Source organism: Equus quagga, chromosome 1 (assembly GCF_021613505.1).
Source record: "Equus quagga isolate Etosha38 chromosome 1, UCLA_HA_Equagga_1.0, whole genome shotgun sequence".
NCBI classification, from domain to species: Eukaryota; Metazoa; Chordata; class Mammalia; order Perissodactyla; family Equidae; genus Equus; species Equus quagga.
Window position 1 is genome coordinate 23566085 of NC_060267.1, and position 274502 is coordinate 23840586.

General features: G+C 36.3%; 1 protein-coding gene across 1 annotated transcript; it reads left to right on the forward strand.

Moving 5' to 3' along the window:
- The first annotated feature begins 81343 nt into the window (after positions 1 to 81343).
- Positions 81344 to 243134, forward strand: ADAMTS20 (ADAM metallopeptidase with thrombospondin type 1 motif 20). The gene is made up of 39 exons (XM_046680294.1): positions 81344 to 81598; positions 82173 to 82534; positions 97267 to 97429; positions 122290 to 122549; positions 130701 to 130784; positions 131575 to 131699; positions 133067 to 133107; positions 141461 to 141566; positions 143376 to 143522; positions 145410 to 145551; positions 147414 to 147518; positions 153473 to 153618; positions 154833 to 155014; positions 155113 to 155249; positions 157284 to 157401; positions 159752 to 159847; positions 162796 to 162962; positions 163117 to 163246; positions 167513 to 167639; positions 169145 to 169355; positions 169459 to 169623; positions 170121 to 170285; positions 171138 to 171257; positions 171874 to 171981; positions 172737 to 172901; positions 173017 to 173307; positions 174060 to 174221; positions 175482 to 175658; positions 202530 to 202697; positions 212210 to 212383; positions 212463 to 212633; positions 218482 to 218682; positions 219390 to 219519; positions 219734 to 219828; positions 219916 to 220010; positions 220549 to 220682; positions 225548 to 225639; positions 239932 to 240036; positions 242359 to 243134. The coding sequence occupies exons 1-39, from the start codon at positions 81508 to 81510 to the stop codon at positions 242446 to 242448; spliced, it is 5748 nt and encodes a 1915-aa protein (XP_046536250.1). The 5' UTR covers positions 81344 to 81507; the 3' UTR covers positions 242449 to 243134.
- The last annotated feature ends 31368 nt before the right edge of the window (positions 243135 to 274502 follow it).

The window sequence follows — 274502 nt, forward strand, 5'->3', positions numbered from 1 at the left end:
ATTTATAGGTTCTGAGACTAGAACCTGATATCTTTGGGGTGGCATTTTCAGCCTAACCACACATGGGAATATATAGTCTATTTAAATGAAAATTTCCAATGTTACAGATAAAGCTAAAATCCCATTTGACCTCTGCTCTCAATCCTAGCCTACTCTACATTCCCTAGAGGTCACCACAATGTTTAGTTTGTTATATTTCTAGTACTTTTAAGAAACTTTTAGCTCCCTGTATATATACATCTGTGGAAAAGGTATGGCATTGTTTGTGTGTATGTGTGTATGGAAGCCCCCCAAAATTAACAAGCTATACTAGTCATTTTGCAACTTGGCTTCTTTTTACTTGAAATGTTTTTGGGATAAAGTTGCATTGATGCAGTTAAATATATATATATATATATGTATATTTTTTATTATAGTATTTCATCTTGGGTATGTACCATGTTTTTTCTTCTCCCCTGTTTATGGATGTTTAAGTTATTTCTAATTTTTTGCTATTATAAAGAATATCCTGGTACAGACATCCTCTGTACAGATGTGTACTGTTAAAAGAGTGTATGAAAGAACAGCTTTCCCCACAAGCTGACCTATACTTCACGGTCTCAGATATTTTAATTTTTGTTCAGCTTATTAATCCATCTAGACTTTATTTGTGTGTTTTATGTGAGGTAAAGTTTTAAATTTTTTTTTTTCTATTTTGTTAGGCAATTTTCAAACATTATTTACTGAACCTTCCATACTTTCCCCATTTGACTCATCTGTCATGTAGCAAGTTAGTTTATATGCATAAGGCTGTTTACTGTGCCCTTATTTTGTATTAGGAAATTTTTTTGTATTGTTATTTTACTTACCTTTCTCCATAGGACTTGTCTACGCTTAATTTGCTCATTTGTTCATGAGCTCATTCCTACTACGATAAGAGAATTTATATCTATTTTGTATCCTAAGCACATAGAATAATGCCTGGTACATAATAGATGCTCAATAAACACATTGCATTAATACATTTTTAAATTGGCCAGCTTATACAGTCATTTAAAGTGATATTTTCTCTGATATATTACCTTTGTGTGTGTATGTATACATATGTATATACCACTAGGCACATAATTTAGTTAAAACATTTAGCCTTAATTGGAGCTGAAAACTGCTTCCTAATGTTGGGAGACTGTTCCCTAAGGGTCTCTCATATTTCTACATGTCTTGTGAGCAGAAATACTGAATGCCTTTGTTTCATACTGTGTTTTCAAGGATGTTTTTATACCCAGGTGTCCCATGGGTCAATTCAGCTTGCTATCTGTTTTTATAAATAAAGTTTTATTGGAACTCACCACATTAATTGATTTACATATTGTCTATTTCTGTTTTCACACTATGATAGCAGGGTAGAATAATTGTGGCAGAGACCATATGACCCACAAAGTTTAACATATTTACTATCTGTCTCTTTACAAAAAAATTTGCTGACCCCTGGTATAGCAAATATCCTTATAAGGTAGAAATAGTATGTCCCTCCAGATCAAAAAGCAAGATTGTTTATTGTCCAGTATAATAAATGTCGCTCTTTGGTACAAGGTCAGGCAGGCTTATTGCCCATTATGAAAGATTCGAGTTTCCTAAGTTCAGGATTTATATTGTACTCCTGTAATACAGCCTACTCCATGTGCAGACATCACTGGCTCTCTGTACGTCATCCTATAGGAATTGGGGTTCCAGGAAACAGTACAAATGCTGATACTCAGGTTGCTGCTATTGCTGTGACTAATAAACTGTTCTTGTCTCTGACTCTGGAGATTCATATCTTCTACAGGCATCTAGGAAACTGTAGCAGGCAAATTCGTTAGCTTGCAGGTAGGGTAAAGTCTCTGACATTTCACAGTTCTTGACCATTTATCTACCAGACTTTTATTTCCAAAATTTAAAACTAGTACGTCTAACGACTGCAGAAAAATTCTATATTAGCCCTCAAATTTAGATTTCAAAACACGTTTAGAGAGGGCACTGATTTGTGAAAAATAAATCATATACTTCCAACATTTTGCCCCAGACAACTCTATAAACTCTTAGGCTTATTTAAAAAGACTATATATGTAATAAAAAATCATATAGGAGCTTTAGAGAAAACTTGGAAAAATAAACAGAGAAACGAGTTACCTATAATATCATTATTGTGACATAACTACTATTAAAATATCTTTAGAAATTTCTGCATCTGATCCACTCTGCCACATTTTCTTGACTTTTCTTGATATCAACATCACAAAGGTAAGGACAGACCTCAAATATGCTAGATTTTCTTTAACAATGTATGGTGTAACTTTAATTCGTGATTTTTCTTTTCTTTTTGGCTTTAGATATATTTTTAATCTGTACCACTTAACGAAGGTTTACTACCTCCTAACTGACTTTTTTTTTTTTGAGAAAGCTTAGCCCTAAGCTAACATCTGCTGCCAATCCTCCTCTTTTTGCTGAGGAAGACTGGCCCTGAGCTAACGTCTGTGCCCATCTTCCTCTACTTTATATGTGGGACGCCTACCACAGTATGGCTTGAAAAGCTGTGTGTAGGTCGGCACCCAGGATCCAAACCAGCCAATCCTGGACCACTGAAGCAAAATGGGCAAACTTAACCGCTGCGCCCTCGGGCTGGCCCCATAACAGACTTTTTATCTGGTGACATTTGCATTGTTCTAATATCCTGAGAATTCTGGAATAATACATATTTATTCTATTTGGTATAATTATTGATTTTTTTTGTTCCTTAATCCTATTTTTTTTAAACTCTGTCATCATATTCAAGATCTCACAGGTGTTCTACTTTTTCATTCCCCAGGTCAGCTCTATTCTCTCCCTGAAATAGCTGTAAATTCATTATGTATTTTCAACATTTGAACAGACGTACTTTTTTACTTATTAGGAGAAAATCTCTATTTTTGCTAAATGTGATGTTAAGTTTGTTAATGGAGTCTTGAGTAAAATTCTGCAGTTAAAGAACATGATGATTTTCCATGGTAAGTATTCATAGCTCAAAGAGCAGAAATAAATGCAGAAGAGATCCATGAGCCTCAGTTAAAAGAAAGTTCTGCTTGAAGTCTGAAATAAAAAGAAAATCAAGGCAGTAATTTTTAATATTGAAGTTGTTGGATAAAAGATATCATAAAAATAAAATTTATATTATTTAAATGTGAGGTAATTTTTATAAAACGGCTATAAGAAACTCATTCACAAATACCCCCATTTTTCATTAATCCAAGCTTATGCTCTATATCTTTTTAAAATAGTTGAAATGATCTCCCATAGTCAAATCAATGTTGTCAGGGTATTATTCCATTTACAGCCTGTTTTCAGAAAGATAATGAGTCACAGATGATGACATGAATCCTCAAGAACTATTTTCTTATAAAAAGAGTTCATGACCCTACAAGATAGGTGATTTTATCATGGAAATAAGGAGTAGTGAAGGAGATTCTATTTCAAAATAAATTTTCATCTTTTTGACATTTGAGTGGAATAACATTTTTCTGATAATAGATTTTTGTTTTTAAGATGGAATCCAACATATAGCATGGTTACAGATGTTTAAATTAATGTGAAGAATGTGTTTCAAAGAAGAGAGATATTTGAAAGATAAAGATAACTTTATGTCTTTTAGCAACATCAAAAGTGGTTATAGGAAATCTATTTCTTAGGTTTTCCTAGGACTGTGTGACCTTGAGCTAGTCGGTCATTGTACTTTCATATTACCAGATAAATTATTCAGATTAATTATCAGTGAGAGAAGCATTCTTGGAAGGTTTAAAATAAAATGTGTAATTATACTTTATCAGTACGTGTTGCTGTTTCCGTCAACTTGTGACCATCCGTCTTTTCAGAACAGCTACATGTCAAGATTAACCATGGGCTGCTATTATGACTACTTAGAGATTTGGTCACTGTTTGTGATTTAACCTTCCCACTTCATGACTTTCCAACCCTTTCTTTAATGTTAGCCTGCTCTTTTGTAAGAGCTTTCCTGGGAATTGGTGGATCTGTTCCACTTCTTCCTTGTTTCTCACAGCTCTGCTAAAGGTTGCAGTTATATCACTGAGCTTTCATTTCTTTGCTGCCTGCCTGGCATATGGACAATATATGTCTGCTTCTGGAGTGTCTGGAAATTCAACCATGTTCTCTTCACACAAGCCAAACCCAGCTTCAATGATGACAGCTTGGCCACATGCCATGGTCTTGCTTTTAGTTATTCTTGCCTGATTCTTTATTATAAAAAAATGTATCATATGTAGTTCATTAGGAAAATGTTATCAATTATAAAGAGCTGAAGCTGTAATAAATTTTAAAATGTGGCAGCAAAGAATCTGATTGCTTACTGATTAAAACTAGTAAAAAATATCATCATGACTGGTAAGTTACAGTCAGTTAATGGAAACTGGTAGAGTTTGTGATGGGACTATCAAATAACAAAAGCAAATTTTTCACTTTTACAATGCTTTTCAGGTTTATCTAAAAGCCAGTCTGATCCACACAACAACTCTATGAGTTAGATGTTTTTATAAACTCCATTTACAATTGATGGGCCTAAGGCTTAGGAAGATTAATGATTTGTCCTAGGAAATACATCTAGTGAGTTGCAGAGAAGGCCCGAAACTCAAAAAATACTTGACTTTTTCTACAACAGCATGGTTCCCTTAGGAGTTAACAAAGACGATATGTTATATTACAAGAGTAGAAAAACAGAGGAAAATATATTCAGGTTTTACCTAATCCCCCAATTTTTGCCTTTTTTATTTGGCCATAAAATATCTTTTACTGTGCCAAATTGTTGCTAAAATGTATTTATTTGGGGGGGGGTGCGATGGAATGTGGTTTCAGGCTTTTCTATCTCCATTATAATGAATTAATTTATTACAGTTGTTACTTCAACTTAGCCATTCTGGAAGAACTAGGATTTCTTGGTGGTTGAGAACTGAGAAAGTCAATTTTGATAGGAAACAAGGATTTGCCTTGAAGGGAGTTGTGGTGCTGTGACCAGGAAGATGGGGAGAGAGGAGTGTGGGAGCTGAAAGGGTATGAAAAGGAACCCTAGACAAATTTAGCCCATTCCCTTCTGAGCTAAGGGCCAGACATGAAACCTGGGATAGAAGTGAGGCAAGACTAGGGTTAGCAAAATGATACTCTGATTCAATTTTCTTTCCTGCCTCATTCATCTTATCCTGGTTCTGTTAGATTTTCAGAAAGTCTTTGTCAAGAGATAGAGTTTCATGGTGGAGCACTTGTGTTCATGTCAGTTAAGAGAACAATCTGTTGTGGTTAAAATTGACAGGGGTGAACTGAGGTGGGTGGGGAGGCAGAGGCAGTAGCTGCCTCTTGTGCTTTGTTCTATCATTAATGGAAAACAGACAGTCGCAGCACCTCTTGTAAATCCTCAAATCTACCTCAATCTAATGTTGTAAGCACTGTTATGGTGTCCTTTAGTCCGTCTTTGTACTATGAGTATGCAGACCCTTTCAAAGAAGGCACCAGCATTTTTACAACATGCTTCATTCAATGAAGACTTATCTGAATTGAAATTAGTGAGCTCCTTCTTCAGATCGGATTACATGCCAGTGCACACATTGGCCTTTCACAAACCTGTTCTTTACAGTGACCCAAGGGACAGCTGGGCATTTTATATAGGAAGAGAGACTTCTTTATAAGAATGCCCTCATGTTTAGTGAAGAAATTTTACCCTAACTGAAATACAACAAAGGAGGTATGGGTTCTATTTCCATTTAATAACTTCATGTCTTTTAAAACATGAAAATTTATTTAAAAGCCTGAACTATACCTTTCCAAGTAGAGTAACCTTTCCACACAAGGTCTTCCTCGTTCACTGGGATCTTTCCTTAGAAAATTTCCATTCCTTAGTGGTTTATATTCACTTTATGAGAAGACTATATAAGAACTAGAGATAGAGTCAAACTAAAGAATATAATTTTTTGTTAGACAATGTCTTTAAAATATTTTGGGAAAGATTTGGAAATTAAAAAAAAATATCCTGAATTTCAGTGTTTGGTTTTCTCCAATTAATTGGAGATAATTAATCAGTAGGCTATAAATTTTGAGATCAGTCGATGATTGCCCATGTGAAATGGTAATCTATAGACAAATAACTGAAATGATTTGTTTGGGTGAATTCAACATAAATTTTACTATTTTGTACATTTCCACAGCTTTATTGTGAATACTGATTTCAGGGAATTTACCAGAATCCTATATATTAAGTTTCAGAGGATTATTTGCATATAACATTTGCTGCTTAATTTGAGGACACGTTCAAAATGTACTAGCAGTTTACAGTGAGATGAATAGCACTTTTCTGATTCAAGACAAGTGTTTGACAAATGCAAAAACTGCTCCTCAATTTTTTTTCCCCAAAGGGCAAGTTAATTTAATACTTTCCTGGTACTTAGAAAAGTCGTAATTGTCTAGCATCTCAGTCAGGACTCTTGTGCTTCATATTCTGTACTCTCCTTTTAATTATGACATATATTAATTCGTAGTTTAGTTCAGGCCAATGTAACCACAAGGGAAAGGCTTTGGGCTATTAGGTGGAGATTACAATTATGTTCTTACTTCAGGTGTAGAAAGGGACAATTGTGAAGTGCTTCTAGGAAGAATCTATCCCAGTCTCTGTGTTGTGTATAAGGTTGAAGCCCTAGTGATTAGTCGGTTTGCCTTGAAGTGTGTGAGAGAGAGTAATATATATCTTATTAGCCTTGTCACTTATTTTCTAAACTCTGAAAATGTTGACTTATCTTGAAAGCAAAAAGATGATCCTAAGTTTGCAAAGGATAAACAAGACAGAGGTTGAACTTATATATATTTCCTTTTTTAAATATCGTTACTTATTTTCAGAAGAGTAATACAACTCATTTTGATGCCTGTAAAATCATTCAAAATGTTTCAATTCAGTGGAAGGTGAAGGTGGAAGCAATTCTAATTAATACGTTTTCAGGCAAATTCATTAAATGGAATTTTTTATAACATATTAGCATATGTATACCTTTTAGACTAAATTTTTGGTAATAAGCCAATTTGCAGCAAAATAGTAGGCAATATTCAACCATTCATTTATTAAAAAATAAAATGTTTCTTTAAAGCTCTAGCACAGCAATTATGGATTTGCAAATTATTTTGCTAAATATGTTGAAAAATTGAACAGAGCATATGTTGAAAAGTTGAACAGAGCATCTTTTTAGAAATATATTCAAGCAGTTCTACTTCATATATATATATATATATATATATATATGTGCATTCCTTTACATTTTCCGGAAAGGTTGTTTTGAAACTGTACTCGTATGCAGTCTGGACACCCCTTGGGTCCAAGAAGGAAAGAAGAAATAATCAGAGGAAAGAAAGGCTCCAAAGAGGCAGAAACATAATGATTAGAAGCCAGAAGAAGTTATTGTCAAGGTTGTCAAGGAAGTGAATTTTCGAGAAGCAGTGTATGTGAACAGTGTTAATGCAGCAGAAAGGTCCAGTAAAATAAAGACTGAAAAGATTACGTTGCATTTGGCAATTTGGAGTTCTTTGATGACCTTTCTGAAAGTAGTTTGAGTGGAATAGTACAGTTGGAAATCAGATTGCTGAGACCAAAAGACAAAATGGGACATGAAAATTTAGAGACAGAAGATCAGGTTAATTTTTCAAGTTTGAGTGGTTAAGGAAGGTGGTAAGATGGCAGAGGAAATTATAGGGCTAAGGGGGAGTCTTCGAGGAAGGAAGACAATCAAGTGTGTGTACATAGCAGGGAAAAGCCCATGGTCAGGAGAGAAGGTAAAAAGAAGGGAGAAGAGAAGCGATCAATAAATACTCATTGAGTACGTGAATGCCATTATCCTGTTAGTACAAATGGAGTTACACCAAGAAGCAGCTTCTTCTTTGAACTCCTTTTAAAGTTCAAAATCAGAACAAGGTAAAAAGAATTTCTAAAAGTTACAAAATTTTATTTGTGTCTAAAGTTTACTGATGATGCATATTCCCCCAAGCTATTTTAAAAATCTACTTCCATTATCCTTTTTCCATATCAAATTCCATCCAGTTGAGAAGTGTTTCCTATGATTTATATTCATATAAAATCATGATTTACATTCCTATTTTGGGGAAGAGTTTTGGTAAGATTAATATTATTTCTTAAATGTTTAGTAAAATTCACCAGTAGCCACCTGTGACTAGATTTTTCTTTGTGGGAGGATTTTTATTATGATTCTATTCATTTAGTTGACGTAGAAATATATATTTAACAAACACAGGACTATTCAGTTTCTATTTCTTCTCTGTCGGTGTTGGTAAGTTGTGTTTTTCTACAAATAAGTCTGTTTCATTTAAAATTAGATAACTAGATAATCTATTTTCAGCCTTTATTCTTTTCTAATATGAGCATTTAAAGACATAAATTTTCCTTGAGGCACAGCTCTACTTGTATTCCTCAAGTCTTAAAATATCATATGTTCATTATCATTCAGCTAAGATATTTTTTAATTTATATACTTTTTGTTTAACCCATGGATTGTTTAGAAGTGTATTCCTAAGTTTCAAAATATTTGGTTTTTGAAATGAAATTCTTGGTATTGATTCCTAGCTTAATCCTACTGTAGTAATAGAACTTATCTCTATTATGCAATCATTTTCAATTTTCTTTGTTACTTAGCATATTGTCAATTCTGGTAAATGTTTTATGTACACTTAAAAATAATGTATATTCTGAAGTTTGGAGTGCAGTATTCTACAGATATCAATTAGGTTCAATTTTGATAATTGTGTTATTCAAATCGTCTATGTGCTCAGTGTATGTGTCCTTGTTCTGTCAATTGCTGAAAGAAATGTGTTAAAATCTTCCATTCTGATTACACATTTGTCTCTTTCTCCTTTTATTTTTTTTGTCAAATTTTGCTTTATATACTTTGAGCTTACATTACTCTGTGCATACGAAATTGAATTTTACACCTTTCTGGTGGATTGACACTTCTACCATCATGAAATGTCTCTTTATTTGTAGTAATGCTTCTGCCTTAAAGTTTATTCCATCTGATACAGCTATATAAGTATAGCTATGTAAGTATATTGTTTTCTTATAGTTAAGGGTTGTATGGTATGTCTTTACCTACTTTTTAAAAAAATATATATTTTTGGACCTTTATATCTTGATATATCTCTTGTAAGCATATTGTTATTATTTAATACATTCTAATAATCTTTAAGTTTTAATTGTGGTATTTATACATTAAGATAATTATTGATATATTTAACTTAAATATATTATTAATTTATTTTTTGTGTTTAATTTTCCCTTTTCTCTCTTTTTCTTCATTCTTTAGGGTTAATCAGGTAACTTTTATCCTTTCATTTTTTTAATCTTAGTATTAAGAAGCAAAAGGATGAGAAATTATACTCACTTTATACTTTGTGAACTTACATGAAATCATTTTTTTGTCCTTATATTTTTAAATAGATATTGTAAGAATAAAGCTGCCTATTTTGCTCAGTTTCTTAGATGTTGTTTTGGGCAGTCTATCATAGCATTTTCTATTGATTTCAAGTGAAATTAATGAAAGTTGTTATTGGGATCGTGTTTCAAAAGGATTATTTCTAACGGTTAGGGAATCATGGTAGCATAAAATATACAGATTTAACATTTGATTCATCTTAAAGGCGAGAGGAGAATATGATCTGATCGATTATTTTCAATGAATCATTGAGATCCAGGTTCCTCTTATAGGAAAAGTCGACCTCAAATTAATGGGGTAAAAAGTAAAAAAGACAGAAGTTAAAACAACTACAGCATTATTTCCACAGTAAATAATTATGGACTAACATGCATGTAGCTACCTCAGCGTGTAAAGGGTCAGCTGCTCCTTTAAATACTTCAGAAGTTGATACATAATTATTGTGTATCTTGGTTCTTATTTTCTCTATTAAATAGTTAGTATAAGGACAATACAACAAATATAAAAGTCTTTCTTTTATTCCAAAACTTTTTCCTATTAGACTCTAGGCAAATTTCTAAAAATATTTGTGCCTATCTAAGTAGGGTAAACGAATGTCACTTCATATTAGAATTTTGATTCATTCCGTCAATGTGCTTGGACTGCAGAAGATAATTATGAGGTAAACTGAAACTTTGAATTTATGTTGTTTGTGAACCCCTGAAATTTCTGCTTTTTGTCTTCAGTTGTCTAATTCAGTTGAGGCAAATTGAATTTGGATAGTAATTCAAGCTTTTTCCCACCTAGATGTTAAATTTGGCTTTAATTTCCTCACCCGTTGGCTGAGAGTTCATAAAATGTTTGCACGTGGCTGTTTCTGTGAGGTGAATTACCTCCAGTGGGTTTTACAGTTTCCTTGGAACCAGCAACTCTGCATCCTGAGGAAATTTTCATTATACTGATGGTGAGGGAAGCAATGATATAAATATAGATTATTTCCCCTCCTCTATTCTTCCTTCATCCTATCCCCAAATGAGCTCAAACAACATAAACTGACTAAAGTCTTCTAAATGTATGAGAAATGTTAAGAATGATAAACCAGTCAGAATAAACAAACAAAAAAAAGAAGATATCTCTAAGTTCCACAATGCTTACTTCGTAGACACTTATCCAGCACTTACCACGTGCCAGAACTAGCGCTAAACATTTCCAAATGTTAACTCACTTTGAGCCTCCTAACACCCCTAGGATGCAGATGCTACTATTATTACTCATATTTTACACATGAGGAAATTTAGGTGTTGAGAGGTTGGGAAACATGGCCAAGATCACAAAACCTCTAGCAATGGAGCCGGGATGCAAACTCTCCTATCTTTGTTCTTAATGGTCTAGTTGTGCTGCATCTCAGTAAATAATGATGAGTTTATCGTGTTATTGTAAGCAAAAAATGATGGCCTGGTGACCGTGTCTTTATGGTGAGTTCCTTTGCTTTGCAATTAATGTGTAGCACACTGGTCTGTCTCCCTCATTAGATAGTAAGAAATGTGAGGACAGAAACATTATCTGATCTGTCTTTAGTCAGTTTATGTTGTTTCAGCTCATTTGGGTTTCTGAGTTTCTTAGCACACCTCACCATAATCATTTAACCATTTGCACTCTAAATGGAATCTTATTTGCAGATGAATTAATAGTCCCTCATCACAAACCTTGTATTGCCATGAATGAGGACTTTAACTACTCAGATTGCTTAATTACCCAGCAATTAGATTCAGTGTAAGGCCACTGGATTGAACACTTCCAGGAAGTGCCACTCGCACAGCACACATGTCTAATGGCATAACCTGTAGAGCCAAGTGCTGTAGAAGCCAACATTCTTTGGTCTACGTTATTAATTATGAATTATGAATGAATTATGAATGCCTTGATGTAGACACTGTATGCTGGTAATCCCAAGGAAGTGAACAGAAGGTGTGATAGAGTTAATTGCGGTAATTCAGTCATTCACTGAGACACTGTAACACGGTGGTCTAGAGTCAGAATACCCCAACTCAACCTTGACTCTTTACTAGCTGGTGACCTCTGGCACATATATCATTCAAATCTTCAGAGAGACCTTGCCTTGAACGGGGAATTTTAATTCCTACCTCCTAGGATTTTAGTGAAGACTAAATAAGTTAAAGTAAGAAAAGTGTTTAGAATAGTGCCTAGCTCTTAGCATGGATACAACAAATGTTAACTATATTTAAAATTGTTATAAACATAATAATTATATTACATAATATTAAATGTATTATATTAATAATTACTTAATCTCCCTGGGTCTATATTTCCTCATTTATAAATGGAGATGAGGAAGCAGGAGATGAGGTAGGTGAGGTAGGGTGGAGTCAATGGGGTGTGGAGGTGGGGTTGGAGGACAATGAACTGAGATCAGTGTTTATCAAGCTTTTAAATTTCACAACCTTTGAAATGTGTGTATACACATACACATATACACGTATATGTTGTATTGGGGATGCCCAAGACCACCCTTAGATTTGATGATTCACTAGAAGGACTCAGAGAACTCGGGAAAGCTGATATCCTCAGGATTATGGTTTAGTACAGCAAAAGGATGCAGAGTAAAATCAGTAATAGAGAAAGGTGCATAGACGGGAGTCTAGGAGAGGCAAGACTCAAGCTTTTAGTTGTCTTCTACCAGTGGAATCATACAGAGAGAAGGCGGTGCTTAATCCTTCCAGAAATGACATGTGACAACATGTATGCCAGCTAGGAAGCATACTGGATTAGCATTGGGGGTCAGTCATAGAGTCATGGAGTACCCTTGTGACTGACTTTACCTACTTAGTCTCTGGTTCCTCCCAGAGGTCAAACTGATATAGCTTGGCTGAGGGTCCCAGGCCAACAAAAATAGGCATTTACCATAAATCACATTGTTAGCAGAAAGTATCTGGCATGGCCCAAGGCCCAGGCATGCAAAGCCACTTTGGTCAGGAAGGATATTTACGGGGCTTAGAGGTTATCTCCCAGGGGTCAGGGTTTAGGCAAACAGGGCCTGAATTAACCCTCCACTGCACATACGTATGTACATATACATATGTAAAAATACATATTTAAGATTTTGGTGAGGGTGTGTGTTGGAGAAAAATTATCAACTTTTTAATTTTGCAAATAAAGCTATTAAATCAACAACTATATTCAACTCTCACCATCATTTCATAAAACAAAGGTCATTTTATCAGCAAAAAAGGAGGAAGGACTCAATTGCAGACAAAGAATTTCCTTAGCAAGAAAAGACATTCATACACATACATGCGCACACACAGAGTAAAAATATTAGTAAAATACATAAATTTATAACAAAATCTTATTTTATGGCATTCCTATATGTAATTATTTCCTTGAATAGTTGTCAATTTGGGAATCTATATTTTATTATGTACCACAAGGTAGAGCTTATTCATGCAACTTTTTCCTGTACTATGCCATTTTTTTCCACAGTTTAATGTAGGAAATACTATTTCACCTAGTAATGTTGACCAAAAACAGAAAAAACAATGTATTTTGTTTTATTTTAAATATTCTGGGAAAACTGAGAGACTCTAAGCAATGATTACCCCATGCCTTTGACTACAGTTGGGGTGACTGGCCGGTGAAGGCAGCAGGAAGGGGCCTCAAGGGTTCTCATACCAAGGACTGTGAATCTGGGTAGGGGCGCCCAACTGCTTCAAAAGGAACATTCCAGAATTCATCTGAGAAGAATGTTTTGGACCAGAACAATAATACCAGACCATGGAAATGTGTATAGAAACCACTGGTTTAGATGAGCTTCTTGAGTTCTACCACAAATTACCTGACTTTGGGAAATACAAATAAAAGAAAATTTAGATATTGCTGTAAGGAGTTTGTGATATAGCTACAGAAATAAAACTAACAGGAATGAAAGAATAGAAAGGAATTACATTGCAAAGAAATGGGCTAACTATATAGAGATCAGAAGGGTTTGGAATGATGGGAAGCCTCAGGAAAGATGTGGAATTTAATGTGGATCATAAAGAACTAGTAGGATTTGAAAAAGTAGGAGAGAGAGAAGGCTTTCTAGATAGAAGGAAGAGCATGAGCTGAGGCATGCAGGGCCAATCATAGATCATGCTAGTGCCAGTGGTGACTTTATCAGCTTAAGTGGAACAGAAGAGTAAAAAACAGTATTGACTTCATGAGGAAGGACCAAATGAGAGAGGTCTAGAAAGTTAGGCAGCAGAGTTACACTGTGAATTGTGATGAACGAGATGTATAGATTTTTGAGGAGGAGAGTGATATTGATTAATGTTTTTAGCAAGTATACGTTGAGTACTACTATGTGTCAGACACTGTGCATAGTGCCCAGAAGGAATGGACATGCCAGATGTAATCGGTGCTGCTAAATGCTTAACAACCGGCTTCCTAGGGAAAATAAACCCTGATTCATGGGATTCGCTGATATCTGTGGTATAAATATACCCACCACGGATAGTTTCAAGCTATCAACACAACACCACTGAATTCAGAGTTGAGAAGAGATACGCACAATTCATTCTCACTGACTCGTGTGAGCCGGCTCCAGCACACCACTGGATAATCCCAGCTCTCATAAATCTTAAAAGTGATATGGTTGTGAGAGTCATCCAGCAACACCGCTGAGGGTAATTTGGCAGAGGAAGGAGGTGGCAGCCCAAGGCTGTTTGCTGTATCTAGGCGTAAAGCAATATGTGGCGGCGATAACAGTGAAAATGGGGAGAAAAGTGTGAATAATAGAATCGTTTTAAAGGAAGAAATGGGGGGGGGTTAGGAAAGACAACTGTCGGTGCTGAAGGAAATGTCAAAGATTGGCTTCAGAGCAGTGAATTCAGTAGATGGGGAGAACTATTATTAGAAACAGAATGTTTGGCATATTCGCTGTCCTGACTCTCCACTCTCGTGCCCTTTCACCCTAGCAGCTGGGGCTCTCTCACTTCTTTTTTTGACTTGATCCTACCCCAGGCTCTGGGACTAATCCTGACCTATGCAAAGCAAGTTCTTAAACACTTTATGAGAGGCAGCTGTGTGATAAAATGAACTGAACCGAGTCTGGGTTCAGGAACTAAAGGTTTGGTTTCAAATTCTGGCTCTAGGACTTGCTAGTAATGTGACCTTGGACTATCTCCTTCAAACTAATACCCTTCAGTTTCCTTATCTGAAAAATTAGGATCCTATGATTAACGTTTCACTTTTATATGTAGTATCTCATTTAATCCTCAAGACAATCCTGTACAGAAGATCATTTCAGGTATTGTTAATGCCTCATATTACTCACCAGGAAAATACAAGTCAGAGGACTTTGATGACTTGCCCAGGACTCATAGTTAATGATGGAAACAGGAATCCAGGTGTTTTATTGCAAATGTTAATGTCAGTTATGATTTTTTGAATCCTAATTATGTGCTAGGGATTTCATATGTGCTAAATGATTTACTTATATTAACTCGATTAATCTCATCATCACATTGTGAGCTACTATTCCTATTTTAAAAAGCTGAGGTTTAGAATTTAGGCAAATTGTACAAATTTAGAGAGCTGTTAAGTAGTGAAACCCCATGTTTTCTCCATAACACACTAACTCTCTTCTCTTTTAAGGGATGGTCTATCAGATGTTAAAATAAAAGTAAAAGTATTTGGTAAACTTAACTCCACTGTGTATTCCATTCTGTTATTGTTTTGGTATTATCTATCTTTTAAGTTAAATAACCAATCCTTCAATCTCATTTGAAATTAATCACTCACAAATATAAATAGGTAAATAGTGTAAGTGGAGTTTAATCTGCTCACCATATTTTAGTAAAGCCATAGTTTTATTGTTCTAAATCAAAGTATAGGATTATATTTTTCATAACACATTTTAATCAAATTATTTTAATTAGAAGAATGAATGTACAATTGGGCATTAAAATTAATATTGAATTGATAATACAGTTATCACTTTAGGGCTATGATTATTTTTTGCATTTTTAAATTTATTGCAGCCAGATTTACATTTTATAAAAATTTATTTGTAAATTTCTAGGAGCTATAAAGGTGACCCTCATTTAAGAAAATTTGGAAAACTGTTTCCAAAAATCAAGAAATAGATTTAAATCACACAATTAGTAGATAGATTCAACTCCTTTCAAAGAAGGTATTTCTAGGCAGTGCCTGAGGAAAATGCCATCTGACTAAAGGTCATTCAAACTGCCAGGATGCAAGAACAAACCTAGACTATTTCAGAAAATTATATTTAAGTTGCTTAATTATCAGCTTTTCCTATAACTCTAAACATAAATTTAAGAAGTATGTACAATTATAAGTTTATACAATTATGTCTATTTGTAAAATTACAAATGGTTGGAAATAAACAAATAGGCTAGTCAAATTTCTTCCTTTTCTTGGGATATGGGGCAAAATTGCTCCATGATATAATGCCAAGTTTATAATGTATCCTCTCAAAATTCAATGTATATACTGTTACACCAATGTCTTTACTTAGAAATATTCGTTTTCATTGTGCCGTTGAAATAGCTGTATTAGATCTATTTGGCCAGAGTTATGAAAACTTCTGATGGATAAATAGAAATGAACACACGAATGAGCGAAATTCTGTGATAGGAGCAAATAAAGGGTAAAACAGAAGTACATAGGAAAGGTATCAGAACCAGTCTTAGAAGGTCAGAGAAAGTTCATCAGAGAAAGTGCTGCTAAACTGCAAACCGAAGAATGAACAAACGTGAGCCATGTGAGCGTGTGTGCATCAAGAGAGATCTAGTAGGTGGTTTGGTCTGTGGGACAGAGGCTCAAATATTTGACTTTCATGCGCGTATAGACAGTAACTGAAATGACGGGAATGGAGAATATTACTTAGGGAGAGTGCATAGTGTGATAGATGACAAAACAAAAGCCAAAACCAAAAAGCCAAGGATAGGCTTCTGAGATAATAAGAAATATCATCATACCTCAAGCTAGTGGATATCTTCTTTTTATTTTAATATATCCTATTCTAACAGTAAACTCTCAAAGCAGCCAAATTTTTAAATGAGCAGCAATCTTTACAGATGTTCTTATGTAGTTGATATGAAAATGTGTTTGAAAACTTGAATCAATAGATTTACCTATTAAAAGGTAGAGTCCATTTCCTGGGAGCCAGAAAACAGAAGGTTCCTAATAATGGCTTTTGCAGGCTTTGCCTTGTTAGGACCCAGGCGTAATATGAGTGAGAATGTTCACAGGCCCCAGGCAAGATGTCCCCCAGGCATTTTCCCTCCTAACTTTCTCTGCCTGACCCTAGGCCAGGTGATTATTAACAGTTGATTTCGAGACCTCTAAGCATGGACTACATAGATAGCAGGAAAAACATTTGGAAAACATTTTTTATTTCCATTTCTAATCTAATCAAAGCTAAGTAAGGGCTCACCCAATGCATGTGACCTCTCTCCCCTCTTCCCTCACCCCACTGAGACTCTCTAATTTGTTATCAACCCCACAACCCATCACCTCCACAACTGTAGGGAGAGTGAATAAAGATAAGGTAAGGGCAGAGAAGGGGTGAGAAGGAAGCTCTGGCCAGGGAGGGGACTTGAACCTGGGGCCAAGACCCCAAGTAAGCAAGTCAAACAGGCCCCTGTGGGCTCTGAAAGTCAGAGTGCCAGTGGGTTCCTTCTGCCAAACACTCCTCTGCCATTCCCCTACAAGTGGACAGTTTAGTGGTGTCAGCATATTCTATATGAAATACTTTCATGTGAATTGAAACTCCTTCTTAAGTACCTGCTATGGTACTGGACATTTTTTGGACATTAAAGACAAAGTCCTCCCTCCAGGAGCTCACAGTCCTTTTGTGGAGACAGTGCTCGCGTAACCAAAGTGTCCTTTACACTCGAGATTGCACACAAACCACTCGGAGCTGAATCACCCCTGTAGCTTTGCTTTGTATGGCCTTCACAAGGTTTTAATAAAACCTTAAATTCATTGGCTTCATTTAAAAACAGAGTTTTCACGTGAAAATCTCTGAGTATTCTGAAAAAAACCAAAAGTCTGGCAATTCTAGGTGAAAACATTTCCTCCTGGCAAAAATAAGCAGCTGCCCCTTTTAGACGAGGAAGTCCCTCAAGTGCCCGTCATTCAGGTAATCCACCTGTCTCGCATCTATAGGCTTCTGGGTTTGTAGCACCTACGCTGCCCCTTCCTTACATGCTATAAATACTGTTCTCCAATCTGTCCCCAGGCTGCAGCATTTAAAGCTTTTTACGCAGGAAGTCCAGAGGTCCAGTCTATCCCTCTCCCAGGCTCCAGTTCCTCCCTACTATAGTTCCGGAGTCCTCTAGTTGTAAAGGTACCCTGGGGGATCCCTGCAAGCCAGATCTTCCCGGGTAACTAACTTGTTCTACACGTGAAGGAGGCAGCTTTGCAAAAAATCCCTAAAACCAAAAAAGCTTTTGTTACATGCCGGTGACAGGATCATGGCACTGCTCAGTGAACATTTACGTACATAAGGGAGGTAATGCAAGCGATTCTCCACAGGAAAGATCTATCTCATTAAGGCTATTTCTCCTTTGACTAGAATAAGGGGGCCCATGGGCCCTACACTTTCATCTCTGTGGGAGACCACTCAAATGAGTCTTCACGAAACAAAGTCACCAATTTATTCTCTGGTGGGCAATGCTACTAATAGGATTCCTCGCTACAGGTGTAAAAACACAATGGCAACACGAGGAAAACGTTACAAAGATATGAGCTTAGTATTCGAAATTTCGTTAACAAAATTTAGTAGACTCAATGACCCAGTTAATATGAAAATGTAGGTCATTTTCTCTAATAATTATCATCGTTAAACATTAAAACTTATGGAATCTTGCCTGAAAAGGATATAGCATTGGAAATTCTCATGTGATTTAAAGAACCGAGACTCCAGCAGTTTGCCAGAGCCCAGTGTTTCATTGTTAGGAGAGGCAGACTTTCCCCCCCATTAGAAAGTACCAACATGGAGGGATACGGGTCCTTTTAGTTCTTGTTTCATCATATAGTATTATACAACAATAGAGCTGAAAGAGTCTTTAAAGATCATCTAATACAGCTAAAGTATTTCACTTTTGCACATTAAACCCTTGACAGATGTTTTTAGATCTAGTTGTATTCAACTAGCTTCCATTATGTTGCTAGGCTTTGATCTAGAAGATTCCTTATCTGTAGTCTACATAAAATGAATTAAAAACCATTTCCTTTCATCTCCTGAGAGCAATATGTGTGAATCATTTGCTTAGCCCTGCTTCTGTTTAGATGATGGGTCGTTCCTCTCACTGGTTCCTGGTAAGGATTCTTTTTTTTCTTGATGAACCAGTTCTTTTATCTGTTTCTACAAAAGGGCCTGGCAGATGTCACTTCACATTTGTCAAGCCTAAACCACATAATCTTTTTAGCATGGGATATTTTACAATATCTTCCTGGGGCGTTCTCTTTACCATCTTTAATTAATCCCCCAAGTTGCTAAGTAATTGAACTATATGGTCAAGAAACATTGGGCAAACTTTGGGAAGAGAGTACAAACTCTCTTTCTACCTCATTTCCATATGCGGGGGACATTCAATGAATGATTTGGGCAAGTTCACTCAATTGTCGGAATTAACTATATAGTTTCAAAACTTGGGGAAGCCCTATTTAAAATTTAACTGCAAAATTTATAAGATTTAGATATTTAAGTCACTATCTTAATGTTACTGTAGGACAGTATAAATATGACTATAAGACAGTTAATATTTCTGTAAGGCAGTACCTGATAGTACTGTAAGACATCCTCTCTCATGGTGGCATTAAAGAAGAGAAGTTGAAAAATAATTTTCCTTGCCTTTGGACATAGTTCCATTCTTCTGTTATTCAATATTTAATCTAAATCTCCATTAAAGCCAGTTTAAATCATGTAGTTAATACTTCACTCTAATTGTTCCCTGGGAGAATATGTAACTTATTCATATATTCACAAGCAATTAAAAAAATATATTTCCTAGAAAGCCGCAATAGTTTGAAAGAATTCTATTCTTCAAAGTTTAAAATTGGTTCTGCTTTAAAAATTATAGTAATCTGTTTCAAATATCTTTTTGACTTCTTCAAATGATTGTTTTTTCTTTAAAAAACCTAAAATCTTTAAATCCAATTTCTTCATCAAATAAACAGTGCATGGGTTGTGACTTTGAAATAACAAATTGATAATCTGTCTTCTCCATAATCACTGTATATGTAATACATTTCACTCTGTGACTAACTTGCCATTTCTGTGTTCAAAACATTAAGGGCAACATAAAAATCTAATTTCTAAAGTTATTTCAAACTTGATTTTATAGGAATGGCACGTGAGCAGGACCTTTATAAAGTACTAACAACCTAAAATTAACCAATACAAATCTGAAATAGATGCCATTGAAAAAGTATAAAAGCTGAATTCCTAGAAAATTCTATTTTGGCTCTCTGTGGTTTAGTTGAGGTTGTTGTTACTACTTTCATAATTAATTTAGGGTCATTCCATATCAAGCCTTCACTGAAAGTAAAATTTCCTGATCAAGTTATTAATTACTAAATGTAAGGAGTTAAAAGGAAATGCTGACAACCCATAATTTAATCATCACAGAACTAATAGTTCTGGTATAATTAAAGGCTGGTTTAATCTAACAATTCTGTAAATTTGCTTAGTTTAATTTCAAGAGTATGTTTATAGTGTGGTTTGTTTGATTAGAAAGGCTTTTTTTGTTTTATTTTGCTGTAGTGTAATTTAAATCTCTCCCAGAAATATATATTATTACTAATGTACAAGATGTCAGAACATAAGGCAAAATTTGTTAAAACCCTCAGAGTCAGAGAATTTAAGATATCTATAGGTATTTTGACTACTAATATTTGCTGAATGAAGATTTCCATATTATCTCTTCCTTTCTTCAGTGGTGCAGACATTCGTAAATAAGTTTATGAAGTTTATGAAATTTTCTATGAACAGATTATCTTGTGTCTTTTTGTAAGGAATCATTGTATAACAGTCTAGTCAACTGCTATTAATTTAGACCAAGTTATTTATTTATCCTTCCCATTATGATAGTATCTAAATAGTTTTAATGAGTTAATAACGTTTAACCTGTTTGAGAGAAGATAAATGTCTTTGTGTGTATGAAATTCAAAGTTGAGATTCAGTTTTTTTGAATTATTTATCTGATTATTCTCTGTGCCTCGCCAACCTTCCAGGACTTATTTAGAGCAGACACCTGAGAACTTACTCCATACAGTGCTACATCATTCCCAGCCAAACAATCATTCCAGAGTGAGGGAGACATCAAGAACTTTAGGAAACAAAGAACCAAGAGTCTAGATTTTATGACTTGTTCTTAAAACACACTTCGACTTCTAAGCTTCTATGAATTTTCCTTTACTTACATCCCTCCCCACTTTTTTCTTTCATATTTTCTGTCAAAACCCTATGAGTTTATCAATGTACAATGCAAATTCTTCTGCAATGTCTGTCCAAATAACCCTAATAGATTTTAATCTTTCTTTTCTCTATATTCCCAATTTCTGCCTTGTAGTGTATTAGTTATTTACATGTTTCTCTTGCATATTAAGTCACAGCTGCTTCTGAAACTAATACTCGATTCCAAGGCAGGGCTCTGGGGAGGTGGCGCTGGTGGAGTTCAGACCCCTTACTGCTATTTTAACCAGAGTGCTCAGCTTTTGTGATATGTATACTGGGGAGAACCAGTACAATTTCTTTGATGTAACTGTTAAAATGCTAAAAACCAAAGTTTAGAGATCACTACCAAAATTTTTAATTACTGAAGGGAGTATTTTATTAATTTCTGTGTTGTAGCCAGCTTGGGGTGAACCGATTTCCAGGAAATTAATAAATCAGTAGGTACCCCATGAGCTAAGTTAAAAGAACTGTATTGTGTTTTAGTTTAAAACACAATGAATACACTCAGTATTACTACTTGAATTCCAGTCTCTCTCAAACGTTGAACTAGGAGAGTGACAGAACCTCAAATGTTGGTGGGAGTGGCAGGGGAGAAGAGAATCAGGGCTCCTGGAATTGATTTATGAAGAAGGGTGGTGAGATTTTATGGAGTGGAAACTAACAGATGGCTAACACTTTTTTTTTCATTCCCACAATTACCACTCCCTGAGCTACTTCTGGAATATACATTCTGTTCTGGCACAAAGGCCAAAAGCTCTTTGGAAGATCTGCTGGAGTCATATGTAAATAGCTCTTGGGCTCCTAGCGCAATGATGACTCTCGGCATCCGCAGTCTCTGGATTCATAGTTGTGGGTATTGTGGGTGATGAGTTTCTTATTCTTTATATAAGACTGCCTTACTAGACATAATTTATCAGAGGCTTGGTGAGTCACAGGTGTGCTTTTTAAGCTTCTAGTCTAGACAGAAATTATGAAAACATTAGTCAAACTCCTCCAAATTCATCTAAATGAATCATGAGTTGATTCCCTCCAAATCCATTTAACAAACCTCAGTCACTAATATTTTTCATCCTTTTAGAAACTAGGAATGATTGAAAAAAAATTTCTTTTTAAATCAAGTATCTTTTAAAAGAAATTTATTTATCCTTGAACCTGCTTAAACATTTCACTAAAATAAATAGGAGCCTATAAAATATATACTGTGCTCCTTAAAGTCCTTGACAATTTAATTTTGTTTAAAGTGTAAAACAGATTTCTAAGCATACAGTACTATTCAGCCTTGAACTTGAGTTTGAGAGGACTTTAGCACTCATCTAACCATCTTCCAATGCAAGAATTGTATAATAAAACATAATAATGTAATTCTCATATTTTGGCTTTTTTGTTAGACAGCTCTGCGTTTAGGAAGCCAAATACCTCACAAGACAGCCAATCTGTTGTCCAGTGCTACTTGTCAAAAGTTTTTCTTTTTATCAAGCCACAATCTGCCTACAGGATTGTTCCACCTTCTGGGAGTCTGCAGAAGTCTAGTCTCTCTCCCAGGAAAGCTCTTTAAATATGTGAAGGTATGCATTACGCTTCTTCTTAAGACTTTTCTCTTTTACATTATGCATACATAGTTCAAAACGATTTTTCATGTAACACTGATTCCCGACCCTCTCAATCCTAGTCACATTTACCAGGAAGCTTTCCCAGTTTGTCAACGTCCCTCCTAAATTTATAATAAATGCTTTTTATAACTGATTTTTTTTTGATAAGCTCAGATATTTCAAGGTATTCAAATACTTCAACTTTAAAACAATATACAAACTAAAATAAAAAAATTACTAAAAATTAATTATTAAGTATTAGAATACTTTTTCTGATATTCTGCTCCATACTTTTATAGGCAAAGAATACTAACTTGTAAGTTCTTTGTTTTGATACAGAATAATGAAGCATTTTCAACTTCATCTAAGTTCGTCTGCCATCGTCACTCACACAAACCTGATAATATCTTACTGCGTCTTTGCACATGTTGTTTCCACTGCCTCTGTTCTCACCTCCTTGAAAAAGCTTCACTAATTAAGCTGTTTTTCCCTTTGACTGAGAAAGTCCTCAAATTGAATTATTTTCCTCTTCCATGTAATTCATCAGGCCTGAAGAGGAAAACGGCATTCTCCTTGCCACCATCAATAAATAACTTTTCTTTTTTTGAGGTTTATATCATTTTCTTTTATTATCGTCTTCCTATGGTCAGCAACACCATCTACTGATTTCTACGACTATCTCTTTCCTCCCATAGTGATTTAAGTATTTAGATCACCATGTATTTCTCTTTTTTATTTTATGTATGTATCTTTTCTTACACTGGAATCTCAGCACCTTCAAAGACTTACATGTCCACCCCATTTTTCCCATCCAGCTGCATCCAGCCTGAAAAATTCTTGTTTGGATGGAGCTGGAATTTGCCTCTCCTGTAATTTTCACTGATTAGTCCTAACTTCTGTGGCTTCTCCAAATCTTTACACAGGTCTGTTGTGTTCCTACCTTCATTTCTAAATCTTAAACTCAAAAAATAACGTTTCTGACCCCACGTGCCTTATCTTTCTAATTTGGGGACTTCCTGAACCTGCTAACTACTCCTTGATCCATGAATCCTTTGACTTCCCTTAATTCTCCCATTTCATCATCTCTTTAGTTGCTTCTTTCTCTTCTCAGTCTGCTTCCCGTGGCCAACTATTTCAGTGAGACATTTCCAACTTCTCTAAAACCCCTTGCCCTTTAGGTAGTCAGACCCTAACTTTTCCTTTTTACAGGTTCCACTCTCCAGATGTCAATCATTGAGAGTCAAAACTTGACCGACAAATTCTATATATTGTGCTGTTTAACTTCAATTATGTTATTCTTTCATTTAATTCGTGTGAATTGGGAAGATACTATGTGGGCCAGCAACTGTGCAGAGCTATGGAATGAGAATTTGATTTAGTTCTTGCCTCTGATAAGGTCACAATTTAGTAAGGAAAATAGCCACAAAAAAATCATTTTCTACCCATGAAATGTGTTATAAGGTAGATAGGTTCAATGTTCAATTAGGATATAGAGGAAAGAACAAGAATTAATTCTGCCTGGAAATTACAAGAAGTCTTCAGAGAAAAAAGATGTATGATTTTTTTTGAGTCTTGAGTGATGATGTATAGTTTCTTGTGTTCTAGGAAGGGTTGAGGGGGTGAAGAGAAGAGGAAAGGGTGTGCCGAGCAAGTTGAACATCATGAACAGGAACGTGAAGTTGTGGAAATGCAGGGCAGGTAACAAAACTTGGGTGAAGATGATTAAAAGGGAAGATGATAATAAAAGAGAATAATAGAAAGCTAGAATTGCGCAACGTTGGGAAGACTTTTGAGCTCAGAAGTTTAGAGTTTGTTTTGCAAGCCAGAATTCTCAGACTGAGCTCTATGAGCGTTAGTGTCCCATCAGTTATCTTCTGTGAAAAAACGTCCTTGTGATCATATAAATCAGGAAAATTCTATAGTACTATAATCCTTCTTAAGTATTCACAACTCACATTTGCATATTAAAATTACTGAAATTCCCATATGAAAAAGCTATTTAATTTTGTTTAACCCAGTATTTTCTAATACAAGTAGATTTGAGCTCTCTTTCCTCTGAATCCCTCCTTTCTTCTTAAATGGTATCCGTTTTTGTGTAGGGTAAACTCTTGGCATCTGAGGATTTTGCAGGAGACTTAAAACCCCATGGCATGTAATATTTGCTGAGGGATCATTTTGAATTGTGAGTGCTTCAAGGCTGGTGTGCGAGTGTGAGTCATAAAGCAGGTAAGAAAGTCTAGACAAACAGGCAAAACCTACACATCTCAGAGCAAAAGTTCTGCTCTCTGTTACACCTCATTTCACTTAATTGTTAAAACAACACTGCAATACTTGTATTATTATATCCATTTTAGCCATGAGGTCACTGATGAAAATATATGCTGCTATTTGGGGATTGCAAACATCTTTGGACATATGTGTCGTAATTTCAAGATCTACTATACTTATTTTGTCCTTATGCTAGATTACATGCTTCTTGTAGTCAAGGGCTGTATTTGATGGCCCTATTCTTTTGCCACCCTCATTATTTGGGGCAATTTGTTGAACCCTATAGATTTTCAGTCAAGGTCTGAGAAATGAATGAATGGCTTACCATTACCATTTGTAAGTTCAGAGAGAAGAGGTTATATAGGGTACATTCATTGAATAACTAAACTGGAGAGGAATATCTAGGAGGAAAGTAATACATGGTGAAAAAAATTAGTAGAGTCAGTTCCTGTGGCCTAGTGGTTAAGTTCGTCATGCTCTGCTTCAGCAGCCCAAGTTTGGTTCCTGGGTGAGGACCTATACCACTTCGCCAGTGGCCATGCTATGGTGGCGACCCACATGCAAAATAGAGGAAGACTGGCACAAATCTTAGCTCAGCATGAATCTTCCTCAAGCAGAAAAAAGAAAAAAGAGGAAGAATAGCAATGGATGTTAGCTCAGGGCAAATATTCCTCAGGGGAAAAAAAAAATTAGTAAAGCCAGAGCAAATGCAAAATGGGCCTCAGATAACACAGTTGTGAATTTAAATCTAGTGAATACTTTCAAGATCAATTGGCATTTTAAAGGTGAAGTATAATAAGAGTACATTGGTAGTTGTATTTTGCCTCACTAAATTGGAAAGATATTTGGAGAAAGACATTTAATGATGAAAATGATTGCCAACACCAGACCCAGTGCAAGTTTCCCAGAATCAGAGTGAAGTATATAAATAAAGATTTAATGGAAATGGCAAACTAAAAAGAGGGGGGAGGCTGGCTAAAAAATGATTGCTGAATTGCAATGTGTATTAGTTTTCTAAGGCTTCCTTAACAAAGTACCACAGACTACGTGACTTAACCAACAGAAATTTATTGCCTCACAGTTCTGGAGGTGGCAGAGTTGGTTCCTTCTAAGGGCTGTGAAGGAAAGATCTGTTTCAGGAGTCTCTCCTTGGCTTGTAGATGACCATGTTCTCCCCATATATCTCTATATCATCTTTCCTCTATCTGTGTCTCTGTGTCCAAATTTCTCCTTTTTATGAGGACACCAGTCTTATTTGGTTAGGTCCCACCCTAATGACTTTATTTTAACTTGATTACCCCTGAAAAGACCCAGTCTCCACATAAGGTCACATTCTTAGGTATTGTGAATTAGAACTTCAATATATGAATTTGGAGAGACATAATTCAACCCATAACACATTATTAATGATAACCTTGGATAAGAATAACAGGAATTGAAAGATCACTTCATTTAACAATTATTTATTGAATTCTACCTGTATATCACACATGGTGCTAGGCATTGAAGATAGACTAACTAAGGATATGTCTTTAAGGGTCTTACAGTCTCTTGGGTGAGACAAATAAATAACTAATTATAACACAGTGTGTTCAGATTTCTAATAATAATAAGTATAATTTACAAAGTATTGTCTAAGACAAGAAAAGAAAGGGAAGTGAAAAGAATGAGGAAGGGCATCAGTGAGGAGAGCACTTTGAAGTTAAGTCTTGGATGATGTGAAGAAGCTTGAAAGAAAATAGCAAATTCTAGCATAGGGAATAATAAGGGTTATTTTGAGTAATGTCAAGTGGTTTAGTGTGAAGTATATGTTGGAAATAAAAGATGAAAACCTTAACAGCTAGGTAGGGAGTCTACCGAGAAGGTCATGCAAATGAGGACCGTTGAGTCGTTTTAAGTAGAGAAATGACATATAAGGATCACCCTGAAGGCTGTTTCCAGAATAGTCTGGAAAGGAATAAAGCAGGAGCCAAGGAGATCCAGGTAAGAAAACATGGCACTAGTCAGATGAGAGACCATGGAGGGCTTAATGAAGACTGTAGCAGATGGAAAGCAAGGTATGAAAGTGGGAGAAGATCATATGGTGGAGTTGACAAAATGTAGTGAGCAAAGTGTGGAATTAGGTGGTTGTGTAAGATGACTCCTAGATTTCTGAATTGAGTGACTAGGGAGATAAGATGATATTAAATAAGATAGAAGATACAAGAACCAAGATTTATGGATAAAGATAATTAATCCAGTTTTGAACATGTCAGATTTGAGATAATTGTGAGGCATCTAAACAAGGATGTTTAGTAGAGAGTAAGAAATCCGTATAAGTAGATCAGGGGAGAGATATGGAGTAGAGATTAGCATTTGGCAGTCATCAGCATATGTATTTACTCACTTATACAGCAAACATGTGTTGAGTATTTACTAGACATCAAGCACTGTCCTGTTGGTCAATGTGAAAGCTAGGAGGCTGATTGAGGTATCCTACTGAAAACATGAAGAAAATATGACCCAAGCTCTGGGAAACATCAATATACAAAGAGTAACAGAGAAAGAGAAACCAATAAAAGGGATTGAGAATGGGTAGTCAAAAAGTTAAGAATTCAAGAAATTAGAGAATATCAAGAAGGAGGAGATGTTTAATAGTATCAAATTCCCTTGCAAGACAATTTTGATAAGGACGTGAATCAGTGTATGTGTGTGTTTGAGAGAGACAGAGAGAGAGAGAGAGACAGAGAGACACGGAGACACAGAGAGAGAAAGAGAGAGATTGAGAGACTTAGCTGTAGAAGAGGGCCTCCCAAGATATACCTTCCATACTCTGATATTCTGACTTCCGACAATGCCTTCCATTGAAAAAACTCAACTCGTTGCCAGAGGTAAAAAGAGTGTTGATGTAGTTCATATAAGTCAGCTTCCAGGAGAAACAAGCAGAATGGAAAAGAGTGGTGAGTGGATCTGGCAGGGTAAATGGAGAATATTCTGCTCAGGTTTTAAAAGAGATTATTATACTTGGCAATTTGGTGACCAAGGGTATTGTGAGAGGAGCATCTTGGACTGAAGTAGGAGCCAGCTTGCAGTAGACTGAGGGATAAGTGAGAGGTATGAAATATAGATACATTTGTAGTCTTTCAAAATGCTTAACTGAGAAGGGAAGGAAAAAATGTCTTAGCTACAGGAAGACACAGTATTGCAAGAGTTAAGATTGGAGAGATTTCATGATATATTTTAGGCTGAGTGAAAATAATGAGTGAGGAGATACCTATCTGATGAAGCAAAGTCTAAGGGGACTTTAGGGGATTGGGGCCCAGAACAGGAGGAATTACTTTCGACCTCCTCCTGGCCAAGTTTTATATTTATGAGATGGATAATTATGAGAATATGATGGAAAAGGGGACAATGGGAAGCTTGGCCAGAATGATGGCCCCATGGATGGCTATGGCTACCTCCTTGGGGTACTTAACTCCCAGACTGACTTGGCCATTGTAATCTCCAATGGTGACAAATGCCTTGAACCCGCTCCACTGGCCAGCACAGGTCTGCTTTTGCACAAACATAATTTCAAAACCTCATCCTTGAGGGACATCCCCAGGAAAAAGTCAATGATCTTGAACTCCTCGATGGTTAGAGAGATGCAACTACTCTTTCTGTTTTAGATGTTGCTCAGTTATCTGTTTTTCTCTATGCTTCTGTTCTCTCTCTCTCTGCCTCTCTCAAAATTTACCTTTGTTTACTTATCTTATTCATGGTCCAAAATGGCTGTTCAAATGCTTGAGTCCACCTGACCTTCCAGCTTCACAGCTCACCACCAACTGGCATTTTTTTCCATGTCTATTATTTTAGGTTTCCAAGATAAATCTGGTTGGCGTGGCTATACTCTTGCTGTGTAGAATCTTTCATACCAAGTCATTAAATAGACTTCTGGTGTACTTAATATTGTGTTACTATAGAATTAATTGTTGACTCCTAACTAACCATCTATAGGGTGGGGAGATGGAAGCATAGGGTACATTGTTCACTCTTCAAAAGCTATGAGCAATAGAAAATCCTCCCAGGAGGGAGTCTGAATAGATTAGGCATGCCAAAGCACCATTTTTTTTAAAAAGCAGAGCCGTGATTTCTGCTGAATTCATCATTTTATTCCATGAACAGTGTTGTTTTTATTTTAAAAATTTCAGTAATATTCATATTAGCAAACTTTGATTGAATTTGATACTATGCTTTCAGACTTGTTCCTTGCGGTACATAAATTCTAATTCACCTCAATTTTATATGCTGAGCAGGTTGAGTTAAAATGATCATATTCATAAAATCTCTGTGTAGTCAAAGCCAGAAGTGTGTAAGGTTTTGTTCCTGCAAAATAGCAGTGTAGCGTTGTGAACAGTAACATAGCAGTTCAAACAGCCAAGCCTATATTTACAGTTGGCATCACGTATTGGGTCTCTTTCTGCCTCACTTAACTCTGGGATTAAGATTTGAACCTGACCTCCTTGTCCTTGAGTTTATCTACTTCTTTTCAAGAAAACAAATGATTTCTGTCTAAAGTTAATTGTAATTTGCATGCAGTAAATTTACTAAATTGCTTCCAGATATGCACTTGTTTTTTTAAAACAAGAAGCAGACTAGAAAGAAATATTTGTTCTTTAAAAAGAATCTTTGTTTGTCCAAATGTACATTTTCTTTAGCTACACATGTTCAGTTAATTTTTTCTGTGGCTGAAAATGGTGCCTAGAGAAACTGGAAAGAGTTAGAATGAACATCGCTTTCTCAGTCAGCAGCTATCTTATAGGAAAGAAAATTTATTTGTAAAAACTAACAAAAACACAACCTTTTGTGAAAACTTTTTGCCATTAACGAAAAGTAGAAAGAGCAAATACAGTTTGTCTCCTGTTTCAAGACTGATTGATTGGCAGTGGCTGCCTGAAGGCTGTGTTAAGAAAGATTTTGAGGGTGGAAGAAACAGGTTACAGGGAGCTTATTCAGTTAATGATCTCTGCTATATGCATGGAATGGGAAGCTGTGCCAAGCAGCTTCCATCCCAATATTAATGCCATATTAGAAACAGGTGAGTAGCATTTCTACCCAAAACTAGCATTTCTGAAACAAACAAAATTTACAATAGGAAAGAAGCATAACAACTATATATACTTCCATGTATGACTGTATATAATTCTCTGATTCACTTAGATATTGGCTATCCAATAAGTTGCCAGAGGCATTTAAAATGAGAAAAACATACCCTCATATCTTCCACCTCTACTCCTGGGGGCTAGTTCGTCATGAGGACAATAGGACCTTGCTCTATGCCTTTCCCAAGGGCAGGGGTTAATAAAGGACTCCAAATAGCACACCAAGATCCCAAATTTGATCTGACCCCAAATGTAGAGGACAAATAGCCATTATAGCTAAGGGAGGGTAGAGGGATAGGTGGCTATATAATGGGTCTTAATGTTTAGGTACCATTAGCTAGCTCTGGGGCAAGAAGTTGAAAATAAGAAATTGAACAAAGGAAAATTGACACTGTTCTGTACAAGAAGTAAACAGGAATGTGATGATAGACGGTAACAGAAAAGAGAATATAGGAAGGCAGAATGAGAGAGGACAGGCACCGTGTCAGGGGCCCGCACCTTAAAGATAAATGTGGTCAATAGAGAATTCCTGATTGTGAGGTGGTAGAGAATTTTTAACAACAATGATTCGAGCTTTCTATTCTATAATGTGATGTAAACTCTCTTCATCTTCATCTTTAGAAACATTGAGCGTAAAACCACCAGTAAATTTTGTGGGGAAAAGAAACAGTTGAAGTGACTGAACAAGTATCAGAACTAGAGTCAGATATGGGAGGAATGTTGCAATTACCAGATCAGAAATTTCTTAAAAGTATGATTAATATATTAAGGGCTTTAATGGAAAAAGTAGACAACATGTAAGAACAGGTGGATAATGTAAGCAGATAGATGGAAACACTAAGAAAGAATATAAAAGAAATGCCTGAGATGAAAAATGATAGAATAGAAATGAAAAATGTCTCTGAACCCTCATTACTACACTGGACACAGCTAAGGAAAGAATCTCTGAGCTTTAATATATGACAATGGGAACTTCCAAAACTTAAAAGCAAAGAGAAAAAAGACAGAAGAGAACAGAAAATAATATCTAAGAATCACAAAAGGTATAGCACGTGTGTAATGGGAATGCCAGGAGAAGCAAGAGAGAAAGGGACAGAAGCAATATTTAAAGCAATAATGATTGGGGGCCAGCCCTGTGGCTGAGTGCTTGAGTTCGTGCACTCTGCTTTGGCAGCCCAGGGTTTCACTGGTTCAGATCCTGGGTGCAGACCTAGCACGGTTCATCAAGCCATGCTGAGGCAATGTCCCACATGCCACAACTAGAAGGACCCACAAATAAAATACACAACTATGTACTCAGGGATTTTGGAGAGGAGAAGGAAAAATAAAATCTGAAAAAAAAAAAAAAGCAATAGTGACTAAGAATTTCCCCAGATTAATGTAAAACACCAAACTACACAACCAGGAAGCTCAGAGAATACTAAGTAGCATAAATGCTCAAAAATTAAAAAACCATATCATATTCAAATTCCAGAAAATCAAAGACAAAGAAACAATTTTGAAAAAAATCAGAGGGAAAAACATCTTACCTATAGAAGAGTGAAGATAAGAATCACATCCAAATTTTCCTCAGAAATCATGCAAGTAAGAAGAGAGTGGAGAGAAATATTTAGAGTATTAAGGAGAAAAAACCACCAACCTAGAATTCTGTACCCTGCAGAACTATCCTTCAAAAGTGAAGGAGGAAAACTGTCTCAGACAAACAGAAAATGAGGGGATGATGGAATTTGTTACAAATGGATTTGCCTTGCAAGAGATGTTAAAAGAAATTCTTTGGAGACAAGGAAAATAATATAGATCATAAACTTGAATCTTCATAAAGAAAGGAAGAACATCAGAGAAGGAGTAAGTTAAGGTAAAATGAAAACTTTTATTTTTCTTATTCTTAATCGATTTAGCAGATGATTTGTCCAAAATAATAATAGCAATAATGTATGCTATGAATACACCATATATGTATGCTTAAGTATGCTTATATATAAGTGAAATGAATCACAGCAATGATACAAGAGATGAGGAATTAGTTGTAAATGTATTTTGCAAACTCTAGAGTAACCACTAAAAAAAGTAAAAAAAAGAATAATTGATGAGCTAAGAAAGGAGAAAATATGAAATCCACATGAAATACTCAATTAAAACCAAAAATAGCAGAAAAAGAGTGGAAGACAAAAATAGGAACAAAGAAAAAGGGCAACAAATAGAAAAGAGTAACAAATATGGTAGATATTAATCCAACTATATCAGTAATCACTTTAACATCAATTGTCTAAAGACACCCAATTAAAAGAGATTGTCAGAGTGGATCAAAAACCGTACCCCAGCTATATGCTGTCTACAAGAAACCCTCTTTAAATATAAAGATGCATAGAGATTAAAAGTAAAGGATGGGGACTGACCCTGTGGTATAGTGGTTAAGTTCCGTGTGCTCCACTTTGGTGGCCCGGGTTTGTGGGTTCATATCCCAGGCACAGACCTACATCACTCATGAACCATGTTGTGGTAGCAACTCACATATAAAATGGAGGAAGATTGGCACAGATGTTAGCTTAGAGCTAATCCCCCTCAAGCCCAAAAATAAAAGAAAGAGAGAGAAAAGATTGGCAACAGATGGTGGCTCAGGGCTAATCTTCCTCAGCAAAAAAAAGTAAATGATAGAGAAAGATATACCATGCTAACATTAGTCAAAGGAAAGTGGGAGTAGTGATATTAATTTCAGACAGAGCAGATGTCGTAGCAAGGAAGGTTATCAGGGATAAAGAGTGACATTACTAATGATTAAGAGGTCAATTCTCCAAGAAGACATAACAGTCCCTAATATGTATGTCCCTAACAATAGAACATCAAAATATATGTGGCAAAAATTGATATAATTGCAAGGAGAAATAGATGATCCACTATTATAGTTGGAGACTTCAACATCCCTCTATCAGAAATGGACAGATGCAGGAGGCAGAAAAATCAGTAAGGACATGGTTGAACTCAACAATGTCATCAATCAACTAAATATTTTTGACATCTATATACTACTTCATCCAACAACAGCAGAATATATGTTCTTCTTAAGCTCAGACTGACCAAGATAGACCACATTCTGGACCATAAAACACACCTCAGCAAATGTAAAAGAACAGAAATCATGCACTGTTTGCTCTCAGACCTCAATAAAGTTAACACAAGAAATCAATAACAGAAAGATAGCAGGAAAACTCCAAAATGCTTGGAGATTAAACGACACACTTCTAAATAACACAAGAGTCAAAGAAGAAATCTTGAGAGAAATTTAAAAATATTTAGAACTCAATGAAAATCATGACACAATCTATCAAAATTTGTGGGATGCAGTGAAAGCAGTTCTTAAAGGGAAGTTTATAGCATTGAATGCATATATTAAAAAAGAAGAAAGATCTAAAATCAGTAATCTAAGTTTCCACCTTAGAAAACTGGAAAACGAAGAGTAAATTAAATCCAACTAAGCAAAAGAGGAGAAATAATAAGAATTAGCACACAAATCAATGAAATTGAAAACAGGAAATCTATAGAGAAAATTAATGAAACCAAAAGCTGGTTCTTTAAAAACAGACCTGTTTAGAAATTGATAAGCCTCTTTCCAGGCTAAGAAATAAAAGATAAAGGACACAAATTACTAATATCAGAAGTCAGAGGGGATATCACTACAGTGCTCATGGACATTAAAAGGATAATAAGGGAATATGATGAATATGCTGACAAATTTGATAACCTAGATGACACAGACCAATTCCTTGAAAGACACAATCTGCCAAAATTCACACAAGAAGAAATAGACAATCTAAATAGGCCTATATCTATTAAATAAATTGAATTAATAATTAATAGCTTTCCAAAAGAGAAAGCACCAAGCCCAGATAGGTTCCCTGTGAATTCTACCAAACATTTAAGGAAGAAATTATACTAGTTCTCTATAACTTCTTTCAGAGCATAGAAGCAAAAGGAGTACTCCTAACTCATTTTATGAGGCCAGCATTACTCTACTACCAAAAGCAGACAAAGACATTACAAGAGAAGAAAACTACAGACCAATATCTCTCACAAACATAGCTGCAAAAACCCTTGAAAACATATCAGCAAATTAAATCCAACAATGTCCAAAAAGAATAATACATCACAACCATGTGGGATGTATTCCGGTATGCAAGGCTGGTGCTGGTTCAACATAATGAAAATCAATTAATGTAACCCTTCACATAAACAGCCTAAAAAGAGAATCACATGATTATATGAATAGATGCAGAAAAAGCGTTTAGCAAAATCCAACAACTGTTTATGATAAATACTCTCAGCAAAATAGGAATAGAGAGGGCCTTCTGCTACTTGAAAAAGAATACCTATGAAAAACCTGCAGCTCATATCATACGTAACAGTGAAAAACTTGAAGCTTTGCTGCTAAGATCAGGAACAAAGCAAGGATGTCTCTTATCATTACTGTATTTCCATATTGTACTGGAAGTCCTAGCTAATGCCATAAGATACAAAAAGGAAATAAAAACTATACAGACTGGGAAGCAAAAATAAAATTTTCTTTTTTGCCGAGGACATGGTCTTCTATGTATAAAATCCAAAAGAATCAACCAAAACAACAACAATGCAAAAACAAAACAAAAGAAAACCTCCTGGAACTAATAATTACAGAAAAATTGTAGGACACAAGGTTGCTATACAGAAGTCAATCACTTTTCTATATACCAGCAATAAATAAGTGGAATTTTAGATTAAAAACACATTGCCATTTACATTAGCATCCTCCAAAATTAAATGTTTAGGTATAAATCTAACAAAATATGTACAAGATCTGTATGAGGAAAACTACTAAACTCTGATTAAAGATATCAAAAAAGTACTAAATCAATGGAGAGATATTCCATATTCATGGATAGGAAGATCCAATATTGTCAAGATGTCAGTTCTTGCTAATTTGATCTAGGGTATATCAACACGATCTCAATCAAAATCCCAACAAGTTCTTTTGTGGATATAGACAAACTGATTCTCCAGTTTATATGGAGAGGCAAAAGACCCACAATAGCCAACTCAATATTGAAGGAGAAGAACAAAGCTGGAGGACTGACAAAATCTGTCTTCAAAACTTACTCTAAAGCTACAATATTCAAGATGGTGTAGTATTGACAAAAGGAGAAACAAATAGATCAATGGAATAGAATAGAGAGCATAGAAATAGACCTCGTAAATATAGTCAACTGATATTTGACAAAGATGCAAAGGCAATAAAATGAAGCAAAGACAGTCTTTTCAACAAACGGTGCTGGAACAACATCCACATGCAAAAAATGAATCTAGACACAGACCTTACAGACCCTTCACAAAAATTAACTCAAAATGGTTCATAGACCTAAATGTAAAATGCAAAACTATAAAACTTTTAGAGGATAACATAGGAGAAAATCTAGATGACCTTGGGTTTGGTGATGCCCTTTTTGATACAACACCAAAGAAATCATTCATGAAAGAAATAATTGATAAGTTGGATTTCACTAAAATTAAAAACTTCTGCTCTGCAAAAGACAGTATCAAGAGAATTATAAGACAAGCCAGACTGGGAGAAAACATTTGCAAAAGACACCTGATAAAGAAAGTGCTGTTACCCAAAATATACAAAGAACTCTTAAAACCCAGCATTAAGAAAACAAACAACTTGATTGAAAAATAGGCAAGAGACCCAAATAGACATCAAAGAAGATATACAGATAGCAAGTAAGCATATGAAAGGATCTTCAAAATCTTATGTCACTGGGGAATTGCAGATTAAAACAACAATGAGATACCACTATACACCTTTCAGAATGACCAACATCCAAAACACTGGCACCATCAAATGCTGGTGAGAATGTGGAGCAGCAAGAACTCTCATTTATTGCTGGTGGAACTGCAAAATGGTACAGCCACTTTGGAGGATGGTTTGGCTGTTTCTTATAAAACTAAGCATGCTCTTACCATATAATCCAGCAATTGTGCTGTCTGGTATTTATGCAATGGAGCTGAAACTCATGTCCACACAAAATACGCACAGTTATTTATAGTAGCTTTATTCATAATTGTCAAAACTTGGAAGTAACTGAGATGTCCTTCAGTAGGTGAATGGATAAACTGTGGGACATCAAGACAATGGAATATTATTCACTGCTAAAAAGAAATGATCTATCAAGTCATGAAAAACATGGAAGAAACTTAAATGCGTAGTACTAAGTGATAGAAGTCAATCTGAGATGATTACATACTGTATGATTCCAACTATATGACATTTCTGCAAAAGGCAAAATACAGAGAAAGTAAATCTTTCATGAAAAGACACACAGAACTCCTTAACAAAATGTTAGTAAATTAAGTCCAAGAATACATAGAAAGAATAAGACATCATGATCAAATAAGACTTATTCGGTGAATGCAAGGTTAGTTAACATTAAAAAAATCAATCAATAAAATTTACCATATTAACGGAATAAAGGAGAAAAAACATATGATCCTTTCAATAAATATAGAAGCCTTTGACACTATTCAACATACATTTATGATAGTCTCAGCAAACTTGGAATGCAAGAGAGCTTTCTCAAATGAATAGAGTATCAACAAAAAAGCCTAGAGTTAACATCATATTTAATGATGACAAACTGAATTGTTTCTTCCTGGCACTGGGAAAAAACCAATATTGCCTGCCTTTACCACTTCTATTCAACACTGGACTAAGGTCCTTGCCATCAAAAAAGACACATTAAAGAACTAAAAGGCAGAAAGAGAAGAAAGGAAAAAAGTAGAACTGTCCCTATTTGCAGACACCGTAATTATTTATGTAAAAACCCACGGAAATGTAGAAACTATTTACTAGAATTAACAAATAGATTTACAACATCACAGGATACAGGGGTCATATACAAAAGTCAATTGTATTCTCATATACTTCAGCAAACAGTTGAAAATTAAATTTTAAAAATCCATTCTGAGTAGCACCAAAAAAAAAAACATATAATATGTAGAAATAAATCTAACAGAAAATGTCCAAGACATCTATACTGAAATTACAAACATCTCTGAGAGAAATTAAAGAAATGCTGCATAGAGAGATATAGTGAAGACTCAATATTCTTCAGATGGCCAGTATTCTTAAGATCCCCAAATTGACCTAGAGAATCAATGCAATCCCAGTCAAAATTCTAGCATGCTTTTTAGTACAAATTGACAAACTTTTCCTAAAACTTCCATGGAAATGCAAAGAATCTAGAATAAGCAAAACAATAAAAAAAAGGAACAAAGTTGGAAGATTTACCCGACTAGATTTCAAGGCTTACTGTAAAGTTATAGTTTGCTATTGGTGATAAAATAGACATATAGATCAGTAGAACTAAACAGAATCTAGGAGCGGAACTATGCATATATGATAGGCTGACTCATGACGAAGGTGGCAAGGCAGTTCAATGGGAAAATTCTTTTCAACAAATCATGCTGATTGTCTGAATGGAGGCAAAGTAATCAACTTTACTATACATCATACATAGATGTTAGTTCAAAAGCCCTCTAAATATGAAATATAAAATGATAAAATTTCTAGGAGAAAGTACCTTGGGTTAAGCAAAGATTTCTCATTAGAACACAAAAACATGAGTCATAAAAGAAAAATCTGATAAATTGGATTTCATCAAAATTTAAAACTTTGCTCTTCAAAACTACAATTAGGAAAATCAGAAGGTGAGCCACAGGGGCTGGCCCAGGGATGTAGAGGTTAAGTTTGTGTGCTCTGCTTCAGCGGCCTGGGGTTCAGATCCTGGGCACAGACCTACATACCACTCATGAAGCCATGCTGTGGCAGCATCCCACATACAAAATAGAGGAGGATTGGCACAGATATTAGCTCAGGGACAATCTTCCTCACCAAAAAAAAAAAGAGCCACAAACTGGTAAAATTACTTGCAACACATATCAAACAAAGGACTGTATCTAGAATATATAAAGAACTCTTACAAGTAAATAATAGGACAAACAGCCTAATGGAAGATGAAAAGATGCTCAAAGTCATCAGGGAAATGCAAATTAAAACCACAGTGACGTACCATAATCTATACATTAGAATGTCTAAGATTTTAAAAACTGACCATACTGAGTGTTGGTGAGATGTGGATCAACTGAAATTCTCCAGGGGATGTAAAATGGTACAACCACTCTGAAACAGTTGGCACTTTTGTTAAATGAACATATACATACAATATGACCTGATTTTTTAATTCCTAAGAATATACTCAATAAAAAAGGAAGAGTACGTCCATATAAGGACTTTTACATGACTATTTATAGCAGCTTTATTTGTAAAAGCCCCAAACTGTAAACAATCCAAATGCCCATCAAAAGAAGGGATCCACAAATTGTATATCCAGACAATGGATACTACTCAGCATTAAAGAGGAACATATTATTAATACACACAACCACATTAGTGAATCACAACATCATTATGCCGAGTGAATAAAGCTGGACAAAATAGAGTACATGCTCTATGATTCCATTAATATAAAATCCTAGAAAATGCAAACTGATCTTTAGAGACAGAAAGATCAATGATTGCCAGGGGATGGGGCAGAGGGAGGGATGGATTACAAAGGGATACATGGAGACTTTTGGAGGAGATGGAAATGTTTTTCTTCATCGTGATGAGGATGTCACAGGTGTATACTTAAGTCAAAAATGAGCAAATGAAAAACTTTAAATATGTGAAATGTATTTACCTCACTTATACCTTAATATAACTATAAAATAAAACAAAATGGATGAACATTCCATGTAGTTCTACATCAAGCCAAAGCAAAACCTGTTTTTTCCTTTAGAAAATGAGATAAAACTTGATACTAAAATGTTAATTTGACTTTCCTCTCCCCCCAAAATATAATTTATATGCACAAACATATGTGTGTATATTCCTCACTAATATGAATATATATATATTTTATGTTTATCTTGTACATTAAATTGTAAACCTCCTGGGAGGTAAGAACCATGACATTTTCATTTCTGTCTTCCACTGGCCTGGTCCAGTGACAGTAATGGGCTTTTAATGTCTTTTTATGAAAACACCTTTTATTAGACTATAAAAAAGTTGCTTTTCTGTTTAAGCTCTGCTAAAGATTGTTTAAAAGAGTGCAAATGCATAAAACACATACTAAGATGAAGAAAGAACGCAGAATTACCCGGAAACGTATCAATAGAATAAAAATGTATCTCTGCCAAGAAGACCGTCAGCTTGCTCTCGGGATGCGAGCTTATGAAAGCCTTTCAGCTGACACACACACCCTCCACTTTTATCTTTGCAATAAACGAAAAGGAGAATCATAAATTGGAGACCCCTCACACTGTATTTAAAAGCAACCTACAATTAACTTTAGAACAAGTTACTTTATCCAGACTAACGGAAGAGTCAAAGCTTTGAAAAAACCCAGCTGTTCCAGTCAGTACTTCTATGCATTTAAGTAATGGTACATGCTTAGAGGGGCTCTATTTCCTGCCCTCCACCAAGAAAACCTGTGTTATGCTGGGCTTCCTGAAACCCTACCCCCAGCACATTTGCTAAGTTGGAATTCCAGTTGAGGATCTCTTAGTCACTTGAAATTTTCCCCTAAATTTTTTGTTGTTATCCTTTGATGGATGCTCCCCCAATCAAACTCCTGAAGAAACTCTATGGCAGAATAATTTCCTCCTAATGCCGATTCTGGAGAAATTTTCCCTGTTGTTTGCTGATTTTTAACTCCTCTGGGTGGCAGTGGAGAGACTGAAGCTACTGGATTTGTCTCAAAAACAGAGGGTATTTGTATACAGTTTTATGGTACACAGTACATCAGACAGTTCAAATTCCAAAGTGTTGTTATAATTTTTAAATAATACATCGCTGAAATTTAGTCTTAGTGCAGAACATTCCAGCCCTCCGCAAACATTTATGAGCTCCATTTTTTTCCGCTTATTAAACAGCAATCTTTCTGGCACATACATGGCACTGTGCATCCTAGCCAAATAAACCATCGTCAGAAGAAACTAGTTAAATTTGTTGCATATTTCATGCAAGCTTGCAAACAAATTTAATATGCATCTTCTATAAAACAGATCATTTGATGTTAGCATTTGAAACTTCAGCCACCTTGAAGTTTTGAGTCTCAATAATTGAATTAAGTGCAGATTTATTAAGGTATTGTGCATTTCGATTTCCATTAGATCTAGCGATATGATACACAGAAGCTATTTTGCAGCTGTGGAAAGGATTACCAGTAGTTTTTCCCTGCCAACAGTTAGCCCTCTGAAAGAGCATGAAATACTGTAGTTCATTGCTCTGGGTGAACGCAGTCATGCTATACTGAGCTGCCTTGTGAAGAATTGTGGTCTTTGAACTTTGGGAGTAGCTCAGGCTCTGCAGAAATGAAAGAGGAGTTAAGTGGGAAAGTTTTCAAATCAGCATTGCAAAATAATTTTCCTAAAATAATTGCACTGAGAGTAAAAAAAGAAGAAGGGACACCCTTCCCATTCAATTCTCACTCTCCTGAGACTCAAAGAATGAGATTATAAAATTAAAACTTAATTCTTCTGTCAAACTGTAAGCATCTAGTTTGGAATTATTAACAGAGCTCTCACGGATACTTTCTATTCTGTCCGCTCCCTTCATTCACGTGGAAAGTATGAAAAAAGGCAAGTAATATGCTCAGTGCTTGTGGATTTGCTGCCAAGCAGCTTCTGTGACACTGAACAGAGAACTCTTGCCTCCCTAAGGGGGGCTCCTAGGAGTACACATCACTGCCCGAAAATACACCCTTTCTGTTCTGGGGAGTCCCAAGCTCACGGTTGAAATTCAGCCTTGTTACCAGAGGAGGTTCTGACCTTCCCGTGGGAAAATATTGCCTCACTTGGAACACATATAGACCACAAACATGGCAGGAATTTGTTCAGTAATATTGATCTCATTCGTTCATTTAAAAATAACTGTATTTATTCAATCAAGCAGTTTGGAACTATTCCATCCCTCTCTTTGCTCTACCGTCCTTCATATTTCTCCTTATTCTATTCATTTATTTCATTGAAAGCCCATAGGTATTTTTTCTTTGAAATCATTTTCCTGATAAACCATAAAACAAAGGAAGTTCGAGTTGGAAGGGACTTTAAAGATCATCTACTCCAATATTCTCATTTTATAGTTGAAGAAATGAGCATCCAAGGCATGAAGTAACTCGCCTATTATTGCTGGATAGTGGCAGAGCCCAGGATTCGCTCTCAGAGTCCCCAACTTGTAAGTTAATGCTCTTTCTGTCATACTCTACTTGCTCTCAAGACACATAACCTCTCTTTTTTTTTCTTATTTGAGCTAGTTCTTTACATAAGCAGTCTTATGTGGTACAATTGAAGGCATCAGTAATCCTGCTTGAAGCAACATTTCTTCGCTGCTGGCCAGGATGCAGGGAATTTCCACCATTAGATCATCAGAAGAGAAGGTCAACTGTTACTTATGAATGGACACTGGGTCCAATACAAAGATTTGCCCTATTTAAACCTCCTACAGTGATTTTGGCAAATAGATATTCTATCCCTCGATCCTAATCCTTTGGCATTTCTGAATACCAACTCTCATCTCATCAGATACAAGGAAAATTATACTCACGCTTTCTTAGGATGCTGGTTGCCAATCCTGAAGAATGTGCAAGGGAGTTTCTTACATTATACTTCCTAAGTATGCAGATTGCACAATGGTTCCAACAAAGAGATATTTATGGGATACTGTATTAATGATTTAGAATTGAAAGGAAGGAAGGAGGGAAGGAAAAAAAGGAAGGAAGAAAGGAAGGAAAGAAAGAAGAAAAGATAAGAAGGATTTAAAAACTGATAGGAAAGAAGGAAGACTATAGGATGAAGAAAGAGAGAGTGAGAAACCAAGCCACTGGAAGTCAAAATACCATAAATTGTTATAGGCTTGAGTTTTTCCTAACCTGGATATAACCAAGATGACAAGTTCTTTGGGCAGATCGAGCAGTATAAGATTTGTCCAAACTAATAAAAGAGCTCAGAATTGGAACAAAGTTTCATTAGATTCTCAAATGAGACTCTCCGGAGTCCGTAAGGATAAAGATACTGCAATAAGGGTTTTTCTAAAATAAGAATAGCTATATAGAACGAATAGAGAACTCATGAGCTTCAACCATTGCTAGAAGGTGCCCCTATCTGGCCCATGAGGATCTTTTGGTCTAAATAGGTTTATGATTCCTCATTGCTCTACCTTTTAGGACAGGTGGAATGACAGGCAAAGATTCGTTTTAGAGAAAAGCTTTTGTAGATAAGCTCTAGTCGGGATGGCTTAGTCAATGCAAATACCTTAAGATTGACTTCCTTTCCTCTAAAGTATACTGGGATAGACTCTGCTCATTTTTGTCTGAGACTATCATTTTTGAAATACTTCATGATTTATCAATCTTCCTTTAGTTTGATATATTATTGCTTAATATTATTTAGTACAGTACTTAAACTTTAAGATGCATTAGAATCACCTATGGATCTTCTTAAAATGCAGATTGTAATGCAGTGTGTCTGGGATGGGGCCTTAGATTCTGCATTGCTCACAAGCTCCCAGTTATATCAGTACAGCTGGTTCACAGACCACACTGTGAGTACCAATAAATTAAGACATTTAATTGGGTTATCTTCACCTCTTGAAGAGAGCTAGTGTTTCTATTTAGAGTAAGTGTAAATCTCTCCTTCTCTCTTTCTCTCTTTCTTTCTTTCCTTTCTTTCTTTTTGAGGAAGATTGGCCCTGAGCTTACATCTGTGCCCATCTTCCTCTGTTTTTTGTATGTGGGATGTCTGTTACAGCACGGCTTGATAAGCGGTGCGTATGTCCGTGCCTGGGATCTGAACCCGTGAACCCCATGCCACCAAAGCAGAGCACATAAACTTAACTGCTGTGCCACCTGGCCGGCCCCAAATCTCACTTTGTTTTGGGACTAAATATAAAGAATGTGAGGCTGAAGTATTCTCACCCACATAATTGTCCCCTGATGCTCCCCCATCAGCACAAAGTTAAAGGTCAAAGACAGTCCAAAGAAAAAGGTCATCAGCTATGACTGGAGATAGGCTCAATATCTGGGATGGATTTGGACACATCTATTGTGGACAACAAAGGTTTAGTAAAAATGTAGAATTAACAACTCTGGGATTACATCGGGGCTGACATAGGGAACACACTACTACTTTTAGAGTGTTGAAGAAGTCGGTGACACACAAAGAGACTATTCTAACAAAGTAACATTTAATAGATATAGAACCAAATTGTTGGCATTAATTAATTTGTTGGCTTTTTTTCTCTTTTCACAAGATTGTATGACAATTGCTAGACCTAAAACTATATTGAATGTAAATAAATCTGACTTATAGAGATGAGGAAAAGTGAAGTAAATATGCCCACATGTCCTCCTCTGTCCATCAGCCTTTATTTCCTTGCACCCTTCAGTAATATTTGCCAAGATTAACCAGAAGCCAAAATCCATGGACCGAAGGAACTCTCTGATACAATACGTCTCTGGCTTAAATAAAGTAATTAGTAAATAGAGCACAAACATTTACTATAGATTAGATCAATGTCATTTATGATACTGCAGTGTCTTATAAAAATCTGGATTCGGGGCAGCCTGTGACATAGTGGTTGAGTTCGGCACATTCTGTTGCAGCGGCCAGGGTTCGCAGGTTCAGATCCTGGCCAGAGACTACACCACTCATCAGCTCTGCTGTGGTGGTGACCACATGTAAAGTGGAGGAAGATTGGCAACAGATGTTGGCTCAGGGCTAATCTTCCTCAACAAAACAAAAAAAACAAAAAAAAATCTGGACTCACGGGTATGAGAGAACGTTTGCTATATAAGGTGGCGAAAACTCATATTAGATCTATTGAGTACACTGTGTTTGGTGAATCAGGTGATCAAGCAGTGGACAACTATTTATTGAAAGCATACTGAGTCCATACCTAGTACTGTCCTAGGAACCAGTGCTACAATAGTGCATGTATTCAAGGAGATTTATAGTGAGATGGTCAGCCTTGAGATCTAGATAGGAAAAGAATGAACAGGACTGATGATGATGGTATTAGGGGTGATGGATTATATTAGTATTAGGAGTGGTGAAGGAGGAGGAAAGCAGGACCTCCAGTTTTGCCCTTGATATCTGGGTGATTGGTGATGACATTCACCGGACAGTGTAGACCGAAGGAAAAGCACATGAGAGGAGGGATTCATTCAGATGTGGAGATGTGAACTAGGTCAGATGGGGAGCTTTAGCAGGCACTTATGGGTCTGGAACTCAAGTGAGAGGACCGGGATGAAGAAATAGATTTGGGGATCAGAAGTCTATTGATCCAACTGGAGTTATGAGAGCAGAAGCTTCTCCCCATGGAGAGTGTGAGATTGAGAATTAAAGAAGATTAAAGGCTGAAATCTGGAGAATACCTACATTAATAAGATACTCAGACAAAAATGCACATAGCCAGTTTGAAAGTTATCCAGGCCGTTTTCCCCTGTCCACAACTCTGTCCATGCTGTGACAGTCAGCTGTGCCTGGGTACCCTGAGCAAGGATCCAAGGACTGAAAGAAGAGAGAAACACGTGCTCACAAATGTCCTGTTTTAAAGCTTGAGGGTTACGACACAATTGCACCAAACCTGTCATAGGGCCTGTGTAGACAGTGGCACATGGAACAATGGAACAATATGGAACAACACTCTGTGTTCCTTATGACATAGCAGTGTGACATTTCTGACTGTCATATTTTTTAAAAAGTTGGAATAATTTTTCATTTTATCTCTCAGTGTACCTAGTATGACTAGAAGCTTTTATCTTAAAAGAAAACTTCTTTTATTTTCGGAGTATTTATAATTACCAAATAATTGTTTTAAAAATTATTTAGTAGTTTCTTCAGTGGGTCACTATTGGGGCCGGCCCCGTGGCCGAGTGGTTGGGTTCACACACTCTGCTTCAGCCACCCAGGGTTTCACCGGTTCGGATCTTGGGCCCGGACATGGCACTGCTCATCAGGCCACACTGAGGTGGCATCCTACATGCCACAACTAGAAGGACCCACAACTAAAAATATACAAGTATGTACCAGGGGGTTTTGGGGAGAAAAAGGAAAAATAAAATCTTTAAAAAAAGAAAGTGGGTCATTATTTATCGTTTTCCAACAGATTGAAAAATGGACATTGTCTTGAAATAATAATTGCACAAATAAACCACTCTTATCTAGATAGTTTAAATGTGTATACTTTATTTCTATATTGTGAAAGAGAAATTTTAGATCTAAATAAGTAGGGTGGTGTATTTAGCTCTGACTTTGAGGCACTTTCTCAGAGTATTTCATTACTTCTGAAGTTGGGTGGATCTTTTCTGCGTTTATTGTTACATGATCCTTGGCTCAGGTCAACTTACTCCTCCTGTCTTACTACTCTGCCTCTGGATGAGCAGCAGCTGTTCTGCTGTCAGCTGGTATGATTAGCATTCTGGGAGCCAAGCCACCCATGTTTTAGGGAGGTACCGTTTGGCCTATTAAAAAAAAAGTTTTTTACACGTGTTGTGATATCCATGTAAAGGAAAGATCCTCATCCACTCCTCTCCAGAATTCTGGAAAATGGGCTGTATTTAACATTATTTTCCAAATCTCCTGTGTAAACAAATATGTCAGTGAAGTAGACATCCTCATCACCTATAATTTGAGCTACTTTCACATTTTTTGACTATTCTGCTCCATTTTGCACAGTACTATTGGAAGTAACTTACAGATGAGATGTTTGAAGATATAGAACTTATTCATCAAATCAGTCAAGAGAAAAAGAACTTCAGGGATTTCTTGAGTTTATGATCTAAAATATAGACTTGATTTTTATTTTTAAAAATGACAATCACCCTATAGTGACATGCATGCTTTCAAAATTTATCCCAGCAAAGCCCTGCTTGACTGTTATTACATACGCAGATTGTTTTAGTGGTGAATATACCTTTTGAAACTCAATATGCACATGGCAGCAAATAGAGTCTCATATTTAGGGAAATAATATATTTGCTTTTATTTCCACTATATGAAATATAAAGGGGCAAATAGTTTTGTCTTTAATGAAAGAAAAAAACTGAAATATAAATTCCATAATTCAGGAGAAATCATACAAGGCAACCTGGATTCATAGACTCGATTCTACCTTTGTGTTGCTATTCTGGATGTGGAAAATATTACCCACCTTCTGATCTATCATGGCGCCCCAAGAAGGAAAAACTCAATGACCCTCTTTTCATCTCCTTTCATTTTAATATCTTTTTACTTCCATGTTAATATTCTGTCCATATGCTCCAGATTATAATTATATTTTAAGAGGAATTTTGCTTAAATTGGGCATCTAGTCTATAAAGAACAATATAAGAACTGTCCAAACATCTTATTTTTGCTATTTGTACCAGTGGGTAATTTAACTGCAAGAAACATTAACTAAATATGAAGCACTACAGGGCAAGGCAAATGCTGCATTGTATGTCAGTTTGTACACATGTACCAACCAAACCATCGCTCTTCATCGGATATTCTTAATCATGTTACCAGCGATTATAACTGTCTGAAATGATCTCATCTACTTGTTGGTTTATTGTTTGTATCCCATCATGAATATGCAAATTCTTGGAGAGCAGGGACATCTGATGGTCTTGTCCACAGCTGTATCCCCAGGGGTTGTGTGTTTAGTACCTGACACAGACAAGATACCTAGTAAATATCAGCTGAGTGGATAAATAAATAAGTGAAGAAATGAATGAATGGATGCTATATCTCAGGATCTTGGCATAGGGAGCCTGGAAGATACCTAGATCTTCCTTCCAACCATTTCATTTTACAGTTGGGAAACTGGAGTCTGAAAGAGGTAATATAGTCTGCAGCAAGCTACTCGGGATATGAATGGTACAGCTGGGACTAAAATGTGGTCTCTTAATTCCTGGTCTAGTCTACTTTCAGATGCTATTCAACTTGATTATGAATGGTTTTTGATTTTTGATTTGGAGATGGTTGAAATTCCTTCTCATTTACATCATCGGCTCAGCTAGGGATCCTAATTGGCATACATTACAGTAATTAGAAATTACTGTGTGTGAATATAAATATATGGAGAAATAGTGAATAAAAATCCAAAACATGGGGCCAGCCCCGTGGCTGAGTGGTTAAGTTCACGTGCTCTGCTTCAGCAGCCCAGGGTTTCTCTGGTTCGGATCCTGGGTGACGGACCAAGCACCACTCATCAAGCCACACTGAGGCAACATCCCACATGCCACAACTAGAAGGACCCACAATTAAAAAATGTATACAACTATGTACTGGGGGGCTTTGGAGAGAAGAAGGAAAAATAAAATCTTAAAAAAAGAAATCCAAACATGAATATAGAGTCCAGTAGCAACTATGCACAGCATATCTATGTGAATTAATAGGAGCCTGGGAATTTAAATGGTTATAAGTTGAAATAGATTTGATTTTTTCTATAAAATTAAAATTAATAAAAGATCGTTCTTAATTTAACTTAGAGATTCTGACACCGGAGTTTCAAAACTTCATGAACTCTTCTTCCTCCCCAGACTGGTGACATTCTGAGAAGCGATCTACTTCAGATTTGTATTCTTTCTATTAATGTTCTTGCTCCTTTTTAGAGAGTGTTCGCTTCAGGGGTTGTTTTAAATATTGCTTGGAATTATTTGTTATTTAGTCAAAGACTTTGCATCACAATTAAACTTCTACATATAAATTTGCTTCTACTGTCTTCTGATAAACTGGTCCTGGCCTCTTTGAAATCCTGAGTCTGTTATTTCTTTCATTTTTCCAATGCAGATGCGGCCCCCACCCCCAAGAAATACATTGCTTTTACATGTTTTTAAATATTCATTTGCATTTTTTATGGGAATGGATCATTAAAAACATTGTTTTACAGGTAGCTAACAATTACTAATCATAGGTAAGCTGGAAAGAAAAGAGTCCTGAATCGTTCAGGTCTAAATCTTTCCACACAGTAATGACAGAGAGAGAACCTTCAGCTTGAAGTGGTAGTCTATACTCTGAGTTTACTCACAGACTTGCATCAGTTAAAATTTCTTTACTTTGTACCTTTGTGTGCAGTTCACTAGCGGACCTTTATAATATGTTCCAAATTGTTTGGAAACCTAGCTGCCCAGATTAAAATTCAACAAGAAAGACACCAGAAAATATCACTTCTATACCATTTTATTTGATTTCCACTTTTTGACTATTTGAGCTAAGTCAATATTTTGAAAATAAATCCTTGAAGTGTCCCGTGTGGACGGGACAAAGTCCAAGTTCTTCCAAATTTACCTGCTGTGTTTGTCTCCTCTGCTGCTAATGCTCCCACCTTGGGCCTTCTTCTGCTATTTCTGTCTGAGCTGCTCCTTTAATATCCAATTAGAATATGACCTCCATGATGCCCATATTTTCTCTCTCTGTTTCCCACAGAATATTTATTACTTCCTTTCTTACCACATAATATTTTGTATTTACCTCTGAGCACAATTGCGCAGTATTTGAAAAATGCATGTCTACCCCAGTAGTAGATTTAAGAAATCTGTTAGACTCAGAAACTGAGACTTGATTCTATTTCTCCAGGGTCTAGAACAATACCTGGCACACAGTAGGACCCCCATAATTATTTAGTGAGTAATGGGTAGATGAGGGAATGCATTAGCAACATGAGTCAAATGATTTATTATTTGTATTAATTTGCTAAATGAGAAAAACATGATAAATCCAGTGATTTCTCCCATATGACTTAAATAACTTTATTTAGGAAAACAATAAAAAACAATTGAAGAATATGAAATGCCAGGAAAAAATTAACATTGTTTCAACTTTGCACATTTAAGCATAATAAACACATGTTATGATTTAGCAGCTTAAAATAAGGTGAAAAACTAGACAGTACACAACCATCGGTTCTTATGAGAAACTTTGCAAAATTGTTAGAACTCACTGTCTTCAAAAGTTTTAGTATTGTTTTTATGGTAAGAATAAAGGTCAAGGGCAGTTGATTTCAGTTTACTCGATATCATATAGACTATTCAAGCATATGTTTTGGTAGATCCAAAATTGGAATATGAAGGAAATTTTGCTACAGTTAATTTATAGAGAGAGTCTGTTTTATTTCATTGAACTTTTCCTCACTCAATACCTCTCTGTCTCTTTTACTCCATTTCCCACTCCCTATATAGATGAATTTCTTTCTCATTCACATATGTGCTCAATATGAAAATAGTAATTATTTTTTTCCTGATATATGTAACAGATGATATGTAGGATATATATTCATATGCACATATATGTTTGCACACATACATATCTGTGAATTGAATATTTTGTGTAATATGTAATGATAATACCTTCTATTTATTGAGTACTTAATATATGCTAAGTTTGTGTCAAGAGAACACTATGCTAAATCTCATTTATCTCTCATAATACCCCTTCAGGAAAGGTATTATCCTCCTTTCACACACTTAGGCTCAGAGATGCTAAATAACCCCTGTGAGAAGGTGTATTGTATAGGCAATGGAAGGTCTGATTGAATTCTTAATTTTTTTTTAACTGGGGAAGAATTCTTTAAAAGTTGCTCACAGTTTTCTCTATGTAGAGGTGGAGCTGTCAACTCACCAGTGGGAGAGACGTTGAGTTGGTGGTGGAGGCTGTGGGAATTACCAGAAGTGGAGCTCGAGTTACACAAGTGTAAGACAGCCATGAAGCCACCATGAACTCGAAAGCACATGCTTCAGATGAGATGTCAGGGCTTCTATTTAGTAATAAATGTTTGGTAATTTTCAGCTGGACCATTCCATGCTGAAGGCAGAGACTCTCCCCTCCCTCCAACCAAGTCCGGTTTTAAGCTGCCAAATGCCCAAGAGCATTGATTATTCTTGGGAGGGATGTGTGTGTGTGGTGTGTGTGTGTGTGTGTGTGTGTGTGTGAGAGAGAGAGAGAGAGAGAGAGAGAGAGACAGAAAGAGAGAGAGCGAGCAAGAGAGGACTTTCTTTTTGCCCAAACATTGCTGTTAGGTGATCATGAGACTAGACTGCAGCAGAAAAGAAGTTCGGATCTAATTTCTTCATCTACTTTAGGAAAAACTAACAAAATAACTAGGCTACACATCACACAACTAACTTTACTTCACTTTGACATCCCACAAGGGGTGTTATTTAAGACTAATTTGGCCTGATTTGGGAAATGTGGTGGGTTGACCGCTGTCATTTCCCTGTCTGGGCCATGGGGCCCAAACCACACTTGGCAGGTACAGAAGGGGGTTTTCTCCCTGAGGAATGTGTATTCCAACTGTCATGTTCCCATGGGGGCTTTGAGGGATGGGGAAGCAGAGGCAGATATGGAAGCTGGGTGTGGAGCTATGTGGAGCTAGGAATTGAACTGAAAGTGACATTAGCATCTAGAGTTTCTGATTGCTGGGTGGAAGTCCAAGGAGGTCTGTTGGCCTCCACCACTTGCAGTGCTGTGTTGTACTTCTATTACTCCAATGTATTGGAAATTTCAGCGGAGACTTAGCTGTGCCTACCCTTGAGTGGAAACAGGACGATGAGAGTACTTTGCCAATGGCCTAGCAAAGTACTTAGGAGGCAAAAGGAGGTGATTTGCAAGAGTGAGAGGCAAACACAAATTCGCAAGGTATGTAAGCATTACTTTGTATGGTCGTTTTATATGTCAACTCAGCTAATCTAAAAGAACATTTCCCACTAAAAAATATATCAGATTCTCTATCCAGTCACATTGAATTATTTTAAGCACTTACATTTCATGAATTTGCCAGGCTTCTTATATGTCCATGCTTTACCCGTGCTGTCCAGATTAGGTTAGCTTCATCTTCTTAGAGTCCTGGGCAAGCCAGGGTGCTTGGTAGAGAAGGGGACCTACATCTCAAAATTGGGGACAGTGAGAGACAGATGTGGGGTCTCGTTTGTGCTTGTGGTTTCCAGTTTGTCCTCACACACCCCCACTTCACTTCCAAACTGTCCACAGTGTTGACCTATAATGACTTCAGGCCCTCTAGCAGAGGCAGGAACAATGGCCTTCCATATATGTCTTCACTGGTTTCCACAATTTCATAAGGCCTAATTGCTTTAAGAAATCCCTTATTCCCTATCAGTATTAGCGTTTCTACTTCCCTGATCAAATCCTAACTGATACACTTGGGGAAACCTGAAAACTAAAGAGAGGCATCTGGGTTGCATATGCATTCAGTAAAAATGTTTGGGAATACTGTGGCTGTCTGCAATTAGAAAGAATGCTTAATAAACTTATGAATCATGGTTCTGTTATTATTCCCTTTGAAGGGCAATCATTTATCATCTTAAATAGAACTATATATATGTCAGTAGTGTCCAATGATAAGCTGGGAACATACTGCAAATCCAAGTGGTATTAGCATAATTATCAAGTTCAAATTCAAATATATTATAATTTAAATAGTCACTAAGCACTCCCGTTAAAGATTTTAGTTCAAACCCAGAGATGATTAGCGTTTCGTTCTATTCAATGTTTTTAACACATTCTCTATGCCAGGCACTGTGTCACTTGCTAGGGGCGTAATTATAGGTAAAAAAGACACAGCCCCTGCTCCCAAGATGTTCGCTACCTGGAGGTATTGACCCCTCGCAACCCTTTAAACTAGCCAGTTTGGCCATTCGTCACCGTGACTGACAGCTAAAAGTAAGATTTAGAAAGCGACATCTGTTGAGATCATTTTTCCAGGCCTCTGCTCTGGCTCTTGACTCCCAGGATTTCAAGTCCCTGGCTCACACTCTTGGATTCCAAACTTGCTTCTGCTCCTCTCATCTGTTTGGGGACCTTTGATTTTAAGCTTATTGGATTTCAATTTTTCGTTGAGCTTTGCTTCTTCGTCACCTCTGACGTCTTCTCGTCTAAGGAATCCAAGGGATGGGTCAGCCCCAGCCTCTCTCCTTGCAAAGGGAGTGGGATTCAGATAAGTGAGGAGACAGAGGTGAAACACAGAGTTGTAATATAAGGAAACAAGTGCGATACTGTTCATGTATGAAGTGTTACACATTCTTCGATGGTGATGTCATCAGCACTGTAAAGTGTGACCTCCGTCAACTTCCTGCCCCTATAGCTACATATCTATATCTGCACTCTGTTATTCTTCCATTCATCCTACAAATATTTATTATGCAACCACCATGTGCCGCCCACACTCATTGCTTTCTCTCCATCTTACACATGTCTCTTCTACTGTTTTAGGCTGCCACCCAGGCTTTGGAAGAAGGAATCTATAGCAGTGATTAAGCAAGTGGAGTTAATCAGCCTGGGTTCAAATCTTAACTCACACTACTATATGCCTTAGTTTCTTCATCCATAAAATGAGAATAATCACAACACTTAATCTCCTAGGAGTATTGCTAAAGTTCATGAAAACGATTCATCGAAGCCCTACCCCAATGCCTGGAATGCTTAGGTAAATACTCAGTGTGTTTAACTATTATTATCATTAATGATCCTATCTTTTCATCTGCTCTAAGACCAGTTTCTCATTTTGCCACATTTTTAATCTTTCTTTACTGGTTCCTTCCACACCATATAGCTTACCAATACATTCTTATGTCTCACATATCATTAAACATCCTCAATTCTATGTATCTCTCTGGCTTCTACTCTGATCATTCTCCTTTCCTTTATAATCATAATGCTCAGAAATATGGACACTATTTTTTATTTCCTTACATGCAATTCACGTTCCAATCCTTCCAATCATGCTCCTGCCTCTGACAAATAGCTCTATTAATTTCCCAGTCCAAAGATAATTTTGGTCTTCATTTATTTCACTTACTACAGCATTCCTAAGACTTTTTCTTCCTCTGGCTTTGGCACACTGTTCTTTCTGGGTTTTCTTTGATATTTTCAACCATTTCTTCTCAGTCAATTTTGCAGATTCCTCCCATCCATGCACAATTGGTTATAGAGTTCTGCCATGTCTAAGTTCTTAACACATCTTGCATCTTTTCCTTCTACTCTTTTCACACCGCAGTTGCCTTAGCCCAGAATCTTCTAATGTCTTATCTGAATCATTGCAATAGTCTTCCAGTTGGTCTTACTGCTTAGTGTCTTGCCCCCACTCCATAGTTCCTCTACAGTAGTGACCTTTCCAAAATAAATATGTAATACATTGTACATTTCCCAGGCCAAAATAGTGTGGGGATACAAATGGCACAGCATCAAGATCAAAATATAATTTCTCCTCCGCAAAACTCATCACTCAGTCTTATCTTGAGGAAAATATTAGGAAAATTCCAATAAAGGGGAATCTTACAATATATCTGGCCAATCCTCCTCAAAGGTCATTGACAATAAGGAAAGTCTGAGAAAATGTCACAGATAAGAGGAGCCGAAGGAGACATGACACCTAAACGTAATGAGATATCCTGGATGGGATTCTAGAGCAGAAGAAGGACGTTAGGTAAATATTAAGGACATCTGAATAAACTATGGACTTCAGTTAATAATCACGTATCAATATTGGTTCATTAATTGTAACAAATGTACCATACTAATGTTAATTGAATAACACTAAGATTAAAGATGTTAATAATAGGGAAAACTTCAGGGAGTGGGAGTGTAGGAACTCTGTACTAGCTGCTTAATTTTTCTGTAAACCTAAACAGTTCTAAAGAATAAAGTTTATTAATAAAAAATAGTATTGCTCTATTTTTTTACTGCCCTCCCTCCATCAAGGAACATCTAGATCCCTCAAATTCTTCTCCAAAGATGGGAGCCTGGGAGGCTGGTGATGTTCCAAGTGTGCTCTGAGGTAGTTTTTTTGTTTTCCACTCTTTTTCTTCTCTCTTGTTCTGGCTGCTAAAGAAAAAAGAGAATAATGCCTCCTGTTGAAAGATCTGGAGTCGTCGCCAGAGCACTGATGCCAATGCTGTTGTCCAGTGTTTAAGGTGCCAATGTCCTAGCAAGGCAGCCAGTACCTTTGTTCCTGCCAAATCTACTGACACCGCTGCTGTTGATTTGATGATATTGTCTTGGGATCCGAGATTCTCATGGGAATGTTGTGAAATAGTCCTTATAGATTCCTTGCTTGTTACTGGTTCTTTCTTCTCGGGGCTCAGGCATCAATCCATAGAGACTAAGAAGAAGGAAAATCAGAGCAGACACTGCATTGTTAAGCTTAGAACCACTGCTCTTCTCTCACTGACTCCGTGTCCTAGACTTCATTTTGTTGTTTCTTGACTGATCATGCGAAAAGACTACTGAGAGCCTGGGCCACTAGCCCTCAAAACTGGTCCAGACATGTCTGAATCCGAGGGAGAAAACAGCACAGGCTCAAGTTACATAAATATGATCATGTCATTGTGCTGTTTAGAATTCTTCAATGACTCCTTTCTGCCACTTAGCATGGCCTTACAAGGCACTCCCATGTCCTGCTTTGGTTTGGCTCAACAGAGACAAACCCTCCTCGGTCTCTCTAGTCCAGCCACACTGAGTTATTTTAAGCACCTACATTTCATGAATTTGCCAGGATTCTCATGTCAATATGCTTTACCCATGATGTCTAGATTGGGTTAGCCACCCAACACTCACTACCAATGCAAATTATCATATTATCTTTGCATATTTTCACCATTTCAATACTCCTTTGCATAGTTATCTATTGCTGTTTAATAAATTACCCAAAAACCTTGTGGCTTAAAACAACAAACATTTATTATATCACAGTTTGTGTGGGTCAGGAATCCCGGCATGGCTTAACTGGGTCCTTTCTCTCAAAGTCTCTTACAACGTTACAGTCAAGCTGTTGGTCAGATCAGTGGTCTTATACGGAGGTTAAACGAGGGGAAGGTGCACTTGGAAGCTCTCTCACATTGCTGTTGGCAGGTTCAGTTCCACATAGGCTGATGGACTGAGGACCTCAGTTCCTCACTGGCTATCGACCACAGGCCTCCCTCGGTTCCTTGTTATATGGACTTCATAGGATACCTCACAACATGTTATCTGGTTTCCACCAAAGCAAGGAATACAGCAATAGAGGATGAGCAATAGAGGGAAACAAGAGTCTTTTTGTAATTTAATCACAGAGGATTACTTTACTCTTATTACTTGAAAGTGATAGGATACCACTTTTGCTGTATTCTGTTTGTTAGAAGCAAGTGACCAGGCTCAGCCTACATTTACATGGAGAGGATTATACGAGGCCGTGAACACCAGGACACCGGGATCTGGGGGTGTTTTGTGGCTGCCCTGTGGAGGGCAATAGACCCCCACCCATAACTGGTTCCCACGTCAAGACTGATGATGCTGCACATGCACCAAGATGGTGTAAAAATATTTATGACTCACATGTGGGTCTTTCTGAAGAAAGTAGGACAGGCACAAAAGCCAGTCTGCAATGTCTTGAGAGAAGCCAGTGGCTTTGGTTTTTATTGTGGTGAGGAGGTGGGGCCTTGGTGAGGGCTCCCATGGGGATGGGGTTTGAGTAGTTTGAATCTTTCCACCAGCACCAATAGATGGAGCCCCAAGGCTTTCTATTGTCTTGTCCTGATAGGGGCAAAAGGGAAAAGGGGAGGTTAGGGTGTGAAAGCTGTCAGGGTCAAACAGAAAAACAAAGTTGGAGTCAGATTTCCTATTACAGGGGGCTATTTTAGAGACTGTCTACTGTATCCATTGTAAGATAATTGCTTATTTACTTATTTGTTTGTGACAAGATAAAGAAGGTATTTTGTTTATCTTTATGTTCTCTGCACCTAGTGCAGGGCCTGACATATCATGGTCACTCAATAAATGTTGGTTGAATGAATAACTGAATGACTAAATTGGCCCCCCCTTCCCCTCTTGATCATGATATATCCCTTGTTGTAGATCTATTGATCTTTCAAGATTCAGCTCAAGTATTATCTCCTCTATGATGTCTTTCTTGATCCATTTCTCCTCCTCTCTGGTAGAATTGACCACTCTCTTCTTTGTGCTTAACTGAGTTGGGTACAGATTTCTGTCATAGAACTGACGTAACTAAGCAGCATTTATTTACTTTATTTTATTATTTTTGTTTTTTTGCTGAGGAAGATTCACCCTGAGCTAACATCTGTTGCCAATCTTCCTCTTTTTGCTTGAAGAAGATTCGCCCTGAACTAACATCCCTGCCAGTCTTCCTGTATTTTGTGTGCGGGTTACTGCCACAGCATGGCTGACCAGTGTTTTAGGTCCATGCCTGGGATCTGAACCTGTGAACCCAGATTGCCAAAGTAGAGCCTGCGAACTTAATCCCTAGGACACAGGGCCGGCCCCTGGCTTTTATTTTTTTATAGGATTGTATCTTTTACTAGTCTGAAAGCTCCCTGAGGGCAAGAACTTGTCTTATTATAAACATTTGTACCCTCCATATCTAGTATGATATCGCACATGGATTTTCAGTTAATGTTGCATGAAGGATTCAGTCAATTCTACTATGGTGAAAGGAGTAAGAGAAAGCTAAATATAGGAGAAGATATTTACTCTCAATCTTGAAGAACAAGTAAAAGCTTGACAGGAAGGGGTGCAGGGGTGGGAAGGCTTTAGAGAGAGAATCATCTAGACACAATAAGTAGCAGAAGCAAAGACAATGAGTTCCAAAAATTAATGGTGTATTCTAGTAATACAAAGATTCAGCTGGTTGGAGATGAGGCTAAAAAGGTAGGTTTACATCCAGGTTGTGAAACTTTGTAGGTTATGTTAAATAGGGTGGACCTTCACTATAAGATAATGGGGAGTAATTAAAGATGTTTTTAGAACTTAAGTACAGTTGTTAAACTAAGTAAATCTATTCTAAAAAACAATTCACACGGCAGAATAGAATCGATTTGAGTAGAGAGTCACCTGGAATCAATCAGGGATGGAAATGGGTGGTTTCAATGGGACAACAAGAACTCTACGTGGAAGAAATCAGAGTGTAGATAGAAGGTAAGCATCAGCATCCTGAAGGCTGCTGAGAGGGATCCAGAGCTCTGAGATTTGGGAGGTGTGGAAAACAGGAACACTCCATTGAAAAGAATGTGAGGATGTGTAGACAACAGAGATAAAGACAACAGAAGAATCCACCAAACAAAGAAAGATTAACTCTAATTATCTTGATAATTGATCAACTGGTATCCTCATTAAGGACTTAGCTCACTTTCAGTTTTAGACATATATGTTTTAATGTAAGACTGATGAAAGAGAAAAAGCGGAAAAGGAAAGATAACCTATCACACCCAAAGCTTCACAATGGATATAGAAAATAGTTTTTCCCATCTCTCCAGGACTAATTCCGTAGAAGTATATTATCTCCCCAATACCACTTCTTTTTTTCAATTCTAAATGAATTATCACAAATTTCTCATGTCAGATCTCAAAACTATTTTCTAACATGGAATTTCGTAGCCTAAGCTTTGTGTTCAAAGAAGAATGCTGCAGTTGTCACAGGCTAGCCTATATTCTTGGGTAATCCTGTGGAAGAGAAATAGACATGTTTCAAGGTCTTCGGTCTTCCTAGTTTAAGTTGGAGTCTGAAGGTCTGCTGGTTGGAATTCACACTCCTAAACACAGTCATGGTCACCCTTTGCTAGGGAGGCAGAAAACAGGCCACAGGACAAAGAAGTGCCCATTAGCTCTATTTTAACATTTCTATAGCCCTTCTACAGGGCAGCCCAAGAATTTTGAATAGAGTCTGTTTCCCAAGGAGCTTTACAATGTTAAAGCTGACAGTAATCTCAGATTTCACTAAATGTTTTAGTGGGACCTCTCACATTGTACCAATTGTAATTTTACTATTAGATGACTAATAAAAATTCAAAGTAGCTAAATGCTTTTCTGGATTCAATAAGCCTTTTAAGTGAACTTATATTTTACTAACAGCAATAGTCTCTGCACAGCTTTGAAGACATTAGTATTACATGTGTTAGTGTGAAGGTAGTATTTATTCGGTTGTATATTTGATTTATCTTGACCCTTTTTAGTAACTCCATTGCCCTGAATAGGTTTTTGATCCACAGTTTAGAAACTGATTTGGTCCAACCTCGCTATTTTATAGATGAGGGCACAAGTGATTTGGGACAGGTCATTTACACGAATTGCTCAAGGTTACACAGAGTTCTAAGGACAGAGTGGAACCTAGAACTCCTGCCCTTTAGACCAATTAATACAGTTCCCAAATAGCCAAAAGCTTTACACCTATTAACACAAAGGCAAAATTAAATTATAATGCGTATGCTAAATAGTGTGATGTATCAATTCTACTCTTCAGAAGGTACTCTCAGACTTTGAATTTTCTGGCATATTTGGTATATTATATTGGGCCCCATATTACTACTGAAAGTTAAAAATCATTTTTCTGATTTTTATTATTTGAAACAAACAACACAGAGTTTAGAATCTATGTATGATAGAGTCTATCTCCTTCCCTGTATAGGCCCAAGCACTTGTTACCATGGTTTGGTTTCTTTCACATTAGTTTTTCCTCTTTGAGAGTAGGAAATGAAGGAATAAAGAAAATAAAAGCCAGAATGGCTTGGCATGCAGGAAGAGGAACTAAGACGGGTCAGAAGGGTAACGTTTGAGATGCTGAACCTGTGTGCGGATGTCTCTGTTCCACCAATCCAGCTGAAGAAGTGTATTTGAAGTGGCATAATAATTAGGCTCAAAAATTTACCCTCAGTGTGCCCTTCAAAGGAAAAGCTTGGGTTGAACCTTGGGGCAATTCATTTCGATGTTTTTAGACCTCTGTTAATACAGCTGCAGATGAGAAATCTCAAGAGAACTGGTTTCTCCCTTTGAGGGCTAATACTGCATATTTTCTGACTAATCAGAGTGTTGGTGAAAGCAACTTCCCTTTAAATTTCATATCAGTTATTTATTCTTTATGATTAAACCATTACTTTCAAAACCACAGAATAAAACTATAATTAGGCCTCATTTTTTTGAACATACATATGTTTTCTCAAGAAAATTGTTATTATATATTCTCTGTAGGCAGAAATTTAAAGTTATTGTACATAAACTCTGTGTACTGTTTGTATCAAATACTGAAAACCAGGAAAATGATAATCACATTGAAGAATTAAAATGCAGGTAATTATTACTTCTTTCATGAAATATTTTTCTTTTTTTGATTTGCAGATGAATTTCGCTATTAATATGTGTGATTCAGATGAAATAAAGGTTTGGATGCTATGCTTTGAGAGCAAAGTTAACATATAATCTTATATATAACAGACACTCTGTGCTGTCAATCAAAAAGACCTTAAATATTTTTAAGGGAGATGGATTTAAACAAACAGCCACTTGCTGACACTTAAGATAAGCACTTTGGAAGTGTCTGAGAGAGTGTAATGTTATGTTCTGGCATGTAGCCAGAATGTTTTATTTTCTTACCAACATTTTATTTCCCTTAACTCTAAAAGAAGTGACAGGTTATTTTGTCTGTAATGGTGGTTATTTTCAACTTCAAAAACTTTTCTGTGATCTTAAAACCTTATAATTTGTTCACAGTTACAAGTTAATACAGGCACTGAGCAGCATCTGTATGTAATTTTAGCTGAGAGATATAGTGGGAACTTTTAGTCCTTCCAAACTTATTTCATTAGACATGCATTGTCTAGAACAGTCTGCTGTAAGCGGAGTACTGAGTTAGCTTTAGTCCAATCTGTTGTTGGAAATGTGGACATTTATGCATCTTTTGAGGCTCTTAGAGGCATCCCACATCATTCTGGTCCTCTGTTATATGGCGAACTGGCAAGGAGGGAAGAAGGAAGGAGACGTCTGTCCCAGAGGTCCCCAGGCCAGGCTCTGGAGCAGTGCTTTCTCATCTGCTGCACCACTTAAGTGTGAGGAAAATCTCCCGTCTCCTTTGACACAACAGCTTTGCTGGGTGTAGCCATGATATTCCCTCTTTGGGTCCGCCATTCCAGACAGTGATGGGCCCCCTCTGGCTTCTCTCCTCCTCTGTCTTCTTTAAGCATTTCCTTGCAGCATGACTGTGGTTTTCTAGAGGTGCAGGACTCAAAGCAAAGTATTCTGGGGAGAGAAAAAAACAAGTATTGTGGGGAGGGCTCTCCTCAAATCATTCAGAGACTAGTTCTGTCTTCATGTAAGAAATAAATCCCATGGATAATCCTGTTGGAAGTGACGGATAGAAAATTTCAAAATGAAAAAAAAGAAAAGGAGTTTCTTTGAAAAGAAGGGAAAGAAGAAAAAGGAATTAATTCAGTGTTTCATCTCAATTATTAAGTCTCAATTATTAAGAAAATGTATGGAGTTAGGAGGCATCAAACTTTGAAATAAAGTTAAAGTTTGAGAGTCTATCACTTATGTGAGCTTAGGATGGATGTGAGCAATGTCAATTTAAAGATTCTAAGTTGGAGAGAAACGATGGGAATTGTATGCGTTTATCAAAAGTATCTGCCTTATTATATCCAGTTTTCATATTTGCAACTGTGCCTAACTGTGAAAAAATTGATTAAAGCGGGTCTTACCTGATACATCATTAGACACATTGATTAGGTAAAACTTTGGATGGAGTAGCTTCTTTGTAGAAGTTTAAAGGTGCATCTTTCTCACTGAAAAACCAAACCAGGGACTCTGCTTGTTATTTTCCATCCCAAGTTCTGGCTGCCTGGCAATAGGGACAGAAACTGGGGTGCTTTGTGGTGGCAGAGAAGGCTGGAGTGACAAATATATAACAATGCCTCTGTTATCTGTTTCCAATTCCTGCAGCATGGAGCTGGAATCCAGAAAATTTGCCGCCTTGAATAATTCGACTTTCAAATCTGTTGGTGGTTCATGACAATTGTGATTTAGTTTTCTTTAACATTTCATTCTCTGCCTAGTTTTCACCCCTCGCTTTTTTTTACCCCTCTGCCTTAAGTTCTTTGATTTTAAGAATCAGAATGGTGATCTCCTTTAGAAATATTAAGCAAGACTATCGAGTTAGAAACAGGAAATACAAAGAAAGATGAGAAAAATCAAAACCAACTTCTAAAATAAGGAGAATGCCTGTATTTTACAAAGCTTTATGATTTTATAATGACTCTCTTACCCCACTCGAATGTTCTAGGAGAGCTTTAGAGCTCACTTCTTGCCCAGAATCTCCTTTGTAGATAATAAGTTTGACATGCTTTAAATATTTACAGTGGGACCCCAGAGTGTTACAGAAAACAATGCAGCTTCTAGCATATGGTCTATGAAGCTAGAATCTTCATTAGTGTCACACATGGTGATAGAATGGAAATAAACAGTCTAAAATAGGCAAGCCTGGCGGGCTGGATCAGCTAAATGATGATAAACATTCACGTGCCTTCCCAATATGTGTTCTATTATATATGTTTGTGTTTTCTTCTGATTAAAGAAAATAATTTTTGTTTAAACAGCATGAAAATGTTAATAAAGAAAATGTAAGCTGAAAAATGTAATTACTACCTTCCTAATAAAACTTTTATTTTCTTTCTTTGCTTCTCTCTCTCTCTTCCTCTGTCTCTCTTCTCTGTCTCTGCCTCTGCCTCTCTCTCTCTCAGACACACACCACACACACTTAAACTTGTCTTTGCTGGCCTTCATTCTCTCCTCTTTCAAACTGGCTTTCTCCACATGACAGTGGGCATGGAACGTGGCCGGGAGCAGCTGCTCCAATGTTGTAAACGTGAGAGCTTCATGACTCCGAGGAAAGACAGGGTTTCTCTCTCTCTGCTTCTGTACATAAAACTTTTGTGGAATAATGCTGATTAACCAAATTTGAGTCTTGTGCCCATCCTTCACACCAATCCGTGTTCCTAAAACAATGGGACCCTTTGAATGGCGAGCCTGGTTTATGGGCCCATGACTGGCAGCCTCACTAGTGTCAAAAAGTTAGAGCAGAGGAAGATCAGATCCCCAGAAGAGGAGGTTGCATTTACTAGAGGAAGGAGAAAGGGGCATGTTCAGCAGACAAAAACAGAGATGTCTGCTACATGAACAATTAAGGATACAGTGAGAATTGCCAGACATGCTGTTTTGCAAGAACTGGTTATGAAATCTTCCACAGAAGATGGCAATGTGTTTATTAGCTATTTACTAGACATTAAGTGTCTAGCACTGTAACCCTCAACATTCAGTTTCTCCTGTGCTGGGATCTAGGAGGAAGAAACTCAAATCCAAACCCATTTCCCTGGTGGAGTCGTTTACACATGCTTCTTGTGACATTTAGAGTGTCCCCCTGCATTCACAAGAGGTTTTTTCTGTAATTCTGAATTAATTCTGTATTTCGTCAGAGGCCACTGCTGCTGATACTTCACAACATAGCAGTCATGGCCGCCCCATTGATCCTGTTTCCTCTGTTGCCTGTGTACACATTAACCCCACACACTTCACTGTTCAGCCTCTCACCACACTCAGATGGGCTGACCAAGTCGTGACTTGGGGTTTGTCACCTTCCCTTTGATATCATGCCCAGATTCTCATGCTCTTCAATATTTCCTCTTTTTCCATGACTTTGATCTTCAGCTGAGGTAAAAAATGGCCTTCTTCCCTCCAATAAAGTAACTCTTAACTGGCTCCCAAATGGCATCCTTGGCAGTGCTCTAAAGATAAAAATCCTTTATGAGGCTCAATTTCTTAAAATTCTTCACCTAAGTCATCTAAACCCAATTGTTGGGAACTGGTACTGCTTACTATTGCTCCCTCAAGTTCCGTCCCTGGCACACTTCTGCTAGTGCCCTAGGACCGAGTCCTAGTACCTCCATACTGCTCACTCGGGTCATCTCTAGACCTTACTCCTCCAGATCAGGAGGTTTGCTGGACCCTGGACTTGTTCAAGGGTCTCAGTCACTGCTCTTCCAAGCAGGTTCTTTTTTTTTTTAAGATTTTATTTTTTCCCCTTTTTCTCCCCAAAGCCCCCCAGTACATAGTTGTATATTCCTCGTTGTGGGTCCTTCTAGTTGTGGCATGTGGGACGCTGCTTCAGCGTGGTTTGATGAGCAGTGCTATGTCCGTGCCCAGGATTCGAACCGAAGAAACACTGGGCCGCCTGCAGCGGAGCACGCGAACTTAACCACTCCACCACGGGGCCAGCCCCCCAAGCATGTTCTTTGAGCTTGCATGCAACTAGAATCTTCCAAGTCATTTTCCTTTATTCCTTGATATGTTGGAAATTTAGAGTGGATGTCCATTTTGGGCTTTTGTCTTGCATCCTTGCTACATGACTAACTATAATATGAAACAGAATGAAATACGATCAAAAACAAAATAATACAGAAAAGGTCAAGGAAATACACACAAAGGACTAACTGATTCCAACTGGGGAATCAGGTAACAATTTTAAGGAGAGGTGATATTTGAGCTGAGCTTTGAAGGGTAGGTTGCATTGTGATTAGGGGTATGGAAGCATTTCAGATTGAAAGACTGGCATAAGTCAGCAAGTTGCGACATCCATAGTAAGTTTGGGGAAATAAAAGTACACAGCCACAGAACTTGAGGGACTAAAATGTATTCTCAGAGATCCATTACATTTTTCTCCTTCATAGTGGGTCCAAATATGATTCAAAACACTTATACATTGGAAAGTGAACACAGAGAAATGATTATTGCATCCCATCCATGAATAATGAGTTCTGTCTTAATTGGGATGGAGCAAATATCATGGAAGGACCTGAGCAGGAAGTAATATTTTTTTGAAAAATATTATTGAAAGTGATGTAAATGTTGGATTGAGACTGCTAGACTGAGGATAAAAATATTACTGCAAATATTAACTATTATTGAAAAATATTATTGATAAAAATATTATTGAAAGCAACGTAAATGTTGGATTGAGACTACTAGACTGAAGATAAGTTAAGCAGCTAAGAAACCATGGCTGACTGAGAGTAAACCAGCTTTTTAGCCAGCCTGAATTCAGAGGGAATGGATCAGGAAATAATGTTGGTGGTCAGGATGAGGGAAAGGGCTGCTCTTCTTTGACTGATGCTGCTGTTGTTACCTGGCTGCTCATGCCTCCTGTAGGGCAGATGCCCAAATACCGCTCTTCCTCTGATGGAGGCTTTTCTGTGGCTGCCTCTGAGACCCACCCCCAAAGGACTGAGGACCTCCATATTGTACCGTTCCCGGTCATGGGTGATACTCTCTCCAGCTTACTTGCAGGGCAACCTTCAGCTTCTCAGGCTTCTGTCCTGGAGATAGACCCCATACGGTCTTTTTCTGCTAGATCCATTTTCCCCATGACACAACTCTCTTAGGCAAGTGTTAAGCAGACAATTCTCTTAGGCTAGAATCTAGCTTATTTCAGTGACATTTGTTTGGTCCACCAGAACTCATGCATCTGGGTCCTGCCAAACTCTGGAAATGCAAGCTGGCTTTTTCCACTACTGCCCCCTTCTCTCTATTCACCTAGTAGCCAAAGGCAACTGCAGCCATACACTACCTGCAGCCTGCTCCAAGTGACAGCCACATCCCTAGACCCTCTGCCCTCCCAACTCCAGGGATTCGTTAGGTTGTCTCAAAGACTCTCCTATTTCGCTCCTGTATTAGCCCACGATGAGGAGTTTATACAGCTTAGGAAGCATCCAGTTGGGGAATGGATGCCAGTTTACTTTCCCTATAAGTATACCCCACCAATCTATCCAAAGATTTCCCTTTGCCTTCTATCACTAGGATTCATCCTACTAATTCCCCTAGATGGAACCTCTCTCTAATAAATCTCTAGCCTTATCTTCCAAGGACTATTAGAGGTGATGACTTCTGGAACAGATGGAAAATGTATCCTTACATTGTAGACATCATACTTTTTATCCATTAACCTCAGATCTGGGGCCTCAGCTAAAAATTCAGGAAAACTGGAGAAGTTCTGTTTAACCTTCTTTTGTATTCATAAATGCAAGTATGAATGAAAGGTTCTCAGTAGGAGTACGGGCTGTGGAGCCAGAGAGCCAAGATCCAAGTTCACAGTCTGCCACTTCCTGGCTGTATGACAGGAACACTCTGTGCTTCACTTTCCTCAACTGGAAAATGGGGATGCTAATTGTACCCATCTTCTGTGGTACAATACTGTGAGCATTAAATGAGTTAATGAATTTAAAGAGCTTAGGTTATTGCTTGACCATAGTAATATTTAGCTACTATTACTTTTTCTATTTTTAGTTTTCTCCAAAATTCTTCTTACAGTGATCTTTGCTTCTTGTTCCTCTCACTACAATATTGGGGGAATAGTGAAGAGTATTAAGACAGAATTTCTCAAATATCTGAGTTAAAAATATGTTCTCTACTTAAGCGATGAATTAAAATAGACCCATTTCAGTTTGGTCAAAGGGGTTAAGGGAAAATCGATCTAGTCACTTAACTAAGGGTGGATTTTGTTTACTGAGTCAATGAATTGGAGCTGGGTGAAGTTTCAAATACTAGGAATTAATGTATCAGGGCTTATGACTTTCAAGCACAGAGAAGCTGGGGATGAAGAGACCTAAGTTCAATTCATGTTTAGACAGTTAACAGAGTGTGTGAATACAGACAACTCACTTTATTCCCTGGGCCTCAGTTTCCACATTTGACAAATGAAGGTTTGCATTGGAGGGGAAGACAGTGTGGTGCAGAGTGTAGACTCTGGTGACAGAGAGAATGGGGTCCATGTTAACTCTACCACTTCCCAGATCTGTAATCATGAGCAAGTTATTGTACTTCTCTAAATATCATTCCCTTATGTGCAAAAAGAGGATGCTAATTGTACCTGTCTCTCAGGCTTGTTGTGAAGATTAGAGAATTCATCCCAGTGCTGAGCCCCAAACGTGGCACATAATGAGCACCCCAGAATATTATTTTAATAATAAATGACTACTATTATTTCTGAATTTATGATTAGGTCCATAGACCATAATTAAGGCTGTGAAATTTGTATTTGTACGGACCACATTTCCTGAGGTCAGCTCTCCATCATTTGGCTACTGCCTCCTTCTGTTGCTCACTTGATACATTAATTAAATACAATGATCTCCATTTAGTAAGTGTATTTGAGTCTCTTTTAAATACAGTTCTTGCGAAAAAGTAACAAGTTTAAAGTACATATGACTTTCCACATGCAACTTTCCAGTCAGTAATCTACCTTCCTTTTACTTTATACTGATTTCTTTTGGTCCTGAAGACAAGAAGCCAGTGTTTTATTTTCACAATGTATTGAAGAAATTCATCCACTTAGCGTTAATTTCAATAAATATTTATCAACATTTATTAAGTCTGCTATATGCTTAGGTCCTTGGGACACAATGTCAGAAAGACATGATCTCTGCCCTCCGTAGGCTTACAGTGATATTACCTGGAAATATGAGAAATCTTAGGTGCCCTTTGGAAATTTCGGTATGCATGTATTTAAATTGGTTTTACAGGCCGGCAAAAGCTATACAATTTCCATTAAGTGGTATAATCTTAGGAATCCCTAGAAGGCCATTTTATTTTTTCAATATCTTTTCTACTAGGTGGCTGGGTCCTGCTGAAGAAAATGGCTTAAACATGAGGCTGGTGCCACTACCAACTTCTCCAACCCTGAATGGCTTCTCAATACTTCCCGGTCATTCTTTCATGTTTCTCCCACTGTCTCCTTCTGCGGCCTCATCTGGACCAAAAGACCTTTTAAAGCTTCTCTACTTACCTGAAACTCTTTACCCTCTGCCCCGTCCTTCCTTTTCAGAAGGTAACTTAGTTACCTAAATCACAGAGAAAACCGAAGTCTGAAAGTGGAATTCCCTCAACTGCCTGTCATACACTGACATACTTATTTGAACTATAACCTATCCTTTAACCAGCTGGATATCTCTTTCTGCCCGAGAACAAACCATCCACCACTTCTGGGGATCCTTCCTTTCTCCCTTTTTTCCTCTCAATCTTCAACTGTTCTTTCTCTACTGGCCACGTCCCATCAGCTTTTAAATATGCTCAAGACACTTTTGTCCTTAAAAAGTTTAGAAAACACAAGCCCTTTTTAACCATACGTCTCTCAGAGACCACTCTCTCTTCATAACAAAATTACTTGAAAGCATCGTTTGAGCTCACTGTCTGCACTTCCTCAGCCCCTGGTCCACTTTCCTTCTACCAACGGCTCCACCAAGGTCACCAATAATTTCCTTTTTGTGAAATCCAATCGACATTTATCACTCCTCATTTTATTTGACCTCTCTCCCATTTTTAGTTGATTATACTTGTCCTTCCGGAAATACTTTGGCTCTTAAGTAATATAATTTTGACTCATAAATCAACATTTTGTTCTGATTCTTTAAGACAGCATCTTGAAATGAACCATACTTACAGCTCTTTTTCCACTCCAAGCTGTGATGAACCAATCCCAAGAGGTGGGCATATCTCTATCTCTATTCTCGTTCCTATATTAAAAAAAAAAAGAAAAGGATATGAGGGGTGGGCAGAGGGGAGAGACAGAGAGAGAGAGAGACAGACAGAAAATAGATATCCCCAATATGCTTGGAGAGATACTGGGGTTAAGTTTTGAGAGAATTAGGAACTGGCTCGTGGGAAACCTGTGGTTACATAGCACTTAGGAACTACTCTGGAAAAAGGAAAACCCTGCGTGTGATTAAATCAAGATAGAGACACAGTAAGAGATAGGAGATTTAAATAAGTTCACATGTGGGACTTTGTATTATAATTTTATACAATTATATACATATGTATTATATACATGTATTATATATATAATTGTATTCATGTATATATACATGTATTACATACGTATTATAATTTGTGTTATAATTATATATAATAACTGCAGATTCATGCCTGTCAGTTCTCACTGATTAGTCATAGATGTGGTTTCTGTGGTCATTTCACACACAGCTCAGACTCTCTACCCTGCTCCTCCCACCTTCACTATAGCTTACTTCAAATGAATCAAAGCACAAACAAGAATAATAAGTAAATATTTCAGTGTTGTAAATTCTGATCCAGATCCTGGAAAACCATTATCAAAAATAGATAACTTAGCTTACCATTCCTTATTTTGTATTTATTCAAAGAAATAGGGATTTAGGTATTTTCAAAGTGTCCAAGTCCATATGGCACAAACTCAGTGTGCAAGTTAGAATTTTTGTTTCTTTCTAGAAGAACTGAGAAAAGATGATGTTAAGAGATGATAATACCTGGTCTGCATTTCAGCAACATTTCTATTTTGGATACCACAATCTTTGTGTATTTTCAGCATCGTCTCAAAGGGAAGGGAAAGTCAGAATAGCACTTATTTGTGTTTATCTAAAACCACGTGAATGAAGAAAGACTGTGTAAGGCATTCCTTAAGCAGATGTATTATGTAGATGTGGATATATTATCACTCACTTTAGCTAAGTCAGGCTGAAGATGGTTTTATCTTTTAATTATATAGATTGAATCATTTTGATTAAGCAGATAGCACAGATATACAATGCTCATAGTTCCAAAAATAAAAATATTTTCATATGTCGTATTAATTCAAAAAACCAGCACATTTTGTTTTCACTGTACTGTGTGACAGGGACTGCCACTTTTTCTTAAAACAGATTGAAATTTTCTTTTAGAATTTCTCTCAGAGTCACTAGGGAAAAATTCTAAGGTCCTCAATGGAGGCCTTGAAGTGTATTTGAGTTTTAAATAAATTCACCACTCATCTGGGAGCAAGGCTGGTAAATAAGTGTGCAAGTTGAGCAATGGACTAACAAAAAGTATGTGGCAATAAAATAGGTAAAGTGATTTACTTATAGGGCTCATAATTGGGCTCTGAAATATACACTTTTCCAAGCATTTTCCTGCACTAATAAACAAAATTAGGAAAAAGCAAATAATTGGAAAACAATACAGAGTTATACTTACTTCATAAAGTGTCTTTCTTACTTTAATTTTGTGTACAAAGTACACACTGTTACACGAAATATAGTTTTGGTCTCAGTTTGCGTGATGAGTATACAAAGTAATGAAGACCCTGCATTTCTGTTGAGAGCCCATTTCAGTTTTTATCACCCTAATAGTTAAAGAATTCTTTCTGTATTTATGTGCAGTGTAAAAGGATGGAACTAAAGAGGTCAGTGTGCATGAATTTTATTTCTAAAACATCTCAAAATAAGGCCTGTAATGTATACTTTTCTCTCTAACCTGTTTGTAAAACTTAGTTGACTACATGTAATTCATTTGAGCTTCATCGACTTCTTTTGGATGCCAAATATTGATTTCAGCTTTTGGTTCCCACCCTATTTTGTTTCATGGAGGAATAAGGAATTTCTTCAAGTTCCTGTATAATATCCCAAAGTGCAACAGTCATTTTTCTACCCTCCCTCTTTATTGAAGATCCAGCATTCATATCAACCTTTTTCATCTCACTACCTCTTCCATTCCTTGGTGATCTTGTGTATTTTATACTTTATTTCAAATTGTAAAATTACAAAGAAATAAAATATTAGGCTTGTAAATGGTCGCAGAAGTTATCCAGTCTAATTTTCATATTTCATAGGTAAGAAAACACATTGAGACCTCAAAAGACTAAGAGATTTGACATATTTGTTCTATGGTGTGACAATATCCTTGCACATCACTCTAACTGGTCCATATTTTTATAAAATAAATGGTTATAATTTTAGAAAAATGTGGTAATCTATATTGAAATGCAAAGGCCAGGGTGAAGTTTTGCTTGGTGTCATATTTTCCTGAGTGCAGACGTTTACTTGGCTCTTTGCAAACACACCACTAGGGTCTTATATTTAAACCATTCAATCATCATGTTAGTCTGACGGATTTCCAGGCACCTCCCCAGCTAGAACAGAGTTGTAGTATTAGCTCCTCCCATTGCTTCCAGAGTTTTGTAATTCAAGCTGGACAAGGAGAGAGCACTCCTTTCTTCTTCTGTCCCTGGAATGATGCCATTTTTTCCTTCATTGGCTTGCGAAAAGCTCCTTGCCTTATTTTCACCCCATCCTGGTGATATTCCACCTTATTTGACATTCAGTCATGTCACTGGGGTAAACTTCAAGACTGGCTCTTGTGTTCTCTGATCTTCTGCCATTTTTTTCCTGGCAAAAACCTCTACTAGTTATATGCCACAGTGTCCTTTTCCAATGCGACATCTCCTTAAAAGAAAGTTAATTTTGCTTTTTCTAAATATAGTATATCTTTGCCTTTGCTAGAATTTAAAAAAATCTTAATGGTAGTAAGTCTTTTGATTCCTTCTATTCCTAATAGATTGCGAGAATATTGTTTCATTAGCAAAATAAAATGCAGAATATATTACTTATTAAATACTTTGTCTAGAAGGAAGCAGTTTATTTACATGGATCTTAAGCCATAAAATATCAAGAACTTGTTTTGAAGAATGTTTGACCAAAAGATGAACTTTCAGGAACAAGATAGATCAGTTCATTATACTTTGCAGAATTCTAATATAAAGACTATTTAAACAGAAACAATTATGTAGTTGTTTAGAAAAACTTATTTTCTTTTAAAGCAGTTGACTCTTCCAATTGCTTTTTTCATGGACCATTGATATTACTCTGTATAGAAAGTCAGTTGATCCATTTGGCGTGAATCCACTGTGTCAGAAAAATACTTCTATCAAACAATCCTATAATATTTGTACAACCAATAGGTTATGGACCTTAATATGCAGTAGAGTAAAAAGGCCAAAGTTACAAATAAGATGTAAAATGATGATTAGAGCCATCAGAATTCTACATTCTCTTGGCTAAACTTAGCATTGCACAGTTCAAAAGAAAATCAATGAATTATTCATGAGTCCCTAAAAATAGGGAGAAAGTTATCTTTCCCTCCTCTCCCTCCCTCCTTCCTGTCTTTCTTTCCTTCCGTAACTCATGAGTTCAGTACCATGTAGTTAGCAATGTATTTTAATCAAATACAAATATGTCCTTTGGAGGGATATATCCCCCTCTTTCTTTCCTTTTCTTATTTTTAAAAGAAAAATTTAATATGTGATTAGGTGACTGATAATAGCCATGGAAGACATTTTTGTCAGAATTTTCTTGATTATTTCGCTCATGAGAGTCTAGTTATGGGCTCTAGTTATTGGATTAAATTGTGTCTGAAAATATTTACCCCCAAAAGATTATTCTAATATTTAATTATCTGAAATTCTTTTAAACGTTTTCCATATAGTAAATAAACAGTAGAGTTTTTTAATAGTAACACACTTTAATTTAAAAAGCTTATTATAGTATTATACATACATATACATAGAAAAATGATACATATCATTATGATATGAAAATACGTGAGTGCAGATGTATGAACATTCACAAACCAAACCCACCTGTACAACTAGAACCCAGATCAAGAAACAGAATGTTGCTACCGTCTGAGAGACCAATCTTTACTCCATTTTTACTCCAATCTCTGTTCTCCATACCCGAAGGGTTAGTGACTATCTTGACTTCTAATGACATCTAGTAGTGTTGTCGGCTTTTGTATATTGCATATAAATTGAATGATGTTGTATGTTCTCTTTTTTGAGGGTGGGAGTCTGAGTCTTTTTCCAAACAATACTTTTCGTGAGATTCATTTATGCTGTTGCACGTAGCTGTAGATTATACATTCTCATTCTGTCTAGAATTCCACTGTGTGCACATACCACAATTTGTTGATCTATTTTACTACTGATTGGCTTTTGGGTAGTTTCTAGGTTTTCATTATTACAAAAATAGTGCTGCTGTGAACACTGTGGTACCTGTCTCTTCCTGAGCTTCTGGATGCATTTCTTGTGAGGATATACTCAGGAGTTATACCCTATGCATATGTTCAGCAGTTTCCAAAGGAGTTGTAGCAATTCACACCCCCACCAGCAGTAGCTGAGAAGTTCAGTTGCACCACATCCTTGTTATCATCTGGCATCTTCCATCTTTTAAATTTATCCATTCTGTGAGTCTCTGGTAGAATGGATAAATTTAAAATTGCGTTTTTTATTTGCATTTCCTTGATGACTAATGATGTTGGGCACATTTTCCTATGTTTATTGCTATTTAGATATTCTCTTTTACCAAATGTATTTTTTAATCTTTTGACTATTTTTCTATTTGGTTGTCTTTTTCTCATTTGAAGGAGTTTTTTCTAATATATTCGGGATACGTTTTTGTCAGACAAATGTATTACATATAATTTCTCCCACACTTTTCATTCTCTTAATAATGTCGAACAGAAGTTCTTAATTCTACTATAATTCCAAGTATCATTTTTACCTGTATATTTAGAAACAAGTCCTTCGTCATATATATGAGTTGCAAATAATTTCTTCTACATTCTTTACTCTTTTCATGGTATCTTTCAGTTAACAGAAATTCTTAATTTTACTACAATGTATTTTATTTTGGGTTGGCACTTGTATCCTTTTAAAGACAATTTTGCCTACTCCAAGGTCACAAACATGTTATCCTAGGTTTTCCTTTTTTTTCTTTTTTTGCTTGAGGAAGATTAGCCCTGAGCTAACATCCATGCCAATCTTCCTCTACTTTGTATGTGGGATGCCTCCATAGCATGGCTCATGAGTGGAGTCAGTGTGCACCCAGGATCCAAACCTGGGAACTTGGGGCCACCAAAGCAGAGAGTAAGGAACTTTAACCACTAGGCCATGGGGCCAGCTCCTCCTATGTTTTCTTTAAAAGCTCTCTTGCTTTATCTTTCACACTTAGATCTGCAATCATCTGGAATTGATTTTTTGGGTATGTTGTGAGGTAGGAAATCACATTTTAATTACCTTTACTTAAGGAATACATGCTCATTGTAGAGAAAAGTGGAGAACAGACATCACAATCTACCATCCAAAAATACCATCACTGGCACTGTGGTGTGTATTTTTACACAGACTGCTTTCGTTACTATTTGTTAGTTTTGTTGCTCAGTGGTACTGTTATAAAAGTTATTATTATCTTTTACTCCTCTCAATTATGTAAACTAAGAATAAGTCGTCTAGTTCTTTTTCTTGGAACTTCACCTTCATCACCCTTGACAAAAAACAAAACAAATCAAAAATATTTGTCCCTAGGATAATACGAGTGCCTTCTTATTTTAAGCTTCACATATCGCAAGCTAACTTCTCAAGTAGTCTTTTGAGTTTTCCTCCTCCTGTGGCAAAATTTCCCACCAAAGTCTGTTAAACACATTGTCTTCAGTATGGTTTGAGGGCCTATAGTTTGTCTTCTAACTCTTTCATTTCTACTTGTGTCTTTATTCATTCCTTTATTCTGTTTTCCTTAAAATTTTTTTACCAATATTTGAATTATTTGCTGAATTAATTTTTTATTCCTTTTTTAAAGTGTTATAAAATATTAAGGTTATAAATTTTCTTCTGAGTCCTGTGGTATCTCTAGCCCTTATGTTCAGATGTTTATCTTTTTATTATTGCTGATTTTTTTTTTTAAGATTTTATTTTTCCTTTTTCTCCCAAGACCCCCTGGTACATAGTTGTATATTTTTAGTTGTGGGCCCTTCTAGTTGTGGCATGTGGGACATCGCCTCAGCATGGCCTGATGAGCGGTGCCATGTCCATGCCCAGGATTCCAACTGGTGAAACCCTGGGTGGCCGAAGCAGAGTGTGTGAACTTAATCACGGGGCTGGCCCTGATTTTCTAAAACAATTTTTCAATGTATGTTTGCATTTTCTATTTGACTCAAGAATTGTTTTAAAACTTCCTCTGAAAGAACTTTTAATTTTTCTTTTTTTTTTTTAGTTTTATTAGACTGTGATCAGAGAACATTGTTTGAACTAGCTTTACTTTTTGCAATTTATGAATGCTATACAAACACTTGTACAAAAGGTATATTTTCAAGATACAACTCTTTTATTAATTATGTTATTTGAGTCTTCTATATTTTCCTTTATGTTCTCACCCTTTTCCTCTGTCATGAACTGAGAGATGTGAATTAAAAACTCCTACTACAAGGGGCTGGCCCCGTGGCCGAGTGGTTGAGTTTGTGCACTCTGCTGCAGGCGGCCCAGTGTTTCGGTCATTCGAATCCTGGGCATGGACATGGCACTGCTCATCAAACCACGCTGAGGCAGCATCCCACATGCCACAACTAGAAGGACCCACAACAAAGAATGTACTGGGGGCTTTGGGGAGAAAAAGGGAAAAAAATAAAATCTTTAAAAAAAAAAAAACTCCTACTACAAATCTGTTCTTTCCTCTGTCTCCTCACAATGCTCACAATTTCTGCTACATGGAGGTGGTTGCCACAATATGCAGTTAGCTATTTCTAACTGCCATGTATTTATATCTTTATTTTTCACTTGACTCTACAAAATTTGAATTCTATCCTGTTACTCAAAATTTGTTTCAGTCTTCGCTCTAAGTTAAAATTCTTTAAAGCTCACCATCACGAATTTTGCCATTATTTACCCACTCCTTGGTTGGCTGCATTTTGGCCTCCAGAGAAATATTCTCTAAGTTTTTACATATTCAAAACTGTTTGTTGATAGTCTGCACTTGAAGGACACCTTAGACAGTGCTTGACTCATGTTTTATTTCTTTGAATAGATATATTAAAGATGTCGTTCGACTTTCTTCTCATGTCAAATGCTGATGTGGAGAAATATGAAAATAACCTACTTATTTTATCCTCATTAGTAATATTTATTTTGAGTGACTAGGCAAAAAAATATTCTTTATTTTAAAGTCCAATAAATAGCTTTACTAGGAAATATCTTGATATTGACAATTTTGATCAATTCCTTTGGAACCAGTGTGTCCCTTCCTGTATGTAGATTCAAGTCTTTTATTTCAACAAAAGCTACTCTTGTATTACAACTTAAAATTCATTCTGTTCATTTGTTTCATTCTTTTTTTTCACAGGCTACTTCAAATGTGTGTGTAGATCTCTAATGCATATCTTTTCTTTTTTTTTTCCCCAATCCTTTTTTTCTCCTCCCTTCCTTCCTTTTTTCTTTTTTTCCTCTCTTTATTTCCATTTCAATGTGGTCACTTTTCCCATTTTTTCCATATTCTTTATTTTTATTTCATATTTTTGATTCTCCCTTGTGCTGTTTTGAAGTTTTTTTATTTTGTTTTTATTTTGTTAAGGTGATTTTTCCCCTTTACTTCTTTTCTGAACTCTACTGGATCATATTTTATTTCTTCCTGTATCTTCCATGAGTTCCTATATTAGTGATTTGAAGTCTGACATCAAAAATAATCTCTTCATTTTTCTTATTTTTTTAATCCATGAAAAAATATTTGGTCCCAATTTTGATCTGCCCCATGGCAACATTTTTCTGGTGTCTTTTCTCCATTTGTAGGTAAGTTTTGATGCTCTTTACCACATTTGTTGCTTATCGTTTACTTGCATTTATTGTATGCTATCCTTAAAAACAGAAAATGAAAAACACCAACAACTCATCCTTAAATTGACTGGATTTTCCTGGACCAGCTATTTGTTTGGGCTGAGAGGTGCAGAGTAGCTTTCTAGACACTGTTTCTCTGCTGTCACAGAGACAGTCTGCTTCCTAAAGCTCTGGCTCCTTTCAGTTATTATTTGCATAGTCCACGTCCTCTGTTTCTCTGGACAAAACTTGGCTCAGGAGGGCTTCTGCTAACAGACCTGCTCACATGCCTAATCTCCGATGTTCCATACAAGGAATATAGCTTTCACAAAACAGGATGTGCACTCACCTTCAGAAAGTGTATTATTATTATTTTTTGGTGTTACTTGATATCTAACCCTGCTGAGCCTTCCTGATCCTTTCTGAATATTTTACTTCCTTCATATCTACCTTACTTGTTTACGGTAACTGTTATATAATCTGGAAGTTATCATTCTTTTATTTATTTTTTTAAAAAAGCAATTTCCAGGAGGAGAAGGTGAACTATTCTGACACACGCAGCAATATTCATCTTTTAAGTTGTTTTTCTCATCATAGTTGAACAATATGAAATATTTCAATCTTTAACAATAGTGCAGGGGCTGTCCCAGTTGTGCAGCAGTTACGTCCACTCATTCCACTTCAGTGGCCCAGGGTTTGCTGGTTTGGATCCCAGGTGTGGACTCATGCACTGCTTGTCAAGCCATGCTGTGGCAGGTGTCCCACATATAAAGTAAAGGAAGATGGGCACGGATGTTAGCTCAGGGCCAGTCTTCCTCAGCAAAAAAAAAAAAAGAGGAGCATTGGTGGCAGAGTTTAGCTCAGGCTAATGTACCTCAAAATAAATTAAAAAAAAACAAACACAACTTAAAAAAAATAGAGCATATGCATGTGAGGAAATCCTACAAGAGGGAAAGAACCACCCAAAAGGATTAGAACTTACAGTGCCCCTGGCTCTTACAGGGCCAGGAGTAGTGTCTGTTCCCACTAACGAGGCTGGAAAACCTCTTGATTCACGAGCATTGGGTAAAGTACACAGCAGGGGCTAGTCTCAGTAGTAGGGGATAATTATCCCTAGACTGAGCAGTGCTTCTCTCTTGCTTAATAAATTTTAAAAGCAAGATCAGAAAGATCTGTTTCCAAGCAACCTAACTGTATCCCAGAACAAAGCTCAAGAAGATTTACCAAAACACAAATATATCCAACAGCCAAAAAGGTAAAATTCACAATGTCTGACATCCAATAAAAAATGATCAGGCATTCAAAGAAGCAGGAAAGCATGACCAATACTGAGAGGAAAAAATCAGTTAATCAAAACAGACCAAGAACAGATGCATATATTAGAACAGATATCAAAAGAATGATTATAACTGCATCCTATATATTCAGAAGTTAAGGAGACACGGGTAAGATACAAAAAAGACCCAAACTAAAGTTCTAGAGATGAAAACTACAATATGTGAGAGGAAAGGTACGTTGACTAGGATTATTAACAAATTAGATGCTGCAGAAAAAGGTTAGTGACTTTAAAGACAGCAATAAAAAGTATCCAAAAGGAAACAGAGAAAGGAAGAAGAGAATTTAAAAACTAAACAGAGCTTCAGAAAGTTGTGGGACAACTTCATGCAGCCTCAAAAATGCATAATTGGAGTCCTTGAAGGAGAAGAGAGAAAGGGAAACAAAAAATTATATTTGAAAAAATAGTGGCCCCAAATTTGCAAAATTAATGAAAATAATAAACTCACAATCCAAAGAAACTCAATGAACTCCACAAGAAACATGAAAAAAATCATATCAAATAAGTCACAAAATCACATAAATAAATTGCGCAAAACCAGTGATGGAGAGAAAATCTTAAAAGCAGCCACAACAAAAAGATACCCCATATACAGAAGATAAGGACAGATTCTTTTTGTTAGAAAAAACACAAGCAAGTAGACAATACATCAACATCTTTCAAGTACCAAAAGAAAAAAACCCCTCTCAACCTAGAATTCTATACCCAGAAGAAAAAATAGGTTTCAAAATTAAAGGTGAAATAAAGACTTTAAAAAAGTTGAAAGAACTCATTACCAGTAGACCTGAACTACAAGAAATATTAAAGGAAGCTTTTCCGGCAGAAGGAAAGTGATACCAGATAGAAATTGTTTCAGTTATAAAAAAAAACAATGCAAAATGGCATTTATAACATATGCAAAAGTTAAATGTATCACAACAACAAAGAAAACTAAATGGAGTGATAAAACACATTCAGTTAACCCAAAAGAAGGTAGGAAAAGAAAAAAAGAACAAATAGGACAAATAGAAAACAAAGAGCAAGATGACAGACTTGAATGTAAACATATTACTTAGTATACTAAATGTAAATGGTATAAATATCCTAATTAAAAGACAGAGATGGTAAGATTGGCTGGTAATTTACCTAATTCTCCTAGGTTATATATATGTCAATATTAATACTTACTTATTCAATTGATATTTAATTTATTTACATTCCATGGGGGCCCCAGCATTTGGTGCTGCGGATACTGCCTCAAACAGCTTGTCTATAGTCCCTCCACACATGACCCTTACAATCTTGGGTTGAGTGCAGACATGTAAACAGACAATTAGAACACAGTGTAATAAGTATTTGGACAGAGAAGTTTGATTCTTCTTTGCATACTTGGAAACAGCAACACTTTAAAAAATATTAACACAATGACCACAGCTTGCAATATTTTAATTACAATGATGGATAACTTTCCACACTTGCTACCATATATAAAGAGTTTCTACTAAGCAATTGGCCATTTGTAATTAAGAATGGAGCAGAATCTGTGGGGTCTCCTATCAAAGCCATTTCTGTGCACTTACCATTTTCCAATTCTCTCCCCCTTAATAGGGGCCAATTTTGCTCTCAGGGGACATCTGACAATGTCTGGAAATATTTTGGCTTGTCACAACAGTGATGGGGTACTACTGGCATTGAGTGAGTAGAGGACAGAGATGCTGCTAAGCATTCTATAATGCACTGGGCAGCCCCCCAGAACAAAGAATCACCTAGCCCCAAAAGTCAATAGTGCTTCGGTTGAGAAACCCTGAACTTTGGTGACACATTCATCCCAGTTTGTCCAGGACTTCCCAAGTTTAAGCACTGAAAGTCTTGTGAGACAGTGAAGCTTGATCACCCTACTTCCTATGTACTAATATTAGAAAAGGAGTCTCTACTCAAATAGTTGTTCCTTTTGGTATGTCCCCTATTGTAATGTAATGAAACTCATAATCAGGGGCTGACCCTGTGGCCTAGTGGTTAAAATTTCGTGTGCTCTGCTTTTGGGGCCCTGGTTGGCAGGTTCAGATCCCGGGTGCAGACCTACTCCACCTGTCAGCCATTAAGTGGAGGCATGCCACACACAAAGTAGAGGAAGACTGGCACAGATGTTAGCTCAGGGCTAATCTTCCTCAAGGAAAAAAAAGAGGAGCATTGGCAATGAATGTTGGCTCAGGGTGAATCTTCTTCACATCCCGCCCCCCAAAATCATAATCATCATGAACACATGTTAAGCACATATTTTGTCCAGTATTATGCCAAGTATGTTACTGGAACATCTCTTTTAATCACCTTAACAATTGCATGAGATTACTCCCATTTTATAATTGATAAAATGTAGGCTTATAAAGTTTAGGCATATAGTTGAACTTTACACAGCTAGTTATGGTAGAACTAGGATTCTAAAACAAGGTCTATCTTGAGTATAGTGAGCATGCTCCTGCTTTGCAAGATTGAAAATATTTTCTCTACGCGTGCCAACCACATAGTATAGCTTGTATTTATAATGATTGTCAGAACTACAAATCAAACAAAATTACATTTAATATAACTATGGCTTTCATTTTCTGAGTTGTTGCTGGTTACAACTGCATTGCATCAGATTTGAGCTGGTACAAAGAGTATAATTTTCTTTTAGAAAGTATGGAATTTGCAACCAAAGAGATTTGAGTCTAACTTGATATGTGATCTGGGTGAATTACTTAATTTCTCTGAGTCTCATGAGGGGAATGTGTAAATTACATGAGGTAACCTTTCTACGGTCCCTTGTACAGTGCCCAGTATGTCAAAGAAATTCCAGAAGTGGCAGTCATAATTATCAATGTGAGGAAATAGCTTGATTTAAATGGCATAGATTATGTATTCACGACATTTTCATTAGTAGGAAAGGAGAAAGGAAGAGAAGCAAGCAATGTGAATATCACAACAGTTATAACCTAGTATCATGAAAAGGCATTGAAGTCAGGATTTGTGGAAATCCACAGATAATGTATGAACATGTAACATTTATCTTGTCTAAAATGAGGGAAATAATGCTCTTTACGGAACATTGTAAAGATTACAATGGTGTAGAATACACATCCTATACATCTTCCTATTTCTTAAAAAAAGGAAAAACAACTGCATTCTTAAAACAGTGTTTCCAAAACGTTAGAGCTGGTTGAAAATCAAATACTCCGTTACAAATACTGATTTGAGTGACAAACATTCAGTGATGGAAAGGAAATATCCATTGTGCCTGCACTCAGCAGTCGGAGAGCCAGTTAAACAGGTGCAGATCTATTTTCTGTATTTGTATGAAGAAAGGCATGGCTCTGAACGTGAAGATGCATTCAGAGCTGCAATGTCATTAAAATGACTAAATTATAACGTACTGAAGGTAACCACTAAATAAGTTTGGGGACAGTCCATTTTTGTTTTGTTTAAAGTAACAGTTTGCTTAACTTAGACAAAAACCACTAGAAGTGTGTAATTCTGTGATGAATGAAACGACACTTGTGAGGAAAGGGAACAAAAGAAGGGGATTGATTGTGGAAGAATTACCATCCCCAAGCTGGGTAATTTCCTTGGCAAAAGTAAGATTAAATTCTCCTTCCTTAAACAACATTGTTCCACATTTGTGGTGAACAGCAGATGGACCAAGTGGGTGATATACAAGTGAAGAGGCTTGTCAAGAGAGGTCAGTTCAAAGGGAACGGAATTTTCATTGTTGAGAGCTCAGAAGAGGAAGGGCAACCAGGAACTAAACTGAGAGTGTATTCCTTTGTGTTTGCGAACATTTACCCATATATTCCTTCACTCTTTCTCTCACATTCTTTCTCTCCCTTAGTTGGATTTCAAGACAATCTGACCATTCCCTCCCCTTTGTTTTCATACTGGTTATAGAGAGAGACAATTACGGAACCTGCAAATCAAACAGGTGGATAGTGGGATCATTTGGATATTATAAACAAAGGACATACGGAGTTCTTTTTATTCTTGAATTTCTTTAGACAACTGCCAGAAATTCTCACCCAGAAGGGCTTGCCAAATGCAACCTCAGCTTCCCCTCGGCACCTACGATATTCTTAAATTCCCAACAACTCCTAGGACACACAGGGGCCCTTGCAAATGAGGCCTGGCCATTACGCTTCATTGGTTGCATCCATTGCCTACAAGAACTTCCTGCGGTGGCTGACTTTATCTTGTCTGAGAAGCCTAAAATTACCGTGAAACATACATAACAGAAACTTTCCATCTGATGCTTGTCATTTCATTATAAGAACTAAAAACCTCACACCTATCACCTAGCTGGACCTTGGCCTCGCGGCTTGTATCAATCCTGGGTTTTACAAGCACGGAGACAGCGTCCAGCTGGGTCTCGGGCTACTCACCACTTTGCACGCCCACAGCCAGAGCCAGCGGGGACCGCACTCCGCGTGCGGCCGGGGGCGGGAGGGCGGGCTGCGCGCGGAGGGCGAGCCCGGGCCGCGCCTCCCGCTGATTGGCCGGGCCCGGCCCCTGGGGGCGGGCTCTCCCCGCGCTCGCCCGGCCCGGGGTGGCTATATTGGCACCGTTCCTGCTAGGTCGGGTCGCTTCCTCGCGCGGAGCTGGATCTAAGGAGAGGGCTTCCGAGGGCGGTGCGGGTGCAGGAAGCCGAGCGAGGCTGCCGAGAGCGAGCCGGGGGCTGCGGGGCTGCAGTGAGATGAAGCAGCGGCTCAGGGAGCGGAGGCTGGCGGTGTGGCGAGACGGGCCGGCCCGGGGCCGGGGCTGCTGCTCGGGAGGCTGCTGAGGCGGCGCGGAGAGCGGCGGGCAAGAGGGAGGAGAGGCAGAGGAGCGCGGGGGAAGCCGGCTGCGCGGCCGGCGCCTCGGGTTGGCCTCCCCTGTTGGGATCCCCCCGGTGGAACCATGCGGGTGGCCAAGTGGCTGACGGGGCTGCTCTACCAGCTCTCGCTCTTCATCACCAGATCTTGGGAAGTTCACTTCCACCCCAGGCAAGGTAAGGGCACCACGCGGGGCGCCTGCAGCAGCGAGGTGGGGGCTCGGGCCCGAGTGGGACAGGCGGACGGGAGGACGGAGAGCGGCTCAGCCCGTTGGGGGACGCTGGCTCTGCAGAGGCTCTCGGGACACCCGGATCAGTCAACCCCAAGCATCACGAGAGGTTGCGGCTGCTCCGGGTTTCGAGGAATCGCGCGCGCGGCGGACCCATCTCTCTCCTGGGAACACGCGGTGGGGGTGCGGTGGCAGGGTGGCGCGTGCCCCCAGAGGGCACGAGTTGGCGGCAGCAGGGAAGCGAAGAGGGACGGGGGAAGGAGGTGGGCTGCTCAGGGCCGTGAGTGTCAGGGTCTTTGCTCGGAGAGGGTGGAGCAAATCGGGGGTGTGGGAAAGCAGAGCACGCACACTTACAGTGCGCACGTGTGTGTGTGCGCGCACTCGCCAGCCTGTGTGCATTTGCTGCGCCCCCGGGCGTATCGGGACGGGGGACCTTTGACGGGGACGTTTGGTTGAAGCAATTTGGGGTTGGGGAGTTGGAAAGGCGTGGGAACTCAATGACCATATCGTTGTGGTTGCAGAAGCCCTAGTGAGGACACTGGCCTCCTACGAAGTGGTGACCCCAGCGCGGGTCAATGAGTTCGGCGAAGTGTTCCCCCAGAGCCACCACTTCAGCCGGAGGAAGCGCAGCTCCGAGGCGCTGGAGCCCACGCCGTTCCGGACCCACTACCGGATCAGCGCCTACGGGCAGCTCTTCCAGCTGAACCTGAGCGCCGACGCCGCCTTCCTGGCCGCCGGCTACACCGAGGTGCACTTGGGGGCCCCCGCGCGCCAGCCGGAGGAGCGCAGCGCGGCGCCCCCAGACCTGCGCCACTGCTTCTACCGCGGCCAGGTCAACGCTCGGGAGGATCACACCGCCGTCTTCAGCCTCTGTGGGGGCCTGGTAAGAGCCCTCGGGTCCCTTGGCATCTTCTTGGGATCCAGTAAAGGACTGCGTTCAGGGAGCTGGGCGTTGAGTTTGTCCGAGTTTGGTAGTTGGTGATGCAAGAGTGGGCCACCAAAGGGATTAACATCTAGATGACTCCAAGCCAGAAGCCACGCCGTCTTGCAGCGGGGAGAGGGGTTTGGAGAATCAGCATGTCTCTACCTGCTGGGCAAAACTGATCCTTCTGTACAAAGATGAGAGACTCTTTCTTAAAAGTGTCAGGTGCTGATTTAGTGAGTCTGGGAGTGGCCCCCTGGGACTCTGCTACAAGTGAAGTGTGATTTCCAACAGGAGGGAAAGCTGTTTCTGATCACCTGTTGAGGCAGAATCCCCTGAATTTTCTTAAATTTGTTTCTTGAATTTAGAATAATAGAAGGAAAAGAGAGTGAATACGCATAAAACGAGAAAGTTTGGAGAGGAAGAGTTGGTTTTTTGGTAGTATGGGGATCGACATTAATCCGAAGTACAGAATAGAGAAGAGATTGAGGCTGCCTCTTTAAAATTCATTGTGTTTAAAAATCGTAGTGTTACAAAGACCTGGTGCCAGCAAATGTGCCAGCAAATCATTAGAATGACAAGAGTAAAAGATGGAGACTTTGTAAAAACCTCATTGCACAGAAGTGAAATATCTGGTTCTGTGTGTTTCATTTCTCTCCCCCGAAAACGGAGGCTCTAAACCTTTTTTTTGTTTGTTTTTGGCCATGAACCTCTTTAGTCTGGGGAAACCCAGGACCTCTTCTCAGTATAGTTCTAAATGCATGAAAGAACATGTTATTTAATTGGCTTCCTTTTAAGTACTATCAGTAACCAAAATGTTACAAATATTGCAATTTGTGGTGTCATAACGCATACTTCTTTATTAATACATTAACTGATAATATCTATTGGGGAGGGGGTCTATTTACCACCAGCCTTTTGTAGTGGTAATAAGCGTAAACAATCCGGATAGCTACATCAACTCTAATGTGATAGGAAAATATCTTTTTAACAGTCACAATGGCTGTGGTTTTACCTCCGATCATAATTGAAGGAAATGTTAAGTATCAGAAGTTAGTGAAAATAAAGATGATACTTTCCCATCCAAGTTCGCCGAGCCACAGGTTAATAACACTTCTGTTAAAACAGAAATGAGCTCACTTCATCATTAACTTCTCCAAAAACTACATGTGCAAGAGGAAACAACAACTAGCAATTTGGTTATGAGATTCTAGCGTTCTTCCTGAGTATTCGACTAAACATCATATTTTATATTTAGTAAAGTATTCCCAAGTAAACATCAACACTGTTTATTCTTTGATTAAGTAAAAAATTGCTAACAGGTCTCTTCAGGCCAAATGTAATACTTGCTTTCAGGTTAATTGATGTAAGATGTCTTCCTGGGTGTGAGTATTGGTCATTACTAAGTAGATTTGGGAAGTTGCTTAGCTCTTTTCATGCTGTTATCTTAGGCTATATTTACATGGAATGCCTTGAACGATTTCCTTCCTTTCTACTATGGCTAAATGCAAAATGCTTGCAACATCAGGATGGCAGAAACACGCTCATATTTACACAGCCACCTATACATCAAAGGAAAGAAACATTCTCTTTTCTAGAACCTTTCAAAATGTTTAGTTTGTCTGGAAAATTCTAGATTTACTATCACAAATTTGTCATGGTCAATATATTTTCTTGATTTAGTATTTTACAGCATGGAAAAACATTCCAGATGGGAAGCATTATTAGGAGTGATGTTTCTGCTCATGTTGATTCATAATGTTGGCGTACTTCAAATTATTATTCAATATCCCCTTTTTGAAATCAGTAAACAGTTGGAAATGTTTAAGTCTTAACAGGAGTTCATCCTTTTCCTGCCACTGTGTCAGTTTAGATATAATTGTCTAAGTTATCATGCTTTATTAATCTGACTCATATATGCATTTTGCTTTTTATTGATGCATTGATGTCATCAGAGTTTGACTCAACATTTAAAAACTTATTTTCATACCTATATAATGCAATTTTATCTTAATTGTTTTGTTTTTTGTAAGGCTGCATTGAGGACATCAGTCATGGTAGAGATAGAAAATTTCCAGTAATACAGCAAATAACTAGAGGTACCAGGATCTAAAAATCTTTTTCTAGTAGTGTGATCATGACCAATAAGTCTAAATTACTAATAAGATTAGTGATATTTCTTTGATTTTTCTCAGTTTTGATATTAGCACTAAAACAGATGTTAGCTATATATTTATGATTATATATTTTATTTCTGCTCCAACTCTATCATTAACTTTCTTTAGAGTAATAGTTTCATCAAATAGCAGAACTTCTGTTAGGTTTCAGAGTTCCTTTGTCATTATATTGGATTCCTCTTTTTAGTCTCAGATTAGTCTTTGGATCTAGATAAAATTGTGGTACCCACAGCCTGGACCAGCTGATCAACCTTGATACAGCACCAGGGAAGTCAGTAATGCCAACCTTCTGGCCCTGCTCTGGCTTGCTTCCAGACTTATCTTTGTGGCTTTGTGTATGCCACAGTGATGATCTCGCTTTGACCTCTGCCAGTTCTTTAAACACTAAGATTGGGGTTTACTGAAGGATTTTTAGAGCCAGTCTTATTATCTTAGAGTTCTCTTCTTTTTCTAGTTGCCCTTTGCTTTCTTTTAGTTTTGCTTTTAGTTATGAATGGACGTTACACTTAATCAAGTGCCTTTCCTGAATATATTGAAATGAGCATGGGATTCCTCATTTTCTCTGCTAATGTGTGTCTTATACATTGCTTAATTCAAGCACACATTGACCATTGAAAATTGACCCCACACAGGGTTTGAAAGTGTTCTGAGGTCTTTGTATTGTTTAGGAGGAACATGAGGAAATTGTACTGTTCTCCAGTTCCTCTGGTCTCAGGTGTCCTTTGTGTCTTCATCTTGTTGCATCTTTCTGGCACCAGCAGCTGAATTCTGTGCCTTGTAACTTATGGCCTTTCTTCTTTGCTCACTCGGGGCTCGCTGATGTCTCCCCTCCTGGCTTCAGTGATGCTGCATATCCCTCTGGGTTCTGGCTACAACGTTTGTTTGATTTCTTGTCTGCTTGATGCTTCGTGCAGCCCTCAAACACAGAGTCACTTTGCTCTTGCTGCAGCACCCTCCCCGTGTAAGGTGATTTGGTCACGCTATTGGGAATCTTCCAGACTCCTCTAAGGGTCTAAAAGCCTCCATGGCACTTGAAAGTCAAGGGGAACTTGGCCTCCCTTTGCCAAACCCTCCCATACCTCTAATTTTGGTGTGTGTGTGGGAGGAGAACCCTTTGAGAGGGTCCCTTCCCTGGATCCCACATACATGCAGAAGTGCTTTTCTTGGCAATCCCCTTAAACCATCTAATGTGCCTTCTGTCTCTAGGAACTTAACTCCCAGTGGAGAAGTTAGCACATATGTCTTGCCAGCTGTTTCCTTTGCCTCCATCACCCATTTCTTCCTGGAATCCACTGAGTTTCCCATTCACATCTCACTTAGTTGACCCATTCCCCTTCCATCTTCCCACCTGAGAGAGCATCTATCTTTCCTTTCTTTTGTGGCTGCTGAGGAATGTGACTTTTAGAAGAAGGGAATGAAAAACTAATATTTTCAAGAGATCCCTGTATTTGTAACCACTTTAAAAACCTGACACCCCAACATATAGATTCCTTTTAGTTTCTAGTGTTGCATTAACCCCAAACCTGTGAACTAATGTTTTCTTTTAATTTCTATATGGTTAATTTTTTTCTATGTTTAGAAGTCTTGGTATGTATGTGTTTTCCTCTTTCAATAAATCACTGAACCGTGACTAGTATTGTTTAGTTTTACCTGCTTTGGGCCCAAGAACCAGACGGGGCTGAGAGTCTGCCAGGAACTTTCCTTGTTTCATGTGTGTGTAACTTTTGCTTTTCTAATCTTTCTTTCTCTACAATTTTTCATATAAGTATTTATCACATAATTAAAACGTTTCTAAGCAGATTTACTTATGCATTTCTAAAATTTACAATAGGTAAGAAAATGGAGCTGAATCATAAAATTACCTTTAAGTAATGTAATGAATCATCAAACTGGTTTTTAGTCCATTGATCACTATACGTTCTGTGATAGTTTATCAGGACTTAAAATTCCCTATATTCAGCTCTAAATTTCATTTTCATGGTCATCATCTACTGGTAGTGTTGATATACTCTTGCCAAAGTAGGTCAGTATTGAATAAGTTGGAATATTTTTGGCGTATACTGGTCAGGATGGCGTGTGTAAATTGTACAGAGACTATTCTCGGCAACCCCTGTGCCTCTGGTAGTCCTCTTCTCGTATTCCCTGGTGGATTTCCTTCTTCCAAAGGCCCTCAGGGACGAACACAACTGCCTAGACTGTTAACTTCCCTGTTTCTTGGTGGGATTTGAAGCCATGCAGTCTTTTTGGTTAAAAGAAACAGTTTCCAGATGTCATAAAACCAGACATTGCATCTGGCTTATACAGTCTTCTCACGGAGTAGCTTGCAGTGGCTGTGTGTACTTTTTTGAAGTTTCTCGTATGAACCATTCAGGCGCTAGCTAATGCCCTCTGATGACTGATTGAGTTGCTCCAGTAACTTCTTGTTCTGACAGGAAATAACTGGAAACTATCAGTCATGTCTTCACTGGGTTTTTGTCTATTCTGGGAAAATTTTAGTTTTGTTTTCTAACCTTCCTATTTGCCTAAAATTAATGTAGCCACAGATCATTACACACACCATTCTGTATTCATAGTTTTTTTGTTGGAAAAATTCATAAGGACTTCCTTTAGTTCTTCGTGTACTCAGTCAAGTACTCAGTCAAACAACACTACGGAGAATTTCTTATACCTCTGCATTTACCATTCTAGTGTTTGTCTAGGTCCTCCAAGAAGCAGATGGCAGATGGGATTAAACATGCAAGGGTTTTATTGAGGAGAAGTGCTTATGCTAGAGAAAATAAGGAGAGAACAATGAAGTCTGAGTCTGAAACAGGTGCAGAGAGGAGGAGAATGTTGGGTAGAAGCATCCTAGGCTGCTGGGCGGTCTAAGCAAGGATCAGCAAAGCCTGCCTCAAGCCACATTCGGCTGGGAGGAGTCCCGTGCCTCCTAAGAATGAGTTTACCCTTGGTATTCTTGCCACGCTCAGTTACTGACTGGGAATTGCCCTTGGGAGAGATGGCCAGGGTGCAAACACTGTGATGGACTTCAAAGCTCAGCAGCTGGGGCCCTTGGTCAGATATGCTCAGCATTCTCAGGGCCACAACATAGTGACGTCAGGCACACACCTAACGAAAATAGTCTGTTAAGTGCTGTTAACGGACCGGTATAAAAAGTGCTGTGTGAACTTCGAGGGAGGACTGATTAGGAGACTTATGAGACCTGCGCCGGAGAAGGCTTCTCAACCAGACTTTGAGGGATGAATAACGATTTGGATAGGAAAAACTCAGGGGCTTCTTGTGGGTCTGTGAAGCTGAAAAGTAGAGTGGATCGGGAGACACGGGTAAAAGGTAAGGTTGAAATCAGATTAAGGCCTGGAATGCATTGTAAGGGAGTGAGGGCTTAAACTGTACATGATGGTTTAGAAGGGCTCTTCCCTTATGCAACGTTGTACGGGGTACAGGGGAGGCCGTGACTCACTGAGAGGGCCATCATTATAGTCAGCTATGGGTAAGGAAGAGAGGCCACTTGAAATAGTGTGGTTGTAGTGGAGAAGGAGAAGAGCGGGTGCCCATGGAAGGTGCACTACTGTAGAACAGTGGTTCTCAACTGGAGGCGGTTTTGCACCCCAGCAGACATTTGACAATGCCTAGACACACTTTTGGCTGTCACAACTGTGTGTGTGTTGGAGGGGGGAAGTTACTGGCATCTGGTGGGGTAAAGGCAAGGGATGTTGCTAAACATCCCACAATGCACAGGACAGCGTCCAACAAAGAATTATCAAAATGTCAATAGTGTTGAAGTCTTGCAACCTTGTAGGAGACCCATTAGAATGTTGGACCAAAAGAGGAGGCGATCCCAATGCTTCTAATGACTGACTTCAATGACTGAGTGCTCCAAGAGAGGTAATGACAGAGGAACAGGTGGCAAGAAAGACAGAATTATTCTAAAAAATTTGATTCTGTCATAGGTTTACTGTAATCTTCATAGTTGTTTGAATTTCTATCTACTTTTCTTTTTGTCTAGAATGTGCTTTCCTTTAAACTCCTACCTATCCGTCCAGATCCACTGTTAGCCTTACTTTCTTTTCCCTGATCTGTTTCTAGACAGAGCTGACCAGGCCTTCCTTTGTTCCACCACTGGACTCTTTAATGCATCACACATTGAATTATAGTTATTTGCCTACATTTCTATCTCATTTATAGATTTTTAAGTGGAGGGATGATAGTCATATTCATTTTAGTGCCCAATACAGCATATAGAAATGCTCAACACAACATGAATTGGGTGAGCTAAAGCAGCTTTTAATATGTGCCAAGTAATTAGGCTGCCTCTTCCTTATATCAGTCATTCAATGCAAGAAAATTATTTTAGCAATTTTAGTTGAAGTACTTGGACATATTTAAAAATTTTGTATAGATTAAATCTTTTTCAGATGACATCTAAGCTAATTGTGTTCCGTTTATTACTTCATTCATGTGGGCTTACACTGCACCCTTGTTACTTGTGGCTTTATTCATCTTTTACTTATAAGTATTTTCCATAAACTATATTTAATTAAGCTGTCCAATTCATACTGGTGTTCAGAGGAAGAAACAGATAATTCATTCTTTTTCAACAAATACTTATCATTCACTTATGTACCTGCCACTGTTGGATATTGGTGGTACAGTAATATCCTTATTCCAACAGTATTAAACTTATTCGTTAAAAATACTCATGAGGTACATAAATGCTTTACTACCATAGTAATAGCATGGAGAAGGCATACTGGCTCTTGACTGCCTTGGTCCAAAGGGAATACACACCACTTCCATATACATTCTATTGATGAAAACCTGTTGCCTGGCTCTATCTGGATGCAGAAGGCTGGAAAATGAGGGGCAGTGATATGCCCTGGAGGAAGAGAAAAGAGTAAATACTGGTGATCATAAACAGTCTTTACCGCAGACTGTCCTTCTATTCACCAAATATCCCTTTGCTCTCCCTATAGGACATTTGGTCCTGACCAAACGTCCGCTAAATTTTTGTTCTTTTTCTCCGCATCATACATACTCATCTTGTCTACAAGGAGACAGCCCCACAGGGGCTCTCTCTCTGGCTTGAATTCCAGGATCTCTGTAAAGATCTCTTTCTCCATAAAGTCCAGATATGGCTCTGTGGCTTAGCGACTAACGAATTAAAGAGATAGTATCTGCACCTTTCCCAACCCAATCTTTACCTCCTACAGAAAGAAGCAGAGACACCTAGTAGTCACTGATTTATAGCAATTTTGGATTCCTAGTTGCGGGGGGATTGTGGAGACCCACTACCCTGGCAGGAGGACAGTTGCTTGGTTACCTTGATTCATCTTTCTGGGAAGTCCGTCAGTCACCAAGACCCCTGGTTCTGCTCTCTGGGAGGGGCTTGCCTGTCCTCTTCCATGGCCACATCTAAAATAGATTCTGGGGAGGATGCTCTCCGGGTGGGGGCTTCAGGAATACTGGGGTAATTCTGATGGTCGATAGGTTATTTTACAGTGAAAGCAGTCAAGGCTCCTTTAGTCCAGGCTCATGGTTTCTTTGACAATATAGTCCCTCAAAAACTTAGCTAACTTCTGATAGATCAAGTTGATAATTGCTTCGTTAGTTTCCTGTGACAGTTGCCAAAGCCTAAAAGGCATTTATGTTAAGTTTGTGAATGCCAAGAATCTCTTAAAGAACAAACTATTGAATTCTTATCTTACTGGTAAGCCAAATAAAATTCCAGCTGCGTTAAAGAACAAAATTACAATATGTTGTAACCTTTAAGAGAGAAAAATACAAAGGAGGAGACGTCACAAATGAAAAAATGGACATATTTGCCTAAATAATAATTGAAGAGTACCATATGTCAGAATAACTATAAACTAAAAGATAAACTGGGAAAATATGTACTACAAATATGACAGATGGTCTGGCAGGTGTAAGGCTTGTGTCCCTCTAGATACTATATGTATATATCTTAAGTAATATTGACATAACATTTTGACAATATATGATGAATATTTGTGTTATAGTACACCTACAGAGGAGTTCTTGATGATTTCTTGTTTTAACTTTCTAATTGTTATAATGACATTAGGTTTCATGTCTTCACAGATATTTTAGTAAGAGGTTGGAAGAGGCTATCCTGAGAACTACTACCCGGACCCCACAAGAAGGGTCATTTCTTTGACAGTTCCTCTCTACTTGTAAAGAGTTCATATGATTTCAAAAACACCTCAGTGCCTACCAGAAAGAAATATTATGGAATTTACTCCTTGTTATTGACATTGCTGGGACCCTCTTTGAACCTCAGTCATTTGGCTACATAAATCTTGGGTAGCTGAGTCACAATTCTTTCTTATTTTCTTGATCCTCATGGGCAAAGACTTGGTGAGAGCAATGTCTTTTTAGGTGAGATATCAGTGACACATTTCCTCTTTCTTGTCTTCTCTCACTTTTATACTGGAGATCTGGAATTGTGCTGTGGAAGGGGGAATAAAGAATGCTGCTAGAGGAGAGAAGAGATTCATCTTCTTAAAAATCTTACAATGAACTTTCTGCTTAGGCTTCTGGAGCTAATTATGTTTTCATATCATTGATTCATTCATTCAGTGTGTGCTTGCATATAATACACTATTTCCTAGGCATGATCAGTGGTGTTATAATGAGGAACTGTCAAGAAGAAAAACCTTTTGCATTGAACAGAGTATCCCCAAATAAAAAAGTCTCAGAGTTAATGTTCATGATCTTTTATTATATAACAATTAGACTCTGCCTAGGGTAAAAACGATGGCTGTAACATCTGTTTTTAGTACAGAATTTTTCATCCTATTTCAAAATACATTCAATTTCGAAAGTTATTGACATCACTTTAACACACATTGCCTTTTTCAGGGCATTAGGTAGATAGAGTTATTTCTATTTTGTTTTACAAGTCATGAAACTGAGGGCCCGAGATATGGAGTGACTTGTCCAGGGTTCCATGAGTGCAAACCGAGGACTCATACTCAGGCTCTGTCGTTACAAGTAGCGTCGAACTGATTTTCATTGTATGACTTATGATTAAAGATCGAAACATGAACTATCTTAATCTTCGTGGTAGTAATTACCAGTGATCCAACCCTTAAGTAAAAATCCAATTTTATTAATGGTTGGGAATGATTTGCTACTAAAATGATTTCTTAATATAGGCTCTGATTGCCTTGTTCAATAGTACCTTATTTTTGAATGTTGTTCTTTAGGTACCAGTGCTAATGTGATAACTATAAAAGATTTAGGAGAAGAGTCCAAACAGTTTATATTTTGTACTTGTTGTTTTTACCCTTTAATGAAATCTGAGAGTATGTTATTGCTTATGGTTATAGTACATATGTTTGCCATGTATTTGGAAAAAATCTATGTGCATGAATGCCACGATACTGAAATAAGAATATTTTGGAAAAACGATAGTTTTTCCTCTAAACATATAAAAATCTTGCCCTCTGAGAGTAAATTAGAACCAGTTGTATAATCATTTACTGCCTTTCAAAACAGCTTGGCAAATAGATCATTGCTCCAAGTAATTGAGAAACTCTTGCCCAAGCGAAAACTAGTTTTGTTGCTTTTAATAGTCGCCAAAAGAAAGTGTTTCGAATTTGATTGGCATTTCTCATGAATCAAATTGCAGAGCCCATCTGCAGACAGGCAGGTGGCTAAAAATATGGCGTGCTCTAAATATAATTCTGTGAACCACCTGTTTTGTTAGCCCTCCAATTCCTTACCAGGTTCCTTTCCAAGTTAAAAAAAAAAGAAAAGAAAACTTCCTTAGGAGCCTTAGGCAAATATTTAAAATTAAAATATTAAATTAAAAATATCTAATTTTTATTCTTTGAACAGAAAGTCCTATGCAGTAGAGTGGGTTATAGAAATATTGATGGAAATAAAATACTTTTAAGTCCTTCATTGACAAATACAGGGAAATCCCTTTGAGAACAAGTTATTTCCCATTTTTTTCTTTTTTTATTGCAGTGACATTGGATTATAACATCATATAACTTTCAAGTGTATATTGTAATATATTGCAAATTCTGTTTAACTTACATCATGTTCACCACCCAATGACTAATTACAATCCATCATTATGGGTGTCTAATTACCCCTTCATTTTTTTTTCTTGAACTTAGTATTTTAAAACATAAAGGTCTTGTTGAAGAAACAGCCTTTGAGTTATAAAGGCAATATTCTTAGCAGGCTAGAGTGTTCTAGCTTGACTTAAAATGGGGTGCTGATGGACTCTAGATAGAACAATATTCACTGCTCACATGAGAATATGGGTTGGACTCGTGCAGTTTCACTGGAACAATATAAGAAGAACCTCATAGTCAAATTTTGATCCAAGGGATTATATAAAAATATTTCCAAGGTATAGATATTTTCAGTGTTCTTGGGAAAAGTGAGACGTTATTCAGAGGAGTTTTGTAGGTGCATTTAGCTGCCTCATATCTATTTGTGTCTTTTACCAAGATACTATCATATTTCCTCCCTACAGCATACTTTTTAAAGATAGTGATTTTCCATGGGTCCATCTACTTGGGTTTCAAAACTGGTGTTTCTGTAATTTATAAGTGTAGTTGCAATTATCTTTCTGGGAAGGCAGAGAAAGCTGTAATTTTGGCGTATGTTGGAAAGAAGTGATTTGTAGTTATATTTGGAAGACGAGCACTGGTAGAATTAAATATACTAGAGTATAGGCCACTAGAAAAGTATCCAAGAAGTGCATGAATTCTTAATGTATATAGCTTTTTTTATTTCAGACTACAATTTTAGTATATATAATGGAATTTCATTAATTTTTAAGCCTTTAAAAAATGTCTAGTCCTAACATATTAGCACATTCTATAACCAAGAAGTGCCTAAACATTTTACCTTTCGGCACTGAAAGAAAATATAATTATGTAAATATCTCAGACAAATCCCCAAACTACCATAACTTAAGAATGTTAGCAAAAAAAGGAGACACTGATCCCGGCTATGGACCTAGCAATGCTGGTCAAGCCATGCTCTGGAGGCATCCCACATAAAATAGAGGAAGATTGGCACAGACGTTAGCTCAGTGTCAATCTTTCTCATACGCGCACACACACACAAAGGATTACTGAAGGGTATTTGGGGAAAAAACCCAGGTACTCTATCATGTTTGTTATAAAAATGTTAGTTTCTACAGGTATGTATTGAGTGCTATGTTTCAGGCAATGGTTTAGATTTGGAACTGTAAAAATAGAAAAGACTTTGCTACCTTTAAGGAGACATTGATGTAGTAATAATTATGGGTGTAAAGAGAACTTTATGACTATATAACCATTTAAATGGCTTTAAGTGCTTACTCAGTTAAAATGGTGATTTAAAATATCTTTATGATGAAATTTAGAGCAATGATTTCAAAGTTAGCTCTAAACTTTAAGATATAATTACGAAGCAGAAATGAAGCCTCTTCACTAAAACTGTGCTTATCATGGTGTCCGTAATTCATTTCTGAATTGGTTCTTCACAGAAATATACTTTTCTAAGTGGAAAATTGCACAGCCTTAAATGTAGATAAGTGTACATTTTGATATCCTGAAATGTGATGAGTGCTTTTCGATGTCCAGCATAATGAGTCCCACTGGCCCCTGTCTGGCCAGCTCTGCCTTCTGCTGCATATCCCCTTGTTGGCACAGCTTCAGCCTCACTGTTCTATCACTTGAACCTGCCAAGCTTTTCCCCGTCACTGGGCCTTTCAGTCACTGCTCCTTCTGTTTGGAATGTTCTCCCGGAGTTTTCCATGGCTCCCTCCTCATTATTCCAGTCTCAGCCTGGAGTGCCTCCCCACCCCACCTTCTGTGATTCTGTCTCCTTGCCTTATTTTCTTCACTGCACTTCTTACCTCCTGGCATGTGATATTTTTATTTATTGTCTATCTGTTCCCATGTAAGTATAAATTCTTTGAAGCATATGACAGGGATTCTGTCATGTTCACCTCTGTATGTAGTCCTTAGAACTGTGCCTGGCACATAATATAGGTACTCAATAAATATTCGTCAACTGTTCTGTAGAGTTTATCAAAATTGGAACATGATAACTAGTACAGTGTAATGGGTTAAGGGACGAATTGTGAGCCAGGCTGTTCGGGTTCACATCTTGGTCTTGCCACTTACTAGATGTGAGACGTGAACAAGTTAAACGTCTCTGTTCCTCATTTGTCTCACCTGTGAAGTGGAGCTAATAATAGAACTCACCCCGAAGAGTTATTGGTAGGTTGAAATACATTATAAATATACGTGAAAGGTGCCTGGTGCATACATTGGAGTTAGCTATTAATATTATTGCAAATGCCTACCCTCAATGATTTAGCCTTACCAGACTAGAGAAAGGGGTCTGCCTACAAAAGCTGACCATTTGAGCGCTTGTTTCCACTGGTCACTGCAAACAGGTGCAGGCTCTTATTTCGTACCTCGATGGCTAAAACAACCCGCCTGTTGGTCTCCTCTCAGCTGCGCAATGATAGTATTTCATCTTCCAAAGCTATTGCCTTGACTCTCCCCCCTCCTTCCACTTATCTTCAGACCCTTTAATAATTCACCAGCGGAACCCTCCTCAGAATGTTTTAAAGTGCCTAAGATAAAAAACAAAATAAACCAATTATACTGAAATATAGTTATCAAGATATTAAAAATAGTTACATAAATTTTTACTTACCCACGTCAAATAAGATCAAATGGCAGATCTAATAACCATCTTAATATTGTTGAGCATAAACAGTATTTTGAGATCTCAGACATCTTCATGTGATGAAAATATCTGTGCTTTCCATTGGCAACGTCACTGGGATTTGTTGCCAACATTCACAGCTGAAGAAAATGCCAGATTTCAATTAGAGGTTAATGATAAGGATGTAATGTTTTCCTCACTCAAGTTTATGGACTTTCCTAATTAAAATATCCCTGCATGCAACAGTCTCCATATTCTAGCTCCAGCTTGTGTGTCCAAATTGATGTCCTACCTCTACTCAACATGAGCTGAGTTTACAAAAAGTAGGAAATAGCTTTCATGGGTCAACAAATATTTGCTGTGTATCATGCCTTCTATGCGTCAGGTACTGAATCAGGCAAATGGAAGTTCAGGACTAGGTCTCTGTCTGTATGAGGCCTCCTGTCTAATGAGGGAGGATGATTATAAATAGTGAACAAATATATAAATGCAGCATGTAATCAAAGCTCTGAAGAAATCACACAGTACCATGAAGTAATATTTTCAGAAGTAGGGCTAGGGATGTGGTTACCCAGATAGCTGGTCAAGGAAAACCTTTCTGGGTTGTCGCTATTTAAGCTGAGAGTTGAAGGTGAGATGGAGCCAGGCAGGCAGAGAGGGATGAGGCAGGGGGATGAGGTGAAGGGTGGGAATTGGGGGAATATTTTAGGCAGTGGCACAGCCTATCTGTGAAGCGCCTGAGGTAAGAAGGATGCTATCCCTAGTCCATCCTGAATCCGCCTGCCTTCTGCCCCCTCCACCTGTACCGTTTCTAGTAAGTCCAACCAGGCAAAAGAAATACTTCGCTTTTGTTTTTCTTCCTTTATTACACAAATGGTAGTGAACTATACATCCTGTTCTATATTTTGGTTTAATACTTGCATTGGAGATCTTTCCACATCACTACATGGAATGTTGATTCTCTTTTTGTCTATAAGCATAGATGTTCCGTTGTACAGCTGCACTATACTTTATGTAAATAGACCCTATCACCGGACTTTCGAATTGGTTCCAATATTTTGCTATTAAAAACAATACTATAGTCAATAACTCTGTAAATGTTATTTCCTTTGGAATTTATCCTGTGGAATGAATCCACATTACTTTTTCTAGATGGATTGAATATGGTATGTGAGAGAGAGAGCCGTCGATGATTTCTCTCTCTAGGGTCTTTGGCCTGAGAAATCTGGATAATACTGTTGCCGTTTACTGAGGTAGAGAGCATTGCAGAAACAGCAGGTTTGGACTGGAAATCCAGAGTTTGGCTTGGGATATATTAAGGTTGCAAGTGCCACTAGTTATCTAAGCGGAAATACAAATAGGTTGGCTATTGGATTCTGGAATCAGAAGACAGGTCTTCGTGAAAACTCTGCAATGGCTCCCCAATTGCTTACAAATAATTTCTGAATTGCTAGTATCACCCTCAAGATCTCTCTTTTCTAAAAGGCCCCAGTCTATCTTTTAAGTCTTGTCTCTCACTACTACCTTACACAGACCAAACCAAACAGATCTTTTACTTCTACAATGTGCTAGACTTTTTGCCATTTTGGTGCTATTGTGCCGTTCTTTATACCTGGAGTGCCTACCATCTTGACTGCCTATTGGAATCCTGTCCAGTGTTCGTGACTTTATACATAAGAATGGAGAGAGAAAAGTAAGCCATGGAAGGGATACTATGTTCATTTGATGACATTCAGTGAACAGACTTCTGGCTTTCTCTTCTTAGTGATGAAAAAAAAAAAAGGTAATTTTTATTTTCTTTATTTTCAGATGGGAACATTTAAAACACATGATAGTGAATATTTCTTAGAACCTATAATGAAGGCAGATGGGAGTGAAAATGAAGATGATCATAACAAGCCACATCTTATATACAGACAGGAATTAAAGAGGAACTATTTTCTACAATCGCACAAGCCTTGTGAAGTTTCAGGTAAATTATGAAGTAAAACTATTTGGGTTAAATTATGATACTATTTAAATGTTTTTATAGGTTAGAATTTATCTATTTTCCTTAACTAATGAAGTATATGATATTTTACATTGTCTTAACTTGTAAGGAGCCATTAGAAACTATCTAATGTCTGTAGGCAATTTCATTGTAGTAGACTAAATTTAAATACAAAAAGTATTCAGTATATGGGATTTGTAGCAAATAACCACAGAAGGTTTTTACTTCAATCTCTTAGTCACACTAGCATGATTTAATTTTTCTCAACAGAATTTTAGATAATTAAAAAAAACTGAACCTAAATAACAATAACACCCTCAGTTTTGTATGCTTTTACCCTTATAGAAAGGAAACATTGTATATAGTTGTGTGTGAGTTACCCATTTTGCTCAGCATGGTTTAAGTTCGTCTCTGTTTGTGCATGTAGCCGCAATTCATTCATTTTTATTGCTGTCCAGTATTTCGTTGTCTGAGTATATCTCATAGATCCGTTTTCCTGTTGATGAACTTTTAGGTGGTTTGCAGTTTTTCGCTATTATAAACAATGCTGGTGTGAATCTTCTTGTCCCCATCACCTGTGTTTGAGAGTTTCTCCAGAGAATACGCATAGATACTAGATAATTCCACATTGTTTTGTGAAGTGGTTTTTATCAATTTATACTTCCAGCAGTATATGAGAGAGAGATGTTTTATCATTTTTTCCTGGAAAATTCAGACTACTGGAGATTTGTAGTAGATTAGAATCTAAGAATCATAGATTTCTTTAAGATATAAATTTGTTGTTAGGAAAATACTTGTACATTACATGGAAGTTGTATTAAGAGTTGTGTCCATATATATACACGAATTTTCACCATATCACTTATGTCATTCTATGAAGAATGGAGAAAGGCAACTGCAGTTATCATCAAAGTACAAAATCTGGACAAAAGAGCGGGATTAGAAAGGATTTATTTGAGATTGTAGGTGTCCATAAACTATAGTTCTAAACACTGTGGTGCCATCTGTTTTGGGATATAATGATATGTAGGCCTTTGAAAGTTTTCCCTGGGAATGCACTTCTTAACCTTTGCTATTATAAGGGTGCCATTTTGGAGTGGTTCTCACTGTGTCTAAGGCCGTGTTTTAAATCTATTGACATAATAGATGTCTTTCTTATGCTTTTAATATGAGCATAAGGGTTTCATTTTTATGGCTTCAAAGAAAACACAAATGGGTACAGCCTTACAATGGGACTCTACAGAAGGCAGCTTATGCTTGTTCTGATCTACCATTCAGGAGCAGCTTGTTTAATGAATTGTTTAGCTTCTTAAGAAGAAAACCACCAAGTAGACACTCTGAATGCATAAATGTTTCACATAATGATATGCAGGGTTTTGCATTCACAATCAGTGTTCATTATCAGAAACAGAATGGTTCAAGAAAAGCCAGGCCCTTTTGTCTAACAAATTTTTCTACTAAAGATTTGTTATAAAAACTGCAAATAACAAGCAAATAGAAAGCTATGGGATTTAGTTTTGTTTTAGTCATAGTATATTTTCCCACAACATTTATCTACAAAATGTTAAAGGTAGTATTCTTTTCAGTTCTTAAATTGCCTCCATTTTTAGGTACAATTAACATACATTTTTAATCACTAAAAAAGGCAATCAGTTAATGGTCTAAATAATTAGCTGCTAATCATTTTGTTAGTAAAAATGGAGAGTTGTGAATGTAATTAGTAAAATGTTATCAAAGGCTTTTTTCTTCCCTAATTCACACATTGTTGTCCAGAAAAACTTGCAAGATCTTATATTTTATTAAAGGTGAACCTTCATTCAGGAGCATTCCTCAAATAGGTAGGCCTGAAGATTTAGCACATGAACCAAGAGGATTAAGTGGAAAAGGAAAAGTCATTTCTTTTTTTTTTTTCATATTTCTATTGATGGTTTTAATTCATTATGACCCTAATATGTTACAATTCATAGTGGCTTCAGCCTTGCTGAATTAGATTAAATTATTTTCAACATCAGATTTCACAGTGTGCCTTGAGGCCGTACAAATTATGTTTGATTGCCAAACCTAGCTGTTGTGGATGCTAGGCTCCAGGTAGACATAAGACATATTCCAAGTAAAATCTAGTGGAAATGGCACAACAAACACATAAAAAAAACTCAGGAAATGAACAAACAACCCCCCCACACTACCACCACACACGCTGACAAAATTAAAACCCAAACGAGGAGGGAAGCCCTGAAAAGATTGACAGGAATGAAAAAAATCTCTGGATTCTGTTAAGTGTAGTTCTGCTATTGCTTACCCTCCATGAGCGAATCAGAACTGGCCCATGTCCCTCAGGAGATGTGATGAGCTTTGCTACCTTTCTTCTGTTGTCACTCTGCCCCCCGCATCTCAGTGTCGTGGGGCAGGACCGGAGAACACTTGTAGAACAGTAAAACAGAGGTCGTGATGTGAGTGAAAATGAAACATCTTAGAACAGGTTTGAGATGATGTTGGCTAGCTTTAAAATTTCTATGTTTTTCCTAATTTTTTTCTAAATTTATTTATTTTTACAGTCTTTGAATCCCTAATATATGTAAAGGATTGTGCTGGGTAAGATTTGAGCCTTTTCATTCAGGTTCTCAAAGTCCAGTGGGTATAAAAGAACATGAAAACAGAAAAATTATAAGGCTGAGCCAAGGCTGCCCTAACTGTGTTAGGAGCAATACGGTGTGCAGCTCGAAGCGGAGCAGGAAACTGCCTTGGGTTTTACTACGCAAGTGATATTTAAACCATTTAATCTCCATTGCGAAGGATTTGTAGGCATTGTCCACGCAAAAATAAAAAAGGAGGGGGAGGGAGGGCTTGAATGAAAAATGTACCCAGGATTTGTTTTCATCAAGTATGGTAAGAAGACAGACATGGAGATAACTCCCTTTGAAAGAAGAATTTGTTATAGTTGGTTTCTGAATCCATGATTCTGCATTTGTGGATTCAACCTTCTGCAGATCGTGTACTTGGGACTTGATTCTGGTATCTGTGAGGGGTCCTGGAAGCAATCCCCTGCAGATACTGAGGGATGACTGTGCTTCCAGCTCCCAAGAGAACAGACCCACTCTACAACACAAGGCCACATGGGGAAGCATCTGGGTTGGTCAGGAGGCGGAAGGAGAGAGGGGAAAGCACGGGCAAAAGGCTTTATTACTACAGTGGTGGAAAGTTGTTAGGTGGGGATGCCCCTTGGGCAGAAAGCAAAACACAGGTATTGGGGGTTGTGGTTGGAGGTTTGTTGCATGATTTTAATGTGCCTGTGAAAGCTGGACTATGGGGGGAGGTGTTAACAACATTAGCTATTAGTTTGGTCCTGTGATTAGTGAATGCCAAATCATCAGTTACAAAATCTGTAAAAGTTGGTTAGAACAAGAGGGAATAGTGTTTGTATCTTCCAAGTCGTGATGTGCATGGAGGAAAATGGGAAGTAGAGGAAGAAGAGGCGGTGAAGGCACACGGAGGCAGAGCTGAAAGGACTGGGGTTTTGAGGGCTATCCCATAGGCGTTGGGGAACACAGAAGTTTGAAAGCGAAGACTTCATATGATCTTTTAAAATTGTATCACTCAGCTGGCAGCTTTATTTTTTCAAGACAGTTTTGGATTTGAATGAGAAGAGCCTGAAGGCAGGGAGACTGAATCAAAAAAAGCCACTGTCTTGTCAATAGGGATTTCAGTGTCAAACAAGTAAAGTGCACGTGCAGTAAATTTGAAGATAATTTCCTTAAAGCTTTTGCCTCAACTTTGAGATGTAAGGATTTTTGTGCGTGTGTGAGCAGTCCTTTTAGATAATATTTCTGTTAATGCATGAGAACCGTGTTTTTAATAAAATTATGTTTATATATAGATTATTTCCCTTTCCTTTAAAGGTGATTTAATCAGCATCTGTTTGGGGAAATTGACCATCCTTAGCAGAGGCTGCAGTTCACTTAGTAAGCAGGGGGCCAGGGAACAGAGTTCTCCTTCTGGCTCTGCTACTAACTGACTTTGAGGCCTTAATCTGTCTGGGTCTTAACCTAGAGTAGGTAGTGAATGATTAATGATTTAATGTTTCCTATTTAAATGTCAAGTTTAGGAGTTTCTCATTTAGATACTTCACAGCCACAGGAACCAGGCAGTTACCAGAAATGAGTAAAGAGAGGTGTCATTGGGACATCGAGGTGTCCATAGGGCAATGGAATATATATACTTCTTGCAAAAGGTGCATCAGAAATGTGGGAGCAGTATTACCAAATCTTTTCTATTTTATCGAGAACTTGGAATCTAAGATATTTTTTAAGTGGAAAACAAAAGTTAGAAAAATGAGAGCTGAATTTGTCTTGTTAACCAACCATTTGCAATCTCTCACTTAGTGATTTCTAAGGTCCCTGATACTTATAACATTTTATAAATTTGTGGGCAGAGAAGGAGGTGCTGTTAATCTAGGGACAGAATTGTAAATATAGGCATGACCATGGCCACTATTTTGAACTAGTAACTTGTTAGTGGTGTTTAAGAGTCAGCTCGAGCTTCTAAATATATATAGAAATGACTAGCGAGGCCTCACTCTTCTGCCCACATTTTATTAAAACTACACTCAAAGATTAAAACTACACTCAAAGGTCATTTATGACCTTCACTTGCCAAAAGCATAGTCTCTCTCTTACTGTTACTTCATTTTGAGGAACATTTCTCACTATTGAACTCCTCCTAATTGAGTTTTCCTCTTCCTTTCTCTTCTCTCACATACTTTACTGCTTTTCTTTCTTATCATTCTTCCATTTCTCTTCCTGGTTGTCATTGTTCCTTCCCCGTGTTCTAAGTTAAGCAATTTTTAAAATTGCTCTTTTGGGCCATCATTTTTATATAGTCTCCATGATTTATCTTTTCTATTTCCCTAATTTTAACTACTAATTTAAATGATACATAATCTAAAAAAATGTTTTAACTTCAGCTTGTTGTAAGATTAAATCTCAGGTCTATAACTGTCTCCTCATGTTTTCTTGGATGTCCCAGTGGCATGTTAGATTCAGTACATCTGAACTTGAAGCCATTGTCTCTCCTACACCTCCCTGTTTGTCCACACCTCCCAAAGGAAGCCTTTTTTCTTAGTGTCCAAATTTTTGCCTAAATCAAGCCCATGCTGTAATGGAAACTTAACAAGTGTTTTTAAAAAGTCCTACTTTATTAACTAGAGAAGACATATATATTTGAATAACAAATTATTTACCTCAACCATTCAGGTTTCCCCTCTTGCTTTGTTAATTAGTATTTTAAAGTGCATAAAAGTAGTTTATTAAAAGCTATTTTTCAGTCTTATCGTATTAGTAATGTTCTTAAGTTAAATTTTGTCCCAAACCAAAGAAAAAATCCTAGATTGTGAAATTTGACATCTTAAGGTTTTGAGGTTGTGAATCCTATGGAATAGAACTACCGCATATATCATGAACAGCTTTCTACTTTTCAAAGCACTCTTCATAGTCATGTCTCATTGAGCCTTAGAGTAATTCTGAGATATAATCATCTTCAGCTTACAGATGTTTTCTGTAAGGGGAGTAAACCTAGTGGTGTTGTGACAGTTGTTTGTTTCATACATACAGGGTTATCATATGAGCTGATCTATTTTGCCAGTTGTGTGTTCTTTTGGCCATAATAGTTAAATGTACATGTATTTAATAATGCATTCCAAAGAGGAGAATCAATCTGCGATATATGATGCTTACTTTGTGTTGTCATTACGTCTGTGGCTATGTCCCAGAACTTTGAAGCCTGGTTTTGTGAAGTTTTATTATCTAGTTTTATTTCTAATGAGATTGATGATTCCCATACTGGGTGAATTATGTGAAATGGGCAAATGAGGAAGGAAACCAGTATGCTAGGAATCAATCAGAGGTACGTTTTGAAAATCTGTAAGATGGGAGTTAACTTTAATCCACTGCATCTGAGGTACAGTAACAACAGTCCTTTTGAGGAAGGATTACTTGTCTACTCTGAAGAATTTAAGTTTTTAAAAATCTTCCTTTCTTATACTAGGATTATGTATTTCATACTGTCTCATTAAACCAGAGAACATTTTGTGGGTAGAAATGATTCATTCCTTTCTAGTTTTGAAGGCAAAGTGTTTTTTCTTGATGTTTTCTCTGTGCCAGCTTGGAAATGAATAGGAGAGCATTATGAATCTTGAGGTATAAGAAGCTATCAAAGTTATAAACCCTAATTGAAGAGTAAGCTATACTGGTGTCTTAAGTATAATGGTGTCAAACCACTTTCCATATTTGTTATGATAATTGCCTTTTACTGTCTACTAATTAAAGCTTCTCATTTGTTAGGAATTTTAATGTTGTTTTCTGGCCCATGTCAACTTGTTCTTGTTCATGTGTTCATCAGTTCTGTTGAGGAGGGACTGAGGCTGTTAACCCTTCTTTGAAATATACTGTGCATCTGTTTGTCTGTTCTACCTCCATTAAGAATTTTTCTGTCTTTGCTTTAGATTGGTCCACTTCCTGTTTTGAAATTCCTATGTAGAGTGTTTAGTCAATTTGCAACTTGGTGAAGTTCCTGTGAGTTTTTACTGGACAGCAATGTAAGCCTCCAGTGCTAGAACTGAATAAATCTCCATTTACTCTTTCTTATAACAATGTTTAGTCTTCAATGATCTGTCTTCCACCTTGTATTTCCTTTGGCTTGTGTCATACTCTTAGTCACTTATCCTTTAAGAAATTTCTCTTTAATCTTTTCCTTCCACAGTGAGATATGTCTCCTCAAATTAACCAAAAAATCTCTTTGCTCTAAGTGAGTTTATTTGAATACTTAAGGCACCCTTCACTTATAGAGATAAAAATGTGAGTGGAGTGATTTAGTTTTAAGCTCTTTTACTAATTGCACCTTATTACAGACTCTTGCTTTACTGAAAATTGCTATTCGATTGTTTTATCATTAGCATGTTATTCATTCTCCTGTGGTTAATGTACCTGCTCATAATTTCATAAGATAAAGACCGTGGGCTTCAGAATCTCTGATGATAGAATATCTCACAATTTAGGGGCTTTACTATTTATTGTGTGCGTAATTAATAGTATCTTGCAATGTTTTACAATTTGTTATATGCCTCTGCTATCCCACCTATTAGTTTTAAGTTTCTGTGTTTGTGTTCCTTAAAGTAAAAGATTACATTTTATTTTATTTTTCACATGCTTCACAGCAATTACTACTATGTTATGGATATAATAATTGCTGTGCAAACAGTTGAAGAATTGTGGGTACCAAAATAACTTTTCTATTCACAGGTAAGTGTGTAAGGCAAGGTTCATTTAGAAGGTGACTTGGGACCTCATAGGAAGACCTAGCTCAGGTATGGGAGTCAGAGAAGGCTTACTTGAGAAAATGACTCATTGTCTGAGACCCAAAAGATGAGTAGGAATTAGGTGGGAAAAGGGAGAGGGTGAGAAGTATTCCAGAAGGAAGGAACCACATGTGCAAACACCTGGAGATGAGACAGTGCTTGAACTACTTTAGGGAACTAGAAGTAGTTAATTAAGAAAAACTGTGGGATGCCAGGAAGATCGTGATGCTGGAGAGATAAGCAGGAGCAAGCTCATGAAGATCTCTGTAAGTTTTGATAATGGCTTTGGGCTTTAACTCAACTGCAATCCAGTGCATCTTTGGAAGACATTTCCTCCAGTAGTTCAAACTAAGCTCCTGGTGTATCGTCTGGTTATTTGGTTTGGCCTGACTTGGCCTGAACCAATTTCTGTTATTGGAGGCAGAGCTGTAATCAGCCAGACCCACCCTGCTCAGGTCAGTGCAACTGGAGCTATAGTCCAAGAGTGGACGAGGATAGGTACCCAAAGAGAAATTGAGACTGTTGTGAGAAATTAGATGAATGGATGCTGGGTTGGGTAAATGAGAACATGCACCAACAAAGGGTGAATGGTTGTGATACTGGTGTTGAAAAAATTGTGTTTGAGGTGTCTTTGAGCACTGCAAAGGAGATGCCAACAACTGATGAGAAGTACAGAATGGAGAGGATACTTTTGACCTTAATAGATAAACAGCTAAACTTAGTGTTGAGAGAGAGATATAATGGATAAAGGACTGAGATATTAATAACTCAAATACAGGCTATAGTAAAGAAAGAGACGGGAAAAGAAAGAGAACCAATATTCTTAGTGTAAAACTGTTCAGTGTTCTCAGTTAACTAGTTTTCCACTGCTGTGGTACTCAGAAATTTTGCATCTATTCCAGCAAATTGGGATTACTTAACGAGTCCCCCTTAGTTTTTTATTTGGGGGATGGGGAGAGTGCAAATAGAAAGGCCAAGGTAATATTCCAGTTGTGACTTCCAAAGTCTGATTGTACAACAAGAAAATGGAAAAAAATTCTGAATTATCTTTTTAGTATTTCCACTACTAGCCCTGGAGGCCTCAGTTCGTAGCATTCAGCTGGAAGGAGAAAACTTATGGTGTAGGGTCAATAAATAAAAGGCCTACCCTGTCTGTTTCCCTCCTCGCAGTGGGCCAGGAGAAGAAAGGAGAAGGAAAGCAAGAAGAGTGCAGTGGTAAGAGACGTGTACAGGTTTTCCTTGTTCCACATTCTCGGGGGTGGGGGGGAGAGGTGGTGGGGGCATTGAATAAGTGAAGAAAAAAGCTAACTGCTAAGAGGAGATCGTTCTTGTTCCACATTAATAACTCTTGAGGGTGAGGCCTCAATCTTGCCCCAACATGGATTTATTTATTCATTTATCAAATATTGAGTACCTCCTTCACTGAAGCTGCAAAGGTGCTGGGGCCTGCTTAACATGTCCTGTGACCAAGGTGTACAAGTGCAGTGAGGGAGGGAGAGAGGGCAGTAGGAGATGACGTGAGTGGTAGTGCAAGGCTAGATCCTGTAGTTATGGGTGGAGCCAGGTTGTGGGGCCTGAAAATTAAACAAATTTGTGTGTGTGGGGGTGCTTTAATAAAAATAATAGAAAAATTGCTAATGCAAAATTTCTAGAATTCCTTTCAAAGCCTTAGAAATGGACTTTGTATGTGGGAGAGCAAAAGTTTAAGCTGCTTTACGTTCACGGAGAGTCTGCTTCAACACAGGATATTGTAAGTCACAATAACGACTTTGGCTATAACTCTAACACTGGAAGCCACTGGAGGATTTTGAGCAGAGGAATGATGTGATCAGCCTTTATTTTAACGGGCTCAGTCAGACTGTTATGTAGAGAAAAGACTAGAAGCAAATCTTTCTTTCAGCAAGGGCAGAAGAAGGAGGGTTAGGAGGGTACTCCAATAATGAGGTTGAGAACTGAAGTCTTGAGTTAGGGTGGTAGTCGTGAAGTTAGTGAGAAGTGGCCGGATACTGTATACATTTTGATGGTCAAGCTGATGGGTGGGTTGATGAAGCGTTGGGAGTAAGAGTTGTCACAGCTTATTCCAAGTTTTTTTTGCCTGAACAAATGGAACAATAGAGTTGTCATTTACTGAGATGGAGAGGCTGTGGGAACCACAGGTTTAGGAGAGAATATCAGGAGTTAGGTTTTAGACATTGTGAGTCTGAGGTGCCAATTAGACATCCAAGGGGAGAAAAGTCAAGTAGGCAATAGAATATATGAGTTGTAAGGTCAGGGGCGGGATCTGGGCTTGAGATAACTTAGGACTTAGAATATAAATGATATTTAAAGACATAAGGCTGTGTGAAATTGTGTAGAGAATGGATTAGATACAGAAGAGAAAAAGTCCAAGGACTGAACTATAGGGTATGCCAATGTTTAGCAGTTGGGGAGATGAGGAGAAAACTAGGAAGATTGAAAAGTAGAGTCCAGGGAGATGGTAAGAGAAGTGAGGAATATGTGCCCCAAAGCCAAGTGAGGAAAGATTTTCAGAAACGTAGGACTGATTAATTGGGTAAATGGTGTTGAGAATTCAAAGAACGTGAAGATTTGGAACTGGTGATTGAATTTTGCAAAGTAGGGATGATTGGTGACCTTAAATGTTGTGCTAATTGGAATGAGTTCAAGAATATTTGCATGAATAAGACCTATAAAACTAAGATATTACAAAGCAGACTTAGATGAACTATCTTTAGCCTTCCCTGTTGGGGGCTAGTCCTGTTGTGAATACCGTCATTAAAAAAGGTGATATGCTAGACTTTGTGATATAGCATTAAATAAAATGAAATGAAATACCTCTTTGAAAATAAGGGCTCAATCTACAAATTTTAAACTTTGATTTATTCCTTTGGTCAAAATCCAAAAATAGTGGACTTAATGAAACTATCAAAAGCAATAGTAAATAAAACTTTGTTTTGTTGTAAAAGTTAATTGATATATTTCATTGGAATTTTAAAAATTTAGCATATATAACGTTTATTCAGAAAAGTGTTCCTACAGTATGTGGATCTGTTTTGGACATTGTCTTTTCTTCCACTGGTCTATTTTCATCTTTGTGCCAATTCTATACTGTCATAAAAATATTACAGCTCGATTATGTCTTGAAATGTGTTAGAAGAAACCTTTGATTTTATTCTTCAAGATTGTCTTGGTTATCCTTGACCCTTAGCATTTACATACAAATTTTAAAATCAGCTTGGTAGTTTCCACAAAAGGAAAAAAAGGGTTTTGATTGGATTTTATTGGCTCAGTAGATAATTTGGTGAAGTGACATCTTTATAGTGTGTTTTCTAATCCATCAAAATGGGGTATCCTCCATTTATTCTTACTCAATTTCCCATATAATATTTTATAGACTTATTTGTAGAGGTCTTGCACATTTTTTCTTAGTTTTCTTCCTGGGTATGTGTTTTTTTATTGTAAGTGGTATAATTTTTGAAATTTCATTTTCCAATTATTCTATATAAAAATGCAGCCTTTCTTTTTAATATTGACCTTATATTCAGCAACCTTAATCAAATATTTTAATAGTTTATCTGTTGATATTTATGGATTTTATACATGAACAGTCATGTAGAGAGTTATTTCTTCCTTTCCAATCTTTGAACCTTTTATTTCTTTTTCTTTATTGCACTGGCTAGGATTTCTAGAACAATGTCGAATGGAAATGGCAATAATTGAAAATCCTTGCCTCATCACCAATTTTAGAAAGAAAGCTTTCAGCCTTTTTTAATATGTGCAATGCCTGTTGGTTTTCCTTAGTTATCTTTTTTCTGATTAAGGAAGTTCCTCTAAATTCCTAGCTTTAGAATTCTAATTGTGAATGAATGTTGAATTTTATCAAAACTCCTTGCATATACCAAGGTGATCATGTATTTTTTCCCTTTGTTCAGTTCATTGATTCTCAAATAGCAAGTCCACCTTATGTTCTTAGAAGACTGGGTTTGGTAATGTTTTCTTTAGAATTTTTGCGTCTTTGTTCGTGAGTGAACTTGGTGTGTAAGTTTTCCCTATTGCATAGGGAAAGAGCAAGGAAGATGAGGGGCTGTTGAAGGAAACAATTACAATGATGGACCATGATATGTGAACTGTATAAGGATGCCATCATTTTTGTTTTATACGTTTAATATTGTTTTAGATTTACTTACCATGTAAATGAGAGAAGTGAAAATTACTCAATAGATTGTGGGAGCAATAAATGTAAATTTTTCTATCTAAAACTTTAGATCACTAATCAGCCGTATAGCTCATTTTGCTTTTCCTTTGGCCTACCAAACAGAACTTAATTGCAAATGCTTAGTGACGTAATTTTTAATCTTTGGCTCTCTACTTCGTAGCCATGTGATGCTTTCCTCGTGAAGAGGGAACAAAGATTGTAATTATTTGCAATTAGAATCTGATTCAGTATTGCAGCATTGAAAAGCAGCCTTATTTAAAGACACCTAGAAATGAGAGTGGGCTGCCCTCACAATGAGTACCAATGCAGGGGAAAACTGCACAGGGATGGTCCATGTTCCTGTCTCGTCCCAGCCTGTGCTCCACTTTGTGAAGATCATTACTGCTGGAGTGAGAGTTGGGCCCACCGCCAGGTCAGGCGACAGATACACTGGTTCATGTGGCGAACATCCAGACCTCTGGACCTACCCCAAGAAGGCTACTTTCTTGGACTTTTCTTCCTTGGAAGAGAGCCAGAAAACAGAAGGGAAAATTACTCCCTCATTCTGACCTTTTAGTCTGCAGTCTGAAACGTCTTTGGCACATGCGCAAATGTACTCGGATGTTAGATTAACATCCTGGTGTTAAATAAGATTGACAGGAACATTCTTTTGAAAAGTGGCGATTTATTATATTCTGAGATGTAGTATAAAACAAAATAACAAAATACCTGCTTGAAAATCAGAGTTCAACCTACGAATGATTACAAAGTTTGATTTTCCCACTTTTGTCAAAAACTAACAATAGTGGCCTTAATAAAAGCTGAAAAAAGCGATATGAATAAAAACTGATTCCATAGTAAAGACATTAGGTGCTATTAAGATATCACATAGAATTTTAGTTTTTAACATTTTATATTCATTTAGTGATTGCCTTTAATTATACCTAAGTTTTTCAAGGTTAAATTTACTTTGGAAAATACTTTTTAATATTCCTTATTTAAAAATTTTTTTGAGTAAACGTTAAATTTTAGAGGAACATTTCTTATGAGAACTCTATTTGCAGTCAAAAGCTGTTTCAGGAATAACAGAGCCAGGAGGAGTAAATTATCATGGCCAGAGTAGCATTAGAGTAAAGAATGAGTTAAAGTATAAGCTTAGATTACATTTTAGATTTTTGTGAGTTATAACTTTATTTTCCAAAAATACTCAAGACAAATTACAGTAAACATACTAGGAAATCCTCATACTAATATTTCAACAAGTTACTTAGTAATACTGTGGAAAAATAGTATTACACCAATACTTGAACTGATAGAGCAAATAGTGTGGTTATACTGCTTGTAAATGTCCACCTTGAACGAACTTTGCATTTTGGGGAGGTACTTCAGAATGCTTAGTACTTAAAATTACCTCAAGGCATTCAAATAAATGGGGCAGACTGTCAGATAATGTGGGAAATCTTCCAGCTGAGGAGCAGCTTGTGTAAAAGTTTGAAAAACAAAAAAAAACTAAGTTAAATCATAGTAAGTGGATGTGGCTTAGAAAAAGGTTGGCATGAAGGCTCATCTCAAAATAGGAAGAGAAGATTGGTAAGGTACAGTTCTGTACTGTTGTCAATTTTAATAGTTCTGCTATATTCTAACTTCGGCCACACACGTGCAAACTAAACTCACTAGGTATGTGTTCAACATGAATTCTGAATAAATGACTTTTCTTTAAAGAATGAAATGTTACAGTTCATTTCACGTGTTCAGATGGTAGGGTTTAAATTTAACTGATAAGGTTTTCAAACATCTTTTCAAGAATTAATCTTTTCAAGAGTATGAGTTTGGAATATCACATTGATATATGTCTAATTGTCCATCTCAATTCTTCTGACATTTGTGTCAGTTGGTTAGTTTGTCGTAGTTTCACTTTGCTTAGGATTTCTAGTAAGGGATAGGACTTGAAGATGTGGAAAAGCACTTTGTAAAATGCAAAGGGCTACACAGTTTCTTTTTTATACTCTTCAAGTGTAGAGTTTGGGATGTGAAAAGCCAGAAAGTGACAGCCAGTGCATGTTCCTTTCACCTAAAATATCTTAAAAGATTTGAATATATGAATGCATGTGTGCCTGTTTTTAACTCCTGATTTATGCAAGAATCCTTGACAGCTTGTAGGGAAATCTGATACATCTTTAGAGCAAGCCCCATGGGTTGGCTTGAAAATGTTGAAAAAGAAAAGGTATTTACTCTGTAATACATGACCTGTGTGCTCTTTGTCCTTTCAGCACTCATAGCAAAAGGAACTAAAATTTCTTGCCAGATGTAGGATTAATGGGAGTAATTTGGGAGTTTCCAGTGCCCTCTTTTTTCTTTCAGGGCCACTAGAGTGAAAGGACAGTACCAAATCTGTCTCAAGTCTGTGGACGGTAGAGCTAAATGCCTTTATATCCAAATCTTGGCTTAGCTCCGACTGTGTAATGCAAGAAGGACTAGACTCCACGTTTTCATGAATGTGACCAGCTAGTTCCTCTTTTAGTTTTGTAGGAGGCAGCATTTTCCATTATGACCCTAGTTACTAAATTCTTAACATTCTACATGTATTACCACATACGACCTTTAGAAGAGTCATGTGATGCAGAATTCAGATGTAATAACTGATATTGAGGAACTCTGAATTCATTTCTTTGTTATGCCACTTAGTCAGTTGGTGGCTTTTGAAATTTCATGTATGCTGTATCACATGTCTCTGTGTTTTAAAATGTGCACTGTAATAGTCACTAATTCAGGGATGCAATGAGGACTAATGATGTAATAATTCTTTTATGTTTCAGGTTTCAGCTGGCCACAGGCAAGTCCGTAATATTACTTCTGCACATTTATTACTAGTGGGTGGGGTTCTAATTAACTTGTGAACCTCTTTGAAATAAAGCACTGTAAAATATTTTATAAGCTATGTGCCATAATTCTGTAAGAGTGGTTGAGATTTCTAATAATATTGACAAATCATAGAGGACTGTAGATTTTCATAAGTTTTTATGTTATGGAATACTGCTGTTCTTAAAAATTAGTATGTTCCAGAATTATATTTTATTAGCTGTGTTACCGTGGGAAATTTATTTAACCTTCCTCTTCCTCACTTTCTTCATGTATAAAATAAGGATACTAATAGAACCTACCTTATAGAATTGTTAATAATAAGGGAGATAACTTATGTGAAGTGTACAAGACCCAGTACCTAGTAAGCACTCGTTATTATGTTTATCATTGTTAATAGTAGTGTTAATAACAACTCAATAGCATGGCAACATAGGACATATGATGGATGCAGAAAAACAGTTTAATTCATGAGAAAATGTGTGAGATTTCACAATATATCATATTATCACTTTATTTCAAGGCACTCCCAGTTCTTTGAGCTGGGAGTCCTGTTAGGCATTTAACAAGTGGTTTGAAAAGCTTGTAGTTTAGAATAAGCTTCTACTTTTTATGCCCTCATTTTTAAAACAGATGGTATATTCTCTGGAGAAATATAGTATTTATTTCTTCACCTGGTCAAATACAGAGCATTAGTGTCAATTTTAACCTATGTATAGAGACCAGAGTGAATGTTGTACTTGATTCAGGAAAGTCAAAGGCAAGCTTTCAGTCTTTGAACGCTGCTGTTGTACAACACTGTCAGTGTTACCCATACCCCGAAGTTCTGGACTGATAACCCTCTTTTGTTTTGTTCCTCAACATATTCCTTTTTTCCATCTCCCTCCCAACTTTCTATCCTTCCTCTCTTCTTCCTAGTCCTTTTACTTTTTTTCATGAACATTTATTGAGCGCTTACAAAACGCACAACACATTGCCGAACTGTGTTCTCAGTCTTTAGCGAGTGTATAACTTGCTGTTGATAACTGTCTGGTGCAGAGGGGTTAAGGCTTTATCTTATGGGCAATGTGAATCCGTGGTCATTTCTTGAGTAAGGATGAGATATAAATGGGATGTTACTAAAAATGAATCGTTTGGACATAAATGAAGGATGAATGGGAAGTACAAGAGGTTGAAGATGGTGAGACCATTTGGGAGACACTTTGGGTCTAATTTTGCATTCATGATTCTAATAATGTTCTAAGATTAGAAGGACCCGAATGAGTTTAGAGGTAAGGACATTGTTGACAGCAGGAGCAATACAAGAAACATGTTGAAGAAGTGGCAAAACTTGGTGACTAGATATTAGAGGTGAGGGAAGGATGGGAAGAACCCAGTGGTAGTATACAGTTTTGAGTGTAAGTTATAGGTATTAAGAGATTATTGCTCATATTAATAGAAACAGGGAAACTGGGAATAGAAGAAAATTAAGAATTCAATTTTGTATATTTTGAATATGAGGTGCCAGTAAGACATTCAAGTAGAATTACGGATTTCTAATTACATTATTTAACAACAAAATTTCTAGTAGTTTATATTGTTATGGATTATTTTTAAAAATCTCCTTGCATTCTAGAATATACTATGCTGTTATAAGGGCTATATTCACTGATGTAATTTTAAGTAGTTTATGTTCTAGCGGGCAGATTATCATTGTTGGACGATGTTCATGATTTGATGGTTTGGTTTGCTCTAAATTAGTTTTGGGTCATAATACACTTGTTATTAATAAAGGACAAGACATCATTTAAGCATTTGACTCAATGAAACATAAATAGAAAGATGAGCATTGCATAGATATGATGTAGTTGAACTGGCAAATGCGCTTTCTGTAATACCCATTTATTTTAGGCTGTTTGGAAAGGTCACTGTTATTTGTTACACTGCTTAAGTATAAATACCAAAAAAAAGATAATGAGATTAAATGTTTAGCCTGTAAAAGTTAAGATGGTGTTTTAAAAAAATTGTAATTAACCTACAACTGAAAATGTGCAACTATGTACTGGGGGGCTTTGGGGAGAAAAAGGAAAAAAATCTTTAAAAAAAATTGTAATTAAAAAAATTACCATAATAAAATAATTTCATTGTAACTATTTAAAGGGCACTGAGATGTTACAGAATTATGATAGTTTTGCTGTCCCCATTTCAGTCATACCTATCTAATACAGCCAGTGTTAAAAGTTTGAGGTGTATATTTCCATATGTTTTTGACTCGTTATATAAATTTTTATGCATATATATTCATTTATTTTTGTAGAAGTATTACAAAAATAGGATCATACTATATGCCACTTACATTTTTTATTTAAGAACACATCATGGACATCCCTCCGTATCAAAACACATAGACCTAATTCATTTTTTTAACTGCTGAATAACATTCCATTATTCAATTATTCCTGTGTTGAGGATTGTTTAAAAAGTTTTAAATTGAGTCTCTTGGATTTTTTCATTATAAAAGCCATTTATCTGCAAAATCAAGTCAAAACAACAATGAAAATAACTTCTCAGTATTCGTACTGTATATTTCATTTTATTGTCTTACTGCTTTAGCTAGCGTTACAGAAAAAATAGTATGTGATAGTGATAACTGTCATATTTTAATAGCAATTAATTTTGTATATTACTATTTGCTAAGAACTTGTTAATAATGTAATACATATCATGAATATATGAACCAATATGGAATATAAGACTTGGACAACAACCCATATGGAGCTGCATAATTCCACTCCCACCCACCCTCCCATTTTGTCCACCTGCCTCCCCTCATCTGAGGTGACCATAATTCTAAATTCCATGTTAGTCATTTCCTTGCTTTCTTTTTAAGTAGTGTTATTGCATTCATATGTATTTGTAAAAGTACAGTTGTCCCCTTGGTATCTGTGGGGGTTTGGTTCCAGGACTGATCCATGCTCATGTGCCTCAAACATTCACGTCGGCCAGGTCTTCATCCACTAATCCTAAACATAGTACACCATCCATGGTTGGTTGAATCCGCAGATGGGGAACCCTCGGAAGTGGAGAGATGACTGTATATGTTTTTATTTTAAACTACATAAAAATATGTTGTACTTGATTTTTCTCACCGATTTTCGCTTCTTATAGTGACAAGATTCATTCATACTGTTGAGGTGATTAACTATGAAATTTGGTTTCTTCAAAATCTTCAATTATTTTAGACAGTTGTGTAGAATATGCTCATTTCATTTACTAGAGGTTAAGCTCTTAAAATCTGTATTGATAACACTGTTGTTAAATTATGATTCTCTTTCTTTTTTCCTTTAACCTTCATCGTCATTATAGTGGTTAAAACCATTGACACTCAAGCCACACCCCCAGGGTTTGAATCCCAGATGTGCTATTTCTTTAACATATGGCTGGATTTTATTAACCTAATTCTATAAAGCTTTTGCTTTTTGATAGGCAAGTTTAAACCATTCACATTTATTATGATAAATAATCTATTTAGCTTTGTTCCTGTCATTTGTTTTCCTTTTCAGCTTTATCAGTGATCAACAGTGTTTGTGTTTGTTAATCTCTATATATTGTAGATTCCCCATCTGCAGAATGGGATTAACAATAGTGCCTATCGCATATGATGCTGTTAGATGAGTTAATACAAGTAAATTTACCAGAAACGTTCTTGGCTTATAGTAAGTTATATGTGTTAAGTGTTATTTGAATTTTATATTGTGTTCTGATGATGATTCTTTTTCCCCCATTTTCTGACTTGTGCTGATTTTTCTTTTTAAAAATCAGCCCCCTTCCTTTAAAATTGGAACTTCTATTGGGTATCTCTGTTCTTCTTTGGTAATGTACTTCTTGTAACAGTTATGAATGCACACTTATGTTTATTGATATTTAAAAGTACACAATCACTATATCCCTTTTGCACTAAGTTAAATGACCTGTCAAAGTTCCCTCCTCACCCTTGAAGTTTTCCAAAGTGAATATGCCACTTTTCACTGTCTCCAGCAGTGTATGAGAGGTTCAGGTACCCCACATTATATTACCAGGACTTGTTATTTTCAGTATTTTTCATTTTAGCCATTTGGGTGGGTGTATAATCATGTTTCATTGTGTTTTAACGTGCATTTCCCTGAGTATCAATTTTTTGGCACCATTTCGTAATTTATTGCCTTTGGATTTTGTCTTTTGTGAGGTATTCAAGTCTCTTATTTTTGTGTTCTCTTTTCTTATTGATTTCTAATGTTTATAATCTATATATAAACACTTTGTTGTTTATATGTATTGCAAATACCTTCTTCTGCTCCCATAATGGTGTTTTTTGGTGAACACAAGTTCAAAGTCTTATTTTAGTTAAATGAATAGTCTTTATGCTTAGTGTTGTTTATCTCCTTAGGAATCCTGTTCTTTTAACCAAGATCATGAAGATATTCTGTTATAGCATCTTCTAAAAACCTCATGAATCAAGTTTGGAATTGTTTCCTTTTTTCAATCCTTAGAAGAATATTCGAAAGAATAATGCTCTGTCTTCTTAAAATATTTAGTGGTATTTATTGATGAAGCCTTTTGAGGTTGGATTTTTGAGGGAAGAATTGATTAGGATTCAATTTTTAAAAAAGTTATGTGATTATTTAGGCTTTCTAATTCTTTATGAGTTTTGGTAAGTTGTTTCCAGAAATGTTCTAGAAAATATTTCTTCTAAATTTGTTTACATCAAGTTGCTTATAATATATTGTTATTAATGTCTATAAGATCTTGATATTGGTTATTTTTTCCTTGTCTTATTTTTTAACTCTTCCAGAATTGAATCTTTACGTTTGAAATTTGTATACTCTTCTGTTCTAGAGACTTCTTCCCTATGTATATTATCTCCTTCAATGTTTTGTTCCAGTTTTGTGTTCCTATTTGTCGTTTTAGCCTGCACAGAGCCGTCTGTTCTAGCTCAGTGTCAGTCTGACTCCTGTAAGCCGCAGTGCCTTCTTAATTGGATGGTGTTCATGTTTCACTTACTGTCATTAGCCAGTGAGATGTTTGACGTCTTAGCACCCAGGCTGGACAGACTTCGGGAGTTTTCTCAAACAGCGAGATATTTACAGGCTTTGGTAACCAACACATTCAACTTTGTTTCTATGAATTTGACTATTTTATTTATCTTATGTAAGTGAAATCATACAGGATTTGTCTTTTTGTGACTGGCTTATTTTACTTAGCCTAATCTCCTCCGAGTTCATCTGTGTTGTAGCATGTAACAGAATTTCCCTCCTTTTTAAGGCTGAGTAATCCATCATATGTATATACCACATTTCATTTATCCATTTACCCTTTGATGGACGTTCTGGTTGCTTTCACCTTTTGGCTATTGTGAATACAGCAGTGAACATAGATGTGCACATATCTGTTCAAGATTCTGCTTCCAATTCTTTTGAATATATGCTCTCAAGTAAAATTGCTGGATCATGTGGTAGTTCTATTTGTAACTTTTTGAAGCACCTTTATATTCTTTTCCATAACAGTTACACCGTTTTATAATCCCACAATTTGCAAGGGTTCCAGTTTCTTCACATCCTTGCCAACACTTTTTATTTTCTGTTTTTTTTTAATATAGTAGCCATCCTAATGAGTGTATTGTAGTTTTTTTTACTGAGATAACATTGGTTTATAACATTATATAAATTTCAGGCATACATCATATTTCAGTTTCTGTGAAGCCTACATTGTGTTCACCACCCCAAGTCTAATTGTCATCTGTCACTGTACACATGGGCCTCTTACCCTTTCTGCCCTCCCACTTTTCCCCTTCCTCTCTAGTAACCACCAATCTATTCTCTGTGTCTATGTGTTTGTTTGTTGTTGTTTTTGTTTATCTTCCACATATGAGTGAAATCTAAAGTATTTGGCTTTCTCTGTCTGACTTATTTTACCTAATATAATGCCCTCAAGGTCCATCCATGTTGTTGCAAATGGCAAGATTTTGTCTTTTTTATGGCTGAGTAGTATTCCATTCCACACACACACACACACACACACACACACACACACACACACACACACACATCTTCTTTATCCGTTCATCCATTGATGGGCACTTAGGTTGCTTCCAAGTTTTGGCTATTGTGAATAATGCTGCAATGAACATAGGGGTGCATGTATCTTTTCAAATTAGTGTTTTTATATTCTTTGGATAAATACCAAGAAATGGAATAACTAGATCATATGGTAGTTCTATTCTTAATTTTTTGAGGAATCTCCATACTGTTTTCCACAGTGGCTGCAACAGTTTACATTCCCACCAGCAGTGTATGAGGGTTCCCTTTTCTGTGTGTGCTTTCCAACACCAGTTATTTCATTGTCATTGTAGTTTTGATTTGCATTTCTCTAGTGATTAGTGATGTTGAGCATCTTTTCATATGCTTGATGGCCTTTTGTATGTTATCATTGGTGAAATGTCTATTCAAGTACTTTGCCCATTTTTTAATAGGGTTATTTTTGTTGGAGTTTAAAAAAATATATATTCTGGATAGATATATATACGGCACCCTTTGTTCAGGGAGCTGTATACATTATCTACTCTTACTATCTTTTCATTAGAATGCAGTTGTCCTGCTGGGGCAAAAATAAAAGTCACTGGGTTATTGGAGCTCACCTTTCTTTTTTAGTACATAAATAATAAATATAATATTTAAAAAGAAAACCACACCCTGCATATTAGTATATTGCTGATGCTTTTTTCATAGGACATTGGAGCATATGACACTTCCTATGGTCATAATCATTGCAGTTCATCACGTTCGTACACCACTGGTTCCATAAAGTACACAGCCCACATCTGTTAAATTGACATTCACCAATACTAAAACATTCAAGAAATTTCCCATGATGTTTTCAAATCAGATTATAGTACATTCCACTCTGAATTCGAGGAGCATATCACAGAATGATTTATCCTATGAAATATACAGAAAATCTCATGAGCTTTATCTGATATGCATTGACAAAGATACCCATTTAAAAAATTCTAAACAAGTACAGATTCAAGCACATTCCTTTGCTTCCAGAATGGCTTACCAGCAGTACTCGTGAGTAAGCAGTAGACAGCACCTATGACCACACTAGTAATATCTCTGTGCATGATTCTGCTGCCGCTGATTTCTCTAATGAAAAAATGAAGACTTTCCTGCTAGCTAAATAGCAGAGTAGAGTTCTCAACCCAAAAGAGCCTAATCAGTGTTTTCACTTCAGGCTTCTCAAGGGATCAACTAAGCCAATAATCTAGTACCTGGCTCATCAAGACTTATAAGGCAGAGGAGGAACACACGGCCTAAATAGCTTTGGGAAGCCATTTGTCTTGAGTTAAAAAAAAAAACAAAAACTTAGAGCAGCTGCTGTTATATCACCATCACCCTGAAACTAAGATTACGTGTCTCATGAGATTTATCTGAGAAATACATTTAAAATAAAAAGAGAATGAGGGTGCACCCATGAGCCTGCTATGAAAACTGTTAAGCACTTATAAATCACTCCATCAAAATGATGAAAACGAAAAACTCTGCTTTCTACTTGATGCAGGCATGTGTGACAAAATGCACCGTGATTGTCAAACAACAGAATGACACACGGCTCCTGCCTCATCATTAAGAATGTCAGCAGCATCAAGCACGTCCCTGTGAATAGACATTTTAACTTTAAATTATAAACCTAGCAGTGAACCAGCCAACCATTTTCATTTTCCTAAACAACAAGGCATTCAACATGTGACAATTTTTTTTTGGAGGAAGATTAGCCCTCAGCTAACTACTGCCAGTCCTCCTCTTTTTGCTGAGGAAGCCTGGCTCTGAGCTAACATCCGTGCCCATCTTCCTCTAGTTTATACGTGGGACACCTACCACAGCATGGCTGCCAACCAGTGCCATGTCCGCACCCGGGATCCGAACCAGCGAACCCCGGGCCGCCGAGAAGCGGAACGTGCGAACTTAACGGCTGCGCCACCGGGCCGGCCCCAACATGTGACAATTTTTTAAAAAGTTAATTTGAAGGGCATGTGTCTGTTGTCAACAGCATGTAATTATTTGTTTAATTACTAACAACAAAAGTAAAAACTACCATTTACTGAGCACTAATCTAATAGCTTTATGTGGATTTTCTTGTTTAATCCTGGAAAAAAACTTTATGGTGTGTGATGGGTGGCAGAATATGGCCCCCTAAAATATGCCACTTTGGCATAAGGATTATTTTGAGCTAAAGACACTTAAAAAACAGCAGATGCAGGAAGGGCATTCTAATTCCATTTTATTCAGCAAAATTGAAAAAAAGAAGTCCTAGCTATAATCCCCTTATCAGATATATGATTTGCAAATATTTTCTCCCATTCAACAGGTCGCCTTTTCACTCTGTTGATTGTGTCCTTTACACAGTTTTAAAATTTGACGTAGTCTCTATTTTCTTTTTTTCCTATGCTTTGGTGTCATATCCAAGTAATGATTGCCAAATCCAACGTCATGAAGTTTTCCCTCAATATTTTGTTTTGGGAGTTCCAGAGTTTTCGGTCTTCAATCCATTTTGGTTAATTTTTATATATGATGTAAGATAAGGGTCCAATTTATTCTTTTGTTTGTGGATATCCAGTTTTTCCAACACCGTTTGTTGAAGTGACCGTTCTTTCACCACTGAGTACTCTTGCCACCCTTGCTGAAGATCATTTGACTGTATACGTGTGTATTTCTGAGCTCTCTATTCTATTCCATTGGTCTGTACGCTGGTCTTGCTGCGGACAGTCTTATACAAGTCTTTTTGTGGACCTGTGTTTTCCTTCTGTTTGGTATATATCTAGGAATAGAAGTGCAGAGTCATGGAGTAGATACGTGTCTAACTTAGAAATTGCCAGATAGTTTTCCAAAGTGGTTTTATCAAAACTTGATATTATCAGTCTTTAAATTTTATCCTTTTGGATAGGGAGAGCCACTTTTTTTGTCTCTTGTTTGAACTGTCATGGAAACAAAGTTACCTGAAATGTATTGTTAAGTACATTTACTCTTTTCTTTTTCCATTACAGTATGAGCTTTATGAGCTACTAATTTGCTCCTCAATTTCTAAATGTTTCCTGACAGAGAGTAGGTACTCAATAAATGTTTATTTGGAATAAATGAAATTGACAAACAAATAAATCAAAACCATGAATATGTACCTTCTTCCTGATAACTTTGAGATTTGTATGCATGAGATATCTGGGCTCTTCTCCAGGGTCCAATAATTAGTCATGGATATTTTAGTGGTTGAGTCACCCCAGGAGAAAGATGATAGCAGAAAGTTTTAGGTTTGTACACTCAGTTTACCAAATTTCCAGAATCTCCCACTGAGATAAATTTTAAAACCTCAGAGCATAGTAATAAGACAGTATCATTTTAGGAATTAGAGAAAGATCATCTGTGCAAACAATGTTTAAGGACTTCAGTTTCTTTCTTCCAACTGTAGGATTGCCGCTTATTTAAAATGAGATGAATTATTTTTATAGTAAAATATAGTTTTATATTTATGTCTAATCCTTATAGTACAACTAAAGCTTAGTTGTTTTGGTATTGGTTATTTGGTTTATGAACTATCCAGGTCCTCTTATTTCTTCTTATCCGATTCTCTTGGTCCACTTTTCTGCTTAAAATACTTTCACCGAAAATTGTCAGAAAAATTATCAGGGAAAAATAAGGAAGGTGAAAGTAGAGGAACAAATCAAAGAAGGAAATAGGACAAGCACCCGTGCTGCCTAGGAATTATTTTCTGTTAGTACCAATAAGCAGGAATTTAGAACTGTCTTCTAGAAATGCATACGACTTAAAAGTGGTTACTGTAATAATCTCTAATGTTCGATAATTTGTATTTATATACAAGCAAAGAGAAAAGTAATCAGGTATTTTATATAATCAAGTATTATAAAATTTTTATCTATTCGATTTTCTGAGTTCGAAAAACTACCCATTGTTATATTTTTTGATTTTCTGTTTTTCTTGGTGCTCTTCATATATTGTCTAATGAAAGGTTGTTGTGTTCTATATTTTATACAAAATGTCATTACTCTATAATGAGATTAAATGCCATCGGTGGCTTGAGGACCGAATTTATCGACTGAGAAAAACATAGGGACTCCTTGATTGATTTTTATTTTCTACCCAGTGGTTAGTAAATGTTTTTGAATAGTCATAACTGTTAAAATAAGACTTAGATACAGTTTTGTTAATGCAATTGATGAAAATGCGAACACTTTTTACTATAAATAGTAATACTCATAATCTGTATCACTGTTTTAAATAATCTTTTTGTCCTTTCATTGTTTCACATTGGAAGCAGATGTGTGAGTATTAAATAATTTTGGCTATTCTATTTTGTACAATGTTTTTAGTCACATTTAATATAATGGCTCCACATTATGTTCTTTTTTCCCCCCAGAAAGTCAGATAAAGAAAACCAGTGTACCCTTTCACAACTACAGCAACATGAATGAAGATCTCAATATAAAGAAGGAAATAGTTTTAGGATACCCTTCAAAAAATGTATCATTGGAAGATGAAAGAAGTCAATTACATTCCAGGAGAAAACGTTTTTTATCATATCCAAGATACGTGGAAGTTATGGTCACAGCTGACGCTAAAATGGTTCATCATCACGGGCAGAATTTACAGCACTACGTACTAACTCTAATGTCAATTGTAAGTAAACTTAACGTGTCCTTTAAATTTCCTAAAATGTTTAACATAATAGTTTTTTCATATTTAATTTTAAAAAATGTTTTCCCAAATTCTATATGAAAGGGACTTGTATCTATGTTTAAGCCCAAAATAATATTTCATTGAAATTTAGCTTATATGGACATATAGCAAGTATCCCATTCTGTTACTTGGACAACTTTCTAAGACATTTTAAAATCTCTGAAACTACTTCTCGAAAATACTTGAGTTATTCTTTCCTTCATCACATGAATGGCTTCTGCCCCCTAGTGACAGGGAAGATCCTAGTAGCATTGATCTTTTGCCCGTTGAATCTGAATTTTAAAACCTCGCCTTATTTCTGCACAGAGGGGAGGGGGTGCTATTTTTACTACTGCTATATTTGCCAAATCAGAAATTGGGAAAATGATATTTTAAGTTATAAATATATTTATTGGGATAAAAGGATAGGCTATTACTGATAGAGCTGCTTTAGCAAATTTGGGATGTAAGATTGTAGTAGCTATAAGAGTCCTTGATCTGGTATTAATATCTCTGTTGAGCTGTAGTGGTGCCAGTATCCAGAGAGCAGAATTCTAGTGCTAATAAAGAGCACCAGGTCCTAGTTAGTGGTAGCACTCTATATCCTATATATACACACATGTATACATACACATATGTACACATACATATGCACACACCTATATCTGCTGTTTGGGACAGTCCTAGATTTAAGGCTGCTAGTTTCAGAGTAATTACTAAAAGCACCCTCTTTCATGCTCTGTAGTGTCCTAGTTTAGTTGATGAATTACATGGTCCCATATTTATTCAAATTCACGGTATCAGAACGAATCTCATGGCTGGAAGTTCCTCTATTCACTTACAGGGAATTCAGGCCCACTTGGTTGAAGAGACTTGGCTAGGACACAGCTATAGGCCATTGTAAATTTCCCTGAGCTGGAAATCCTAAGTTTATTGTGATTTGAAGATCTTAAGATCCTGTTATTTTCCTTACATGTAACATTTCATCTTAAATTCTTATGATCATAAATGCTAAGAATACATAGTCTGTGTTGCCTAAACACAGTATTTGGTACAAAGTGGACACTCAATAGTTAATGAAAGAAAGAATGAATGAATAGGTGATTAATACTTTTTTCAGAATGCATGACATTATAGTAGACAAAGACCGGATGATCCAAAATGATTTTCTGAAATTTGTATAATCTAGACATTTGTTTACTTGAATTTTTAAAATGACAACAGACCTATATATAGAAATTTGATAACATCTTTTTACTTCTGAATCTGGAGTAATTATCTAGATGTATAATTATCTAGGCATATAATTAGCTAGATGTGGGTGTGGCAGGCTCATTATGAAGGGATTCTAATGAGAACATTGACACCGAGGATGTTGGTTGATAATCTAGGAAATTGTGTCAATTATGTGGAACACTGTGGGGTAAACTTTGCAATTTAAATGGTTAAAAGAAAGTTAAATTGTGTCTGGGGCAGTAGAGATACTGAAGGAAAATATGAGAAATGCGACAGATTTTGAAGCATGTTAAATGACAGGTAACTCTGATATCAGTGCTTTGGAAATACTGCCTAAGAGTAAAGGAACAGAAGAGTTAATTGTTCAAGAGTAATTTTGGAATAGCTACACGCAGTTTTAGTGATAATGCCATCTTCAGAAAAGGTTTGTTCTCTGTATTTTACATAAAAATCAATTAACATAATCACTATTTGGAAGATATCATGACATCCCTTGAGGTAACTGAAGTTGCCCATGGGAGTTTTAAAGCCATCGTTCGTCAAGGGCAAAGCAAACATTTTCTCTTCATGGAAAATAAGTCTGCTTCTGAGATTGCTTGAAGCAACAGACCATTGCATGCACATGTCATGTCCCAGATTTTTAGTCTCACTAGAAGGAGAGCCAGTTTCACTGGAAGATGAGAAGTCTATAGATACAGTCAGCAGGTTTGTGTTCAGCTTTCTTTCACAGGGAGATAGACTGCAGCACAGCTGAGGAAGAGGGGAGCGTTCCAAATATGGATGGGGGTAGGAGGGAAAATTTAGGAGGGCAGGTCTCTCTTTTGAGGTAGTTTGGGTTTTGTATATGCTTTCTTTCCTCTGCAGAGGTCAAATTTTAGATGACGTCTAAATGACCTGGGCTTGGTGCTTTCTTCATTCTTCTCTCTGTCATTGAAAGAATGTTCAGATACAGATACAGGAAAGTCAGCAGACTTTATGGTTCTGCATATAGTTTTCAGAGTGAAAAACAGTGATCACGGCTGTATTTGTGGATAATAACAATGTGAAAGGAAACTCGAAGAAAGAGTAACAGACTCTCCTTGTTCTGCCTGGGACCTTCCTAATTTTAATATTGAAAGGCTCATGTCCCTGGAAACCCCTTAACCCTGGGCAAACTGGCACAGTTAGTCACACTACGTAGAGATTGTCAAATCTAGTCCAACATGTTTTATCTCCACTTGCGAAGTCCATTTCTAAAATTGCTCTAAAGAGGTAAGAGGAATGCTGTCGCCACATAAGTGTCCCAGATGTTTCCGGTTGAGGAAGGAGCCATTCAGGTTTTGCATATTTTGTCCTAATTTTTAAGAAGGCATTAACTGCATTTATTCAAACACACACTTAAGATATTGGTAATGTTCTTGGTCACAGTAATTAGGAAAATACAAAATGTGATTTAGACTTGGAATGTGATTGTGAGCCATTTAAAGAAAAGTTCACAGTGAAGAAAAAAGGTTTTGTATATTAGCCCCAGATATAATGGGAGAAATAGCTGAATGTTGTCAACATTGAGCAAATGGATTATATACGTAATTCAGAGAGGATTACCCATCCTGCACAAAGTAAACAATTGTACTGTCTTCTCAAACTTTTTCTTTGCTTTCAACAATTTAACAAAACATCTGAGTGCAATAATATAGAAATAATGTGTGTGATTTAATTCACTTTCTAGAGTACTGTCTCATGCTGTAAAAATGGCTTAGTCATCTCTCATTCAAAGGGTTTCTGGAATTAAAATTAGTTGGGAAGAACACAATTGTGTATAGTATCTCTAATGAAATAAGTGTGTTAAATGATCTGAGATGTTCCGGTATTTGCTATCCCAAAGCTTTTATCCTTGCAGAATTTGGGTGGTAGTAGTGTCAGGCTAAAATGGCATTTACATATGCATTGTTAAACTACTAAAGTATGTGTAAACTAGAGCAATTACTTTCTTTGACAGGTTTATTTTGGTATTCAATGACTTATTGTTTAATAAACCTTGGAAATATTTACCATATGTCAGAGACCTCCATACTCCATGTGTTTGTGAAGGTTTGACTTCATCATACCCACCTTGTTACAGATTTAATAATGTAAGTTTAAGGAGCACCATGTGATCATCAGGAATTAGCTCTGTTTATTAAAACATTGTTTCTTTTATTAGAGGTTTTTATCAACTAAAAACCCTTACATGCATTACATTGACTTAATATTATTGCTTTTACTGACGTTATTCAGGGTAGGGAAAATTTTCATCCATATTAAAATAAAAACTAATGATATACTTTCATACTTTAGGTATAACCATTTGTGTTACGTTTTCCTTTCTTAAACTCAGTGTTCACTTATTCTTAATTTTTTCTACTTTGTACATAAGTGGAATGTCATTTTCTAACTTAAAAATATCTTTTTGACAAGAGCAGTGATCTTCATAAACAAAATCTCTTCACTCTCTTAAAATCAGTTTTATATAGATGACTTTGAAGATGAAGGTGGTCAGAAGTATGAACATCCACTCATAAGTCCTGAGGATATAATGTATAGCGTGGCGATTCTAGTTAACAGTACTGTATGGTACATTTAAAAGTTGCTTAGAGAATAGATCTGAAAAGTTCTCCTCACAAAAAAATTCATAACTATGTATGATGATGGATGTTAACTAAAGGTACTGGGGTAATCATTTCACAATATATACATATATCAAATCATTATGTTGTACACCTAAAACTAATACAATGTTATATGTCAGTTATCCCAAGTAAAAAGTGACTATAATAAAAAAAATGAAGGCCACCTCTACACATGACCTATATGAACATTTTCTGAAGCTCTATGTAGAAATAATTTCAAAATGGTTGTTCAGATAATAGTGATAATTTGTTTCATGCTTTGCGGGAAGTATGTTCCCTGGAATTTTCTTAAAATATTTAAACAATATAATTCATATCATTTTTTTACTTTTTGCTAAATACCCACGAAGTAATCTTTACTATTTTATGAGACCTGTAAAGAAATATGAACTCTATATGCCAGGGAAACAAACACTTAAAGAATAAAAAATTAAATACGTTTTAATTAAATCAATAAAAATGCTAATAGCCTCTAAAATCTAGTGATTACAGTAATAGATACCAATATTACATGGCTTTATAGAACAGGAAGACACTATAGAAATCTGGTCTAGCATTTCCTAGTCTATGGAATAGGGTCCTAACCCTCCATGGGAAGGACAAAGAGGGCTGTGGCCAAGTAGTTGCATGCAGTGTTGCATATAATACCTCTTTCATAGAATATATATATATATACGTGTGTGTGTATATGTTAGCCTGTTCAAGACTCTATGAAGATAACATATTTAATTCTTTTGGCCTCAACATTTCTCAAACTGTGTTTCTTTAAAACAAATGTTCTCCACACCCCTCCCCAAGAGCATGTGGTAAATTCTAATCAAATACTCTAGGGCATTGTGACCAAGGGTGCTCAGTGGTTCAACGTGATTGCAGGTGTGGAGATAAAAAGTAGATAAATCCATTTCCAGAGCTGAGCGGCTTTCTTGAGACTAGCAGTAGAGCTAGAACTAAAACCCAGGTCTCCTGACTGCCTAAGATTCTCTGAGGCCATGGTCAAGTGGCCACAGCAGGACCGTGTCAGGGGCTAGGACACGAGTCACATCAGGGTTCTGGAAAAAACTTTGTACGCAGAGCTAATTAGGAAGGACTTGGGTTAGAATGCTGAAGCTCCCTAAGCTCAGATGAAGTAGTCAGAGCTAAGGCCAGGCTGCCTAGCATGGAAATTGTGTTCTGATGCTTACCCGTCACCTAACATTCAGCGTGTTACTTAACTTCATAGTTTTCTTATCTGAAAAATGGACACAATGGTAGTTCCTACCTCCTAGGATTTGCTGGAATTAAATGAATTAGTTTAATCTTAGAACGCATCTGGCACACAAACATTCAATACATTTATGTATGATTTATGAAGAAGTAGCAAAGATGGTACGCTCCCATCATGGCAACCTAATGTGGGCTGGTAGTTTGGGCATGAGAGAAGTGTGTTGTACGTGGCAATTAGGAAAGTCTCCGAGTGACAGTTGGGCCTTGTGGTCATTCATCTGCCTGCTTCACCATTCAGCTCGATTGAATAGAGTTATTCAACAATAGCACCTTTAAACATCCAAATAGAGTAACAGGTATATATATTGAGTATAAGCACATAGATTGTAAAGGTCAGTACATGAAACAGTAGGAGGTACATGCCATTAAATGGGCAGGATGAATTTCTTAATGACTTAATCATACCATTTTTCTATAAAAGCAAAATATCGATCAGAGAGGTTTTCTGGGAGAAGTGTGTGTGAAGAATTATTTAAATTGGTCTCTGTTTTTGTATCTTTTACCCCTGGAAGAATGAGTTTTTTAAGGGCAGAGATCATGCCTTATTGATCTCTGCATCTATTAAGTAACACAGTGTTTGATAGGCAGTGGATATTCCATAAATATTGAAAGAAATAATGAAACTTTGCTTTCAATTTGGGCATACTATGATAACTAATTTGAAACACATGTACCAGAACTAGCATTATATATAACATATGCCTCCTCTTCTGAAAAAGTTTCATAAGTAGTAATGATAATAATGGCTACCATTGATTCCTATGACCCAGGCCCTGATCTAAATACTTTTTGTACACCATCTTTTAATCCTGAAAAGTAGGTTTTATCAATAAATGGCAGTTAGAATTTGAATCTGGGTCTGTTTAACTTAAAGGACTATACTTTGTGAAATTACCCATCTTGTGTAATAGTTTAAATGATCTTTTCCCTAACATTACAATTGAAGGAAATTTTGCTGTGGTAATATATTTAAAAATATACTGTCAGGACACTGGGAATATGTTTCCAAATTTCAGCTGGTAGATTGGTCACTTTTCAGTAAAGGGTATACAACATCTGTTCCTTTCTGAAATAGAAAATATTTTTGTGGTTATATATTTTATAACTAATATTATAACATCCATTGTCATTTGTAGTCAACATATTTGGGGCAATGAGTAGAGAAATTAGCCATAGAGATACCTCATAGTGCTTAAGCTCCTTTCTCTGTAGAGTACTGTGAATGCATGGTCTCCTGTGACCTCGTAGTCGTCACAACACATTTTTCACTTTCAGGGGAAAAAGAGCCTTTGTGCATAACTTTGAGGTACATTGTTTACTCTACCTTGTAATTTGACTTAGAAAAGCATCTGTCTGCTTTTAAGTTCACAGGATCAAAGGATAACTCTCAAGTCACAAATATGGATATGCTTTGTTTTCTATAGTAGATAAATATTTTCCATGCAACTTTTAAAAATATATCAGTTCAGCGGTAAATTTCCACAGCTCCCATTTGAAATTGAGCAGTACTGCTGTGCTAACAGACATGCTTGAAATCTCTAATCATCTGACAGTCCCAGTCTTAACTGAACTCATTGTCAACCCCATGGGGGCCACCACCCCCCTTGCCAAAAAATGCTACCCCTAGAACCCAAGGCATCCCTGCAGGTAGAGAGGACAGCTAAAACAAGAGGAAAGGTACTGGAGTGTGTGTTTGAATCCATGCTGACCTGCAGTGTCAGAATTTCCGGAGATGCTTTTGGCTCTGGTTCTGGTAATACTCTCTGTGTTGGCCCTCGAAGCAGCAGCAGCAGCCATGTTATTCATTGTGCTGAAGCAGCTTTGGCTGATGGAGTGAGGGCTCCTCTACTGGTACTTCTAGCAAACTGCTAAGCTCCACAAGGTTAGGGACCATGTCCTCTTCCCTTTCTCTGGGTCTCTAGCCAACAAAGCAAGGAGTAGATGTTGAACATTTATTTATTAACTAAATGAGAAAACTATCACCTCCTGAGTCAATTGCTGTCTTGGTTTGGGCAATGGTCCAGGAGATGGTGATTCAGGTTTCAGAAGCCATTGTCACTGTACAGGTGGCTCAGGTCCAGAGGGGTTATGTCTCTAAGGGAGTGCAAGGCAGGGGCATTGGCCATGAAAGACACTCCCACTGCAGTGGTAACCTCTATGATGGCTATAAGAAGAGGAGGTGAATTACTGACCTGGATAGCACCTTAACCGTGAATCACGAATGGAGCCCATCCAGAGTGCCTCGTAGACTTGTGTTCTCCAGTTTTGGAGAATTATGAACCAGGTTGTGACTTGTGACCTCTTCTATGGCTCTTTATATGATTCTAGATAAGTCTGTTTCCATGGATCCCAGCAGTGCTAAGTATTAAACATCATAAGCATACTCAGAATTGGAAATGTGCAACCATGGCAGAAAAGATTAGGTAAAATTCCCAGAAAGGAATAGGTAAAACTTACATATTTTTATGGAACATTGTGGTCATGTAAATTATGGATCATGGCACAGAATATAGTGAATTGCTTGCTGACTCATCTAGAACAGTTTCCAAGCTCTAATAGACATTCGGATCACTTGAGCATCTTGTTAAAATGCAGATTCTAACTCGCTAGTCCAGAGTGAGGCCTGAGAGTCTGCATTTCTGATCAGCTCTAGGTGATATGGATGCTCCTGATCCGTGGATGAATCTCAGTAGCCAGGGTTAGGATACTGGTTCTCTAACTTGGCTTCACATTGGAATTATTAAATACTAGGGAATTTTAAAAGATGCTGATGCCAAGGTCTCAACCCTAGAGATCTGATTTAATTGGTAAGGAATGTGGCCTGAGCATCGGGGTTCGTGAAAGTTCCCTAGGAGATTCCAATGTGCAGCCAAGTTAGAGAAATAATGCTCTAGGACTAGTTTCAATTTACTTTGGAGAAGAAATATTAATTTTAGATATCTAATCCTACATCTTTCCCTTGCAGGTTGCAGCAATCTACAAGGACTCAAGTATTGGAAATCTTATAAACATAGTAATCGTAAAATTAGTTGTAATTCACAATGAACAGGTAAGAAACAGGTCTAAAATTAGTAATCTTAGTTGTAGAAGGTTCCTAGTGGGGGTATATATAGATCATAAAACTTTTATTAGATATGAGATATTTTAAACATTTACATTAAAAAACTCGATTTGAAAAGGAGTGAGATTACCTTTTTCTTTTGTGATGGAAATTGGAATAACAACAGAGTAAAAAAATTAATAATTAAAAAATCTATAATATAATAATATATAATATAATTATTATAATTTATAATCCTATTGTTGAAGGATTTAAAATATGGTAATTTTTAGAAGTTAAGTTTTTGGTTACATTGAGAAGGTCTAATTAGATTTAGTGATTTGTTTTTTTTTTAAAGATTGGCACCTGAGCTAATATCTGTTACTGCCAGTCTTCTTTTCTTCCCCCTTCTTCTTCTCCCCATAGCTCCCCAGGACATAGTTGTATATTCTAGTTGTAGGTCCTCTGGTTGTGCTATATGGCATGCTGCCTCAACATGGCCTGATGAGCGGTGCCATGTCCGCGCCCAGGATCTGAACTGGCGAAAGCCTGGGCCGCTGAGGCAGAGCAAGCAAACTTAACCCTCGGGCCCTGTGCCGGCCCCCTAATTAGATTCAGTTTTGATCACCGTGTTTAAGTATTGCTAAAATATGTTGGAGATACGAGGGAGAGATGATGCCACTTCTTCACTTGCCTGTGAAAATGCTATTTGATAAATTGCATGAATGCTGACAAGTTTGGAAGGAAAAGAGGCCATGAACGTTTTGACGTAGTATTGAATTGCTCATTTTTTGTGTAGGAAGGACCAGTCATCAGTTTTAATGCAGCTACCACGTTGCGTAACTTTTGTTTATGGCAACAAACTCAGAATGTTCTTGATGATGCTCACCCTGCCCACCATGATACTGCCGTCCTTATCACAAGGTACAGCTTCAGAAATAACCCTTCTAACTACAATTGTTTACCCTTTCTCTCCTGCATGACCACTGCTACTTCTTGTTACCTGATTTCTTTATCAATACCCAGAAGTGTTCGATGAGAGCTTGTATTACAAAAGATACTATTGAAAGAAAGCATTCTTCCATTCTTTCAGACCAGAATAATAGTTGATTCCTTAGGAAATTAGCAATGTTAGATTGCTAAGTGATGGTTTGACGTAAACAAAATAATTTCCTTATTTAAACATTTACATAAATGTTTCATAAAATAATTTCCTTATTTTGTTAATCTCAAAATGAGAGAATTAGGAAAAATATTGGGAAACTAACATAGTTATGGGACTGAGAGCAGGATTTGTTCAGTTATTTGGAGAGAGCTTTTGGATTTATTTGGTTGTCCAATTTTTGGACTCTTTTTTTTTTTTTAAATCTATTTCTTGTTGTGATGCTCAATGCATGTCGTAATCAGTAGACTACTTTTGCTTGGGTTTTCCTCAAACCTATTTATTTATGTGGAAAACAGCCTCTGCTATTATAAAATGATTGTCCATTTTACAAGCACCACTATACATTGTTAATTTGTACCTTTGTTTCAGCAACGCTGACACTACTGGCATATTTAGATCTTGGGTTTGCTGTTTGTTTGGTTGGTTGGTTGGTTGACCAAAGGAAATAAATCTCTCACTTGGGAGTCAGACTCAGAGAAACCTCAGCTTTGTAGAACCCTGAAATGAAAACCTTTAAGTCCATGTGGAATAGCTGACATGTAGTCCATGTAATTTGTCTCTTTTCAAAACTAAAGAGAATTGACTTAGTTTTGTACACAGTGTTCTATCACCAGTCCATGGTTTTGTCCTGGGTTGTAGAGGCCAAGCAGTAAAGATTGGAAATAACAGATGGGAGGGAGAAAAGAGCTATAAGAAGAGACCATGAGGAAAGAGACAAGAGAACTGTCAAACTGAGTGGTTAGGGACTCAGTAATGCAAAGGCAAAAAAAGTTAAGCAGCTTGATGACATCTGAGAACATCATTGTTTTGCAGCAAGAATAATAGCTGAAGCTCATAATGACATAGAAACATCAGGAGTAAATTATTTTACATACACTGTATAGGTAAAGGCATTGAACTTGGTCAAAACTTCAACTATGCACAATTGCTTTTATATAGCACCTGTTGTTTATTGACCTGCACAAATGGTGCATTGCTCTAGGTTTAAACTTACTGAGACCTTAATAACTGGATTTTGGAAGTCAGCTTGTGGTAATGGTCACGTCATAGTTAAAGCTTATGTATCTTTGTTTGGGCTTGTCGCAAAATTATTTTCTGAAAAGCCTTCAAAATCTTTTGTTTTAAGGGAAGACATTTGTGGAGCTAGAGAGAAATGTGACACATTAGGTAAGTTATTTTGTAAATTAAATATAGCTTATATAATTGTTTACTGAATTATTTAAAATAACGTTTGTCATTTTTGTTTTACGTTTTAATCATTTTAATTGTCTTGATTAACGATTACAGTTGTCACTATCATTTGATTCTGCGTCTATAAATTTTAAAGAATAATAGCTGATATTTATGTTCCAATTACTAAATATCAAGCACTGTGCAAAACTTGACATATTTAATTTAATGTGTTTTATGTAATATTTGATCCATACAAAATAATATGTAATAAGCTATATGTAAATTTAAAGCAAAATAATAAAGTGAATAACTGTGATTTAAGAGCTAGAACTTTGTTGGTACTATTGCAGGTCCTGTGTTAAGTCCTTATCTCATCCCCTTGTATTTTCCCAAGAGGGAGATGATACTGTGAATTTTGTGTGTCAGTTCCTTCCACCTTTTGAAAAACAGTTTTATTACATATATGTGTGTTCCTAAACAAGAAATGGTGTGGTTTTATTTCTTTTTGAGCTTTGTAGTTTATGCATTTTCACTGCTGTGTAATATTTCATCCACTGTTTACATATCTCTATCCTTTCAGTGGATATTTGGGGTGATTCCAGCATTTTTCTATTGTGAACTTTGCTCTAAGAGCTAGGGTATATTCTTATGATTAGAATTGCTGTCATTTGAATGTGGCAATGTTCAACTTCAAAGATATGCCAAATTATTTTCTAAAGTGGTTGTACCAATTTACACCTTTATTAATAGTATATAAACCTTCCTTTTGATTATATCCTTACCAGTGCAAGGTATCTTCGGGTTTCTCATTTTTGCCCATCTAAATGTAGTATTTTCATTATAGTAATAATTTTCAGTTCCCTGATTACTAATGAGTTTGAACAACTTGTCATATATTTGCTGGCCATTTGTATTTCCTTTTCTGTGAGGAATGAGAGAAATGAAAAACATTGCCTATTTTTCTGCTGTGGTATTTGTCATTTTCTTACTGCTTTTAAAGTGTTCTTTATAACTCCTTGATACCAAACCCTTTTTGGTTAATATGTATTGCAAATATCTTCTAATAATTTCTTGCTTAGTTTTAATTTTTTATATATGTGAAAATGCATAGGAAAATGTAGCTGAATTTATAAACCTCGTCTTTTAGTGTCAGCAATTTTGTATCTTGTTTAAGAAACCCTTCTGTAGCTCAAAGGCTAAACATATTTTCCTGTTTTCTTGTATTAAAAATTTGTCATTTCATATTCAAATCTCTAAACCATTTAGGATAATTTTTTTGATATGGTGTCAGATAGGGATCTGTTTTTTTAGATCCTTTTCTATTCAGATAACCAGTTTCCTCAGACCATGCATTGAATAGTTCACCCCCTTTCCTTAGAATCTGCAGTGTCATATGTAAAACAACATGCACTTGAGTCTGAAAATCGTCCCTTCATTCCACTAGTCAATACTTTTTATTTAATCTGTGTGCCAATTCCACACTATTAATTTTTATAATCCTATAGTAAATCATAATAATATAACTCCACTTTGTTTCCTTCAAAAGTATTCTGGCTATTTTTGGACCTTTGTTCTTCCATAAAAATTTTAGAACCAGCATGTCAAGTTATTATAAAACAATTATCTATTCATTTATGTAGGTCTTTTTAGATGTCTTTCAATAATATATATTTTCTTTCAAGCCAGTCATGTACAACTTTTGTTGGACTTCTGTTTTTTATTAGTGTAGATAGCATATGATGCTAGTTAATAGAAATGCAATAGATTATTTGGTTTATTGATTTTTAAATCCAGCCAGAGTGAAATAACCTTTCTCTTATCGTATTTGTCTAATTTTGATACCAAGGTTTTATTTACCTTATGGCATGGGTTGGAGTATATTATCTCTTTTCCCATTCTCTGGAAGATTTTATACTGTTTGGGATGATCTATATCTTGAAAGCCTGGGAGATTCCACCTAGAGAACCATCTGGGTTTCATTTGTGGAAATGACTTCTTTGTGGGAAGATTTTTAACTGTTTTAAAAAGTTTCTCCAATAGTCTGTAAACAGACTGTTGTTTTTATCTTCTTGAATGTACTTAAAGTTATTTTTATCTAGCTATTTTACCATTTATTTTAGTAGGAAAATTTATTAGCTTAGGTTATTTTCGTGGCATTTTTTTAAACTCCTCTGTCTATAGCTATAGTTATGCCCATTTTACTTCTGATATTTATTTGCACTTCTTTTTTAATAGATCAATTTCTCTGGAATATTGACTATTGCATTTTGTCTTTTCAAAGAATTAATGATTGACTTTTGTCTCTTGTTTTTATTTCATTAATTTTTGCTTAACCTGATCTTCTAGATTTTTTTCAATTAATCTTGCTGTTCTAATTGTAATATAAGTTGACTGCTTAGCTGATTAACATCCAGGGTTTCTTCTTTTCTAATTTTAAGTATTTAAGACTATCAGTTTACTTCAAGGTGTCATTTTTGTTGTCCCACAAGTTTTTATGGGTATTTTACATCATTTAAAATTATAAAAAATTCTAAACATGTGTAAATTGCCTCGTGTTTTCTTTGTTGATATGAATTATTTAGAAATGCCTTTAAATATTTCTAAATCTGTGTAGACTGTTTTGTTTATTGAATTTTAATTTCATTGCAGTTGGCAAACATGATCTATATGATAACATTCTTTGAAATCTTTTGATATTACCTTTATGGTCTATTATGTGGTTGATTAAAAAGAATATATATTCTCTAACGTAGTACAGAGAATTCTCTATATATGTCTGTTAAATCAAACTTGCTAATTGTGCTCAAATTAACTATATCTACTGTTAGGTTACTAATTTGAAACATGAGTATATATCTGTTACTCCATATAGTATTGCAATTTTTCATTTCATTTATCTTAAGGCTAACTTATTAGGTACATAAAAATTTGAATTGAACCTTTTACAATTGTGTAGTGACTCTCTTTGTCTCTAGTAATGCTTTTTAAAGAAACAAAGTCAGTGTAGTTTTATTTAAACTATATTATGTCTGATAATACTATAGCTACCCCAACTTTCTCTTGTTTAGTATTTGCTGGATATATTTTTTCCTACAGTTTTCTAGTGCCCTTTTACTTCAGATGTTTCTCTTGGAATCAGCATAAAATTGAATTTTTAAAATAACTATAATAATCTCTGTTTAGTTGGCAAAATTAGACCATTACATTTATTGTGATTCCTGTTACGTATTCACTTATATATACCATATTGCTTTTGTTTTCTGTTTATCTCATTTTATACTGTGCTTCCCTTATTCCCCTTTCCTTGGCCTTTCTCTGGGTTAAGTTTTTAAATTAGTTTTCTTATTCCACTTTTCCCTTTGCAGGTTGAAAATTATATATACTCGTATTTTGAGGTTACTCTGGCTTTTCACTGGCATAATTAACTTTGTCTACAGCTCTCTCTTAAACAAACAGTATCTTAGATTACTTAAACATCGTTCAACTTCCTCCTAACTCACATGGTATTGTTGTCCACTATTTTATTTCTATTATTTTGTAAACCCTTGCGTATTAGAGGATAATGCTTTGTATTCAATATTTGTTTAATTTTGTGCCCATGTTTATAAATTTTCCCAACTGCTTCTTACATCTCACACCTTCCTTTTGAGGTTATTTTCCTTTTTTCCCTCTCAATTATATCCTTTAGAAGTTCTTTTAGTGAAGACATATTAATGAAAAATTTTCTATTTTAATTTGCCTGGAAATGTCTTCAATTTACCCATATTTCTGGGTAGCAATTCTGGATTCACATTTATTTTCTTGCAGTATTTTGAATATGTTATTGTGTTGTCTTCCAGCTGTTGCCATTGAGAAATCTGTAGTCTGTTTACTTGTAGATTCTTTGGTGATCTGTCTTTTATTCTAGCTACTTGTAAGATCCTGTCTTTGTCTTTGATATAATGCTATTTCATTAAATGAACTGAACATTCAGAACTGAATGTCTGAACATAGATTTCTTTTTATTTATCCTGCTTGGGATATGTTGTGATTAAAATTCCCATCCTCTTTTTTTCACCCCCAAATTTGCCCTTATATTCTATTTGTTCTTTCCTGTGGGACCCTGATTATATTTGTATTGGGTCTTCTCATTCTGTTCTCCATGCTTTCATTTCTTTTTCTCTTCACGCCTCATTCAAGCAGGTCTAACATGAGTTTTACTGTTTTTGTCTTGGCTCTAATTTGATATTTCACTTACCCCCTGAATTTTCCATTTAAATACATGTTTTTCAGTTTAAGAGGTCCTAGTTAGGTCTTATTCAAAATCTTCCTTTTGTTTACATTCTTTTTATATTTGCTCATATTTGTAATTGCCTTTCATGTCTACTTAAACATTTTATATTGAGTAATTTTATATGTGTCTCTGACAACTCTCGCATCTGAAATACTTGATAGCCAAATATGCGGTTTCTGCTGGTTTCACACGGACTTGTTTGTTTGTGTGTTTGGTGATCATTGTGAACTCCTATTTACTTGATCCTAATCCATGAGATTGGAGAATGGGCTGCTTAAAAAGTGTGTGTTTCCTCCAGAAGGCATTTTCAGTTTTTCCTGTAACCTTAAGAATGTTACTAACCACGGTCCCTAACTTAACGTGGAAAACTCAGCATCAGATCCTCTACTTCGAAGCTTCCCCTAGCAAGCTCTTAGTCTCTGAATCATATTACTTATATCAGTATTTGCCCTCAAAGTAGCTTCCATCCTTACTATTCATTGCTTGCTATTCATTACTGTTCATTACCACTTAGGACTTAGCTCAGGGTATAAATATGTGTGTGTGTATGTGTGTGTACATGCATGTATATGAAGACGGTGGGGAGAGAATATGTGTGTTCGGTTTTAAAGGTGGGGACTTGATAGTTGTTGTAAACCATGAGAGCTCAGTATTTATTAAAAAGCAGTATTTATTAAAGATCTAGTTTCTTTGCTTTGGAAGGACCCTTTGGAAACTCTAATCTTGCAAACTTGTGGAAATAGATGGCTGCTCCTTTAATTTTTGCAACAGACCTGTTCTCCTCTCCCTGAAAACTATTCTCTGGCTTTGTTAGGTATATTTTATGAGTAAATCATCCATCAAGAATCCATTAAGGGCCGGCCCTGTGACCGAGTGGTTGAGTTCCCCCGCTCCGTTTCGGCAGCCCAGGGTTTCTCTGGTTCCAATCCTGGGTGGGGACATGGCACCGCTTGTGAGGCTACGTTGAGGCAGCGTCCCACGTGCCACAACTAGAAGGACCCACAACTAAAATATACAACTACGTACTGGGGGAATTTGGGAAGAAAAAGCAGAAAAAAAAATAAAGAAGATTGGCAACAGTTTTAGCTCAGGTGCCAATCTTTAGGGGAAAAAAGAATCCATTGAATATACTGTTTCTTACATTATTGATGCCCTGTTGTCACATCTGTATACTAAAAGTTAAGTATGAATATATCTGCTGTTTCTTACTAATTTTTTAATGATTCATTGCTAGGTGTTCTGCACTATTCACGTAGAAGTGGGTGTCTCCTAGTACCCAGTCATTTTTTGTAGTTTTCAGCCATCCCTATGCATAGCGTCCCTGTGTAAATCATAGTGACATTTAGAAACAGACTTTTAAAATGAAAACATTCTTTTTATCCTTTGTTAATTCAAGGGTAATGATCACAATAGTTGAGATATGAGTGCTTACTGTGTATCATACGCTCTATTAAGGTTTTACGTGATTTAACTCATTTAATCTTCACAACGAACCTATGAATTTAGAGATGAGGATAATTTGCCCAAGGCTACATACCTTATATTAACACAAGTATTAGTGTTTTATTTCCTCATCTAAAATATGTGGAAAAATAAGAAATTAGCATAGTTATTAATGACAAACACAAAATGTTGGTAATAATTACTAGGTTTCCTGCTATATCTCCTTTGCAAGTATTGTTGTCTCAGTCTCTGAGCATGTTTTGCAAAGTATGTTGAGAATGGTTTTCATTCTTCAAAATGGCTAGATTGGGTGCAGCTTCTTGCACTTCCAAACACAAGGAATCGGTATGAAATTTAGGCCCATGCTACTTTCTTCCATTTCTGTCCTCTTTTATAGAACCCAGGATCAGCCTGAGTGAACCTAGGCACAAGCCATCAACTAGCTGCTTGGTACCATAATGCTATACATTCACTTCAAATTTGGTTGGTTTTGCCTATTTATGGGAATATTTCAGCTAGGTCTCTAACCATATGCAATGCGTATTTTTACAGATCTTTTATGTGACTAAAAGGTTCAGTTTAGAATATATCCACCTTTAGCACAACCAGAAGGACCTACAACTAGAATATACAACTATGTACTGGGGGGCTTTGGGGAGAAGAAGAAGAAGGGGAAAAAGGAAAAAGGAAAATAGGCAACAGATGTTAGTTCAGGTATCAATCTTTAAAAACAAAAAAAGAATATATCCATCTTTAAGCATGAAATATAAAGTTTGGGTGGTAATGGAGTTAGTATTGTGCTCCAAATATCTACACAGCCCTGAGAATGAATGTATTGGAATTGAGCCACTAGACAAATTGAAAATACTAATGAAGGCATGGGAACAGCAGGATATTCGTGAGAAAGTCTGTCCAGTTTTAACTTATTCTGACAAAGGAGGAGAAGCAAAATTGACTAAAAAAAATTGCACATACAGGTATGAATTTTATAATCTTAAGGAAAACAGTAATTCTCTCCTACTTTCAACAGAGGACTTTTAAATAAAGAATATATTTCTTTTTCTTTCTTGCCTTTGGTCTTGATTTTAACTAAGGAAAAGTTCTTTTTGGGGGCACTTTGCCCAAGGAAGGGCTTCTGGCAGTGTGTCAGAAAGAAGCAAAATCTTTTCTTTTTGTCTTTTTTTTGTTAAAAAAAAAAAACAGAATTGGCAAATCAACTTGTTAGTCTGAGTTTTTCCAGCATTTTTAGATTCCTCAGTTTAACTTCATTTTTTTTTAAAGCACAACAAAAACATTCTATTTGTTAGGAAATCTACCTTAAATACTAGGAAAATGTCCTTTTTTATAACTTGTGAATAAAAGAATAATCAGAGAGAGCTAAATCACAGTAGCTAATATCTTTGCTTATATTAATCTCTTTCTAAATGTAGAAACTTTAAAGTAATAAACTGGTTATTTTGCATGTGAAAATTCTTTTATGAAAGGAATCATGATAGGAAAACATAAATTTACAAGCAAATATTGAAGGGTAGCAAGCAAAAACCATGGTATTTTGTTACATTAAAAAGTAAATAAATGAAATGTGAACTTGGTTGATGATTGAATATGGATTGTAATGGACATTTATTTTGAATTTCTTCCTTTTTTTTTTTTTTTTTTTGGTGAGGAAGATTGACCCTGAGCTAACAGCTGTTGCCAATCTTCCTCTTTTTGCTTGAGGAAGATTGTTGTTGAGCTAACATCTGTGCCAATCTTCCTCTACTTTGTATGCGGGACACTGCCACAGCATGGCTTGATGAGGAGTGTGTAGGTCTGTGCCTGGGATCTGAACCCACAAACCCCGGGCCACTGAAGCAGAGTGTGTGAACGTAATCACTATGCCACAGGGCCAGCCGCTTTCTTGTTCTATTTTTAAAGGACTCGATCAACTAATTATTGTTGTCTTTGGTGTCCAGCCAGTCCATACTATCTTCATCTTCCAGCAACCTGTTCAAGTGGGATGTTATTCATTATTTAAGAATGAATACATCTTAATGTATGATACATTTTTTGTTGCTGAAATAGTTATCAAATTATTAAGTGTTTGCAATAATTCTATCATAATCATTTTCTGTTTAACATATATTAAATGCCAAGGACTATTCTAAGCACTTAACATCTTTTTACTCATTTAATTATCATATAATTGAATAATTGTATGCTACCTCAAAACTTTAAAAAAAAAAGCAAATTTAGACTTCTAATGTTCTGTACTATTTATTAGTTTTTCTGTTACCAATTTAAAATTTCATTGGCTTTCCTACTATTCGACACTAATGTGGCCCAAAACTTCATCCTTCGAGTAACTAATATTCTTTTCCTTTTCCTATGTTTTAAAAATTGTTTGCTCACTCCATAGATCTGGATTATTTTCTCTAGTAAAAGAATCTAAGAATTTACCAAAAGATTTTAACTGCTGACAAATCATTCTGTTCTTTATTCCCCACCTTATAGAACATTTATGCAATATTAACAGCCAATGTTGCATTCATTTCTAAGTTGTAATGCCAATGGTAAATGCTTTAAAATTTAGTTCTTTCTCACTTGGTATTATTTACCACTTTGGTGAAATACGAACATGAAATTTTTCAGGTTTAGCAGAATTAGGTACCCTGTGTGACCCTTTGCGGAGCTGCTCCATTAGTGAAGAAAATGGGCTCAGTGCTGCCTTTACCATAGCCCACGAGCTTGGGCACGTGTAAGTACCTTCTGTCACCTCAGTAAAGTGCCTTCATTTATCATTGCACAGGATGCCTAAAATTCCACCTTCAGTTGAGTAATTAGCACCTTTATTTTTTTATAAAATATTATTAGTGTAATTTTCACCCCTGAAATGCTAACTCTGGCTCTTTTGTGATCTATGTCAGGTCAGACAGGCTGCACAGATCAACAGACTAAGCAAAGAACTAGAACTTGGGAATTCTTTTATTTCATTTACTATTTGGATTACATGACAAGCACTTCTGGCCTCTATCCCTTGTTATCCTAAACATGACCAGGTACTGTCCTCTACCATCTGATGGGAGGGCCTGCAGGGGCGCCTGGTTCTGGGGAACTCCCCAAAACATTTGTAATACCAACTCATTTCTTGCTTTTATATATAGCTCAGAGCTCCAGCAGAGGATGTGGCCTGTGGGAATTTCTTAATCACTGAAAGATTTTTTAAAAGGTTTTCCCCCCAGCCCCATAGTTTTTTGTAAAAATGTGGGATTGTCCTATCTGTTCCTGCATTATTAGATATTCTACTGGGGTTCTATGCTGTAAGAATGGAGGCCGTGATTTCCCGTGATGCTCTCAGAGCTCCCATGGAAAGCCAGAAACCCCTACAAACTCATCCTCTGAAAAATGATTCCAAATGTCCCCAGCACTCCTGGGATTTCTTGGTTATCTGCTGATAAAGAATTGAGGCTAGAGGTAGCTCTCTTAGTTTGACTCCATTTTCTTTTCCTGGTCATGCCTTGACATCATTATTCGGCTGGAATAATTTGAAGTGGAGATCATTTTTATTGAACTAGTGGCTCTTTGGTTCCCTTTTAGCATGCTTGTGTCTCATGATCATCAGCCAGATGTACAGTCAGATTGTTTATTGAAGTGGGGGATGGGATCAGAGCATACCTGGAGGCAGTAGATGGGTTGCAGCAAGGTCTGAAAAGCACGATTTGCTGGTTTCCAAGGCTGTTATCTGATAGAAGACTGTTCTTGGAGAGGGTACACCGTCTTAGACATTTATTTTGTTTCTGAGAAATTTTATAGTTGTCTTTAGCATATGGGTAAGTAGTTTAATTAAAAGGCTGATTTAACTACAAATTTCAGCACGCAAGTACCTGAATCAGGTGGTTTTAATGTTCCTTCTAAATGTGAATTTATACTTGGGTCCTCAAAAGAACGTGTCGGATCTGTTGCTGACCAGCTAGTTATTTAATATCATTGCTCTTGTTGTGAAGATTTGGTTGCCCTTTAGGTTTGTTTTTATTATTCTAGTTTTATCGAGCATGACTTACTGATTATAGACTAGAAATAGTACTTAGGCTGTTTGATGTAAAATAGATGGATATTATAGAATGGTGTGGAGTTAGGGATTAGACAAGTCCGTTTGATACTCTAGCAATAGTCAATGGTCTAGAGTTTCGTGTGGTCTCGCCTTTATCTAACCTTTCCACACATATCTTCTAGGATGTGCATGTTGAAAACTGCAGGTGTTTTTATGTGAATGCTATGTCCATATTGTGATGAGATGAGCCAGAATCCAAATGTTTTGTTTAGATTCAGGTACCAAATCAACAGACGAGGCTACTGAGCAAAGTTATAGTCTAGTGTTTCTCAGAGATCATGTGCTTCTAAACATGAAGGTAACCCTAGTTTTATAGTGCTTTATGGAGAGATCAAGGGTACACATTCTGATGTCATCAAATTTATCTGCATTTTACAATATAGTGCAGTGTAAAAAATCTGTTACTAATGTTGTATATATATTTTAGTATTCTTAAGTGTTCATTTTTATTTTTAGATTTAATGTTCCACATGATGATAGTTTTAAATGTAAGGAAACTGGAATTAAACATCAATATCATGTAATGGCTCCAACTTTAAATTACCACACAAGTCCTTGGACCTGGTCAAAATGCAGTCAGAAATATATCACTGAATTCCTAGAGTAAGTCAGATTTTATGTTCCTTTAGTTAAATAATCGAACATTTATTAGTTTATAAAATTTGAAATTTGTATGTTCTTTTAACATGGTTCAATTTCTGTCTAATTTTTCATTGTTTAAATTTAAGCTTTACTGTACAAATGGATATTTAAAAACAAGAAAAGAGTAAAAGAGTTACATTATTTAATTCCAAAAAAAAAAAAATTGGAGGGGGGCGCTGGTATTTCAGACATAGCTATTGTTTTCTTTTATTTGGGCTCTCTATTATAATGAAAACTCCTTTTTAGGGGATACTTATGTGGGAATCACAGCTCCCTTGTACGCATTTGAATTTTTTCAGAAGCTACCAGGTAATATTTTGAGAGGAGTTTGAGTGGCTCAAGTTTGAGGTGCTCTCGAAGCTAAAGGGAATAGCTGAAGTCAAACTATGAATATTGCAAAGAGCTTCTAAAGCCACAGGGATCCGGAGTCTCTGGGTTAACATATTCTTTTAGAGGCTCTTCCTGGCTCTGAAGAGAGGTGGCGGATCCAGGTTTTTCTCACCTTGTCTCTCCATCTCCTATCAGGTTTCTCTACTTCCCAACTTTTATCCAAGTGATGTTTCTATTATAGTTACTGAAACTTGTGCAAAAGGCAAGGCCAAGCTCTTTCCAGGGATCTTTTTTGTATTAATGCAATACTGTTTCATTTCTTCTACTACGCATTCTCATCACACATGCATGCAGTTTCTAGTCCCCTCTCTTTATGAGAACTATGGGAATAAATGAAACCATGCTTTGGAATCTATGTTCATAATATATCCCATAATTATAATCAACAGTGATTGTTTACCCTTGTATGGGGACTTTATTTAAAAGCACAACACAAAATTGCTTATCTTTACATGATTACATGTAGCTTTGTTGAAGAGCTAACCGTGCTATTGATTGGCAATGCCAGTGGGTGTGCTTTCTTTTGGAAAGGAGTAATATTAAGATTCTCTCCAACAGGAATTTTAAAGGTTGCATGTTCATTTTTTTGACAGAATTTATTATATCCTTCTAGCTGCTAAAAATTTCCAAAACAATATTTCTTTTAATTATTGCAATGGAACAAATTATTGCTTTTAATCCAAGTGGAATGGCATTTTCACAGAGTTTTCTGTAGGCTAGATATTACATGACAAACTAGGAGTAACAAATATACATTTCCCCTGCTATTTACCACTTTTATAACGCCTTTAAATATAGTATGTCATGTACTCTAATAGAAACTTGCAAGGTAGATATTACCACTCTCAATTTTCAGATGAGGAGACTGAGGGTCAAGGAGATAACTAACTTGTCCACAGCCATGCATGCTGTGGAACCAGACTGCAGACTCCCAAGGCTGGCATTCTTGACTCTGTATTATAATTCCTTCTGAAAAAACCTCTTCGAAGTGGAGACAGCATAACACTTTTTGAAATTCATTTGTTTTGTTGTCATTCAGAACTGTAAATGTATTTTCTCAAATGATTTGAAAATTTATTTTTATTTTTACATTTTGGCAATTTGAGCATTAGATACAAGGTATTACTATTGGATAGCAAAGTAGACCAAAAGTGTAGTGTGATCAAAAAATGAATGTATGTTTCATAACCTATGTTCTGATGAATATATGTTTGTCTTTCTTTTTAAAAATGGTACCTTTAAGGCAGTTCTGGGGATCAAATGAGAACAAACATACAAAAAATCCTTTGTGAACTGTGAGGTTTTCTTACTGACTTTGATGTGAGTTGGTTATTAAACTGTGAACAAATACCGATATTCTCCTTGAAAGTGCAGAACAACAGAAAATATAATAAAGCATTTTATCCTGAAATGCATCCATGTGTGTTCACAATATTTTATTTTCTGTCTTCGGTACAGTACTGGTCATGGGGAATGTCTCCTTGACAAACCAAATGGAAGGATATATGATCTGTCTTCACAACTTCCTGGATTAATGTATGATGTAAACAAGCAATGTGAACTTATGTTCGGTCCTGGGTCACAAGTGTGTCCCTATTTGGTAAGAAAAATTCTGTCCTTTTATTTGAAAACTACCGTAAAGTTGTAGTTAGAATATATTTCCGGATATCCATTTATTCTCTTGGACAGAAGGTGAACTAGACATATCTTAAACATTTTTAAGTCTTAGAAAAATTTGGTCAGAACGGGGTTAAAAAAGGGAAAATGAAATTAAGTACTTATATACCAGGTACTGCGTTAGGCACTTAAAAATGATCCTTGTTAACTCTCACAAAATCTTATGAAATATTTCCATTTGGAAAACACAGCCACAGATAAGTTATTGAAAATTAAAAGCATTCAAATACTTATTTTCAAATGATATTATTTTGGAGGTGGGGGAGAAAATATAAGTATTTGATAATGAGTTGTATTAAAGGACTCAGGAATCTAATAGACTACTGTTTTTTGTGTTTTTTTTTGAGGAAGATTAGCCCTGAGCTAACTGTTGCCAATCCTCCTCTTTTTGCTGAGGAAGACTGGCCCTGAGCTAACATCCATGCCCATCTTCCTCTGCTTTATATGTGGGACGCCTACCACAGCATGGCGTGCCAAGTGGTGCCATGTCCGTACCCGGGATCTGAACCCGCGAATCCCGGGCCGCCAAAGCAGAACATGCGCACTTAACCGCTGCGCCACCAGGCTAGCCCCTAGAGTACGTTTTAATTTACACAAATTTGAATCCAGAGGAATGAAATTTGGGGCTTATTGTTTAGTTTTCATTAAGCTATTGCTTTATAATTTAGAAGATTTTTCATAGGTTAGATATGTTAAATTTCTGCTGAAATAGCTGATTTAACACTTTTACTGGATTTGTAATCATGATTTTGTCTTATTTTGGATTAGATTTAGGATTTAATTTGAATAAATGTCACTCCTTTGGTGAATCGTGCCTTACTTTTCCAAGAATAGTAGTCATTCCATTTTCTTCGTTCCTGTACAAACCTTTGCCAAATTGCCAGATTGTGAGGCTCACTGGACCAAGAGTGCAGCATTATTCATTTAAATAAAGATATATCCCCAGTGTTCAGTTCAGGATCTGCCACATAATAGGTCCTTTAAAATCAATGCTTATTGAATATTGAATTAATGAATGAAAGTTACTTAACAGTGAGCACAGGGACATACAAAACATATTCCACACAGTGAATATTGTTCCTAAAATCTTAAGTTTATAATCATTAATTTTATAAGCCTGTAAACATCCACTATGGAGATGGGAAGATTTACCTTAATTTTTTGTTATAAAAGATGCATTTCTTTCTTACCTGATTTAGACACCAAATAAACTTTGAATTTAAATTCAGAAAAAGAAAGGAATTGTCTTGGGTATAGCTCCTGGGAGCCTTTATGGATTTTTGTTTCTTGTGAAAACTTTAGAACTCTTTGTTCAAAAGTTCAAAGTATGCATTATAGTCACAAACTAGGAAACCAGTATACATTATACAGTATTTCTATGCACATTATTCATACATTCCACTGTCGGATCAAAAGGGGCTTTTGGAAACTCCTTGTGCATAACATTTAACAACAAAAAGTCCTTTAGAAAAATGTCTTGCAAAGAGAGAAAAATGTCTCACATAATTTTGAATATTTCCACCCCAGTTCCTTTCTCCCATTGTTCAACATAGGATGAAAATCTAAAATTTTTAAAAACTAAATGTTGCCATTTTATGTGTTTAGAAGAAAATCGATGAGTAGAGCTTACTTAGTAAAGAGTTTTTTTACTGATTATTTCCAGCTCTGACCATGAAATCAGGAAATATATAGGATCAACTTATAAACCGATACATTATACTGAGTTGATCCAGTGGTTGTATTATTATTTTTACTCTTACTTGCCTGCTTTTTGTTACTCTGCAGAAACAATGCAGGCGTCTGTGGTGCACGAGTGCAGAAGGAGTTCACAAGGGCTGTCGCACTCAACACATGCCACTGGCAGATGGAACAAACTGTGGTCCTGGGATGGTAGGTTTTCCCGAAGGGTGAGTCTTGTGTCAAGAGATTATCCAAGGATGTGATTGCTCAGCATTCCAGCCCTCTTCATTATTCGCTGTCAACTTTTGTTCTGCTAGTTGAATGTTAATGTTTTTGCCATGTTTGTTTGATATAGTACATTAAGTGAATTAAATTTTTAATTTTGCCATTTTTTTCAAGATCTAGCAGATGAATATTAAAGTTACACATAGTTATATAAATCATTACATGGATATATAGTTATTTAAGTGTATTATAGTCTTGCTATTAAAAATGAGTATATAGACATAAAGGTCCTTATGTTTCAGCCAACCCCCCAAATTCAAGGATGTTACCATTGTATACATTTTATCCCATAAAATTCAGTTAAGTATAACAAAGTTTTAAGTGGCTTCTTCAGATCATTATTGGTTCTAAACCTATTAAAATACGTTATACCCCTAAAATAAACTGCCTACCAACCTACATCTTTACCATTCTAACATCCGTCACGAACTTACCTAAATCTGCCAACAGGATGTTGAGTGATAGGGCTCACCATGGTAATGAAACGTGCTGTGTGTGAGGATGAGGTCGATTGTACTTGGTGCTCTAGGATGAGGCCAAGTTCTGTTGGCCTTAGTGGCCAGTGTGTCTGCGTTGAATACGTTTTAGACTGTTAGCCTCCTCTGAGCTAGCTCGGTGGAAAAGAAACACTTCCTTGGCAATGGATTGACTAGTGCGGCCTCTGTTGTTAACTTCACATTAGGTAGGAGTAAAAACTTCTTAAAATTAAGGTCAGGTCACTAGCTGAACTTGTGTCTTTACCTCCCATTGCTTCATTGAAATGTTTGTACCAGCTCTTGCCCTTTTCTGGAATCACTTTTCCATCTAAAGCCATGTGGTTTCCATGAGTGTTGCTCACATCACAAGTGAATTGATCATTAAAGTTTTATTTGGAACTTCAGCAGTTTTTGCTGTAGCTGAAGTACTCATTGAAATGGTTTAGCATTCAGATTACTTTATTTTAGGATCAAATTCTAGGGGACTTCAGTTCATAGCTTTAAGCTAGAACTGAATTCTAATATTTGAACTGTAATTTCTCTAAAATTTCTATTTTGAGGGTAAAAATTATTAAAAAGCCTTTATTTTCCTCACTTCTTGTGAGCAGTACTAGTAATTGACTTTTTTGGGAGAGGACTGGCATTTGTGATAGTTACTGATTATCTGAGGGTGAGCAGAGAAAAAACCTCTTTGAAGTTTGAATGCTGAACTTCTGATATTAGATAGAGGACTTGTTCCAAGATGCTCACCTGATTCCAATCTAGGATAGGACCCTAGTGGCCTTAGCAAGTTTTAAAGGTACTATATGCCATGGACTTTCAGGTTTCATTGCATGTGGCTAAAATAGTGGTTGACATATTTATAAATATCAAGAGATACACTATTTATAACTATTTCATTGAGCAGTCCAAATCCAGTTCAGGCATAAATATGATTTTTAAAAATTGAGATATAAGTAAAACGTACAGATCTTAAGTGTACAGTTTGATAGGTTTTAACAAACGTAGATGCACACATAGCCAACAACCCTGTCAAGATTAGAACATTTCCATTGCCCCAAAAAGGTCACTCTTGCCTCTTTGTAGACAATTTCTCTTCTCTAGAAACAACTCCTGTTCTTGTTTCTATCTCCATAGATTAGTTCATCTGTTCTTGACTATAATGTAAGTTGAACTATGTAGTATACCCCCAATTGGGGGAGGGAGGATTGGGTCAAGCTTCTTCTGTTCAACATAGTTTTTGAGTTTCATCCATAAAATTGTGTGCATCAATACTTCATTCTTTAATGTTGTAGTATAATTCAGCTGTACAAATGCACCATAATTTGTTTGTCCATTCTCCTGTTGATGGACATTTGGGTCATTTCCAGTTTTCAGCTGTTAGGAATAAAGTTTAATGAGCATTCCTGTACAAGTCTTCTTGTGGACATATGTTTGCATTTCTCTTGAGTAAATACCTTGAGTAGAGTTGCTGGGTCATAGGGTATGTGTGTGTTTAACTTCCTAAGAAAGTGTCAAACAATTTTCCGAAATATGTGTACCATTTCAAACTCCTCCAAGCATGTATGAAGGTTCCAGTTGCTCTGCAGTCCTTGCCAACTTTTGATATTGTTAATCTTTTAATAAAATCATAGCCATTCTGGTGGGTGTAACATGGAATCTCATTGTGGTTTTAATTTGCGTTTCCCTGATTATTATCAATGTTGAGGATCTTTTCAACTGCTTATTAACCATTTGAATATTTCCCCAATGAGATGGTAAGGTGGGCTTGGATTTACTGGAATTCAACATAAATGTGATGAGATACTGAGACCTACTTTAAAGCCTGTGGAGATTAAAGAGTAGAGATGGCATCTGGGGTAGCAACATGTGGATCCTGATAGATATAAATTTCCTTTCTTTTTATTAATTGAAGATAATGAGCCCCTATGCATTAGCCATATTCAGTATTAAGTGGACCTTGTATTCAAGGGAAATCTTAAACAAATGTCCTACAATTTTGCCTTAACACTCTCCTTTAGTCCCTTTATCTTGTGACTATCTTACATCTGAGACGTTATATGCTTTTAGTAGTAAGTCCACTTGCATGAAGACATGGTGAATCCATCTGACAATGAGTTAATTTTACTACATGGTGAATAATATAACAGTCTATCTTTTTCATGCTCAGATCTCTCAGACATATATGTATATAGAGAGAATGCACAAGAGTGTGTGCGAGGATTATTTGAAATGTTTTTGGATGATTCCCATAAAATTGACATGCACACAGTGCCACAGTGCATTCTATGAAGATTTTGTTTTTGTTCACTTCTAATGTGGATTTCTCATACTGAATGATTTGTTCTAATGGAGGGCACAAAGCATTTTTCCTGCTATTAAGCTTGGTTATAGGATTCATTCATTCAACAAAGACATATCAAGGGCCTACTGTATGTCAGGCACTATTCTAGGTGTGTAGGATACATCAGCGAACAAAAGAGAAAAGCTGCTCATGGAGTTTACTTCTATGGGGAGGGTAGAAGATTACAAACAACTAACATAACAGTACTGTGACCAGTAAGTGCCATGGGCAATAAAAAAAAGAGCAGAAAAAGGATTGGAAGTTTTCTGGTAGGAGAGAGCAGATTGTAGTTTAAAATATGATGATCAAGGTAGTAGATCTTATGGAAAGTTGCCATGAACTGTCTTAAGAGAAGTGAGAGAGTTAGCTATGAGGATATCTGGGGAAGTGAGTTCCAGGCAAAAGAAACAGCTGAGCTCCTATATCTGGAGTGTTCCTGATGTGTTCAAGGAAGGCATCGGGGCTGGAGTGGAGTGAAGAGAGAGATGTGTAGATGTAACTGGAGGAATATTATTTGGGGCCTTGGAGGCCATTGTGAGAACTTTACATTTACTCAAAGTGAAATCACTGAGGGTTTTGAGCAGAGGAATCACTTGATTTAATTTATTTAAAATTAAGTTATAAAAGGATCATCCTGACAACTGTTCAACCTAAACTGCAGAGGGCAAGAGTGGAAGCAGAGATTTACTGAGGGAGCTATTGCAATGGTAGAGGTGAGAGATGCTGGTCACTCAAACCAGAGGGGGAGCAGTGGAGGTGAAGATTAAAAGTCAGCTTTTCTATGTTTTTGAAGGAAGTAGAACATTAGCTAATTATTAGATGTGCAATGTTAGAGGAGGAAGAGATCAAATGACTAGATTTTTGGCTGATTGAGTTAGCTCAGCTCACCAGGTTTTGCGGGGCAGGGCAGGAGTTTGGTTTTGGGTTTGCTGTGTTTGAAATGTCTGTTAGAAATGAGGAAGCAGCTGTATATATAGTCTAGAGTTCAGGAAAGAGACCTGGACTGGGAATGATTATTCATAGAGAAGAATAAATGACCAAGATTTGAGCCTGGGGCATTCCAACATGAAGGGGTCAGAAAGAAGAAGAAACAGCAAAACAAACTGTGAAAGAGTAATCATTAGAGAAGAAAGAAAACCAAGAGTGTGTGGAGCTCTGGAAACCGAGAGGAAAAAAATAACTGTATGAAAGAAGAACGATTAGTTGTGTCACGTACTGCTAAGTCCAGGAAGACTGACTGCGAACTGTCCATTGTGGAGACCTACAGCTGAGCAGATTCAGGGAAGATGGGGCATAAAAGCCTGGCTGGGGTGGGGTTGTGAGAGCATAGGCAGAGAGAGTTAGGCAATGAGCATTTCTTTCAAGAAGAAACAGGACAGTCGCTGGTGAGGGAATTGAGATCTAAGAAAAGTTGTTTTTGTTTCTAAAGTGGGAGAAACAAGAGTGTATTTCCATGTTAATGAGAATGATCTAGTTCTTCTCAAACTATCTCCAGTAAAGGACCAATCTTTTTTTTAAAAAAATCTAATCATTTATAAACTGATACTTTTGTATAAAATGTAAAAATGATTGAGTAGGGAAATGAAAAAGACAAAGTATAAGCCAGATATTCCTATGGAAAACAAAATGGTGGTTCCTCAGAAAATTAAAAATGGAATTATCATATGACCCAGCAATACTACTTCTGGGTACATATCCTAAAGAATTGAAAACAGGGTTTCAGAGATATTTGTACACCCAGGTTCATAGCAGCATTATTCACCATAGCCAAGAGGTGGAAACAACCCAAGTGTCCATCAGTGGATGAGTGAATAAACGAAATGTGGTACATACATACACTGGAATATTATTCAGCCTTAAAGGAAGGGAATTCTGACACATGCTACAACATGTCTGAACCTTATGCTGAGTGAAATAAGCCAGTTATAAAAAGACAAATGTATGATCTCAATTATATGAGATATCTAGAGTAGTCAAACTCAAAGAAACAGAAAGTAGAATGGTGATTGCCGGGGGCTGGGAGGAGGGGAGAATGGGGAGTTATTGTTTAATGGGTGTAGAGTTTCAATTTAGGCAAATGAGGAGTTCTGTAGATAGATGGTAGCGATGGTTGCATGACAATGTGAATGTACTTATTGCCACTGAACTGTACACTTAAAAATGGTTAAGGTGGTAAATTTTATGTGTATCTTGCCATAATTGAAAATAAATATAAGCTTATTTTTAAATTATTAACTTTAATAAACAAAATTATCATCAATGTCTTGTAAAAGTTTCTGAATGCTTACTCTTAATTTCTACTCATCTCCTCACAGACTGACAGCAACTAGTCTATAGACCAGCATCAGTGCATGAAACACATTTTGATTAGTTTTCATGTAGTGGAGACCGGAACACTGGTGTAGGAGAGATGAGGGAATTGCTAGAGTGATGTTCTGAGTAGTGAGAAGGGGTAAGATTGAGTGCATAGGTGGAGGGATTGACTTTGGCTAGGATCCTGGATTTTTCATGTATAAAAATAAGGCTGAGTACTGGGCATAGATGCTGTTGGGTGGGTAGAAGGAGTGGAAGGAGAGTGTGGTAGATTCTTCTGTAAGGTTCCGTTTTCTTGATGAAAGTAAGAAACAGGGATCATTGAGACTTTGGATGAGATGGAGTAGAAAGTCAGCTAAAAGAGTGAGGGTGTGATATCTTTGTGTGAAAAAACAGAAGCATGGATTTGTACTATATTAATCTAACATTTGCTTCTTTTAAAAAAATATTTATTTTGCTAAATTTTCCCCATATGTATAGGTCTTTCCTCCCACAGTGAGACTCTAAATCTCAAAGCCAAGGAAAATTTCCTATTCTTCTTGCATTTTATAGATCTTGCAGTTACTAAATAGATTCTCAAGAGATATTCATAAAGTGTTATATGTAATCACATTTCTGAATTAATAACCTTTTGCTTTAAATCGTATACATTTTGTTGTTCTCTTGATCTTTATGCTTCTATTAGAATTTCTGCGATGTTCTGATTAGATAAACAGGAATCATTTCTTTTTGTGTTATTTTCATAGCATTGCCACCATGGGCTGTGTGTAAACAAAGAAATGGAAACACGTCCTGTAGATGGCGAATGGGGACCATGGGGACCTTACAGTTCTTGTTCAAGAACATGTGGAGGTGGAATCAAAAGCACAACCAGACTCTGTAATCGCCCCGAGTATGTCTTTTTTATGTCACTGTAAATTAAGATTATCTCAAGGCACCAGACAATAAACATCAGTTTCATTCTCTTCTAAACTGGAGGTCAGTCTGTAAGTTTCTGACATTCAGAAAACTTCTGGAATACTTTAAGCCATATTACTTTATATCTTGGTAGATTCAGACCTTAGGAAAAAAAAAAACAACCTAAATAGATTATTTTAAGTCTTAGAATCTGAGTTGAGACAGACCCATTTACTTTTTTGTTTTCTGCTTTAGTGTAAACTTGAGAAATAGATATAATGACTGTAATATAATGGGATTTTTACATTTACTGTGTTTCTGTTGAAAGATCTGCCTCCTTTCAACTATTTTGGCTCTCCTGGACAAAATATATAGTTTCGTTACCACTTTTTTTGTTTTGTGTAATTTGACACATCATATTTTCTTTCTCGGCTTCTCATGTTATAGATGCATCAGTGTCTTTAGCTTGACTGGTGCATTATTCCCCCTTATCCAACTATTTAAAAGAACTTAAAGGTTCCATAAAGATTTTTAAGCAATGTTTGTTATATATAAATTGGTAAGCAATCTGACACTTTTCATTTAAAGTCTATTAACAAGAATTTTTAATGCAGTAATGTGACATACTTCGAATAGAATGAGTTCATTTGAATTTTAAAAAAGCTAAATTATGCTAGAAGTCTTCATATTAAAAAATGCTAACAGAGGAGTTTTTGTTGTCCAGCATAAGTTGAAATAAAGAGATGGATGCATATAGATTGATACCATGAAACTCTTTAAGCTGAGTGATGAGTAGGATATAAATGACAAAGATGCATATATATATATTTTTTTTAATTTAACATATTATCTTCCTTTTGTTATCATCTTTGTCTCACTATCTGTCTTTTTTCCCCAGAGAATGAACAAACCCTTTTTTTTAAGTTTTAAAACAAATTCCCATCATTAGCTGATTCCTTTTTAGTTAAGTCATGAATAAGATATCATTTCTGCCCTCCAGGCCACAGTGTCCAACCTAAGATGGATGTTTTTACAGTTTATTAGCCATAAAATCGCTTAAAAACCATGTTACATCCTTCTGTTAAAAACAAAGTGTTAGTGGGGCATCAGTGGTTTTCCTGATCCTGGAAAAGAATGGAGCAGTTTTAGAAGTGAATGGCAGAGATACTGTTGTACTGATGTGCTTTAAAATGTAATGAATTTGACTAGGCCGAGAAACGGAGGAAAGTACTGTGTGGGCCGCAGGATGAAATTTCGATCATGTAACACTGATTCATGTCCAAAAGGCAAGGAAGACTTTCGTGAGAAGCAGTGCTCAGATTTTGATGGTAAACATTTCAACATCAATGGTCTTTCCCCAAATGTGAGGTGGCTTCCAAAGTACAGCGGGAGTAAGTAATTAGAATATTTTTTTGATGTCAGACTTTTTTGAGACATAGGAACGCACAGCCGTATTATTGTGCACCCAAAATTTGACTGCTTCTTACAGTTGCCATGAAAGATCGCTGTAAACTCTATTGTCGGGTTGCCGGAACCACTAACTTCTACCAACTGAAGGATAGAGTTGCCGATGGTACTCCTTGTGGAACTGAAACGAATGACATCTGCGTTCAAGGCCTCTGTCGGGTAAGTAAACTTATTATATTTAAAGTGACTTTCAGAATGCTCTTCTTTTTCTTTAACCAAATATGACTTCTCTTACTTCAGAATACATTCTCGTGAATGCCAATACAGCGACCTTTGGTGATAATCACGCTGTCTATAGGAGCATCATGAGGAGACTTTGTTGCTAGGTGATTTTCTGTCATCAAAATAAGTTTACTGATTTTGTTTTGCCTATGGTACTCAAAATCGAGATGCAGGATGAGGTTAGCTTCCTGAAAAGATCGAAAATATTGGGACACCAGGGTCATAAAGTCATTTTGCTCCTTAAAATGTGACTTTCTGTGGAGATTGTTTTCCCCCTCTGTGTTAGAGGGGATGATATCCTCCCTTCCTCCCTCTTTCCATCCATGTGTCTTTTTGGGTACATTGAACAAACATTTACTGAGTCCCTAATATATGTCAGATGAAAGGATGGAACAGAGGACCAGCCTCTACAGATTTGTGGGGGAGATAGGCATGTACAGAATTAGAACACAGTGCTATGGGTTTGTCTGCAAGGTGCCATAGGGATATTATGGGAAGAATGTCTTATTTTATGAGAAAGTGGGTAAAGGACTGAGAGAAAGCTCATGGAGGGTATGAGGCTTGAGCTAATTAAGAGTGAGTAGGTTTTAGAAAAGTGAGGAAGTAGGGGACCAAGGTTGGAGGTAGGGACCAGCTGATGGTTGTTAATATCCCCTTTTTTCTGAAGTCCTTGGAGATCCCTAGAGGGATTTGGAATTGAACAAGAGAGATGATTTGATTTGCATATTAAAATCTTCAGAATGTACTGGGTTAGTAGAAGATTGGAGACAGGTGGGCCATTTAGTTGAATTCTAGGTGAGAGCAGATGAGAGCTTGAATTAAAACGCACACATTGCAGATGGTGATCTTAAAAATGGATGGTAGGTTTGATAACTAAGATGGTGAATGTTGTCAAAAGAATACAAATGTCTTCTTATAAGCTGATTCCTTTGGTTAAGTGGACCAATTTCTTCTCTCTATAACCAAACACCTATTACCAGTTACCTAGGTGATAAAAGGCCTTGCACCCCAAGGGCTAATTAGATGTTCAAAGAAACTTAAAATAACTTACACATTGGAAATAGATTAAATACTAGAAAAAGGGTACTCAGTGGCCTGAAAAACTTGTTTTATCTAAATTAACAGCAGAAAGTCATATATAATGAAAAAAATAAGGCAATAGATGCATACTACCTTCAAAAAATATCTGGTTGAAATTTGCATTTTGGAAATATTTGCCTTGTGTATAAAATTCGTGACATTGATGAAATTTTCTTGTTTTTCTGATCACTGAATTTAGAGTATTCCAAAGAACTAAAAGTTATTTCAACATATGCAGAGGACACCATCTGTATGGAGAGGAGCTGCACTGTTCTTTTAAAACTGTAGAACAAACCATATACTTTCACATTTATTTATTCATTCTTTTCGTAAACACTGTTCATTATGCTAGATGTTAATTTTGGAAAAGTAAATTGTTTCTTTCAAATGTACTTGGTTTATTCCCGGAGTTCTAAGGTCATGAGTTCAAAAAAAAAAAAAAATCATGAAAGACATCTTTTTGGAGTTATTTTAATGTATTACTTATATAATTATACTTTTTTTCCCTTTTGAATTACATTTCTTTAAAGAGTGGTTTTCAAATGGTAGGTATAGGAAAGACTGTCAGTGTTTGTTATAATGTGGATTTCTAGGTTTTACCTCCAAGGATTTTAATTCAGAAAATCTGGGAATCTGCTTTTTTCAATGCCGCCCCAAGTGATTTTGATGCAGGAGGTGTGTGGATGACCCTTTGGAAAACACTGCTTTGTCAACCATGTGACCAGATGTGTAAAAATATTGCTGTCCAACAAGATCCGTAGATATTCTGAAAAAATCCTATTGTATCAAATCTATCAATTGAAAGGATATTTGTGAAAAGAACTTTGTAAAGTCCCATGCTTGCCATTAGTCATTTTGATTTGATTGATTGTAATTGATTGTATTTTGAAGCAAGCTGGCTGTGATCATGTGTTAAACTCCAAGGCCAAGAGAGACAGATGTGGAGTGTGTGGTGGGGATAACTCGTCATGCAGGACGATGGCAGGTGTCTTCAACAGTGCTCATTATGGTAAGCTGTGTGCTGGTTTCTAGTTTTCCCTTTTATTTGATATAATAGAGTATATAATGAAGGTATGATAGTTATGGTTTGTTATTGTTTTGTCTACTCTATACCCTTAGTTAAAAATGATTGTTAAACAAAAATTTCCTAAATATAAAAAATCTTATACCAGATGTATCCTTGAATTAATAAATTCAACTGCTTTAAGGCAAATCTGATTCTTAAAAATTTATTAGGTGCATTTATTAGAGTAAATCCAGTGATAATTGACAGTGATGTATGAATAGTCCCCCCAATTGATGAAGTGTTTTTACTGCTGTTCCTGTAATCTGTAATGTATATACTTATAATTTTTTCAGGAAACTTGCTTTCAATTATTTTCATCACTTGAACCACGTTTTTTGGTATGGCCTGGCCTATCTGTTGTGTTTCTTACTGATGACATTGAAAATGATTGAAGGTGAAGGATGGAATCATTAATTTAAATGTTGATTTGGAATTAGTATTACATTTGATTTTCCAGGAAGTATCTGGATTACAGATATAATTGATATTTGGCTGTGATTTTAGTTTTCTTCAAAATTATGAGAAAATAGATATTTTTCATTCTAAAATTTTCTAGGAAAACTTTATGGTAATAAAAACAGCCCTTTAAAACTTTCTTTGGAAATAAAAACATATTTTTTACAGTTTTATTGTTCAGCTTTAAATTGTGTTCACATGTGTTTGAACACAGTTAAGTTGATGTGCATTGCTTTAATTAAAGCAGTATAATTTAAAACACAAAATTTGTGTTTTTATATATATGAAAAGTATAGTACATTTCATACTCTGGTGATGCTTATGCATCTTAGTTACTAGATGCTTTGACATATTATTTTTCTAGTTTTTATGATTTATTATTTCATGGGAGCCATACATATTTGACCTTCTTTTATGACCAATGGCATACATTCATCAAAGTCTGGTCTATTCGCTGGAAAACATTTTTTTTTTTCTGTATAAAACCACATGAGCTAAATTAAGATCAGATATTTAACTTTGCCAAAGTTGTCCTACCAATTAACCAGTTTGCAAATGGAAAAAGATGTTAAATTTTTGCAGGGTCTGAATAACATTTGTCACGTTACTGCCCCCTGGTGGTCGTCTTCATCTTGTCACTTTTGCAATGCTGAGGACTTGCTTTCTTGAAAAAATATAATAGCAAAGACATACATGGTGGAGGTAGTAGAAATATTTTAGTCAAAAAGTCATGAATTAAAATTATTCTTGTAGACTGATAGCCTTCAACCAATATGCATGTAGTATACACAGAATCCTCAGACCATTTGTCACCTTATATTTAAATGTGATCCCTTAAAAAGAGATAAATAAGGCTGCTCTAAGAACGTGCAAGGTAATCTCACATGAGGGTTGCAAACTTAAGCTCTTTTAAAACTTCCTCTTAATGTCATCCCATATTTATCCAAGTTAGAGTATGAGAAAATTTCAGCTCCTTTTATTCATGTATTAAATAGAAGGGAAAAATCCCAATAAGAAAAAGGAAAAACTTAGAATAATACCATAGCAAAATTAATTGTTGACTTAAAACCTGAGAGTATTTGGACAACTATGTAACATGACTGTTTCACTGTGGGGAAATGTTCTTTCTTGTTTAATACATATTTGATAAAGTGTTTCCTCTTCTTTTGAGCAATGCCAGTATACTGAATGTGGTCTGATAAAATAGAAATATTATTCATATTTCTCTCAAGTAAACTCTTTACTTTTCTCTTGACAGTTTATGAGTAGACTTTAAAAAATAATGTAAAATTTTGAGGGTAGCTATAGGGATTCCTGCTTACACTAGAAACTAAAAGCTTAAGAAAAATGTTTCTCGTTAACTTTCATTATTTTATTGTTCACTGAATCTCTGTGTACACATATAGCAATGACCAAGTATTTTGATCTCTCCTGGATTTGTGAAAAGCACTTGGAATCTTGCGTATTTTCCTATTAGGAAGTATAAAATGTCAGTGTATTAGTCAAATTTAAAAATTAATATATGCATTAAATATCTCTGGAGCTATAATACTAGCATTAGTCTTAGTCTATATTCGGAATTTTAGAAGTGATAAAAATTAGGAAGCATACTTTAAGAATACCAAGCTCTGTATGTTTCTAGACAACATCCACTTTTTCTCAACCCTTAGTAATTTGTATAAGGCATTGATCCAAAAAGAATAAGCACTTGTGTCATTTTTCAAAGATAAAATGAAATTAAGTCTGACTCTGCTATTCAAATTTTTCAGTCGTTCAGCAGTAATAGGCTCTGGGCCATCTGCTTTTTGTGAAAGTTAACATGTAAATTATATTGCAGGTTATAATGTTGTTGTAAAGATTCCCACAGGAGCAACAAACATTGATATTCTTCAGCACAGCTATTCTGGAAAACCAGAAGATGACAATTACCTTGGTAAACATTTCTAGTAAATAGCCAATATGTGGTTCGTGTGCAATTTCATGGAGGTCTGCGATTGATGTAAATTCTTGGAAGGCAAGAAGAGCCCCTTGAACAAACATGCAGTTGCAGTTCATACCAAGTTTAAATCATCTGACTTCCTATACATGGTTATTTCTTGAGCTATACACTGTATCTTATTTAAAAAATACTGATCTACAGGGCTGGCCCTGTGGCATAGTGGTTAAGTTTGCTTGCTCCGCTTCGGCAGCCTGGGGTTCGCTGGTTTGGATCCCAGGTGTGGACCTACACACCATTCATCAAGCTATGCTGTGGCAGTGTCCCACATACAAAATAGAGGAAGATGGGCACAGATGTTAGCTCAGTGCCTATCTTCCTCACCAAAACAAACAAACAAACAAAACTGAACTAAATTCTGAAAAGTAAATTTAATTTTTTTCCCATGAGACTGTTTTAGGTAGCCAAAGGTTATATTCAATTAACGTTGCGTGTGTTTTTAGAATAAAGTCCTCTTCTGTCTCTTTATCTAAAATTAGTCACAGACCTCTTTGAGATTAAATGTTTTAAAGAACTTTTAAAAATATTGTTACCATGTAGCAAAAGTATTTAAATACAGTTTTTAAAAAGCTCTTATGTTAAAGACAAAGAGAACTGATTTCATGTTTTTAGATGTTAATGAATATAGTCAGAGTAGATTGTCCTTTAGCTATTTCTAGATTCTAGATTTCATTTGTGATTTATTTTTACAAATTAGCTTTTAGGTTTAAAGAATTTCACTTAGAACCGAAGATGAAAACCTTCCATCTGAGAAATACTTAATATTGACTTACCTGTAACTCACCAAGCTGGAGTAGGTGATGGTAGAGTTAATATTGAGAAAGTGCCTGCTTCACGTTAATGAAACGTGAAATACTGGCTCATCAATGCTTATAACTGGGAATCTGCATCTGTAATGAACAGCTTATCTCAGGGATTACGTCTGGCGTTATAAAGTCAAGTGTAGAGGGAACGATTGCTCAACGGATCCACGTTTTCCTTTTAGGTTGACGAAAAATTTTAGAACTAGATAGAGGTAGTGTTTGCACAACGTTGTGAATGTGCATTGAATCGTTCACTTTAAAATGGTTAATTTAATGTCAATTTCACCTCTATAAAAAAATGCAAAAAAATTTTCCAAAGAAAATAAAATGTAAACATTTTGATTATTCTTTTACTTTTAGTTGCAATTCTTTTTCTTTTGCTAAAAATTTTACCTAGGTGCATTTACATAGGTATGTACTACCAGATTGTACAAATAGTATGTCTCTCTCTGGTTCCAAATGTAGATATTTGTATCTTCCTAGGAATAGACAACAGATTTGAAATTTAAAAATTAAAAATGTTCACCAAGAGAGTATCAATATACTGTGTAAGAGAACTGCTAATGGAAATATAAAAATCTAAATTGAAGTGAGCCAAATAAGTATGTGGAGTCATTAGAAGAGATTTATACATCTGTATTTATGACATTTGCTTTAGTAACTGAAAGCAGTGAAATGTGCAAGTTTTCCCAGTAAAATTTTATTTCCCTTAGTTTAATGTAACTGATAGTTTCTTAAATAGGCCTATTCACTTTTGATAAAGTGCAAGTTGTTGCAGAGAGGAATTTCTATTTTATAGGATAAACGTGGAACTTTATTGGTTCTTCGCTGAATTCAGTGTAATGTATAAAGACAGTCGTAATAGCCCATACAGATGCAGAAACACCAAATTTATTTGGCAATAATGCCTTCAAGGTTGCTTTTTTGAGGGTGTAGTATCTATTATGAACTCTAGCCATAGGTAACTTGTGTACTTTGAGTGGCATTGCCTGGAAGCCCAAGCAAATGTTTTCTGGAAAGGTTATTCTTCCACTGAAAGGTATAATATAAGTAAAGCAAGCAAAAAGTATTTGATTAGTATGGGGATTTTTACTAGTATAAAATTTAAAATATTGTGCCTTCCCTTGAACTGAAAAAAACAGCACAGTGCTTTACGATCTACATGCTTTCACAAACATTTTCCAAATTTGATCCTGATTAAAAGCCTGTGAGGTAGGAATTTGTATTCCTGTTATGCCTTAGGCAACTGAGCAAGTGACCTGTCCAAGGTCACGTAGGAATTAATTGGGACAACTTGAATTTATTGTTCTAACACCAAATTCAGTGGTCTCTTTACTACCATACCACTGTGGACACCATGCAATTTTGTAAAAAATTTTAAAAAGTAACTAATCGTGAATACAGGCTGTACTAATATTTTATATATGTAAATGTGTAGTATGGATATATGCACTTAGACGTATTTGACAGGCTTATGTGACTACCTGTCCATGGGAAAGAGAACAAGAAGGAGCATGAGCAGAGAGGGAGACAGGAGTATTCTGGAAGCAATCATTCACATATGCATCAGCAGTGATAGAGTGCCTCTCTATGAAAAAGATCCCAATATTATATAGAATAGTATAGTCATTGCATGGTCTTTTAGAACACTGACCCTAGAGTGTTAAAGCTTTGTATGTTTTTTCCAAGATAAGCATAAATGGAACGTTTAGCAGCCTAGCGGGTCTTTCTCTCATTGCCATTGATGACAAGAATTGATTTAGCTGATCTGTCTACTGGGCCCGTGGTTTCCTTCTGTTTTCCCACTTCCTTTCTATCTCTCCTGAAGCTGCATACCTCATGGAAGAAGAAGACCTCCTCAGATAGAAAAGTGTAGGGGAGATTTATTTTAATATCTTTGGCTGATGTGCTGAAGTTTCCCGACTTGTGGGTTAGATACCACATTAGAGTAAAGTCAAGTTTATTTCCTTAATACTAATTTACATTTTAATTTCAAGAAAGGACTTGAATTTTAAAGTTAAAAAAAGAGTATTTTCTTACTGTTGACTGGTTTACTATTTCATGAGTACTATTCTTTTACAGCATTATCTGACGCTCAAGGGAATTTTCTTTTGAATGGGAATTTTGTTGTAAGTATGTCAAAAAAAGAAATCAACATACAAGGAGCTATTTTTGAATACAGTGGTTCAAACAACTCAATTGAAAGAATTAATAGTACTGATCGACTGGAACAAGAACTTGTTTTGCAGGTAAGTTCTCAATAGCCATTTAAAAGACTTAGTTTTAATCGTCTTAGTAAACTGTAATGGTTAAGTGCTTTACACTTATTCAATATAAAAATGATGTCTTTTAAGAGTATGTCTTTCATGAATTAATTGTATACTCCTTTATATTTCTATTGAGGTTTTGTGTGTGGGTAATTTATACAACCCTGATGTACGTTATTCCTTCAATATCCCTGTGGAAGAGAAGAGTGACCTGTTCCAGTGGGATCCATATGGACCATGGCAAGACTGCACCAAAATGTGTCAAGGTACACTGGTGTTAAGTAAAAGAGACAAAAGTTTGTGCATGCTCTTATAACTTGAGGTACTTTTGAGTCAGGCTGCCTATGGAGTCTCCCCACTGTCCACACACAATACCACACAGACATACAAAGCTTTCCTATCTTTTTTCTCTTCCTACTTTCTCCCCATTCATTCTTTCTTATACTTAACAGCCTCATTTATCTCTACACTTTTCAACATTCCCCATTACTGCTCCTTTCCTTTCACATTCTCATTCTTGCAGTCACAGAAAGTTTCTCTGACTTGTAAACTCTTTCCCAGTGAACTACCTGCCCTGTTGTCCACTCCCCTCCACTCACTTTCCTAGCCACCTCTCTCCTTTGTTTAGTGTTGGGGTATCAAACATTCTTTCATTCTTTTGATTTCCTTTTGTGTCCATATTTGTACTGATGGCATGAATAACTGGTTGGAGCATAGTGAGAAATGTAAAAGCAGGGAAATTTACATTAGAGAAAGAAAATGAAAAGACTGAAGTCTGTGGGAAATCTGGGATTGTGGATACTTAATTGTGTAATACCATGTTGGTTCAAATTAGTAAACGTTTATTGAGGGGCTGCTTTGTTTCGGGTTATTAATAAGACCCTGATTCTGCATTCAAGTTTTAAAGTCTAGTGGCTGGAGGGATAAGTGGATCATCTTAATTTTAAATCACAAATGCAGTGCTACAGGTATGCACAGAGAGGACCACAGAAAAGATGGAGGGAGCAGTCTGTGAGGAGATTAAATGTGAAGATAGAGAAGTTTGTATTGAATGGAAAATTCGTTTCCATGGGGACTAGAGAAAATGTTTGGGAATTTGGCAAGCAGTGGGTCAGAGGAGAGGAAGCTCAGAACAGTATAGAAATGAGCTGCAAGAAGGTGGGTGGCTAGAGGCACTGACCACAGATGATGGGAATGTGAGGGACAATCTAACAAACTGACTTCAAAGTGCCAAAGAAATTGTGGTGTCCCATTCAAGAAGAGGCACAGACTTGGTCCCATGGTGATAGGACAGTGGTGCCCAGATGATGGTGTGGGAACAGGTGTTCCTGATTGGACATGTCTCAGGGGAGGGAGACCATCGTAGATGATGCCAGACTGACTGGACAAATACTAGAAGTAGGAGCGAGGAGCTTTGTTAACAGAGAAGAAGGAGGAATTCATGAGGGAATGTTCTAAAATGTGAACACACTAAGTAAAGAATAACAAAATCCAAAATGGAAGGTTGAGCAAGACATGATGAGATGGTTTGGGAGTTCGAACCAGGAGAGGTCTCTTAAACAATTGTGTACAGAAAAGGAACTGTTAATTCACTTGCCACATAGGATACTATCATTATATTCCTTTTTGGTGTGTAACTTTTCAGTTTCTCTTAAGTGAATTTCCCTCAGTTTTATTTTTTTGTTTTTCTATGTGCTGAAAGTTATCAGTCCCCAGACTTTTCGTGAGAACTATAAATTTTGTCTTAATGTTTTCAAGCACATTATTTAACCTATCAATTTCAATTTTCCTTCATCTATTGCTACCCTCTTTTCTCTTTCTCTAATTTGTGTTACGTTTTAGGCCCGTTGTATGGCTGTCATCTTGAGCTTTCCCTTCATTGTTATCCTGGGAATTCTCTTCACTTGTCTTCTGTTTTGGATTCCCTGTTTTCTAAATCCCATAAATTATTTTTATTTCTCCCATTGGGTGGAACATCTCCCTCAGTATTTTCCTTAGGTATTTTTTTGAGCCCTTTCATATTTGAAAATGGTGATGTTCTATTCTTATACTTGATCAATAGTTTGGCTGGTATAAAATTCTAAGTTAGATTATTTTCCTTTAGAATTTTGAAAACCTTGTTTTCTGACTTGTTTTTTGATTTCCTGTGCTTGTATGGACACTTTCTATTCTGGAAGTTTTGTGGATCCTCTCATTAGTTCTAGTGGTGGGAAATATCAGGACAATGTGCCCTGATGTGGGTATTTCTTTCATCTACTTTCCTAGGGAATTCAGATGCCATTCCAATTTGGAAACATAAATTCTTTGACTTAAGAAACTATCAATTTTCTTTGAAAATTTCCTCTTCCACATTTCTGAAATTTCTATTTGGATGTGCAACCTTCTGGACCGATCACCTATTTTCTAATTTCTTCTCCCAATTTACATTGTTTTCTTAATGTTTCTTCTCATAACATCTTGCTTTTGTTTTGTGGATACACTATTATGTCTTTGAGAGTATTAATCATAGTCTTCACATTTTCTTGTGCTCCTTGACTTATATCTTTCATCTTAGTTCTATTTTGTTTTTGTTTATTTTGGTCGCTTTTGCATTAGTGGCTTTCCTAAAATGTCTGCTGACCCTTTGTTGTTTGTTCCTAGTTAAGAAATACTAAAATGCTGATTGAAAGTCCTGTGTGGGTCAGACAAGTCAAATAAAGACCTCTTATAGAGTAACTGGGTCACTAAGTAGCCCTTTCATGTGTCATTGGGGGAAAAATCCCAGATGTCATTGCCAGTTGATCTTTTCTCTTGGGCTGAAGAGTCTCCCAAGAGAGGAATCCTCTTATCTTCTGGTGGTCAGTGAGGGGACTGGGGAACAGTGTAAGTGGGCTTAGAGCCAAAGGGAAATGGAGAGCCCAGTGGGCCTGGATCTCATCATTCAGGATGGAGTTGCAATCAATTCTCCCTTTTTCAGGCCTACCCCTCACACATATACATCTTCAGAGGGACCTGATGTTTTCGATTCCTGGGCTTTTCTTGGATTCTGTGGCATCAATGGTTTGTTTCTTGTTCACTTCCCCCCTCCACAGGATTAAGTTTCAGCTTCCTTGGTTCTGTTAACTAGTTATTTCTACCTGCTTTTCATATTCAAAATTTCCCTTTCTTACCTACTGTTTCCTTTTTTATTTCTTTTGTTCTTTTAGGTTTATGCCTTTTCAAAATTCCTTTTCATTATGTCAGATGGTATTTAGGAAGGAGCTGAGATAAACATGTATGTTTGTGTTTAGCTAACTGGAAGTACATGGCAGAACGTTGATAAAACAGGAATATGATCATGTCACTGACTGCTTAAACTCTTTCCTGTCCCCTCATTGCAGAAAATGTCAAGTTCAGTCAACTCTGGTCCCTCACAACCACTTCTCGTAGTTTGTTTTCACTGTGATGATGCCACATACAAATAACTGCCAAATCTCAATGGCTTAGAACAACAAAGGTTTATTTCTCGCTCATACTATGTTTCGGTTGCTAATTGGCTATGATTCTTCTCCAGCTTGGAATGTCTGCATCCATGTCATTTTTAAAAAAAGTAATTAGATTTTATTTTTTAGAGAAGTTTTAGGTTTATAGAAAAATTGAGCAGAAAGTTCAGAAAATTCCCATATTCTCCTACCACACCCCCCACCATCACTTCCTCTGTTATCAACATCTTGCATTAGTGTGGCACATTTATTACAATTGATGCAGTATTATTAACTAAAGTCCATAGTTTACATTAGGGTTCACTCTTTATGCTGTACATTCTATGGGTTTTGACAAATATATAGTGACGTCTATCCACTATTACAGTATCCTACAGAATTCTTTCAGTACCCTACAAATCCCTCCCTCCATCCCTTCTTGTACCTGTGACCACCCCTGATCTTCTTATTGTCTGCCCATGCCTTTTTTATTCATGATTCCAGGCTGAAAGATCAGGGCCATCTGGGAAAGGCTGTTTTAGAGACAGAGAAAAGGGAAAGACAGGTGGCAGAAGCATACAGTGGCTTTTAGAGCTTCAGCTTGGAACTGGAATAGGTCACATCCCCTTACAGTTGGTTGGCATAAGCCTGGTGTCAGTGGGCAGGGAAGTATACTCCTCCCACAGGAAGTTACAGTGACATTGTAGCAAGTGGAAATGTGCAATTCTTTACAGGGAAAAGGGAAGCAAGTAATGGCAAACAGTAGTGTACCACATAGCATCAGCGTCATCCCTGGCCACTCGGTTTTCCACTAACCACCACTCCATCTAACTATAATGGATTTCTTTCTACTCCAATACCTGACCCACCTTCCTTACATCTCTTGACTAAACTCCTCAGTCTTTCTGGATTCAGCCAACTTATTATAGATGGTCATCCCTGATTAGATTAATATGCTAGTCTATCCTGTGGGCTATGTTGGAATTTTTTGCTTTCTAAACTGAATCCTTTCAGTTAGAGTCAAATAATTATAGAGCATCACCTTATGTGAATTTTCCTTGTATTTTTAATTTTCATTTGACTTTGGCCAAGGTCTTCATAGAAGAAAAATTACCTGCATACGTAAGAGTGATCATATGGTAGTGTCTGATCAAAGATGTGACCACTTGCCACTGCCGTTGTTTGTGACTGAAAGGTGTAATACAGACTGTGAACTAAGGTAAATAATAAAATAAATAAATAAAATAAGTAAATAAAAAAAATAAAGACATGTCCTTTGTCTTTACCATTATAAAATTTCAGACTCACTAATTTATTGTGAAACTCAGAAGTTAGTTTGAATTTTTACTCAGTATTTGCTGAATACCAGTATATAGGCCTCCAGATTTTGCACAGGAAGTGGAAATAAATTTGTCTATAAAATACAGGTAAACTCTAATCTGAAAACCCATGGTTTAAAGATCTGAAGCAAATTTTGTAGCATGATTCTGCAATTTTTATTGAACTCATTAACTATATTAATGAGTCTAAAATTAAAGGATTTGAGAATCAGTGGATTGACTTCTCTATCTTATCAGGATTTTGTCCATTAAATACTAAAGAACATGATCCTAGATAATGGCAGGGAAGTTTTCACTTCCCACTTCAATTTCTTATTTGGTTTTTCTATGATTGATCTGAGAGTGAAGCTAAGGACGGTAACCCCATCTAGCAGGTGACAGTTAACATTCAGGGATGGCCAGAACCTCTTTCAGTAAGCTAGGATGGGAAGTTTTATGTGTGTGTGATGTTTGAAGACACAGAGGGAAAGCCTAGTGGTAGAACTGCCTATATAAGTTGCTTCCACTGCATTGCAGTGGAGTGAAGCACAATGAAATCCGTTGATGATGCTGGGGATAGAAATGAACTCCATGAATTTTATGCTTTGTTACACTGGTGCACTCACGTTGATAGATTGCTAGACTATAATTGGGATAATTTGGCTAAAACTATCAGATTTTACTTGTGGAAAAAATGTTTTCCCTAAAAACATATTTAAAGATAGATTACTGGATTAGTGAGAAAGTGTGAAATGCTTTACCAACCTATTCTACCACCTTTTAAAGGTTTGATCTTTATTGATGTAGTCAGATTCTCGGATATTCCCTAATCATACATCAAAATACTATGGAGGAGTTGCACAGGGGGAGACTACCTGATTGCAAGTCAGATATATTCAGTTATAGTCTTCAATCTGCCACTGGGTAATTGAGTAATCGTAGTCTAAACCAGTTGTCTACAAAGATTTTGGGGGAAGTCTGGGTTCCTTGGACTTACCTCTAAAGCCACCACCAATGGTGACTTCACAAAGGGTGAAGTCAATAGATGTTGGCTCCCTAGCTCCGGCTTTAACCAGGCCAGCTCCATTTTTATATATTTGGAGACCAAATAAGATTTTATTTTGGAAAAAAGGTTTCTAATGAAAAAAGCCAAGCGTTTGTACCATTTGAATCCACAACATCTCTGGGCCTCATTTTCTCCTTTACAAAATCGAATTTGGGGCTATATGATCTCTAAGAACATGCCATCTCTAATTCAGTGATATATCAAATATTTTCAGGTGGCTTGTCCATCCACTCTAACAGAATCTTAAAAGTGAGTCATATGCATGAGTTTCTCTGAATCAGTTTTTTCAATTACATTAATTGGCATGCCCCATAAGTGTGATAACATTCTTTTTTCTAGATGGCACATCATTGGCAAAAGTGAATGTTCGTCCCATTGTGGTCAAGGCTATAAGTCATTGGACGTCCACTGCATGAAGTATTCCATTCATAAAGGACAGACTGTTCCAGTCGATGACCACTACTGCAGTGACCAACTAAAACCTCCGACCCGAGAACCCTGCCGTGGTGACTGCGTCGTAATGAGTTGGCGTTATTCGGAATGGTCCCAGGTACGAAGAAAAAGTGTTGCTTAAGAAAAGTTGCTTGTTTTTAAATTTTTAATTAAACATTTTTTTGTTTCCGTTTGTCACCACTTTTTTTTTCTTAAATCAGTGTTCCAGGAGTTGTGGAGGAGGGGAAAGGTCTCGAGAATCTTATTGCATAAATAACTTGGGCCACCGTCTTGCTGATAGAGAATGCAAAGAGCTTCCCCGAGTGACGATAGAGAATTGCAATGAATTTTCCTGTCCCGCTTGGGCTACTAGTGAGTGGAGTGAGGTAACATTAAACACTTGAGGCTTAGAACAATTATAATATTGTGTAGGAAAGCTTTCAATCTAAGGCTTTATATAATGCAAAAATATTTACATTTATTTTATTATTTTATAAATAACTTTATTAAGGCAATAAAAAAATGGTTTCTTTTTAAACTATTTATAGTATCTGGCTGACGAGGACATTAACGAGTGTTTAGTCTACAGTCATTTTCATGAGGAAGTCCCAGTGTCCACAGTAGCCTAAGATAGGTACTTGCTCTAAGGTTAGTTTTGGACCTTTGTTTCTAGGACAAGTGGATGTTGCACTAGGATTTGGGCGGTAGAAGTTTGGGGTGGGTGATTTACCCGGTACGTCTCTCTGGAAGAGTGAAGGGAAAATATCCTTAGGAATGGTCTATCAATTGCATTTTAATATGCAAATTGATCATTGTATCCCTTTGTAAGGCACCTGTGTTGACTAAGACTGAAAATAAATAATGGTCAGTTGTGTTCTTACAGTGTCTTGTTACATGTGGAAAAGGAACAAAGCAGCGGCAGGTGTGGTGTCAACTGAATGAAGCTCACTTAAGTGATGGCTTCTGTGATCCAAGTACCAAACCTGAATATCTGAGACCCTGTGAGCTTCATACATGTGCTTCCTGGCAAGTAGGACCATGGGGTTCTGTGAGTATATGATAAGGGTTTTTCTGATTTAATCCATCTTTACAGAATAGCACAAAAGTTATGGTATATTCACTGTTTTAATGGATGTGTCTATATTGGGGTGGTTTATTGGAAAAATGCTCCTCAGATGTAAATCCTTATCTGCAAAATTTTGTCAGTACTGCCAATTTTGCTATGATAAATATTTTAGCTTTTGAATTCATTTTGTTAACCAAAATGCTACAAATTTTATGCTTTCATCAGCTTTGTTTAAACTATGAATGTTTTCATGTTCTGTGTCTAAATTATTATCTTTGCTGTATATAGAGTAGGCATTGTTAGCAAGTTTTACCAAACAGGCAGCTAGAAATCTTCAGGATGAGCAATGACCTCATCCAGGTCAGGCTGGATGAAGGGGACAGCTTATTATCCTGTGGGGGTTACCACAGCTGATGGCAAGCCTTCTTGCATCTTCCCTTTAACTTCATCCTGTGCTCTTCCTTCTGTTATCTCTTTGAAATTTACTTGGCAGTGTTAAATGATATATACATCAGGTAGATTTTGAAAAGTACTTAGTTTCCCTAATTTATATTGACTCTACCTCCAAAATATCAGGCCTCTATTGGTATTTTTACATAACTTTTTAAAGACATGGTAATAACTGTCCATTTTAACTTCAATGATTTATTAAAGTCTACCTAAATTTGAATAAATATATTGATTACATTTGCTAATGTTAAGTCTGGAATCTGGTGTAAAGGACTAAGAAAAGGATCTACTGAAAGTAAATTGTTAACTATGTATTCATTAAGAAAATTTTTTATGTAATTTTTGAGTAATAATAGTGTTTGATATCTGCTTGTATTTTTTCAGTGCACAGCCACATGTGGACATGGGTATCAGATGCGTGCTGTTCAGTGTGTCAATGAGCTACTTAATGCAGTGTTAGATGACAGAGTGTGCCATGGAGCTAGTCGCCCAAGTGACAGGCAGGTAAAGGACACCTCTTCATGGATTATAAACAAAAAGGTTTATGATACAGGAGTATTACTGATATGTTAAAGTTATTTCCATGTATATTTTTTCCACTTAAACTTATTTCTTAAAAATATATGCATGTATGTCAAAGAGAGAGTTTATTATTGGTTTTGCCAGGCTTGTAGCTTTACTGATGAATATTTTTTACTGTTTATCTGCCATTGGATCACTCATTTAACTCATATCTATCCTTTGAACTGCAGAAGAAAGATAATACCTATTATGAATATCGTGAACTTCTAAAGTGTGTCATACTGTTTAAGGTAGTGTTCTGTGTCCATTTGGAGTGTTTCAGCTTAGCGGTATTTTTTGGGGGACTATTGCTCTTTTTCTTTTCAACCATTGGACAGAATGATCCAAACTTTAGGATTGAGTCATACTATCCACTTCTAGCCCTAGACAATACTTTGTACTTTTGAAAAATGAAAACCTTTACATTGTTTATTTGTAATTTAGTCTACAACTGTCCTTAAATTAGATGTGTAGAAGAAGAAATGAATATGGGATTTAATATCAATCAGAGTGGTTGATTAAATCATGTGTCATGAGATCTATTTTTTTTTTTGAACAGGACTGTATAGTTACACCTTGCCCAATTATCCCTAAAACTGGTGCCACTTCATTACCAGCTCTTCCCGTGGGGAAGATAGCACAATGGCGACATGGTTCTTGGACCCCAGTAAGTGAATTCCTGTAAGAGGTACAGTGTTCTATTATGGAGGTTTTTAGATATCAATAAGAGATGGCTACAGATTTGCTAAATTAATGTATGTATTCATTCTCAGGTATTTTGATGGTGTGGAAGGAGCATGGGGTTTAGAATTGGGTAATTTAATGGCTAAATCCTGTTCTGCCTTTCAAGAGCTCTGTGTCTCTGGGCAAGAAATTCACATTTTCTGGATCTATTTTCTAATATACAGAATGAGGGTAATAATAATATTTATGCCACAAATTGTTGTGAGAAGCAGATATGATATTAGACTTTTTATCACTCTTTAAATTGCTAACATGTTCATGTTGTTTTTCTCAACTGAAAGCTTTAATGTATTTGGAGTATACATTTTGCTTTAATCTTATGTAGTGTGTATTTTTAAGCTTCACATATTCTCTGAATATTTTAATTACGGGATCATTTCTATTCTAAGATTCTCTTATATAAAACGTTTTCTGTATCTTTAATTTTGGCAGATAACTAACCAGTATTCCAAAAAGTTTAATGTTTCCTTCTTATTATCATAAATATCTGATTTGTGAAATTTATTACCCGAACTGAGTGGGATATTCACTCCCCTCTCTTTGACTCAGAAGTGATGCCAGGTGGTGTCATTTATAATTTTTTTCAAGACATTTGATGTTTTAGAAATTTGAACAGCTATGTGTAAGGGAAGTGGGAGAGGTACTGTGTAACACCTTTGTATAATTCACTTTTTTAAGTGCTCTGTGTCTTGTGGAAGAGGTAATCAAGCCCGCTATGTAAGCTGTCGTGATGCTCATGACGGAATAGCAGATGAATCATACTGTGCTCATTTACCCCGACCTGCCGAAATATCTGTCTGTTTTAGCCCTTGTGGAGAGTGGCAAACCGGGAATTGGTCACCTGTAAGTATTTTTATGAGAAAAGAACAAAATGAAACATTTAAATATAATATTTGATATTTAGTATCACGTGAATGTAGTTTATTACATTATAAATGTTTGCTAAATTTGTGATCAGTGTTCAGCCTCCTGTGGCCATGGAAAATCAACTCGACAAGTTTTATGCATCAACTACCATCAGCCAATTAATGAGAATTACTGTGACCCTGAAGTACGCCCTTTGGTAGAACAAGAATGTAACCTGGCAGCCTGCCCACCCACGTACAGCCACTTTCCGAGTTCCTCTGAGCAGCCGAACCATTTTCCAGGCAGGAATTTTCCATTAACTCACAAACCAGAAGATAATCAAAATCAAGGGGTCCATCCATCAATCAGAGGAAACCAATGGAGAACAGGACCATGGGGATCAGTAAGCAGTCTTTATTGAGTTATAGAATTCTATAATTTTGTTATAGCCTTTTAACAGATACATATGCAATGACATCAGGTGCTTTTAATGCTAAATTTATCTGGAGATCACTAGTGTAAATCTTAAAAAGATTAAGCAATTTTCAATGCAGATTACAAATCCCCAGAGTTCTTATCACATTAGTGTATAATTCAATATTATGATTACAGAGGAATGCACTTAAAAACAATCCGATTAATGTACATTATAATAAAAGAAGGTCTTTTAAGAGGTAAGGCTGTGAATGTTTATGAAAAAAAATCAAACCCAGAAATTACTGTGATAGCAATGCAGTAAGCTGGTATAAAATCATGATAGACTATGAAGGCTATAATTGTCCATAGTTTACAAGAGATTAATGACACAAAATAAAGAAACACAAATGTAAATTTTAAGTAATTTAACACTATTTTTTTTTTATTCCTTTCTAGTGAGACCTTAAAATTTTAATTCCTTTTTGCTTAACACTTAGGATATAGGATAAAGGTGAATTTCTTATTGCAAGCTTTAAAATTTCACCTTTTCATTATCAAATTCTGATGAAACTCCTAGTAAAACTCAAGTGTTTTGACAGATTTTCTCAATTCAAATTATGATTCCACTGAAGGGGATTTTAATGTGGGGACTTTGAACTCGAGTCAAAATCCTGATTTTTTTTCACCCTGTAATTTCATGATCTGGAATCTGCCATTTGTGTGTTTTATCCTTGTCAGTGTTCCAGCAGTTGTGCTGGCGGTGTTCAGCGTAGAGTTGTGGTCTGCCAGGATGAAAATGGACAAAGCGCCAGTTACTGTGACGCAGCCTCCAGGCCCCCCGAGTCGAAGCACTGTGATTCTGGACCTTGTCCACGGTGGAACTACGGAAGCTGGGGAGAAGTAAGTCATAATAGTTCCTAAGCTTGTGGAGATTACGTCATCTCTGAAGACCGAGAGTTAAGCACTTCATACTGTTACTGTTGGATAATCTTACTTCACTATACTATACAGAGAGATTTTTTTTTTTATTGAGTAAACCCGTGTTCTTTTCAATAGATATTGTCATGGTATAAGTTGCTCATTCATGATAGGAAATATATACTCCAGATTTTTTAACAGAATCTAATACACTAGCTTATATGTCTGTGGGCTACCAATGCCTTTCTACAACTAGTATTTTATTGTTTTAATTTCTTAGAAAATTAGATTGATGTAAAGATAGAAAATTAGGCTGATATAGGACATGTTTATATCATATTACTGAACTATTCATTTGGTAGATGTTTTAAACAGATAGTTGTCAATTGTTGAGCACTTTCTTCATGCCCTGGCATTATTCTAGGCACTGGGGATATGAAGATAATTCTTAAATGGTTATAGTGAATACTAATCCCACCTATATTATAGATAAGAAAGAATAAGAAAGACTTATATTGGCTTTGGATGAATAAAATAGACCACCTAACTTAGTCAAATATTTTTGCTTAATAGTTTTTGGTACATATTTTCTCTTCGTTGGGAATTTGAAAATCATTGTTTAAAGATATACTTCTGACCAGGTACTAATAAATATCAAGTACATTTTAAAAATGTACTTTTACTGTTTTCCAAAATGAAAGTAACTTTTATTTCTGAGTTTAGGCATGCTCATTGTAAAAATTAAAATAATATGAAAATTATAAAAAGAACTTTTAACATTTGGATACGTTCCTTCCAGACTTTGTTCTATGTGAGTTCCAGAAATAGGTTCATATTATACATAATGCTTGGCCACCTGCTTTTTTCACGTGATATGTACTGAACATTTTTCTATGTTTAAATTGAGATCTATCATATTAGCTTTCACGGCTATGTAGTAATTGTTATCTAGTTAATACTTACTACTTACGTAAATCAGTTTTGTTTCTGGCTTAACCTGCCAAGAGTCTATTTTATAGATTCTTGATCTTATTAAAATACCTTTGGTACTAATTCTCAAAATTGTGTCTATTATTTTTTAGATTATGCAACTAGAACTTTAATTTTTACCCAGAAAGAAATGTTGAGAATTATGAAGGATAAACTTTAAACTCTAGCATTCCTGCTTATGTATTAAACATTGAAGAGAGCAATATAATATTCTCTTTAAAGCCACATAGTTTTGAATTTTCTTATTTTTAGTGTACACAAACATGTGGAGGAGGAATAAAATCCAGATTCGTAATATGTCAATTTCCCAATGGCCAGATGTCACAAGAGCAAAACTGTGAGATCTTAAACAAGCCACCTAGTGTGGTCCAATGTCATGTGCATGCTTGCCCTGATGATGTATCGTGGCATCGGGGACCATGGAAATCGGTACGATAGTATTCTCATTTTTATCCTTTTTTGTTCTGTTTTACTATATCCCTATCACTTTAATTTCTTCTCTGTATAAATTGTGATGCACAAACTGTATCTTGTCTGATTTTTTTTTTTAAGTATCCCATTGGCCATCTTGGCTTGGGTTATTAAATTTGATAGTTTGGAATAAGAATCTGTTCAATTTCAAGTACTATAATATATATGATAGGTTTTTTAAAACTTTTTATTAAGATTATGATAGTTTACAACCTTGTGATATGTATGATAGTTTTATGTGTATTTATATTTTTTATAGGTGAATTTTGAACCATAGCACTATTCTATTGGAAATATTTTTCTCTAGAATGTCTTTGGCTTGCCGTCTAATTAATCAGAAATGTTTTACTATTTACATTTGTATATAATGTTAACATTGTGCTTGTAACAATGGCAAATTAAGGCTGTGTCTTGTTTGAGTGTATAACTGTATGTGGCTTTTGTCTGTCAATGTCCAGTAACTGATCCAAAAACAAATAACATTCTTTAAAACTTTTTTATCATTGTTAAACTTAGTATTTTGTTTGGAAATGTGAAAATATTATATTAAAGAAAAGATAGAGAAATTTACTTACATAAAGTAATTGTTTACAATTTGTTAAATACATCATGGAAAAGTATGATTTATATAGTAATTTATATGAATATTCATTTTTTCCACTGTGTGGAGTTACTGTCTTTTGGGGATGTTTTAATTGTTTTTTTTTTGAGCTGTAGATAAAATTCATAAATATTGTTCATGAATGGTTTATTTTCTCTAGTATTTTTCAAATATCCAGGCTTTGAAGAATAATATGTAAATATATTGAAATTACCATTTTGGTCACTTTTGCTATTTTAAATCATGAACAACCAATTATACTTCTTTCAGTTAAAAAACTGATTTGAATCTATAATCTATTTATAATTAAATTATAAATTTAAGCAGTTCTTTATTTGGAAAATAATTGGAACTCTGGTTTTATAACCAACACTGATGCCTTGCTTTGCCTAAGTCAAAGTTTCACAATGAGATGTAAACCGGAGTTTCAACTCATGCCATTTGAAGAGTAGGTCAAGTTCTAGTTCAGGCTGAAATTCATCTTTATAGTTAGTATGACTGATTTAAAAGAACAGAACATTTTAACTTTATAGGAGGATCTTAAATTGCTACATCAGAGAACCATCACTTTGTGGGAAGTAACAAGAAACTTATTTTGCCATATAAAGCATTCACATGTTTACTTAAGAAAATGTTTACTGACCACCTACAATGTCCTAGGCACTGTAGTAGAAATGATGAGGACTGTACTAGGGATGATAACCCTATGGATTTGCAGTCTAGTTGGAAAGATTTGAAATACTGTAGGAAGTCACCACAAAAAGACATCATTTTTTGTTAGAAAAATTCACTTTCTCTTTACCATATCTCTGTTACATTTTCTTTCATTTTGTCAATTTTAGTTTGCAAGCCTAGTTCTTAATAAAGCTATGGATTGCTTTCTTGGAATTTTGCCCCAATTAGGAATGCAGACTCCTAACCACTAATTAGAGATTGAATTGTATTGGCATTTGTTTCTGAGCACAAAGGTTTTATTTTACCTAATCATTTGTGACTTTATTAACTCACAAAGCATTAAACATCTACTTATCTCTCCTGTTTTGTGCTAGCTATTGAAGTACTTAAAATAGTTTTTGAGTCAGATTTTCTATTTCAGGGATCAGCAAACTAGGGCCCATGGATCAAATCTGGCTCCTTGCGTATCTTTAGAAATAAGTCTTATTGGAACACAGTCATGCACGTTTTTTATATATTATCTATGGCGGCATTTCCACTACAAAGCAGAGTTGATTTGGTGCAATAGAGACTATATGGTCCTAAAAGTCTGAAATATTTACTCTTTGCCCCTTTCTGGGAAAAGTTTGCTGACCCCTGTTCTATTTAATAAACATAATGCTTTTTAAATTTAACATAAAATATAGTTAAAGTTATAGAATATTAGAACTGCAAACATTCATTTGGGGTCAGTTTTAGATGTTTTGGATCCTTTGTTTTATATTTTAAAACATTTTAAGGTTTATCAACCTTCTCTACATATTCACCATGGTATTCACAGTTTCTTTTCCAGCTTTATTGAGATATAATTGGCATATAACATTGTGTAAGTTTAAGGTGTACAACATTGCACAATGTTTACATATTGGGTTGGAATGTATCTAATACTATTTTCCAATTCATTTGTGTCATGCTAGTTTTTCTATGTAAATGATGTCATAAGTGAAAAACCCAAATGCTCGTTGAAGTCCTGTGCATGGATAACTTTTTCAGCCTCACACACACAAAAAAAAATGACCAAGAAAACAGTAACCACAAATTACACAATAGTAAGGCAGAAGTACAAAATTCTTCATTGTTTACTACATGTCTGTTCCAAAAGGAGTTCATTGAATGATTCAGTCTTTGCACTAGTGAAGAACTGTAATATCTTTTTTGATAATTGAAGATGAAATTTTAAAAATCACAATAAATGTTTATCAGAATTTTTACACTTATTTATTTACTTTTTATAGGTATAAAGTACATATATATCATTAGAGTGCCTGGATTTCTTTTATTATATGAAGAATTTTATTCCTTAAATTAGCCTTTTATATTAAAAGGGTTTAAGGGATCTGAAGTTTTGTTGTTAAAACCAGATATAACCCTTTACCTCTTTCAATGTTGCTACATATTATCCAAACTTCAGAATACCTCTTCTTAACATATTAGGTTAATATTCTTTCATGGGTGACTTTAATTTCAGCAGATCCCATTCATCAGGTTAGGAAATTGAGTATGTATGTGTGTATATGTGTATATATATATATATGCATACATGAATGATGCAAAATCTCAAACACTTTTCATTTTTAAGGCAAAATGAAAATATGAAGTGCTAAATCATTAAAATGTAACTAGGAAGAAAGTTGTAAATATACATTTAAGTTTTCTCCATGTTGTGGGAAATCTTGTGTTGTAATAATTTATAAGCATGATTAAAGAAAGGAATAAATAAATCTTAACCTATGTCTGTTAATTTAATGACTGTATTTTTGTGATTAGTCAATGTGAGATGATTGTATTTTAACCCTTGTTTATTAATGACGTGTTATGGCTTTGTGCTTTGCATAATTCTTATGTATGTTGTATTTTTACTCTTTGGATCAATACCTAAATTGTTGTAAGTGACACATCCTGTATTGTAATGAATGCCTCTTTGCTTTTGGTGGTATTTTTCTTAAATAACAAACTGTTAATTTCTCTTATTAAACATTTAATTGTTGAATGGTGTATGTTTTCATAATTATACTGAGTATATGTATAAGCTGCTATTTTTCAGCTAATTCTGTTAGAAACTAACATTGGTGTTTAAGGATATAGGGTTTATTGTTTAGCTATCAATTTTTACATACTAGACATTTTTATTTTTTTTATATATTACAAACAATGAATAAAAATTTATCATATAAACAAACTTATTCAGTGAGTTAAAAATAGAGTGCTCATGACCAAGATAGCCATTAAAAGGTGGGTAAAAGTTTTATTCTTCTCTTCTCATCTAGTGAATGCTGTTTAAAGAAGATCTGTATTTCTCTATTTTCCCACTAAGTCTCATTTAAGTGATTCATTTTCTTAGAATATTTTTATTTCCTATGTAGAATGAAATAATCATATTTGGTAAGAAAATAATGTATATTTCTTTGTGTTCTGGGGGTAATGATGATCCAACAGAAGAGAATATTTTTTCCATTAAATATTGTTTTTGTCCCTCCAAAAATGAGAAAATTGTTTTAAAAAATGAAAGCTTGATACTTGAACCCTCTTGATTCTAGTGCTTTCTCCCAAAGTGTTTATTTTTTTAAAAAAAATAGCTTTCTGTAGCATTGTGTAAAAATATATACACTATACTAAATCTCTAATATGATACAATGAAATGCAACAAACAGAAGCTCTTTCAGAAATGAGCATGTGGTAGTGGCACACACCCAGTAAATCTGCAGTTTGTCAGTTTAACAGCTCTGTGTAACAAAAGAACATTGTGGGTCTGAGCAGAGGCGTTGGGCTGCGCCTTCCACTGTAGCCCCTGCTCAAGGTGGAATGCACTCAGGAAGAAACTTGTCACTGCTTCCATTGCTCCTCAGGCCAGCAACAGCCAGGGGAACAAGGTAATGTGTTGGGAAATGGTTTCAAGAAACTGTCAGTTCTCTGTAAAATGGAGTGTTATGTAAAACCATCCATAGTAATTAGTTATTTTAAATTTGGAAAAGACACACATAAGCATAGTAATAGGTTGGAAATCTATTTCATTCCAAATTTGTCATAGATGTCTTTATTAAGTATTGAAATAATGTTTTCATTTATTATAACCCTATCTTTCTATGATACATTCATTGACTCTCCCCAAAATTATGAGCATCCCCTACATGTTAGGCATTGTGCTAGTCTCTAGAGATAAGTCAGGCATATCCCTGTGTACAAGGAGTTTGCAGTTTAGTGATGAATGTGTTAAGTAGACTGATGATCAGAATGCAGAATGGGATTCCTATATCTCATTTCAGTGACAACTATGTGCTTTATAATACTGAAGACTCATAATTTTGGGGGCTTAATAGGTTCTAATTATCCAAGAATTAGTAATGAGGATTGTACTTGACACAATAATTCTGCCAGTAGATCCTTCTAGAAAGCCTAAACTGGTAAGATATATTACATTATAACCTAGCAAGAGATGAGTGGTATCTTAATCCCTATGCTAGAACAATAGTTTAGTCTTTGCATAATCACAGCATCTTCCTTCTTTGCGTACATGGATTTCATGCCTCACCAAAGGGGAGAACGTGGACTGATTTGTATTTTGCCCTAGATATTATGCTCTGAAAATAATTTTGGAGACACAAATGGGCCTTGCAGGTTTGAAATGTACGACCTAGGGAAAATTTAAGTAGATAATCTGATGAGGAAATCGTAAAAGAAGAGACTGTGAGTGTATTATGTTGAGTGAAGTTAGAATGTAGAGTTTAAAATAACCAAAAAACATCTGGTGCTAATATAGATAGAAATGGTGATATACTATATTTTTCTTTGTCTAAATTAATGAAAATGGCCTTGTTTCCATGGTAATTCTATCTTCCCAGGCATAATGTTTCAGAATGTTTGAGAATCTTTGGAAATAGGATTTTAGATGTTTTAGAACATTTTCTCAGTATTCTACAATATTATATACTGTGTGATGAGACTGTTTCTGTAAGATATATAGGCATTGATAATATTAGTGCATTTAGATACCCTAATTTTTTGTTATAATTTTGCATCAGCTTTCAGTAGTTTGAAAAATCATATTTTATTTCCTATATAATCACGACAGATTCATACAATATTTTAGAGTCTATTGTTAACATTTTCTAGACAATTGATTTATGTATTTCCCAGTAAAATATTTTGAGCATGTACTCATATATTTATACATTGCAAACATAAACTAATATATAAATATATGATTTATAGAACATATGCAAATGAATTTCAAAGAATAAGAAATATTTAATATTAAATTTTCATTTTATGAATAACAAAACTTTTCTCATTGAACTATTGTTATAGTCATCTCATTATTTAAAAAATGATAGAATATGTTTCATTACTTTTGAAAATCTTGATTCAACAGTGTTATAGCAGTTCAAAAATCCGGTTTATTCCAATATGTGATTTCAATAGCATCCATAGCTGAAAAAATTACCTGACAAAAATGCATACCTCCCTATAGCAAAGTTTACCACTGGATGTTCCCCTTATGCACTAGTAACTGATTTTAAATCCAAAATACCAATTATGCAAAAAAATTTTATTGAAATTTGTCTGACAAATTTCTGTTTTCCATGGTGTTATTCAGTTCTTGAAAAGTACCAGAAGGAGTTATATTTTAACAAATAGCATTAAAACTCAATGAGACTTTGAAAGATTGGAAGCCATTTAAACAAATTAGGAAATTGTGCTTCAAGTTTTAAAAGTATATATTTGAGAGTTTTTATAGTTGGCATATTGTTTATGGTAACAAAATCGCATAATACTAGAAATACTTCCAAACATTGCAAAATGTTCTCTCCTTAGGAGAAGGAGTTTCCAAAAATAATTACTGTCTCATCCACTCTTAAATGTCTCCTTTAGCTTACAGGAGAAATTATGGATCTACTTTTTAAGTCTCGTTTAGATATCACACATCATTATCATTAAAAAAATCAAATTTGGAACAAGCTTCTTTTGTAATAAAAAAAATTAGTAATTCATCTTTAGCATTTGGTGGTTTGAACACAACCAGCAAAACTCTTTTGACTTAAAACTAAAATAAAAGCTGGCATCAGCAGTTTGTCATGGCACTCATCTCATTAGAGTCTTGAGTTTGTACGTATGTTGTAATACACTTATCTTAAATGGACATGTGTGAACTGCAGTGGGTTCACTGAAGGTGAATGGCAGAGTGATGATCTCCCTCTCTGTCAGGATACCTAGTGTGTTATATATGTTATATGTCAGGCTGACATGGAACCTCATGTGCTAAAGCTTACTTTCATAGATAAAAACAAATATGAACAGAAATTATATATATAAAAAAATGTGCTACTCCATTGAATCACCTTTCCACCTTGGAGATACACTTTTGAAAGACTTTGACTTAGATACTCACAGATTCTTATGAGGCATAGAGGTTCAGTAACACATGATATACATAAATTCGTGAGAATTAAATGAAATATTGCAAAATTTTTGGTAGATCACGTAAATTCTACTGTACACTCAACTGAGCTCTAAGACAGCTCTGAACTATTTTCAATCTTCCTGGGCTTTTGCTATTTTGCAATTGTGACCCAGAGAAACTCAGACTTTGGAAGTGACTATGAAGGGAGTGGTGGCCACTGATCTGCCAAAAAATCTATCCATCGATGTGTTCAAGAATATTCAGAGCCCGTTTATATCAGACACTGGGCTAAAAACTGTGGAAACTAAAGATGAATGAGAATGACACTGTCCTCAAAGGACTCACAGTCTAGGGGAAATTAAATATATACACAAGTAACTGCAACAAGGCAGAAGTGGATGTCATGGAAAGGCAGAAAATACACATCCAGTTGGAGAAACATGTAAGAATTTATGGAGGAGAAGGCACATGCCTTGTTGCATAGAAGTTGAGTGGGAAAGGAGGTACCAGGTAGGAGACTGTCCTGAGCAAAATCAGAGGCCAGAAAAAGCAGTTCAATTCAACTAGTACAGATTGGTGGGGGTTTTTTTTGTTGTTTTTAAAGATTGGCACCTGGACTAACAACTGTTGCCGATCTTTTTTTGTTTTTTCTGCTCTATCTCTGCAACCCCCCCCCCCCCCCCCCCCACACACACACACAGTTGTATGTCTTAGTTGCAGGTCCTTCTAGTTGTGGGATGTGGAACGCCACCTCAACGTGGCCTGACAAGCGGTGCCATGTCCGCGCCTAGGATCCGAACCCAGGGCCGCCGCAGCGGAGCGCGTGAACTTAACCACTCGGCCACGGAGCTGGCCCCCTAGATTGGTTTTTGAGAAACAAGGGGCAGGCATATAGTTAGAAATATGAGTTGGGGCCACAGCAAGGATGATCAATAAGGATCATGCTTAAGAGATTTTAAAGATTTAAAAATTCTATAAGTATATAAAAACCATTGAATTTTTCGGAGTGGAGATAAGAGCTGAATTTTAGGAAGATTAATAGACAATTCTCGTCATGAAATATAAGCACATTGACAATATGGCGGACTGGAGATGGGAGGTCCGAGAGGAGGCTCTGCTAAAAGTTTAGGGTGGTGATTTATGGACTATTCGTTCAGTTATTCATCACATTTTTATAGATTACTCACAACCCTCAAATTCTTGTGGAGTAGAAGAAGCCAGTAGAGGAGACACTGATGGGACTATTTTTGGCCAAAAGATGAGATGGCATTTGGAGATGGGAGGAAAAGATACATAAGAGAACATCTTGTTGAGAACTTTACTGTCAAGAGCATAGGATTGAGAAAATCATGATGGATAACTGAGATCCGTTAACTTGGGCAATGAGTCAGGACGTAAGTTTGAGGGTACTAGGATTACAAACTGCAAATTGAAGGGCCCATTTGATGGTGCATAACCTGGTTTTATGTGAGTGTCTTATAAGAGAATATAGTCTTGACCTCACCAAGAGAAAGATAAGCTTTCATTTACCAAAAGAGTTTGAAGAGAGATCATTATTCCTAAGCCTGCTGAAAATTTAAGGTCTTAGATCTTCTGATTAGAGGAAGAGTTGTGGTGTTGGAATGCCTGGTTTGAGTCAAGACTGCCAATATTCAACAAAGTGGCCTTTGGAAAGTTACTTAACATTGCTAAGATTTCATTTTCTTTGAATAAAAGTAGTGGCTGCCTAAAGACAATTTTTAGGATTAAATGGAACAATAGCTAAAGTGGTTCACACAGGGCCCGTTACATAAAGGCCCAATATGTTTTGCTTGTTATCATCACTTATCCAGTAATAAGTACTAATTCTCTTTCCTCAAGGAGCTAAAAATCCAAATATAGTAGGTAAGGCTAATAACACATTTAACAATGGGAAACAAGCAAGTTATATTCTCATATAAGAGATACCAATTTGGACTGGAGTTTGTTTTTTTTTCTTTAAACATTTATGGAAATGTGACATCCAGCAAAATTTCAAATCATAAAGGTATAGTGAATTTTCCAAAGTGGACACACCTGTGTAGATAGCACCAAACCAAGAACATCACCCCAGAAATTCATCCATGTGCCCCCTTTCAGTCACTATCCCCCAAAAGAAACCCCTATTCTGACATGAAATATCATAGATGTTTGCCTGCCTTTGAATTTTATATAAATGAAACTTAGATAATTTGTGACTGCCAATATTATGTGTGTGAGATTCATTCATGTTGCATGTAGTTGTAATTTCTCTTTGCAATCTAGTATTAATATGATGTATGAATAAATGAATATTATTTATATGAATATTCTTCAGTTGACAAGCATTTGGGATTGTTTTTAATTTGGGACTTACAAACAATGCTCTTATGAACATTTCTCACGTGTTTTTTGGTGAACATGTTTATGCAGATCTGTTGGGTATGTGGACAGGAGAGTTGAATCTTAGTGTATGCATAGATTCAGGTTTAGTAAATACTATCAGACAGTTTTCTAAGGTGGTTGTATAGGAATTCCAATTGCTCCACATCCTTGTCAACACTTAATAATGTCAGACTTTTAAATTTATAATCTTCATGAATTTCTATTAAATGTATGCATTCAGTAGATATTTACATAGCAAATACTGTGTTAGTGATATTTACCCAGCACTAGGTGTGAAGGCTGAAAATATGAATGGATCAGGAAATAGATACTACATTATTACAGCTGGCAAAAGACTAAAACAAAAAAAAATACATTTAAAGAGATCATTATTATAATTTACTTTTGAGACAAATGCTCCTTCTTATGGGATATTTATTAATAGCAAGAAATGTTACTCTAAACTAGTTCCAAAATATAAATAACAACATAATTAAAAATACTGGAGCAAGCAGTCAGATTTCTGGGGAAGAGAACTTTTGTGCAATCATTAAAATTGTCGGAGAAAAAACCTGCTCACAGTAGCACCATTTCTATTTCTAGCCTATAATTTTTTTTTCAGGGTATAAACAGATATTCACAAAAATGGTTTTCTGGGGCTGGCCCAGTGGTGCAGTGGTTGAGTACACACGTTCTGCTTCAGCGGCGCGGGGGTCACTGGTTCGGATCCCAGGTGCGGGCATGGCACCGCTTGTCAAAAGCCGTATAAAGTGGAAGAAGATGGGCACGGATGTTAGCTTAGGGCCAGTCTTCCTCAGCAAAAAGAGGAGGATTGGCAGCAGATGTTAGCTCAGGGCTAATCTTCCTCAAAAAAAAAAAAGTGGTTTTATTCTATTATACATCATAAACTGAAATGTAATAATATTCAATAGATAGAACCAGAAAGCATTGTGTGATTAATGATTAATCGTTCTGCTTGAGATATCATTAAATATAGTGTGAGGATTAAAATGTGCAAATTATACTGCGTAAATAGTGATGTGCGCTCTGTGAAAATATATTCTTTTTAGGAGAATGAAAGAATAAAAAGAAATTTGTGCTGCCACACTAATAAAAATCAACTCCCTATTCTGCCACCGGAGAGAGTTCACATCCTTCCATCTGAGGGAAACTACTTTACAGTTTCTTAGTGAGCCTTAAGAGAATTGTAACACCCGGGAGGAGGGAGGATAATGAGGCATGGCTCCTCCCTCACTCCTGGCTATTTCTTCAGTGTCAGGGAACAGGCTCAGAAATAACAGCTCAAATGGGCTCCTGTCTCTGCTTCAGCATTTCTCTGCTAAAACTGACAAGATCTCAATTTTAGATGAAACCAGGAGGAGGCCCTTTGCTGATCCATAGGATACACGATAAAAACAGAACAACAACCACAAAAATCTTGAAGAAAGAGATCTATGACATGAAGCTTTCCGTTCTGTGTTATTTTTATAGCGCTGTAGCTCATTCACCTCTACCTCATTCAGATACAACAGATCGCATATTTAAAAGATCTTTGTTGTATATATTTTCTCATATTTTTTCTACATAGCGTTTATTCACTCATTTATTCAGTAACATTTATAGATGTGGTTTCTGCCCTTTTTAAGTTTAGAGTTCTCATAATTTCAACATTTTTAATGTGTGGGCATATTTTGGTAGAAAGTCTAGCTATTCTGGCGATATGTAATTTATACAGAAAGATCATCCTAATATCCAAATTTCTATTGTGTTGATGAGCGATTCCATTTATTTAGATGCACTAAAGTAAGTTATTTAAGATTATGGTCTATATTGAAGGCAGTTTTGGAGATATTTTTTGTATTATTTAAAATTAAACGTTGTCTTCAAGTTTTTCTGTGTCACTCTCAAGCTATAAGGATTTTTGATAGCTACTTTTTAAGTCAAAACATGGAGAAAACTGTTGTGAATAAACTTTCTAATAGATGGGGAATATTTCCTTACATGTTTTTTTAGTGCCTGGGGAAACTCTAGAGAACTTTTTAAAAGAGATTTGTTGGAATAATTTTAGCTTGTGGTTATGATAATAGAAAGCAGATTCCTTTTTGGAAGTTTATTCTATCAGAAACTAAAATTTAAAAGTCTGGGAATAACTTCAGGATTTCATTCAGATACCTGATGTCATAGTAACAAGAGGCAATATGAAACTATGAGATTCACTTGATAATTCTGAAGAACTAAAGGATGACGTGTTCTCCTTCTACCAAAGGGTGTCCCATAGTTCAGGTGTGCCAAAATTTGCATTTTCTCACTTGAGTAAACAGTACAATTTTTTTATAAACCCATAAGTATATACCTAAGGAATTAAATTATTGTGATTCGTAAAATATTTAAAAAATACTGGGCTCTCTTTTTTTTGTATCATGTCTTTAAAATTGGGAGAGACTTCCAGTTTCTTCTCTTCTATCCTTCGACACAAAGCAGAAATTATTTCAACAAGTTTCTCCACTGAAGTACACACAGTTTCCATATCTAGTGAAACTGTCTAAAGTTGGGGACCACACCATAACATAATATAGCCATTTCTTTTTAGGAAAACTGTATGATTGTTGTTCTTCACTTTATTTATTTATTTATTTTTTTGAGGAAGATTAGCCCTGAGCTAACGTCTGCCAATCCTCTTTTTGCTGAGGAAGACTGGCCCTGAGCTAACATTCATGCCCATCTTCCCCTACTTTATATGTGAGACACCTACCACAGCACGGCTTGCCAAGCGGTGCCATGTCCGCACCCGGGATCCGAACCGGTGAACCCCGGGCCACCGAAGCGGAATGTGTGCACTTAACCGCTGCGCCACCGGGCTGGCTCCAGCTGTTCTTCATTTTGAACTGAAACTGAAAAATATATATATTCAGAAACATATATACTGAAACATTCACCTGTAATTCTCATCCTGTACCTTAAAGTAAGACTGTATCAAATCCACAGGGCAAATATTTGAAGACAGCTGTTTTTCTGTTTTCCGGGTTAAGTATATCTATTTAGCTCAACTCTTTAATCATCCCAGTCTCTTTTGTTTATGACCTTCTCAATATGTGTCATCTAGAATGTCATTTATCAGCAAAAACGGTCTAACTGAAGAGCCTATAGCTGTGAAGAATATTGCCACCCGTGTTATGAACACTGCACTGAATATAATCAATATTGCATCCAATTTCAGTTTTTAGTGGTCATCCAGTTTTCTTATACATCAGTATAAGCCTATATGTATAGTGTATGATACTGTTATTAAATAATACTTATCGTTAGCAGTAGATAATATTTTCAAGCCGAAGTGTAGAGATGTTTATTTTTTCCCTGATAGTCTGGATTCATGTATTTTTAAATTCTCACATCTAACTTTTTAGTAAGTCCTCCCAACTTTGTCACAGGCAAACTGGGAAGCATGCTTCTCATGTCTTCGTAAAGTGATAGTGTCCTTCACAATAGGGCAGACCCAGAGCTCTAGGACTTATGACTAGAGAGCCCTCCAGTTTGACACTGATCTCCATTAATGAATCAAATATCATTGATTATAGCTCTGAATACAGTCTTAATGTTACACAAAGTTTAAAAAGAAACGGTACCAAAAGGCTGAGGAAAAAGAGCTGTCTCCCATTGCAGTCTTTCCTACCCCAGAAGTAATCTTTAATCTTTTTATCTGTGTCTTCTGATATGGACCTCCATATTTCCAAATAATAGGCTTATTCTACTACTTCTTGATGCATCAAAAAATAATTACCTATTGACTTCCTTTCACAGAGGTTGAGACTTTAACTCTTACGTAGACCAGTAATTCCAGAATCCTATCTTCCAAATAAATTTTGGTTAAGTCAGTAGTGCTCTCTCTGTCAGTGCGGAGACAAGTAGAGCAGTTTGAAACATTGCTCCTTTCTTGTACAGCTAGTTGATTTTCCTGGAGTTAACAACTGCTTCATTTAAAAATTTGCTTAGTTTTGGGGCCGCCTCGGTGGCGCAGTGGTTAAGTGCGTACGTTCCGCTTCTCGGTGGCTCGGGGTTTGCCGGTTCGGATCCCAGGTGCGGACATGGCACCGCTTGGCAAGCCATGCTGTGGTAGGCGTCCCACATAGAAAGTAGAGGAAGATGGGCACGGATGTTAGCTCAGGGCCAATCTTCCTCAGCAAAAATAGGATTGGCAGTAGTTAGCTCAGGGCTAATCTTCCTCAAAAAAAATTTTTTTTTTGCTTAGTTTTTTATGTTCTAATCACTGTTTTTTTTCTCTCAAGTGCTTGAACAAATATGTAAATCTCTATGAATGTTTTTTCTAAATGCTCAGATATTTCCTCTTTCCTAGACTCCTGCCAGAACCCCCACCCCTATCTTCCTCCTCCCATCCGGCCTGGATGAACTTAACCCTGCTGTACCATTCTCTCATCTTGTGAAGTCTTTTCACTCATCTTTGATTTTGATGACCTTTTATTGCATCATGTATATTCCTCTTTTTGATTTACTCTCATACTAAAATGCTTTTCCTTGTATCTTCCTAAAAAAAGAAAAATGGGAGATACACTTTCCATCTGTGCAAATCTGAAAATGTCTTTAGTCAGTTCTCATATTTGATTAATAATTTGGCTGGTTATAGAATTCTAGCTTGAACAGAATTTCCCTTAGAATTTTTAAGGCCTTTCCTTACCCTTTGGCATTCTGAGCTATTATTGAGAAGGCTGGTGATTTTGAATCCTGATCTGTTGTATGTGCCCTTGTCTCCATGCCTGTGCCACTGAAACTTTTGGTATTTTCTCTTTCTCCCTGTCGTTCTGATATTTCCTGATGAAGTGACAGCGTTTGTGTGTGTGTTTAAAATTCAGTTCGCTAAGCATTCTGTAGGCCCTTTCAGTAAGGAGACATGTTGAAAACATTGATTGCATTATTTCTTTGATAGTATCTATGCAACTGTTTTCTTTGTTCTTTCTTGAACTCTTTCTAGTTGAGTATTGGGATTCTTGGGTTGATCCTCTAATTCTCTTGTTTCTATTCTATCTTCTATCTCTGTCTTTTGGATTTACTTGCAGGGAAATTTTTTCAAATATCTAAGCTTCTATTGAATATATAGTTATCATATTTTTATTATCAAAAGCTTTTGCTGGCATTCTGGTTGGGGGTCATACTATTCTGTTCTTATTTTATTCATACAACATCTATTCTCTCTCATATTAATTACGTTTTTGAGAGGAGATTCTCTCTTAATTGTCTCTTTATCCTTTGGACTCTTCTTTAGAGCAAGGGTAGGAGTGGTTTTCTGGTTTTCGTACTGAAGCTTTTCTTCAGAAGTTGATGATTCTGTGTGGCTCATTCTTATTTAAGAATAAGGCACTAGAGAATTGATCGGAAACCCTGCATTTGGGTAGAGTTTAGTGACTGATGATTTTCCCTGCATGTCAATACATTAAGATCTTTTCTCTTGGAGACCCAGTTTCTCAGACAAGGACCCTCTAATGCCCTGCCTGTTAGCAAGAGTAGCGTGGGCAGATAGACTAAGGGTCGAGAGTTCAATGTGTAGAATTCCCTTATTCTTCCCTCAGCATCCCCAACTCTGGAACCCAAGCAGCTTAATTTCTCCGGAGAATGAGAGCCTAATCGGGCTAAGGAGGAGTGGAGGAACAGCAGCACGGCTTGCTGCATCCGGGTGCTGAGCCCCTCAGGGGTTCTGCAGGTACAGGTTTCTCTGGCTTCACATTGGTCTTCACTCCTTTTATCCTCTGCATCTCCCAAGATTATTGAAATCTCTTTTATTCACGTTGACTTTGTGGGTTGAAAAAAAATGAGGGGAAGGAAGTGAATACATATGGTCACCCTACCATTTTTAACTTAACCAAGTTTTATTTTTTTTAACCAAATGTCTCTTCACCTTCGAATCCAGTTTCTCTACCTTATTCCCACAGTGAAAATCACTTGAAGGATGTCTAATGAGTTTTTCAGCATCTAGGTAAACAATTTTTCTTTCCGGGGGAACAAGATAGGGTCTTCCTGGAATTCCCCTGGGCTGATTACCCTCCTTCTCTCACCACTGAATGAGTTCTAAATGTATGAGCCTTGATCAGTCCCTGTGTTCCATTCAAGTGTTAATAAAGAATCCCATGCCATAGATGGTATTTTCACTACCTATTTTATAATTCCTCGGGATTGGGGAAAGCAAGGAAAGGAAAGGGGAAAGGAAGTTTAAAATACATTTAGAATATTGCATCAAGCACTGTTTTAGGTTCATTCATACATTATCTCCTTTAATCTCACAACTATCCTGAGGCGTAAGTATTATTATTGCCACCCTCTGATGAGAAAACTGAGGATCAGCAAGGTTAAGCATCTAGCCCAAGGTTGCTCAGCTACTGACAGCTGAGATTCAAATGTAGGTTTCTGATTCCAAATCCTGTACCCTGTTTATTCTTTCTATCCTCTACTCCCTAGTAGTAAAAACTATGAAACCCCACCTTAAATTTTACGTAATTCATTTTTTATCTGATTAAGATAATTTTAAAATTAGCTTAAATTCCATGTAATATTAAATTAATCCCCAAAACATTCTTGCCTCACAACTTTCCTTGCATATAATAGACATAAATACGTGCAGTGGCTATTGTTTCTTACTTTCAACGCTGACTCTTCCCTTAGCAAAACGTTCATAGAGCTCATGTTTTATTTCTCATCTGAGAGTTCTCTGCGTATTCCCTTTCAGCCTTTATAACCCTACTTGAAAGCAAACTTCTTGGCCTTATTTCTGGTAACTCCCACAGCTGGCACAAAAACATTTGTAGAGACTTGAAATGGTAAATCCTGCTCTTCTGCTGGCACTTGATTTGAAGAATTTTGCAAATGTTACCATAGTAAGTAATGTCTTAAAAGTCAATATTTTTAAAAAAGGTACGCTTTAGTTATTTTTCTGATCTTTTTACCTTTTTACGGTCTACCCACACTGAATAGTTTTCTGCTTTGTTCCATCCAAGAAGGCAGATGCTCATGATTCTGGATGTAGGCCCCCAGGGAAGAAGACGGGAGCGGGGGGTTCATCATGGAATATGCCATACAGTCTTAACAAAAGTAACGTCCCAGTTGTGATTTGTGTCAAGACATCAAGAAAAAGTAAATTCACAATAATGGCCCCAAAAGAATTGTTAAAATTAGACAAGATTTGTATTGTTCTCATATTGGCAGTAACCTTTTTCTCCTGTTGCCATATTGTTGTAAAGACTCGTGTGACTCAATGAGTCAATAAAAACTCCAAACAGGAACTCTTTAGACGAGTCCCACTTGCGAAACAGATTTTTTAGAGGAGTCTGAAATGTTCATTACCCTTTTGTAGTACACACAAACTGTACTATCAGACAGAAAGTTAAAAGAATGAATTACAAGCTTTAAACTCATGGCAGTTTTTCCTGAGTGTTTTTTTGCTATAGACAGTGCTTCCATGTTGAATTAGAATTATAGTTACTCTTGCTTCTAGCAAAATAAACCTAGGTTCAGCCTAAGTACGACACAAGCAGCTTTGTCATGATTGCTCATCAAGTCTTGTTATGAAGAAAATGAATCCGATAATGGAGTATTTTAGTATCAGTTACTGGGGTAATTGTTCATTCTGATTTTCTAATATTTTATGTGTGGAAAATAATACTGTATGATGAGTGAAAATTTCTGTAAAGGTATCTGCATAAGTTATTGCAACTTCACTTCAGGCTTTATATTTGAAAGTGCAAATAATCATAAAACCTTTCCAAAATCATAATTTAGAAAATAGTAACAATTATATTGTAATAAATTATCTTTAAATATTACTTCTAATTGAATTAGCCAAATGAATTACATGTAAGATTGCATTGCTTAGCTTAGAACTGTAAATCCATTGTGCACATAAATATACATATATATACACTCAAAATATAAAATTTCAGAATATGAAATAGAAATTTAAATGTTATAATTATTACAATGATATGAATATAATGAAAGTTTACTGGATATGCTTGTTTTTAAGCATATATTTCTTTGTCCTTAAAGTTGGAACTCAAACATTTTTACAAATAAATCTGACAAAAAACTTTTTTAAGGTCTGAAGTTGCCAATTTTAAATATAATCAAATGTAAGGCAATGGAATGAAATATTTCAGTAGTATTTTTAAAACCAAATGCTGTCTTGGTTTATTAAAGCTGCATAGTCAAAGGATGTCTGTAACAGGTTAAAAAGGAAATTTTCAAACTCCATTAAACCTTAAAACTTAAGTATAATCTTTCAGGAAGTACTATGAATGGGGTCCCTGTCGACAGATTTAGTATCTTATTCCTTAGTGCACATATGCATTGAATTAATGGAACAGTAGCAGTACTATTTTACAAAGTTGACACTCCACTCTTAATATGCATATTTTGGCTTTTTTTTGTTGTTTTTGTTTAAACAGAGAGATACTCTACCCTACTCTGGCTATTCAACTACTCTAACTACTTTAAGGCTGTATTTTTTAATAATCGAGGACCTCAATTTAAAATAGTGTTCCATTTTTGTCGGGAATGCTTTTAATTACAAAGTAGTTATATAAAACTCACATCTAAGACCTTTACCATAGTAGGGCTTTTCTCTTAGATATATAGGTAGCATTGGATTCCTGAATATTGCAAAAACCATGCTGTTCCTGGGGTTTAGATATCGTCTCTTTATTTATTTAGAGAATGTTATAATAGGCTTCTTAAAAAATCAAAAAGAAAAAATAAAACACATATATGCATGGATGCATATACACAATAGTGTTTTACTCCACAGAATATCTAACTTTTGGTCTGTTTGGGCCTGAAACTCTATCATTTCCCTATTTAATGTGTCATTTCATAGATAAATCTTTTGTTTCATAATAGTGTTATAAAGACATTCAACATAATCATCAAATGTCATTTTAAAAAATTCTCTTACAAAATAACTATGATAAAAATTTTCCATTAAAAAGCTTTAACTTTGCCACAGAAACATAAAATGGTTTTGAAAAAGATCAAAACAAAGATGAAGAATGCATGTACCTATATTGGGAAATTCAATGATATTTTTGGAATTGCCGCTTAAGACTAAGGAAAACACAACTAATTCTCTCAAATTAGTCCAAGACAGGCGCTCCAGTACCTGGTCATGTTTCAGCTAGTATGATATGTTTGTGTTTAAATCAAAGCCACTTCCTTTTGTACATTGTACATTGATGCTTCTTACTCAGTTGCACTTGTCTCGATGGAAAGGATTTCCAGTTTGTAATGAGAAGGTGTGTTTGGATTTAGATTTGTAATGTGTAGTGATTGCATTTCTGTGAGTCTAGCTCTCCTAAAACAAAAAGATTGTGTGAGCCCTTTTGTCACTTGGTAGCAGGTTTTCCTTAGTTGTCTGAAGAAATTAGCTGATACCCGCCATACAATGAGCAGTTGCATAGATGTGACGCCCAGCCATATGGCTGCAAGTTTTTACATTTTCAACAGATGACTATGGACCTTGCTATCAGGAAACAAAGAGAGATGATGTGATATCTAGAAATAAAAATTCATTTCCTCATCTAATATTTTTCACTTTTATTGAGATATAATTGACATACATCACTGTGTGAGTTTAAGGTGTACAGCATAATGATTTGACTTACATATATTGTGAAATAAATTACCACAATAAGTTTAGTTAGCATCCATCATCTCATATAGATGCAATAAAAAGAAGGCAAAAAAGAAAAAAAATGTTTTTCCTTGTGGTGAGAACTCTTAGGATTTATTCTCTTAACATCTTTCGTATATGTCACACAGCAGTGTAGTGCTGTGCCTTACATCCCTGGTACTTATTTATCTTGTAACTTAAACTTTGTACCTTTTGATCACCTTTCTTCAACTCCCACTCCTCCAACCCCCCCTGCCTCTGGTAACAACAAATCTGGTCTTTTTTTCTTTGAGTCGTTTTTTTTTTTGATTCCACCTATAAGTGAGATCATTTAGTATTTGTCTTTGTCTGACTTATTTCACTTAGCATAATGCCCTCAGTGTCCATCCATGTTGTTGCAAATGGCAGGATTTCTTCATTTTTTATGGCTGAATAATATTCCATTGTATATATATACCACACCTTCTTTATTCATTCATTCATTCATTGATGGACACTTAGGTTGCTTCTGTGTCTTGGCTATTGTAAATAATGCTGCTATGATCATGGAGGAGCAGGTATCTTTTTGAGTTAGTGTTTTTGTTTCCTATGGATATATTCCCAGAAGTGGAATTGTTGGATCATATGGTAGTTCTATTTTTAATCTAAGGATCCTCCATAGTATTTTCCATTGTGGCTGTACCAGTATACAATCCCACTAACAGTGCACAAGAGTTCCCTTTTCTCCAGATCCATACCAGCATTTATCTCTTGTCTTTTTGATGATGGCCATGCTAACAGGTGTGATACAATCGCTCATTGTGGTTTTGATTTATATTTCTCAAATGACTAGTGATGTTGGGCATCTTTTTATGTACCTGTTGGCCTTTCGTATATCTTCTTTGAAAAAAGTCTATTCAGGTCTTTTGCCCATTTTTTAATAAGACTATTTGGTTTTTTGCTATTGAGTTATCTGCATCCTTTATATATTTTGGATATTAACCTCTTATTAAATACAAGGTTTGCAAATACTTTTTCCATTCCATAGATTCCCTTTTCACTTTGTTGATGGCTTCTTTTGCTGTACAGAAGCTTTTTAGTTTTATGTAGTCCCACTTAGTTACTTTTTATTTTGTTTCTTGTGTTGTAGGTGTCATATCTAAAAAATCACTGCCGAGACCCATGTCAAGGAGATTTTTTCCTATGTTTACTTCTAGGAGTTTCACGTTTTAGGTCTAAGTCTTTAATCCATTTCGAGTTAATTTTTGTGAGTGATGTAAGATAGGGGTCTAACTTCATTCTTTTACATGAGAATATCCAGTTTTCCCAGCACCATTTATTGAAGAGACTGGCTTTACTCCATTGAGTATCTTTGGTTCCCTTGTCAAATATTAGTTGACTGGACAGGCTTGGGTTTATTTCTGGGTTCTCACTTCTGTTCCTTCTGTGTTCTCAGTTCTGTTCCATTGATCTATGTGTCTGTTTTTATACCAATACTGTATTGTTTTGATTACTATAACTTTATAATATAGCTTGAAATCAGGAACTGTGATGCCTCCTGCTTTGTTCTTCTCAGGATTGCTTTGGCTATTGAGGGTCTTTTGTGGTTCCATATAAATTTCAGCATTGTTTTCTCTATTTTGCAAAAAATGGCATTGAAACATGATTGTTTGATGACTTATTAATAATTATATTTCAAAAAGATTCCAAAAATTTTGAAAAGCTAGGTGAAATTGATTAATAGTACCTCATTTATTTTTATTCAGTTTTGTTAGTCTCTCTCTCTCTCTTTTTTTTTTTTGATAAGGAAGATTAGCCCTAAGCTAACATCTGTTACTAATTTTCCTCTTTTTTTTGCATGAGGAAGATTAGCCCTGAGCTAATGTCTGTGCCTATTGTCCTCTATTTTATGTTTGGAATGCCGACACAGCATGGCTGACGAGTGGTGTAGGTCTGCACCTCGGATCCAAAACTGCAAACCTGGGCCGCTGAAGTGGAGTGTGCCAAACTTAAGCACTGTGCCATGGGGCCGGTCCCTTGTTAGTCATTTTTTATTTAACAACAACAGTGGAAAACCAAAATTAAGTCAAATGGCTGAGGGAGAAAAGTGATGAATATTATGTTTATGTCTAGTTAGATTATTTATTTAAGATAGCTGAAAAACTAAATGCCATAATTTTTAACCATCCCTGAAATAGGTTGTGTAAAAGCATAATATTGAATGAGATGTTTATAATAGTATTATCAACTTTTGAAATATTTGTTTAATTTTACGTATTTTTATTATCAGCAAATGAAGAAGGATGCTAAGGGAGCAGTAGTTTTATTGTTGCAAGATACATTTGGTTCTGATTTATTGACTTGAATGACTAAGTGACCTCTGTAGATTTTAAACAATGGAGTCATTGCCAAATTTACTGACTGAGTCCATTGAGAGAACTGGAAGTTATTTAGGCTATATATAGAATTTAGGAAATTTTAAATGAAAAACCAACAATCTATATGAATTGCGAGGCTTTTCTTTAAAATCCCTGCTCTCACTAATTGATTGCTTATCTTGATAGTCCTTGAAAATATCTAATGTAGAACTTACAATTGATGTTGGAGCTCCTTTCTAAAGTTAAGTGTTTCCAATACTAATTTTCTAATAGTAAGTGTTGAATATAGTTATAATGCTTATTCTTGGAGAAGTTTACCTGAAGTTTACATAAGGAACTTAGAAACAAAAATATACACTTTCATCTATAGATGACGCTATGCAGTAGCAAGTGAAATAGACATTTCCAGTCAAATTTCTAGTCTAGCTACTTTCCAGTCAAACTTAATTAAAATAGACCCCATGGATAATTAATTCTTACTGTTAACTTTGTCTTCACTTGCTATTCTGTAGACCAAGCTTCAGATTTTATTTGTGTTTTTCAAATAGCTAGCTAAGGGATCTTTATAGTTAAAATTGAGAGTGATCATTACTATATAGAATAACCTTTACATTTAATGTTAGATGTATCATCTAACATCAGCTCGTGGGCCACCAGTGGAAGAGCAACCATTTTAGAAGAACATTGGTCAGTAAATTAGTACAAGATCCTATGGTTCATGATGTATTGGAATTGCTTCCTCCTTTTAGAAGAAGAAATGTAGAATGGCTCATAATACATTAAATTGGGAACAATTGATTCTTCCTATTTTTCAAGATTCCCTACAATATGTCTCAGTAGAATCTATAGTCTGGCAGGGGAAACCGACATGGAACAGGTAATTACAGGCGTATTGAGGTGTAAAAGTTCTGTAAGAGCAATACCGAGTCTGGTCTGGATTGGACATCAGCTAGCCTTCATTAGGGGAGGCAGTGTTGCAGAGGGAATGAGATTGAAAACTCAGCGTTGAAAAATATGTAGGGATGAAATTGAGGAAGGTGTCGGGGTAGGAGGAAATGACATGTGCAAAAGTCCTGAGCTGAGGAAGAAAAGAGTATTTTCCAGGAAACAATATTCTCACTCTATGTCATCTTTTCTTTTGCATCATGGGAGACATTTTCAAGCTTGTCTTTCAATAAATCAATGTTGTGTTCTACAGCATTCTTTTTGTTCTTTATTGATCTTAATATTTTTTTTACACTTTTCTATGGACAGTTTTCTGAGTTTACCCTTTTCTCTCATTTAAAAAACCACTTTTTCCTTACCTTTACCCAACAGTTGTATGAAACGGATATTTTTTTAATCAATATTACAAATGAAAAATAAAGGTTCAGTGAAGGTTAAGAAATTACCTATGGTTACCCAGCTTGTAAAATCTATAAAAGGCACTTTATACATGACTAGGACAGAGTGTAATAGTTAATTGTCAGGGATATTTTATTGCTAATTGGGGTACACACTAATTCTCCCAGTATTGTATGTTTCCCACTACTGTCAGAGAGGATAGAATGTCAGATCAACATAACAGTTTATGAAAATCTAAAAAAACACCCTCTCAGCAATGTTTTCCGTTTCCTAAAACTGGGGCTAAAGAAACTTCATTTCTTTGTTTTATTTTGTTTAGCAATTTAAGTTTCTAGAATTAAATTAATCAAGTCTCTCACAAACATCGTTCGCTCTTCTGTAGTATCCTTATACATCAACAAAGCAGTAACTCACACCTCAAAGGTCAGAAGTAATCCTATTCTGTAGTTATGGACAGCTTCGCTTTAAAAACGAGAGTACATTTGTTCCAAAGTTAATCATGTTAGAATGGACTAATTAATTCCAACTCTCCACTTTGGAATGGAAAGTGCCAGCCAAACCTGCACAATTCTGGAGACTGCATTTTTAGGGCTTGCAAATTCTACATTTGTTTTGAATGCCTTGTTTTCCTTAAACAGAAGATTGTCTTCACCTAATTTATAGGAAGAATCAATTCAAGTTACTTGTGTTTAATGTTGCCACTTCTGAAGTGGGCTGCATCCTATATCTGCTGTTTCATAGAAAAATATTTTGACTGTGTCAACTAAGGACGATAGAGGTGATTTTTAAGAAAAATTCTTTTGGCAAGAATGCTGGAAAATAATGACACAGTGTTAATAAAACTTCAAGGGAATAGGATGGTTTCAGGGATATAAAATAGAGGGGAAAAAAACCCCCAAATTGCTGAGGTAACAGAGAAAAGAGTTGCCATGTTTGTGTACTCCTATCAAACAGCCTATTTTGAGAGATCTTTATAACTCAGAATGTATTGTGGTTTGAAAGAAGGAGGGTAGCATTTCACTAGTTATTTACTCTACGACTGCCTCCTTCCAACTAAAACATAATTCTTTGCATAACATGTTCTCTTTTACTTAAATTCCCACATGGAATTCATCAGAAATGGTAAAATAATGGACTTATTCCTCTTCAGATCTTGTGGAAAAATAGCTCTACTTTAAAAATGTAACCAAAGCATAATTTATTTTTCAATTCTTTGATTTTGTGCTTTTTGTCTATCTTGCCTAGAGGACTTTCAGTTTATTAACCAATAAATATATTTCATGGAATTTAAAATGTTTTAATAAATTATTTTAGAGTTTAATAAAACAAATAAGAATGGCTTACACCAAAGATCAACATCAATTAATCAGCTGATATTTATTGTACCTGCCACTTTGCGAGTGATGTGGATGATCTAAAAGGTCCTTGACCTCCAGAAGGCGGGTAGATAAAGCGTGTGACGAAAGTAGAAAGTGATGAAGTGCTAAAACAGAGTGAGACTCAGAAGAGTTCAGAGAAGTGAAAGACTGATAGGTATTTCTCCTAGACATGGGATTGGCTTAGAGCTTTAAGGATAAGTAATATTTAGAAAGCACCAGACGAAGTGATCAGTGGAGGTGAAAGGAAGTGATATGAATTAGGCACTGTTGTTAAGTGAATATGTCACATTAAAGAGAAAATAGTTGTTTTATGCCTAAGTAGAGCAAAGGTTGCTTGTTGAAAAGTAACAGCATATAAGGTTGGAAATGTTTGTTGACTCAAACTTGGTGGATCAAGAAAGCAAGGAAGAGTGTAAGTTTTGGTTCACTATTAAAGACAATAGAGAGCCATTGTCGGTTCTCAAGCAAAAAGGAAAAAAAAATATGTTTAAAATTGTTTAATAATAGTTTTGGTTACAGATTAGAATAATGGAGAAGAGAAAGAATCGAAGATGACCTTGAGTTAGAGTAGGAGACACTATTCAGTTTGGTGAAGAATAATCTTATCTTTGCTAATGTACTACAGTGTCCAAGTTTACATTCCATTTGTAGATATTGCTTACAAAGGAACTATATTGTTGCGTTTTAAAGTTGAATCTTTAATGTCTCCTCTTGTGTTACATGGTTTTGTAAATGAATTTGTCGTTCTTATCAGAAATGTCAACAATTTACTGCATGATTCTTGGCACTATTAAAAGAACTCAGAATTTTACAAAACAGAGACACATGGCAATGTCTAGATAAGGCATATCAAACAAACATATAAGACCATTGGTCTTTGTCTATCAGCAAACCTACTCCTTCAAGACTGAGTTTAAATATCCTCTTCTTTTTCAGTACTTACCAAATATCCTGGAAAGAAATGATTACCTTTCATGAATTTCTTAATTCCATCATAATTTTTTATTGTATAATTTTAATGGTCTTTAGTGTCTTGTAGTGTTTTTTTTTCTGATGTTTATTGTGTTTAACATTATTTAAGATCTACTCTGGCATTATTCATTTAAAGATGGTGTGTGTCATTTAGATTATGCACGCTTTGAGGTTAAATCAAGGGCAAAAGCAAGAGATGTTGAATGGACCTGTATTTATCTGCAACTCTTGGTATATGGTAGAAATTCAACAATATTCATAGAATGAATGAAATAGTAAATATTTCCCCATCTTCCATACGTACTACTGTGTTGATATCATGAAAATTCGTAATAATGATTACTTTTTAAAAGGGGCTAACAGGGAGAGTAATGAATGCTTTTTTGCTTGAAAGGTCACAATTTAAAAGTTAGAAAAATAATATAATATGCACATGAGGAGAAAAACATTCTTCTATGTGTGCACATGTTCGTATACTCTCTGATAACATATGCGTGATGCTCAATGTGATGTTTTTGGTATAAAATATGTTATACTCTTTGTAAAATAAGCAATGAAGTCAAGAAACAGGGAAGTACCCAAGGGCAGTAGCTAGGAAGAGGAGAGCATATTGGTAGAACTGAAAGAGAAGATCAGTAGCATGAAAGAAGGCACAGTTTATGAAACTTAATACAGTTTATGAAGACCCATTACAGATTTTCACAGAATTCAGTGTATTATAAGTCGCATGTAAAGGCTGTAAGTGTTAATGGGAAGAGAAGAGAACATCTCAGATATGATAACAATAAGTCAATAATCAAGACACCGAGTTAAATTCATTGCCTACACAAATGGGATATAGTATTGCTTATAATATAAAAAGAGAAATTATCCCCAAACTATTTATATTTTAATTTAAAATATTTTAAACATCTAATATCTGTATTAGATAGTCTAACAGCCTTTGAACTCATAATATACATGAAAGGCATAATATATTATCTAATGTTCTCAGAACTCAGTATATGTTTCTAAATGAAATCATATGTGACCAGCTGTCTCAGAGGAATGAGAGGAGTTGTCTGGAATCCGTGTCTTCTTTGCTTCACTTTTCCCTGGTACATATATCATGCTGAAAATTGTCAACATCCTCTCTGAGACTATGTGAAGGAAAATGGTATAAGAGAAAGGTAATATTTAGCGAGGGTCTATCACAAGTAATAGGACTGGATTAGGTAGTTCCTGTTCTTTATCTCATGTTCATCTCCATAGCAAACCTGTAATATTGGTGTTATTATTCCCATTTTATAAAAGAAGAAACTGGGAATTGGATAAGTGATGAGACGTGCCTGAAGTAACTCAGCTGGTAAGTGGCAGAGCTGGTGTTCAATGCCAGAGCACAAGCTCGTTCCACTACGTTGCACTGGCCTCACTCATAAAATGGCAATCGGCTGAAAAATGAAGTCAAGTCATTGTTTTTTACTAACTATATTGGAGGGTTGATAGAGAGATACATCTTCCATTTTGATGCAAAGGCAAACCTGAACTGAAGTGCACTTTAAAAAATAAATTTTCTGCTTTCTCAATCACAGTTTCCTGTATTGAGACATCATTGGATTATTTTTTAACATCCAGAACATACTTTGCATTGTGGAGAAGCATATCAGGTTAAAATAGAATAGGTGGTGACTATACAAAATCAAAAGCAAGTAGTATTGGATTATGCGTCATCACAGGAGTTAGCGGCAGATAGCCTTCCATCGTAAAAGATGGAAAGCGTTTATGCCCCAGAAGAGTGGCTGGTACATTGTAAACAATCAATACTTTTTCATAGAATAAATGGATACCTTATGATATCAACATCAATGGATGGTCCAGGGCAGATTGGTAAATTTTAAATTCTCTCTAATTAAAAATATCAAGGTCTATCTTAATGAACATATCAAAGCAATGATGTTTTGATTGCTTCATTTAATACTTCTTGTGGATAAACTTAATCAAGATCAAATGAATCAAGTGCGTTCGTATTTATTTTCTAGTGCTCAGCTTCTTGTGGTAAAGGTTTAAAGTACCGTGAGGTGCTTTGCATTGACCAGTTCCAAGGGAAATTAGAAGAAAAATATTGCAGTCATCTACAGAAACCTCGAACTCACAAAGCTTGTAGATCTGTCAGATGCCCTTCATGGAAAGCCAATAGATGGAAGGAGGTATGTGGTGTATTTTATAATTATACATGTATTTTTTCATTTAAAAAGCAAATCTTAATTGATTTTACATGCTTTCAACATGCTTTCAATAACCTTGAAAGTTTTACTCCACTAAAATGTGCTTTATTCTCTTATACATTTTTTTGCACTATGCTGTGAATTAATACTGTGCACTGTTAATACATTTGCTAAGTCTATCATTAAATAATAAATTAGTTGTTTGATTTCTTTGTGGCTGTAAACTTTATAAGAATTTCTGTTACTGAATACTAGGGGGCTACTGATGATCATATTATTGCAGGTAGTCTAACAGTAAAATATACATGATGACATATTTAGTAACTGCCTTGTTTCCCCACCAAAGTCTTGTATTTGAACTAAGTTTACATCTTGGAGAAGCAACTTGCAAGTTCTAGATGGGATCGTAATTGGAGATTAAGAGTTAGGGAGATGTGAGAATTAGGTAGCCTGGGCTGGTCCAAGGTCGGAGTAGACACACTTGGAAAGACACAGCAAAAATGAAGCTGACCCATAGATGAGATTAAGGCTGAGAACGCAGTTTATAAAACAAGAGTGATCAATATTTGTCTTGGCATACTCAGAGAAGTAAGCTCAAAATCCAAATTGGGGGAGGCATATATTTGAAGGTGGTTGTAAAACAAAGACCAACTTGGGAAATGCTGAAGAGTCAAAGGGCATGAATGGAGTCAGAAATGTTAACTAGAATACTGTCCCAATGCTTGATTTCAAGGGGGCCAGGCTTTCAGCACAGTTGTCTGGCTGCCCTCCGCAGTACCGCAGAGTACTTATCCATTTCCTAAAGGGCCTAGTTATGCAAAGAGAAAAAGAAACTTATCTTCTTTTTTTTTTTTTTAACATTCTTGTTTTGTGTGTTTTTTTTTTTTAAGTTTTATTTTTTTCGGATGTACATCATATTTCAAATTCTGGATACATTGCATCATGCTCACCACCCGAACACTAATTATAGTGCATCCCCTCACGTGTGACCCTAATCACCCCCTTTGCCCTCTCCCCTCCCCCCTTCCCCAATGGTAACCACCAGTCCAATCTCCAATGCTATGTGGTTTTTTTTTTTTGTCGTTTTTATCTTCTACTTATGAGTGAGATCATATGGTATTTGACTTTCTCCCTCTGACTTATTTCACTCAGCATAATACCCTCAAAGTCCATGCATGTTGTCACAAATGGCCGGATTTCATCATTTCTTATGGCTGAGTAGTAGTCCATAGTGTATAAATACCACATCTTCTTTATCCATTCGTCCCTTGATGGGCACCTAGGTTGCTTCCATGTCTTGGCTATTGTGTATAATGCTGCAGTGAACATAGGGGTGCAGGTATCTTTATGCCTTTGTGTTTTCAAGTTCTTTGGATAAATACCCAGCAGTGGAATAGCTGGATCGTATGGTAGATCTATTCTTAATTTTCTGAGGATACTCCAAACTGCTTTCCATAGTGGCTGCACCAGTTTGCACTGCCACCAGCAGTGAACAAGGGTTCCCTTCTCTCCACACCCTCTCCAACATTTGTTGTTTCCTGTCTTGTTAATTGTAGCCCATTCTGACCGGAGTGAGGTGATACCTCATTGTAGCTTTGATTAGAAATCTATCTTCTGCTGATGGAACGTCCCTGTCTTTTTCTAGTGTTGGAGCTATGTCTGTTAGGAAGATAGGGATTCAGACAGAAGCTAGAAGAAGTGGGGTTCCCCTGGGCTCCCAAGTCACCATCATTCACTCTGTGAGGTCAGCGCCTTGGTGCAGGGCACCAGCTTTTGAGTGGCACTATGTCAGCGTGTCATTGTTATTGAATAAAAACCTCCCAAATTGAGTGAGAATCTCAGGTTTCCTTGTAGAAGAAGCAGCCTTTGTCAAGCTTTAAGATGCTAAGAATTGTGGTTAATATTTGACTGAAAACTAGAGGCAAACACATCTCTGTTTTTTATCCTACAAAAAAACATATATTCTGGAGAATTGCTTCTACATTGAATTTCGGTAAATAAAATTACTGCACATGCTTTAGCGGAATCTCTGATTTAAAAGATCTCCTGTTAACCTGTTTTATTTAATGAATGCCACTGCTACCTACTAAGTTGTTCAAGAAAGAAACACTGCATCCATTTGGTCTCCTCTCCCTTGACACCACAATCACTCAATGGTTTCTCTCAATTCTCCTATCAAAGTAACGCTTGAATCTCCTTTGCAACCACCCCAGTCCACTTCATCATCACCTGTTCCCAAGTGTACAATGGCCTCCCTACATATATTTTTGCCATGATTTTCTTGCATATAGTCTGAGCTCTAGAAGAACTCAAATATTATAGTGACTCAATATCTTCTATGACTTACCATTGTCTTTAGGGGGAAGTCTAAACCCTAACCCATGCCTGTTTCTTCAGCATTATCTCACACCAGCAAATCTTAGAAACAATAGATATCTTGTTCACTAAGTACCTACATTAGTATCTAGCTAACTACTTCTTACTTGGAATACTGTGATTTAGTTGCAAAAAGACTCGCTATCTTGTAATTTTTACTTGTTTGTCATATTATGCTTTTGCTTAAAGTGGAGGTTTGCCTTACTTGATCTGGACCAAGATGTGGCAGAACGATGGCAAAGTAGCTTTCCCCGAGAGGGTGAAACTCTATAAAGGTGCTGAACCCAGCGTGTGGCAGATGACTGCCAATTCTGACATCAGGCAGGAGCCACCAGCAGGTGGGAGTGGAAGTGGGAGAGATTTTTTTGCTTCTTGGCCACCGGCATTCCTATTGATCCCCAGGATTCTTTTGCTGCTGTGCAGCTGCTGCAGCTGTGGTTGGTATTCATGAGGGACACTTTCTGATCCTTGACCTCCAGCCCCACAACAGTGAATCAATCATCAGTGCTAACAAATTGGCCTTGGCTCACCACCAAGTCTGAAATTACATAAGACTCGCTAAAGGAATGTATTTCAGGGGTTTCTAAGATACAGATATTAATATTCAAGGACTATAAAAAACACAGATGCTTTTGTACGGAGTCTGCTTTCTTCTCTTTGAATTGGTTTTCCTTGTCATAGACATTAGCTTCATATGCCCACGCAGTCCCCAAATCTCTGCCAGAAACAAATGACCACTTGTGAAGTCGTCAGCTTTTGATTTATTCTAGAAAAAGTACCCACATGAAGTTAACAATTGCAGGCTATCAGTGCACTACACATAATAATATATTCAACAGAAGTGTAATTTGAGAGGTAGTTACGAGATAATCACTGGTTGCTATTTTGTTCTGACTGCATAAATTGTAACATTGCTTTAATATAATGGCTCACTGTAAAATAATTTCATTTTATTACTATTTTACATTATACCTCAAATGGGAAGACTCATTTGGCAAATTGTGACCACAGAGGTGCTCAACTGAGTTTTGAAGTAATGCTCTTCATTTGGTATTTGATATAATTTTTTAAATGAAAGGATTTAGTAATGCATTTTAATGACAGCTGCTAAACAAGACCAGTCATTGCTATTCAGAGCCATTTGTCCTCTGAGTCCAGATGTATACCTTTAGAGGGAAATAAATACTAGAATCATTGGAAAAGGAAAAAGCGTCCCCCTTCCTTGAACCAGGGAGAGTTTTTTTCGTAAGTTTTACCTGTTTGGGAACTCCAGCTTCCCTTGTAAATTCAAGTTTTTAAGACTATCATGGTGCTAGATTCCTCATTGTCTCATGCCCCATCAACTTAGTTCCATCCAAATGCAGTCTTTATGCTCAGGAAAAAAAATTGCACCTCCCCTTGATCATGGACAACTTAGAAAGATACCTAAAGAATCTCTCTCAACCTTATTGAATCCAGAGCCACACGAAATCAGCCATTTGCCTGGCTCCCCTTCTCTGAGACGCATCATTTTCTTTCTAGAATTTTAAGATGAGAGCTGGATCCAAGGGTGATCCAAGTTCCAAAATCTCACAATATTTGTGAGATTTGCTCAATGCCTCCCTTTCCCAAAATCCCTAATTTGAAAAAATAATTTTGAAACCATATGCTAAATGCTAGCATGTTTAAATGATTTTGTGTTTCTGTAATTCCATATTTTCTATAATTCCAAAATACATAAATCTACATTCTCATATTTTCAAAAATTTCTGACATAGGCATATATATCTCTTTCTAACATTAAAAGTAAAATATCATAATTAAGTCCCCACAGGCCTTGAGCAAGACCTGAGAACCTCTTCATCTCTACCCAAGGTTAAGTGACGTTACTACTATGAAGATTGGCTCAGACCCGAGGACAGGGAGGATGTCCTTCTGCTCTGGGGCTGGGTGAACCACGCCTCTCAATCTTTTCTAGCTAGTGCCATCGATTCTGTTTTTGCATTTCTATGCTGCCTGTTAACCCTCTTCCTTTATTATCTTTCTTGATGCTTAAGATGGCCTTTCTCTGAGTAGGCTGATGTGACAAACACTCTTTGGTTTGGGGCATGTGTCAAGAAATTTTCAAGGCAGAAATAATTGTATCTCTGTAAGAAAAATGAAAAAAATGGGACTAGGAAGGAAGTAGCAAGGGACAGTCACCTCCTGACTGTGAGGGACTTCTGTATTCCCCACAACTGTAGGTATTATTACATTCATTATGTGCATGAGGAAACAACAGCTTATTAAGTAGTTTGTGCAGGTCACAGGCCAGGAAGTGGTGGGGGCAAGTGTTTGAACACAAGTCTGTTTGAGCTTTTCCTACTGTAGTTGCTGTCATAATTATTTCATTATACATTAGCTCATCTTTACATTTGTTTTAAAAAAGTCTTTTCCATAAATACAAGATTTATATGGATTTTACCCAGCATGGGAAAATAACTGAGGGTTTAGTTGATCACACATTAAATATGATGTAGTTGTTTAAATCACTAGCAACATAGCAAGCTACATTAATGGATAGATAGGGTTCAAATCTTTGGCACTAATAGATCCTGGTCAGATTTTTGGAGCAGTGTCTATTCTGGGACCCATATTATAAGAAAAGTCTTGACAAATTCCCAGATTCCCAGGGAAGAGTAATCAAATGGTTACAACTATTCTGTATCAGTTTCATTGTGATCTGTTGCAAGTAGGAAAAGCCCTGATTATTAGTGGCTTAAACTCAAAGAAATTTATTTTTACGTTACTGCAACAGGAAGGTTAGTGGTTTTAAATTTGATTTTGCATCCTCCACAATGTCAAGGTGCTGGCTTGGCATTTCTGTGATTTTGTTGGTCAACTCCTAAGGTCATAAAATAGCTGCCACCGTTCCAGACTTCACAACTTTGTACTTTCTCACATGAAAGTAAGTATGTATTTGTTCATATGTTAGTAAGAAGGACAGATTCTGAACAGTCGGTAAATTTAAAGAATAATATTTCAGGTCAATAGAAGAAGAGTATCTGCTAACATTAGAATCACCCAAAGATGGAATGACCAATTTCAGGATACAGTGAATGTGCCTGGACTCAGGCTATGGAAGTATGGGTTGGTTTGATGGTCATTCATTCACTATAACTATAAAAGACATTTCAGAATTGAAGAGAAATTAGGATTAGATATTACTAATGTCTTTCCTAATTCAAAATGTCCTACTACTGCTACATTATTGATTCACTTAAAATAGACCATATTTACAAATAAGCAACTATAATGAAATCAAACCTAAATCCATTAATAAAAAATTATAAATAATGCATCAAAAGAGTTGACTTCACTATTGGCATTTTAAATATCATTTATTAAATAGCAGAGTGAGTCAACCTTGATGAACCTGTTTTTGCAATGCACGTTTTAACGTTTCTTCATCTCTGCTCTGCAATAGCTAAAATGGCTACAGTACCTGTGGATTTGCTAGAATTCACCTTCTCCACTTCCACTGTCAAGTCTTTAAAGTGCCGGTCTGTACAGTGTTATAGGATGTCTATGTGTAAAGGGGATATTTGGCTCATTTTCCCTGTCTGAATTGAATTATGCAGTGTTGGTGTGCTAGTGCCTTCCAATCAATTATTTGTGTTATACTTGTACTTACAGCCTCATATTGCTTTCACATTAGTTACCCGAATTTTAAAAAAAGATAAAATTTAACATGATCATAAATACCTTGTTCTATGCCGCTGTTAAATAAGGGCGAGTATTGGGAGTTAGAAGTGTCCCTTGGAGGCCATTCTAGTAAGTCACTTGGATTAAGAGTGGGTGATCACATCTTCACAACTTCTGTGACGATAAGAGGAAGTGACTGAGGCCAAGGTAATGAGTTCTGCTTTGGAAATGTTGAATTTGAAGTGTCTTTGACATGTCTAGGTAGAAGACGTGCAAATTCTTGTCAATACATGAAAATATAAATGCAGAGCTCACAGGGGTTGGAGGGTGGGGGATTTGGTGAAGGTGGTCAAAGGCACAAACTTCCAGTTATAAGATAAGTAAGTACCGGGGATGTGATGTGCAACATGATGACTATAGCTAACAATGCTGTATGGTATATAGGAAAGATGCTAAGAGAGTAGATCCTAAAAGTTCTCATCACAAGGAAAAAAAGATTTTTTTTTTTTTGTTTTTCTTTTGTATCTATATGAGATGATGGACGTTAAGTAACTTGCGGTTATCATTTCACAATATACATAAGTCAAGTCATTATGCTGTACAGCTTAAACTTACACAGTGCTGTGTGTCAATTATATATCAATAAAACTGAAAAAAAAATGTAGAGCTCAGAATTATGATCCAGGTTGGAGAGAACAGGTTTAGAAATTATTGGTACATAGAAGAAATTGCTCAGAGAGAACTCAGAGGGTATAAGGAGAAGGAAGTTCTAAACAGAACCCCGGGATATGCTAACATTTAAAGCCTGGACAGGGAAAAGAAGTCAGTTAAGGATTCTGAGAAGGAGCAGTGTAAGAAGTGAAAAGGGAACATGTGGAACCAGGGGGATTTCAAACACAGGAGCAAGAATGGCTTAACAAAAAGTGGTCAATGGTGTAAATGTGTCAGTGAGTGTAACGAAGAACAGATTTGAAAAGTTTGGGATGGATTCGGCCATTAGGGTTATTGATGACATCAGGCTAAGAAATAGTTCATTTAAGCAATAAATTCTCTGTTCAAATCTAAAATCGCATATTGTACTCTTATCTCTAAAAATACTGGAAAACAAGAGTTACTTGTTTTCCTCCAAGCAGTAGTCCTTTTTTTTTTTTTTTTTTTTTTTATCCTTTCAGGAACAGGTCCACAAGAGTCGTTTTCAGTATCTCAGTGGATTTTTCTAAACTCGTGCTATGATCAAAGGACCAATAAGCCACTGTGGTTTATTGAATTACAGAAAATTATATTTGTGTGATAGAACTTCTTGCTAAGCTGTGTTTTGTGAATTGTGTTTTTCCAGGAAATTTTTTTTTCAGGTTTCGAGGCAGGAAGTTTTCCAAATATAGTTTATATTTCTGAAATTATTCCTGGAAAATGTTTGTGGGAGCCTTATTTTATAGGCTAAACATTTTCACAGGAAGTTCCGAGACGCTAAACTACTTCCAGACATTTTAATCCACTTCATATTGTGCCCTGCACAAAGCATGCATTAAATGATTATTGTCTCCATACAAAGGAGCTGTAACATTTTTTGTGAAAATATTCAATGAGTTGGCAAAATTCAATTGCTTAAGCATAAAATAAAAGTCAATATAAATTATGCAGTTACACATAATCTTCTTCATAGGTTAAAAAAACATAAAAATTATCTTTCATGTCACTTGTTGCTGCTTATACACACAAGATAGAAAACTAAATTTTAAAGTGCCTTTAGAGTGAAAATGCTGTAACAGTCTGTAGGATGAATTCGAATCTACCAACTGTTGTGGGATTTAATTTTTTTTACATTCATGGTAAAATCATATTCTGCAGATAAATATTTACTGTTGTGAAAAAGGAAATTAGTTACTCTGGGACTCCTGCAAAAATAGAGAACTTAATGAAGAATGTGATTTTTTTACCCTTATAATATCACAGTTGGGAACAGTGACGGATCCCCCAATATCACTCCACATGACCTCAAATCCCTTCTCGAAGAACAAGGAGTAGAAAAAGCCAGACTCACAAATTAAATCGATAGCCCTGGACCTTCTCCACATTATTAATGTTGGCATCACAGCTCTTGGTTGTGGTCAAGCTCTGTTGTTATATGGCCTGGCATTCTAGAGCTGAAGGAGCCCTGAGAGTTTGCCAAGTCCTTCTGCATTCCCCAGAGGCAGCACAGCGAGAGCTCAAAGCCTGGAGTCAGGAAGAACTGAGTTTCAGGGACAAATGGATAAAGAAGATGCACTATATATACACAATGGAATACTACTCAGATATAAAAAAAGATGAAACTTGCCATTTGCAACAACATGGATGGACCTTGAGGGTATTATGCTAAGTGAAATAAGTCAGATGGAAAAAATCAAACACTGTATGATCTCACTCATAAGTAGAAGATAAAAGCAACAACAACAACAGACACATAGATACAGAGATTAGATCGGTGGTTACCAGAGGGGAAGGGGGAACGGAGGGTGAAAGGGGTGATGGAACACATGTGTGTGGTGATGGATGGTAATTAGTCTCTGGGTGGTGGACATGATGTAATCTACACAGAAATGAAAATATAATGATGTACACCTGAAATTTATATAATGTTGTAAACCAATGTTACCGCAATAAAAATAAATTAGATAAATAAAATTTAAATAAAAAGAAAGAACTGAGCTTCAACCTGCTTCACCACTAACTAGAGGCACCATCTCAGGCAAGTGATTTAACATCTCTGAGTCTCCAGCCCTCAGCTCTGGTACTTTCTCTCTAGAGCTATTTTCAGGAATATATGAGAAGTTTTCCATGAAATTTAACAAATAACACAAACATTCTTTGTACAGCTAAGAAAAATGAGACCCGGAGAGGTTAAGACAAGGTTTTCGAAGTTTACGGTTTACACAACCAGCTTCCCAAAACACATGTCTTTTGCAATATAATTATGAATGCACAAATTAGCAAAAATTTGTACCCCCAAACTACCATAGATACTTCAGGTATAAAGATAAATATAGCACAAACTTGGAAATTATTATTTCTTTGAGGGAGATTATGAGTACAGTGTAAAGACTTAAATGATATTTAGAAGCAATGTAGTAGAATAGTTTGTGTGGTAAATTTTATAGATATTAAGTACATTTAAGTCAGAAGAGAGAGTGATCAATTCACATGGAATGGCTAGTATAATATGATTAGCTTGCCACAGTCTCTGTAAGGCTTGAATGAGTATTGCAAAATAAAGAAAATCTATCTGAATATTTGTGTAGATGCTCCAGACCAGACAATGTTAAAAATACTTATTACGTGTATTTTCTATCTGATGCATGATGTAGTATCAGCTTATGTTTAAAAGAAATAAGAAAATAAGTCATGGCTCTATTTAGTATTTTTACGTAATTTGATATTTGGTAGTTAATTGTTCAATCATTTGGGCTTCTTTGTAGTGCTCTGTGACCTGTGGCTCTGGAGTGCAGCAAAGGGATGTGTACTGCAGACTGAGAGGCGTTGGTCGGGTGGCTGAAGAAAAGTGTGATGGGTCCACCCGGCCTTATTTTCAGAGGCAATGTTGGCGTCAGGACTGCGTACAGTACCAGTGGGTGGCAGGAGAGTGGCTGGATGTGAGTACTGACAAGCAAACTTTCAAAGACAATTCTTCAATAAAACAATGTGTTGATCGTTTCATCATTGCATTTCTAGTGTTCAACATCATGTAAGAAAAAAGAGACACATCGGCAAGTGAAGTGCGTTGATGCCCAAAACATTCAAGTGAACGAAAGTTTTTGTGATCCTTCAACCAGACCTCCCTCCATCAAAAAGTGCAGGAACCCTCCCTGCAAATATATTGTGGTAACAGGAGACTCATCACAGGTAAGGCAGAGAAAGGGAGTTGAGAAGTTTTGCTCCTGGAAAAAATGACTGAGTCTAAAATGTGACCCAGTTGAAACTAGATCTGAATTTGAATATGGGGGCAGATAACGGTATGCATGCCAATCTAAGGATTAAAATGACTGACAGTTGGATGGTGCAGATAGAGCAATAGTGACACCTCTGTTAAACTCTTGGGCAGTTCTGAAGCATCAGTTGGTGCCGACTGTGAAACCAACTACTAGGAACAATCTGGCAATCTGGCCCTGCATAGTTGCCTGCTTTTCAAAAACAGCTTTAAGATATAACTGACAAATAATAAACTGCATATATTTCAAGTGTACAGCTTGAGAAGTTTTGATGTATGTAGATACCCATAAAATCATTACCATTTTCAAAAGAGAGAGCATGTCAGTAACCTCCAAAAGTCTCCTTGTGCCTCTTTACAATTCCTTCCATCTCTCCCTCCTCCACCCCACAGGCAACTCAATCTGGTTTTTTGTTTGTTTTGTTTTTTGCTAAGGAAGATTTGCCCTGAGCTAACATCTGTGCCAATCTTCCTGTATTTTGTATGTGAGTCGTCACCACAGCATAGCCACAAAGGAGTGGTATAGCTCCATGCCCAGGAACCGAACCCAGGCTACCAAAATGGAATGCACTGAACTTAACCACTTGGCCAAGGGGCCCAGCCCCCTGTTTTTTACTATTAGTGGTCTGTCACTATATTAATTTGTGTTTTCTAGAGTTTCATATAAATGAAATCATGCAGTATGCACTATTTTCTTTCTGTAGCATAAATTTGTTGAGATTCAGTCAGGTTGTAGAATGTATCAATAGTTTATTCCTCTTTATTATTGAATACTATTTCACTATATGGATATTTTTAAGGCCATTAATCTTTTCTTCTGTGATGTCTGATCTGCCATTGATCCAGTCTATTTTTTATCTCAGACAGTATACTCTTCATCCTCAGAAGTTTGATTTCAGCTTTTTCATATCTTCCATGTCTCTAACTTTTTGAACATATTACAATTATTAATAATTTTTTAATGTCCTTCTCTCCTAATTCTAACATCTATGTATGTGTATGTTTACAATTTAGGGAATTTTAGTGTATTAACAAGTTTGTGCAACCATCACCATGATCTAATTCTAGAACATTTTATCACTCCAAAAGAAACTCTGTACACTCTAGTACTCACTCTTCATTCCCTCCTTCCCCCTAACCCTGGACAACCACTAATATATTTTCTGCCTCTGTGGATTTGCCTGTTCTGGACATTTCATATAAACGGAATCTGTGGTCTGTTGTGGTCTGGCTTCTTTCACTTTGCATGATATTTTTAAGGTTCATTCATTTTGCAGCATATGCAAGTACTTCATTCCTTTCTATGGATGAATAATATTTCACTGTAGGGATATACTACTACATTTTCCTTATTCATTCATCAGTTGATGGCCATTTGGGTTGATTCACTTTTTGACTATTGTGAATAATACTGCTAAGAACATTTGTGTACAAGATTTTGTGTGGACATAATTTTCAATTCTCTTGGGTGTATACCTAGGAGTAGAATTGCTAAGTATTATGATAACTCTATGGTGAATTTTTGAGGAAATTCCAAACTGTTTTCCAGTTACTGCATCATTTTTTTTATTTCTACCACCAATGTATGAGGATTCCAATCTCTCCTTATCCTCATCAATACTTGTCACAGTCTATCATTTTGAATATATCCATCCTAATGAGTATGAGTGGTATCTCATTGTGTGTTTGAATTGCATTTCTCTAATGACTAATAATGTTGAGCATCTTTTTATGAGCTTTTTGGCTATTTGTATATCTTCTTTGGGGAAATGTCTATTCAAATCCTTAGCTCATTTTTTTATTAGGTGATTTGTCTTCTTATTGTTGAGTTGTAAAGTTCTTTATAGATTCAGGATTCCAACTTTTATCAGTTGTATGATTTTTAAATATTTTCTCTCATTCTGTGGTTTGCCTTTTCAGTTTCTTGATAGAGTCTTTTGATACACAAATGTTTTTAGTTTTGATGAAGTAAAATTTACCTGTTTGGGGGGCCTATTTGTACTTTAATATCATATCTAAGAAACTATTGCCTACCCAAGGTCACAGAAATTTACATCTATATTTTATTCTAAGAATTTTTAAATTTTAGCTCTTACCTTTAGGTCCTTGATGTGATGTGAGGTGGGGTCCAACTTAATCCTTTTGCATGTGGCTATCTAGTTGCCCCAGCACAATTTGTGAAAAAGACTATTCTTTTGTCATTAAATTATCTATTATTGAAGTGTTATTTCTGAACTCCCGATTCTGTTGTCTGGTCTATGTGTCTATCCTCATGTCAATACCACATAGTCTTGGTTACGGTAGATTTATAGTAAGTTTTGAAATCAGGAAGTGTGCAGGAACCAACTTTGTTCTTCCTTTTCAAGATTATTTGTCTATTCTGTCTTCCTTACATTTTTATATGAATCTTAGGATCAACTTGTCATAGTCTGTGTAAAGGTCAGCTAGGATTTTGTTAGAGATTACACTGAATTTGATCAATTTGAGGATATTGCCATCTTAATAATAAATTTTCCAATCCATGAACATGAGATGTCTTTACATTTATTTAGGTCTTATTAATTTCTTTCAAGGATGTTTTATAGTTTTCAGTGTACGAATCTTGCATTTCTTTGTTTAAATTTATTCCTAAGTATTTTATTAATTTTTTATGCTTCCATAAATGGAATTGTACTCGTAGTTTTATTTTCTGATTGTCCATTGCTCCTGTATAGAAATAGAACTGAATTTTGTATGTTGAACACATTTATTGAATCTAATTCTTTTCTCGTTGGGTTACTTTGGGTTTTTTATGTGCGGAAGTATATCATTTGCACATAGAGATACTTTTATTTCCATTAAATCTGGATGCCCTTTATTTCTGTTTCTTGCCTAATTTCCTTGGCTAGAACCTCCAGAACAACGTTGAACAGAACTGATGAAAATAGACATCCTGGAATTCTTCCTGCTTTTTAGAGGAAAGCTTTCAGTTTTCACAATTAAATATGTTAGCTATGGATTTTTAGTAGATTTCCTTTATCAGTACTCTTCGATTCCTAGTTTGCTTAGTGTTTATATCATGAAAATGTGTTGGGTTTTGTTAAATGCTTTTTCTGCATCTATTGAGCTGCTCATGTGATTTTTGTCTATGATTCCATTAGTAGGATGTATTCCATTGATAGATTTTCCTATGTTGAAACAATCTCACATTCCTGGGATAAATCACACTTGGTGATAGTGTATAATCCTTTTTATGTGCTTCTGGAATTGTTTTCCTAGTGTTTTGTTGAGAATTTTTGCCTCTACATTTATGAGATATTGGTCTGTAGTTTTCTTTTCTTGTCACGTCTTTGCCTGATTTTTGTATGAGGGAAATATTGGTCTCATAAGATGAATTAGGAAGTGTTCCTTTTTCTTCTGTCTTCTGGAAGAATTTTGGAGGGGTTGGTGTTAATTATTTAAACATTTGGTGGAATTCGCCAGTGGAGGCTCTGGTCCTGGCTTTTTCTTTGTGTGAAAGTTTTTGATTATTAATTTGGTCTCTCCACTTGTTTTAAGTCTACTCAGATTCTCCCTCCTCCCCGGGGTTTGTTGTTGCCACTGTTCGCTGTTATTATTTGTTTGCTTAGTGACATTTCTGAACTAGCTGTAAAGTCTGTGTTCTTTGTCACATGTGGTGACTGAAGTCTCCGCTTGATTAGTTTAGTTGTGAGCCTAATGGTTGGATAGTGATTTCCTGAGATACTTGGAACCAATAATCTCCTGTCTTTGCCAAGGGGCTCTGTGTGCTCTTGTGGGCACCTTTAACACACAGCCAGGGAGTTGACAGCTTTTCTTAACCTTAACGTCCTGCTTGTGCAGAACCTTGACATCAGCCAGAGGTAAGAGTGTAGATGCTTCTTAGGTACTTCCTAAGCAGACACACAGCTCTGGAGGTGTGCATAAGCCTGAGCATGCCCATGACCTTCTGGATACCTATGAATCTACTGGAACTTTCAAAGTCCCTGTGGACATCTCATTTCCCAGCTTTTCCTTTTAAGCTTTTTTGGCTAACCTGTTGTTTGCCCACTGTTATCCACCTCCTCTGGAAGCTGCAAAGTTAAACAATGGCCTTTAATTGTGTTCAACAAATACCCCTGGAGAAAAGTCTTTCAGCCCTGGGAAAAGTCCAAGTCAAGTCAAATAAAGACAGATTTGCAAGTGGGGTCTTCCATAAAACTACCGAACACTTCAAATAATGATAGTTTCCTGGAAATGAGGCTTAGAAGGGTATCCCACCCTGTTTTGTGCCAGTGGCTGCCAGGCTGCTGGTTTTCACCATGTAGGAAGGACTATTGATTTTCCAGGCTGCCATGAAACTGGAGAGGGGGAATGAGAATAGGGCAAATTAGACCACCACAAACCTTTCTCTTCTTACCAAGATTTAGCCTTGTTTCTTGAATAAATGCTTCCTGGATTGCTGCAAGCCTTTGGTTATTTCCAGAGTTATGAAAAAGTTGATTCAGACAAGCTTTGCCAGTTTTCTCACTGCCTTTATGGAAGAGAGAATTTTCAGAAGTCTTTCCTCTGCTATTTTCACCGATGTCACGCACCCCTCTGGGTCTGTTCTAATAGATGGATTTTTGTCCTCATCATAGGTTATATTTTGCTGCTTTTTTGCATGCCAGTTAATTTTTTAATTGCATGTCAGACATTATGAATTTTACTTTTTGGCTAGTGGGTAGATTTTATTCCTACACATATATTTTGAGCTTTGTTCGGGGATGCAGTTATTTTGTCTGGAAGCAGTTGAATCCTTTCTTGTCTTGCTCTTAAAATGCGTTATGTGAGGCCAGTGCATCATTTAGTCTAGGGTTAGCTACTCCCCTCTTCTGTGCAAGACCTTTTTGAGCACTCTACCTATTTCCCCATGTATATAGGGGTTTTCAGTCTGGCTGGAGGGAACAGACACTATATTTGGTCCCATGTGAGTGCCAGATACAGTGATTGCTAAGTCTTGATTGGTTCATTCCTTGGCCTCATTGGTGTCCTCACATGTACGTATGCACTGGTCAGAACTCAGCTGTTCCCTTGGGCTCCACCCTTTCCTTGTTCCAAGACATGGAAACTTCCTCAAGGCAGTGGCCCGTGGCAGTTATGGGGTCACTTTGTTTTTTTCCATCTCCCAGGATCACTATCTTTTATTGCCTAACGTCTAGTGTCTTAAAAGACATTGTTTTATATATTTTGTCCAGGTGTTTTTGTTGTTTCAGGTTATAAGGGAATTCTATTTCTTTTGACAGAAGCAGAAGTCTATTTGCCCATTTTTGGCCTTGACCTTTAATTTATATTAAATCACTTACCTATTCTATTCAAATTACATTGTATGTATTAAGATAAATGTGTACTAACTTATATATATAGTTACTAATAAGCTTAGGCTAATAAATGTCCTTTATTTCAGGTAAGAACACCTAATATGTTCTATTTCTCCAAAGCCGTGCCTATGGGGAGATAAAGTTTCATCCAATTAAGCTATTCTAAGTAATGTAATAAAAAAAAAAGAGCCTAGGCACTAAAAATAGACAATCTAACTGAATCTGGATTCTTTCTATTTACTGTTAAAACTCTGGGAAAGTTGCCTAATGTCTCTGAACCTTTGTTTACTCATCTGTAAATAAGGCAAATAAATATGACTGTTATGGGGATGATATAGCATAGTTTATAGTAAGCATCTGACAAATAGCAGGCCCTGGTTAAGTTTAAGGGGATCTTCTTCTCCCCTTGTACCCGTGTATTTTTCAGTGTGCAGATAACTGTGGATTTAGTTACCGACAAAGGATTACATATTGCGTGGGAATCCAGTCTACTGAGAAATATAAACTCCATCAGCTTTGGCCTATGGACTATCGAGAATGCCCTGTGCTGCCTTCCCCTCAGGTTTACAGATGCAATTTTAGGAGCTGTTTGCATACAGCCACTTGGAAAGTTGGAAAATGGAGCAAGGTCTGTACATAATTATGAATTTGAAACTTTCTGAACGAGGCTTTCTAGGTGGGATGCCTGGTAATCTGCATGTCTAACCAGATTTCAGAGTTGTCTCATACCCCTATTATCAAAAAACCACTTCATCAATTATTTGTGTAAATATCTTATCTCTTTTTCTATGCTTGCTATAACCTGCTTGTAACCAGGGACCATAATTAATACTAACTTCTATTCCTCAGAGAGCCTTGCACAGTGGTTTGCATTTTGAGTAGATGCTTACGAAATATTTATTGGTTCAGTGAAAAAGTAAGTAAATCTAATATATGAGTAATAAAATTTCTGTATCCCATTTCCAATTTAATCGATAGAAAGCAAGCCATATTGCTTTGCAAACGTAGCATACAACAATGAGAAAAAACTCAGTAGTCTTAATAACTATCATTAATTAATATTTATCAAGTATTTACAATTTTCTGTTGATATAACTATACGAAATGAATGAAAAGAAGCTGGTAACTGAGAAATAATAGATTCAGGCTCATGCGTAAGGATTACTTGCACCTGTGACTGTGCAGCCTCCAGGATATTTTTGCATCTGCAGTAGTTCTAGCCACTATTGATCATCAGTTTGTCCCTAAAGGACCTAGTCTGAGAGGAGGAGATATGGGTTCACTGGTTTTGTTATCCATTATATACTTTGCCTTCAAATTTGACTGTGTTCACAGTGCTCAGTGACTTGTGGAGCTGGGATAACGAAGAGAAGAGTGGAATGTATGACGGAAAATGGTTGGTCCAGTGACCTATGTTTAAAGCACTTAAAGCCAGATGCTCAGAGGAAATGTTATGTTCAGGACTGTAAGTAACAGACTTCAAAAATCTGCCTGGGACCTAAGTGTTCCTAAGAGGTTTTAATTAAAATGTGAAAATAAATATTTGTAGTAGCCGTACGCTCCACAGAATGAAGCATTTACTTGTTCAGAGTATAATAATATTTGTATGATTGGGTTAAATTCGTGCTGTGTTTGTAATTTGTTCTTTGCTGATAAGTTGTATTCACTTGTCCTTGAAGGTAAAACATTTACCAGCTGCAAAGAAATCCAAGTGAAAAACAACATTACCAGGGATGGTGACTATTACCTTAACATTAAGGGAAGAGTAATCAAGGTATGATGAGAACAGTTCCTATTTGATTTTGACATTGACTGTTGACTTTGGAAAAAGCTTTTCTAGATGTCTGTATTTTCCCTTTAGATCTATTGTGCAGGCATGTACTTGGAGAACCCCAAGGAATATATATCACTGGTCAAAGGTGAAGAAGACAACTTTTCTGAAGTGTATGGTTTTAGGTACGAGCTGCGTTTTGGCTTATCTGTGCATTTTTATGGTCCTACAAGAGACTTAGAAGTTCCAACATTCAGAGGGATACTTGAATAGCTCGCAAGTGGGACAAGTAATTTAGGAGCAGGCAGACACATTAGGACCTAAGCCAGATGTTGTCCATGCTTGTTCAGTAATAAAGACTTGAGTATTAACATGTGCTCACAGAGAGACTGACTAAGAGGGATACTGTGGGTGAGCAGTGGGACAACAGAGAAGGGGAGAATGTAAGACCTGTGTGTATTTCCATATAAGTCAAACTAATTCCAGTAACAAAAGCTAGGAGAAGTAGAGCTGAATTATATTTCCACAAACTAGTCTTGAATTTCCCAGTGAGAATTTTGTAGGTTAACCTTGAATGATTTTTACTTCTTTCTCATTTAACTTGTTGACACTGTAATATTGAACAGTGTGTATTTTATCTTCCCACTTCCAAAGTTTTCCATTTATCTACATTATGAGCTAACAACTGTATTTAATACTAAATATATTCTAATGTTGTTACAGACTACAAAATCCATATGAATGTCCTTTTAATGGAAGTAGGAGGCAAGACTGTCAGTGTAAAAACGACTACCTGGCTGCTGGACACACCGTTTTCAGCAAAATAAGAATTGATCTCACTTCCATGCAAATTAAAAGTAAGTGCTGAATCTCTGTTTGTAAAATGAAAAGTCTCTGTTTGCCAATGAAAGTCTAACAATATGCTGGTATATGTGATGGCCGGGGTGTAGAGAAGGGCCTAGCATTGGGCAATGATTACTTCAATTTTTTTTTTTAAGTTATTAGCTACATCCTTCCTCTGCAACGACATGGACCACGGGGACCCTTAATAAAAATGTAGTATAATGACAGTGATAAGATACTGCCTTTCCAATATATAGCCCTCTACCTTAAAATGCCCAACTACATTAAAGATAAGGAAGGTAGCATCTTCCACGTAGTTGTATAAGCTTTTTGTAGGGCTTAAAGTAATAATTAACATTAGTTTCAGATTCCAATTTGTCAAGTGATTTCCTCATAAATTGTCTCATTTGATCTTTATAACAACTCTATACTAGTTAAGGCAGAATTGCACCATATTGTTGCAAGGGATGAAATTAAGATGCACTTACAGAGGTTAGGTGACTTGTCCCAATTCACACAGTTAATGACCGGCCTTGCAGGAAGATGAAATCCCACCCACAGACCCCAGATTATGGACCTGCTGCCTTTCTAGGAAATAATTAATAGTACAGTCAAGTCAAAACATATTTATGGACCCTAATATGAGCATAATGCTGCCTGCCATCTTGGAAGTTACACATCTACACGAAAAGGCAAAGAAATTCATTTCAGAAGCAAAAACTCTACATTGCAATTGGATCACGAGTGCCTAGCACAGTGCAGAAACCATAAAAAGAAATTAAAAAATGTTTATTGAGACAGTGAATGCATGAATATGTAATCTCCAAATCACAGTCACGTGATGATGAACTATATTGTTAGTAATAATGGCTCCCGTTTACTGAACACCCACCACTACTGCAGTGAGAAACATACATTACTATCATAAACTCTGGAGTTGGGCTGTCTGGGTGTAATTTCTTTGTCTCCATTTCCCAATTATATAACCTTGGGCATTATCTCTTTAAGCCTAAATTCTCTCATCTGTAAAATGAGAAACTGCCTCTCGGGTTTTTTCTTTTCTCTTTTCTTTTTTTCCTTCAAAAGCCCTTTTTCTTTCTTTTTTTTTTTTTTGATGAAGGTTAAGAGATAATACTTGTAACATATGTAGTAAATGCCTTGCATATAGTAAATGCTCTATAACTACTGTTATTATTCAATAATAATGTATGTTATGTCAGGTAATTAGCATTGCTAAGTACATATGAATACTGGGTAACTTATTTGCTGTTTATTAAGCTGTTATTTTTCATTAATTTATCAAACAAACCTGCCATTTGGCCAGGCATTGGGCTGGGCCCTGAGGGCAAGGTGAAATGTACACATTTTCAGCTTCCTGGTCTCTCTTTTCTTTCCTCAAACTTGTGTGGTGAAAAAACCCCAGTCTTGATAAATTAAACCTTTCTCCTGCTCTGCGCTTGCACCACGGAACGGAGCACAGCAAAGAGCACGGCCCTTCTGACTATGTTCACTTTACATGCGTGACTCCTGAGTTTACACACGCTGGACCCTTCGTGCTGCGGAACAATCCAACCGCACTGCCCTAGTCCATTCCTGCCCCCTCCCCTAAATGTCTCACAGCTCCTCTAGCTTCAGATTTCTAAACCCGCACTCTATTCACTCATTGCTGACGATCTTCCTATTTCACTGAGAAAATACAGACAAGCAGAAGGGAAGTCCCCCAAAAGACCACGAACACATCCAGGAACCCACCTAAATCTTTTCCTCTGTGCTTTGCCTTCTCTCCTCTTTCCTGTGGATGAACTAGTCCCGCCCCTCTCTGAGGCAAACCTTTCTAATTTGTGCTCTAGGCTCATCGCTTTGTAGCTACTCAAGATTATTTCAGCAAGTTTTCCTTTCTCTCTTACGTCACTCATTCTTCCTCCATTTCTCTAAAACCAGTGACACCGCTATCTACTGAACTGTGTCCCCCCAATTCCTATGATGAAGCCCTAATGCCCCATGAGATGGTAATTGTTCTTGGGGAGATAACGAGGTTTGGAGGAGGTCGCGAGGGTGGGTCCCTCGTGGTGGGATTTGGTGCCATTATAAAAACAGGAAAAGACACCACAGCTCTTTCTCTGCCATGTGAGGACACAGCAAGAAGACAAACCATCTGCAAGCCAGGAAGAGCGTCCTCGCCAGAACCCAACCGTACTGGCACCGTGATGTCAGACTTCCAGCCTCCAGAACTATGAGAAATAAATTTCTATTGCTTAAGCCACCCAGTCTGTGATAGTTTGTTACGGCCACTGGAGCTAAGACACATACCACGCCTCGCTTTCTCACTCCTTCATTTACTACCACTTTGCTCTAAATCCAAACCATTTTTGCACCGGGATTATTATGCCCACTGACTGGTAGTCCTGTTTCAGTACAGCACCATTCTCCCCTTTCTGACCTAGATTCTCTTCTCAGCAGAGAAGCCAGAGGCACCCCATAAAAGATAAGCCATGTTGTGTCTAATACATTATCTCCTTTCATCTTTTTAGCAACCGTAAACTCTGCTCAGAACTCTGCTCAAAACTCTGCAAACGTGTCCCATCTAACTCAGAGGAACATGGAGAATCCTTTCACTGGTCAACAAAACTCAGCATGACCTCCCCTCCTCCATTAGCTCTCTGCCGCCTCCCTCTGCACTCCCCCCTTGCACACTCTGCATCAGACACACTCGCCTCTTTGCTGTTTCTTGAACACATCAAGCATGTCCCCGCCTTGAGGCCTTTGCATTTTCTGTTGTGTCTGCCTGGAACAGTTGTCCCACAGTTGTCTGTAGGGTTTATCCCTTCATGTCTTTTTGGATCTCTGATTAAATTTACCTTCTCAGTCAGTCCGTTGTGGACCACTCTCCACTCCAAAACTCCCTTTCTCCCCATCCTTTTTCTAGTTTGTTTTTTTTCTATAGCAATTATCACTCCTAACATATGATAATAAAATTTACTTTATTATTTTTCTCTCTCTGATAGTATTTAGGTTCCTTCAGCCTTTGTTTCATCCAGTTATGTTCTTATAGTACTTATATTAATGTGTAATACATCATAGGTTCTAAATAAATATCTACTGAAAAAAATGTCTTTGACTTTCCTCAAGAAGCTATCTTGAAAAAAAATTTGAATTAACCCAAGTGGGGAAAAGTAGTTTCAAGAAGCGTCTTGGTTCTATCAGAGAATGAAAGCTAGTCCAGTTATGTTTAAGCATACATTGAATGAAGGGTGAGGGAGGGTAACTTGTTGGAGAAGTTCCTAGGAAGCAGATCATGAAGACCAACGTACACTAAACTACACAATGGAATTCTACCTTGTAACTTATGGGAACCTCCGGAGTAAAATTATAAGCAGGGGATGGAACAGGCTTGGTTGGTGGGAGAACAGATTGTAGCCATGAAGATAATTAGGAAGCCGATGTAATAATTCAGATAAAAGTGATGAGGGCCTAAATTAAGGACATGGTTCCGAATGGAGAGCCATGTGAGAAATATTAGAGGTAGATTCTATGAGACTTTCAGACAGAAAGAATATGGAGATTAGTGACATGGAATATTTAGAAAGATTTCCAAAATTACTAGGTGGATGGTGATATAGCAGTGAGATGAGAAATATAGCGGCGAAGAAGTTTGGAGAAAAAGGTAATGCCTTTAACTTTGGACATGTTAAGTTAGAGCTACCTGTGGGTCATCCAGGTAACAATGGAGGAGATAGTAGCAAAGAGTGAATTGAAAGTTGTGACTGCTCTGCCCCAGCCTAACCCATAAGTACCATGCCTAAGCAGTGGTGTCAGGTAAATGTTTAACAACTAACTCTCCAAGAAAATAAAGTCTGATTTGCCAGTATTTGCCACTTTCCATGGTGTATATATTCCTACCATGGCCAATTTTAAGCTACCAACGTGACCTCACTGTACGTGGAGTTGGGAAGAGACACACACAATTGGGTCTCATGATTTGGTATAAGCTGACTCTAGCACACCACTGAAGGCCTCCTAGTTTTGGAAACTACCCTTGGAGATAATGATATTTCCAGCAATGCTACCTTTGGGGATAGCCTCTAGGGGACTGGCGTCATCATGGGGACATGCAGTGATCTGGCAGTCCTCTTGCAAAGTGAAGTGATTTGAAACAACATTAGTGGAGGTGAGAGCCATTAGCTGGGTGACCACAGGTTGGGATAGTATTTAAGTGATTCAAGCATGAATAAGCAATTGGACCAGCTGACTTTTAGAGTTCCTTCCAACATGTTTTTGATCCAGTGACTCCATTTTTGATATCTTCTATAGACTCCTTAGCATTATTGCCAATCAGGAAATTTTGCTAACAACATTGGCAAAAGCTAAGACTGAAAAGAATAAAATAATAATGTAATGCAATAATACAAGGAATCAAAGGAAATAGCACACTTTTTAGTTGAGTGTTTCTGAATCACCTAAATGAATTGGTATAAATATACCATCTATAAGCACTTGTGTGTTGCTTTGTCATAATTTATTTCCTTTAAATAATAGTTTTTCTTCTATAATTTTGCTCCTGAAACTTTATCTGTTTTAGGTATCAATATGATATAAAATATAATAAAGCATTTATTTAGTTTTTAAAACTTTTGGATTGGTTATGATATACCTGTCATTTTGAGGGTAATTTTTGAGATGAGGACTTTTATATTAAAAATTATTTATTGAAAGACTGATCTATGTTATATACTATATTTGTGCAGCATTTTTGCATAAAGTTTTGAATGAGTTATACAAACATATTTAAGAATGTAATATGAAGACTGTACATTTTGCAATAAAGATTGAAAAATATACAATGTCTCAATGCTAAAGAGTTTTATTTATTATTTTCTAGCTACAGACCTTCTTTTTGCACAGACAATATTTGGCAAAGCAGTTCCATTTGCCACAGCTGGAGATTGCTACAGTGCTGCCAGATGCCCGCAGGTATTTCATATTTGTTTATTTTTCTTCACTATGAAAAAAAATTGATGCTGTTTCTCTTCATTCATTGTCTTGGCCAGAATATTGCAGGAATTGTAAGTCATAGAAAATACAACTTCTTATATGAACTTTATTTCAAAGGTTATAGATAAACTTTGGAGGAAAAGCATCTTTGCTAATTTTTGGTTTGTTTGAAAGGTGTAATACCAAGAATTTAAGGTTGTTCAGATCCCATTTCTCCTTCCGTGATGCTTTGTCATTCTTAATCTTTCCACTCAGTCCATGGAAATGAATGGACATACATTACAAGGTAAAGGAATGGATCACAAGCGTGAGACTTCCATACACTGCTGCTAACATCAGTTATATTAGCTGTCTGGGTCTGTCACATTCCCAGAATAACTTTCCATTATCTGTGAAATAGTACATTCCCATGTCTTTATTCTTGTTTTTATCTTTTTTTTCCAGAGTTCTCTTTGCACATCCTTTTACCATCTCATTTTTAACAAGAGACTTTATAAAGTCTGTATGAATGACATTTTTTATAAGATAGATGTAAACTGATGAATATAGCATTGTTAGGTAGATTCACAGCTAACTGAGTAATCACACAAGAGATAGTAATTATAATATCGATATAATTTTGGAGAGAAATAGTCTCAATATTTCCCATTCACAGTTTTCATCATATGACATAGAAGGTAGGCTTATGTCAGAAAGAGAGGGCATTTTCTATATTAGAGAAGGAGACTTCAAGGAGATGAAAAGACACTAGAACTGGGGCTGGAATGAATAAGAAAAAATTAATTGGAATGAATATATAAGTCTTAGGTCCAGAAACACAAATAGAACCTGGTAACGTCATATGAAAAAGACCTATAGGTGTTTTATTCAACAACCATGAGTTCATTATGATTCATGTAGAGTATGGAGTGATTTCTGAACAACCGAATATAATCGTAAGGTACCAAAGCACTATATTGAGACCAAAAGATTAATTTGTGCTTGACAAGGGAATTTATATATAAATTTACTTTTAAATTTTAAATTAAATTTTTAATCTATCTGGAATAGGAGGAAACAACCAGGGGAAAAAGGAGGGTTTAAATCACGTCACATAAAGAAAACAAAGAAGGTAGCCAAGGAAAGGAGCGGGAGGTTATGTGAACTCTCTTTAAATATGTCAAGAGCTCCACAAAAGAGGGGTGAGGTCGGTGGGTGTTCCTCCAGGGGCATTCGTAGGACAGCAGATTCCAGATCAAGATCAAGAAGGCTTTTGACAAGGAGAATTGTCCAGTAAAGAGATCAGCAAATCTGGGGCCAAATAAATCACCACTTTTTGCTTATATTCTTATAAATAGATCTTTTATCCTGCAACCTTACTGAACTCATTTATTAGCTGTAATAGTTTTTTAGCGGATTCCTTAGGATTTTCTATATACACAATGATGTTATCTGCAAATAAAGATCATTTTACTTCTTCTGTGCAATTTGGATGCCTTGTATTTTTTTATTTTGTCTCTTTGCCCTGGCTAAAATTTCCAATATGGTGTCGAACAGAAGTGACAAGAGTGGATATCCTTGTCTTGTTCCTGATTTTAGGGGAAAAGCATTCAGTCTTTCGTCATTGAGTGTGTCAGCTATGTTTTGTAAATGCCTCTGATCAGATGGAGGAAGTGCCCTTCTATTTCTCATTTAAGTGGTTTTTCTCGTGAAAGAGTGTTGCATTTTGTCAAATGCTTCTCCTGCTTCTGTTGAGATTATCCTGTGGTTCTTGTCCATGACCGATTGATTTTTGTATGTAGAAACAACCTTGCATTCCTGGGATGAATCCCACCTGGTCGTGGTGTATAATCCTCGTTATATGTTGCTAGATTTTTCGCTTTGTTGAGAATTTTCATCTATGTTCGTAAGAGACGTTGGTCTATCATTTTGTGTATGTGTGATGTCCTTCTCTGGTTTTGCATCAGGGAAATAGTGGCCTCATAGAGTAAGTTGAGAAGTATTCCCTCCTCTTCTATTTTTTTGGAAGAGTTTGTGAAGAATTAATTCTTTAAATATTTGGTAGAATTCACCAGCAAAGCCGTCTAAGCCTGGGCTTCTCTTTGTGAAAGTTGTTTTAGTTACTAATTCAATCTCTTTATTCATTATAGATCTATTTAGATTTTTTAGTTTTTGATTCAGTTTTAGTAGTTTATGTCTTTTTAGTAATTTGTCCATTTCATCAGAGTAATCTAGTTGGTTGGCATACAATTGTTCATAGTATTCTCTTATAATTCTTCGCATTTCTGTAAGATTCACAGTCTTGTCCTCTCTTTCATTCCTGATTTTAGTCATTTGAGTCTCCTCCCTGTTTTCTTGGTTGGTTTGTCAATTTTTTTCTTCTTTTCAGAAAAACTAACTTTGGTTTTGTTAATTTTCCCTATTATTTTTTTATTCTTGATTTTATCAATTTCCACTCTATTCTATATTGTTTCTTTCCTCTGCTTGCTTTAGATTTAATTTGCTCTTCTTTTTGTAGTATCTTCAGGTGGAAGTTTAGGTTATTGATATGAAATCTTTTTTCTCTTTTAAGGTAAGCATTTATAACTATCAATTTCCCTTTAAGCACTTCTTTCATTGCATCTCCAAAGTCTTGGTATGTTGTGCAGTCATTTTCATTCACCTTAAAGTATTTTCTATTATCACTTATGATGTCTTCTTTGACCCATTGGTTATTTAAAGGCATAGTGTTTAATTCCCATTTATTTGTGAGTTTCCCAAATTTCCTTCTGTTATTGATTTCTACTTTCATTCCATTGTGGTTGGAAAGCACACTTTGTTTTATTTCAATCCTTTTAAATCTATTGAGGCTTGTTTTATGGTGTAGCATATGGCTATCTTGGAAAATGTTCAGTATGTGCTTGGAAAGAATGTACATTCTGTAGTTATTGGGCTAAGTGTTCTATAGATGTCTGTCAGGCCTAGTTGGTTTATAGTGCTGTTCAACTCTTCCATTTCCTTACCGATCTTCTGCCTAGTTCTATCCACTGAAATCCTGCAAGAATTATTGTTGAATTGTTTATTTCTCACTTCAATCATATTGTTTCATTTACTTTGTATTTGATTCACTTACTCTGGGGTTTTGTTGTACATCATTTGATTATATATTTATGGCTGTCATAATTTCCTGATATACTGACCCTTCTAGCATTAAGATTTATGTTTCTTTTTATCTGTACTAACTTTTTTGTGTGTTAAAGTCTAATTTATGTAATAATAGAATGGCTGCTCAGCCATCTTATAAAATGGTGTATGTGTTTTCATCCCATTGGCTTTTGACCTATTTATATCTTTGGCTCTTGAGAGTGTCTCCTATAGAGAGCAGCTTTTTGGATCTCTGCCTTTTGATTGGATTGCTTAATGTTGTTACTGATGTGTCTGGATTTCCATTCGCCATTTTGCTTTTTGTTTTCTATGTGTCTTATGTTGTCTTTGTTCCTCTGTTCCTCCTTTACTGCTTTGTTTTTTGTTCGGTGAATGTTTTCTAGTGTAATATCTTAATTTCCTTAACAATTTTTTTACCATTTTTTTTGAATTGCTTTCGTAATGTTTGACCTAGGGCTTACAAAATGCATCTTAACTCATCAGAGGCTGCTTCAGATTTATACTACCTAATTCCAGTGAAATACAGAAACATTACTCCTTTAAATGCTCTATTTCCTCTTCCATTTTTGTGTGTTATATTTGTTATACATATACCATCTACATATATAACAAACCCACAATACATTTTGATAATATTACTTTATATAACTTTATGTCTTTTAAAGAATATGAAAGAAGAAAAGAAATTATATGTTCATAAAGTTTTTATATGAAACTCTTTATTTAGCATTTCTCTTTCTCTTGATTTCTTCCTGTGGATGTGAGTTACCAGCTGGTGTAATTTCTTTATTCCAAAACAACTTTGCTCCCACCTGCCTTATTTGTGCCATTATTATCAAATATATTACATTTCTATACATTATAGCTCAATAATATAATTATATACATATTGGTTTATACAATTGCTTTTTAAATCAGTTAAGAGGAGAAAGAAAAAGAAACATGTGATTATAGTGTCTTTTCTAATTACCTACACAATTACCTTTACTGGCACTCTTTGGTTGTTTTGTGTTGATTTGTATTCATGTCTGGTTTTTCTTGACTTCAGCCTGAAGAACTTCCTTTAGAACGTCTTGTACAACGGGTCTATTAGTAACAAATCCTCTCAATTTTGTTTATATGGGAATGTCTTTATTTTCTCTTCATTCTTGAATGATTGATTTGCTTGTAAAATTCTTGATTTGCAGTTTTTATTTGTCTTCACTTTAAATATGTCATTCCACTGTTCTATGGCTTCTAGACAAACAATAGAAGTGAGCTATTTATCTTACTGGGGTTCCATGTATGTGGTTATTTTTCTCCTGATGCTTTCAGATTGCCTCTTTGTCTTTGACTTTCGACATCTTTACCATGACATATTTGGATGGGTATCTCTTTGGGTCTACCCAACTTGTAGTCTATTGAGCTTCTTGGATGTGTTAATGCATTTCACCAAATTTGGAAAATTTTCAGGCATTGTTTCTTCAAATATATTCTCTGCTCCGTACTCTCTCTTCTCTCCTTTTGGTCCTCTTGTTATGCTATGTTGGCACACCTAATGGTGTCCTTTTGCTTCTCTGAGGCTCTCTTCATTTTCCTTCATTCTTTTTTTTCTCTCTTCTTCAGATTGTATCATCACTATTGATATCTTTTCAAGTTTGCTAGTTTTTTCTTCTGCCAGCTCCAATCTACTGTTTGAGCCCCTCTAGTAAATTTTTTATTTTGGTTATCATACTTTTCAACTCCAGAATTGACCTTTGGCTCTTCTTGTAAATATAATTTCTGTCTCTTTATTGATCTTCTCCATTTGATGAGACATTATTATCATACCTTCCTTTACTTTTTATAAACATGGTTTTCTTTACTTCTTTGAACATATTTATAATAGCTGCTTGAAGTCTTTATCTGTTCATTCTGACATCTGAAACCTCTCAAAGGCAGTTTCTCTTGCCTTTTTTCTCCTGTATATGAGTCATTCTTTCCAGTTTCTTTGTATGTCTCAAAATTTTTTGTTGAAAACTGGATATTTTAGGTAATGTATTTTAGCAGCTCTGGATACTAAGTCTCCCCTCCCCTCCAGGACTTGTTGTTATTTGCTTGCTTCTTTATTTGCTTAGCTCCTTGGCTGGACTATTTTGGTGACATCTATGCAGTCTGCAGTCTTTGATGTTGCTCTTCAGAGGATGCAGACTTGGATGTGTATACAGTCACCCTGAGCCTCCTGGAATGACAGTCTTTTTAGCTGGGATCTCTTTGATTGTATCTTTCCCTGACTCGCCATTAAGTTTCTTCTGGTCCACCTCTACTGATTTCACACTCAGCTCTTAGCCTCCACTAACTGCTAGATGGTTGCTCTATTCTTTCAGTAACATCCTGGAGGCATAAATCACTCCACAATATAATCAATTAAATTCCAGCCCCTTGGCCAGAGTAATCTTGTAGGTCAGTCTTTGAGGTAAGGTCAGACTTCAAGAGGAGCCCTTCTTAGCTGTCTCTTTCCCTGGTTTTCTCTGTTAAACTTCAATTTTACCTACCATTTTGCTTGCTGCTCTCACCAAGCTATCACCACCGTCCTCTCAACTGCACACCACCAAAATCTTGTTTTCAATGGCACCTTTAGGCTTGAACTTCCTATGTTCTGTTTCAAATAAGCTGTCTCCTTAGGGAAAAAATTCTCTTCTTACATCTTGATTCTCCCCCTAGGAAGACACATTGCACCAATTCTATGGCTCTAGGAGTAAGGCCCACTTCTCAGAGTAACACCCTGCTCTATAAGCAGGATGCCGAGTTATGGCAATAGGCCCAGGTATCCTTGGCTTGCCCTTCTCAGCGTGGAAACTCTGCCTTATCAGTGATTCGTGGGGATGATTTGGGCCTTGTGTTCTTGGCGTGCCATGCCTCGTGTAGATCTGTTCTATGAGTAGGGGCTGAATAGAAGAAGGGAGCTTTTGACTCTCAGCTACTCTTGCCTATAATAGAGCTTTTGTAGCACAGAGCTGGGTGAGATGAGGAGTGGCTTGCCCTCCCAAGGAGAAAGCCTAGCCCTAACAAGGAGCTGGGGGAAATGGAGTCCTGTGTTCTTCGCTGCACCAATCAAGAGTAGAACTATCATCTGGCTGAGATGGGGGGGTGGGAGAGGGGAGGAGAGGACAGATCATGGTTCAAATGTCACAGATACTCACTGTTCTTACCTAGATTTCATAGATTTTCTTGAATAAATCTTTCTCCACTTTTTGTATAATCTTAGGACAATTTCGAGAGACTTTAAATGGTGGTTGTATTTTATAATTCTTACCAGTTACGGTTGTTTTGCTGGAGAGAGAGTCCACAGGGCTCCTCAAGTTGCCATTCCAGAAGTGCTTCTCCTCTTGGCTATATTTTTAAAGGTAGGTGACTTCGCAGAGGAATCCCATGTTCTCATGCAGTCTTTGCTAGGCTGATTAGCTTTATTCATATCCATTCTTGTCTTTCCCTACTTCACTCTTACTGATCTACCAGATGACTGGTCTGTGTCCCAGATGGCGACTCTCTGACCTACATCTTCTCTTCTGTTCCTTCCCAGGACTGACCTTCCCCTGATGAATTCCCCCCTTCTGAAGTCCTACACTGTGTCTCTTTGGATGCCTGCTCTTTGTGTCCTACACTGTGTCTCTTTGGATGCCTGCTCTAAAGTCAAGGATCTGTAATCTAAACCTTCTAGCAATCTGAACAATCTTTTCCCTCACCCATGGATTTTTTTTTTAATAACGCTTCCATTTTAACCCTCTTAAGTGGAGATTATTCATTCTCCAATGGCCAACTCATGTCAAGGAGTTGGTCAGCTTTGTCCAACAACCCATCCTCCTTCTAATCTACGCTTTCTGGTCATATAGTTGATGTGATTAGAGAGAAGTAAATTGAAAATGCCACCTAGAGATGTGAACAGTCTGCTAATACAAGTTCTCAGAGATGCCTTTACTTTGGAAAGGTCACCAAGTTCTAGGAATCTGATTCTTTTCATTAAATGTTGAATTTAGGAAGATCTGGTCAATGAGATATGAACAAAATTCACAGGAGACTGACATACAAGTAAATCATGATTGTCAAATGGAATCAAAACTCCTTTTGTCTCATTGGTGAACTTTCCTTATAGGAAATATCTTAACAAAAAGCTAATTATTATAAACAGAGTATTTCTTGATGAGTATGAAATCTGAATAAGACATGTTAGCTCAATCAGGTTTTTAAATGAGGAGAGGTATTTCCATTTCTTTCTAACTTCTTTTCTCCAATTTCTATATAACTCCAGTTTTTCCCCTATGATATCTTGAGAAAGTTATGTAGTTAGAAACTGGGTAATTCCAGTTTACAGTTGGAAAAACAGACACTCCACGTTAACAATCTGTCCAAGATCCTTGACAAAGTCAGAGGCAGAACCAGTAATAAAAAACTCCTTTCTGCCCATCAAGGTGAGGTGCCTCCCTCCCATAGTTCTCTAAGCATTTCTGGAATGCAAAGCTCTATTTCCAAAATTAGATGCTATTGGGCATAGGGCATGCTGTCAAAAGGAGCTATGCCCATCTTTATTCAGTCTGTATTCAATTGCCTGAGGGTACTGTTACCAAAAATACAAACTGCCTGGTGTTCTTGGAGATGTTTTGTCAAATATATAAACCAGATTGTGTGTTAAGTTACACAACATTTGCATGAATACTCTCCAGATGTTTGATGTCACAGAAAGAACTTATTCTGTTGTTTGGGATTCATCAAAACCACATCCTCTGTGTTTGCATATGACAGGGCACCCTGGGACATGAATGCTAAAAAGAGAATGGACACATATGGCACTCTTTAGGGAAAATAAACTTTGCCACATTGCAATATAAGATGAAGTTAAGGAGTGTGATGTGACTTTAGAATATATATATCTCAAAAGTGAAGTAAAGTAAAACGTTTGGTACTTCTCACAAAGCCACAAAAATTTTTTAAAACAACAAACCCAATGTGTATCTCTTTAGCTGTTTTGTAATTAATATAGATTACATAAGAGCAAGAGAAATAACCACATTCAGCCAGTGCCAGTGGATCAAGGCCAACATTCATTTTGAGTATTTAGAACCAGTTGTTAAATATTTTGAATATATAGTCTTTATTATCAGGGTGTAGAGTTTGATATATATCCGTAAGATCTACCCTTTTGATTATATCTTTTAGATCATCTCTCTCCTTATTTTTGCCCACTTAGTCTGTCTTGTTACTAAAAGTGGCATATTAAAATTTCCTATTATTAGGGTGTTTCTATGTATGTCTCCTTGCATCTCCTGTAGTTTTTGCTTTATGAAAGATGCCGTGTTATTTGATGTGTAATATTCATGTGGTATGTCTTCGTCGTAGATTGTGGTTTTTAGCACTTCTTTGTCATGTGTTCCTGATTTGAAACTTGAGTTCTACTCTGTCCCTATCAGAATTGTTACCCCTGCTCTCTTTTTAAGTCCATTGGCCTGGTATATTTTTTGTCCATCATTTCAATTTTAGCCTTTTCGAATCACTTTGTTTTAAGTATGTCTCTTACATAAAGCTTGTAGGTAAGTTTTGTTTGCAAGGCAATTGGAAAATTTTTTCTTTAAATAGATGTTATACTCATTCATATTTAAATTTTTTTTTACATAAATGCAGTAAAATTGCCTTTTTTGGTACACAGTTTTTTTTGTTTTTTTTTTTGAGGAAGAGCAGCCCTGAGCTAACATCTGCTGTCAATCCTTCTCTTTTTGCTGAGGAAGACCAGCCTTGAGCTAACATCTGTGCTCATCTTCCTCAACTTTATACGTGGGACGCCTACCACAGTGTGGCTTGCCAAGCGGTGCTGTGTCTGCACCCGGGATCCAAACTGGTGAACCCCGGGCCACCAAAGCAGAACATGCGAACTTAACCGCTGTGCCGCTGGGCCAGCCCCTTTTGGTATACAGTTTTAACATAAGTAGAGATTCATGTTACCATCACCATAACCAAAATATAGAACAGTTCCTTCACACTCCCTCCATGGAGTTAATTCCTCCCTCCCGTCTAACTCCTGGTAAATACTGATCTGTTCTGTCGCTATAGTTTTACCTTTTATGAAACGTCATATAAATGGAATCATACAGTATGTAACCTTTTGAGATTGTCTTCCTTCACTCAATATAATGCCTTTGAGACCCATCTGTTTTGTTGCATGTATTATTAATTTTTCCTTTTTGTTACTGATAATTATTTCATCATTTGGATGTCATACAGTTGTCCTACAGTTTGTACATTCATCTGTTGGAAGAAAATGGGTTGTTTACAGATTTTGGAGATTGTGAATAGAGTTGATATGCACAGTTCTGTACAGGTTTTTGTGTGAACATACATTTTCATCTCTGTATGATAAATACCTATGAGTGGGATTGTGGGGTCATATGGTATGTGCGTGTTTAACTTTATGAGAGACTGCCAAATTGTATTATAGAGTGACTGCACCACTAGCAAAGATTAAAGTTTTAGTTGCTTTGCTTCCTTGTCAGCACTTAGTATTGTCAAGATTTTTGTTTGTTTATTTCCTTATCTTCAGTGGTATTTCATCATGATTTCAATTTGCCTTTTCCTATGGCTAATGATATTAAGCATCCTTCATGTGCTTATTTCTCATCTGTATATCTTCTATGATGAAGTGTATGTTCAAGTCTTTTTTTTTTTGAGGAAGATTAGCCCTGAGCTAACATCTGCCGCTAATCCTCCTCTTTTTGCTGAGGAAGACTGGCCCTGAGCTAACATCCATGCCCATCTTCCTCTACTTTATATGTGGGATGCCTGCCACAGCATGGCTTGACAAGCACTGCATAGATCCGTACCCAGGATCTGAGCTGGAGAACCCTAGGCTGCTGAAGTGGAATGTGTGAACTTATCTGCTGTGTCACTGGGCTTGCCCTGGTGTTCGAGTCTTTTGCTGTTTTCTTTTTCTCCTTGGGTTGTTCATTTCCTTACTGTGTAAACTTGAGAGTTCTTTAAATATTCTGCATATGTCTTTTGTTGGATATGAAATTTGAGAATATTTCTCCTGGTCTGAACCTTATCTTTTCTTTCTCATAAGTGTCTTTCACAGAGCAAAATTTTAAATTTTGATGACGTCAAATTTGTCTCTATTTTTCCTTTGTGGGTTGTGCATTTAATCTCATATTTAAGAACTCTGTGACTAACTTCCCCTATGTTTTCTTCAAAAACCTTTGTAGTTTTATGTTTTACCTCTAGATCTATGATTGACTTTGAATTAATTTTGTTTGAAATTTGAGGGGTTTTGCATATAAATATCCAATTGTCCTAACAACATTCATTAAAAATACAATATTTTCTCCACATAATTGCCTTTCCACCTTTCTCAAAATTAATTGGACATATTTACATAGGTCTGTTTCTGGCCTCTCTATCTTGTCCCATTGATCCACATCTCTCTTTTCACCAACACAGCACTGTGTCGGTTATGATAGCTTTATAATAAGTGTTAAAATAAGATAGTGTGGATTCTTCAACTTTATTCTTTTTTTCAAACTTGTTTTAACTATTTTAATTTTTTTGTCTTTCCATATAAATTTTAGAATCAGTTCACTACATTTACAAAAATTCTTGGCGGGGGCCGGCCCCGTGCCTGAGTGGTTGGGTTTGTGTGCTCTGCTTTGGCGGCCCAGGGTTTACAGGTTCTCAGATCCTGGGCATGGACCCAGCATCGCTCATCAAGCCGTGCTGAGGCAGGGTCCCACAGAGCAGAACTAGAATCACCTACAGCTAGAATATACAACCATGTACTAGGCGGCTTTGGGGAGAAGAAGAAAAAAACAAAATTGATTGGCAACAGATATTAGCTCAGGGACGATCTTTAAAAAAAAAAATTCTCAGTGGAATTTTTATTGGAATTGCATTAGATGTATAGATCCCATTCATAATAAAATTTGTACAACATGTATATATATTTTAAAGATTTTATTTTTTTCCTTTTTCTCCCCAAAGCCCCCTGGTACGTAGTTGTATTATATTCTTCATTGTGGGTCCTTCTAGTTGTGGCATGTGGGACGCTGCCTCAGCATGGTTTGATGAGCAGTGCTATGTCTGCACCCAGGATTTGAACCAACGAAACACTGGGCCGCCTGCAGCGGAGCACGCGAACTTAACCACTCAGCCACGGGGCCAGCCCCTGTACAACACATTTTCAAATTGTACAACACAATGATGTAATGAGCACACATGAACCAACTAATTAATCAAAGAAGTGGAACACTAAAATTTGCCTCTACGTCTATGCTTCTCCTCTGTCTTATATCCTTAACTACTTTTTTCTTTGATGCAGCCAGTTACTCAAGGGCAGACATTGCAATTTGTTGAATTCCTAGGTCTTTTGCATCACTTTAACTTCCACTTGTGATTTGACTATCAAAATTTTAATTCTTATGTGGCCTTTTCTAAAAAATATCAGAAGAGTAGAAGAGGAGGTAAACTTCATACTACTTAAAAAAACTATATTTTGTGGCAACTCGTATATTGAACTAATTTTTCAAGTTAAAGATTAAGGAAGTTTAAATTTTAACCTTAAATGAAGTATTGGAGTTGATTAATTAATACATCTATTTAATCATTTATTACTTCTGAAGTCCCATAGAAATGCTCAAGTACCTTTTTTGTAAGTACCTATAATTCTCTACATTGCATTACGTTTATTTATGCACATAAGGCCATTTCACTTATCAGATTTATTTATTTTTCCCCAATTGTATTGAAATATAATTGTTATATAACATTGTGTTAGTTTAAGGTGTACAACATAATGATTTGATTATGTATATATTGCAAAATGATCACCACAATAAATCTAGTTAATATCCGTGACCATACATAGTTACAAATTTTTTTCTTGTGATTAAAACTTTTAAGATCTACTTTCTTAGCAAATATAGTAATACAGTATTGTTAACTGGAGTCACCATATTGCACATTACATCACAAGAATTTACCTTATAAGTGGAAATTTATATCTTTTGGTAACCTTCACCCATTTCCTCCACCCCCCTCTTCCACCTCTGGCGACCACCAATCCGTTCTCCACTTATCAGATTTAGAGTGAGATCTGTCACTGTGCTCTCATAGTAGTTGATACCATGTCTGCCACTCAATGAATTTTGAACAAATGAGTGAAATGTATTTTTACCTCTATCAACCTCATTTCAAATTTCAGATGAATTGTTTTACCATTTCTTTGAGATTGTATTGTGTTGCTTTTTAATGAGGACTAGGGACAGAAGTAAAGCTCAGAAAATTAGTTTGTAGAAATGGAACCACAGATATTTCCAGACCCAACTGATTGTGTTAATGACTGCCTACGTCTCTCAGTAGTCAATCTGAGTTTTTCCTTTCACTTCCAGTGTAGATACGTTTGAATGCTTCCTAATAACCTTGAACAGAGAGGTAAAGAATGAACGGAAAAGTCTCACGATTAGGTTGTGAAAACATTGCCTGACCTAACCTGGGCACTCAATAAGTTGTTAATCACCGGAGACCTATATCACAGAATATATTTTCATTTTTAAAGACTTTTATTTGGTGAGAGGCCTGTTTGTGGGTTGATGTGGGATGGAGCAAAACCTGTATTAGATTGATGAAAAGTCAAAGAGTGGAATATATCCTTAGAATTAGTTCTTCTCATTCAAGTATTCACCAACATAAAATTCTAATGTGTCCAGTGTTAGTGTCATTCATTATTATGGAGTTTGAAGGGCTTAGATGTGTTTGTACGTAGTATTTACTTTTAGAATGCTAAAATTTAGTATTTATAATGCTACACTTAATTCATCCATTCAAAAATACTTACCGAGTACCTAGGCCATGTTCTGGGCTCTGGGAATTTAGCAATGAAGCAAACATACACGTCAGATTCTAAATTTCATAACCAAATGACGTGTGTAATAAATTTTCTTTGAAAATTATCTAAAACAAATTATTTGTGTTATGGAAAATCCTCCGTATACTATCGTATGATAAATGTATTTGCATCTCTATTTTGATATTAAATCAGCAATATATAAGATTGTTAAAAAATCTAAGTTAACAAAGTAAATCGATATCTAACTGTTTTTAGCAATAGTAAAAATTCATATTATAAATATATTGGAAATCTATTTAGCCTTTGGTTTCATGACAAGATAATATTTCATCCACCTAATATAACTCCCAATGTTTTAACATAGTCTTGCTCAAGATTCATGAGTCTTAGGACATGGGATATTGTGATATGGTCTAAGAACGTCTTAACACTGTTCTGAATCTATATGCGTATTGAACATTGTCAGTAGGCTTAATTAGCACGCACTCTACTTTTCAATGTAATTCTGTACTGCAAGATCATAAAATTGTGATACAAATTTTACTTGTTTTAGTCACTCATTTTCTCAATCAACAGATATTTCAAGTTTAATAGTTAACAGAGATAGTCTAAAACACTTTGATGTGAAAATGGTTCTTCTACTTGAAGAAAATTAGATCATAACGCCACTAGGGGGCTCACGCACCATGTGTGTAACTCATGTGGCAGCCCACAGTCCACATACACTTCTGGATACTTAAAAAGGACTTAATAGCTGGGACAATAGTACCATATTCAGTAGTTTCATGTGGTGGTTTAAGAAATAATATTCTTATCACTAGAGGAAAAGGCACAGTAACAGAAGATTCTAGAAAATACATTAAACAGGTGTAACTTACCAGGGAAGTTGGCAATGAGGGGTCAAATATTGAAACTGGAGAAATGTTAGAGTCTGGTATTAGTTCCTGTGAACACCTCTTCCGTCAGAACTTGCCTATCACTATAGGAAAATTAGCTCTAGCCATTAAGTCTTGGAGTCTTAGGGTTGGACAGAATTACTTTTGCACCAGTGACATTGTGTGATATTAATTCAGTTGTCTCTTGTAATTGAGAAGACTTACTTGTATTCAATTTTAAAAATCTTTAGCTGGTTCAGTTTCTTTAGAATAAGGTTGTATCAATATTTTTTCATTTTTATAAAGAAAGACCCTTGAAAAGAAATTTGAGTCCTTTCTTATATAATTTACATTCAGATGTTTCCAGCCAAGAGTATTCTTAAATGTTTTATGAATTCCATTTATATTTATTTTGTTTTGCTTGCAATCCAGGGACAGTTCAGCATTAACTTGGCAGGAACTGGGATGAAGATAGCCAGCACGGCAAAGTGGCTTGCGCAGGGGACTTATGCCTCTGTCATCATCCACAGATCACAAGTAAGTTCTGCTGGACAAAAAGCCTCTTTGAAATACTTCTGCGCTGTGAACTAGCATTAAAAGTCCTCTACTTTAAATTGAGAGTTATTTGAAGTTAATGACTAAAGAGTTATAGCTTTTGTACGCATACAAATTCATGTCCAGGCTACAGGTATCTGAACATGAAATATCAAATGCCAGGGCATATAGATTTTTATCTAGCTCAAATTTCGGGCTAATGACTTGAAATGCAAGGACTTCAAAAAGAGGTAGTGTTTTTAGCTATACTTTAATCATTAAAGATTTGTAGGTTTTAATATTTTGTGGTGAGGGATAAATGTTTGGTTTATTTACCTCCCTGCTTTGATTTAGTGATGGGGGTGATGTTAGAGCCATTTACCATTTAACAATTATCCTTCATAATTTCTTCAAGAATTAGGGCTATTTTTTACGTCGGTACCAATATTTTCCTCTATTTTTATCTAGATAAAATTGGTATTTGGTTTTTCTCTATAGTATGTGCATAATCTAAAGTAGAATCCATTTAATTTTGTGGCTGGTATGGTGGACGAGCACATACGCTTCATGTTACGGCTTCTGTTACTTACAGTTAGCCTGTTGCAAATGCATGACTCTGTCTGTAGTAAATCAGGATCGCTAAGTGTCCTCGCCTATACTGCCATACCTCAGCACATCCACAGCTCCTGCCCACTCTACTGTTTTATGATTTTTCTTTCTTTTGATAAAAGTGACGTCTGTTACACTCTTATTTATATGAAAAGTACTTCTAAATGAAATTCAATTTTCTGACATTTATAGCCTTTAAAACATTCTATTTCTGAAGACTATGAAATTGTGCTTTAATTAATAATTAAAGAATTTTAATTTTTATTATTCCTGTCATATGGATAAGCAGTAGGCTTTCAAAACAAAAGGCTATTTATTTTGAACGATTTATTTGGCATAGTTAGGTCTAATCCCCTTTGGCAGAAGAATGGGAATTAATTACTTAAATTATATTCTGCAGAGGTATAAATGTAGAGAGCTCAATGAAATGTTCTGACCTTATTTATCCAGCTTTTAGATGTCTTTTGGTTAAATGTAAAGACTGAACTCTGGCTGAGGTCACTGGTAGATAGGAAATTTAGTACGATCAGTCTTTTTGCTACTATTTAAGTTCTATTCTAAAGACTAATTAACTAATTGAGAATTTCGACATCAATCAAAAATGTTGCACTTGAAAGTATTTCCTGAAATCTGATGTCTAGTGTGAAACTGAGACTTGTGGAACCCAAATATACTTATGGAAATGCAAACATATTTCATTTGCCAGCACATTTAATCAAGATTAAGTTTTTACTCAAGTAATCTCTTTGGAAGTAGGAATGTATATAAACTGGAATTTTTACTGCCATTCCCTTCTCTATTTACTCTGATTCTCTAGAGATAAAAGAGCTTCTGAAGGAAGGAGGAACTTCAAAAGCCCCTAATCTCAAAAGATTGTTTATCCCCAAATGTTCCAGGAACCTAGTTTCCTTCTCTACCCTTCCTCCTTTGATTAAAAAAACAGGAAAATAAACTTACCTTCCCCAGAAACTACAGGAGTCCAGCCTATTTTGTCTCATTCTAGCAAAATTTCTTCACAGTCTTTTGACTTTTGGACCTAAAGATGGGAGGCAGTTTAGAGAGAAAAATCTATCACATTCTGACCACTCTTTCACCCAACTCTGCCCGTCCATCCCTCAACGAGCAGCTCTCCTTTCTAAAAAAAATTTCCCTTTATAATTCCTTTTCTAATTATACTTACAATTATGTTATAATTTCAGCCTGGCTTTTTTGTCCCCCCATTTTACCACCTTTTATATTTTCTTAGGCTGTGTTTCTAATGCTTCCATGAGATGTTTGAGATTAATGGGGTAGAATATGACTCGTGTACAGTTAAGGTCAAGTTTGTATAAGTATCTTTCTTTTATTTAGTCTATGAGAATCTTGTATGAAGTCATGTAAATATTGGACAGCAAATTGGGATAGGTTTTAAGAAACTTACCAAAGTAAATAGACACCTTGATGAAAAATATGTGGATTGATATGAATTGTGTAAATTATAGTGTGGTTTATAATCATTCAGTAGCTAACATGACTCTCAGATTATCTAATAACTGTGACTACAAATTTGAACTAATCCTGAAATGGCATGACCTTCGATCTCGAACTCAGTTGTTCTAGGAAACCTCAGCTAATGATTTCAGACACATGATTGAAAGCACTTGCTTTTTCTGCCTTGTATGTGCAGATACCAGCTTGGATAAGATTCTCCTGTATTTCTTCCTCTCCTATTTTCAGGATGGAACCAAAGTCTACGGCAGATGTGGAGGGTTCTGTGGAAAGTGTGTTCCTCACATGACTACTGGTCTTCCAATTCAAGTAATATGAAAATGCAGAAGTGGGAAGCATGTCCCAAAGAGGAGCTATTCTCTGGGATCTTCAAATAACCGGTGCTCATTTCTTCAGTCTTCTCTTCCTGAGGTTTCCATGTCCAACACATCGGTGCCTTTTTTTTTCAGGGTGCTCATCAGGGAGTTAAGTCACTGCTTAATTTTCACAAGGCCTTCAGAGTTAAACTTAGATATATGACTCTAATCAGAATCTTTTTAAAAGGACATAATAATTTATGGTAGGGTATACAGGAATGTTTGAATGAATTATACAAAGATAATGTTGCTGTTCACAGCTCAGACTGGACCACAATTATGTTATACCTATAAACACGCTTGTAAACCTCTACTATATCCTACTGTGCAATGAAATGTTAATTGTACTTCCTGTTAAAATGGAGCAAGTAAAAATTAGGAGAGGAACTCATCCAAAACTACTATAATCTTTATTGAATCTGTCAGGTGAATGGTAACTCAGTAGTCACATCAGAAAAGTACATAGCCATTATACTTTCTACTGATACAGTTTAGATACCTTGTTTTATATTTCTTTTAATTTTTAATTGTGAATTTTGGTGCTTCAAATTAAAAAAAGTCCTAAAAATTTGGTACAAATTTTGTGTTAAAAACATATGCTTGGGTTAAATACTAAATATGAAATTTTGTGGGTATAATACAGAAGAAGACATGATATAGTAGAATTTGATTTAAAATACCTACCTCTAATTTTATTGTACTTATAAGAGCAATACATTGTTTTTATAATGTTTATGTTCTATTATGCCTTTATAACTCTTATATGTATATATCTACTCTTAAAAACGTGTTTTCTCAAAGTTATGTACTGTATTTTATTAATCAAATATAGAAAAGAGAATTATTGAAATTTTGAAGATCCTATTTTGGTAAACATAAAATTATGTTTGCAAATGAAAAATTTTTATTAGAGATTTTCAAGTTACTTTATACCTGGGGTTTCTTAAAACCAGAATATAAAAGACAGTATAAAAATTAACTATTCATGGACAAACTCTCAGGTATTGAGATTTTTTTCAGGTGGATAATTTAATTGCATATTATATAATAATGTGAATTTAAAAGAATGATAGAGAAATAATATTTTTCTATAGCAACCTACTCTGTAAACCAAAAAACTGAATCTACTAATAGATTTTTGTCAGTAAATAGTAGTGTACTAGTTTTACCCACAAAGTTTTTTTTCCCAAACATTTATTAGGGGTATATTGTATCATATAAGGTACTAAAACAATTTTGTGCCAATGTGGTTAGATAAACATTTGGGGGTCTCTGTATCAGAAAAGAAGTATTTTGCACTATGTGCCTTAAACCAGTTACAAACATTAATACGAAATGTGTAACATTTTCAAGAAATGTTTTCATTCATAATTAAAATCTTATAATTTATAAACATTTAAATAATAAACATATTTGTGTGATACATTAGCACTTTGTTTTCATTTTCCATACGTGGGAAAAAGAATCCTCCCCCCCCCCCCCAATTCTATAACTCTAAAATCACTTCAGAAAATCCAAGGAAGTTTTTATTCAAATTGTTGCAGTTGGGATGTTGAAATAGCTCCTGTCTGGTGTAGACCCTCCTCATGGCAGAGGAAATGTGGTCAAGAAACTAACAAAAACTTGCAATGCCTTTAAAAGCTTCCATTCATACAAGGAATACCCATATATTCAACTGGCCAGATAAAATCACGTGATCAAATCCTAGTCAGCGGGGCAGGGAAATATACTCCCACTATGGTAGAGGATGGCCAGACACATGGAGATGGAGGAGGACTTACAATCCTCTCCCAAGGAGGGAGGAGATCCTTGTGAACAATAATATGTTACACTCATCCATCTTCAACTTCCCCAGAAATTGCCAAATTACTCTCCAAGGCAGTTAAATCAACCTAAGTTACCACTAGCAGAATGTAAAACTTTTAGAGTATCCACATCTTCAATGACATGTGAATTATTTTTTCTGATCTGATGGAGTATAGCATGGCGTTTCATTGTTTGAATTTATATTTATCTGATTACCAGATGAGATGGGAATCCTTTCATTTATTGTTTGCCACTAGGTTTCCTAGTATGAGAATTCCTTGTTCATTTTTTGTTCACTTTTGCCTCTCCTCTGCCCCACCTTCCCCACCTCCCTTTTTTGTGAAAGTAATTTAAAACATGAGAATTCCCTTATCAAAAAGCATGCTTTTGTATTGTAACTTACATTAGTTGCAAATATTAATATGCAGTGTACAGTAATTTTCTATATTTGTTGATCATCTAAGATGAAGTGCTCTCTATATCTATTTTACCTATTTTTCTTACTCTTTAATGAGAAAAGATTTCCCTGCTCAGGTCAAAGGCTAATTTCCCAATCTCTGCTCTTGATTTCCTCCCACTTGGAATCCTCCAGGACCTTTTCCCACAAATTTTTGTCTCTCCCTTTCCTTTCTCTCTTCACTGGCTCCTTCTCCTCATCCAAAAACACGTTAAAACTCCCCCTCACCCCTCATCACTATTCACTCTCTCTTCTTCCTCTCATTGTCAGACTTCCTGAGAGAAACAGCTATCCTCATGGCCCTTCATCTTTACCTTTCATTCAAGCTTTGGTCCATTATAACATGGCTTCCAACCCTCAATATTCCGTCAATACTTCTTTCACTAAAATCACAAATGAACTCCTAACTGCTGAGCACAATTACCTATTTCGAGTTCTTTTCTTTTTGATTTCTGAATAGCATTTGCCAAGGGAGAGGGAGAGTTTCCATGAAATGCTGTGACTCTTCAATGGTCCAGCATATGGTCTGTCTTGGTACACATTCCACGTGTATTTGGAAATAATGTGTATTCTGCAGCAATTTTGTGTAGTTTTATGTAACTAAAGTATGTCAAGTTAGTTTATTGTATTGTTCAAATCTTTTTATATCCTTATTTATTTTTTCTAATTGCAGGATCAATTATTGAGATATAATTTTTCTAATTGTACTGTCAATTTATTATAGTATTGAGATTTTTTCTAACTGTAGTATAAATTATTTTTCTAATTGTAGTATTGATAATTATTAACTATTGATGAAATTATCCTATTAATAGAATGTTAATATTCTATTAATTCTGTTAATGTTAAATCCTTCAACTATAACTGTAGATTTGTTTATTTCTCCCTTTAGTTCTGCCAATTCTTTTTGTGAATTTAGCAGCTCTGTTATTAGGTACATACATGTTTATGAGTATGTCTTTTTGACATGTATGATAGTATGACATCTTTTTGATCCTCCTATCCTTATGAAATGTTCCTATATATCTCTAGTAATACTTCTTGCCTTAAAGTTTACATTGATATTAAAATAACTACATCAGCTTTCTTTTAATTAGTGTTTGGATGATATATCTTTTGCCACCCTTTATTTTTAACCGATATATATTTTTATATTTAAAATGTCTTTTGTAAATAGCATATAATTATTCTGTATTTTTTAGTTTTTAAATCCAATTTGACAATCTCTTTTTTCCTTGAAGAATTTGAGGCCATTTACATTTAATGCAATCATTGATATGGTTGGATTTCAGTCTACCATCTTGTTATTTGTATTCTATTTTTCTCATACGTTCTTTCTTTCATTGTTCCTCCTTTTCTGCCTTCTTTTGAATTAATTGATTAGTTTTTTCAATTTTATATTCTCTTTTTATGTACATTTCTTTATTTTTTTAGTGTCTGTCCTAGGGATTCCAATATATATCCTTAACCTATCACAATCTATCTTGAATGTTATAAACTCCAAATACATTTTTATATAAATTTTTGTTTTAATGAAATGCCTTTCAAAATAAATAAGGGGCCGGCCTGGTGGTATAGTGATTGGGTTCACGTGCTGCACTTTGGCTGCCTGGGGTTCTCGGGTTCGGGTCCCAGGCACAGACCTACACACCACTCATCAAGCCCTGCTGTGGCGCCATCCCACATATAAAATAGAGGAAGATTGGCACAGATGTTAGCTCAGGGACAATTTTCCTCCAGCAAAAAGAGGAAGATCAGTAACAGATGTTAGCTCAGGGCTGATCTTCCTCACCAAAAAAAAATAATTAAATAAGTAAATAAGATAATACAAAATTATCCTTTACATATAGCCACATATTTCTTATTTCCTGCTCTCTTTATTCTTTCCTATAGATCTGAGTTTCTATTATCATTTCTCTTCAGTTTGAAGAATTTTCTCTAGAATTTCTTATAGTGTGAGTCTGCTGGCCCAAATTCAGCTTTCTTTTATCTGAATGTCTTTATTCATCTACATATTTTTAAGCTTTATTTATAAATGTTGATATAATTTAAAACTTAGAAAAAATTTCAAGAATAGTACAAATAGGGACCATATGTCCTTTGGCTGGATTCACTAATTTTTGACATTTTGCTGCATTTGCTTCATCGTTCTCTCTCTCTTTTATATGTACATATTGATATATACACAGACATCCATATACCCATGTAATTTATTCTTAATAATTTGAGATTAGGTTGATTATCTCATGACCTCTTACTTTATAATACTTCAGTATGTATTTCTTAAGAAAAAAATTATTCTCTTACACAACCATGACAGTTATAAAATTCAGAAATTCCGCCACTTATTTTCTAAACAGACTTTGAAACATACAATTTATTTTGGATATGCTAGTGGTGGGAATGATAACAGGTTGAGTACCACGCTTAATTTGTTCTTCTCTCATATCCCACTCTTTCTCCACCTTAAATAAAATTATCTCACATTATTCTATATTTGAAATATTTAAATTTCTCTCAAGTTTTAAGTCAATGTGACCTCTTCCATAAATATTTCCTGGACCATTCTGTCTAGAATATTTTATTTTTAATTTCTCATGTGATATTCTATTCCTTTCTTATGTCCCTTATTGTTTTCTACTTTGTATTTGATTAGAGTTATGACTACTCATCCTATCTGCTCTCCAAGACTGTTATTTGAGTAAAAATTAGTGTTTGTTTAGCTACTATTTTGTGCCAGGTGTTGAGAGACACTTTACATCCTTATCTAATTTTATCTTTACAACAACCTTAAGAAACATCACCATTTTACACATCATTTTATGTCATGGCAGAAACTGCCACAATAATAAGAAAAAAAGAACAGAGGGGCCAGCCCGTGGCCAAGTGGTTAAGTTCTCATGCTCTGCTTCGGTGGCCCAGTGTTTCGCTGGTTAGGATCCTGGGTGTGGACATGGCACCACTCGTCAAGCCATTCTGAGGCAGCGTCCCACACAGCACAACCAGAGGCACTCATAGCCTAGAATATACAATATGTGCAGGGGGGCTTTGGGGAAAAGAAGAGAGAGAGAGAAAAAAGAAGATTGGCAAGATTGGCAACAGATGTGAGCTCAGGTGCCAAACTTTAAAAAAAAAAAAACAGAATTGATTTTTTATTTTACTCTTCCTTGGTGTCACTCATCAGAATAGGATATATTTTTGCTATTAAATATAGCTATAGGCAACATTTATCATTGCATCGACTTCTAATTTTTAAATAAGATTATTTTTTTCAAACAGAGAAGACTTACTGTTTTCCTTGTTAATTTTTTTCTAGTAATTTGGTTCATGTCTTTTAGTTGCCAAGTGTCTAAGTAAATGTTTCGTTTAAAGGTAAATAATAAGATCCAATTATGCATTGCTTTTGTTACTTATTTTTAAAAAGATAACATGATTATTTTTGTTGCACTTACCCCATTTTTCTGTAATGACTCATCTTTATTTAAAAACGTGAAAAATTATTTACAACTGACAACAGTGGCATCTGCTGGCCATTCTTAACTATTCCTCAGTAAGATAAAGAAAAAATGTCAAACTAATTTTCCTCTGCCTTGCAACGCAACATGCAAACCATCTTTGAGTTATCCTTAACCCAGTTTAGCACTGATACCTATATCCATATCATATTCATAACGATATCTCTATCATGCAAAACATACATGTGTCTTTTTCACTACTTCAATCTGAGAACATTCTTAACAATATAAAATCTTCCTTGGCCTCCAGCAGCAAATAAAGAAGTTGTTTTTAATGCAGTTATCTTTTTGGAGAATCTTTATGCTATAAACAGAGGAAACTTGGAATAGTAGAAAGGGCTTGGAGACACCCCATGCTTTCTAGATCAGGCTCTAATATTAACAATAGTGTAACAATAAACTTTAGGTTTGTTTCCTCAGCTGTAACATAAAGGATTTGAAATAAATAACTTCGGATGGTAATTAGTCTTTGGGAGGTGAACATCTACACAGAAATCAATATATATGATGACATACACCTGAAATTTATATGTTATAAACCAGTGCCGCAATTAAAAAAGAAAGAAGGAAAGAACTTCTAAGGTACTTTCCAGCCCTAAAAGTTTATATATATAATTTGTGTCTGATGACTTACTCGGCAGTTACTATTTGTTATACAAACAAAGCTATTAAGTATTTAATGTGAGTGAAAAACACTCCTTCACTTTTGCTAAATGGAAACTGTTCAATTAACCAAACAAAGCAAAGATATGCTTCTCTCACAGTTTAATACCCAATGTTTTGTAGTTAAGGAGACCTGAGTTTTTGAGGTGCTCTGCCACTTTCTAACTGTGGGGTCTCTTAAAAAAACACACAATCTGAACCTCAAATTTGTAAATTGTAAAATGGGTAGAAGAAAGATTTCTTTGCTTACCCTTCTAACATAAAAATTATGAGGTCAAATGAGCTGTTGTTTGTGAATATGTTTTGAATAGTAGAAAGTGCAAATTAGCTACAGTCCCTCATTTTAAATATAGAAAAGAGCTTTGAAAGAACTAGAGTGAGTAGAAGGCAGCTTCTGGGGGTCTAAACTCCAGCTCTGTTGTTTATGTAAGCTCTCTGACCTTAGAAAAAATCACTTAATCTTTCCAAACTTCATGGTTGCGACTATAAATTTGAGTCTTGAGAGTACTTTTCTAGCACAACCAGAGGCACTCACAACTAGAGTATGCAACTATGTACTGGGGGGCTTTGGGGAGAAGAAGAAGAAGGAAAAAAAAGAAGACTGGCAACAGACGTCAGCTCAGATGCCAATCATAAAAAAAAACAGTACCTTCCTCACTTTGTTGCTGAAAATAATAATCTGCAAATTATTGGCATTAGGTTAGGCACATAGTTGGCTTTTTGCTTTAAATTTTTTTTGTTGTGGTACAATACACATTACATAACATTTACTACATTGATCATTTAAGAAATATACAGTTTAGCGGTACTCAGTACATTCATATTTTGTGTGAACATTGCCACCATCCATCTCCAGAACTCTTTTCATCTTGCAAAACTAAAACACTGTACCCATTAAACAATAGCTCCCCAGTCAAAGTTCATCCATGTTGTAGCATTTGTCATAATTTCCTTCCCTTTTTAAGGTTAATAATATTCCATTTTCTGTATATACCACTTTTTGTGTGTGTGTTTGTGTGTGTGTGTGTGTGTGTGTGTGTGTGTGGTGAGGAAGATTCACCCTGAGCTAATCCTCCTCTTGCCAATCCTCCTCTTTTTCTTTTTTTTGCTTGAGGAATACTAGCCCTGAGCTAACATTCGTGCCAATCTTCCTCCACTTTGTACGTGGATGCCTCCACAGCATGGCTGACAAGCAGAGTAAGTCCACACTTGGGTTCTGAACCCGGGGCCCCCAAAGTGGTACGCACGGAACTTTAACCACTCGGCCACGGGGCCAGCTCCCATTTAATGTAAGTACTATATTTTGCTTATTTGTTGTTCTGTCAACGTACACTTGAGGTACTTCCATTTTTTAGCTATTGTGAATAATGCTGCTATAGACATGGGTGTACAAATATCTCTTGGAGACCCTGCTTTCAATTCTTTTGAGGATATACCCAGAAATGGACTTGCTGGATCATATGTAGTTCTGTGTTTAATTTTCCGAGGAACCACCATACTGTTTTAAGTAGGGGTTACACCATTTTACAATCCCACCAACAGTGCAAAAGGGATCCAGCTTCTCCACATCTTCAAGTGTTGTTATTTTTAATTTTTGTGATAGTAGCCATCCTAATGGGTGTGAGGTAGAATCTCATCGTGGGTTTGATTTGCATTTCCCTAATGATTAGTAATTTTGAGCATTTTTTTTCATGCGTGTATTGGCCATTTTTGAATATTCTTTAGAGCAATGTCTCTTCAAGTCCTTTGTCCATTTTTTGATTAGGTTGTTTGTTTTTTTATTGTTGAGTTTTAGGAGTTCTCTATACATTCTGGATATTAGTTCCATATCAAATATAAGATTTGCAAATAATTTCTCCCATTGTATAGGCCACATCAGTGTTCATAGGGGTGTTGGTCTGTAGTTTTCTCCTCTTATAAGGTTTTTGTCTGTCTTTGGTATCAGAGCAATGCCGGCCTCAAAGAATGAAGAGTTAGGAGTTAGGAAGTGTTCTCTCATCTCCAATGTTTTGGGAAAATTTTGAGAAGGATTGGAGTCAGTTCTTTAAGTGTTTAATGGAATTCACAAGTGAAGCCATTAGGTCCAGGGCTGTTCATTGTTGGGATATTTTTGATTACTGATTCAATCTGCTTACTCGTTATAGGTCTTACCAGGTTTTCTATATCTTTGTAACTTAGTCTTGATAGGTTTTATGTTTCTAGGAATTCATCCATTTCATCTAGGTTGTCCAATCTGTTGGCACACAGTTGTTTATATTACTCTCTCTCTTTTTTTCTTTTGAGGAAGATTAGCTCTGAGCTAACATCGGCCACCAATCCTCCTCTTTTTGCTGAGGAAGACTGGCCCTGAGCTAACATCCGTGTCCATCTTCCTCTACTTTATATGTAGGATGCCTACCACAGCATGGCTTGACAAGCAGTACCATGTCCGCACCTGGGATCCGAACTGGCGAACTCTGGGCCACCGAAGCGGAACATGTACACTTAACCACTGCGCCACTGGGCCAGCCCCAATATGTTACTCTCTTATAATTCTTTTTACTTTTGCGGAATTGGTAGTAATGTCTCCACTTTTATTTCCAATTTTAGTAATTTGAGTCTTCTCTTTCTTTTCCTTAGTCAATCTGTCTAAAGGTTGTCAATTACTTTTATTTTTTTTGAGTAACCAACTTTTGGTTTCATTCATTTTCTCTATTGTTTTTCCATTATCTATTTCATTTATCTCTGCTCTGATCTTTATTATTTCCTTCCTTCTGCTAGCTTTAGTTTTAGTTTGTTCTCCTTTTTCTAGTTCTTCAATTTGTAAAGTTAGGTTGTTAATTTGAGGTCTGTCTTTTCTTTTAATATAAACATTTATAGCTATAAATTTCCCCCTTCACATTGCTTTCGCTGTGTCCCCTAAGTTTTGGTATGTTGTGTTTTCATTTTCAGTCATGTCTAAGTATTTTCTAATTTCTCTTGTAATTTCTTCTTTGATCCATTTGTTGTTTGAGTGTGTTAATTTCCACCAATTTTAGGATTTTCACGTTTACTTCTATTGTTGATTTTTAACTTCATCCTGTTTTGATCAAAGAAGATATTCTGTATGATATCTATCTTTTAGAACCTGTTAAGACTTAATTTGTGGCCTAATACATGATCCTTACTACAAAATGTCTCACGTGCACTTGAGAAGAGTGGGTATTCTGTTGTTGTTGGGTACAGTGTTCTATAGGAGTCTGTTAGATCTAGTTTTTTTATTGTGTTAAGTACTCTATTTCTTTATTTATCTTCTGTCTGATTGTTCTATCCATTATTGAGAGAGGAGTATTGAAGTCTCCAACTGTTATTATAGAAATGTCTATTTCTCCCTTCAATTCTGTCAATTTGTGTTCCATATATATTGGTGATCTGGTATTAGGTGCATAAATGTTTCTGATTATTATATCTTCTTGCTGTGTAGTAACTTTTATTAATATATAAAGTCCTTCTTTTTCTTTTATACCCTTTTTTGACTTAAAGTTTATTTTGTCTGACATTAGCGTAGCTTCTCTTGCTCTCTTGTGGTTACTAATTGCATAAGACATCTTTTTCCATTCTTTCACTTTCAACCTATCTGTGTCTTTGAAGCTAAAGTGAGTCTTGTAGACAGCATATAGTTGGCATATCATGTTTTTTATCTATTTTTACAATCTCTGCCTTTTTATCAGAAAGTTTAATCCACTTACATTTAGAGTAATTATTGATAAGAACTTACTTCTGTTATTTGCTATTTGTTTTCTATATGCCTTATAGGTTTTTTGTCCCTTGTTTCCTACATTACTGTCTACTTTTGTGTTTAGTTGATTTTTTTGATAATGAAATGTTTTAATTCCCTTCTCATTTCCCTTTATGATATTCTATAACTGTTTTCTTTGTGGCTACCATGGGCATTCTGCGTAACATCCTACAGTTATAACACTCTAATTTGAATTTACACCAGCTTAACTTCGATAACATACAAAAACTCTGTTCTTTTTACAACTCCATCCCACTCCTTTCAGTTATTTATGTCACAAAATTACATCTTTATATATTGTATGTCATAAAATACAAACTAATAATTCGTTTTTGTAATACATTAGTCTCTTAAATCATGTAGAAAACAAAAAGTGGAGTTACAAACCCTTGTTACAATAATGCTAGCTTTAATAATGCATCATTTATTTATAGTTACTGAAATCTTTGTTTCTTCTTATGGCTTTGTGTTAGTAGCTAGTGTTCTTTCATTTCAACCTTCAGGACTCCTTTTAGCATTTTTTTGAAGGGCAAATCTAGTGGTAGCAAATTCCCTCAGCTTTTTTTTATCTGGGAATGTCTTAATTTCCCTCATTTTATTTTATTTTTTGCTAAGGAAGATTTGCCCTAATCTAACATCCACTACCAATCTTCCTCTTTTTTTATGTAAGCCACTGCCACAGCATGGCCACTGAGAGACAAGTGGTGTAGGTCTGTGCCTGGGAATTCAACCTGGTCTGCTAAAGCAGAGCATGCCAAACTTAACCACTAGGCTACTAGGGCTGGCCCAATTTCCCTCACTTTAGAAGGATAGTTTGGCCAGATATAGGATTCTTGACTGACAGTTTTTTTTCTCTTAGTACTTTCAATATATCAGCCCACACTGCCTTCTGGTCTCCCAAGTTTCATATTATATAATCTTATTGAGGATCTCTTGTATGTGATAAATTGCTTCTCTCATGCTGCTTTCACTATTATCTCTTTGTTTTTGGCTTTTGACAGTTTAACTACAATATGCATCAGTGTGGAACACTTTGAGTTCATCCTACTTGTAATTCATTGAGCTTCTTGTGTGTTTTTATTCATGTCTCATCAAATTGGGAAGTTTATACCATTATTTCTTCAAATAATTTCTCTGCCCCTTTCTCTCTCTCCTCCTTCTGGGACTCCCTCAATCTGTATGCTGGTCCACTTGATGGTGTCCAACAGGTCCCTTAGGCTCTAGTCACATTTTTTTAAATCTTTTTTCTTTCTGTTTCTCAGGCTTGATAATTTCAATTGTCCTGTCTTCAAGTTCACAGATTCTTCCACCTACTCAAGTCTGCCTTTGAATCCTTGTAGTGAATTTTTCATTTCAGTTATTGTTTTTTTAGTTATAGAATTTCTTTTTGATTTCTTTTCAGGTTTTCGACCTCTTTGTTGATATTTCCATTTTGTTCATACATTGTTTTCTTGACTTTCTCTATGTCTTCCTTTAGTTCTTTGAGCATCTTTGAGACAGTTCTAAAATCTTTATCTAGTACATGTACCATCTGGTCTTTTTCAGGGACAGTTTTGTTGGTTTATTTCTTCCTTTGAATGGTCCATACCTTCCTATAGTTTTTTTGTATGTCTTGTAATTTTTTGTTGAAAACTGGACATTTGAATTTAATTTTGTGGTAATTCTGGTAATCAGATTCTCCTATTTCCCCAGGGTTTGCTATTTATTGTTTCTGTTTTGGTTTTGATTGTTGTAGGCTGTCTCTGTGCCAAGGATCAGTCTCAGTGTAAATTTAAAGTCTTCTCAGGTCTTTTAAGAGTCTGCACCTTTCCCTGAGCATGCGGAGTGACTTTCTAAATTCAAAAGCAGTTTCTTTTGAATGTCTTTATTTTTAATGTCTAGCTCCCCAAAGGGGAAAAAGTAAAATGACTGGGGGTGAGGAGAAGGAGCTGGCCTTTTAAGTCTCCTGGAAGTTGCTTCAGATTGAGGGTGAGGGGCTTGCAACAGTGAGTGTATGTGGGGGTGTGTGCAACAATGACTGCCTGCCTCTATGTCTGTACCTCTGTGATCAGAAGCAGCTCAGAATGAATGTAACATAGATTCCCAATATTTGCAGGACAGGGTCCTTATTCCTCATTGTGTAGCCTTGATCCCACAAGTGGTGTGCAAGCTGCTCCAGGAACACATCCCTGGCTGTCTGCTGTGGGGCTGGGCATCGGGGGAATGGGTGAGACCTGAAATTGACTGAAATTAATCGCAATGTACTTTCAAGCCTTCTCTTCGAAGTTGCAAGTCTTCAACGGATGCCAGAGTTCCACAATAGTTATAGCAGAGAGATTCTGCCAGTGCAATTGCTGTCTAGGTGGGGAAACAGATTCCTTATGATTCCTATTCTAATCTCCTCTGAGAATCTTTTCTCCAATAAATTTTTATAAACATTAACTCTCTTTACTATTTTCATTATGACCTGTGGGGTCATGCGTAATACTTTTGTGAACTAGATTTAAAGTATGCAAACATGTTATGTGTGTAGGAGGTTGGGAGTGTGTGCTTCTTTAGAAACCTAGGGTCTCAGGGATAGTGGAAAGGTTTTCTGCTTTTTCATATGTCGTTTCTAGTTAGATTGTCTTGGGCAATCTGACCTAAATCAGATGCTCTCATCGCTTTACTCAATACCACCACTCAACAGGTATTCCTGACCTATTCTAAATTAGACATCACCCCTCACTTAGGGAATAATTAGCCACGACCCTGTTTGTAGATTATATCTCTCAATAATGGTCTCATTTAGCACTTGCCATTCCTGCCCCTTCTGATTCTGATCTCACTCCTATATCTCTGCTCTTTTCCCTTGCCTGATTCTCTTCCCTTTTAACATGCCGCATAATGAATGCAATAGTATGATCTACCATTACACCATCTTCGAAGGTAATGTTGAGTGATTTCTCTGCAGTTTCACCAAATGCATAACTCAGATGATTGAAAAAGATGACCTCAGCATGGCGTGTCTGTTAAGGTGCCAGCCAAGCCAGAGTGTAACTGACTTCATTTCCATTAGCATAAGGACTCCCTTTATAGGGAGATGCTTATCTATTCCATGACTTGGTATTGAGTCTTCATTTTGGTTCTGTCTTTCCATCATTTCATAAAAAGGGTCTTTTGAAGAAACCCTATTTTGCTCTGATTGAACTAATAAAATATATAATAATAATAACAATAATAATAATTTTTTTATATTAATGCCAGAGTTGACAGATACCAGGACATGTGCCAACACTCTTCCATTTGGCACCCAGAGTGAGCATTAATCATTCAAGACATTCCCTACTAATCAGTCTGGATGTATCCTCAAAATCTTCCTTAGTCTAGTTCCCTGAATAACTACTACCAATCTATCATATTTGCCACATGATGGAGTACCTTTCAGCTTTCTCTGAACAACGTGTAGCTAGCCAGGAAGAACTGAGTTTTCTAGAGCCTAACTTAGTAGCCTAATTAGGCAGGGAGAGATGAATTTCCCAAACCCATTCAGCATATATTTCTGGAAACCAATTCTGGCCCAGACACTATGCTAAGAACAGTTGAGTAAGTAGATACAGTCTCTGCCATCACAGAATATGTAGTTTGGTATGTAATTTTTCAGAAACTTCTGAAGTGACACATAGTAGGGATACTTTTTGTTTTGTTTTAGTTAGGACTGTCCAGAAAAAACCGCAAAGCATTGTGTCCTTGGGGTACAGGCAGGGCAAAGCATAGACTTGGGATTTGGAGAAGGGTATGAGAGAAAGTAACTGAAAAGGAAACTTGCCATGAGTCTAGGACAAAGATTATTTCATTTAAAATCTTGCTGGAGACAGACCATGGAGGACAGTCATTGTTTATTTTGGTGCACAGCCTCCAAACCAAACTTCTTATGTTTCATGAGTGTCCCATCTTATCATGTGGACCATGTTTCCCAGTGTAAAGACTGAAAATATCAGATATTTGCTTTTCTGACCTTCCTTGCAGCTAAGACACAGGCATGTGATCTTGGCTCCATCAATCAGAAGCGCCATCTCTGATTTTAGTCAGGAGTTAGTGACTCCAAGAAGTAGAGGCAGTGTGGAATTCAACTAGTGGCACGTGGTGTTATTAGTGCTGGCCACATCTGGGCTCAGAGGCAGCAGCGGGAGTTCTCGTGGCAGCTTCTGTGTCAGTAAAGCAAATGGAGAAGTCCAATCATTGCTCTTAAGTCAGCGAATCTTCAACACACCAACTATTGGAGTGATTTTGGCCTTTTTTCTTGGTTTCAACCAGACACACTTTAATAATTTATTTTGTCTTGAATTAACCAGAATTAGTTTCTGAAGCAAGGGACAAAGCAAAAAATGATTACAATGCAGGCCCTCCTTAATATCCATCTGTGTTCAACGTTGCTAGTGGTAGATCTCTCAGTAGTATAGAGATTGAGGTCTGTTTCTAGATCATAATTCACATAAAATAGTTAAAATTCTTTTCTTCATTATCATGGTTTTCCTCAGTCTTTTAGACTTTTTTCTAAATAAAACTTTGGGATAAAGTCATGAATTTCACAACTAAGCAAATTAAAAGGCCTATGTCTCTAATAGGTTTGAGCAAAGTTAAAAACATATGGAGTCTTGTTTAAAAATAAAAACGTCGTATCTGTATGTTTTTAGTGGGACATACCAGCTGCCAATCTCATCAGTTCAAAGGATGGCTGTCTTACAGCTACATTTGAGGATGCATATCAAATGCAAACATGGTATAAATGCTCCTCATAAACTATTACAACGTAAATCATGCTACTACTGTCATTATTATAAAGACTGTTATGAACTCTTCCTCTTTGTTGAGTGAAATATATATTTGTCAATGACAGAGCTCTGTTTTATTGAGACTCTATTCTACCCACCTTAACAAGGAAGTCTGGGAAACGTCTGAACTACCACTAAATTTCAGAAGTAGACCTAAGATTTCCCACCCTGAAAAAATGATGTTTATTCAACTGTTCTCTCGTTCAAGACATGTTGCTTATGTACTTACTGTGCTCTAAGCACTATGTGAAATGCTAGGGATACAAACCAAAATTAGGCTCCCTTTCATCTCTCATGATGCTTACGCTCAAGTGTGGAAGCTAGCCCTATTTAGGTCTAACAGTGCTGTAATTCAAGTTGATCCCAAGTACAAGGGGACAAAGAGGAGCAACTAGTCAGTCTCATCTGGGTTCAGGACTGTGTTGTGGGGAAAGTCTTCACAAAGCCTGCTCACATCCTCACCATATGAGTAGATAAAACAACTTTATAAAATAGGATGTTTTTGTTTGAAAGGAAAAGAAAACTCAACTTGAAGTGGCTCAAGCATTAGAAAGGATTTCTGGTTATAGCCACTCTCCAGACGTGGGGTAACAGAGACCTCTCCCTCACTGCAGATTGGCAGAGAGGCTGGATAAGATAGAGCAAGAACAACCACAAAATGCATAGCAAAGCTCAAAGTGCAGAGGGAAAAGGTCAGTCTAATGTTGTATACTCATATAAACAATAATAAAAGTGAAATAAAGTCATTTTCAGACAAAGGCTGCATCTCCCACTCATGGACCCTTGCTGAATGACCATTAAAGAATTTACATCAGTAATAAGGACATTGAACTCAGAATGTAAAAGCAAAGAATTTAGTGAACATCTGTGTAAATCTAAACAAGCCCCGATTGCAAAACTAGCAATAAAAAGAATGTCTTGTTTTTGAAATTTAAATCACTGACCAACATTGAAAGTGGTGGGAAAGGGATTTAAAATGAAAGCTTTCTGAAGACCTCATTTTTAGGGGGGGAAGAAAATAGAGATATAAAATTTTAGACTTAGTCAAATAGACATGTTTAAAATTACAGGGGTAACTACTAAAAGTTCTAACTTCTGAATGAGGATAGGAAACAATAGAGTGTATAAAACTTCAAGAAAGAGGGTAAGGAGGAAATAAAGACAACAAAGAAAAAACATGATAAAGATAAAAACAAAGTAGATGGTAGAACTGAATCAAATATATCAGTAATTTTAGTAATTTAAGTGATCTTAAATTAACCGTTGAATAAAAGATCTCTCTACTTGGTTTTAAAGAAAATCCAGCTCATAAGCTTTAAAAAAGATGCATCTAAAATACAGTGGCTGTAAAAAGTTGAAAATAAAAAGTTGGGGAAGAGATATACTAGGCAAATATGAACTAAAGCAAAGTTGAGTAGCATTATTAAAATTAGTCAAAATATTCTTCATGCATAAAGCACCGAAAAAGGTAAAGACAGTTATTACAAACAGCAAGAGAGCATATTTTTCAGGAAGATACTGCAACCCTGAACCTCTGCACCCAACCTCATAGCTTCAAAATAAAAGGAGCATGAATGACCACACCAGGATCGACTAGAAGTCCACTGATGAACAGACCTTTTTCCAAAGAAAACAGGCACATGAAAAGATGTTCAACATCACTAATTATTAGGGAAATGCAAACCAAAACTATAATGAGATATCACCTCACATCCATCAGAATAGCTCTTATTAAAAAGACAAAAAGTAGCAAGTGTTGGAGAGGATGTGGAGAAAAGGAAACCCTCATACACTGCTGATGGGAATGTAAACTGTTGCAGCCACTATGGAAAACAGTATGGAGATTTCTCAAATAATTAAGACTGGAACTACCATATGATGTAGCCATTCCACTTCTGGGTATTTATCCAAAGAACACGAAAACACTAACTTGAAAAGATATTTGCACCTCTATGTTCAATGCAGCATTATTCACAATAGCCAAGATCTGGAAACAACCGAAGTGCCCATCAACAGATAATTCGATAATGAAGATGTGGTATATATATACAGTGGAATAATAGCCATAAAAAAGATGAAATATTGCAATTTGCAACATGGATGGACCTTGAGGGTATTATCCTAAGTGAAATAAGTCAGATGAAGAAAGCCAAATACCGTACGATTTCACTCATATGTGGAAGATAAAAACAACAGTAACAACAAACAAACACATAGATACAGAAATTAGATTGGTGGTTACCAGAGAGGAGGGAGGAGGGCGAAAGGGGTAAAGGGCACACGTGTATAGGGCCAAAGGGTAATTAGTCTTTGGATGGTGAACATGATGTACTCTCCACAGAAATTGAAATATAACGATGAACACCTGAAATTTATATAATGATATAAACCAATGTTACCTCGGTTAAAAAAAAAATATATATATATATATAAAGTAAAAATTGACAGGACTACTAAAAAGAAATATAAAAGTCTGCAATAGTGGCAGGAAATTTTCACATACTTTCCTCAGAAACCGATTGAGCAGTGATAAAAAAAGTACAGTAGTAAATTTGAACCACACATTAGCAAATGTAACCTAATGGACTCTGTCCCGGACAATTAGAGAATACACATCTTTTGGCAGTGTATATTGAACATTTACCAATATTGACCACATATTATTACCACGAGAAGTCTCAACCAATGCTGAAGGATCAATATTTTATAATCATGTTCTCTGACCATGCATTTCCACTAGAAATCAATGATTTAAAAGTGAGCAAAAGCCCCCCCAAATTTGGAAATTAAAAACAAAACTCCCAAATAACTTGTAGGTTAGAGGACTGACAATTAAAATTACAAAATATTTAGAACTGAATAAAAACAAAACACTATTTACCACAATTTGTCAGATCAAAGTTAGCAATGTTAAGAAGTGAAAAGGAGACAAAGCTAAGATTAGAACCCCATTTGAGAAACTCTGGGACTATGAAGCATGGATGGAGTTATCTGGCCTGATGCCCCTAAAGATTTCAACTCCAAAAAAAGTCCTTGCAAACTTTGTGAGCCTGCAGAAATGGCCGATGCCACCATAGTAAGAATTAGTACTCTTGCCATTCTGGAGGACGATGCAGAGACCCCTCTTCTACAGGCTTCAGGGGCCCCCTTTCTGGATCTGTCCTTCCCTCCGCTCCTGGGCAGTAGACCACAAGTCAGGTTAAGTCACGGGATTACCCAGTTAGGCCTGGTGATAAAGGAAACGAACTATATCCTGAAGGAGCTGCAAGACCTAGCCAGCATGTACCATCAGAAGCTGAAGATGTGGCAGTCAAGGGGGCCTGACCTTCAGAGAGTTATGGAGAGGGTTACAGAACATGGCATTCTGAGGGGCAATATGAGGGACGTCAACAACGGTTATACCAGCAGAAGACATCAAAAGAGACTGAGCACAGCCATCCCTTGCCAAGTTTTTGTACTTGAGCCAGTTTACTCAGCTAACAATTACTCAGACAACTCAGATAAAGGAAATACCCATACATTTCAACGATGTTGGACACAGGGCCTGAGCTGATACTAATACCTAGAGACCCAAAGTGTCATTGTAACAGTTAGAGTGGGGTCCAGGTAATAAATGGAGTACTGGACAAGTTTTGATTTATAGTGAGTCCACTAGGTCCACATATCTACCTGGTGATCATTTCCCCAGTCACTGAATCTATAACTGAGATTGAAATACTTGGCAGTTGGTATAGTTCCCACACTGGATCCTTGGGGGGTCATAGTGGGGAAGATGGAAGCCTCTCAAACTCCTCCCACCCAGCCAAGAAACATTATCACATTCTGGTAGCAGTGTTGCCGTGGGATGATGGCAGAGATTGGTGCCACTCTTAAGGATCTAACGGATCCTCAGCTTATCTCTATTTAATTCATCTGTCTGTTCCCTGAAAAAAACTTGATGGATCCTGGAAGATGACTATAGACTACCACAAGCTCAACCAAATAGCAGTTCTTACCATAGTCTTGGTGCAGAGCAGACAAATATGGTTCTACATACATGGTCTGCAGCCACTGATTTGCCAAATATAATCCTTTTTATCCCAATAAGGAAAGAGTATCATAAACAGTCCACAATCACACAGATTGGACAAAAATATAGACTTGCAGTTTTGCTCCCAGGGATATATTAACTCTTTCACCTTCACCTACAATATAGTTCAAAGAAATATGGACCATCTGGTCATCTCATTGATACATTTCATTGAAAATCACGTAAATCCATTACATACATGGTCATGTGCTGATTGGGTCAAATGAGCAAGAAGTGGCTAGCACACAGGCAGTCTCCTTATAACACACATACTCCAAAGGAGAGAGGATAAACCATGTAAAGGGTCAGGAGCCCACCACATCTGTATGATTTTTAGGGGTCCAGGAATCAAGAGTGTGCTGGGACATTCCATTCTAATAAAAATCAAAATGTGATATCTTATACCTCCTCTCACAAAAAAGGGAGCAAAATGCCTGGTGGGCTCTTTAGGTTCTGCAGACAGCATGTTCCGCAACTAAGAATACTATTTTGTCCCTTATTACAGGGTTATGTGACAGTCTGAGAGCTCTGAATGGGGCCCAGAGTAGGAAAGGGCTGGGATGTAAGCAGCCCTGCCTCTTGGGCCGTGTGATCTGACAGACCATACGGTGTTGCAGGTATCAATGGTGGGAAAAGATGTTGTGTGGAATTTGTGACAACACTAGCAGAAGAATCACAAAGCAAGGCCCTGAGGTTCTGGAGAAAGGCCATGCCATCTGGAGGAAGAATCGTATGCTTTTCAAAACAATGAGGATGCTATTCTGCTAAAAGCCATTATATTTCACTGTTCAAAAGTAGTTTACCTAATTTCCCTTTAGGATAGTTTGTTGTCGGTGTATGGAAAGCAACTAATCTTTTGTATGTTGACTTTTATATCCTGTAACTTCTCTGAATTCGTTTACTAATTCTAGCAGTTTCTTTGTGGCATCTTTATGGTTTTCTACCCATAAAATCATGTCATCTGCAAACAGGCATAATTTTACTTCTTCTCTCCCAATTTGGATGCCTTTTATTTCTTTTTCTTGCCCAATTGCCTTGGTCAAGACTTCCAATATTATGTTGAATAGAAGGGGGAGAGTGGGCAGTCTGGCCTTGTTCCAGATCTGAGAAGAAAAGTTTACAGTATTTCACCATTGAGTTTGATGTTACCTGTGAGCTTGTCACATATGGACTTTATTATGTTGAGACAAGTTCAATTTTTTCAATTTTGTCAAATGCTTTTTCTGCATCTATTGATATGATCAAGTGATTTGTGTCCTTCATTCTGCTAATGTGGTGTATGACATTGATTGATTTGTGTATGTTGAACTATTCTTGTATCCCAGGGATAAATCCCACTTGGTAAGGGCGTGTGATCCTTTCAATGTGCTGTTAAATTTGGTTTGCTAATATTTTCTTGAGTATTTTTGTACCATGTTCATCAGGGATTTACGTGTAGTTTTCTTTTCTTGTGGTATTTTTCTCCGGCTTTGATATCAGGGTGAAAGTGGCTTTGGAAAATGAGTTTGGAAGTGTTCTCTCTTCTTTTATTTTTTGGAAGAGTTTAAGAAGCATAGGTATTAATTCTTCTTTAAATGTTTGGTAGAATTCACCAGTGAAGCTGTCTGGTTCATTGCAGCATTATTCACAATAGCTAAGACATGGACGTAACCTAAATGTACACCAAGAGACAATCAGGCAAAGAAAACATTGTATATACACACAATGGAATATTATTCCGTCTTGAAAAAGAAGGAAATCCTGCCATTTGCGACTACATGGACAAACCTGAAGGACGTTATGCTAAGTGAAATAAGTCAGACACAGATGGAGAAATATTACATGATGCCACTTGTATGAGGAATCTAAAATAGTCACACTCATAAAAGCAGAGAGTAGAATGGTGATCAGCAGGGGCTGGGAGGAGGTAGAGATGGGGAGGCAGTAATCAAAGGGAACAAATTTTCAGTTATGCAAGATGAGTGAGTCCTAGAGATCTACTGTACAGGATAGAGCCTATGGTTAACAATGTTGTATACTTAAAAAAACACTAAGAGAGTAGACCTTATGTTAAGTACGCATCACAAATAATAATGATAAATATGGAGGGCAGAAAAAACTTTTGAATGTGATGGGTGTGTTTGTGGCGTACATTGTGGTGATGGTTTCACAGATATATACTTATGTCCAAACTCATCAAGTTGTATGCTTTGAATATGTACAGCTTTTTGTATGTTAGTCATACCTCAATAGAGCGGTTTAAAAATTAGTTTAAACACCAATGTTTCATTTTTATTTCAAAACAGCATAAAATAAAGCAATAGAAAGCACTGATAAGTGCACTAAAGTAGGAATGATTCAAACCACACTCGAATACCAAAGTGAGCTGGTGCCCCCCTGACACTCTGAGCCACCGTCAGTAGAGGATGCTGTTGCCTCTTTTATCAGGGGCTCTTTCAAAGACAGCTTTCCAGGGCTTTGACGCTCTAGCAAGGTCAGGAAGGGAAAATCAAAGTGAGTTGTAGCTATGGGGACTGCCTGGTGAAAATGATTCATACAATGTGACTTCCTGCTGGGCAAAACAGCAAGGACTGAAAAAGCCATGAAAATGAAAGGGAAATTATAAACAGATGGGGGCTTTGGTGCCAAAACTGTCCTGAGAGTCACACTCTAAGGTGATTTTAAAGACAAGGAAACTATGTAACTGAGGTTCTTGTACACTGTTATCTCCTTCGATATACGATTTAGTCATCATAAGGGTTGACCATTCCTGGATTTCTGGAAGCTTGACCTTAACTAAACAAAGCTGTTCTAACATAGGATATGAGTTAGGACAACTTTAGAGTTACTCCATTGCATTTCGACTTTTTGGCAAGGTCAAATTTGTGTACTACACTTTGCAGTATTTTTCAGATCATAGATTTCTTTCATTTATGCATGGAGATGTGTCTTGGAATATCTTCGCAAAAATAATAGAAGTCATCAGCACAGACATTTGAATGGGGGTGGAAGACCCTCAAGGTGGCACAAGAGTATATGATCATAAAGAGTGTAGGAGCTGACAAACACTGGCCAGGACTGACTGTCAGTTCTACCCTTCTCCAGCTTGCTATGTGAATTCAAACAAGTCGTTTCACCTCTCTGGACCTCAATTTCTTTGTCAATTAATCACAATAATGGCTTACATATAGTAAACCCTCAATATGTGTTAGATATTATTTACAAATCGTTTCATTTGATTTTCACAGCAGTTATGAGGTTGGTGGACAAAGTAGTTTTGCCCCCATTTTGGAGATGAAGAAAAAGAGGTTTGGAGAGCTTGAGTTGCGTGTAGACATTCCCATACCTAATAAGAGTGAGATTCCAATCCAGCTTTGTCTGAAGTCAAGAGCCCAGCTCTTCTTTCGTCATCTATACCAGAGCTTCTGGTGTAGTCATCAATGGGCATGAGGATCATCTGTGAATCCTGGCGAAATGCAGCTTCCAATTCAGTGGGACTACAGTGGGGCCTGAGAGTCTGCATTTCAAACCCATTCTGAGGTGGTCAGCAGGCCAACAGCATCTCCTGACAGCTAATTAGAAATAAGAATCTTGACTCCAGATCTCCTGAATCTGAATCTGCATTTTAACAAGATCCCTGGGAGATTAATTTGTTAAAGTTTACAAAACTCTAATCTATAACAGAAATTGGCAAATTTTTCCTGTAAATTACCAGACAGTAAATATTTAGGCTTTGCAATCTCTGGTGATTCCTCTGCACATTAAAGCCTTAGAAGGTCAAGTTTAATCCACACTTGGTTTTCTTCATGAGGGCAGAGTGGTGTCTGGTGAGGTAAGGTCTCACTAGGGACACACAGGTACTTCTTTTTCCCTGGACAAGCCCCGTAAACTTCAAGATTCTCAATTTTTTCCTGACACCAAGATAGCTTCTGGTGGAAAAGCATCGAAGTCTATAGCAACTGAAATTCCAGCTGAGAGGAAATGTTTGACTCCATGTGAGTTTCAACTACCATTTTATGATGCCTCTTTGTAAACTTTTAAGTACACCACAAATATATTAAAACAAGAAACTTAAACAGCAGCGTTCATAAGAACAATGTGGGACTCTTGATAGAATGCAGATGTGATCTACCACAAGCAATGATTAGAAGTGCTGGGTAAGACCCAAGAATTTTCCTTTGAAGCCCACTTCACAGGTGCTTCTGAAGCAGGTGGTCCAAGAATTTCTTAGGAGACCTCGGCCCTAGCCAATCTAGCTGGAACTGGATTTGGCACCTCTGATAGAAGAGCTTGAACGAAGGCTCAAGGAGAATTGACTGTGAAATTTCAAATGATGTCCTTTTATTTTGCTGACTGAGTCAGAGTTCCATGAGTTTACAAAGTTGCTGGATGTGTCTGCCAGAGGTCATGATTGAGTCCATATCAAGGCCAAATTCCTGTTAGAGCAATCGTTAAAACTTTTGGTTCCAGGATCTCTTTAAACTCTTAAGAATTAGTGAAGACCCAAAATGGCTTTTGTTTATGTGGGTTATATGTACTGAGATTGATATATATATTATTTGAGGAATAAAAACTGAGAACTTTAAAAAATATATATGTATTTATTGCCAAATAACTATAATAAATCATTACATGTTAATATAAACAATATATTTTTATGAAAAATCACTATATTCTCCAAAACAGAGACATGGTTATTGAGAAAAATGGCGTGTCTATGTTTTTATAAATCTCTTTAATGTTTGACTTAAGAGAAGACAACTGGATTCTTATATCTGCTTCTGCATTCAATCTTTTGTGATGTCACATGTTGTGGAAAACTCCACTGTAAACTCATGAGACAATGACAGTGACAATGGCTATTAATGTCCCAATCTTATTGTGAAAATAGTTTTGACCTCATGGACTCGTTGAAAGTCTCCTGGAGGCCCGCAAGTTTCCATAGACCACACTTTGAGAACCACTATTTCAACCAAAGATAAAGCCAGGATTTCACAGGCTGGAGAATAAAAGTCTAAACTCTTTATCCCAGCATTCTCAGACCTTCAAAATCTGGATCCAACCATCCTTTCTAATACTTATCTCTCTTTTCTCTACCACTTGAACTGTGTGGTTGGACCAGTTGCTATTAACCTTCTTGTTTATTTTCCTACCCTTGAGTCTCTGCTCTTGTGTTCTGCTGTCTCTGCTTATTTTGGTTCCTCTCATGGGATCACCGTCTGTCAAATCTACTATATCCTTACTGTATCAAATATAAGATTCTCGAATTTGAATTTTTCAAATTGGAGCTATTCAGAATAAGTTTCCTTTTCGGAAATATCTCTCATACTTCGCTCCCAGGTTCTTGGTTTAAATGACATCCTTAAATACTGACTGCTATGATAGCCACTTCAGCATAAATTCTATTTCCCTTTGCTAAATGGAAAGTTCTTTGAAGATGCCTTTGTCCACCAATCACAGTGCAGGTTTTTTCTTTCTGAATTTGATCGCTAGTCCTATTTTAATGAGTGAATAAAAGAAATGTATTGATTTTTTTATATAAAGATGCAGCTACTTAAGTATTTTAATGAGGCGTCCAAAAGAATAGTCAAACCTCTTACATAATTTCTTTAAAATGTCAGAATTTGAAAAATCGGAGAGAATGAATCGTAAGATGTGAATGAGTTTATGCTTAGGTAGAATCAAAGCTGATGATTTATCATTTGAAATGTCCCTTAAATCTCAAGACCGCAATCGTCATATGGCAAAAGGTGATGAGCTAAAAAGTGGAACTAAATTCAACTGTGATTTAGCAGAAATCTGGGAACATTTTTTACAGAAATATTTTATATAGGAATGATAACTTTAGGTGAATATTTCATAACCTACAAAGTGTCATTTAGAATTAGGTTCATGAAGACAAACCACACAGTTCATGGTGGCTTTCTTTTACTCAAACTATACAACCACCAAGTTTGCAGCCAGCTCCATGTGTTTATGTATCTATCTCCACATGCCCAAGGAAGACGTACAAAGTCTCTTTATCTGTTTTGTGGTATCACCCATTAGGCGGTCAGTCTAAAAGGTACCAGCCTAAACTTATTTGAAACAACAAATTATTGCCTTAGCAGCTAATAGAAAGCAAAAATGAAATTCTCATCTTCCATAGTGTTACTATCCTTTCCTTATCATATTCGATTATAACATTTTCAATTTTAAACTTTCAAATTTGAATTTTCTGTGAACAGAATATTTTAACTAAAAGATTTGAACTCTTTTCCCATGTTTAAACTCTAAGAACAGAACAGGATCTACACTAAACTGTTCATTCAATCCCGCTACACTTCTTTTAAAAAGCCCACACTGTAATTTCTCTCAAAGTGGAGAAAACTTTGACATTCAACAGGCCAGGATTTAAAGCTCAGCTTCAAACCTCTGGCAAGTTAGCACACATTTTGGAGACTGTTTCCTCATTACTTTAAAATGAAAGAAGATAGTAATATTTACCTTGCAAAATTTTGATCATTTATTCAAATGATTTATATGCATTATCTTATTTAATCTATACAACAAATATGTGATAACTGCTGTGATTTTTTTTCCTTCTTACAAGAATGCTGATTTTTAAACAATTTTTTCTTTTTTAATCAAATATAACATATAAAAGTCCACCGATCAGGCGAGCCCCATGGCCGAGTGGTTAAGTTTGTGTGCTCTGCTTTGGTAGCCCAGGGTTTCGCTGGTTTGGATCCTGGGCGCGGACACGGCATCGCCCATTGGGCCATGCTGAGGTGGCATCCCACATGCCACAACTAGAAGTACCTACAACTAGAATATACAACTATATACCAGGGGGCTTTGGGGAGAAGAAGAGAAAAAAAAAGATTGGCAACAGATGTTAGCTCAGGTGCTAACCTTTGAGAAAAAAAAAAAGTCCACAGATCTTAAGTGTTCAGTTAAATGGGATTTGACAGATGTATACACCCAGTAATCAACACCCCAATCAAGGTAAGTGATATTACAGAGGTCCCAAGACCCCCAGGGGATTCCTGAAACCTCAGAGAGTACTGAATCCTACATATACTATGTTTTTTCCCTTACATACATACCTATGATAGAGTTTAATTTATAGATTAGGCATAGTAAGAGATTAACAGCAATAACTTCTCTTTGGTATCCAAATTGCCAGCATCACTACTCTTGCACTTTGGGGCCATTATTAAGTAAAATAAGAGTTACTTGAACACAAGCACTGGGACACCGCAACAGTCAATCTGCTAACGGAGATGGCTCCTAAGTGACCAATGGGCAGGCAGTGTATACAGCGTGGATATGCTGGACAAAGGGATGATTTACTTTCAGCGGGGGAGGGAGTAGGACGGTACAAGATTTCATCATGCTACTTGGAATGGTGCACAATTTAAAACTTATGAATTGCTTATTTCTGCAATTTTCCATTTAATATTTTTGGACCGTGGTTGACCATGGATAATTGAAACCATGGCTAAGGAGGTCTTCTGTAAAGGAGCCTTAATTTTAATTAACTTGCTTAAAGCTACATAGCCAATTGTTGAGCTGGGGTTTTGAACCTAGGAAGTCCGGTGGCAGAGGCCATACCCTTGACCCTGTTTCTCACCTCAGCTTCTTTTCAATTTAATCCTGGAGTTTAGAAATAGTACTTGGTTTAAAATTATGCAAATAGCTGAACATATATATTGTTTTATTTACATTTATTAAATGTCAGCTGCATAGCTTCTGTTATCTATTAGTTTGCCCATTTTTAAACTGGGTTTACTGAATTAAGTAGTTTTATTTTTTCTTATGTAGACACAACCCAAATAGCATATATCAGATTATGCAATAATAGGAAAGAACCTTCTTATAATCTCTTTCAACTACGTTACGAATCATTTCAAGCCTGAGACCCTCATGCTTTTTTTCCTCAACTCCACGTCCACACCGGCCGATGACAGACAATGATAAGTGCTGGTTGGAAACTCATGACTCACAGAGTTTTATAGAAGATGACAGTTGATCCTTTGCAGGCGATGGAGAAAGGAGTTTAGCTGATGCACGAATAAATGTTTCTCTGTTTCATTTAAAAGTTTTTCATTGATGCTCTTTTGTTCCAAATGGGGTTTAAGAGATCACTTTACCAAGTTTTATCATTTATTTATGTTTACTTTAAAACGAAGGATCTTCACTTTGAACAGTTTTATTTAGGGTGGACTCTTTCTGGAAAGGATTTGTAGAAATGTCGTGCCCAACTGCATGAGTAATAAGCATGACCTCACGAACTTAGAAGCTGAAGATAACAACATAATGGCACTTTCTATCTAGGTAGTGTTATTTTTCTGAGGTGCTGAAAGCACTTTGTGGACAAATACTGGATTTTTAAACTTTAAGGCTGACTTGTAAATTAAGGCAAACATATTATGCTGCTTAGAGGAATGTTTTGTACTTGCTCCAAATCAAGTGTCTCTATCCAAAGGCAATGAAGGTGATCAAGCTACACAGAAAAGACCAGCAGGAGGTTTACCGTGGTCCAAGCATTCATTACAGATAATCTGAATACCTCCCACCCCCAATATTGCAGAAATATGGTGAAGAACAAAGTAGAAAAGTAGGGGAATAGGTTCCCATGTTAGAAAATGTCTCTCCAATTTGACATCAGCTTATTTTTGATCACGTATATGACTCCCTCTTTTGTTCATTTACGAATGTCTATATTCTTTGTTGTGCAAAATTTCCTTAGTAAATGTATCTTTTACCAGATAATACAAACAGGTCCCTGACCTCAAACTTTTACCTTTTAGTAATGGCGATACACAAATCAAGATCAGGTAGGACAGAATATCGTAAATGCCAGAAGACAAGTTAAAACTATCTAACAGGAAGATTTAGAGTCAGGCAAAATCAGGAGATCTTGTTGGAGCATAAAGGAAGATTTTCTGGAAGAAGCAGCATTTACACAGTGACTGGAATCATGGGTAGGATTTCTGTGAGCAGAGGTTTGGAGAAAAATGATTAAATATAACTTGTCAAGGTGAGGAAGCATAGACAAAGGGCAAATAGTGGCAATTTCTGGTGTATGTTAATGGAGCACTACCTAGTCTGGTTTAAGTGAAGTATAAGCAATAAGAATCTTAAAACAAGAGATATCTTGGGACAAAAAGTTTGACATTAAACTGTGGCAAAAAGCCATGGAAAAATTCTAGCAGGAAACTAAGATTGTTAGACCTGTGCTTAACAATATCATTCTCAGAGGAGGCTAGTGGGATGTGCAGGAGAGAGACTAATGCCATTGGAATCATCCTGGAATAACCAAACTAAAGTGGTGACTGTAGAGAGAAAATGAACAAGACCCACGCAGCCTTGAAGAAGTAAAATCAATAGGACTTGGCAGCTGAATGGATGAAGAAGAAGAAGAAAGGAGGGTTGATAGATAACCGGGACTTCCACTTTGAGTAGGATATGGTAGTTCTTGGCAAACCAGTGCTCCAATTGTAGCTGGAGAAGCCAGATAATTTTTTTAAATCCTATTTTAAAAGGCATCAAACAGAAATTTAAGTAAGGATTATTAGGACAACTAAAATTCCAAGAGCAAGAACCTTCCTGAAGTGAGCTTCTGAGCTCTAGCTGTTTTCTTTCTGCTTGGAGATTTTGCTGATTCTGAGCATGGGCATAGGAAAACTTTGGGCTTACCCACGCAGAGAGAGCCTCTGCTGGGGGCAACAGAGATCAGCAAAGCTGGTACTGGCTTGGGGTCTGGTGTGATGACTCCAATTTAGTGGCTTTCTCCCTCAGCTTGTTTGCTGAATTCTGCTCTGTGCAGGAGGCCAGGAGCTAGGCTTAAAGGCTTTGAAGGCAGAATGAATGTATTGCAGTATTGCAGTACTTAGGAAACACAGACCTGCCTCAAAGCTTTCCACAGGCCTCTCTCTCAAGAAATCTGACAAATTTGAAGCGAATTTGGACAGGGGGCTGGAAACTCTGAAGAGCAGAGCAGGCTCTCCAACAGACAGTCAGAGTTGAGGTGACAGAGATCTGTCAGGCTTCCATCACAGGCCATGACTTAGAAGCAGGGAGACCTGGAGGGAGGTGAATTGGGCAGAGGGAGAAGTTGACTGAAATTCAGGCCCAGCAAATTCTCCGCCAACTTGGCAGGGAGCTTTGGAGCAGTAATTGGCAACATAGTTGTCTCGTGTTGCGTTGAAATGGGCAGGCCTTTAGAACCGGCTCAGTTGCCAGATGCGTGCTGCGCTATAAAGAGCAGAAGGGCTCGAAACTCTCTTCTGCAGTGGAGGCAGACCCTGAAGGAGCTGACAGCAGGAGGCTCTTTGCTGATAACACTCCCTGCAGCCGGGCAACAAAGCCCTTCCTGAAGATCTGGGAGGTACATCTGTGTCTACCAGTAAATGGACCAAATAGTTCAGGGAAAAGAAGAAGATTGTCAGACTGGATAAAGAGCCAAAAGATAATTCCAGGCAGCTTACAAGAGACCTCTTAAATATAAGTACACAGAAAGTTCAAAAAGAAAATGAAGGGAACAAACTATTCCGTACAAACACTAACCAAAAGATAGCTGATGTGACGATACTTGTAAGAGAAAATGCAGACTTGAAGGCACAAAGCATTATTGGAGATTAAGAAGAATGTTTCATAATGACATCTTCCAGCAGACAGCTGTTTCAATCATAAATCCGTATGCATCCCATAGCATAGTTTCAAAATTTGAATAGATAAATTTGCAATCTTTATGGGAGACTTCAGTACACCTTTTTCAACTGGACATGAAAGGGACAGAAGATCTAATCAACACACATAGAACACAACATTCAGCAACAACATTATCACTTTTTTTTAAGTACACATGATACATTTACCAAAATAAAATCAAGCAGAAATGCTAGAAATGAAAAACATAATAACAGAAAAGAAGAATGCCTTAGATGTGCCCACTGGTAGACTCAATAAGGTAAGGAGAGCATTAGCGAACCTGAAGACAGGTCAAAAGACATTATCCAAACTAAAACACAAGGAGAAACAAGAGTGAAAAGAATACAATAGAGCCTTCAAAAGCTGTGGGATAATATCAGTGAGTCTAATAAACATAGAATTGGTATGCCAGAAGGAGTAGATGGAAAGAATTGGACTCATGTTACATTCCTCAACAAATTATTCTTCGTCATAAAATGTTAATCTTTTGAGTTGCTAATCATATTTTTTGTAACTAATATTGTATTTATAAATTTTGCTCTGTATTAAAAAACAAGATTGTCCTATAGTTTTTTCTCTCCCTTCTTCTTTCTCTCTCTGCCTCTCTCTGTCTCCCTGTCTCTTCCTCTCTTTTCTCTCTCGTCTCTCTCTTTCTCTGTCTCTATTTCTTTCCCCCTCACTGTCTCTCTGTCTCTCTGTCTCTTTCTTCCTCTTTGGTTTGGTACCGCATCAGGTTTTGGAATTAAGCTGTCTGGTTTGATAAAATGAACTAAAAAGCTTTCCATACTTTTACCATGATCTAGGAAAGATCCAATTTATCCTGAAATTGTCTGCACATAAGCTTAGAGAAAAATCAGCCATGAAACCTTCTTGTATTTGTGCCCTTTACGATGGAAGAACTTTGAAACGTTGGTATGTGTTCACATTTACTCAGTAATGATTACATGACAAATCAACCCAAAATTTAGAGACTGAAGCAACAGTGTTTTGTTCACAGGTCTGCAGATCATCTGAGGCAGCACTGCTCCTCTCAGTTGATCTTTCTTACTCATCTACATGTCTGCTGGTGATCACTGATTTCTGCTGGGCTTGGCCGGCACCTCTGCATCACGTGTCTCTCACACCTTCCTTAGAGAGCTGGCTAGCAAGGGCGTATACTTTTCATGGTTGTGTCAGAGGCAAAGAGAGGAGCAGAAAAATAGGAAGCCTCTGAAGGGCTAGGCCCAGCCTGGCACAGTCTCCCTTCCCCCATACATTATTGGTTAAAGAAAGTCTCACGGCTAAGCCCAAAGTCTAGAAGTGAAAAATACACAATGATTATTGTGGATGTATGTAGTGTGAGGAATCTACCACACATTTTAAATCCATTCTCTTGTAATCAGTTTATGCAAGCATTCTACTCCTTCTTGAGCAAATTTTTATATTTTGCGAAGAAATCATCTATTTCCTCTTTTTTTTTCTCTTTTGAGTGCTGAGGAAGATTAGCCCTGAGCTAACATCTTTTGCCAATCTTCCTCTTTGTTTTTTGCTTGGGGAAGATGAGCCCTGAGCTAACATCTGTGCCAATCTTCCCACTTTATATGTGGGTCACCACGTCAGCATGGCTGACTAGTGGTGTAGGTCTGTGCCCAGGATCTGAACACGTGACCCTGGGCCACTGAAGTTGGGTGCACTGAACTTAACCATTATACCTCTGAGTCTTAAAAATGCCTATCAAAAATTGCAGTTGGTATCCTTTTATAATTCTTATATTATCAACTACATTATGCCTTCTTCTCATTTCTAAATTTGAGTGATTTTTCTGTCTGTATTTTCCCTTAATCAAGCTTGTTAGGAATTGTGTTTTTTTATTGGCCTTTTTAAATAATGCAGTTTGGATATTGATGTGGATTAAGGCTGCCCCAGCTAGAGAAGCCCAAGGTGACCTGGCCTACATGCCAAACTATATGACCCAGTGGACTTTTTTTTATGGTATGAATTAGGACTGCCCCAGGGAGAGAAGCCCAGGGCATCCTCACCTACATGCCGATCTATATGGCCAGATTCGTATCTAAAGTTATATGACCGCACAATAACCAGACCCCATCTGCACTGAAATCATTTAATGACTTTTTACATCATCTTTTCTTTTTTCCAGTAAAAATAAGTCACGTACCCATGCCTTATAAAATTAGCCCTAAAGCTCAACTCAGAGCAGCAGGAGCTCTGACTGCCCATGGGTCCTGTCCCCATGCAGCAGCAGCAGGAGCTCTGACTGCCCATGGGTCCTGTCCCCATGC

Bases quoted from the DNA above. Each gene is read 5' to 3' on its own strand.
- ADAMTS20 (XM_046680294.1), top strand. From the start codon at position 81,508: ATGCGGGTGGCCAAGTGGCTGACGGGGCTGCTCTACCAGCTCTCGCTC. The intron at 174,222-175,481 runs GTAAGTCATAAT...TCTTATTTTTAG, and splicing joins ACTACGGAAGCTGGGGAGAA to TGTACACAAACATGTGGAGG. The intron at 202,698-212,209 runs GTATGTGGTGTA...GCTTCTTTGTAG, and splicing joins AAGCCAATAGATGGAAGGAG to TGCTCTGTGACCTGTGGCTC.